The sequence below is a fragment of the Falco biarmicus genome, chromosome 9 (assembly GCF_023638135.1).
Source record: "Falco biarmicus isolate bFalBia1 chromosome 9, bFalBia1.pri, whole genome shotgun sequence".
Lineage (NCBI taxonomy): Eukaryota > Metazoa > Chordata > Aves > Falconiformes > Falconidae > Falco > Falco biarmicus.
In genome coordinates, this window is record NC_079296.1 from 51,934,666 (window position 1) to 52,193,645 (window position 258,980).

General features: G+C 48.0%; 7 protein-coding genes across 16 annotated transcripts; 3 read left to right on the forward strand and 4 right to left on the reverse strand.

The window, feature by feature from the left end:
• Nucleotides 1-11,426: 11,426 nt before the first annotated feature.
• Nucleotides 11,427-26,450, reverse strand: OAT (ornithine aminotransferase). Of its 3 annotated transcripts, none has more exons than XM_056351338.1 (11): nucleotides 26,319-26,450; nucleotides 24,370-24,429; nucleotides 22,950-23,176; nucleotides 21,780-22,004; nucleotides 21,557-21,652; nucleotides 18,747-18,874; nucleotides 17,025-17,147; nucleotides 15,347-15,475; nucleotides 14,244-14,357; nucleotides 13,300-13,444; nucleotides 11,427-12,336 (listed from the first exon to the last, which is right to left on the reverse strand). In XM_056351338.1, the coding sequence occupies exons 3-11, from the start codon at nucleotides 23,146-23,148 to the stop codon at nucleotides 12,176-12,178; spliced, it is 1,320 nt and encodes a 439-aa protein (XP_056207313.1). In that variant the 5' UTR covers nucleotides 23,149-23,176; nucleotides 24,370-24,429; nucleotides 26,319-26,450; the 3' UTR covers nucleotides 11,427-12,175. The 3 variants fall into 3 exon arrangements, with proteins under 3 accessions (XP_056207313.1, XP_056207312.1, XP_056207314.1); XM_056351337.1 differs by having other exon boundaries at nucleotides 24,370-24,426; nucleotides 26,319-26,428; XM_056351339.1 differs by lacking the exon at nucleotides 24,370-24,429 and having other exon boundaries at nucleotides 26,319-26,425.
• LOC130155129 (skin secretory protein xP2-like) lies at nucleotides 25,897-26,880 on the forward strand. The gene has a single exon (XM_056352093.1). The coding sequence runs from the start codon at nucleotides 25,897-25,899 to the stop codon at nucleotides 26,878-26,880; it is 984 nt and encodes a 327-aa protein (XP_056208068.1).
• Nucleotides 26,881-39,289: 12,409 nt separating this feature from the next.
• NKX1-2 (NK1 homeobox 2) lies at nucleotides 39,290-42,261 on the reverse strand. The gene is made up of 2 exons (XM_056352094.1): nucleotides 42,030-42,261; nucleotides 39,290-41,077 (listed from the first exon to the last, which is right to left on the reverse strand). Exons 1-2 carry the CDS (start codon nucleotides 42,259-42,261, stop codon nucleotides 40,494-40,496), a joined length of 816 nt encoding a protein of 271 aa, XP_056208069.1. The 3' UTR covers nucleotides 39,290-40,493.
• A 6,652-nt stretch (nucleotides 42,262-48,913) lies between these two features.
• LHPP (phospholysine phosphohistidine inorganic pyrophosphate phosphatase) lies at nucleotides 48,914-139,658 on the forward strand. 7 transcript variants are annotated; one of them, XR_008823899.1, is made up of 8 exons: nucleotides 48,915-49,072; nucleotides 62,841-63,028; nucleotides 63,796-63,949; nucleotides 67,589-67,652; nucleotides 68,834-68,926; nucleotides 77,990-78,081; nucleotides 112,033-112,169; nucleotides 137,104-138,113. XR_008823899.1 is itself a non-coding variant. In XM_056351876.1 (7 exons), the coding sequence occupies exons 1-7, from the start codon at nucleotides 48,954-48,956 to the stop codon at nucleotides 139,622-139,624; spliced, it is 921 nt and encodes a 306-aa protein (XP_056207851.1). In that variant the 5' UTR covers nucleotides 48,914-48,953; the 3' UTR covers nucleotides 139,625-139,658. The 7 variants fall into 7 exon arrangements, 6 of the variants coding, with proteins under 6 accessions (XP_056207851.1, XP_056207853.1, XP_056207852.1 ...); XM_056351876.1 differs by lacking the exons at nucleotides 112,033-112,169; nucleotides 137,104-138,113 and adding an exon at nucleotides 139,414-139,658 and having other exon boundaries at nucleotides 48,914-49,072; XM_056351877.1 differs by lacking the exon at nucleotides 112,033-112,169.
• Nucleotides 139,659-140,795: 1,137 nt separating this feature from the next.
• FAM53B (family with sequence similarity 53 member B) lies at nucleotides 140,796-194,964 on the reverse strand. 2 transcript variants are annotated; one of them, XM_056352856.1, is made up of 5 exons: nucleotides 194,570-194,964; nucleotides 175,783-176,024; nucleotides 172,735-172,786; nucleotides 163,786-164,510; nucleotides 140,796-144,358 (listed from the first exon to the last, which is right to left on the reverse strand). In XM_056352856.1, exons 2-5 carry the CDS (start codon nucleotides 175,849-175,851, stop codon nucleotides 144,029-144,031), a joined length of 1,176 nt encoding a protein of 391 aa, XP_056208831.1. In that variant the 5' UTR covers nucleotides 175,852-176,024; nucleotides 194,570-194,964; the 3' UTR covers nucleotides 140,796-144,028. The 2 variants fall into 2 exon arrangements, with proteins under 2 accessions (XP_056208831.1, XP_056208832.1); XM_056352857.1 differs by lacking the exon at nucleotides 194,570-194,964 and adding an exon at nucleotides 178,680-178,882.
• An 8,131-nt stretch (nucleotides 194,965-203,095) lies between these two features.
• On the reverse strand, nucleotides 203,096-212,121 carry EEF1AKMT2 (EEF1A lysine methyltransferase 2). Its single transcript, XM_056352858.1, has 6 exons — nucleotides 211,970-212,121; nucleotides 211,522-211,587; nucleotides 210,873-210,987; nucleotides 206,836-206,943; nucleotides 205,731-205,947; nucleotides 203,096-204,993 (listed from the first exon to the last, which is right to left on the reverse strand). Exons 1-6 carry the CDS (start codon nucleotides 212,065-212,067, stop codon nucleotides 204,866-204,868), a joined length of 732 nt encoding a protein of 243 aa, XP_056208833.1. The 5' UTR covers nucleotides 212,068-212,121; the 3' UTR covers nucleotides 203,096-204,865.
• A 1,002-nt stretch (nucleotides 212,122-213,123) lies between these two features.
• Nucleotides 213,124-231,840, forward strand: ABRAXAS2 (abraxas 2, BRISC complex subunit). The gene is made up of 9 exons (XM_056352855.1): nucleotides 213,124-213,273; nucleotides 214,430-214,520; nucleotides 217,523-217,559; nucleotides 220,092-220,158; nucleotides 222,742-222,932; nucleotides 223,501-223,620; nucleotides 224,276-224,360; nucleotides 226,416-226,530; nucleotides 231,365-231,840. Exons 1-9 carry the CDS (start codon nucleotides 213,202-213,204, stop codon nucleotides 231,829-231,831), a joined length of 1,245 nt encoding a protein of 414 aa, XP_056208830.1. The 5' UTR covers nucleotides 213,124-213,201; the 3' UTR covers nucleotides 231,832-231,840.
• The last annotated feature ends 27,140 nt before the right edge of the window (nucleotides 231,841-258,980 follow it).

Below are 258,980 nucleotides of genomic sequence, written 5' to 3' on the forward strand. Positions count from 1 at the left end.
AGGGGCCAAGTGGCAGCAGCACATGTTGATTAAAGTAGCAGCTAATGAGAAAACTTTCGTTCTGCTGGGGGTGGTGGTGGAGACCTCTTGGCTCGGGGCTTGCAGCAGCTGGAACACGCTGCGTTCAGGGGCTGGAGTTGACCTTAAACTATTCAGGACAACACTGATTTCATGCATTAGGCATCTTTCTAACAACACATCCAAAAAAGCCTTGAGTGATGTCTGTCTAGAGGAGGCTTTGGGAGGCTGGAGCAGTCACACAGGCAGCAACAGCTTTCCAGGAACAGGGCTACAAACCCCAACCAGGGATTAAACGCTTGTAGTGTGAGCAGAGACAAAGCGGCTGATCCTAACGTATCTCTCTGCTAAGGAGGTGTGAAGTGGGGAGAGGTGGCCGGGCAGGGAAGCACTGCAAACAGCAGCTATAGTCAGCTGCTGAGTATGATCCACCAACGTCACCAGCATTTGGGATGGGGGCCACTAGATCTCTGGTGTGTGAGGACAAGAGACTCATTCAGTGAGCTAGGATGGCCAACAGAGGGTTAATTACCATACAAAAAAACTAAGACATCATGTACGCAGCTTCAACAAACGTGTAAGAAATTGTCTTCTATGCAAATCTAGCCTAGGCTACATTTTCTGTTGCTTTTGAGTATTGTATTCTCTTTTGAGCCTTTATCCGAAGCCTTGATAAACGCGCCTTTACTATGTCACCCCAGGAGCACTGGGTGGCCCATGGGCAGAGTGCTGCTCCCCGTTCCCCGCTCACCCTCTGCCAGGGGATGCAAAGAGGAATGGAGGGGGAACAGGGTATCGTGCAGGATGACAGCAGGTGCGTGCACCGGGAGGAACAAGGCGGTGCAGTGTGCGATGCAGCATGGAAATCAGGTTTGGGAATGGTCAGCTAACTGAGCAAATGCTTTTGTTGTAGAAAACTGTGAGCAGCAGGTCCCTTTCAATCGGCTTTGACTCAGTCTTGTGCCGCTTTCAACTTTTATCAAAGAGCAGGAAGAAAGTGGAAAGCTTGTCCCTAATCAAGCTTGCTGACAACACAGAGATCTGGGACCTGAGGAGGAGGAGGAGGTGCTGCAGAAGCAGTGGGAAGCTCAGCCAGAAAAAAACAACCCATATCTTAATGCAACCTGTGCAGGCTAAAGAGCCCCAGCAGCTGCAGGGATCTAGCAGGGATCTAGCAGCCCCATCCACCTGCAAACCCTCTGCTGCTGCTGCTGCTGCTTAATAGTAAAACATGCTTTAATTTTCTGGGACACACCTTCGCCACCAGCTGTTTCAATTACTGTCTCGCAGGAATAACTGTAAGATGGAGACTGGGTCACGCAAGCCCAAGGGCCAGTGGTTCCCCACCACCACCCCATTGGTGTGGGTGTTCTTAATGTTCGTCGTCTGCTTGAAGCTTGGTGATGAGCAGGGATCACATTCTATTCATAGATTTCATTCTTTCTCAGTGACTGGTCTCCCACTTGAATTTCAAAGCTTCCTATCCACAAGATGGACTGAACTTAATTGTCCAGTTTCTGGCTGCTTTGCTATTATTTTAATATTGCCTATTCGAATCCACCGCGACATCTCACCCCTCAGCCCTGCACGGGATACTCCGAAAACACTCACCCACTCACACGAGTGATTAGCAGGCATGATGGATGCATCAGGAAAGCATCATGCAAAACCACTTTGGTCCTTTCCCCAGCAGACTGGCCGCACTGGTGAACGAGGGAAAAGCAGCAGTCATCGTGTTTCCTCGCATTGGGAAAGCTCTCGCTGCTGCTCTCAAAACTAAGCTCCGAAAATGTGGGCTGCACGAACCTGCGGTAGAGTCAGGTGCAAATAAATCTGTTGGCAGCTCCCAGCGGCTCCCTGGCGAAATGGCATCGGCATGGAGCGAGGGTCTGCCCTGGCCCTGGTGTGGGGCGGTGCTCTCCTGCCCCCCCAGAACAGGCTAAGCTTGGCACAGCCAGGACAGGCAGCAGGTAGAAGACTGTCAGGGATAAAATTCAGCAAGATTTGACAAACTGGAGAAAGGCCTGATGGCAGGGGCGAGTGACAAGTGTGACACTTGGGCAGGAATAATCGATTGCATTGACAAAAGATAACCAGCCACGGGTGGTTATCGTAGGTTACCAGCAAGGTGCGAGTCATGCTGTTGTAAAAGAATGTTAGAAAAAAGAAAGAAAATATCCAGCTCAGACGTCTAAATAATGAGAATAGCATTCTTGAAGGTGTGCTGCTGCTCTGTGTAAGCCCTGGAAAATCTTCATTTGAAGGCTGCAGCCAGTTTTGGGAGCACAGCAAGGGGAGAGAGCACCACAGAGAGCACCGCAGAGAGGAGCACAGAAGCGCTGAGCGGACTGGAAGACACAACACAGGCAGAAACAGTTCAACATGTGGATCATTTAGCCTTGAGAAGAGTGAGGGGGCATGTGCTAAATCTTTAAGAGGAGAATAAATTGTACTCCAAGGCCTGGGTGATAAGACCAAGGAATGGAGGCATGAAAGGCATGAAGTGGGAGACGATGGCCCAGACTCCCTTGGGCAGAGGAGGAGCATTTTTTGAGGCTTCCCAGATTTGGGGAGAGCACTAGCCTGGAAAACACGGCTGAAAGGAGCTCTGTGACCTGCTGCCACTGCCAGCACTTTGTTTCTGTTCTTGCAAAGCTTCTTCATCACTCTTGTGCAACCTCTGCTAGCTGCGCTTCCTCCCACCCAGCTATTTCACATTTTCAAATCCTCATTACTTTTTTGTTCTTTAGATATTGATCACGTTCCAAGCTTCCCTTAAATGCAAATGCACGTTCTCCAAAGATCCAAAATTTTAGCTCTGCCAAGGGAGACCGTCAGAATTCTCTCACAAGGCAAGGCAGGCACCAGTACTTCTCTGAAAGTGCTGGTTTTCACCCCAGACCTTACCCCCGCTCTGCTCAGCAATCTTACGTTCATTTCTGGATTGAGATCTCAGTTGCTCTAGCCACAAAGAAACGTCAGCACGATTGCAAGGGCACAGCTGGCCCAGCCATAATGAGACAAGGGATGTTGTGCCACACGGGGAAGCAGGACCCAGGCACCACCATGGTTGTCAGCCCTTCTTTTTTGGTTTTAATTTACTTGTTATTGGTTTAGCATGTGACCACCCACTAGCCTGCAGAAGAATAGCATGGGCAGAGAACTAGATTAAACCAAAATGTTCCCGCTCAAACTGCTACAACTGTTGACTTTCAGCTTGGAGAAAGCCGTGGCCACCCACCTCTGCACACCCTGCGCTCCCCAGCCCCCCACCACAGTGCTTCCCCCTCGCCGTGAGGGCTCCAGGCTGCAGTGAGCATCCCTTTCAAGTAGCATCAGGAACACCTCGAGACTCTCCTGGAAACATCTGATGACTGGAATCCTAGCCCACAAAATAAAAACACCCACAAAGCTGAAAGCACCCACGGGTGCACGAGGGGCCCTCCCTCCCAGGGATGAAATTCATCCAGGTTGCCTCATGACAAGCCGTGCATCCCTGTGGCTCACACCTCTGGACGTAAGTAGCGGTATTGGAGCTGCAAAAGCCCCATTACAGGATCCCAGTTCATCTTCACACTGCCACAAAGAGCGGGGCCTTTGAAAATCATGTCTTTCATTAGCTCCTTCGCTAGCAAGAAGCAGCTCCGCTTGGAAAGGCCACTCTGCACCCACCTAATGTCTTTAATGATGCAGGTATCGTCGGCTACAAATGCAGTGGCTGCACAGGAACGCCTGCCCGATTTGGCTTTAATCTTGTTTTCATTTTCGTGCTCTTGAAGGTTAACTTCAGAGCTGGGAGCTCAAACCCGAGCTCTTTTGCTCACAGCCCGTACTGCATGCAAATACCAGTCCCTTGCTCACACTGCCTTTAACCTTGATGTGAAGGAATTATTCCTGCAGATGAGAGAGGGAGAGATCAAGGAATGTATCAGCAAGGCCACGGCTCTGTGTTTGTGCTCCAACTGCCTGACATTTATTGCAGTCTAGACAACACAGAATGTCCTGATGACGTGGCTCCGGTCCATGCACACACACAGCCTCCCCCAGGGACAGCCAGCCTGGTGCAGGGACACAGAGCAGTGCAATGCTTCTCATACAACAGCATCGTTTTCCCTGTCCTTTTTTTTCTTTTCTCTTTTATGATATTCTGCCTTGTACAATGCGAGTTTGCGATGTTGCACGTGCATCGGCATCATTTACATTGGGACTACTCAAATGATGGTGTTGCTTAGATGCCAGGGGAGAAATCACGGTCCTGTCATGCCAGGCATAGGGCGCCTTCAGAGTAGCAGTCACTCGCTGATGTCTCAAGAGCTTGTGGTCAGTCAAATGTAGTAGCAGAAAGGAAGCACGTACATTGGAGAGAGGCCAGAGACCACAGAGGTGGTCAGGGGGCTGGAGCCCCTCTGCCATGGAGCCGGGCTGGGAGAGCTGGGGCTGCTCAGCCTGGGGAGGAGAAGGCTCCGGGGAGACCTTAGAGCAGCTCCCAGCACCTACAGGGGCCGGCAAGAAGCTGGAGAGGGGCTTTGTACGTGGGCACGTGGTGACAGGCCAAGGGGGAATGGCCTTAAGCTGGGAGAGGGGAGATGCAGATGAGCTGTGAGGCAGAAATTGTTCCCCGTGAGGGCGGCGAGGCGCTGGCCCAGGCTGCCCAGAGCAGCTGTGGGTGCCCCATCCCTGGCAGTGCTCAAGGCCAGGCTGGATGGGGCTGGGAGCAGCCTGGGCTGGGGGGAGGGGGCCCTGCCAGGGCACGGGGTGGGACTGGGTGGGCTTTGAGGTCCCCTCCAACCCAAACCGTTCTCTGATTCTATCATTATCCTTGTCCCATAGAAGAAGGTGCTGTGCTCAGCAGCAGGGCTGTGGGACCTATCCTGCACAGAGCTGGGTGACTGCCCACAGGTCACCATGGCTCCTCAGGCACCAGCTCCCCCGCAGTGAGCTGGGATGATCCACCACCCCCTTCCTCACCAGAGTAGCTAATGAAGCATTAACAGCTACGGACTCCCCAAGAGGAACTGACCACAGAATGGTTAACACCGTCCCGCTCCTTCGGCCAGAGCAACCAGCCAAAGTTCAGAGTCTTTGGAAGTTTTTCTGAAGAGAAAAAGGGAACAGAGCTGGGTACTCCTGCCGTGGCCTCCCGCCCCCGTGAACAACGTGACTTCCAATAAAGGGGGCTTCACCCACCCACACGCGGTTATGCATCCGTGATGCGATACAGCTAATAATTTTCTGCTAGATGTTTAGTCCCAGCCGAGGCTGGTGTGTTAAACTACTGCAATACAGTACGTAAAAGCGGGGGTTTCTTCCTGCATCAGTACAGCTGCTCCTGCTCCCACCTGCTATGACAGAGCAGGCGGGTGCCTGCGGGACTCGTCCTACCCTTGTTATTCAAAAAGATGAGCATTTATCATCAGAGAAGGTAGGAGCTGCCATGTAGCTGGTGGCAGAAGGTGTGGTTTGCTGCAGCGCAGGATAGTAGCCAAAGCCTTCACACGTTTTATTTCCTCATCCATCCTGCCTCCGTCAGGGTGGAAATGAATGAAGGTCCTTTTTGGAGAAGCTGTGTTACTCACATGTTGTTCAAAAACGCTTCCACCATACCAAGTAATTCATATTTAATGATGTGTGGTTGTTCTTAAGGGTAAAAGATGAAAAACTGTTACAGAGGAATACTGGAAATCAGACGCTCTTGTCACAACACACGGACCTATAGGTGCAGTCGGTAGCAGTGGTAAGGGGAGCGTCCCTGTGCATCTTCTCACCCAACAATCTCAAGACAATTCCTGAATTTTGAGGAAACTCCCACAGCATCCTTGTGAGGCCTGAACCATTTTGGCCAGGCGTCGGCTGTATTGCCAGCAAACGAGGAGAGCCAGAGAGAACGACACGCCACTGCCAGTCGGTCTGAACCACGGTTTTATTTCTTGCATAAAACTAGCCTCTGGCACAACTCATCTACCGCAGGGCAGCCTGTGTCTGCTGGAAATAACTGTGGCAGAGGGGGAACTGAGCGTTTAGAAGGTAAGTTACCCCCTCTTACGTACGGTTATTTCTGTTATTTCAAGCTGAGGGGTATAATTGGGCCAGCTTTTCCCCTTTCTCATTTCACAGCTATTCCAAATGACTGTATTAGCCTGAGGATTAGGTCTCCCATGTGTCGGACTCCAAGGAAGGGCCGGGAGTTCATCCAAGGTCCAGGCCTTTGTTTGGTTTACAAGTCATGCAAAGGGTCAATACTCTTGAGGGGCTTTCTACGCAGCCTAAATCATAGCAGATTAATAGGATTTTATACAGGAATGAGTACGAGTTGCTTTCTTCCCTTATTTATTTAGACTAGTGCCGATAACAGCCTGGGGATTTTCCGGACAGCTCCGTCTCTGCTCAGATTTCTCCAAACAAGCCTGAGCAGAGGGACAAAGAGCACCAAGGGAAACAACAACCAAAGACCCTTGTTTATGGTCACGCCTTATCTGTATCACCTTAGCGTTCAGCACACTGGGCTGCAGGGTGAAAAGGCACTGCCTCAGGGACAAAAATAAAAGCACAGTAACTTGCATTGGAAAGAAAAAAAAACCAACAAAGGAGCATTTTAACCCATGGCCCAAGGCAGCAGCTCCTCCTTGACTGCCAGAGCAACCTGACCGCGTGGGGCTCAGATAACTCCCTCCAGCTCCCCCAGATTGCACAGATGAAGCAATGCACAAGGTTAACATTCTCAAGCATTTGCTGCAGATGCCAAGACCCCTTCCAAAAGACAATCAGCACAGTAATTTTGTGAGCTTTCTGCTAGGGGGTTTTAATTGCCTAATAGTGCCAGTACCATTTTTTTCTTGTCTGCTTTGCCTGCTGAGGGCTGAATGAACGTTCGGCAAAACACCTCTTTTTACTGCACAAATACAGCAACTCCAACTGGTTAAGCTTCTCATCTGGATTGAAGCACCACAGGGAGGCCCAGGGAAAACAGTTCCCAGGTTTAAAGAAATGTTTAAAATTTTGGCTCAGACCTCCACCTTCTGATTTGCTCTACTTCAGTGCTGTGAGTAGGAAAGCCTCTTATTTTTTCCTTCTCAGCTGCCCCCACATCCCCATCACTCAGATGCTGACAGTTATGAATTACTGGGTATTGGCCATGTTAGAGATACAGGAATTCTTTCTACCACCCCCTTCACACAAGACTAGCCATAAGAGCACACAGCCCAAGTTACGCATTGAGATAGCGCCCAGAGAGAAGACTGAAGTTTGTGTCACTGAAGTTTTGGTATTAGTAAAGACCAAAAGCAAGCCCCCAGGAGTCAAACTCCAAAAACTCTGAGCTCAGAGCTTACTGCTGGGTGTAAAGCTGAGCTTCTGGCTCCATCTGCTGCCAGAAAGGTGGAAAAGATGAGAACGGAACAAGAAGCCGCTACAGCCGGAAAAAAAAAAAAAAAAAAAAAAAGACAACTAAGGCCTGCTTTTCTACTTGGGTGCACTAACATTGCTGTTAAAAGACAAACCAAACAGAGATGGGTTCATCATGGAAACTTCCAACAGGTTCAAGATGTGCAGCTCTTTGCCAGATCACAACTGATAGGCATTTGGGTCCTATTAAGTAATCTATTTTGGTAATTTTTAACTTTAGAAAAGTTTAATACTGTCTGATGACATAAATTCATGGGTTTGTAGCTGAAAAGAAGCCCGGATAAAGGACAGTGGAATAAGTGTGGTTCCCGAGATTGCCAGCAGGAAAGGGAAAAGAAAAATAAAAGGGGGTGGGGGGAGGAAAACCCTCATTGTATGTTTTCCTATCTCCCCACTGTTCATTGTGTTGCTCTTGCCTCCCAGTGTTTCACATGGTGCCTTTAAACCCTGGTTTACATTTATCTGTAAATAGTGTAGTTTTATATATATATTTTTTATGCCAGTATATATATTTCATGATTTCATGCCAAAAAACACGCACACTTCCCTTGCCAAACAGCACAATTGGGCATTATTCCTGCAAACAAAGCTTCCAGTGAAGCCAAGGGCTGCCCCGGGTGCCTAGGAAATGCTGGTTTGGCTCTTGGGCGCTTAGATTACCTCCTTGTGCTTACACAGCACTGAACACAGCGTCACTATTCATTTAGGAAAGCGTTTCATATACCTGATGCAAAGAAACACCAGAAGCTACTTCACAAAAATACGTGCAGGTGATATGATGGAGACAGATGAAGCCTTTACAGCCAAATGCTTAAAGCAACATTTTGTAGATCCATACATATACCTGTAGAAAATTTTATTGCTGTATAGCTCTTGCTAAAGAAATGTAAACCCTATGGATAGGCAATACAGATCTCTTTCAAGTACCATTTTTAAAAATAAATTTCAATTACAACAGCAAGAAGCATCACCAAAGAAGTACCGTTTCCACTCTCTCATCTCTAACACAAAGTAAGAAAAGTATTTGAAAAATACAGCAAAGGTACAGAAAGGGCATTCTCTGAGCTTGCTTCTTACTTCTTCACCTCCTCTAAAGTTACGATTCAAAAAATAAACTCAAAGTATTTTATGAAATATCTTACATATTTTCTTCGTACATTTCAGTATATATATTACCTTGATTTGTAAATTATTTTCATTTTGGCCTCCTTCAAATTATACTTTACTCAGGACCAGCATTTGGCTGAGTTATATGCACTTGAGCAATAAGCGGAACAAGTACAAACCCGAAAGCACTGAATTTCTGGCACCAAGCGGGTAAGGGCACTTTAGTTGTCTACATTTTTTTGGTAATAAAAGCCCTGAAGAAAATTTCTAAGGCTAACTAAGATCCCAGACAGCAAAACCAGGGACTGATTTACAAGCACATTAGTTATACAAGCAACTATCTTTGCGTTTGAGAGGTTTAAGCGGTGTCACTGACAACTGGCCAAATCCCTATTTATGCTTGCTGGAAGAGAGACAAAACCCACTCTCCATGATAAAGCAAACCCTTCTTTTGCTGCTTCTTTCTCAAAACAAACCCCACATATCCAAGGCAGATGATCTTTCTAATAGCCTACAATCTTGTCACTTTGCACACTAGAAGAGGAGGAGCTTTGACATCTCCTTTGGCCATTCCAGCTCCTCCTGCTATCTCACAGACAACTGCCAAGATGTATTTCACTGTTGTTGAAGTATAGGTTAACTGGTGACAGGCTCAACGGCTGGGAAGAGAAGCCATGTGTTCCTGTCTTTACTACTGAAATGATACATGTAATTCTGTGCTTGTTCTGGCACTGAACCATAATTAAACCAAACTATCAAAAAATCCTTTGTCTGCTTTAGCTCCTAGGCTGCAGACATACACCCTTGTCCTTGCTCTGCTTCCTGCCCCATTAGTTTTTCACTGGTTTGCACACAGCAGCGTTGTTTCACAAGTACGAGCAGAATTTGTCCCACCCTCAGAACGACAGGCAGTGACAAAGACACTCGTGCAGCCACAGGACTCACTCACTCAGAGCCACCTCCCAGAAGCACATCCTAGCCACCACCACGTCAATGCAAAAAGCGAGAACCAGCTGCCACTGTACCTTGCAAGGGCCCTGGACAGCCAAAACATGTATTTAGCTCCAAGGATTTTGTCATCCTCAATCCTGTTCCTGAATTTCTGAGCTGCTTGGGCAGGTACTACACACCTGCCTTCCTCACACAGGTAGTTGTGGCTATGGGAACAATGCAGGGTTGAAAGCAAGCCTCAACCTCAAAGAGAGCTTTCAGGTTAAAACAGAAAACTCCTCAATTAGTTCATCATTAAAGAAGAGCAATTTAAGATGACAGTTTTTGACTTGTCTTCAGAAAGGCTATACATACCTTGATCTTCATAAGCTTGCAAAGACATTGGATTCAGGAAGCAATCATAAGATGACTAAAGAGCCCAAAGATCAGGCAGCAACGGTCTGCTGTAGAAAGAAAAATTTCTCAAGTTCTGAGCAAACTTGACCTAGTGAATCCACAACCAGAAAGTGGGTTGGACAAGAGTAGAGCTCAAACTGATCACCAGAAGCCAGAGAAGTTATTGTCGGTAATAGAGGATGAAAGTTAGTAGACCAGACCACAGAATTTTACACGCATGTAATTCTTGCTTATGACACAAATAAAAAAAAAGGGGGGGGGGGGCAGGGTGAAACAACTTCAAAGCTGTTCTTCAAAACAGTTTGCACAGAAGGGAGTCTCGGAGCACAGGCTGAGATAAAAATATGCTACTGCAGGAAAACCCAAACCACAATGCTGGGGCATAAACCACAGTGCAGCACACAAGCCACGTGAACTAGTGTAGCTCTACCCAGCACTAGTGAAAGCAGGGCTGGAGCAGTGAATCGCAGGAGGAAAACAGTGGGGCCTGTTCTGGAAAACGTTACCTCTCAGGAGAGAATTGGAATTGTAACTAAGGAAGAAGCAGTGGCTGAAACAGGAACAGTAACAAACTGCAGGTATGTAGAAGGCTGTTACATAGAAGGAAGATAGCCTGTTCCCTGTGGCCTGCCAGACACTATAGATGGGCAACAAGAGAGACTGAGAATATGGTGGGAGACTTGGTAGCAGTAAGGACAGGGAAGCAAGAAAACAAAAGCCTGGAGTCTCCTGCCCCACAGCCCTATTGAGCACAACCAACAACATAACTGTAACTGGGGCAGGGGAACGGACCTGACCGCGTCCTTCGTCCTTGCCACCCCTACTACTCTACAAAAGTAAGCTTTTTGGCTGCTAAGGACTTTTGGGGGTTTAACTTTTTGGTTTATGAAAGGACTCCAGCAAATGCTGTTTATATTATGGTTTCTTTCAGTTACTTCACTCCCTTCCAATCAAACTACATAAGCATAGCTCTCAGAAATGCCAGACTCCCTAGGCAACACCTTTCTGCATTTATTTTCTTATTCCTAACAGTCAGTGACACATTACACCTTGCAACAATGAGGCCTTTCCAAACTGAAGTCAGCTGTACTTCATCCACAGCAGACGACTACTCATTTTGTCTCACCCAAAACAAGGCAGGATAAATGGTTCTGTGACCCTAACCAGCAGACTGGTTCATTTCCATAAACTAAGTTGTCTTTAAAATACCAAGGGATTATTTACCACTTCCAATTACAAACATGTGACTGCATTTAACCTCTATGCTTGGCAAAGGGAACATTTCACAGTCACAGTGATTAATCAGGGTTTAGTCTCAGCTAAAACCAGCTAAGAAATATGAAAAAACAACTTAGTACGAGAATAGTGGCCAACTCTGCAACTTCATACAGAATACTAGACTAGCAGCGTCCAAAAGCATGAAAGTACAGAAGCACTCATCCTGTAAAAAAGCAAGTAGAAGCTTTGATATAGATTGACAGAAAGACTACAGAGGCTGCACAGAGACAACTGCAAGTTTCTGCAGTGCATGCTCTTTTTGAATACACCATGTATTTTAGTTGGACATTAACTTTTCTTTAATGCAAGGCATGGTTTAGTATAAACATCCTGATTATAGAAAGTTTTATAACAGTAAAAACAGATCTATATGCTCAGATCTATTTTAAAAGATTGCAAAGCCAAACATTGAGACCAGGCTTGAAAACAGCACCTCTTGTCATACAATCAAAATATTGTACATAGAGAACACAGCTCGATGCTTCAAGTTCACCAGCATAACACCCAGTTTGTCAAACATTCAGCATTAGAATTTTTTTTCTAGCTACAAATGAGAAACAGAAATTCATCCATAATGACAAGTGCTTCCATCCTACAGACATCTCACCAAGGGGCAAAAATGCCAAATGTGATGTTTTGGAGAGTGATATGAGAGTGCAAGACCACTCTTCGTAAAATATACATGAATTATACTTTAAACTTTGGCCAAGACTTTCAACAATTATAAGGATTTCTACAGATACCTCCCTTCAAATGTTCTGACTTCACTGTTCAGTAGGTGAACAACTAGATGAACAGAACCTCACCACTTTATTTCCAAGTATTCCAAGACTGGAAACTCCTGAAAATCATTCTGTATTTTCTTCAGAGCCATTATAATTTAAAGACATAGCTACGTTTTAAGAGTCAAGTCCTCTTAGATAAAATGAACGAGAGATGCTTGCTTCAAGAGCAGGCTGTCATCACACATATTTCAACACACAACCTTGGGTCAGCCAGCAGATATATTTTAAAAGCCATGTGTTCAGAAAGACAGAATGGTCTTATGAATTATTTCAATGCACTCTCTGATTTCATCCTCTTTAATCACAAGCGGTGGTGCCAGCCGAATGATATCACCATGCGTAGGTTTGGCAAGAAGTCCATTATCACGAAGCCGCAAACACACCTTCCAGGCGTCATAGTCTACAATTAAAGGAAAAGTAAAAGACGACACTTACACTACAGCAGAAAAAGTGGCACAATTGCAGCACGCAGTCTGTGGGGCCAGCCTGTCAACCGTCTGCCATCTGGCAGTGAAAAGCAAAGTGTGTTCAGAAATGAAGTGGTCACTTCCTGAGCATCTCCTCAGAATCTGCAGCAAACGTGCAAGACTGATACAAAACTGCAATTTTTCTGAAGGGACCTACAAGTTTGCCTCCATTACACCGAGTTTTGCTCCTTCACGGCTGAGTGCTTGTCTAGATACAGCAATAAATTTAAAACAGGGAACCATGCAAAGGGGAGGTAAGAACATCTGGATAGGGCTTCAGACAAGGTTAGGTTTATGCCTGGATTTCAGTGCATCACGTGCATGTCTTCGGAAATTACACCTCCCTGCAGCACTTTGTCACTCAGCATATTCATGACAAAAGTAATTGTCTGCTCTGGCTTCTAAGCAGTTTTCTAATATAATTCAAGGTGTTAATCCCTAGAAACATGTTCTCAGTCATTAGCTTTTTCCCTTCCTTTTACCCTCCTGTATTCATTGTTCTCTTCTAACTGTCCTGAAAACAACCAGCTTCAGCCAATCCTTCCATAACCTGACAGAAACTGGTGTTCCAAATGTGGCCAGTTTTCTTCCAATGAGGAGACAAAAGGATATTTGTTGGGAGTTAGGTTTATCATCAGGTTTGAACATTATCAAATCATAAAAAAATTAATAATAATCAAGTAATTAAAAAAAATTGCTCAAACTCGCATAGTAAAAAACCCCTTATTTTTAATAGCACCAGTCACCTGAATAAATTTTCAGTAGGTACTACTACACTACAGCTGAGATCTGAACCCAAACATTATGCCTATAAGCCATCTCCCTACTCCATTAAGAACTTAAAGTTGAAAATACTTTTTCATGCGGTAATTGTGCAGTTGATTGTATTTCCTTACCTTTGGTTTCCCGAATTACAATTGCATTTAATAGTCCTTTTCCTCTTACAGAAGTTACTATATCAGACGGTGTCTTCATGAGCTCATTTCTTAGTATGTTACCCATTATTTCTGCATTTTTAGCCAAGTCTTCCTCTTCAATTACCTAAAGGGAAGTCAGATCTACAGTCAACTGAAAGGCACTGCATTTGTTTTATGGACGACGCTGGAATGGATGACTAATGACATTACAATTGCTGAGATACAAAAGCTGTTGCATCCAAAGTGTCACTGCAAAGGCTGCATATCCAAGCAGATTAGTATTAAGCTTTTACTCATTCATGTTTCCAAGAAACAATAACCTCTTTGAATTTTATTCTGAATTAACTGCTTTTCATTTGCCGTTACATACAGGTAAACACTAAACCTCTGAAGCCTCTTAATCTGCCCAGGTCCACGTATGGCTAACGAGGCTTTCTGAGTAACTTGCAATACACATAGTCAATTATAAAGTCACAGAATAATTAAAGTATGGGCTCTGGACAAGACATTTTACCAACTTCCGTTTGAGCACCAATAGCATATATGTGTTATCACGCTCACAGAGCAGCAGCCTCTGCAATGTGGTATAGTAAAATGAGCCAATTTAAAAATGTCTTTGTGAAAGTAGTGAAACTATTTTACCAAATTTACTAAGTACCTTGAAACTTGCCCCAGATAAATTTTGCCATTTAAGACATTAAAAGACCATAAGAACACAGAAATTAGGACACTTTTCCAGCAAAGACTTTAGAATTTGCTTTGTGATCTATGCAGACAGTTAACCACTACCAGTTTTCCATTCTTACTTAAAGCTGTATTTCTACTTGTAGCATAACAAATAATACCATTTATTTAAGCAAAGATCATGTCAGTGCGACACCCTTTTTTCTTTGGAATGCAAATCTCTATCACAACATACAAACCTCCAGTGCTGCCATGGCAACACGGCAAGCTAATGGATTTCCTCCATAGGTAGATCCATGTTCACCTGGCTTAATGGTCAGCATAACTTCATCATCGCATAGCACTGCTGAGACCTAAAATGGGAAGGTCAGTCAATTCATTTACATATATATTTAGAATAGTAATCTTAAGTATCTCTGAAGCAAACTTTTCCTCAGGGCTCAGGAAAGGGTATTTTTCAGCCTGTGGTGGTAAATCACATTTACATTCCCAGCTTTGTATAGAGGAGAGCGTATCTGACAATCACGTAACAGGTTAATCCCTTAAATACACTTAGCTACAGTGTAACATGTAACATCTAACCACAGTTGAGGGGCATTTCTACAAACTTAGTATTATTTCTAGAGTTTAAACTTCAATACTCTGTTTAACAACTCAGAAATATCTTCAATCAGCTGAAATAGTTCGAGGCATGTTGTAATTTCCAGCCTAATCAGCTGGAATTTAAGTCACTTCAAGAGGATAAAATCAGTCATGCGGGCATGCCAAACAAGTGAAATAATTCCAGTTGTTCAGAAATAGCTTTATAATATGTTTTTTAAACACATATTAGTTGGGGTTTTTTTCCTTCACAGAATTAATCTAGAAATTAATCACAGCAAGACTGTGACAAACTACTCTCCAGAGAGAGTACAAAGGACTAACCAGTCATTCCAGAATGAAAAGCTGACCACCAGACACTTGTTTTCCTAACAGGGTAATATCAAACTGAAGAAAACAGAGATATACCAAATTTATTCAATTAATTGACAAGGGTCAAAATACCCCAAAATCACCAGCCTAAGAAGGTGGCATCTAATAACTTGTCACTCTAACAAGTCAAGTATCAATCTAGAAGGATCAGGACACTATACAGCCATTTCAGCTACAAAGGTATTATTATGTATTCCATTATTTTCTTACGTATCTCTCACAGGTTGGACTACCTGGGTCATAGATCATAGTTAACCTTGTAAACACCAATTTACAAGCACAAAAAACATCAGATCTATTGTTCTAACTAGCAGATTTTCAGTGTTGTACTTAAGAAACATTATTCCACAAACAGGTATTTGTTACTCACAGGATACAAGCCACCAGAAAGGGCCTTTCCAAGAAGAATTATATCAGGTCTCACATTTTCATGGTCAACAGCTAGCATTTTCCCTGTTCTGGCTAAACCAGTCTGTATTTCATCAGCAATAAATAGAACCTTTACAGAGACAAAAAGGAGAGAAACCCACACTTAAGAGAATGACTTTCACTCACATTCCTAATTCAATGCAAACAACACAGCATAATTGCACATAGTAAGAGAAAGACCTTCCAGCTGCATTACACTAATTACATGAAGGTACTTCCTTTACCTCCTCTAAACCTCCCAGAGACTTACACATTCCACAAAATGTGAAACCTCTAACAAATGAACAAGCTGTCCTCTCTCTCCGACATCTTTAGCATATTCTTTTCAATGTAAGGCATAGTCCACATAGGGCTGGGCACTGTCCAACCAAGATCTATTTGCAGTGTAACAATGAGTGGGATTACCAATAAGTTAGGATTTCTTTACTCCCAATGCATCGTTCATATATTGACCTTTGGAAGCTTCTGAAAAACGCCATGTTAGACATCAGACAAGAAGACTTGCAGAGTTGCTAAGTATCTAAATAACCGAGAACCTAAATCCAAGTTTTGGATCTTGTTTTCCTAAGCTGCACTACTGTCACACACTACTATTTGTAAAGTAGCTCTTATTTTTTCTGAGCCAAGTATCACAGCAATAACAAAGACAACTTTATTAATAATATGTCGATACCTTCCTCAGAAGGTATAGAAGGAAGTAGGGGTAGCACTTGCAAATGAAGAATCAGAGTTCTGTTGGAAGAGATACCGCTGATTTTTAAATCAGACTGGCAACACCAAGGGAAGAAAGAGATGTAAATCAACAGATCTCTTTCGTTTTCCTTACACTTACAAAGGATATGGCCTAGGCCTGTGGGAGAGGGCAGCTTGCGTGTGAGAAGTAGTAGTACCCGAAGACAACTGACAGACATGGAAATATATACAAACACATCTTCCCACCCTTCCAGAGACACTGGAATGCAAGTCTAATCCAGTGTGTCTTCACCAGCAGAAAACAGAGATTATGGATCTAGCACTATTTTCAAAACTAAACGTTTCTTAGTAGAATTCACACAGGATATAATACTCAGGAGTCAGGAAGATGGTATGGAAGAGAATCTGAGAAAATGCTGAACAAAGGAACAAAATTATAAGACCTCTGCTCTTCAGAGGTCTTAAAAGAACATCCATAAACATACGATCATTTTCTTCGGTGTTTCGTTGTGACCCATTACTGTTACTAACTCTTGGTAGCGCTTACGCACCCCAGCAAGAGGCCCCTTGATGGCCATAGTAGAGCCACTGCAGTAATTGGCTTCTGGTCCAAAAAACTTACAATGTGAAAAAAGAAATTAAAAGTTAAATTTACTTAAAATAAATCCATTTTCAAGACCATTCAGCAGAAAATTAAATCAGTGACAGGAATATGAAACAGTGAAAAGTGCACACTAAGAAATACTTCCTGGTAAGATATTGCCAGGAAATACAAAAAGTATCCCTACCCTACTCCACTGAAAGAAAAGGAAATTATTAAAGAGTATATGAAGTCCTGTACCTTGCATACAAGAATGACCTTACAAGATACATCAGTAAACACAGTGTGTAATGTTTAAGCCACCTTGTTACAGCAAATTCCTTACATTGTGTTTTGTGCAGAGGTCCCGCACTCCTGTGAGATAACCTTTGTCAGGAACAACCACGCCTGCTTCACCTTGAATTGGTTCAACCATGAAAGCTGCTACATTGGGATCTTGAAGGGCCCGCTGCAAAAATGGACATACGGATAGGAAAGACAAAAAGAAAAACCTTTTCCTCAGGTCAAATTCAGAAAATACGGCAATGAATACATATAGCAGAACCCAGCTCTGACCCTGGTAAATGATGATAATAGTATTCATGTCAGGCAGTTATCCCCGTGTGCCACTTCAGTTCCAACACAGAAGCCTGTGTCGCCATTTGCCTCAAAATATCAGCTGGTGTGCTCGCTTAGGAAGTTGCAAACCTTAAAAATTGCAAACCCAGACAAATAGATTATCGGATCAGTTCATAAGTTATCTCAGAAATACACTCAGTTTTGCATTACCCCATACCAGACAAACAATTGCTCAACGCTCCCCTCAAACAAAAAAGAATGGAGCCTCTCCAGAACAATTTTGTCATCTTAAAGCAAAGTCCATATTCTTGCACCATCAAGTTCTAAAAGGTTTAGAAGTCCACGAGACTCGAGATATAATGATTCCCAGCACAAATTTATTACAGCTTTTCTCGGTATTGCCCCGTAAACACAACAAATTCAGTTATCACTCTGATGGACGTGGAGCTAAGTTTCGGGTCTCCTGAGCACATTCAAAGCCTCAATAAAAGTTGGCGGAAAGCCACCAAATACTTAAGAGGGCTTTCACAACAGGCAGCCTTACGTAGGTTCAAATCCGAGTAAGCTTTTCCACACTGCAACTATAATACACTGTAAGACCTTTGTTTCCCTTAACCAAACTCCGAGGAGGCAAGCATCTCCATCCTATAAACCCTCCAGTCTCCACAGCTGACTCACTTGTACTAAGCAGACCCAACAGGCACAGAGGACTAACCAACTTGTCACTCATGGAGATGACATACCCAGATGACGGAAATGTGGCAGTGCCAATGTCCCTAGTGCTGCAGGACCACCTGTGTTTGGCAGAATCCTCTTGCCTCCCGAGTCCCAAGCCCAGCATCCTATGGCTGCCATCAGGCACCGCTGACCCTTTAATAACTAAGCCCACATTATGAGGGTGGGAAATTTTAGACTAAGCAAGGTCAACCCTCCCCAACAGTTTGACAGGATGCATCTCAGAAAACCCAGGGAAATGCAGAATCATTAGCGTTTCAACGGTGTAAGTGAAAGGCCAGCCTAGCATGGTTTTAAGGATGCTGTGAAACTGGAAAGACTTGTTTGCAGCTACAGCAAATTCTAGTCATCTGGTCATTGAAGAATGCACAACATTTCTAAGAAAATTAGGTAAAGATATTAGTTTCAGAATCCAAGTCCTGACTTTGGAATGTATGCTACTGATCCAAATTCCCTTGCAGTTTACCTGCTGTTCTTCATTTGTACCTTGGACATCTTATGATGTGGGAAATTAAACAGACCACGTGGGTTTCCTTTTACACCCTAAAGCAAAACTAAAAATCAAAACCAAAGCAGAATTTACACACATTTCCTATATGTAATTATAATATATATATTTCTTACGTATGTCTAGATACATATATCTTAATGTCAAAGCACACGTTTCAAAGGATAAAGTTCTGATTTTCCTGCCTTGCTACTTACCACACACTGTAGGATGCTTTCGTACAAGAGAACAAAAATTGCCAAGTACCTCAAGAGCTGGTAGGTCATTGTATGGGATCACTTCGAAACCTGGCATAAAGGGCCCAAATCCATCGTAGCTGGATGGATCCGTAGAACTAGAGATAGCAGACATTGTTCTGCCCCAGAAGTTGCCAGCTAAAAATAAAAACAATAACAAAAAAAAGATTGTTACAAAACTCACTAAAATCCAGAACAGTTTATACTTTCCATTTGGTAGTGCATTTTAGGCATTGTCTAACATTAGCCTATTAGCATTCTTCTGCTAATTGTTAGCATTTTACCTTGATGCTATAAATACACCGTGTTGCTATATCAAAAACAAAAGAAAATTATGGTATTAGACCTGACAAGTATACAAAATAATTTCCATGAGCTTTATTAGTAATCTGAAAAAACTGAAAATTACTCAGTAATATAACATCTGTTTAAGGAAGATATACAGCTTTTAAGTAAATATTACTCATTAAATTCAGAAAAAAAAAAGTTAGCATCACACAGAATTTAGATCCTGAACATAAAGTGGCCATTAAGCCTAAATCAAAAAATATATTTCTGTGCATTTCAAAGTTCCAGAAGGATCCATTTAAATTTGTAAAAATATTGTGACATCGCACTATTTCATATAGAAACACCGGTTAAAATGCCTAAGAACCAATTATCACCAAGACTATGATATATTCATTTTAATATTTCAGTTAAATCAACATACTCTCAGCTAATCAATAAGGTGCTTAATAAGACTAAGGAAGATTAAGGGTTCAACTCCTTCCCAACATTACAAGCCTCTTCTTCCCCCCCTACCCAAATTTCTTTGGGTAAGTGTGATCCTAGGGGCAGAGGGTGTTCTCAATCTGCAGGAAATCCTGAAGTCAATTATGACCGACACAGCCAGCTCCAGGCATCCCTTCTTCCTGGTCACCAAATGCAAACAGCACGACACTGTACACCACAGCAATGTCTCCCAGCAGGATAATCCCTGGCCATGCTTTGCTGAGTCACCTGCTTGACACCTCAAGGTTACGCTCATGCAACCCTCTGTATGCTGGAACAAAGCCCTGCAGACTGAATGACAAGAAGCAGGCTGTCTCCACCGCACCGCTCCGATCTGTACTGGCTCACTATCAAGCACAGAATCTACATCACGTTCTCCAGTGATGATATTTAAAGCCATCTTTTGTTCTGATGCTAGCTACCCAAGAGAGCTTTTTTACCTGCCAGAATGCTGGTTTCTGACAAGAGAAGGATTACTATGTTTTCCAACTACTTGGCACATAATTATAAACTGTGGTTAAGGGGATGGGAGCATATCCAGTTTATCAAGTTGAGAAAGCACTTGCTGAAAGTTAATTGTCTGAAGAGCAAAATAAAATATATACGGAAAAGGAGGGAGAAATATTTGTTCAAAGAATTCCCAGAAGAAATAAAAAAATATAAAAATCTAATTTATGTGATCCCAGAAGCCATAATGCAATATTCAACTATGAACTGCAATTTTTAAATGCTGCCTAATGACAATTTACAGTTCAGCTACTATGGGTACCAAAAGTCAAAAACATTATTTAAAGCTGTGGCAATTACAAAAAAAATAGAGCAGTCAATATTTAAATGGTAAGCTTTATTCTGGAAGGTTTTATATTTATTTTTATAAGCCAAGTACAATAGTCTCTTCAGAGGCAGGTAACCTCTCCGTGTTACAGAGCCAATCAGAGCAGGCAGATAAAGGGAGGAAGTATATCACATATATAATCAGGACTTTCCAGGGCCCCACATTTACTTCAGCAGTATTGCTTTTACTTTCATTATATGGTCAAGACTACAGTATGGCTTTTCTGGGCTACCTATAACTGGTAGGGAAAGCTTAAGAGGGAAGTTGGCTTAACCCAATTGATGAATATATGACACAGGCGGCAGCAATCTGAGGAATGAAATCACGACAAAGGTATATAAAAATCAACTAATTAGAAATCAAAGATATTACACTTTAATGCCATGAAGCAGTTAAAAGAGGATGGAAGACTGAACGCACTTCCCATGTGACTTCAGGCAGCCACTCATCAATTTTTCACAACCAAAAAAGTTTAGTACAAATAAGGTCCACTTCATATATTCAACCACTGTTTATAAAGCTTGATAATACACCTCATTAACTATATTTTCCTTCCCAAATTTAAGTTCATCATTGCATTTCCCTTACAAACCCAGACATTACCAGCAGCTGCTGACAAAGCACAACTACCCTCATTGCCTCATATCCTCATATGCCAAAAACAGATGCATACATCTCCACATGCGAGAGGATCTGAAACTGATTTGTCATAGGAATTATATTCTTATCTCTTTAACAGATGTGACTGTAAAAGCAAATCACAGACGTCTTTTAAGGGACATTTATATATCATTTTTATATTATGTTGTTTATAATTAATTGTAACTATTTAAGGTTAAAATCAAATACCCAGAAGCATACACAGAGTATTTTGTCAACAGAATATATTTAAGACTGAAGTTCACAATTTAGAAGGAGGCACTTAGAGAACCTTAAGGTCCTGCAAAGCCTGTTGTAGCCACAACAGCAGTTGTTTCACCAGAATCACCAACTGCAGATACACGAGTACAAAATAACCCATTAACAGGTTGAGATCTTAGCTTACATTATTAAAATGTCAAATGGACATATTTCAACTTGTTTCAGTGAAAAAAAGAAACATTAAGAGTACTGCAAAGTAATCACTAGAGCTACGACAGAAAAGAGTGCTACATCCAACATCTAGAGCTTTCTTCTTCAATACCTCAACTCATAACATGCACTTTACATACCTGCAAAAAGGATTTTTGCTTTGTATTTTGGAATTCCTTTCACAGTGTATGCCCACTTCCGAGCCAATTTACAGGCAGTTTCTCCAGCTTCCACCCCTAAAACATACAGCAGTACTGTTATCACACTTGTACATGACACAGGACATTGATGCAGTACTAAATGTTACAGAATCATTCAATCTCACAGATAAGACATAAAATGGAAATACCATTATTTTTTTACCTGTGTTCATTGGAAGGACTTTGTTATAATTGAACATTTTGGTGACAAGCTCCTCATATTCACCAAGTACATCATTGTAGAATGCTCTGGATGTAAGTGTCAGTTTTTCAGACTGAGCTTTCAGAGCATTCACAATCTTTGGGTGACAGTGGCCTTGATTAACAGCGCTGTAAGCACTCAGGAAGTCAAAATACTTCCTACCTTCAACATCCCACACGTAAACGCCTAGGAGAAGAGAGGTATGATCAATACACAAAATAAAAGACAATATTAAATGGTATAAGCTAAGAGCTACAGCACAATCTCGTCAAATACATTATCTTTGTTCTTCCTTAGCGCATATCTGAAAGGCCCTCTAACTAGAAAATAATCAGTTGACAAGGAGAGCGTGAGCAACAACCTAGTACAGTACAAATAAATGTCCAATGAGGAATCAAGAAAAGAAGCACTCCCCATACAAAGCTTCCATTCCACTAAGGTAATAAGTAATATCAGAATATTACTTCCCTTCCAAGAGCTTGTTTTGGGTCCTAAGAAGCAGAGAGAGAAGAGTACTTTTGTAAGAGAATTAATAAGAATTGGAGGTCTAAGAAGAACAAAACCAACAGAACCTAAATAAGTCTCAAAACTCTTTTAAAAGAGCGACAGCTCTGAGCTGTCAAAATGTGTACCAATAAAGAAAAACTACTGGATCACTATGCTGATAGCATTTCAACATAAGCTCATAGAATTTAACTTGCAGAGCACAAAAGCCTCTTAAACGTAACTAAAGTTAAATTAAGCAATAATACAGGAACAGTACACAAGGACTTGAACAGGGTTACAATGTACCTCATCATGTTCACATTGACATTAAATCTCTCCACACAAGGTAAAAGAAGAAACAAAGTTGCTTGAAACTTTCTTGCTGAGTTACTCTGAATTACAAAAACTATTAGAACTTAAACCTCTACTTAGGTAAGTCATTTCAAAGAGACTAAAATTTTATCAGGCAGCCTTATGCATGATGATCAAATTCTCTAATCAGCAATTATCTGTCTGTATTTCATCAATTATCTCAATCTCACCCCACTCGGCAAAAAAGCCCCAAAGGTTCAGAAACTAATTAGATCCAAACTATGCCATGATCCCATCTCATCTACACCACCCAGGGAAGCCTAAATAAAATACCTTTTCCTTTTTCCAAAGCAACAGGTAGTGGGTGGTAATTGTGGGCACCATACTTAGCCTCACGTTCATATATGAGATCAGAGGAGGGAGGTCCTTGAATGGTTTTTTTAGTAGCAACAGAGGTGGCAGAACTCAGCGAAGCATGAACACCTCGACAGAGAACAGCAATGCTCTGAGAGCGAGTGAGCTTGGAGAACATTATTGACTTCAGGTATGCCGTTACAGACCTGGGAGGGGAAAAAAAAAAGTTAATAATTAACACTAAGGATACTTCAGAAAAGTACGATGCCATTGAAGCGTTTTTACTGCACGGATGGCAGGTTTCTCAACTCTTTTGCAATTCAATCAAGAAAGCTTATATGAAATATACAAATGAATGCAGTACTAACTTCAAGTAAGTATTTTTTTCCTGTTTTAACATACACTCAGAGTAACAGAAAGAAAACTAAAATACATGACTCACCAAATCTATGAACAGGTCACATAATCTTTCCTATAACTGCTCCTTTCTTACTGTGCCTTAAATTGTGACTAGAATTATTAATATAAACTACAATAAGAAAGTTTATAAAACTTCTTGTGCTACTGAAATGCCTTTTGCCTCAAAAAATTTTCCATAAAACAAACCTTGTTGAGAAATCAAAAAGTAAATAATATAGTACTGGAAACATGTACCTGACCCAGAGAGTGGTTAGCTGATAATATTTCTCAGATTTGATAAAGGACTGATTAGTTTTAACTGAGGTCTGCTTTAAGAAGCAAAATCTGTGACTTTTTATATAAATTGCATTCTTGATTTTAAAATGTTGCCACCTACACATAAAGCACTCACTGTTAGTAGCATTTGAAGACTATCAAATAAGGTCTAAAATAGATGGGAAATAAAAGTATGTCAGACATTAACAATCATTATAACACCCTGTATTTTCTTAGTAAAACTCAGCGATTTCCCCTGAATGCATAACCTTTTACTGTTAACATTCAAAGATAATCTGAGGGTACAACTTCACAAGACAAATGCACTCGCATTTCCTCCATGTGCCTTCACCTCAGCCAACATGAAGGTACATCCCAGTGAAGGGAAACCGAGCTGGCATTTTAAAAGCTGTGCGAGCAAGCCCTCCCCACAGCACCACATAGTGGGAACAGCTGAGAGCCCCCAAGAAAACAACGATCACTTTAGCAAGGCCGATAGTTCTCAAAGCTCAGCTTCCAGTCTTGCTGAACATCACACTGATAAACTGGAAAAAGGTATTGGCCCAAGAGGAAGATTGCAGATTACAGTGACAAGTGCTCCAGTTATCAAACACAAACACTTTGTAACATGCTCCATAATAAACTGAAGAGCTAAGTAGCCCTGACACTGCTGCACTACCTAGCAACAAAAGTACAGTGTAAAACTTAACCAAAATATACTTACTAAGTATGAACAGGAGAATGCAGGGATCGTTTACAACAAGGGCGTTGGTATATCAGGCTGCTTGAACAGAGACAGAAATATTAAGTCACAGATTTATTCTGAATTTATTTTGGAAAAGGTCAGCACACTGGATGTGCCACCTTAGAGAGGCATTTCTTTCAGCAGACTCCTAAGATATTACATTGCTGCTCCTCACTTCTAAGCAAAGCCAGAAGACTATTTTCTACATCTACCAAAATCCAAGTCTTTCGGAAGAGTCAATAGTCTCCATTCCGCCAAGAGATAAACAGGAGCTTCACAGCTCTGGGCATTTTACCAGTTACCATCAACGTCATTAAATATTAGCCAGTGTGTTAATACTTTTCAAGACAGTTATTCAAAGATTTTGCAGATAAGAAAACCAAATACTTCTCTGTGGAAAAAAAAAAGGTTTTGGCAGAAACTCAGCTCAGCTCTGCCACTCAAAATTACAGCTTGCTTAACTTCTAAAATTTAATTGGTCTGTGACATCCTGGCCCCTGGCACACCTTCATGGCAGAGCAGCTAATTCCATCATAAGCATCAACATTTTGGAGATTTTCCAGATATTCCTGAAGTGAAAGCTGTATCGAAATGAAACTTTCGTCTGCTCCGTATCAGAGAGCTACCTTTCTGTATGAAGAATTGATGACCACCACTTTGAGGCTCTTTTACTTCTTTCAGGTTGGAAAACATTAATTAGAAATATTTAAAAGGGCTTTCCCCTCCACGAGGAGAAATGCCCTGCAAACTATGCTAGTGAGGCCACATCATTTTAGCCAAGGTGTGGGAGATTACATGGTGTAGGGCTGAGTGAAGCTGAAAATTATGGATGCATCTCGAGTTAAGAGGAGAAAAATTTGGTTTTGATGGATCAGCAAGACAAGATGAAACTTCAAGAAAGAGGAGAAGCAAAATAAGGGGGGAGGGGGGGGACGACAACGATGACAGACGGGCCGGGATGACGGGGACCCAACAAACCCAAACTCCCAAACTTATTATCAACTGTGAAGACATGAGAAATATGATCATGCCCTGTAGCACGCAGCACTGAAATCAGGAGCCAGGCATTTCACCAAGTGGAAAAGGTCTTGCATCAGAACAGAAGAGTTACTCAAAGCACAACTGTAAAACATACTTGGACAACTCTGCTCAGCTGTTGAGCAAGAATATCCAGACAAGAGCACTGCACCTGCAGGCCTCCCGAGTAAACTGAACGGTTCTGTGTACCCAATCCATGACATACACGGAAACACCCCCCAAGGTAAACGGCCTATTTTATAAAATACACAAAAAATACTCATGCTGATACAGCACAGAAGAATCGATGCCACCTGCGGCCTTTACCAACTGAATCCAAAGGGGGTGAACGTTCAAGGGGACAAGCTGTAGCAGGAGGGGTATCAGCCTGGCCACCCAAACTACCTTTGCAGAGCAGCGCCACATCAGACCCAGCTCAGGACCCAGGCCGGCAGACATGGAAGAGCGAGAAACCCTGCGGTTCCCGGGATGAAACACCCCGGTGAAACACCGGGAGCCTCTGGCCAGGCCCCGGCCAAGGCCCCTGCGAAGGCGAAGGTGGCATCATGGCCGGCAGCGGGGCTGCCAGCGGCGCGGGGCGCACGGGGACCCTGCGGCGGCGCAGCCCGAGCCCGGGGCCAGGCTGGCACCCCCGCTCCCCCCGCAGAGGGCGCCCAGAGCGGCCCGGCCCCGGATCCCGGGGCTCCGGCCGCTCAGCGGCCCGGCGCTGCCGCGCCCCTGGAGGCAGCCGCCACTGGGCAGCTCGGCCCCTCCCGTTGTCCTGGCGACGGGGCCTGCCGCGGCCTCGCCCCGCACAGCCCCTACCCGCCGCGGGCCGGCACCCGGAGCAAGGCGACCCCGCGGGAGGCAGGAACGGGCCCCGCGGGCCGGGCCCCCCCGCCGCGCTGTACCTGCCGGCCGCCGCCGCTGCTGCTGCTGCTTCTCAGCCCGGAGCCCGCGGCGAAGAGGCGGAGGCGGCCCGCGGCGACTGTCACCGCTCCTCGCTCCGCGGCACGCCCCGCCCCTGCCGCTGACGTCCCGCCGCCGCCGATTGGCTACCGCCGCCAATTGGCCGCCTCCACCCCCGCGCTCTCACTCAGGCCCTCCCGCCCACGGCCGCCTCCCATTGGTCGAGCTCCGCGCGTACACCCCGCGCTCAGCCAATCAGCATGGGACGGCGGCACGCCCGCGCGCCGAGGTCCCGCCCAGGCGGTCGGTGGCTCTCCTTCCCTCAGGGTGGCCGGTCCGCTCCCGCACGCCGGCCGGCCCCTGCCCTGGGCCCGTGGGGGCGCTGGCCGCTGCCGGGCTCCGCTGGCCACTGCCGGGCTCCGCTGGCCTCTGCCGGGCCGGGCTCTGGGGGCAGGTTTTGCAGCCATAGAAATCTCCCCGCTCGGCGGGCTGAAGCCTCCGGCTCTGCGGACCGAGCCGAGCGCCCTCCCGCCGGGTGTCAGCACCCAGCCGGCTCCTCCGTAGTGCCACGGACCCTTGGCCGCGCTTGCCCCCCATCTGGGAAGTTGCTCTAGAAAAAAAAATTAATAATAATAGAGAGGGACTGGGAAGACATTCCTGGAAATGGGCAGTGTGGGGGATGATTGTGGTAACGCTCTCAACTGGCCTGTGGCCTCCCTGCGTGGGCAGTGGTGTCTGCAGGTCATGGCTTCCCGAAGCGCCACTGTGAGGATGATAGTTGAAGCCAGTCCTGTCCTTCCTTTCTCTTCACAAAAGCTGTGCGTGAGCTTTTCCCTGATCTTTTTACGCTTTATATGTGGCTCACAAAAAGTAATTTAAAACAATAGCCAGAGATTCACTAAGTTTGCTAACAAATTCCTCACAGAGCTCCTGCACCCAGTTTTCTGCCTACGCGTCAAACGCACCAGCTCTCCCCAAGCCCGCCATGGTTCCTCCGGCGCTGGCCGTTGCCGGGAATGGATGCTCCGCCAGTGGCGTGGCGTTGATGGAGCCCCAGTCTTCGCTCCCTGCTGCCTTGGGAAGGAGGGAGGCATGTGGGGAGCGGGGTCCGCTGCGGGAGGGCCTGGCAAGCTCTTCCAGGGAGCTTGCAGCAGGTGAGCAGGGGCAGGCTGTAACTAGCCAGCAGAACCCTGACCTTTCCCCAGGCTGAATTGCACTCGGAGAGTGTTTTGTAACCAGAAAATCTGGACATTTGCACGGAACCACGAGCTGTGTTTGATAAATATGTGCTGGTTTTAATCCGAAAGAAAAACACTGAGAATATTTCACTTTTTATCCTACTCACCTCACTGAGGAGTAGAGAAAACAAAAAAAACCTCGGTCTTAGTAGTGCCTCAGTCTTCTGAGTGCCTCTTGCTTTTGGTTCATAACTTGTCCTGACAAGTCTATCAGTGCTGGAAAACAGTTGTTTTTTCCACAAAGAAAACATGGTATCCTAGGTTGACATACAGATAATTTGCATATCTTCCCCACACAAAAGCAACCCCGCATTTGAAAATATTCCTGAATCTTGTCATATCTTCTAACCGAATTGCTCAGACCTTGGATGTCAGGGAGCAGCATTGCTTATGTGTTTGGAGAACGCCCTCAGGGAAAATTTTCCCAGTGTGCTGTCAGCTTGATGCAGTGAGGGTTGGGAGTAGAACAGACAACACTGTGCTCTTTATAAATACACATACAGTTAGGCTCAATTTGCTAATGTATTTGTGTCTCTTACTAGCCTAATTCTGCCAACACACAGTGCCCTACATCTGCTGCCAAAGTTGAATGCGTAAAGCACCAAAAGGTTGTGCCTTAGGTGCTAAATTGCAAAACACATTTCACAGTCATGTCTGTTGAGCGAATACATGGTTGTACTGTGCCAAGTTTCTTAAGTCCATAAGCAGTTATTGTGTAGGAGATATTGAAACCCCTTGTATTCTAGTTAAAGCTATGTTGTTTTGTGAAACACCTAAAAATTTAAGGCTGAAAATAAGCAATGACCCACCTGTTTTCAGTATTATACTTGGTTCCAGCTCATCTCTGGTGTAAGAAAAAAATGCATTATTTTGTTTGTCATATACTCACTTTTCTTAAATAGTCTGATTGGACATAGGCCAGAATTTGCCATCTGAGGGATCAATGTGATTTTTCTGGGTAAGAAATGCTGTTTCAAGTCACCTGGTTTTTTTAACTTTGGTATTTCATTAACATGGTAGATAGCTTATCAGTTTGCTGAACTCATGCTAATGATGCATTCTACCTATTTAGCCACAAAAAAAAAAAAAAGATACTGGGAGCTACTTTCTTTTCATCTTTCATAGACTCAACTCAAGAACAGCCTTTACCTACCTGTAAATTCTGTTTTTCTCAAGGACACTTCCAATTGTTTTAGATTCATCCAGCCACGCCTTTTTCAGAGGAAGCAGAAAAATGTAGAAAGGACAGACCTTGTCCAAAGGATTATACAGCACATATCATGTAAGGAAAATACACATCTGAAAAATTAAAGAATGCAAACTAAAGGCAACCAAGATCAATTGCTGAAGTGCTGAATCTTGGGTTCAGGCTCTCCCACATGGAGCTAAAGGCATACTGCCCTGGGAGATGATTTCAGAAGCCAGACATCCAGCCTTACTCCCAGGAAAACAGCAGTTGTGTACCCAAGTAAATGCTGCAGATTCGTGTTTGAAATGCAGAGTTTCAAGCACTAACAAACAAACAACTAACCCTCAAGCAAGAAAAGGCTTGCTTTCTTTTGGAATCTGCAGGGCTTGAAAGAAGGAAAAATATTTATATGCTCAAATAAAGAAATCATATGGAATGTATAGACACTACATGTAAATGCATTTTCAAAAGTTTGTATGGACTGTTTATGAGATTTAAAAATTAGAAGTATGAAATAACAAGGCCAAGTGCAAGGTCCCGCATGTGGGTCAGGACAATCCCAAGCACAAACACGGGCTGGACAGAGAATGGATTGAGAGCAGCCCCGAGGAGAAGGACTTAGAGCTGCTGGTGGACAAGAAGCCCAACACGACCCGGCAATGTGTGCTCGCAGCCCAGAGAGCCCCCGTGCCCTGGGCTGCATCCCCAGCAGCATGGCCAGCAGGGCGGGGGAGGGGATTCTGCCCCTCTGCTCCGCTCCCGTGAGACCCCCCTGCAGCGCTGCGACCAGCTCTGGGGCCCCCAGCATGAGAAGGACACGGACCTGTTGGAGCGAGCCCAGAGGAGGCCACGGAGGTGGTCAGGGGGCTGGAGCCCCTCTGCCATGGAGCCGGGCTGGGAGAGCTGGGGCTGCTCAGCCTGGGGAGGAGAAGGCTCCGGGGAGACCTTAGAGCAGCTCCCAGCACCTACAGGGGCCGGCAAGAAGCTGGAGAGGGGCTTTGTACGTGGGCACGTGGTGACAGGCCAAGGGGGAATGGCCTTAAGCTGGGAGAGGGGAGATGCAGATGAGCTGTGAGGCAGAAATTGTTCCCCGTGAGGGCGGCGAGGCGCTGGCCCAGGCTGCCCAGAGCAGCTGTGGGTGCCCCATCCCTGGCAGTGCTCAAGGCCAGGCTGGATGGGGCTGGGAGCAGCCTGGGCTGGGGGGAGGGGGCCCTGCCAGGGCACGGGGTGGGACTGGGTGGGCTTTGAGGTCCCTTCCAACCCAAACTACTCTGTGATTCTATGATTCTAACTCCCAGCTGGTGTCTAGTAATTCAACACTCGACAGAGTGACTTCAAAACACTACTTAACGTAAACTTGATCAGTTTTATATAGGATCATTGTAGTCCTGTTGTGACCCACTTTCTTTCCTCCTTTGTTTTTGGCATTTATAATCAAGACATAGAAAATATCCATTTTTCTTCTTCATATGCTACAAGTTGGAATTTTAAGTTGTTCACATTGTGCACAGTATCACCTATTACCATAGATCTTGAGGCAGATGCTCTCAACTATAGTATTTCCTGTGATTTAAAAAAGGACAGCAGACGCTTAATGTGTACTATTTAGTTACCTGTAGATACCCAAAAGGCTCCACATGACAGCAACCAAAATACAAAAAACAGAAAATATGAAATGTTCACATTTTACAGTAATTTGCCTGCAGAAAAGAAGAAAATCTTGACCTACTTGAGGAAAGAGGGTTATTATATTCATTCTGCTTATCCATAAAATACAATCTGACATGTGAGTAAACCAGAAAGTTATAAGAAGAACAAGTTAAGTCATGCCTGTTGTTAGGAGTAATTCTGCAGCTCTGTCTCTGGCAGAAATGCTCATTGAAGTCGTTGGGAATTAGGCATGTGAAGAGACGGAGGAACTGCATCCCAGTTATTGTGGTTATTTAGAGGTAGGGCCAATACAAGGGAATTATTACAGCCTTGGCCTCCTAAGTCAGTTTGGCTGCACAAGCTCAGTGTGCACCAGGGATTAACATGCTGCTCGTGGGAGCTGCTGCAGGCACGAGTGCAGTGGCAAGGTTGCAGGGCCCTTTCTTGAGTTTAACACTGTCTTAGGTCTGCTGCAGTATGTCCCCAAAGTGCCTCAATAGCTGATGTTTAGGTACACGCACCAGTGTTCAGTTCTTTAATGGCATGGTAGTTTCTTACTCAGCTCAGAGGAAGAGTTCCTCACTTCGGAGTGAGACTCAGACCGGTCAGCAGGTTGGATATGAAGTTTATCCAAGTCATGAGGCTCAAGGTGCAAGTTCAGAGTTAGCTAAAACCAATACAAGTCTACAGTGCTGGCAGAAAGACAGTCCCACCCCTCTTCCCATCTCTAGGGAAGCCACAAGGGTAGTCTTCACCATTTCTCTTTTTTGTTGAAACTGCCACTCAGCAGAAAAGTTATGCTTCTCTGAGCCAAAGGCAGCTTTTAAGGCAAACCTCGTGGTCAGCATATTGCCCTGGAGAACTCAACCTACAGCTGCAGCCTGACAGCTGCCCAGGTACCTCATACTGAACAGCTTTCTGCAGAGTGTGATGCTGTCACGTACTCTGCAGGCCAGCCCTGCAGATGTTTGTGTCATCTGAACAAGGACTGCCAAGGTAACAGTATGCAGTGATGGGACTCTTGTAACACGTGTACGTGTGGAACGCGCAGACACAGGCCATGTATCATTTCTTGGTTTGCCCACTATCAGAAAGCGTCTGGTGTAATATCAAACCTACACAGGGGTAAGACTTTTCTGTGGCAGATGTCTCCTACTTGAACACATATATCTGGGAAAGAGCCAAGAAGAAGATGATTATAAGATACCAAGGGATAGATGGGTGATTTCAAGAATTTTCTACTTGTGCACTTCCATCTTTCATTTTCGTCAATGAGAGTTGAAGGTCATGCACATTTTTGATAGTGTCTTATATAGAACAATGGCTTTCCATGGCCTATGTTTGTGTTATTCTGGTTATTTACGGACAGCAGAATTCTACATTAAGACATTCCTTGCAGGACAAGAAACTTTAGTTTTTCCTGCAGCACAGCCAGAATATTTTACAGTGCAGTCAGAGCACACGAGCAACAAATTGTAATACATGCAAAGCATATCTGCCTCTCAAATTCTGTTAGAGATTTCTTTTTTAGCTCATATTTTTCAAGATAGTTTGGCAAAGCATAGGACGACCCCCTCAAAATAGTGCTGTTTTATTGGATGGATGTTAGTTAACCCAGCTGAAAGCACCACAAACAACCCTTAGAGCTGATATTCTTATTGCGCTATAAACCTTGAGCTATAGTTAATACTTATCCTCCCTAATTTGTATTTTGGCTTATTTTACACAGATTTCAATGACATTCTGCTTGTTAGATGACAGTGTGGATAACTGGATTATAGAATCAAAATAGTTTAAGTTACTGTCTTCTGTTAGGCATTGTTTCCAATGTTTGAACTTACATTCAGCTATTTCCCTTTGCAGCTTATCAATGCCTACACCCAGACCCTTCCACAAATGAGATGAGACATATTATTTGTATGCTAAATTTAAAGGTAAAGTATAAGCTTTTGTATTTCTTGAAGTTAATTAAATGAAAGAGGCTTTCTACATATAATGTCTGGTGAGCATCATATTCCCTGGGCATCACACTATCAGGAAGACACAAATTGGACAGAGTTTGGGAAAACCAACTTTCAGATGTACCAAGACAGATTAAGAGCTGTGTATCTTCAGCTCACTAGTGACTAGTTTTAGATTTTTCTCTAGTTCTGACATGCAACTCTGACAGTAGTGTACCTCAATTCCAACAGCAACACAATCCGAGTGTGAGATCCATGAGAGCAGAAGGTGGGCAGGAGTCCAAGAATTTACAGAAACCAAATGAATAGCATTTTCTAGCATAAAAATCAGAAATGTTAAAATAAAATTCAAAGAAAATTGGAGTGAGACTATGTCAGTTTGAATTTCAGGCTTTCAGGTGCCTCATACATGAGCTTGCTTCTTCCTTGTACAAATGAATTTTGATCTGGATCCTGCAGACCTTTTGCTTCCTAACTTCCATTCTTCATTCTTGGATTTTCTCAGGACAGTGATTTCTGGAAAAGACAATTACTTTACCTGCTCTCCAGACTTTCAAAATGTGACCCAGATGGCAGCTATAACTGTCATGAGAGCACACAGAAAATGAACATAAATTCATCTAACTGTGTAATAAGTATCTTGTCAATTTGCTTAATCTCAGGATTGAGCACTGAACATCTGGATACACTTTATCTCAGGAGCTGGGAAACTCTTCTCAAAATTCTTCCACAGCATGTCCCTGCCAGCCCTGCTGTTCCAGTGTTTGACATTGCTGCAACAACAATTGCTAGTCTTGCTAAATGGTAAGCACTCACCTGCTCAGGGCTACTGTAGTCTCTAAGATGAAGAATTTACATAGCTCCTCGACCAAGTCAGACTTTAATTTGGTGTCATTCCAGTAAAAGATTAGCGAGGCAACCTACTGCATTATCTGCCACCTGTCATTACCGTAGGATGACATGCAGTCAGTTCCTGAACTTCTGCAGTAAGGACTTTAAACTAGCCTTACATTTTCTAGAATACTAGATAATTCTGAAAATTACAGACTTTCTTGATACATGTTAGGACAAAAGACTTTGCCTTGAAGTACATAGTTTTAAAACAATTTCTTTCATAATAATTGTTTTCAAAAATCACACAACTTGAGGGGTCAGAAATACAGAGAGCATATTGCCAAAAGAAAGTAAGATCTTCAGAAAGCAGCAGGATCTTGACAGACATTACTTACTTATCCTTGTAAGGGACAAATAAATTAGTAAAGTATTTAATCCATTCTTTGCTCCCTGCAGCTTGTTTATCATTTATTCAAACTAATGCTCTTCTGTAGCACTTTCAGTGAAATGCAGCATTTCTTGAATTCACTGATACTTGTGACGTTCAGTGTAATTCAGTGGAAGGGACTGGATGATAAGAAAGTCTAACGGCTACCCACGAACACGAAAGAGGAGTCAGCACAGGTATTGGATGTTGGGACATCATCACAGAACTGACCTAACCTGAGAGGGCAAGGTTTCAACTCAGCTGGCTCTCAATTTGTGAAGTCAGGTTCTCAGAGATCCACAGACAGAAAACCTGACATCTTCTACAGTTCTCATTTGGCAAAGTATGTATCTCTGTATATTCTGTCTTTTTAAAAAATATACAAATGTTTAAAGAAATAGCAGTGAAATAATTTCCATGATCAAAGGTACTATAACAAATCAGCATGTGTCAAAAGGAGTAAAATCTTTTATTTGTATTGATCTTGTGCATAAATCTTGTATCTTTTACAGTATTTTCAGCATGTCAGAGGCTGCTCAATGGAAAAGCATGGATCTTAAATACTACTGAAATCTCTCTGCAGTGTTACAACGTGCCTAAGCCCCATGGAATGCCACATCTTTAATTACATTTTTCATGTGGCTTTCAACAGAACACAGAAAATGAGATGATCAACTTGAGAAAGAAGCTAGCTTGGGAACTCTTTGGTGTTTAAAGGGGAAAATCTAAGATAAATTGAGTTTAATATTTGTGCTACAGTAGTAAGCAAAGGTGGTGTTGCTACAGGCTACATGAATCACAGCAACCACAAAACACCTCCTGTGAATAAAATAGCAAAGATGCCAAGTAAGAGGCTAAAGCAAACCTGTAACATGCCTCTTGTAAATTAGTTGCACTCATCAGTATCTTCCCAGAAACTTTTACTGAGTACCCTACCAGAAACGGGGCCCGGAATATGAGTTTTCTGTGTCAAGAAAGCGCTGTAAAGATCTGTTCAAGGTGACCTCAGCTGATACAGGGTCACACTGGAAAAGAAAAAACGCGTTCAGGTCTAGTGATGCAAGAACCCTATTATCAATTTTTCTTCAGGAGGATCTCACACACCAAATATTTTGCTAGACGTCTAGTCTGCCTGTGAGCTGTAAAGCTGCTGAAAATCAGACTTTGATCTAATTCGTAACCAGTTATGGGACGAAAGCAACGCTTCTCAATCACTCCTGAGTCACCTGACCACTTAGTGAGCTGATGAGGCATTTAATAGATCAGCTGTTATATTTTGTGAGCCCTTTGATAAACACATGAGTACCTTGACTTTCATTGCTTTTCTGAACATGGTATAGGCCTGGCAGGTTGCCAAAGGTAGTATCTATGATGTTTTATGAAATAAGGTAAACAAGAAAAAGGGTCTAGCTGTCAGACTGAGTATACCAAGACTAGGTTTGCACATACCTGTTGTTCTAATATGTGTCATAGAAAATAATGTAGAATTAGATACCCACGTCTTTAAAAGGGACCCAGTCTGCTTCTTACATATCGTACAGAAAAACTGCTGGCTGGAACCCAGCGCACAGTAACCAATTTTGAAATGTTTGGTACGTTTCCTGCTCCAGGTCTTCCTAGCTGACACCTTCAGGAGTAAGAGCAAGGTGTTACAGTCCAGCAATAGCTATCTGGAGCCCACCAGGGAGCTGATAAAGGGAATAGCCAGAGCAAACATGGTGTGGCCAGCAGGGCCAGGGCAGCGCCCGTCCCCCTGCGCTGGGCACTGGCCAGGCCGCCCCTCGAAGCCGGGCTCAGCTCTGGGCCCCTCACTCCCAGACAGACCCTGGGGGGCCGCAGCGTGTCCAGAGCCGGGCAGGGGGCTGGGCAGGGGGCTGGGGCACAGGGCTGGTGGGCAGCGGCTGGGGGAGCTGGGGGGGCTCAGCCTGCAGAAAAGGGGGCTCGGGGGGCCCTGATGGCTCTCAGCTCCCTGGCAGGGGCTGTGGGCAGGGGGGGTCGGTCTCTGCTCCCAGGGAACCAGCCACAGGACAAGAGGGAACGGCCTCGAGTTGCGCCAGGGGAGGGTTAGGTTGGGTGGCAGGGAAAGTTCTTCTTCACCAAAAGGGTGGGCAAGCCCTGGCACAGGCTGCCCAGGGAGCTGGTGGGGTCACCAGCCCTGGAGGTGCCTAAAAGGGGTGTAGGTGTGGCAGTTAGGGACACGGGTTAGCGGTGGGCTGGGCAGTGCTGGGTTAACGGTTGTACTTGGTGATCCCAGGGGTCTTTTCCAACCCAAATGATTCCACGGTTCTATGTTTGCGTCTCCTGTGCATTGGCCATTTCACACAACACAGGTGTATCTGAGTGTGGATGGCCAAGAGCACATCTGCCAAAAGACATTTGCTATGTACACCTTAACATAAATAAAACCTGTGCTGCCATCAGGAGGTAGGACTTACATGTTCCACAGTGACAAAAAAATATCAGTGGTCATGTTTCTTCTGAAGGAACTGTTCTGCCAGAAGCAGGGAACAGCAAGGTCACTGAGCTCAGTCTCTGCCTGCTCCTTGTCTTGGGTCATCCCTGACTCTCTCTACACGGCCCTACTTTGAATCATTTAGGTTGGAAAAGTCTGCCACAAAACCATTTCTCTAAGCACTACCTCTACGAATTTTTTAAACACCTCCAGGGCTGGTGACCCCACCAGCTCCCTGGGCAGCCTGTGCCAGGGCTTGCCCACCCTTTTGGTGAAGAAGAACTTTCCCTGCCACCCAACCTAACCCTCCCCTGGCGCAACTCGAGGCCGTTCCCTCTTGTCCTGTGGCTGGTTCCCTGGGAGCAGAGACCGACCCCCCCTGCCCACAGCCCCTGCCAGGGAGCTGAGAGCCATCAGGGCCCCCCGAGCCCCCTTTTCTGCAGGCTGAGCCCCCCCAGCTCCCCCAGCCGCTGCCCACCAGCCCTGTGCCCCAGCCCCCTGCCCAGCCCCCTGCCCGGCTCTGGACACGCTGCGGCCCCCCAGGGTCTGTCTGGGAGTGAGGGGCCCAGAGCTGAGCCCGGCTTCGAGGGGCGGCCTGGCCAGTGCCCAGCGCAGGGGGACGGGCGCTGCAAAGTAAAATCCACAGGTGGAAACCAGGGGATCCTATCCCCAGCTCAGTAAGCTGTGTGTCGGTGGGACGCAGCTTATTACAGACGTTCTGGCAAATTATGAGAAAGGAAGAGATCACCAGGAAGGAAATAGAATTCAGTTTAATTTTCCAGTCCTCTATTACACAACAAACCATATCGGTTTTCTTCATGAAAAACGCTTGCTCACTGACATTTCAATAAATATATTTATATTTTGTTTCTCAATGCATTTAATTGTCCAGTGTATTCTTCAGACTTTGCAAACCCAACGGTATGAGTTGTTTCATTTTTTTCTTAAGTACAGATCTGAAAGTCCAGTTAAACTGACATTTCTAACTTTTCCCAAACTGTGATGTCACGGTGTTCCCCCATGTACTTCTTTCGTTATTAGCTTAAATGAAGTTGATTTCCAAAGTGCTTTTGTGGTTCTTGGACCATTAATATTGCCTGTGCAGAGAGAAGGTATGAAACAAGAGTGAAATTTTTGTCTAGTGATGAACACTGTATGAGCCAAAAGCTTTCCCTTTCTACAGCTGAAGCACAGCATATGCTCTCTTGCTGTCCAATGAAGCACCAAGTAGATGCCATTGCTGGAGGTGAGATTTCAAGCCTAGTACCCTCGCTGCCGTGTTATGTTCTGGAATAAAACCAAAAAGAGTATAAGCAAAGCTCTATCCAGGCTTGCGTGACCTAGAAGTTGCCAGTAGTTTGGGCAGTCTGAAGCACAGCTGATGATGCCTGCTCACCACAGACGCTGCTACTACAGATGGTATGGTAGGAATGAGGGAGGCTACTAACTTTCCTGTACTCTGTGGAGCATTTGAATTCAAAACTTTTAATTTAATAGAAATGCATATTTTGCCTTTTACACATGGGACTTACGTGTGATCCCCTTTAACATCTATACTCAGCTGTGAGTAAAGTCAATTTTTGTCTATGCCTGAAAATACTGCACAAATCGGTATTCAGAATTGTTAGAGATAATGGATACTCAGTGGGGCATTTCCAAAAGTGTTACCAGCGCAAATAGCATAATCTGGACAACGCAGTGTTTGATGGCAATTGCTGTTTCCGGGACTGCTTTTAATTACAGCTGTAATAAGTGGCCAGTCACCACATCCCTAACTAGAAGCCAAAGAGATCACCCACCCAAGCAGCTGCCCCCTCAGCAAAGCAGGAGGGGAAGGGTCTATCTGAAGGGCTTGGAAGCGTTTAGCCAGAAACGCTTTGGTGGCCTGGGATCAGTGCCAGAAAATCTGCAGTCCCATTGCTATGCATCGCCTTTCCAATGCTGTGCAGAGGTGCAAGTCACGCAAAGTGGGAACCATGACCAGTATCTTCTCTGGAATTAACTGTAAAACATTTTTGTGAATCTGGGCTATAGAAGTTGACTAAAAGCGGTGGAAAAAAGGGCTGCCATTTCTTGCACAGGAATGAAGTATTCAGATTTCCTATAAAGCTAACATCGTTTTGCCAAAGGCAAAATTGCTGGCAAACCGCAGAGCCTAGAAAACATTTATGAACAGCAAAACCACATCTCAAAGGAGGAGACAATTTATAGTATTTGTGTTATTTTGATTCGTAACGTTCCCTGGTTTTTGCTACGATTTACACTTCTTAAGGAATAGAACTAATCACAGGACAAATGACAGCACACAAGTCTTTTTTTTCCACCAGAAGTTTCAGTACAGTGCAGGTGACCAACCATTTCGTGCTCTGGGAACGTCTTAAAAGTGACAGCCAAATGAAATTAAGAACCGTTTTTTCATGCACAGCGATGCCAATCACATGTAGGAGACCACAAATAGTCAAGAGGATTTAGGTCTGGTTAGTCCTAACTTGTGGCAGGGAAAATGGACTAGACAAGCCTGGTAGAACATCTTTCTCTCTCTGTGGGGCTTGGCTACAGGCAGCCAGAAATGGACAGCTGGTTTGCTAGCAGTGTTGCATCCCGATGGCTCAGACACCTGGGGCTGCTGATTCAATGCCCAGAAAACACAGCAGCTCAGGATGTATGCTGTGTGGTTGTAACAACCCTGTCTTTTCCAACTCTAACTTAAGTCAAATCAGAGTTTAAAAGTTACTTTAATTAACCTGCAAGTAAATAAATTGATACAGTACTTATGAATTCCAAAACCATGACCCTAGGCGAACCTGATGCTTTGTTCATAGCTACACAAGTAATCGAGGCGACACCGAACACCTCCTCTTCAAGTGCGGAAGACAACGGCAGGCAATTTCAGTTAGCCTGCCTGCCAGAAGCTGTTCTCTAAGCCTGGCCTTGAGCGTTGCACACCTCGCTCCCTGCAAAGCTGGAAGTCAGGAAGCCAATTTCTGCAAGAAAGGGGTGTCCGCGAAGCCCCTCCTCGCAGCCCACCTGGAGGAGGTGGGGTACCACCAGCAGTCAATGCATGCGGCCCCAGGGCACTGTCTCCATACACACCCAGTGGGGAACTGGTCCACAAAGCAAACGCTGCTTTGTCCAAGTACAATTAAAAACAATTAAACATGGTATAATTTAAAAAAAACGTTTTATTTAGACAAACACAAGAAGAGCTAGATAGGATTTATGACTTAAACTTTTTGGTTGGAGAGCCAATGTATACTTTAAAACATCATAAGAGACTGAGAGGACAACAGTCTTGAACAGTGTGTTGTAATAATTTGTAAAACTGCATGAGACAGATTTTTTTTAAACCAATTACTTCCCATCCGTTCAGGGACAGATAAGCCCCCAGCTAAAACTCCGTTTCATTCCGGTGCTTGTAACGATGAAGATGAAATGTGATTTTCCTTTCTAACAAATGCTCCAAAAAGCAAAAAAGAAAAAGCATGTGTTTCTCTGTTATGGAAAATAGGTCTCGGCATGCTGGAAATTCTGCATTTTACTTATTTTCTACCACAAGTGCCCCATTTTTAAAGAAATGAATAATGTAATCATTTTCTCTGATTTATGTTTTCTTTTCTGCCTCATTTGGCACTAATGCTGTATTATCACAAGAACAACTGTTCTCTGCAAAAAGAATGATCTTTAGACATCTCATCCAAAACCTCTGAAGTCACTGGGAATGAACTGAAAAGAAAGGCAGTGTACATTAGCAGCAACTGAACACTTTCCCACTGACTGGACAGATTTTCTACTTGTCGCCTGATGACACGGAGCTGCCGTTTCCTACACCTTCTCAGACAAAAAAGAGAAACTCTCTTCCAGGTGGGGTACCAAGTCCACGGCTTGCAGTTTTCAGGCCCAAAGTCAGAAACGATAACACAACATAAATCAAACAGGGCACAACCGAGTCCATGAGTGAATTCAGAGGATGTCTTCACCTGCGAGGATCCCTCGGATGTGACACGGCCACATGCACCAGCAGCAGCACTGACGGCAGTAACGAGCTCTCCGCATCTGGGACATGTGCTGGCAAGCCAAATGGCAGCGAGGAGTGTTTTACAAACAGACTTGGAGAAGAATTTGCAAGGAATTAGTGTCAGGCATGTGTAAAGAGGGTTACTTTTCCCATCTCCAACAGCTGTAATTACATCTCAAACGTGCTAATAAAATCCAGTGGTTACAGTGGCTTGGGGTTTGGGGTTTTTTTCCCCTCTGTGTCCAAGTATGGTACCTTACACATTCTGCTGTGACGCCTAGAAAAAAAATCAATTTCTTACACTTCACATGGCCATGCAACCAGCAGCAGTGAGGCCGCCGCGCCCCGCCTGGCTCCCGGGCGGCCCCGCCGGCTCGGCCCCGCCGCCCGGCGCCCGGCTCCCGGCCCGGCTCAGAGGTGCGGGGCGTAGAAGGGGCCGAGGTACGCGGGGCCGAGGAAGGGCGCGAAGGGGCCGCCGCCCAGCGCGAAGGGGGCGGCCGGCGGGCCGAGGGCGTTGGCGGCGGCGTACGCAGGGAAAGTCTGGAAGGGCAGAGCGCCGGGGCCCGGCGGGCTGGGGCTGCCGCCGCCCGCTGCCGCCGCGGGGGATGCGGCGGGGGCCGCCCCATCGGCGCCCGGGTGCTGCTTCTTCCACTTGGTGCGGCGGTTCTGGAACCAGATCTTCACCTGCGTCTCGGTGAGGCTGAGGGAGAGCGCCAGGCTGAGGCGCTCGCAGACCGACAGGTACCGCGTGGCCCGGAACTTGTTCTCCAGGGCCACCAGCTGCTCGTAGGTGAAGGCCGTCCGCGCCCGCCGCGGCTTGCCGCACCCCGCCTCGGCCCGCCGCCGCCGGGCGCCCCGCGGCGAGCCCGCCTCCTCGGGAGCGGCCGGGCGGGCCCCGGCCCCGGCCCCGGGCGGGCCCTCCTCGTCGCGCTCCTGCCCCGCTGCCTCCGCGCCGCTCTCCGCCGGGGAGTGCGCATCTAGGCGAGATGGCGGCGCTCGTCAGGGCGCCTCGGGGGGCGGCCGCGCACCCTCCTCCCGCCCCCCACCCCGCGCCCAGCCGCCTCTCCCGCGGCACCCCCCACCCGCCAGCGCGATAAAACAAGGGCAATCGTTAAAATAACATAACGAGGAGGAAAAAAAACCACCCTAAACAACCGCCCGCCCGCCGTGCGGGAGCCCCTCCGCGCTCCCCGCTGTGCCATCGCGTCTGCGGCGGGGAGGGGGGAGGCGTCGGTATGGATTTCTTACCAATTAAAAAAGAAGTTATTAAAGTCCCCTTCTGAAGCGAAATAAATCCCCTCCCCCCTCCCCATCCCCGCGCTAATGGAGTTTCAGATTTGCGAGGGCCAGATCGATAGATGTCATCTATTAAAGGTAAGTTTTAATCGAACAGTATCAGGATCAGCCCGGGGGAAGGAGGTTTGAAGTGGGCACCTGCAAGCTGCGGGCAGGAGATAGGCGGGAGTCGGTAATAGGATATCGATCAGCGGGAGCTAAGGCATCCTCCGGTGGGGACGGGCTGAGCAATTACCCAGCCGCCCGTCCCGCTGCCGGTCAGGGCCGGCCGGGGCAGCCCTGACCCCCACCCCGCCCCGGGGAAGGGCCGCCGTGCCGCGGGGAGAGCAGCCGCAGCCGGGGCCGGGATGCGGCGGCGGGATGCCCCGTCCTCCTCGGGCGGCGGCGGCTGGCCCCGCACGCCGGGAACCGGCGCGGGGGGGCGGGTAACGACACACCGAGAACTTTTCCCTTCGCATCATCGAGACTTAAAATCCAGCCCCAGCCCCCCCTCCCTCCCTCCCCCCCCCCGCGCTGCCCGCTGCACCTTCCTGCGAGAGCCCCGCACGGGGAGCGCAGCCCGGGCTCGGGGGGCCGGGGGCCCCCGTCCGCCGGCGCCTCCACCTGCTCGCCCCGCCAGCGCCGGCCGGAGAAACTCGAGCGCGTTCCTACCATGTGCCTCTAGTTTATTCCTCCCGCTGCCGGGAGCAGCAGCGTCCTTTCCTACTTCAACTCTTCCCAAACTTTTCTCCCGCTCGCCCGAGCGGGGGCCGCTGCCCCAGCTCCCCGCGGCCGGTTCGCGTCTCCTGCTGAATTTCTGGGGATCCAGGATGTCTAAGATGGAGAAGGAGATTTTATGATGGATGGGGGCCGCCTTGGCCCCGCGGTCCGGGCATTCCGGCATCCCCCCCACCCTCCGCGCTTCCCGGAGACCTGCTGGCTCCCAGCGCGGAGCCGGCGGAGGGCTGCGCCGGGCGCGGAGCCGGCCGCCTCCCGACCCGCACGCCTGGGCGCTGGCGGCGCGGAGTGAGCGCCGGGGAGGAGGGTCGGCGGGGAGGGCGGAGGGGCCGGCGGCGGGGTGGGGGCAGAGGAGGGGGCAGAGCAGCCATTGGCACGCCGCCCCCGCGCCCCCTCCCCGCGGCTCCGCGGGGCGCAGCGGGCGCCTCCCTCCCACCCTCCGTCCCAGCCTCCCGGCGACCGGGCTTTCCCGCTACCTGCCCCGGACTGGGGGGGGGGGGACGGACGACGACGCACGACACGAGACGGACACACGGAGGGCACGGAGGGCGACACATCGCAGCGAGGTGGGCCGGGGGCGGCCAGGAGCCCCGGCACCAGAGCCGGGTCCGCCGCCGGTGCAAGGATGCGGCGGCACGTGGCAGCCCGCCGGCAGCTGCTGCCCCCCGGGGTCCGGAGAGCCCCTGGTGCCGCTGTGCCCCCGCTGGGCCACCTGCAGCCCCCTGGGCGGGCGGGGGTCCGGCGGGGGGAGCCGCCTGTCTCGGCGGGACGGCTCCCGCACCCCCCTGCGCTGCGCCCCGCGGGTCCTGGCTCGAAGCGCTCCCGCTGCCAGCGGCCGTTTCAGATGTGAAACTACGGCGGGGTCCGCGGGGGGAACGAGCAGCTTCTCATGCTGGGTCAGCCCGGGGCCAGTCTGGTTCAGACTCTGGGCCATGGGCTGCCCCCAGCTCCTGCAACTCACCCGTGGCATTCATGCCATTCCCAGTTAATAGGCAGGGAAACTGAGGCACGCCTGCTGTGGAGCAGTACCTGCCCCACCGAGCACCCTGATGAACCCTCCTTGCCTTGAGTGGTAACACTTTGTTGTCTGTTCGCACCTGGAACTGGGATAGAGTAGGCAACAGCGGGCCAAGCCTCTCCACCCTGTGCCAGTCCCATGACCGTGACCACTTCTCGCCAGCAGCGCTTACAAGAAACCTGGTATCTCTACATCTGGTTCTGCTCAGGAGGATGCTTTTCCCTCTCGGCATTCCGGTGTTTGCTGGTGCCATGAATCAGGCTGAGGTGTAGATGCAGTATTTTCCGTCATAGGTTTGCCAAGCTGGAGAAGAAGGCTTTACAGTAGCATTGCCAGGAAAGGGGAACCTCAGTCCATCCCACTCCTACCAGTTTGATGCCAGTGCCAGCAAGAGATGCCCAGAGCCTGGAGAGGGATCACAGGGCAGCAGGAGAGCACCTGAAGAGCAGCACAAAGGAATTCCAGCCACCCCAGCCAGTAAGTCAGCTTCAGGGGGACCCCACACAAATGCAAAGGCACATGGCGTGGGGAATAAACACGAGGAGCTAGAGACATGTGTGCGCCTGCAGGGCTACAGTCTGACTGGCATCACGGAGAGGTGGTGGGATGGCTCCTTTGACTGGAGTGTTGGGATGGAAGGATACAGGCTCTTCAGGAAGGACAGTCAGGGCAGAGGAGGAGGGGGTGTCACCCTCTATGTCAACGACCAGCTGGAGTGCATGGAGCTCCACCTGGGGATGGGTGAGAGCCCACCAAGAGCTTATGGGTCAGGATTAAAGGGAGAGCAGGGGCAAGTGACATTATAGTGGGGGTCTGCTACGGGCTGTTTGACCAGGAGGACCAGGTGGATCAGGTCCTTTATAGACAGATAGGAGCAGCCTCACATTCACAAGCCCTAGTCCTCATGGGGGACTTCAACCACCCCGATATCTGTTGGGGGGGTAACACAGCAGGGTGTAAGCCATCCAGGAGGTTCCTGGAATGCATTGTTGATAACTTCCTTCTCCAAGGGATAGAGGAGCCAATGAGGAGAGGTACTATGCTCGACCTTATTCTCACCAAGGAGCAGGTAGTGGGGAATGTGAAGCTCAAGAGGAGCCTTAGCTGCAGTGGCCATGAAATGGTGGAGTTCAAGGTCCTTAGGGCTGCAAGGAGGGCACACAGCGAGCTTGTTACCACAGAATTGGGGAGAGCAGACCTTGGCCTCTTCAGGGGTCTGCTTAGTATAGTACCATGAGATAAAGCCCTGCAGGGAAGAGAGGCCCAAGAAATCTGGTTCATATTCAAGGGTCACCTCCTCCAAGCTCAGGAGCGATGCATTCCTACAAAGAGAAAGTCCGGCAAAAAACACCAGGAGGCTTTCATGGATGAACAAGGAGCTCCTGGAAAAACTCAAACACAGAAAGGAAGTCTACAGAGGGTGGAAGCAAGGACAGGTACCCTGGGAGGAATGCAGAGAAATTGTCCAAGCAGCCAGCGATCAGGTTAGGAAAGCTAAAGTCCTGATAGAATTAAATCTGGCCAGAGACGTCAAGGGCAACAGCTAAAGCTTCTATAGGTACATCGGTGATAAAAGAAGGCTAGGGAAAATGTGGGCCCTCTCCAGAAGAAAACAGGAGACCTAGTTACCCAGGATATGGCAAAGCCTGAGGTACTCAATGACTTTTTTGCCTCAGTCTTCACTGACAAGTGCTCCAGCCGCACCGCCCGGGCTGCAGAAGGCAAAGGCAGGGACTGGGAGAATGAGGAACCACCCACCATAGGAGAAGATCAGGTTCAAGACCATCTAAGGAACCTGAAGGTGCACAACTCCATGGGACCTGATGAGATGCATCTGCGGGTCCTGAGGGAACTGGCGGATGTGGCTAAGCCACTATCCATCGTATTTCAGAAGTCATGGCAATCCAGTCAAGTTCCCATGGACTGGAAAAGGGGAAACATAACCCCCATTTTTTAAAAAGCAAAATAAGGAAGACCTAGGGAACTACAGGCCAGTCAGTCTCACCTCTGTGCCTGGGAAGATCATGGAGTAGATCCTCCTGGAATCTGTGCTAAGGCACATGGAAAATAAGGTGACTGGTGACAGCCAACATGGCTTCACTAGGGGGAAATCATGCCTGACAAATCTGGTGGCCTTGTACAACAGGGTTACAGTGTTGGTGGATAAGGGAAGAGCGACTGGTGTCATCTACCTGGACTTGTGCAAAGCATGTGACACTGTCCCACATGACAGCTTCGTCTCTAAGCTGGAGAGATATGGATTTGACAGGTGGACCATTGAGTGGATAAGGAATTGGCTGGATAGTCACACTCAGAGAGTTGCAATCAATGGCTTAATGTCAAAGTGGAGACCGGTGACAAGTGGTGTTGCTTAGGGGTCTGTATTGGGACCAGTGCTGCTTAACATTTTTGTCAGCAATGTGGACAGTGGGATTGAGTGTACCCTCAGCAAGTTCACCCATAACACCAAGCTGTGTGGTGCGGGCGACACGCGGGAGGGAAGGGATGCCATCCAGGGGACCTGGACAGGCTTGAGAGGCCGGCCTCTGTGAACCTCATGAAGCGCAACAAGGCCAACTGCAAGGTCCTGCACGTGGGTCGGGGCAATCCCAAGCACAAATAACAGGCTGGGCAGAGAATGGATTGAGAGCAGCCCCGAGGAGAAGAACTTGGGGGTGTTGGTGGATGAGAAGCTCCATGTGACCGAGCAATGTGCGCTCGCAGCCCAGAGAGCCCCCGTGCCCTGGGCTGCATCCCCAGCAGCGTGGCCAGCAGGGTGGGGGAGGGGATTCTGCCCCTCTGCTCCACTCCCGTGAGACCCCCCTGCAGCGCTGCGACCAGCTCTGGGGCCCCCAGCATGAGAAGGACACGGACCTGTTGGAGCGAGCCCAGAGGAGGCCACGGAGGTGGTCAGGGGGCTGGAGCCCCTCTGCCATGGAGCCGGGCTGGGAGAGCTGGGGCTGCTCAGCCTGGGGAGGAGAAGGCTCCGGGGAGACCTTAGAGCAGCTCCCAGCACCTACAGGGGCCGGCGAGAAGCTGGAGAGGGGCTTTGTACGTGGGCACGTGGTGACAGGCCAAGGGGGAATGGCCTTAAGCTGGGAGAGGGGAGATGCAGATGAGCTGTGAGGCAGAAATTGTTCCCCGTGAGGGCGGCGAGGCGCTGGCCCAGGCTGCCCAGAGCAGCTGTGGGTGCCCCATCCCTGGCAGTGCTCAAGGCCAGGCTGGATGGGGCTGGGAGCAGCCTGGGCTGGGGGGAGGGGGCCCTGCCCGGGGCACGGGGTGGGACTGGGTGGGCTTTGAGGTCCCTTCCAACCCAACCCGTTCTCTGATTCTATGATTCATTCTGTGAAGGAAGGGGCACCCTTCAGCCAGAGGAGGCCAGGGAAGGCAGCCCTTGGTAGGAACCTGTTATTCCAACCTGCTTTTATTCCCAGGAAGAGGTGCAGACCACAGCCCTCTTCCTCTTGACTGGCATCTCAGCCTCAGCAGAATTGGGCTTTCTATTTGCAATTGCAAAGGCATAGGCCTTAAGATAATAGGAGAGCAAGAGATGAGATGAAGATGTGCAGGGTAATGTGGTTACAAGTAATTGTTACTGTTAATTATGTGGTGGCAGCATCCAAGAACCTGATTGGACTGGCCTCTGCTATGGGCTACCCCACACCAGCAGAAGAGAAAGGAGCTCAGTCCTGAGGAGTTCACACACTAAAGCTGCAGAAGGATAAATCTTAGTTTTAGGGATGTACCCTAAAAGTGGTAAAAAGTGCATAAAAGTGAAGGTGGTGGTGAACTGGAAAACAGTGGTGCGTGGTAGTTGATTATTGCTAATGTATTTCAGGTTCCTTGAGGTGCAGAAGAAGGAGAAGAAAAAGGGGAGGAGCAGCTGCAGCCACTGAACAGCTTGGTACAAAAGCGAGATCAAATAAAGAAAATGGGTATGAAGTCTTAGGGCAGATCCTGTTAATGTTTTTGAAACAAGATTCTTTTTGTGGCATAACATTACTTTCAAACTATGTGGACAAACCGTAAGTATTGTTGTATGGTAAATAAGTGTATGGCTCAGTATTTTAAGAATGCTCAAAAGCCTTGGCAGTGCTAGGTATTTTTTTTGTGTTTGAAGGAAAAAAAATCTGATCTATGTGAAACTACGAATACTTCTGATTGAGTTGTGTCTGCGGGAGCTGAGGAGGTAAATTGCAGCATTGAGATTAATTTGTGAGCTAGCAGACATCTTCAAGTATCATCCATGCATGCACACTGACCTACAGACATACATGCATGTGAAAAGGCACACACGAAAAAGCATAGGTTTGTGGATTAGTTTTAGCAGAGCGTTTGAAGTTGGTCCGTTTCCTAGCTCAAGCATTAAAATTCAGCCCGAGTTCTGTCTTTAAATTGCTTTGATGCTAGGTGGGTTTCAACCCTGACCTGTCCTGACGGCAAGTGATGGCTGTAACAAGCTGTGGATCAATATTCATAGCGGGTGTCCTGGACTGATAACATTATCCAAGACAATGTTCACTATCGGTGGAGACAGCCGAGATACTGCGCCATTAGTAATGTTGTTTTAAATAACCTGATCCATTTCTGGATCTATTTAATGAATTTCACAGTTTAGATATTATCTTTAAGGAGAAGCCAGAGGCTATGGCAGAAGCGGTGATGCAAATCAATGCTGCCAAGGCTCCTCTGCTTTTCTTAAAACAAAGTGAACTATAATTCCACGACAACTCCTTAAATATTCTGGGAGTCGTGGCATGCTATTGATGGAATTAGAATAAGAAAGCATTGGGGCTTTATCAAGGGAGAAAACAATGTTATCTGTAAAGCTAGAACACAGCTGATAAAGTCTTATCCGTGATTGTAAAATGGAGGGGATCGGTTCAATTCTTTATATGATGAGCCAGGGTTTTTTTCTCCGTGGTCTGTATGAAGTGCTGGGCATGTAGAAGATACCGAGGCAGGGCATGGCCCCATCAGTGTTTCAGCTGAGCTGACATGGGTCCCGCCAGCCTTGTGCCGCTGCGTGGCTCAGTGCCACGGTCCCCAAGGGCCAAACCCTGTCCTGCCTCAGTTTCCTCAGACCCGCAGAGGCGGTGCGGGCTGCCTGCGGGGTGTGTGGTGAACCCTGGCTCTGCGGTGGCTGCGGGAGCGGTGTGGGGATCTGCCCTGGCACCACTGTCCGTCCAGCCACGCTCCCGCGCCACGGGGAAGCGGCGGGATGGGTGGGAAGATGGATGCCAAGTGTCTCGTGCTTTGGGAAAGCCTGGCCCAAATCAAGGCTCCGGGTGCTGACACGAAGGTATCGCTGAGGGTCTGGAGCCCTTCCAGAAATGACACAAGTAGTATAAATCCTGAAGAGAACACGGATGTTGCCTACGCTCTTGACAGCTTCTGGCTCAGGTGCCATGTGGGTTTCAGAGGATGGAAGTTTTTTTCCCCGGGGATGCCATGCCTGAGGGGGCTTATGGCGACACGGGGAGCAAGCCCCGGCCCTCGCTGACCCGCCGGGCGCTTGTCCCCGGCCGGGCCCCTCGGCCGGCTGCTGGCGGCGGGCAGCCCGGCTCGCCCCGCCTGAGGAGAGGAGCCGCGCTTCTGGGGCTGCCTGCAGCCGCCGGGCACTGCCGCGCTGCTGCTGCCGTCTCCTGGAAAAGCCAAACCTGGCCCGTGCGGCCTCAGGTGCCTTCTTAAAAAACCCCAAAATAAATTAATAAGTGCATGGAGAGGCGGCGCGGCGGCGGCGGCGGCGGCGGAGCGAATCGCGCCGGGCGTGAGGCGCGGTCCCGCCCGCCCGCCTCAGACTCCATTTCCCGGCAGCCCCCGCGGCGCGGCGGGGGGAGATGGCGGCCTGGGCGCGGGCGGTGCGGGGGCTGCTGCTGGATGTCAGCGGCGTCCTCTACGACAGCGGCGGCGAGGGCGGCGGGGTGCCCATCGCCGGCTCGGTGGAGGCGGTGCGCAGGTGGGTGCCGGCGGCTCGGCTTGGCTCGGCTCGGCGCGGCCCGGCCTGGGCCCCCCGCCGGGGGAGGAGGAGGCGGCCGGCGGCGTGAGGGGCCGCCCGGGGTGCGGGGGGGGCACCCCCGAGCATGGCGGTGCGGGCCGGGCGCCCCGAAACGCGCAGTGCGGGCCTGGCCTGGGCTTTGCAGCTGCACCCGAGGCCGCGCGGGGGTCGGGGTTTGCGACAGCCCCGGCTGTGGAGCCCCTCGGCTTGCTGTGTGAAGCTGAGCGGGACAGGGCAGCAAACGTGAACATTTTGGATCACCTTGGTGGTTTTTAGGCTTTTTTAAGCTGTGAGTGTGTCCACTGAGCTTGTGGCTCCGCTGTCCCTGGGCTGATGGGGACAGGGGACAGGGGCCCGGAGCAGTGCGCGCAGGTGACATCCCGCTTGATTTTTGTACTTGCTGTCGTCACCGCACGTGCGGCGGGAGCGGGCAATGGGTGGGAGATCTGGCACGTTCCCCCTGTAATAATTTAAAAAATATGGCCCACGCTGGCACGGTGCAGCTGTACATTGGTTAGCTTTGCTGTCAGGTTAGCTGGGGCTTCTTGCACAGAACTTGCAATGCAGCAGAAATGGAGAATTTCAGGGGTGCAGTTAATGATTGCCCAGCTTGTAAGCGACTCAAAAGCAAAATACTGTTATGGCGAGTTACTTTCCAGCGCCCACAAGTAGTGAACTGCTTCCCTTTTAGCTGAGTAATGCAATCCAGTTAACACAAGCTGAGTGACCGCTGCTAAACAGACAGTGAGTTCATTAATTTAACTTAACTCACTTCGGTGAACTAGGTTGACTTGCCAGCGTGTTTGTATTGGCCCTGCTTGAGCAGAGGAGGATGGGACCAGGGAGAGCAATGTCTGCAAGGCCATTTTTATTTAAAGATAGGTACTAGTTTGTGCGTTTGCCCTGCTGGAGGAGGTCATGGGTTTCTTGAAGAGCCTTTTGGCTCTGCGTGATGTTTCACTAACCTGCTGCAGGATCCTTTCATGTGGCGAGTGCTGCTGTGTGTACCCCACTTGAAATGTTTTAAATATCTAAATACTGAACCTGTGTGAAACATTGACAGCCTCCTTGGCGAGCACCTCTGTGGCTTCTGTTTTCTGTGGCCACCCAACACAAACATACTTGTGGCGAGTGCTTTATCAAGCAGGGAAATAATGCAGGAAGAAATAATGAAATCACTACAGTTAATTGTATGAGGTTAGTTAAATACACGCCTAATTGTTGGTGGAACTGCCATGGAAAAGGCAAAACCAGAGAAGATCCAAATGTACTGGTGATAGAAGAAGGCTTTGCTGCTGCTTTGTTGGTTTTGTGTTTGTTTTTTAATTATATCTTTGTTCGTATTTCTTAATATACGTGTAACAGGCACATAAAGTGTCTTTGGATGAATTTTCTGTTTTTGTCTACAGGACGACTTTCCAGTGCTGTCAGAAAGCAGTGTTTGAAGCAAATTGAAAGCTTATTGAGGCTCTTGGCCCATTTGTGGTGCTCAGCTGGCCCCAGCCAGCCGGAGGGAGCCATGGGGGCTGAGAATGCTGACAGAAGAGCAGCGCGCCAAGGGAATTCAGTGAAACTAGGCAGAGAGAAAAGTTGCTTTTATAAAGACATTGTACTGAAATCCTGTGGCACGTGGGTTTTCCAAGGGATTGTGTTCCCATTCCTTCATGTCCCTTTTACACAATATTTCACAGAGGTTTCTGTTCTCGTGCCTTTCTGTACCTGTGCTACAGACTCAGGACTCAAGAGGAACCCTAAGAGAAAAGGCTTGTAGCAAAATGAAGGCGTTTGTTTTTCTCTGTAAAGCAGCCTGTTTGCTGACTGCGAAGGGTCAGGCACTGCTGGGGTGGGCTCTGCCTGGATTACAGCTCCCTGGCTTTCCTTCTTGCCTTGCTCAAATCCTGCTAATACTGCTTCCTGCTGAGGCTGATGCCCATGCCGGTCTGTTGGTGAAGGACAGTCTTCTCCTGCTCTCCATCTTCCAGGAGAACCTTACTACCCTCCTCTCATTTCTTGCCAATTGGTGCTTTCTGTGGGGACCATCACGTATGCCAGGTTTGTGCAGTGCGTAGCATGGGACAGCCTGGATCATAGCTGAGGCCTCCAGACATGGACAAAGTGAACATAAATAACAACTATGTAATTACTGCTGGAGATCAGATTGTTTATTTAAAAACCAGGACATATTCAATAAGGTCTGCATCACAGTTTACCAGATCCTTTTGGCATACTGTTTTTTTCTTGTAGGTTTTTAAACTTTCTTTTTTGTTGGGTTGCAGGCTGTTATTTATTAACTTTTGTCACTGCATCTGCTGAAACCTCCTTTATGGAGGCAATGTAAACTGCAATTTAACTGGTAGCAATATCAGAAATATGCCAGTGAAGCAAACTCTGGCCTTGGGCTAAATGTAAGATATTACAGACTTCCTCTTGAAACATTGGAAATGTCTAAGCCCTTGTTTCTCCTCAGAGGTTTCTGCAACTCTGTAGCTAATCCAGCCTGTCTGACCCGGTGGGGGCTGCCGGGGTCTTTGAGGACAGTTTGGAGAGGTGATCTAGCAACGGGCTTCTGAGAACTGTGCTGGGCAAGTCGATCTGTTTTGGTCAGGATCTGGTGAGCATTGCTGGTGCCTGCTGTGCTGCCGGAGGGGTGACAATGCCGCACTGCTTCGTGGGCTGCTGGGCTTCTCCTCAGCTCTGTGCATGAGGCTTGTTTCAGAGGGAGCATGCTGGGAATTGGTGGTTGGTTTTGGCATACGTGGGCTCCGAGGAGTTTCATATCAATGATCAATGGAGAAGAGGTGGTGGTAGCTGTTGAAACTGGGAATGGCAGAAGTCAGTATGGAGAAGTGCCAGGAAGGGGAAAAAAACAACCCCAAACGCTTTGTTTGGATCGTTCAGTGTAATGGTTAAGAATAATCGTTTTCCCTGAGTAAAGTGGAGTAGCCTTATTTATCTGCCTATTAGGTTAGTAATTGTGCTAGCTCACACCATTTAAAATTGTTGTTGACTCATTATCCTATTGCCAGTTGGTCATTAATATTTGTCTGCGTCATAGTACAGCTCGGTGGTTTCAAGCAGGTGGATTAAAGCTAAAAGCAGCTCTTCTTAAAATGAATTCATTTTTGTATCAATTAACAAATAATTGCAGATAGATAGGAACTTTATAACTAATTCAAATTGAGATCTTTTGCTAAAAGACATGTCAAAAATCTTTTAGTGCATATATATGTTCAATAGGAGTCTTAAATACCATTTTGATAATTTATACTACAGATGGGGACTCTCATAATATGACAGCTGACCTGTTCTCTTCAGATTGCCTTGCTACATCATCTCCCACACCATTACAGTAATTAACTTTGCATAACAACATATAGTACACACCAATAAAAATCATAAGTAAATATTTTCATTTGTCATCGGTTGCACGTGACTGAAGGCATTTCAGCTCCTTAAAACTATATTTGCTGCATGATTCTTCTTGATTTCAGCCAAATTCTGCTCTGCAGTTATTTGAGTTAGTATTTGAGAGAATAGCAATGTAATTTCTGCCAGTGGAATTTGGCCCGTTTTGTATTTATGATGGCTACAGGGGTGTGGTTCTCTCATCTGTTTGTTTTTAGCTAGCAGTAGAGTCAGATGGAGTGGAAAAAAATGACCGAAGAAGCTGACGGACACTGAAACATCCCAACCAAGATGACATTCAGTAACGCACTTCCCAGTGCTGTGGAGACCCTCCTGAGGAAAGCATCAGTAGTCACTATCTGAGTCGGTATAACTTGTGTGAGGAACACTAAGTGTTACGACTGGGAATGCTTTATTTATTGCTAATGTACCTGCATCTCTGATAAAGTTTACCTGTGAAATATCTTAGGTTTCGGTATGTACTGAAAGGATAAGCCATGGAAGTATTTGTTGTACAGAGCAGACCTCCTTACGCACTTGCATAATGATAAGGCGAATCTGGATCCTTCTTGTTATTCAGCTGGGCTATGGCAGACAGGCATCTGTGTGCCTAAAGGCATGGGCAGCCCTGGTTTAACCCAGAAGCTAGAGTGCCAGGAATGTTATTAAATCCACCGGGGGGCTGCTATTGCTAACTTTAGGTGGGGACAGTGGAGTGGTGGATGACTAGAAAATCGAAAAGCAGCTTGATAAGATAATTTGGCCCTTTAAAACTTCTAACCTGTAACGTTTCTTGGTTTAATTTACTGTGGCATAACAGAGTTAAATAAAACACATCTCTTCCGAGTGTATGCAGTTAACTGGCAGATGCTGTGGAGCAGATCAGAAAGCCCCATCGGTGACTTAAAGGCTTCTTCTGGAGCCAGCCGTAACAGTCTCTCTGTGCTGTGCTGTTATTGTCTTAATTGATTTACACAGCATTGACACGAGGTGAGCTATTCGCTTTTTATCTTACAAATAGCAGGGAGCTGGTCTCTTACAAGACAGAAGGTGGTTAAACGTCCATAAAAGATGCTCAGCCTGTGCTCTGTTATTTGCATTTACAGCTGTGTGCTGATAGTGTTCCCATTAGCATATCCATATGAAAAGCACACAGTAGTTGGACATTTACAACATCCTGTTGTTTGGCCCGTATAGTGCATCTGTTAGCAAAACTTTCTAGAGAGTCCTTTAAAAGAGCAACGGAAATCTGGGGAGCAGGGAGGCTGTGGAGCAGCTGGACAGTCGTGTTAAAATAAAATACGTGGAGAGTCTTAACAAGGCGAAGATTGTGAGAAGAACAAGCGGAACGGGAGCTGTAAAGCAATTCCGTGTGCGGGGGTTCAGGTGGGACAGTTGTGACTTTACAAAGAGCCATCTGAAAGAGTGTGTGCGACAAGGAGTAGGAAATCTTTGTTGTCGCAGAAGAAAACTGAAGCATGGCTTAGCACAGGCTCCGCAGATGTTCAGAGTTTCAAGGCTGGCTGTGCCTTCAGGACATGCGCTAGCAAAGTTGTTGTTTCTCCTAGAAAGAGACTTGCAGATAAACTTCACATACTGTTGTGCAAATTATCTGTTCATTTGTCTTTGCCCGTAACTCTACACCTTCTGTCTGTGGATCCCAAAGAGGGGTTGGTGTCACCTGCCCTTCCTGAAGTAGCAGAGACACAACAAGATGAAGCGATTCTGTATTGTCATGTAGCTGTTCACTGACAGAGCCAGAAGGAGGTCCAGGAGCTGATCCTCAGGGGCTGCAGAGTTGTCAAAAACTCCACTCTAGTCTCTAGCATTAGCTATGGCCTCAGTTTTCTGAGAGCAGTGGACCTTCCTAATACATACTTGCTTTCCTAATCAGCAGTGTTCGTGATTTTTTTAAAAAGACCTGTGTCCCTGAAGTTGTGGCTGCTCCGAGTGCTGTCTACACAAATTGCATGAGTAAGTGCTTATGCTTGTGGCATTTAAACATCATTAACCTTTAGGGTCTTGAGCTACTTACCTGTCCATCAGCATGATTATGTGCTGTGCAAATATTTGCCAATAAAGAATAATAGAAGATACTATAGTGATACCTACTACCTAACGTACTTGTTTGTCCACTACCTTGTATAAATACTGATTAATCCCTGAAGTAGATGAGCAGCACTGCCTCATTCTGTGCTTTAGAACTTGAAAATTGTCTCAGCTTACCACTGTGGTAGTAACTTCTTTTCCCCACCTTTCATGTTTGGTGAACTCAGTCTGGAATCTTAGAATTGAGCCTGATTCTTTGCATATCCTCAGCAGTATTGCCGTTCAGATTTCATGCTGTCTTGGCAAGTGATATGCTGGAATTAGTTGCTGATTGCTTCCAGATTAAAATCACAGTAAGTTTGCTGGAATGCAGCTTGGTCTTTGAGCTAATGTAGTGAAATGGTATGGTACCTTCTAAAGTAGGTAAGCAGAGCACGTGCAAGTGAATTATTTCTCTACAAAACAGGCTAAATAAAACCCTTTGGCAATTTACTTTCTTTTTCTGAGAAATAGAATTCATTAGTTACAAACAGGTGCTGTTTGTATACAAAGTAAGAATTTGACCGTGACAAAGATAACTTGGTTTTGGCTGAAATTTTAATAGAATAATGAGTAGCTTCAGAGGCAAAACAATGCAACTGCTTTTAGCAGAGAATGAAAGCTGTTGGAGTATGAGTCATTATATTGTCCATAAAAGTGTTTTGCTTAATGCAAATTAATATATTTCAGACCTGTTCATGCTGACTGAATCCGCAAAACTCAGATTAATTTTTTTTTCTCCAAAGTGCAGAATTACCAGTAAACTGGAGTTTGCGTTTGTTGCAAAATTCACCCATATATTTGAACTATACTCGGTATTAAGTTGCTGCAACAAAACAATGGGCCAGCCACTACAAGACAAAGTGAGAAGCCCTCATTCAGTTCCTGCAGTGCGGTTAAAGTCTGGGACTGCTAGGTGTAGTACTTTAAGCTAATTTGGTAATCTGCAGCAATTAAATGCATTTTATTACTGAACGTAATGAACCAGAAAGATTTTTTTTTTTTATGTTCTGCTTTGTACTTCCTTTCTGCAGATTCACTTCAAAAGCATGGTTTTTTGGTGGTTTTTTTTTTTTTTATTAAATACTTAATTCTGGATTTCACTGTTGTGACATATTGTTGTTTGTCTACAAATCTGTAGACAAATCTGTTGTCTACCCTTCTGTTCAGGCAGGTGGAATATGATTTACGGTATCAGGTAATTCAGTAATTCTGGTATCGAGCTGTATTCAGTGGTCAGAGAGAGGCAGGCTTTGTAGAGAATTCAGGATGAGATGGACTTTGTGTTTGTTTTGATGTACAACTTCCAGTATTTATTTCTACCTGTGAAAAATTCCAAATGGGTGAAATTACTTCAATAAAGATATTGGTAGTTTTTTAAAGTTTACTTTGAACTACAATTCCATGATTTTTCAGTTTTTGCTGTCAAATAGTGTCTCAAAGCAAGGGGGAGTGGGGCCAAAAAGCACTGCGTGTACGGATTTGTCAGGCCAGCCTTGCTATATGGAGCAGAAAGCTGCACCACTGGAGAACAGGAGTTTTAATGAGCTCAGTTACGCTTGGGAGCGATGACAGGACATCAGAGAATGGCAACACCAGGAGATCATGGCACAAAAGTATCATCTGAGATGTGACAGCAAGATTTAAGCAGTTTGAACATACTGTGAGGATGACAGAAATCAGAGGAATGGAAGGAAAGGTTCAGACACTGGGATAGGGAAGGAACAAGCAGAAGGCAAGCCAAGGTTGCTGTGTCACAGGAGCATGCGTGGGGTTTCATCCACAGTCCTCTGATCTCATCTCAAGGGCTGTGAAGATGGTCAGAGGAGCTGGAGCCCCTCTGCCATGGAGCCGGGCTGGGAGAGCTGGGGCTGCTCAGCCTGGGGAGGAGAAGGCTCCGGGGAGACCTTGGAGCAGCTCCCAGCACCTACAGGGGCCGGCAAGAAGCTGGAGAGGGGCTTTGTACGTGGGCACGTGGTGACAGGCCAAGGGGGAATGGCCTTAAGCTGAGAGAGGGGAGATGCAGATGAGCTGTGAGGCAGAAATTGTTCCCCGTGAGGGCGGCGAGGCGCTGGCCCAGGCTGCCCAGAGCAGCTGTGGGTGCCCCATCCCTGGCAGTGCTCAAGGCCAGGCTGGATGGGGCTGGGAGCAGCCTGGGCTGGGGGGAGGGGGCCCTGCCCGGGGCACGGGGTGGGACTGGGTGGGCTTTGAGGTCCCTTCCAACCCAATCCGTCTTATGGTTTTATGATTCTATGATTCATTGCACCCACCAAGCAAAACACAGGGAAGTTCAGTGTTTCTGTGGAATTGGGAGAGGCTTGGGCTATAAAAACTGGCCAGATGACTTTAAGGATGGATGAAGAATTTTATGGCTGGTCTCCTTCAGACTTCTGAAATAATGATTTTTCTCGGTGTTATTTCAGAAGCTGAAATTAAAGATGAAAAATGCTAGCCACTGAAATAGTATGAATGAAGATTTGTGAAGGAAGTATGAGACATTATTGCCACAAATACACTTTTTAAGCAGAGGGCACGTAAAACAGAGCGAATGTCCTCCCCACACACAGGCATTTCCACAGCTGGACCCCAGAAGGGGTTATCACTTTCAGCCAGCACTGAGGTTCCCCTCTGGCAGTGGGAGGTTCTCCTATGAAAAGCCTGCAAGATCAGGCCCAGGATTTACATTAATTCATAAACGTGATATAATCTGAGACTCTGAGATGTAACCTGTCTTCACAGGGGCTAGAAGAGGGTCTTTGCCTTCTCTGGAGAGCAGTGTGTAACTTGCTAGGTGAATTACTTCCCAGCTGGGGCAGGGCCAGCCAGGGCTTTCATGGGCAATGGAAAAACATCCTGTTGCCTGCTAGTCACTAGTGTCTGAAGGCACAGCAGCTTTTCATACCTCCCTTTGTCCTGTTCACTCACCATTTTGTGGTCTGGATGAGATTTTTCCCACTGTTACGCAAGCTTTTGAGGACTAGGACTGATCTCTTGTTGCAAAACCCATTGCAATTTGTCATTTTGAGTGTTTTTTAGATGCTGGCTAAAACACATCACGTGCTGTGGTTCTCCATCAGCCAGGCAGGCTAAAGAATTGGTATAAATCTCTGCTCTGTTCAAACTCTTTCATCTGTGTTGCCCTTGAAACTAGGGAAGTCATTTCTACTTTTGAGCATTATGCTCAGTTTCTTCTCTGCTTGATTTCTTCTCTTGACAGGAGATGCTTTACCTGTAGCACCAGCACCCTGCAGAGGGCAATAAGCAAATGTTAATGCTGCCCAGGTAGGAGAATGGCGTTGCTGCACAAGTCCTGGTTTTATTGTTTGGTTGCAGGTAGATAACTCTCTGGTACTGTTATTTTATTTCCCTGTGTTTCAGAGGTGATCCTGGAGTGCTGACAAGTTTACAGTGAAGCACGCTGGTATTTGTCTGCTGATGCAAAAGAGTCAAATAGCATAAGTGCTTAGCACGCTTTCTTTTCTTCTAAATTAAAAAAAAAACCCACAAACAAAACCACAACACTGTGCAAAAAGAAAAGCAGAATAAAAAGCCAGTTCTGGAAATCTCATAACCAGTGCTCTTCCAGACCCCTTTGAAGTTGGCGTTGGACAGTTGCCAAGCTCAGGTTTGTTGCCTCTTCCAGGGTTTTGCTTTCTGCCGCCCTGCCCATCTGCACAGTACCGGCTGGCTGTGGGCAGGATTCTCCCTCTGCTCCTGTGGTAGGAAAAACCTTCGCTGCAAAAGACAGTGACCAAAGATGGGAAGCCTGAAGTGTAGGTTTATGCCATGTTCTTAGTTGCATCTGCCATGTGCAGAACAATGTGAATTTAAGGAGTGATGGCTTCCAGCCTAGATTCCAGGGCCATTTCTTTTCCTACTGGTGTCGCAACCTTTACATCATCTGAAGGAACAGGTTTTGTGTTTTATGTGCCCAAAGGCTGCCCGTAAAGGTTGGCAAGGGCAGTTGGTTAAGTCTGCACAAGGTCAGTCAGGATGTCTAATAATTGTCCTAACACTTTACCTGTTATGGAGCAATAATGAGAGTTTTTTCATTATTTTCGGGTGAGTGAACCTGGCAGATGCTGACAGCCAGCAGATGTGTAAAGTTCGAGGTGATTTGTAAGGGACCGGCTCATCTGACGCATGGTAATTGCATTGTGGGACATTGTCACTCAGCGTCGTGTCCTGCTCCAGCAGAACGAGGTAAAGGTCAGTTCAAAGAGCTGGTGTAGCGTGAGGGGCAGCTCGGGGCTGAAATTAAAAACCTCATTTCCATCTTTCCCCTATGCGTGTGCTCACGGCATGCCTGGAGCCAGGTGGGTGCCCCAGTTCTAGATTTAGGGATTGCTGGGTGACCAAGCGGTTGTTTTGGCTTGGAGGGGGCTTCAATCCCTCTTCTGGTGAGGCTTAGAAAAGGTCTCCTTCCCCACCTGTTGGTGTGTTGGTTCAGTGCTCATCTCTCCGCTTATCGTTTCGGGCTTGAAAGTGACTTGTCCTTTGCTTCAGCGCCTGTGTGCCACGGCAGCTCCCTGGGCTGCCAGCGCCTGCTCTGCCAGCGCTGCAGCGGAGCCTGTGCAGCTCGCAGCTGGGGGGGTGCAGCTGGACCCCTCGTCTACTCCCGGCTGCCCTGTGTGCTCTCCTGTCCCCACCAAGAGGGGCTCCGACAAGTGTCTTTTGCTTCAGAGATGCTTTTAGCCCAATTTGCCATTTGTGACACCAAAAGGTCAGAAGCTGCTCTCCCTTCACACCTAGCTCCCTGCATGCAGGTGAAGTTCAAGTTCCCCCATTCCTGCTCGTAGGCATTAGGAGTGCTCTGAGCAGTCCTGTTGGAAACGGAGTGGATTTGTCTGACGGTGAGCCTGTGGATGGCCCCAAATGGGGAGCGAGAGGTGGCCTCGGGATGTCCGTGGCTACCGGGACCATGCAGAGTCCCTGCAGCATGGAGCACAGTGCTGCCTGTCGGTGTGCTCGGCTTGCACTCTAATCAGGATCGATTTCTAGTGCTTCTGGAGTTTAAGTGGGATCTTTATCGCAGCCACGATGTATAGAAGTCAGCTGAAGCCCTGATTGACTGGGTTTCCTGGGTGTGCCTGCACTTCTGTAATATAGGTGCTGATAAATCTGTAATACACTGGAGATCTTGATAAAATGTGTGTTGTGTATTTCATTTGCTGTTGCCTCATTCTTCTCTACTTGCAGGTATCTAATCCCTTGCTCTTTATCTCACAAGGCATCACATTACAAATTTTGTTCTTTATTCTTCTCCTGACATCTCCACACTTGCCAGCACTAGAAATGGCAGTAACATGCTCTGCATGTGCTTCTTGAAGTGCAAGCGCTGGGTCAGCTTGGTAGCTTGAGGTTTCCCGCCAAACTGGCCAGATTAGCAGCAGTGCCCTCCATGCATTGCAGACTTGCAGCCTCCGTCAGAGCCCTTCAAGTTGTCTCTTTTAGCTTCTGCTGGTGCAAAGCCCGACCGTGAAAACTGAAGGAGAGTTTTGCTGTAAACATGAGCAGAGTCAGGATTTCCCCCGTGTAGAGGTGTTGTTAAAAGCTCTCCCTAATTATTTAAGCTCAGTTGTTTGCTGACATGTGCAGGCCTGCAGGTTCCACTCATGGTCCTCATGCTGAGCATCAAGGGATGGATTTGTCCCGCTGGGTGTACGATCATGCATGTACCGGTGAGTGTGACTGCTGTATGAGGATTTGGCAGAGAGCTAGCCAAGGGTCTTTTTAGAGATGCTAATTTGAAGGAGAAGGTGGCTTTTCGTTGAAAAGATAATTTTGTAGAAATAAGTTTTTTCTGGAGTTCTTGATATTTTTCTTTTGTTTAGTGTTCCAGGATATTTTTTGGAGTCCTTTTTATGTTTCACCAGAGGACTCCCATTTTCTGACCTGCCTGACCTAACTCTTTGTAGACCTCACCTGATCCTGAGCATTTACTGAGCTCGTTTGTCGAGTGGTGATTGCTGGTGGCCACAAAGGCGTGAAGCAGTCCAGGATGTGTCCAGACTGCTTCTGCTTTGGTCAAGCCTTTCAGAAGTGTAGCTCTTGTTTTTCATCCAAAATTCTTAGAAGGAAGTTTTATTTGTAGTATAGGAAAACTGAGTCTTTGCTTTGACCGAGCTGACCCGTGAGGGTGCTTGTTTGTCTGTGCAAGTCAGCGCTTAGTGTTGTTCCTGGTCATTTCATTGACCTTTAGGAAGAGAAAGAGTAAATTCTTAATTCAACAAATATCTGCTTCCAGGCAGTCATGAATCATGGGATTTTTTTTCCTAAGAGTGTGCAGATAGGTTCTGCGTTTAGAATAAGATTTTTTTTAACCATGGCACACTCCATTAAAGTTTGTTATGTATCCAAATTACACTGCTTTGCTTTTTAACTACAGCTGAAGCCGTGTTTCGAATAACAGATGTGGAATACTGTCATCCCACTGTCACACCAATTGTTCATTGTTCTGAGAAGGTCACATCATAATTCATTAACAATAATTATTCCCCGGGTACACCCTGCACTTCTTCACTCAATTGCTTCATTAACTTGTAAGTGAATCTCACATTCACTGCTCCAATCAATGAAGATATATTTATAATGTACAAGTGGATGCTATTAGTTACAATATATTAACTGCCTAATTTAAAATAGAAAAGCTATCTTTATGAAGGGCAATTAACCACTAAGTGTAATTGATAATTCACATACCTATGATTAGGAAAGACAAATAATAAGAAAGAAATGAATCACCAGCATTATTGAAGAAGACACTGGCATGCATTTTTAATGAGCAGAAGGAGTTCTCTGGGTCAGGACCAGATTTCCAAGAATTCTTTGATGGGAAGTTCATCATCAGATGTGTTGCCTCGAGGCGGTTTTAGTGTTTGCACCAACCACTTGGGATCATCTTCCCTAGAAAAGGAACCCAGCATGTTTTATTGTCTTGAGAATCAATGCAGGGGCTTTCCTAATAGGAAAGTCCTTTTTCATCCTAACACAAAGAAAAGTAATAATACTTTAGCAAGAATTAATAAGCCTAGACCCAAACTTACCAAGGTATCTGAACCTGTGTGAGCTCAGGTTCTCAAAGATAGTTAAAGAATCGCAGAACGCTTTGGGTTGGAAGGGACTTTAAAATGTAGTTTCAACCCTCTGCCATAGTCAGGGGCATTATGTACAAATTCACACTAAACCTGAAAAAAATTAGGCATTTTAATATATTTGAGGAGCTGAGTCACAGTCCCTTTGGCAAATATTTCTAAAAAAAATTGTGATACTTTTTCAGCACTTCTGATTTCTCATGGCCACTTTGAAATGCATTAGTTCTCCAAATAGCTGGGAACTCATCCTTGGAGAAGAGGGCTTGTCGTGACATCCCCAGTAGGTCACCGCAGCTTGGGGCAGGAAACAAAGCTGCGCAGAGGCAGAGGGCTTGCACAAGATTGCAGAGTACCGATCCACAGGAACCATGTCCTTGGCTCTGGGTGCTTGGGGCCGTGTTTTCTTCCCTTGAGAAGCCATTTACCTGTAAACATTAATGACTGAGTCAGTTGAAGTACCGTATTTTTCTTGATTACCCGCAAAGTAACAGCACAGGTGTTTTATGAGAGATTAAATAATAAATGTAACCGAATAATAACTGTAACTTATATCAACCCCATTGCTGATATAAGTGTTACTGCAATTAGCTGGCGGCTTACCTGGGGTTTGTAGAGGTGCGAAGCCTTGCTGTTACCTCCAGCTGATCACTGCAGCAGGTGATGAATAAGTGGAAAGGTAAAAATCCAAGTTAAAATGCTAACAGCCAGGGGTATTGCATCAGCTACCATCCTCAGGGCAGTGCAGTGTCTTCAGGTCATGTGTGTCTACATCCATAGACCAGTTTAAAGAATAGGAACTGGTTTGGGTTTTTTTTATGTGTTGAGAGCGTGTGTGCCTGACAGACTGTTGTATCCTGGGGATGGTGGGCATTGCCTAAGCTGCTGTGTTCCGCTTAGCTCTCGGCTCCAGAAGGGCAGCTACATGCTATGGCAGGGACTCTGCACGTGAAAACTGCAGCTGTAGTGCCCCAAATCAACGTTTTAGATGTGTCTTGGTCACAGTAAGGGATCCCGTTGCTTTTCTGGAATATCATCTTTGCATTTTTATTGTAATTATCCAAGTTGGGTGTGGGACAGCAAAACTGACACTCTTCACTCATTTTCTATGTCTAGTTAACCCCTCTGCTGCTTTTACTCAACAGGATCAAAGCGGCTGGTCTGAAGCTGCAGTTCTGCACTAACGAAACCCAAGCGACCCGCGAGAAGTTTGTGAAGAAGCTCCAGGGCATGGGCTTTGACATCTCCATGGCCGAAGTCACTGCCCCAGCCCCAGCAGCATGCCGCATTTTGAAGGAGCGCAGCCTGAGGCCACACTTGCTGGTGCACAATGGTGGGATGATGCTTGCAGCAGATGTTGGGACACACAGGGGACAGCCCAGAGGGATGTGGGCGTTTTTGGTAGAGCAGTGAATTCCCATAGCTTGTGTGGGGAATAGCTCCCGGCTGTTGTTTTCCTACAGGGAAAAACTTCTTCCTTAGTTGTGAGGCTGTGGAATAAACCTTAGTGGTCTGGTCTGAGTGAGATCCCCATTGTGGTGGTGGTACGATGAAGGCACAGAGTTGTGCTGGCGGTCAGCAAGAGCATGGAGGAGTCTGCTGCTTAGCCACAAAGACCAGGAGATATGTGAGGTCTTGTGCAGGACATTATGTTGTCTTTGTTATCATGACAGAGGTTTTAAGTTTAAAGTGTTTTCTTCTGTAGAACGTGGGTATGGAGAAAGAAGATGGACCCTGGCCTTTCTGTTAGATGCTTTCATCCAACTACCCAGGAGTTTGCCTTGGATCTAGGTGCTTGGGTGTAATAAGCCAAGATGCTTATTAGATGATGTGGGTGGCAGGAGCTAAGGCATGGGTAGGAAATGGGTTATTTTGCTCTTTGTTGTAGGACAGATAAATAGCAGGATCCAGTCAGGAATAGAAGGGTCTGAAGAACACTTGATTCAGACTTGGATTTTATTTAATTATTATTTTTTTTTTAAATGTGTTGTGTCATGAATGAAGGGAAACACAAATCTGGGGAAAAACCCATCAGTTCTAATGCGATCTGAAATGGTAAGGGATTTGTGGGTTTATTAATTTTTTTTCTTCCTTTTGTAGATCTTGTCCCTGAATTTGCCGAGATTGATAAAACAAACCCAAACTGCGTGGTTATCGGAGATGCAGCAGAAAACTTCACCTATGCAAACCTTAATGAAGCTTTCCGAGTTCTGATTGGGATGGAGAAGCCTGTTTTGATCTCTCTTGGAAGAGGGTGAGTTAAGCACTGTCTCTTCCTCAAGTTTACAATTTTAATTTCCCCCAGCATCTTTGTATGTAATGGAGGCCAGATATCAGTGTGGACATTCAGAGTACCAATTTTTAAGCAGTTAATCTATGTGTCTGGACTGAGAGGCTGATCTGCTGAGGTATCTGTCAACCAAGAGTCCTCAGTGGGTAGTTCAGTCGCCTGACTTGGCCTCCTGCCCTGAGTCACTTGTAGTCTTCCCAGGGGTGTAAGGGAAAACTGAGGTGATTACACTGAAATAGATCTCTAAAAGAAGGTTGTATGGATGCTCCCAGTGAGCCACAGTGCACTCCTGTGCTGATGCAGGATTGCAAAGAGCAGTGGCAGTCACTGAACTTGCTGTGCTGAATCCTCCAGTAGGCTTAGAAAATACTCATCAGTAGGGTCTCTGTGCTGCTACAGCACTGGGTGAGGCATCTCTTGAACTTCAGCTGTCAGTGGTCTTTTTTTCTGTAGATGGTGCAGAGTGAGCAGTTGTGTGAACGTGTTTTGTCGGCTGCTGCAGGGTGAGAGATGTAGCTGCTCTTCTGAGGAGGAATGGTTGCAGCTTTTAGAGAACCTAGAGATGCTCTGGTGTATAACTGCAGCAAATGCCTTCAAAGTCAGCATTCGAGTGAACTAGACCTTGATGAAACAATCAACAATATTTGCAGGTGGCAGTGGGCGGGTTAAATAGCTGTAGTTTTGTAAACCACTAGGAAAAGGACTTTTGTTGCTTTAAGGGCAAGTCTGAGAGCCTCTTAAAAAACCCACAGAAATCATGGAGAGTTTGGTTTTTGCTGGGTGCAACCCCTAAGTGAATGAGTGTTGCCGGAGGGCAGTAGGATTATAGACACTGCTTGTCTTTTTGTCCTTGCCTCTGCAAGATCTCAGAGGTGAGAACTGTTGATTTAACTGCTGCCTGTAGCCATGTGTTCCTGTCTGAACTGAAAATAAATGATTTTAGTAGTGAAAGAAACCAAAAACAAACAACAAAAATCCAACAGGCTGTGCTTGGATAAAGGGCTTTTAGTGTAGATTTGTGATGCAGTTTGATCTTGCAGCATTCTGAAATTACTAATGGTAAGGAGGATCAGGTGGTCCAAAAACTCTCTTTCAGGCAACAGTCAGCCAGGTTTCTTCTTCCAGGTTCAAATTCTACCCACCTTTGTAGTGGCTGAGATGTGATACTGGATGTGGCTCATGGCCTGTGTAACGTAAATGACTCCTTGCTGTTTGAGTGGTACTTCAAGATGTAGTCTCTGAAAGCTGGTGTTAGCGTTCTGCAGGTTGATTCATATGCATGAAAACATCATATGTAAGGGTGCACTTTCATGCTGGTGGCTTGAGAATTGCTATACGTGAGGAATAAGAAGCCAGGAGATTTTTTTTATTTGGTAATAGAGAAGCCCTACCAATTTGTGGAAGTAGCTGCGATGCACAGACTCCACCTGAACGGTGTTGGAGACTGGGGTAGAGGTTCCTCTGGCTGTGAGTGAAGTGTGGTGGCTGAGAAGACCTAAGGGGAGAGCCCAAGGATATACTGAGAAATGCTGTGCTGGTGTGTGTGGCGAAGACCTGCAAATACAGCTGTGCTTTTGAAATGACACATCAATTGTTGTTGTAGTTTGAATATCAAAAGACATTTTAAATTATCCTCTGAACATTAAAGGTAAATTTTGACCTCCTGCTTTCACATACAGGAAAAATCCAGTCTTTGGATGTTTTTTCCTAAGAACAATTCAGTTAGAGGTATTCCAAGATTTTAAACAGGAGTTTATTAATGCCAGCACTGACTAATGACAGATCCCAATGACCTTGAAGGAGGTACCTGTTGTGCAGTGTATGCGCTTAAAAAAGGCTATGCATGTTTTGCTTGAGGAAGCAGTAGTGACAACTTTTTCCTGTGGTTCAATAGACTGTAATGGGCATGAAAACCCTTCTTAGGTTGTGGGTTATTGATCCAGCTGGGTAGAACTTACCAGCGGGAAGGAGCAGTTAAATCCATTGTGTTGCTTTACCTGACACTCATGCTCTGATCTTACAACACAGGCGAAAAATCCTTACTGTTTCTTAGATGGATAAGGAGAAAATGTTGAGCCAACAGCAGAATAGCTAATGTACGTAAAACAACCGTTTTATGGTATCTAATACCGTCTTTCAAAATGAAATATAGAATCAACCTTTGTTTAAGACTTGCAACGCGATCAATGCAAAAATGCCTTTGAACCCTGTGCATATAAAAGTATTTATGTGGTTATTCATTGACGTAGACAGCTCTGAAACAGACCCACTGTTACTTTTTTGAATTGTTATTTTCCATTGAAAAATAATGATTTTTGGATATTCTGAGCTCACTTTTCACCATGAGCATATTTTTTTTTAATGATTGATCATTTAGGTAATGTGAACTTTAGTTCTGATTCAGTCACCCAGGTAGGTAAGTTCTCTGACTTGAAGAAGAGAGATTGTGAATTGGATGAATTGTTCACCTGACTAGAGAAGCCTTGTTGATGCAAAGAGTCATATACAAAACCCAGCCACAAGCCAGCTTCATTTTTAACATGCAGGATCAGTGTAACTGGGTGGACCTTAACAAGGTGCCTACCTTGGGCAAGTAGGTTGATTTTGGTTGAAGTTTTAGTTCATTCCGTAGAAAAGGAAAGTGTCAGAGTCACTGAAGCAGAATGCCCGCCTCCTGGAAATGGAGTGATTTACATTTAGCATCTGTTTTGGGCTGAGAGTGGGAATTGGCTTTGTAATTTCTTCTGTCATGCCACTGTCAGAAAATTAAGCTGTTTACGCTAGACTATAGAAGGTTAATGGCTCTTCTAGCAAAGGTCAAGTGGTCATTTTAAAGGGAGGCTGTGCTGAATAATCGAAAATGGCAGAAGGATAAGGCATAAAATCTTAACTGACTGCTCATCCTACCTTTTTTTCCTGTCGTACAGAAACCTGTCTTTGCTGTGGTCAGGAGAGCTTGGAAGACCTGCATTAATATGATTTCGTATTCCAGGAAAACACCATAAAGATACTAACTAGTTTTATGAGCTTCATGGCAATAGGAACATTTTTAGAAGGAGCAAAATTTGGCTTGGATGGCTTCCTTAGTCCCAGTAAACAGTGTTCTGGCTTTTCTCATGTGAGAGTCTGCTGGCAAGCAATGATGCTCAACTCTTTGGGGTTGCCTTCCAGATACACCGAAGAAGGTGTTACAGCTGCTGGTTGGTGCCAGCACTCATCTTGCTGTCTGCCGAGGGCTCTTCATCACTGATTGAAGGAAGAGCAGTGTAACCGCTGTCCTTTGTGAGCAGCTAGTACTTTGTGCAATAAAATTCAGCCAAGTTCATCCCTGATGTAAGCTAGCCGAAATCCCTTTGAACCAGTGGAGTTGCGTCCCAGATGCCAGACAGCCATCCGATCTGAGATCTTTGCATTGCACAGGACTGAGCCTGTCCTTTACTTAATTTCTGGTGTTAAATTAAGGCTCCAGAGTTTCTGATGACTTGACTTTTTGTTGCAGCCATATGGACATCTGTATAGGCACAGAAATAATAAAATGTGGTTTCTTTGTATTTAACTGCCAACATTTTCATTTCATTGGAACTTTATCACTTTCATTTCCAGACGCTACTATAAAGAAACTGATGGCCTGAAACTTGATGTTGGAGCGTATATGAAGGCATTAGAGGTATTTTATAGCTTGCATTATGCTTACTCGCTCTGTGCACCTTGTTAAAAGAGTAACTGGTATAAATACGGGTCATCTTCTGTAATTACTCACCTTGGTGGAGGAAGTTTCCACAGATTGAAATTCATTTACTGCATTCTAAAGACGGATGGATTCATTTGTTTTCTGGCTTCATTCATTTTTTAAGTTTTACTTAAAATGTGAACTTTAACCGTTGTGGTACCTTTATTGGAAGTGAGGCCCTTGAAAGAAGGAGTCAGAAGAGCAAAGATATGGAATATTGTCTGCAACATACTCAGGAAAAACTGAAGGTCCGTTTTATGTTTGGTGTAGCATTGTTAACACAGCCCTTGCCCTTAATAGTTTACAGCAAAAGGCCCTTATCCAGCAAGATACTTAAGTGTATTCCTGTTTTTAAGCCTGATAAAGTCTGTGCAGAACTGGAACCTGATAGATAAGTCAGCCTAGGGGTGAGGGAAGGAGAGAATCTTTATTCTCCCTTTTATAGGCTTGCAGAGAGTTAAAAAGACCAAACCATCGTGAATGCAGAAAATAAAGCAAAGTAGAGTGGTATACAAGCACAAAAGTTAGTGGATATAATGTATGCTTGCAGCACATTCTTTTGTACCTATGTGAGTTTTGGGGAGTTTTTCCCTCTCAGATATGTTCAGGCTTCCAGTTGTCTAGGAATAAGCTAGAAACATACCGTGCTTTTTCAGCATAGTGCTGATATTTAGTTGCAGGAAAATAAAACTTTTCAAGTCTGGCTGGTCACTTGAATCATTGCAAATATGCCAGGTGACTGAAGAAACCCTCTGTATCTTTTAAGGCCCTCCAGTACTTTTGATCATTTCATATGAAGGGTATTTGTAGTTTCTTTAAGAGTGATGGTCTTACAAAAATGAGCGGTCCTGGAACAAGTGTGAAGACTACTCTCATGACAGGGAATGTAAAAAGCTTGTAACATGAAGTGTTTCAGGAGGACTTTCCTGCCAGAGAATATTAAACACTTCTGTTATCCAAATTCTCAGATATTCGCCTTCACCTGTTAATTCATTATGTTACTTAAGGGCAAAAATCAATAATCCCATCATTTTTGTACAATTGACTGGAGTTTTGGAGTTGAACAAATCCTTTTCTGATCAGCATTTTATATGTGTCTCTCTCTCCTTTTTCCCCAGTATGCTTGTGATGTTGAAGCTGAAGTAGTGGGAAAACCAGCAAAAATGTTTTTTGAGTCAGCCTTAGCAGAAATGGGAGTTCCACCACAGCAGGTAAGGTTTCTGATGCTGTGACCGCTGGCTGTGCCATATAGTTATGCCCACTGATGCATGTTTTTTTTGGTTTGCTGTCTTTCATGGAAAGTTATCAAAGAGGTTGAAGGGAATGTGGCCAGGAGGATGTGGTAAACTTTGGGTGGATATACAAATGTGTTTTTCCAAACGCAGTGTGTTATAGGTGGTGCAGAGAAATATTTATATTCAGGATCTTCCAAATAATTACTCAGGAAAAAAGAAGAAGAAAAAGGAAAAGAAAAATTGTTGAAAAAAATGCTTCAGAGGGACACGCCCCCCATGTTTGCCCATTCTATCAAATAATGTGAAGTGTACAGAAGAGAACTGACAGCCAAGAGAGTCAATGCTAGCAGGTGGGGACCTGCTGAATTTCTTCTGCCCTGTTCGTATGTCCTGCCCTCCTGAAAGGCATGACATTATTTTCTCTGCTTTTTTGAGAGTTCTTTTTGACTGCCTGCTATTTCCCTTTTCATTCCCTGCATCTCTTTCTCTCTCTTTGCTCTGAGTTGAGACCTCATACCTCTTCCCAATTTAGAATCTTCCATCCCTCCATTCTCTACTGTGGTTTCTCCTCCTATTTGTACTCTTGTGTTGTGCTTTCTTATTCACTTTCTTCCCAAGCCACGTAGTTCAAAAGAACATGCATTTCTGCCATGGTATTCCTTTATTTGGAGGCCGAAGAAAACAAGAAGAGAGAAGTTAGGTTTCCCAAGGAATTATGGAAGACGTTACGCCTCACAAGATGATAGGTGCCCCAGTGGCTGGCAGTCTGCTTGGTGACTGGAGGCTGCAGCAGGATGGTATTGCAGCCAAAATGTTATTTATTTCCTTTGATGTCACACTGACTACTTTTTTTAGTAAAAGGGAAAGGCAGAAGTAAAATATTTTCTAGTTTAGGTGAATGGGAAGCACTGGCTGACCCCAAAACTCTTCCCGTGTTATTGGGTTCATAACGCTTTCCAAAAACATGCTGAATGTGTGATGCTCCCTGCTTACTTAGTACAGCCCATTTTTTCCCCTGTCTGTAGTTGTGCCCGTGTCATCTTTATTGATTTATTATGTCACTCAGGACATAAGGATGAGTATGAGATGACTCATGGACAGCGGTGAATTACAATGTAATAACTCCATCAGGGTTTTTTTGGTGACATAAACAACAGGAATGAAGTTTGGGTGGCTTGAGGGTTCCTAGAGCCTGGAGATGAAATTATGGCCCTGTAATTCAGTATGTGCTTCGTCTTACTTTATTACAGAGTGGGGAGATGGAAAAGACCTAGTAGGCTACCTAATCCATCTCCTTCCATGCGCAGGAGTGTTCCCTGCCCCACGTTTGTTAATGTTTTGTCCAGAGTGGTTTTCAGTAAGCCAAACAACTGGGCTTCTGTAAGTACCCTAGGGACAGTGTTCACAGTCAAGGAGGTCTTGTGAGCAGGCAGCTTTTTCTGAGATTCATCAGAATATTCTCTGAAAGCACATCTCTTTATTTGTAGTCTTACTCCAGGTAACAACCAAAATGCTTGCCTTCCTGGGTATTTTTTTTCCTCAATTATCTCTAGACTTATTATCATTACAGTAGTTCTCTCTAAAACTGTGTGTTTAGCTCTCAGCAGCTTCCCTCGTGATTTGGTCCCTCTGCACCCTAACCTGCTGCGCCGTTCTTTTCTGTACGCCCTTCAGTTTGTCGATATCTTCCCAGTAACAAGATAGCTCAGCCTGAACATAATATCCCAGGTACAGCCACGGCAATTATTCAATCCATTCATCCAACCAGCAAACCAAGAAATCCATTTCAGACACACAGTGGCATTTGAAGAAAAAGTAGCTGGAAAAAAGAACAAGGGGTGGGGGGGAAAGCCTACAGAGCTCAGCCCTTGGATGCTGTTTGTGTGGATCAGATGCATGTAGGTTTGTGTTTCATTTCTGCTTAGATCAGAAATGATTGGTGTGCAGGAGTAGAAGGGAAGGTGTAATTTTTGAGTTTTCTATCCTTGGACCCTGTGTAGTGGCTTTGCTTGCCCTTTTCCATAGGCAGGATGCTGTGGTTGTCCTCAGAGGCTGTTTTGCCCAGCTTGCAGCACGTCGGGACTGCATCAGCATGTGGCACCGAGGGAATTGTTACAGGGATGCAACAGGGCACCAGAGCTCCAGTCTCAAAAACTTTGCCCCTGGAAACAAATTTGATACAAAGCATCAAACAGGTGATGAGCCTTAGTGAGTGGATCCTATCAACTGCAGGAGGATTTGTTTTGGGTACCAAAAAACAGTAATAGTCCCCAGCAGAGTTTATTTATTCATTCTCTGCTGTTTGCCATAGTTCTGCTAGTGACTAACTTTATATTTTGATAGAGATATTTTTTCCCCATCTAATTTCTAGTGTTAAATGCCATCAGTTTGATGTAGTAATATGTCTAGTCTGTAGGTGTAATGTTTTGTATTCGGAGAGATGCAGGGAGTATGTGCCTATCCAAGGAGGGCACAGCAGACACCACTGTGTAATGGCACTGGTCACTCTGTGCTTTAGACTATGGAAAAAATAGTCCATGCTCCTGGAGTTAAAACCTGGATCATTGTGCACATGCGTAGGAGGAACAAATTACAGCAGAGCAGGCTACCTTAATTCTAACATCTTTTCCTAACTTTTGAGTGCTTGACCTTGCAACTTTAGTGTTCTTTTGAGACAGATTTGCAGGCTGTTTTAGTTCGTCATATGTAATAATAAAAACAGGGTATATTCAGTTTAATAAGTTCCTTAGTAATGCACTGTATTGCATTTTAACTGTCTCCTGAATGAGCTATACTTCTCTGCATTTGTAATGGCATGACAAGGAATGGTTTTACTTGCCTTTGCTTTTATAAAATGTTTGCCAATAATTTATTCCACCTGTGGAATGCATTTAATCCATACCATCATTAAACCATTTTAGATGAGCTGTGCTTTTGAAAACATATTACGATTTTCTTTCACCTGACTTTTAATGAAAAATATCTTTTTAATAAAGCTGTCTCACCACAGTAATTCTAGACAGTGGCAAATCTTAAATTTCTCAAGCTGTTTTAATCAATAAAGTTATCACCAGTTGTTTCCCTTGATAACTGCTTCTCACCTAGCCCCTGACTTTTCCTTCTGCTGCTGAGATGTTTTCAACTTGCACTTAGAATAGGAGGAACTCCCTAAAGTCCAATTTTCATTTTAACCTTTCCTCAATGGCCTAGAAATAACAGATTGCTGGTATTACTTTAATAGATTGGAAATTTAAACCTTTTAGAGGTAACCAGACCTATCTTACGATTCAGTAATATGACAAAGAATAACACATCTTAAAGGTTACTGAAATGCCTAATTCATATGTTTTAAGGCAGCTGTAACAGTGGATGATTTTTACAGCTTTACAATAAAACCTAAATAACGTTAAGGTTCCAGTAGTTTTATATAATCATAAAAAGTTCTCTCTGTAGCAAATTGTCCTGTTTTAATGGGAGTTATGGCAGGTCATGCTGGAGTGCATAAACTACTTGTAGTTAACCAATTCCCATTTCTGCCACCTGCAAGTCTCTGGTGGGAGTTAGTGGCGCGTGAGAGCAGAGGGAGGTCACCCCGAGAGTGGCACAGAGGACCTGCCACTGTGCCGGCATCCCCTGCTTGCTCACTGGCCGCGCCAGGGCATTTTTCCATCTCCGAAAGAGGAGTGAAGTGGCCGAGTGAAGTTTCAGGCTTTGAGTCCTGCTGAAAGCTTATTGAAGCCTGGCTGGCCCTGCAGCCTTTGGAAATCTGCCCTGGGGGTTTGATGTATTTCTTTGTTTCACCTGCATCGTTGTATGCTTTCTCCCAGATCAGAGGCCGCGTGTGATGCCCTTTGTGTGTTTGATGTTTGCACAGCTAGTAGTTCCAAGATAGAAATATAATTAACAGTAGCCTGGGATCCTGAAGCCTAGGAGATCACTGGTTGGGCCAAGGAAAATAGGGAGAAAATAAATGCATTATATTATTTGTGTAAAGAGGTATAACACATTGATTGAGATTTGTGTATAAGCTTTATTTCCTTATGTCCCTGGCACATTTAGCATGATTAAAGTTATTAAGCCCATAGCAAAAATCTGTTTAGGCAGAATATGTGTGACTCTAGAAGCATTCACTGTGTTAAGTTATAGAACCAGAGAACGGCCCCCTCCCCCCAGCCCAGGCTGCTCCCAGCCCCATCCAGCCTGGCCTTGAGCACTGCCAGGGATGGGGCACCCACAGCTGCTCTGGGCAGCCTGGGCCAGCGCCTCGCCGCCCTCACGGGGAACAATTTCTGCCTCACAGCTCATCTGCATCTCCCCTCTCCCAGCTTAAGGCCATTCCCCCTTGGCCTGTCACCACGTGCCCACGTACAAAGCCCCTCTCCAGCTTCTTGCCGGCCCCTGTAGGTGCTGGGAGCTGCTCTAAGGTCTCCCCGGAGCCTTCTCCTCCCCAGGCTGAGCAGCCCCAGCTCTCCCAGCCCGGCTCCATGGCAGAGGGGCTCCAGCCCCCTGACCACCTCCGTGGCCTCCTCTGGGCTCGCTCCAACAGGTCCGTGTCCTTCTCATGCTGGGGGCCCCAGAGCTGGTCGCAGCGCTGCAGGGGGGTCTCACGGGAGCGGAGCAGAGGGGCAGAATCCCCTCCCCCGCCCTGCTGGCCATGCTGCTGGGGATGCAGCCCAGGGCACGGGGGCTCTCTGGGCTGCGAGCACACATTGCCGGGTCGTGTTGGGCTTCTCGCTGACCAACATCCCCCAGTCCTCCTCAGGGCTTCAGTATTTGGTTGGCGTTAGAACACTTCCTTCTGCGTGTCTCTCCATTTGCATCCTCCGTAGACTTCAGCCTCCAAAGTACCGTCCCTGAGCTTGTCCTAGTAAGCACTGCCTTGCAACCCGAGCATCGCTGGGTGGTACGGGGTGTTTGTATCTTTCTGCCTCATTGATTTTCTTACTCAGTCATTCCTTTTCTGATGAGACATTTTTCTGTCATTTTAGTTAATATTAGAACTTTTGTTTGCAGACAAAAAATACCTAAGGTTCCCATTTACCACCCTGGCAGCCCCTCTGAAGGCTTATTAGTGTTGGCTACTCCTGTGGGTAAGAGGAGGCAATCCTCACACACATTCAGCTCTGGGTCTGTGGCTCAGACACCACCAGTAGGATTGCTGACCATGATGGTGATCTCTCCGACACAGATGTTTGTCCAGTGAGGATTGTATTGTGCCTTCCCACCCCAAAATCCTTGGAGGTCATGTTCATCTCCCCCGTTATCGCTGCAGATCTGGGTTGAGTTTGATGGGGACTCTTTAAGAGCCGTGGCTTCACTCGGCTTAAGCAGACGTGTGCTTTATTTATTACGTGTGTACAACCACACACACCATCTCTCACCAGCTGTATGGTTTAGGAAAATACAATTTAGGCCCATCTTAATTCTTTGATGACTTGTCTTAAAACCAGAGAGACTGTCTCACTGCATTTTTGCCTTCTTTTTAGTAAATTTTTCACTGATCTAAAAAAGGTAACTTCCGCAGAATAATTGGACAGATTAATGGTGTGATCCCTGTGTAAAATGTGAACATGAACGGGGATCTTTTAATTCTTGCTTTCAGTGGGTATGTGACCTTTCAGTTTTATATCTTTCTCTCTCTTCTTACCATATTGCAGTCAGAGAGGAAGTTAGACCCAGGTTTGACAGGTAGGGTTTTTTTATTTCCCTTGACAGTGCACCTTTTGACCTCTATCTTCTTGCCAATGATTTTTTAAATCCTAAATGATTTGGGAATAATTGCTCCTCCTTTAGTGATTATTGCCCTTCACCGATAGTAAATCTGTGAAATCCCTAGGGGCTGGAGTACATTTTTGTATGCGTATGCCACAAGCTGGCCTGGACAGGCATCGCTGCTCATCTGCAGCCGCGCTCGCAGGGATGCCAGGCATCTTGCAGGAAAACTTGCCTGGATGGGGTAAAAATACAGCCTCAGCCAGCAAGCGAGTGCTTGGTGGGCTGCCCCGCCCTGCCCTTTCCTGTTTGCAGAGGAAATTCCTTTTTAGCGTTTGGAGAACCTGGGAATAAAATTGTCTTTACTTCCAAAATCTCATCCTGAATGTCTCGGCTCAGGCTGAGCACAGGCGTGCAGGTGACGGAGGGCAGCTTTGCTCTGGAGGTCCCCCCCACAGCTGAGCTCTGTCCCCCTCGGGGAGGTGTTGGAAGGAATTTTATAAGAAGAGGGGATTATAAACCATTAAAAGCCAGTGGTTGAGAATGATTAAATATCTCAGAGGAGCTTGGGGGGAAATCGGTGATGGTGGTGGGCTGGGAGCGGTGCTGCCAGGTTGTTTGCAGCTCTGCATGTAATTGCGGGATTATTTTGTTTTCCCCGTCTGCGTATACATGCTTTATTTACTAATTACTTAAAATTAACCCATCCTTTTCTCCCTATTTCATGCTGGATTGCTTGTTTGGAGAAGCGGTAAGGAAAGGTGAACCATCTAGAGGGGAAGGCATCTTATGGGGAACACACAGGTTTCCATGAGCACAGTGGGTAAGGAAAATGGTCCAATAATGAAAGGCTGGAAAAGACCGAGCCCTCCATCGTCTGGTGGCTGTAAAGTGGCTTGTGAGCAGAGAGCTGGAAAGGCAGAGCTGCCTGTCCCAAAGCCTGCTGCTGCTTCTTCCCTGTGGGAAAACATGCCCACAGGTCCTGATGTCTCTGTGCTCCTTACAGGAGCTCTCAAAGCCTAGCCACAGCCGTGGCTCTTCTGGGCCAAAGGAAGCAAGGGTGGGCACGTAGGAACTGTTTCAAAATAAACTGCTTCAACATGGTACCAGGCAAATGAGCCTTGGCTTGAGAGGGCATCCTGTTACATCCCATCACCTGAGGGTTGATCGGCATCCCTCTCATAGACAGTATTAAAAGCCAACGTGGAAGATAGATTAGGCTGGTAACTACAATATATAATCTTGCACGCCGCACCTGATGCGTTAGGCAAAAGAAGATTTGGTGTTTATAGGCTGAAGTTGTTCTGGATGCATGTGTTCATCGCTCAGTTTGGCTTATGAACACTCGGAAAATCTTCTGTTCAGCTGTGGCTTTAGGTATACCCTGAGATTTCCTTTACATGCTCTGTAATGAGTGAGAGAAGATTGTGTTGTCATTAGATGATTAATACCCCTGGAGCTTTAGCATTCTTAAACTTCTTAAATAAGTACGATTTAGTCCTGCCCAGCAGACTGCTTACAGAACGGGAATTGAGGTGTGGGTGACGCAGAAGATAAAATGGTTCTTGTATGGTTGCAGGCTACGTAAAAAAGAGGTGCTTCCATGTGAAGGCAAAGGAGCGAGGGGGGTTTATATTCAGCAGAACCGGTAGCCGGAGTGGTGCCTGCAACGCAGACTTTCTGTATGTTTTTGACCTTAAAGCTGCAGCCAGCTGTATGGAAAGACTCAGCATTCCCACAGATTGCTGCTTCTGGAGAAGTCCATGCCTGCTTCTGCCGTGTGCGCCTGGTTCCCATGACCTCTCTGGCAAGGGCCTATTTATCAGTCCTTCACAGATGGAAAAATGCTGGGTTGGCTTTGTGTGCGTGTCCAGCGCAGTCCCTGTTGGTGCTGCTCCCAGTAACCGCTCCTGGTCCCTTTGCAAACGGGTCCTTTAACCTCCCAAGCCCCGCACGTGGGGCAAGGACCCACCATGGCAGACTCTGGAAAAAGGTCAGACCACACAGAGCAATTTCTTTAGTAAAAAAAGAAACACTTTGCATAGTGACTTCATGTATCTGATGTGCAGGTAGGAAAATAATCAAAAGTGTATGGAAGGAATGGAAATTCAGGCAGGAATTTCTAGGGTTGCAGGGTGCTGTTGTGAAAGCCCGGCAGTTACGTTTCTGAAGCAGGAGGCTTATTCAACAAGGTAAAGATCAAATGGTCAAAGATGCAACTAATGAATGTATTTTAGATAAAATTCAACCTTGGTGCAAAAGGTGCAAAAGAACACTTTAAGATTGGATAGATAAACTAGACTACGTATTTTCAAAGCTGGTGTGCTTCCTCACTTTTTGGTGCTGCCTCTGTTCTGAGTAATCCAGAACGCCTTTGGAGGCTTGAAAGCTGATTTTTTGTTTGTTAATTGAAGATTACTTTTTTATGTGTATGCTGGTTTTTTGTTGAAACTATAAAATGACACCTCCCCAACCATTTTTAAGTTTGAAGAATAAAATAAACGTAATCATTTTTAATGCAGGATGATAATAAGCACTTGAAATTTTGTAGACATGGTTGTCAATGAAAAAGACACCTTGGTTGATACACTTGAATTTAACAAAGTTCTTTAACAACGACAGGAAGGTAGCGTGCATGCTGCGTGTTTTCATCAGACACTCAGATAAATAGCACAAGCAGAAGATCTTTTCTCAGTTACATTTTTTGGGGTAATCTACTCAATTGAGCTTATTAGTATTTGCATAGACTTAAGCTGACTAACGCAAACCGTGCTAGCCCTCTACATACTGTGTCACATTGTGCAAAAATGAATAAATTAGATTTTAAAGTGATTTCCTGAAATTTCTGTGTCAACTTGAGAACGGGTTGGGATCAGGCTCTGTGAAGTTATACATCTCAGTGATCACAAGCTTAAGCTTTTGTCTTGCTTTCAGAATACCAGTTTTAAGGAGATGTTTAAAAAGTTAAGCTTAATTTAAACTGCTTGGAGCATAAAGTAAATGGATCGTTAGGAACAGAATAGGCCTAACTTCATAAAATCCAACATTTTCTTTGAACTGTGTGCCAATTCACTTTGATTTTTGTGATTGATTACAAATTGTATGGATGTATAGTGCACTAGTACATTGCTCGAGGAGCTATGGCACAAATTACATTCAAGGTAGGATGACTTTTAATCAATACGATGACAATATTATCTTGTTTAATTTGTCTGATGGCAGTATTAAACATCAAATCAAGCTGTTTGTTATGTCAAAGGAGCGTGACGTATGGCAGAAATAAAATTCACTTGATGCCAGATTTCCTGTATTTCATTGCTTTGACAGGCCATCATGATTGGAGATGATATTGTGAGTGATGTAGGAGGTGCCCAGCGGTGCGGTATGAGAGCTCTGCAAGTGCGGACGGGGAAGTACAGGTCAGTGCACACCCTACACCCCGCACCCCGTGGGGGCAGTTGTGGAAAGAGGGGAAATAATTGTAGGTAATGATTTTTCTATTTAGTTTTCTGCTAAACAACGCTGCGCTCAGATTTCCGTGCAACACATTAATTTCTGGGAGAAAAGGAGTTGTGGTTTGGAACCTGGTATGCATTCAGAGCACAAGACTGCATTTTTCCCTGCCTTTTCCAGGTCTTTTCCCATTGGTGGCACAGATTTGCTGTCAATGTACACTTGCATTTGTTGTCTGAACAAACACCTCCTTGTGCAGCAGTTAGGCTTGGGTGGATGATGACATTTTCATTTGCAAAATGCAGTTTGGGTAAACACTGTGTATGGAAGTGGCAGGAAGGGCAAGACATGTTGTCTTTGATCTTTCAAAGAAATATTTTCTGTTAAATTCTTGCTATAATTTTTTCATCACAGTGCATAGAACTGGTGTGTTTCTTGGGCTTCACTTATTTTATTATTTTTTTGCTGCTGCGTGAAAGTGTTGTACACTTGATATAAGACGTGTCTGAAACTTCTAGCAGGGTTAAGATTATAAAATTAGACTGTCGACTCGGTGATCTCTGTAGGTCATATCTCACAGCTTTATGAAGGACTCCATATGTCTGCTATTTCCTCCAGACGTGTATTCAGCACTGACATGTCTGAAATGCGGGAGCTGTTTCTCCACTTCTCATCCTACCAGAGTGCAGGCTTCTGCAGGCTCGCTCATCTCTTTCAAATAACCCTTCTCTGTGCAGGTGTCTCCATGATCTTGTGCTTTCTTTGACTCAAGAGCTACCTTCCTGCAGCTGCTGATAGGAGACCCCAGTGCAGTAATAAGCAGGGGATGGTCCAGGCTTGACTGGTGGAAAATGAAGCCATCGTACGATACTCAGGCCAGGGCAGGTTTGAGGTTGGCTCAAGGTGGCTCTCCAAATGCAGTGCAGACATCAGTCCGTACACTTAACATTTGGATTCCGTAACATGCAAAATCTCCTCTTAACCGTCTTCTTTTAACCATAACCATGCCTCTTTGTAGTAAACGTGGTTCAGCAACACCATCTGTCATTTGACATAATTTATATTTTTACAGTTTTTCTTGATTTTTCAAATACTGAGACTGTAGATGAGGAATACCATTTTTGGGGCAGGATGCAGCACGTGAGAATGGTGCTTGCCATAGGCTATCTGAAAGTTACTTTGCTAGTTTTAAAGTCAATCTGCTTCTCAATTTTCCTTTTAGTATGTGTAAGGTGATAAAATGCTATCCAGTGCCTTATTTCTAATGGACCAGTAAGTGATGGTTTCTGAGAAGAAAAGAGACAGATACAACTGTAATTGTATTTTGTCTCTTTTTACATCTTTAGGATAGTACAATTCAAAATCAGTTACCGGTCTGAATCAAGCTCAGAAAATCCCAAAGATTAATGAAGGAAGTATATAATGTGTGCTGTTCAGATTATTTGTCTGTAATCTGTGTAATCCCATTACTTTTCTAAAGGAGAAAATAAGGATTCAACTTTGAATTCAAGGTCGATTTTCCTCTGGTATTAATGGGATCACTTCCTGAATCCACATCTTAATGTCACACAGATACGGGTGTCAGTGAAGGAGGTATCTCTGCACGCAGAGGTAAGTTAGACCTTTGCTACTAACAAATAACTCCTGTGACGTACTTTGCCCATCAAAATATGCCCCAGGTGATGCTCCATCCAAACTGTTCAGGCAACTGACATAAACTGTATATACACACACATAAATATGTATAATCATATGCTGGGAAAACATTTTCTTGTGTCAAGTTTGAGTCATGATTTCACAGCTGAAAGGGAGTCATCAGCTGTTCTAGGTGGGGGAAAAAAGATTGCTTTCCACTGTTACAGTTCCTGTTTCAGTGTGTGGTTGCTGTGATGAGAAATCGTGTACTGTTGTATGGCACTGAAATACAGTCGAACGTCTCTAAATTGAGCATGTGGTGCCAGTCCTGTTGGTAGCAATTGTGAGTGAAATGAAATAGCTCTTGTTTGCCAAGAGAGGTCAGAGATGTACGTAATTTTAAGAATGACTGATTTAGTATATATGGAAAATCAAAACACACAGTGAGTATTGAGAGAGATGGGGGGGAAAAAAGAGTGAATGAAAGTTGATGGGCAAGATAAATTAAAAATAACAGGAAATGTGATTATTTTATGGAGGTTTTAGTTTGAAGTCTGATCTATGAGATTGTGCGTACGTCCCCTTTTTCTCATCTGTGGTAGTCCTTGCTGACACAGAGCTGTGTGCTACACCCGCGTACCTCTGGATGGCACCGTTAGTACATGCTCTTCAGCATTAGCCACAGCTTCGGGACCTGCCCGGGATCTAAGGCTGTCTTTGCCAAAGTGTAGTGCACAAAGGCATCCGGGTTTTGCTGTAGCTTCTGAGCGTTGGTGTGGTGGGGTTTCCACAGATTTCAGTAACGAGAGTCTTGCAGCTCAGGACGTGGGTGATCACCCCAATTGAGTTGCCTCTGTGTTTCTACAGCTGTGAGTAGTTTTTTCCATTTCCACCCTAACAATGGTGCCTTGCTTCAGCGAAACAGATGCAGAGCTGCTTCAAAAATTAAATAAAAAATAACAGAGAAGCTGTCCCGAAGAATTGTTGCAGGTGCATTTCACTGCATACTGCTGGATACATGGAAATGACATTATTTGCACAAGTTATCCCAGTGAAGGCATTTTGCGTCTTGTTCTGTAGCTCCAAGGGAACCTGTTGTGCCCCTCCATCCTCACCTAAATGCTGTCCCCAGCTGGCAGATGCTGTCACCTCCTGTGCAGCGGTGTGCATCAGGGCAGCTCTCCTTATTTCAGGGGTCGATGCAGTTTACATGAACATTTTTGAGGTCTGCTGCCCACCACGTGCCACCAAGGATTATGCATGTAGCACAGAAGATGACACATGAGCCAAGGTTTATTGTACTGTTTATTGTATTTCAGAGGGACTTCAGCGATCGCACGGAGATTGCAGGCTGCAAAGCAAGGTGGTCCATCTTACTTGCTTTAGCAAGCCAGAAGAAAAAGTCCTCTTTGGCCCTGAAAGCCTTTTGTGGAAAGAACTGATTAAGCTGCTGCTGCAGAGGTTTCAGCAGTAGGTAGGGGCGGACAGGTCGTGCGCAGGGCAGGCATCCTCCCGCTGGGCACAAGAAGCTGACAGCCTGCAGTGCTGCAGGAGCCTTTTTCTCGGCGGTGTGGGTGCCGCCTTGCTCGGTGCCAGCGGTGGTGGGTGCCAGCTGCCCACTGACTGCGTTTGTGAAGGCAGAGTGAGGGTGGTTGGCTTGGCAGGCGAGTCAGGGTGCAGAGGAGGCGTGGAAGGGGCGTGCACGGAGAGCCGGTGTAGCCCCAGGGCTGCCTCCCTCCCTGGGCTCTCTCCCTCCTGGGCTCTGCAAGGCCTTCTGCAGTGTTGGCCTCCCCCACGGTGAGATTCAAAGCGCGGGTTAAGCTACTGCAAAACCATTCAGTTTTACACCACCTTGCGTGGAGGTCCTGAAAGTTAGCTCCTTTGTCTTGCTTCTTTTGGATCTTTAATAAAATTTGTGCAGCTGGTTTCCTTTAGTATGACAGATTTTGCACGTTCCTCACTCCTGCATCTGTACTTATCTTCTCCTCTAAAGCATTTTATTCTCCAGCAGGATTCGTTCTCAAGTGTTGAGCTCTTTCTCAGTAGCCAAACCAGGCATAGCATAGATTAGTCCACGAAATGCAATAAATCCTAGCTGCAACATGGAATAAAATTTCAGTTGGCACAAATCAGGGCAACGGTGGCAAGGCGGAGGGATAAGATGATATTTTGAGTCCATCTCAGCCAGCATGGTTCTCTGACACGGGGTGAGTAGCTGGGTTGGCCAAGCATAGCCTCTCTTAGGTGTAAAATCCAAATGCAAAGGGTCAGTCTGCTCTGCAGGTTTGCCCACTCTGTTTGTCCCATATACAGGACAGATCAGGTCGTTGCTGCAGACTCTTGTGTGCCAAGAGAAGAAGCTGGTGTTAGGTTTTGCAGGATTGGGAAACCTGATGCTAATTACGAAGTTTCTGTGCACACCTGTGGGGAGGCCCTTGGTAGCCAGCATCTTTCCCATCTAGGGAAGAACATGTACATGTCTTCCCTCACAAGGGTATGTGCTAATTCCACTTGCAGCTAATTGGCCTTGACATCAAACCAATAATTTCCACAATAACTATTGATTCTGCAACGCTGTGTAATATCCTCATTCCTTTGTAGCATGCAAGTTAGAGCAGAGAAAAATTGCTTTGAGGCTTTTCCAGCTGTCTCCTTGTAACATCGGAATCAGCTTTCAGGTGCGTCAGTGTGTCAAATTGCAGGTGTTTTTTGGCAGGGTGGAAGAATTACTTACCCCTTTCTCCATGTTGTTATTTGCAGGTCTTGATTTGTAAGTAAAGAACCTCCCGTCGCTGGTGTGTGGCGGTAGCCAGTAGTATTGATGGCAGTAGTACCCAGTGCCCATGTGGGGTTTTCTTTGTTTGATTAGGGATTTATCTGATGGCCGTGGCTGATACTGCAACATCCCTAAGCTGCCTCTTTACGGACATAAAGGATACTCCAGGGATGGAGGATAAAAGGATGGAGGCCTGGGAGAGCTGTCATCTCTCTCCAGCTCTGCCTCTGTTCTCTGGGAGAACTGGGTCAAGTTACTTCATGTTGCTGTTCTTCAGTTTCCCCACTTTATAATTATCCTCTGAGAATAATTATCCTGACTTTCTTAATAAAGTGGCATGTGATCTGTGCCTCTTATCTGATTAAAAAAACATACAGAATTTGTACAGATTTATATGAAATTGGCTTGCCAGAATAAAAATCCATATGCAATCAAGACAAAAGTTGTGACAGAGGAGAAGTCTCTTAGGCTGCCACTGTCAAATGATTAACGGTTGAGAAAACGAGGTTAGGTTATTATAATAACCTCCTAAATGAAGTTATAAAATCATTCTTAAAAAATAAAATTCCCACCCATAGATGAATTCACAGCTGTCACTGTAAATGAAAGCTCATGACACCTTTTGTAAAGAAATAGTCACATCTTACTGCTCTGCAGAGAAGCAGCATCCTTCCACCCTCGCGTTCTTGCTCACTGCATTGCTAACCACAGCCGAGATGAACAATTTTATTAGTTTGTTCACATCTCCTGGGTCTTGATGGAGCATACCAGAAGTGCGTAATGAGAAAGAACAGGCGGAGGCACTCCCTTTGTGCTGAAGCTGAACAAGAGGCGTTTTGATGGCCTCACAGTCCTGGTAATTAAGCCTCTTTCAAGTATTAAATGGAAAGACTTCCAACCCATATTTACACTGTAAAAAGCTGTACTGTAATTCACGTTAGTTGACGTCTTAGGCAATGTTTATTAAAACCTGGTGTCAGTAAGTCAGTTTTCATTTTAGCATGATAGCTGATTGCAGTCAATCCTAAGGCATAGTCTTGTTCACCATTTATTGCACAGTCAAATCACAGTTTGCTCTGTCCATGTGAGGATCTTCACGTGTGTTTATCAATTTATCAACCGTGATTTGGTTACCGTAATCTTTGAATCAGCTTTGGAGGGGAAGTTCAGAGTAAATATTGCAGTAGCTTAGCATATGCATACTCATCTGATGACAGCCTTAAATTTTCCTAGTACATTCAAGTGTCCAGACACAGAAATTACAGTTTTAGTACCTGGTGCTTTAGGTATGGTGGACTATGAAAAGGTTTAAGTTCTCGCTGCTGTAGGACAGTGCTACAATCCAACCATCCACTTTGCAGCGTAGGGTGTAGCCAATCGCAATGCAAAATAACAAATTACATTGGAAATATGTTCCTGTTAAACTACAAGTGGTGAACTTGGGAAGCGGAAGATTTTACCTTCTGACCCTAAAGAATCATCTTTTGTGTGTCTTGGGTATTTCTGTTTCCTTAACTGAACATAGCCAAGTGTTTACTTTCCAGTAAAGTATTTGATATTAGAAATACCAGTTGGACTGAATGATCATTGTAGGTCCCTTTCAACTGGACTGTTCTGTTCTGTTGTGTTTTATTCTGTTGTAAATGCAGATCATACCTGGGCTAAAACAGACCTGAAAGGAGCAAGGGGGAATAAGGGGTTCTGCTACATCGTAGCTAACGTGTAAATTTAATTATCTTCAGTCTAAAAGAGAAATGGGAGTTCTGGGGCTTGTTTATGAGCAGGTTAATTTATTCGTTGGTACCATAATAAACCTTGAGGAAGCAGTGTGGGCTCAGGATGTAGCCAGGCTAGGTGTGCTGTATGTATGCTCATGTGCTGTTCTGAAAAAATTGGCCTGAATATCAGAAAAGAGATCAGTCTGTGATGAGAGCAGGAGCAAGGACAAATAAGGGAGGAAGGTATCAGGCCAGTGAGGAAGAGTAGTATCACTCCGCAACCTGGACAGTTCTGCTCTCTACCTGTCTAAGCACTGACTTTTCCTTAGCAGTGCTGCCCTGATCAGCTGTCACATCTCAAACACCTAGGAAAGGAAGCGATTTGCATTTTGCAAATCAAGATGGTAGTGACCGAATCAGCCTGTGCTGCAGTTTTGCTTCCCCTTTTGCTTGACATCCACACAACACATGCACTGGCAGAGACAGCTGTCTGAAAGGTTTCCATTTCTCTTCTAAAGCTGATAAATAAAGGGCTGAAAGAGGAGGGGGTGGTACCAGTATCTGCTACTAGAAGCAAGAGGCAGTGGGACCTGAGAGGGCACGTGGGTCAGGTGGGCTTGATGTATGGCACTAAACTGCTTCCAGACCCTCTCTGAAAAGCATCCAAAGCTAATGACCATTTTGCTTTCATTCTCTTGCTCTGGTGCTGTGATGTTTGGGTAGTACATGGTCTTTCAGCCTGGGCTGGCAGCCGTCCTCCACCTGACATGGTCGTGCGCCTGCGTGAGCGACACCAGAGCCCTTGGCAGCTGCGTATCCAACACCTTTGCCTTTCTGTCCTCTCTGCAGATAGATAATTCATGAGCTGAGGTGGTGGTGCCAGAACTGCCTGAAAGGAGGCAGCTCAGGGGCTTTCCAGGGTTTCCACAGAGTGTGTTCATCTCTCTCATCAGCATCATCTCTCCCGTCAGCACCCGCTGTCACTGCAGACACCCGTGGCCGCAGCCGAGCTGTCGTTCTGAGGGGACCCGCAGGCTCTGGGTGGGACAGGCCCAGCTCTACCTCCTGCTGGACCCCTGGCCTCCCTCCCTGGTACAAGGCCGAGCACTGCAGGCTGTGAGACGGGACAGGGAGCAGGTCCTTGCTTATTTCTATCTTCAGGGCCCTTTTCTTAGCACCAGCATAAGGCTGCAGTGGAGAAATTCCACAGCGAAGCAGTCCTGGGAGCTGGCTGAGCGCCGCAGTGTTTCTCAACACTTGTCACTTGCAGAATGCTGAGCTGTATTAGCTTGTTCAGCATTTGACAGCGTTGATGAATACCATACCAATCACTAACTACTTTATTTCCGTAAAAATCCTAATGAGCGTGTTGAAATGTGCTGCAGAAATGGCACAGCTGGGACAGCTACACAATTGTGGTTTCACTAGAGATTTCCTTTTTTAAAAACACAGGTTCCTCTCCTCTGCATATTTTTTTTTTCCTGTAGTTAAATGTCATCCTGGCTAGCTTGGTGCACGGAGTCCTCTCAGCAGCACGGGGAGTGCGGTGGAAGGGGAGAGCGCTCTGATCGATAAGACCAAAGCAAAGCGTCATTTTCAAAGGGAGAGAGAAGCCAAGGAGAGGCACAGGCCAACCCAGCTGCTGATGTAACGCCCTCGGAGCAAATGGTTCGGTATCTGAAATTTAATCTTCTGGCTTGGGCTCTCGCTCGCAGTGTCAACACGCTCAGCAGCCGCAGTGCAGGGGCAGTACCTTGTGCTGGCACCCTGCATGCACAAAACAACCGGGCATTTGTGCTTTAACGCTGCACTTTGTGGCCCGTGGATGCAGGCATATCTAGTGACATTTGTTTTTTCCTCGAAGAGTGAGTTTAACCAACAAGCCAGGGTGGCTGCCTAGTCCCTGGTGTGTTTTCTGCTCTTGAGATCCCAAGCAGGGCCCTGTTTGTTTTGCCGTCTGCTGGGGCACACGGCCGCGCAGTCACAGGGGAGTGGGGTGCTCAGAGGACCACCAGCCATCGCGGCTGGTTCCAGAGCCCTGCTGGGGACCCTGCTGCAGGCATGCAGAGGTGACGGAGGGAGGTGTCCTCTGAGGTGCGTGGGAATGGAGCCGCCAGCCTGCTGAGGCCGAGGGAGCAGCTGCAAGGCATGGGCGCTGCTGCCCCCCCAGCTGCTCCTGCTGGGCTTGGGCCAGCGGCTGGTTTTCATCCCCCTTGAGAGGCACGAGGTGGCTTGCCCAGAGTTTGAAAGAAAGCAGCCGGCAGTGCCAGCTTTAGGTCTTCTGCACGCGCTGGGAAACTCCAGTGGCTCCATCGGTGAGTGCTGTGGCAGGAGTAAGTGTGATGTGAGAAAAGGGGTTTGGGTGAAGAGCAGCGCTCCCGGTGCTGCCAGCGCTGGGCAGTGCCTTTCGCTGGGGGTGAGGACAGCTTGCAGCTGGTGCTGGGATGTGACTCATGTTCACACTTTGCCCTGAAATGATGACGATTCGTCCTTGCCTGTGGTTTTCATTGTCAGCAGTGCGTATGGTTACACCTCAGCCCTGCATGCTCACAGGTTGCCGAACACAAGCTCTTTCAGCCTGTAGGGCTGGGGCTGTTGTATGGGGTCTGCATCCTGTGTTGATTCTTTAAACTTGAGCCATAGGCTTATCTAAAACCAGGGATGGGTCTCAGTGCCGTGGGGAGCAGGGCTGGGGAACTGGCCACTGGCTGCAGCTGCTGCACACCCTGTCGCCCTTTGTAGGCACCCACAGCTCCTCTCAAAAGCTTTCTCCTTTTCTTCTTAACTCCACTCTGACCAAGTCTAAAATGGCCCCACATCAGCAGCTGGTCTAATACTCTGCTAAGTGCCGCTCCTGATCTGTAGACCCCTTCCTGTGTAAATATAATTTCTCTGGCGCTTTCAGGGACTCGCTCGTCATTTTAGAGGGTGCTCTTGGCCACGTCTCTTGCATGTTCCCTGTGCCAGTGTATGCTTTTATTTCACAGCTCCGCTTGCTTTTCCATTCCCAGTTGCACTTTGAGTGCCCCCTGAGGTGTACTGGGAGGAGGGAGTGTCAGGTTTGCCCTGCCAGCTTCCACTCACTCCCAGCCCGTTGTGGCCGCTGTCAGCGCACACAGCAGACACAGTGCGCAGAGCTGTGCAGCCTGTCCCTCGGAGGGCAGCCTGGCTGTGCAGTGCATGTGGCTGTGCTGCTGCGTTCCTGCAGGGAGAAGGGCTGCGAGTCAGCCTGCCCCGTTTCCAACAGCAGCCGAGCAAACAAACACCCGAGCTGGTCCCTGGGTTGCCTCCGCAGCGGGAGCTGGGCACCTGTAGCTGTAAGTCCTGTCATCCTAAAGCACACCGGGCAGATCTTGGTGGGGACCAGCCCTACCTGCAGCAGCGCATCACTTGCTTAAATGGCCAAAGCACAACACAGGCATTGGCTGATCCATGTGCTGCAAGTAGGGAAATTCACGGGAAGAGTTATTTTAGCACTAACGAGAATTTGGGGAGAGCTGAGCGGGTGTATGTGAGCTCGCAGGCTGTGGGCTGCACAATACCCTGCACGCTGCAGCCACAAGGCCCTTCTCCCCCATCCCCCTCCCCACCCCTTGGGACGCTGCCAGTTCCCAGTTTGTACTGGAGGGGATGTGTTTCTCGCTGTGCGAATTTCCAGAGGGCTACGTGGGGCAGGGTGCAGCTAGCAGTGCTCCGCGGTGCCAGATCAAATTCAGACCCTGGTTTTGGGTTTACAGTTGCAGTTTGTGGAGGGTGGGAGCTTGACGTGGTTTTCATCTTGGCATGAACTGCCGGAGCACCGTGCCGAGCGAAACAGCTGCCGCCTGCCTTTAAAAGGGGCTCCTGTGCTGCAGAGCCCCTTCACCTGCCACAAAGCCGAGCTTTGTTCCAGCTCCGGCAGGCGTTTGCCATTGAATAACGTGAACTGTTCAGCTCGGCTGTTGGCTGCGTGACACTGAAATCAAGCCTAAAAATAGGAGGGTGTCTGACCCTGAAGTGAGGGATTTCCACTGGTAACCCAGGCTGGCACCCTCCCAGGGTGACATCATCCAGAGGGGAAGCTGGAAAAGCTTCCAGATTCGTTCCTTTCCCCGCAGGAGTGCTAAACGCATGTGTCAATGGAGAATCAGGCGGCACGTTCCCTGTGGCTGTGAATCAGGGGAACGAGGGAATGGGGAAGAAAAGATGGAGGAGAAGGATCGGAGCCACATGTCAGAGAAGGGTTTTGGGAGCATTGTCAGTGTGTAACTCGAGGGGAGATGATAGGAGCAAAAAAGGTCCCATCCAGGCAGAGCTTGCCCCATAAATGCAACAGTTTTGTTTCCTTTTAGATGTGCTAAAAGGTGTTGAGCTGCAGTCAAAGGTCTGACCATCAGCCTACCCAGTGATAGCTGGTGATACTAGTCATGGTTGTGGGTTGAGTCTGCATGATTTAGACTTGCAAGTGCGTGGCTACTGCTCATGGTGGCCATGGAAGCACCCAAGATGGCCAGGTACTGAATGACCTCCCTTGGTTTCAGGTCTCTGACATTTGGAAGCAGCTTTGCCCAGGCTGACCTTCAGGGATTTGATCCAACTCTGTACTCAAGTAGCATGGATGGCCTTGCTGTTGTTGTTGTAAATCCAAATCACTTGAACCCAGTTCTTCGTGCTTCTGTGCTAAGGGTGTTTGTCTCCTTTCAAATTGATAGTGTGCAAAAAATGCAGCAGGCAATTTTCCTCTGAAACTTAATGTCTTTTTTCCTCTGGATGCTGCCAGGTGACTCCTGTGCTCTTCTAATGAGGACACCTTTACCTCGGTGTTGATGAGTGCATGCTGGAATTTGTAGCTCTTTCCAGACGGTGAGAGCTAAGTGTGATGTTTAGACGGGGCGTCTCCATTATCTGTTTTCCTTCTGCTTTTTAAATTCTCATTATGTATTTATAATGCTGTTATAGCAAAGATGCCTAAAGCACAACCGTGGGCAATGTTTGGTCTCTGAGTCCCAAATGAAGCTGAAAAAACGTGTAAACACTATGTCAAGGGCTGATTTCATGCGTACTGCTGGGCATTTTGGACCAACAATGATAATGAAAAGAGAGGAGGAGTTTTGCCATATCGGTGTCTAATCTGATATGAAACAGATTGGTTTGGTTAGAGACTTTGGAAAGTGTTCAGGTGTGCCAGCCCTTCTTGGGGTTTCCGTGCTTTTAGGGCATCACAGCAGTGAAACTTTTCCTGCTGACAAGCCAGTTTATAGACACCTGCCGCAGCATCAGGCGCAGATGAGCTGCTTTTCACTTCATCAGCCTTTGCGTAGGATTTGTCTGACTAAGCATGAGGATATTCCTGGTTGTCTGCTGGGAAATGGCCAGGCTGAGGTTGCAAAGGTGTTTCATTGGCATCGACCGAGCCCCTGGAAGGCAGATGGCAGCTCAGGCCGGGTCAGGAATGGGGTTCCCTTCCCACGCTAGGGTTGAATATATGGACCGGAGAGGGGCTTGGACAGTCGTTCTGTGTTTTAGCCATTTTTTACATGAGAGCTTGAAGCCTCTCTGAAAGACAAATCTCTGCTTGCAGCTAGGCCGTGAAACTTCTTAGCTTTTGATCCCTGATGCTTTTTGTTAAGTACAGCCTAACTGGAGTAACCGTGTGAAAGGCAGGGACCTAAACCTGAACAGCTGGAATAAATCCTGTGTATGCCAGCGGTGAATGCCAGTCCCACTGCAGGTCAGCTGCTCCACTACAGACCCATCATTTCACAGGGCATTAATGGAGCTGACATAAATGAAAGCAAGGTACACACTGGAAGAACTGGCTTTTATTTTTGCAGATGAAGCTGTTTATTTTTCCTTGCTGGTTGAGATGTTCTAGCAAACACTCGCCTTCCTTGTCATCTTTAAACTATGTAGAGAGGTGGGGAGTTGGCTTCTACCAAAGCAAATGGGCTTTTGCTTTGAAAAGTCCCTTCCTGCAGTTTTTGGCATGACTGATCACCCTGCTCTCCACAGCCCCTGAGCTTCATGATACAGTAGTTTTGTACAAAACTGTATTTTTATGCATATATGCTTTTAAAGCTGCATCTCTTTGAAAACACGTCCCTAGATAGCCACCCTGTAGTTTGACGTGCAGAATTGGAGGTGGGTGCAGAGGACTTTCAGGACAAGAAGAAATGGCCTCAAGTTGCACCAGGGGAGGTTTAGTTTGGATATTAGGAAAAATATCTTCACCAAAAGGGTGGTCAAGCCCTGGCACAGGCTGCCCAGGGGGGTGGTGGGGTCAGCAGCCCTGGAGGTGTTTAAAAGATGCACAGAGGCGGTGCTTACAGAAATGGTTCAGCGGCAGACTTGGCAGTGCTGGGTTAACGGTTACACCTGATGATCTTAAAAGGTCTTTTCCAACTAAGTGATTCCATGATTCTGTGACTTACTTGGGAAGAGGGAGTGGGTTTGAGGGCTGTGAGATGGCGGCTAGAGGCACTGGTGGACACACAGCGATGACCAGTGCTGCTGCATGTAGCACAAGTTACCAAATAATATTCAGATAACCATCTTTTAAAATGCAGGATCTTTACGGCATGAATTCGACCATATCGTGCGTTCGCTCTGAGCAGCAGTCCTTAATGAAATGCTCACATCCCCTTCCCCACACCAAATCCTCATCTCTCCATTGCACAGAGCAGACATGGCCTCATATGTAGGGCAGCTTACAGAGCAACTTTTCCCCCTTGACAATCGTTGGTTTCCATGTGGGTTTTTCTACTCTTGTCTTCCTGGCAGCTAAATACAAACATTAACGCATTTATTTCTGGAGCAGAGCTTTTGAGATCCTGCCTTAACTGTGGGCAGATGGACAAGAGGCACAGAGGTTAAAACTAACGCTGGCCACAGGGTCAGTCACTCACAATGCTTCGCTTGAAAGTTCTGGAGCATTACGTGTAAACATATGTTGGAAACACCGCCCGCGGCTGCGGCGGGGGCATCTGTGTGGGCTCAGCCCTGCTGCAGATGGGCTCCCAGCTGGCCCCGGGCAGCACTCGGGAAATCACAGTGCCCTGCGAACAGCCTGGCACCACGGGGGAATGGCATGGCTGGGCAGAGGGAGAATCCGTTCCTCCGCAGGGCGGCGTTGACCTTTTTCATCTCAAAAGCGTCTCTGTCTCCCTTCGTCAGGCGTCGGAGGTGCCGGTCTCCCTTGGGCTGGCTCACACAGGCTCTGCTGAGGTTGCTCTTCCCTCTGTCCTGGCTCTCATTAGTGGAGCGAAAGGACAGGTTTTGGCTGAGGACTCGGAGGCCAACTCCTGTTTCTACAAAGCGGGTACAAAGACCTCAGTTGAAAGGGGAAAAAAAACCTGTCTGCATTTAAATCAGCCTAATTAAGGTGGCTTTTTCCAGGAGCTGACAGGCACGCTGCATTGCCTGCCCAAAGTGATTTGTGCAATTACCGTCTTTTGTGTTTGTCTGGTGGGGTTTTTTTGTACCGCGCTCATTTACGGGACATTGCTCAGGGAAGACCACTTATGTGCAATACGTTATTTTAAGTTTAGAAATAGAGGGCTGGATTCTCACCCGCTATAAGGAGTGGAGTAAATCGGCAGAGCTCTGCTGATTTACACCTGCTGATGCTCTGGCCCACTGGATGCCTGGAAATAACTTAGCAAGTGTAAGAGAAAAAAAATGATTTCTCCATCCATCTGGAACACATTGCATACATCAGGGGAAGGAGAGGCATTTGTGAGAGCGTATGCTTCATTTATCAGTGTACGAGCTATTGAAAAGACTGGCTGTAGCTGGGATAATTATAACCCAGATTAGTCTTCTTGGAATGGAAAAGTAATGACAATCCTAATTTTACCAAATCCACTGAAATTTACTGTCTATTTATTTAACACCCCGAACCCTTTCCTGCGGCAGAGGATCGACTGGATTTATGCGGTTTAGTAATCTAAATACTTGGGAGTTCATCCGCGCAGCCCCTGGGCTGCTCTGGCTATTTTCACTGTCACTGCTCAGAGGCCGTGGGAACTGGGAATGCAGATGGGAGCGCAGGGAGGCACAGGCCGAAAATCAGCCAGAATCCGTCAAAACGCTATTCTTCCACTTGCTTTGCAGGCAAGAAGTACCTGACCTTCGTAGGCAGCTTTAGCTGTCGGTGCCGTGGGGAAGGGGACAAAGCTCGTTCTGTGCCCTCTTCAGGAGCCGCCTATTTTTTCTCTTTCCAGCATATCTGCAGGTTTTTTTCCTGCGTGTAAGGAGAGGCGTTATGTATTTAGAAATTCCCCGTGCAGGGAAGGTCATAGCAGCAAGCGCATGTGTGAACAGGAGAGCCGACGGCTGTTTCCCTCTGACAAGCCACGGATAGCACCTGTCCATCCTAGCACCTTATAGAAATTGAAAACCTCTGTTAGAAGCAGGGATAGCAGCACAGCAAGGACAATCCCTTTGGGACAATACAGGCTTTGCTGAAAAAGAGAGGTTGTGCAGAATCTGTGAAAATGAAGGCAGGCGAAGGAGCAGAGCTATGGGCCTGGAAGCCCTTTTGTTACCATCATTTAATATTAGAGGAAAACGCCTGGACTGGAGTTTAATAATTGTTGCTGGTCTTTTTTGTAGCAAGTTCATAATCGCTAGGCCTGTCTGCAGTTGTGGGTTTGTGAGCTGTGCTGCATTTTGGCTGAATATTTATTCTTTTCTTACCATGAAAGAAAGCACCTTGTCCAGGCCAGCGTGCCTCGCAGGAGTTGAAACGCATAGCCTTGATTTCCCGTTCAACTCTAAAGCGCCGTGGGATTTTAGGGTTGTTGTAAGCACACACAAAACCCCAAACAACAAATCCTGAAAGATTAAAATAATGGTCCAAAGAAGACAGAAGGAAAATTTGCTTTGACTCCTTCTGAGGCAGGGTTTCAGTCCAAGGGGCTCGGTAGCACTGTAAACCTTTGTTTCAAGACACAAGCCAAATTCTTGCTAATAAAATTCAAAAGGCAATTTTCCTTCAGGGCACAAATTCTAATATAAAATCTCCTACATTTTCCTAAACCGCTGTCAGAAACTGGCCACTGTTGAAAGTGGAATACACAATTAGATCGGGCTGCCTGTCTGAACTGGCGTGGCAGCTCGGTACTACGCCTTCTTATACGAACGGGCAGGAGGCTGCATTGTCACTGTCCTGCTGCACTGTCACCGGGAAGGGCCCAGGCTCTAGACGGGTCACGTAATTGGGGAGGGAGGGGGATGAGGGGTTTGAACGTGTGTTTGGGGGTGTATCAGGCAGCCTCAGTGCCCTGGCTGTCAAAGCAGTATCTTTACAGTCCCGTGCTCCCAGTTCCCATGCTGCCATCCCTGCCTGCCCCTCACCTTGGTGGCCGAGTCACATTTTTGTATGCATCCAAGTCCCGAAGCGTTCGGGTAAGCTATCGAATGGTGTGGGATTGGTGCTTGGTGAGGGAACATCAGTGCTTTTTAGCCTGGGAGCTGTGAAGCGGTTGGCCTGAGCAAAACAAAGGAAGACGTCTTTGCATGTGCTTGGGAAAACAGTGGGACAGCAGCACAAAATGTACCCCCCCACACCTGCCCAGGGCAGAGCCAGTACCCTTAGTGCCAGCTCTGCTCCACATTCAACCCTTCTGTAGGCAGGTCATTGAACGTGAGAGCCGACAGCCACTCGTGAGTGTTAGGAAGTCAGAGCAGCTTCCTGAGGTCTTTGTATCTCACCGGTTTCCTGCTGAAGCCTCAGCAAAAATTATACACGTTGGGTGTCTGGCAGCAGGAGGCAGGTTTAGGAGTGCACTGCAGCTGGCTCGTGCTGCCCGCTGTGCAGCAGCTCCGGCGCGGCTGTGGATGAGGGGAGGGAGCATGCCGTTTGTACGTGGCAGGCTCGTCAGGCTGGAGAGCCATGTGCAGGTCTGGTTCCTCTCCGGCTGAAGCCGTCACTTTCCCATCACTCCTGAAGAGCTGCAAAAGGTCTTGCAGCTCCCACATGTATTGCTTTCTTCCTGGTTTTTTTATTGCTTTTAAAACATTGCACACCCCAGTCACAAGGGGCAGAGGCATTCTTGAGATCCTGACCTGGGATCCCTTTCAGCTACAAAAAACGCTGTGGCAATATTCGTGCTGTGTCTCAGGAGAGTGTTTTCATGTCGCGTAAACACAAAGTTTCTCAGAATTTGCTCGAAGAGGCTCTTGGAAAGGTTTGGGAAGTGTGTTACAGGAGATGGTAAATAGGATAGTTGCAGAGCGGGGGATGAAGTAACCTCCTTGCCTTCCGTCAGTGCCTTGGACCCTCCGTTCCAGCTGCAGCATACATTATTTAGCTCAAAATTGCTTCTTCTGGCACCCTTATCCCACACACTTGTGTACTAGTATGGCCATTCTCAAGGGCTTTGTCCCTGCCAAAGCACAGCCTGTTACCAAAAGAACAAGACAATTAAAAGGAAGCGGTGGAGTTTGCCATGTAAACGCTTCAAACTTACCCACGCTGAATAATAATGCAGAGCATCGTTTCATCCAGACAGATGCTTCCTGGATCGAAAGGAGCGACTGGATCTGATGGGAATGGATAAACAGCTTTGCAGCTCCCAGTTCCTGCAGCTCAGGTCCCCGCTGTCATCCCAGCGACTGTCCCTGCCTGGCCGCGGGCCACTGCACTGTCGTGCAGGGTGACTGCGTTGGGAGGCTCGAGGAGCAGGGTTTGTCAGCAGCCCAGATCCTGGTTGTTGAGGGGTCTGGATGGAGACCTCTGTCCCGGCCCCAGCCTGGTTGCTGCTCCTGCCAGGTTCGGTAGGTGCACACGAGCACATTGCCTCCTGACGCCGGCGTGCTGCTGGCTCTTAGGCAGTGCCCACCATCGTACGCCCTTGTCCTGGGGGCAGAAATCATCTCTGGGTGGCTCTGGGCAAACCAGGGCAGTCACAAACTTGCCCTCAGTCCCCTCTCTCATGCTGACACCGTGCCCACGCGTGTATTTCTTCTGCCCTTTATGGATCATCTGCTGCACAGGTTGAAGTTGCTGAGTGGGACCTACTTGCTGCTGATGGCTGAGCCGTTCCCACACCGTCCCCTTTGGATGGTGTGGGGACATCCTGCAGGCATCCCTTCCCAGGAAAAGCCTGGTTCTTCTGTGCAGGATGCTGTAACCCCGAGTGCCTTGGTGACAGCCTGTGTTGGCCCTCCTGACTTTACCTGAGGAATCAAGCTGTGTTGCAAGCTTGAGGAAAAGGTGTAGGGAGAGGTTTGGGGGAAAAGCAAACCAAACCATTATGTAGGTGGAGAGGAATCTGGGGCTGGAGTGCCAGACCAGCCCAGCTTGTGCTCCAGGGCCCTGCTACATCCCAGCAAAACCCACGAACATGGCCAGGTGGGTTTTATCCAAGAGAGCAGTGCTCAAGGAAAAACGTGCAGAAAAGCTGCGGTGCTCCAGCTCACATGCACCCATGGTTTTTGCATGGAAAAGTCTGCAGTCCTATGAGAGTGGCTGGAGAGAAGCCCCATCTCATAGCCCTCTGCAAGGGCACGGCAAACAGCGGAGAGGTGAAACGACTTAAACACGAGGGTAATTGGCAGCGTCCTTCTACTTCTGCCTGACCTTTTCAGTGCTGACTTGATTACCAGCCGTTCCTCTCCTCCAAGGCAGCCTGGCAGGCGGCGTTGATGGACCAGCCGCTCAACTGGCAGGAGGCGGCAGGGAACGAAAAGCAACCGAGAGCGTTTCTGCCTTGTCTGAGTATTTCTGCATTGGGTGTTGGGGCTGCGGTGTGGTGTTCGGCTGGGGCTGGCTGAGCGCAGACTGCGGCAGTATTCAGCGCTGTCTTGACCGGTTAGCAAACCGACTTGATCCCAGGTGGCCATCATCTGGAAAGTGGCTGGTTGCCAGGTAAATCCAGGAGCTCCTATCTTTATAGGAAACTCCTAGAAGATTGACCAGGCAGTAAAACACCAGTTTTCTATAGCAATTACTCTGTGGGGAATTTGGCCGGATCTCTGTGTTGCAAATGTATAGGACATATGCCTATAGAAATCCTTGAGAGTGTGATAGAATTTAATCAATCCCACTTGTTTGTATGGAGAGTCAGCCCAGATCTCTGTGGCAGATGCCCAGGGAATGCTGGAGGCAGCAAAACCTGTTAAACAAAGATATGTGTTGCCCCATGAGCAGAATACACTGAATTTGCCTTTTTTTTTCGAACTCAGTCACCTCCTCCCCTTACTCCATCTCAGGTCATGGAGTCTTTGCTCATCTTTTCATTTTCCTCATTTTTTTTTTTTCCCTTCTCTGTCTCTTCACCCCAGATTCCTGTCTGTTTTTCTTTCTTTCTTTATCTGTGTGTCTGCCTTGCTTTCTTCTTGTGCTTCGTTATGTGCTGGGAGCAAGAAGAGGCAGTTGCATGCGATGAGGCTGTTCTTCAGCCCTGCTCACTGCGGGTCCCTGCTGAAGCCTGGGACTGGGCAGGAGCGTGGACATGCTGGGGGTCCTGGTGGGCTCCTGCAGCTGCCCCGGGGACTCTGCCCTGTGATGTCCCTTCAGGAGCACGGGGCAGAGAGCTGCTCTCCAGCCTGCAGAGCAACACCCCCCCCAGCAATGGGTTGTCCTTCGTGGAGGTGGGTCCTGGCTTTGGAGTTACTCCGGTCACACAAATCCCAAAGGGGTTCCTAAGGGTCTGTGTTGTTTCAAAGCGTTTTATTTCCAAATAAGTGAGTTTCTCAGGCGTGTTTGTTACTCCCTGTGAAAACTCTTGGTTCTGCTGTATGTCCAAGCTGTGCACAAGCAACAAATAGTGATAACGAACAACCTATTGGCACGGTAATGCGCGGGCCAGCTGCTTGGACTGTGTATTTATTGGACTGGAGATGAAGTCGACATGGAAATATGAAGACCCGCTGTTAGCTTAGGCTTCTCCTCTGCCTTGTTCAGCCTGCCGTCCTTACAAGTAACAGGGAAGTTTTGAGTAATGACAGGAGATTCGAGAAAAGTTTATTTATTCGGTTTATCTGTTCTGAGTTTGCAGTTTGCATACCAACCGCGTGTTGTTTGCCATCACTTTTACTGCTTCCCCTGGGTAGATAGTTCTTTTCCTCTCCTTATTTTATGGATCTTTTGTACAGCAAGAGGAAAGAGGATGTTTCCAAAGGCACAGCACTATGTGACTATAAAACCACAGGAAGACTCGGGGCAGGATATAATACTCCCTAGAGTGGCCAGACTCTTGCAGAGAAGACAGGCCACTGTCTCCAGAAAGCTGCGTGGCTGTCACTGTATTGTCCAGCTCATTTCAGAAGACAGTGTGGGAGAAGTGTCCTTTATACTGAGACTGCTGTGCCTGCTTTCCAAGTCAGTGCTGGCTCCACATCCAGAGCCAGCACATGCCCTGTAGTTGGGGCACTTGGCAGGGATTTCCTATCTGCAAATCATAATTGCTAGGAGAGGAAAAAAAAAAAAAATAGCCCTGGGCCAATCTTGGTCTCATCTGCTGGGATTCCTAAAGGAAATGTACAACCTCCCCCTGAATAACCCCTTCAGGAGATTAAATATGGTGTTTAACACCTTCCTGAAATAGCCAGGACTCAAAAAAGCGTGGCAGTGTTGTTTCTCTGTCTTGCAGTGTTTTCATCCAGCATCCTCCAGTAATGTGGGTACTGCAGACAGTGCCAGGGCTGTTGCAGCGTGGCATCTGACCAGCATGTTGGGGGGAAATGGCGTCAGCATCGGAAACGTTGTAATGTGAAATAAGCAGGTGAATGAGCCTTCTTTTCCTGTAACCAGCCCGTCTGCTGCACTGAAAGGCAGCCGGGTGGGGAGGGAAACTTGGTGCTGTGGAGGGACTTGAAGGTTGGTCCATCCTCTGGGACTCCAGACATACCATCCAAATCTTGTTTCTGTGGTCATTTACAGGCAACAGCCCAACATTGTCTGATTTCGGAGACTAGTGCCTGCGCTGGCTGTTGTGGCTGGGGGCGGAGGAACCCTTCCCGCCCCAAATGGCTGCTCGGTCCCTCCTCTCCCCTCCTAGGAGGGCCATAACCTCCCGTAGGTCAAACCTTACAGCCTCTTCCTTGCCCTCCTTTCCCACGGCAGTGCTCATTCCCTGGGCTCTGCCTTCCTGCTGGTTTTCTGGACATCGGCAGGCTTGCAGGACCAGTACAGCATGTTTCTACAAACCTGGGCTGTGCTGGTGCAAGTCCCGCTGCATCTGTGGATCCCAAAGAGCATCACTTCGGCTGGGCAGCCTTTTCGAGCCTGCATCCCGCTTGCAGCATCCAACTCCCCGTCGGAGCAAACCGTCATGTTGTGGTCTCCAGCAGAGCAGCAGGTCCCAGGTCATGGAGGCACCTTCCCAGTAGATGGCATCAAAGACAGCGAGTTCCTCTGTCCCTGCCTGGGGAAGGCTGTTTCCCCACAGACCCATTCCCCATTTCCCAACATCGCTGGAGCAGACATTCCTTAAAAAAAGCAAGCTCCTTAAAGCAGCTGAGCCTTAAAGAAAGCAAGTTTCCCATTGCTTTTGTTTTGCTTCAGCGTGAAGTGACATGACTCATGTCCTATGTCATGGTGGGGCCCAGCTTTCCAGCTGGCAGTGGGGACTGGTGACGGCTGCTCCCTGCCATGCGCTGGCATCTCATGGCTGAAAAATGCATTGAAAAGGCGTGGATAAAAAATTATTACAGACCTTCAGGTGCGGTTTTTGATGTCTGAATTTAGTTTACTTTTGATACATACATATAATTTTGCTATGCAGTGCCCTGTGTAGTAGGAAGATTAAAGGCATTTAATTAAAGGCATCTCCTTTTTCTTTCTTTCTTTCTAAACCGTGAAGAGACCTGATAACTGTTGAAGGTCATTGATCTACTGGATGTGAAGAAATCCCTCTTCTCAACTCCCACCTGTAGGAATTCCTGTGATCAGCAGGTTTAGCACACCAGGACTCTCCACTATGCCAGAGCTGACACATCACATTTGAAAATCTGATCACCGACACATCACATTTGAAAATCTGATCACTGACTCACCATTACTTCTGTTCTCTTTGGGAGCATTTCCAAAACCGGGTTTCCTGTGTTAGCAGGCGGTCAGGAGGAGCGGGTGGGTACTCGGTGAAGTCTGGGGGGAGGGAACGTATGTGTAGTTTTTATTTTTAAACTTAGACCCCAGTGACTTTTAAATGTAATGAACGTAACGTACCCTGCCCTTGGGAAGTGTATTTAAGCTGCCCCCCAGTGCTTGCATTAGCCAATAGACTTAGCAGGATTTTATGGATCTATTTTCAATTAAAAGGAAAGTGCTGGAATTTCTTCCTGCTGAGTTCGTCTTCTGCTCTATTTGTAAGTTGAAAATAATAAAAAAAAAAATTACTTTCCCTTCTTTTCTAGCCTGTAGATAGCATATATACCTTGAGCCTGACTCTTTGGTCCTCACCTGCTCACAGTACCCTTGCCTTCAGGTGGCAGCAGACAGGATTTGGCCCGTTGTGTGACATCCGAAGGAGGCAGTCCCAGGCCGGCAGCTGGGGTCCCAGCAGCGTGGCAGGCAGTGCTGGCGTCCGTGGGCGCGCAGCTCTTGGGGTGCACCGTGGTACCCTGCAGCTGGAGCTCTCGCTGTAAAAGTCTGTGGAATTGCAGGATGCTTTTGTAACTCGAGGACTTTTATTTAAGAAGCGTTGGGCCGTTGTCCTGCAGAGCACAGAATCACTCCGTTTTTGTGTTATTTCAGTTTTTTCAGGTTATTAACCCCCCCCCCCCCCCCCGGCAGGCAGCAGTGCTGGCAGGCTGCTGCAGAGGGGAGCGCGCAGCCTCCTGCGGGACCTTGTCCAGGACCGATGGCAGAACGGTGCAGAGCTCGGTCTGCAAAGTGGTGCCAAGGATTTGGGGGTTCTGTCCTGGAACTGGAGCCAAACCTCTCGGTATTTTGACAGCTGATTTGAACCTGGATCAAGGTGAAGGCGAAGAAATGCTGTACGAGTTACTGGGTGGGGACAGCAGCTTGGCTAAAGGCAAGCATCGCCTGCAGGGAAGGGTGCAGAGCTTTGCTTGGCTCTCCCAAGACAGATGCAGGGAAAGTGAGGAGAGGTATAGTACGGGGGTTCAGCACCCAGAAAAGGCAGTTGGGCAGGGGGCTTGCCATCTCTGCCAGCACCTCCCGTGCCCCAAGCACAGCCCGTGTGCCCCTGCACCCCGAGTGGGGCTGTGCCCTTCAGCCCGGGGGGGCCAACATCGCGCTCCTGCCGTGCCGTGCTCAGGCGTTAGTGGGTGTGAAGCTGAGGATGCTGTTCCTGTTGCTGAACTCTGGCCCGTTCCTGACTGACGGGGGCATTTGCAGTGAGGGCTGAACCTGAGCTGGGAGCACAGTGGAGAAGGGACTGGGGTGAGTCCTTAGCTTGCAAGGATCCTGGAGACTTCTGCTTTGAGAAGATAGAAGAAGACTCTCAGCAGACTGTCTTCCCTTTTTATTTTGATCAGGCCATGGGTAAAGACCAGGCTTTTGCATAGCTATGAGTGCTGTTGCAGTTTCTCACCCTGGGGAGATAACAAGGGACTCCAGGACAGAAAATCACGTGGCGGTGCTACATATCCTGGAGAGGGTCTGGTGGCCGTGCAGGAGAGCAGTGCTGCACGGCAGCGGCTCGTAGTGCCTCCTGCACCATTCAGGGCTTGGAGAGCATGGTCATGCTGTTCAGGAGAAGCACAAAATGTCATTTTTTGGGTGTGTTTCCTGGGGTGAGTTGCCAAGCCTACGTGCAGGCATGCTGGAGGACAGAGGGTTTGTCTGTCCCAGGCAGTTTTTTGCCAAGATCTGTGCTCACAGCCAGGCCACTGCAAAAATCTTGTCTGACAGAGAGACTTGACACAGAGTTTTGCTGGAGCTCAGTAAAAAAAGCAAATCTGTGTAGGGATAACGCATTTGTTTAATGGATTAGATCTAAAAACAGGATTAAGCCCTCGTGAGGGCTTTGAGATGGCAAACAAAGCTCAGGCAAGCCAGTGGGTGCTGCTGTGGGGCGGTCACATTGCGCTGCTAGAAACGGTCTCGGCACTGGCCGCGTCTTTCAGTGGGTGCTGGTGCTCTGGGGGACCTTTGAGGCTGCAAGGGGCTGTCAAGCTGATGCCCACCAGGGCCAGGACCACCTAGGAGCCTCCATATGCACCCCTGGCCTCTGTCTGGGGTGGGAAGCAAACAGCATCCTCCGGGATGAGCAGCCCAGCAATGCTCCTCTTAAACACCCGTACTGCAGAGGGGTGGGGGAGGGAAGCATTACAAATTTAGCACATGACTTTTAAGGCACAGACTTAGCCCAGGATGTAGGTGGGTGCAAATCCACCAACACCAGCGGCTAAACCCCTTTCACAAGTGCAAAGCTGGACTGTGTTCTCCAAGTGAGATGGCACCGCAGTGCTGCCCAGTGTCACACATTGCTGCAGTGTCCGGGAGGAGTGTCCTTCCCAGGGAAAAATGTTGAAAGGTGCCAGTCACCTCATTACTAGCTATCCTGTTCCCAGGGAATGAGGTGAGCTGAGCTTGATGAACAGGCATGGCGGGGAGAAGGGAGAACAGAGGAATGAAGTTGAAAGAAAACCAACCTGATGCTTTCCAAGAACAGATCAGAGTGCCCGGGACCATTCAGGTGTTACCCTTGGTTACAAGAGCTGAAAAGCGGAAAAGAGTGCTTGAAGGGGGAGGTAAGAGGGACCTCCCTGGGTGTCACTTTATAAAGTGGTACATAAAGGTTTGGCAGGCACCTGAAGACCCACTATTAGTATTTTTTCTTGAGAAGGGACAGGTGGGCATGCTTTCAGAATGCTGCTGTGCAGTGATAAAGCCTCTGTCCCAAATGTATTCCTCTTTTGTAGCTTCAGGAAGATTTATTTGCACAATAAAATGACGCACTTGACAATACCTGGGGACTTCACCCCAGCGACCGGTCCGCAGCCCTTAGCTCTCGCACATAGTCCCAGGAGACAGGCAGAATTTGGCTTTGCATGTGCAGAGGAATGAATGAATAAATAAATAATCCTTCCTGGCCTATGCAATTCACCATTTATAGTCATGCAACCAAATCCTGCATTCTGGTTTCCAGAGGGCTGGGGGCAGGGAGAGGGGGATCATCTCCGTTGCTGGGGGGGAAGCCTTGTCCCGACACAGGATGAAGTCTGTCTGATGGGAAGAGCTCAAAGGAGCCCATGCTCTGCAAAACCACAGGGAAGCTGAGCAGCAGCAGCTCCGTTTTGAGTTATCCTTATCTAGTTTCCACATCATTCATGTATATATATATATATACATATGTGCAGAAAGGGCAGAAGGGCTTGGGTTTGTGCTGAGGCCACATAAGGGCAACAGGGGAGTCTGTTATTGGGCTCACAAGAGGATTTGGCTGCTGTCCCGTGGACTGACAGGGCTCACCTCTTGTCTTGCATAGACTTGACCATTCGTTTGGGGGAAAGTCTGAAAAATTCACCTGCTTGTTTCAGTGAAGGCAGCATATTACCTGGCTGGAGCTCTGAGACCCAGAGGATGCTGCTTTACAAGCTCATTCAAGCAACCTCATTTCCGTTTCAGATTTTGCAAAGATTTACACAAACCTTTCCTCTGTAGCTGTGCCAGAGGAGTGCAGCGAGGGGCGAGTGGTGGTTCAGAGCCAGGCGGTTCATGATGGAGTGTCGAGAACACAGGGATGCTGGAGGACTGAGCTGTGCTCAGAGGTTACACCTCCCTTCTGGCACGCATTATAAGATGTCAGAGGTTTGTTGTAAGGGGCTGGGGTTATCCTCCTTACTTAGCTTCAAATAAACTTTTCAAAAATAACGTTTAGTTTCATTGTTTTGGTAAAAGAAGCATCGGCTCACATTCGTGTTTCACAGATGATCATACCTGACAGTCTTGGGAAAGAGGAGCTCATTATAGCTTGTGAGATGCCTCTTGTTGCTTTTTTGGGTGTGTACGTGTGCCCAGGTGCAGTTTATCTCAGCTAAAGTGGATTTCCTTTGTTTTGTTTTTCTTGTTCTTTTTTTCAGTATCTATTTTATGGGGCTGTGAAAACAGCCATCCGTGGCTGCTGCAGGTCTGTTAAACACTTTAAGGTTTTTTCAGCTCATCTGTTTTCAGTGAAGCTCTTAAGCATTTGCTCAGCTGTAACAAAGCCTTAATGTTGTCCCTTACTGAATCTGTGGGGGGTTCGGTGTTCACTGTAACTCCCTGAAATAGCCATAATACAGAATAAATCTGTCTGCTCCTGCTTGGTTCTGCACATAATCCATTGATAGTACAAAATGCAATTAGCAAGTCACTCGAAATAATTTTGTCCTATTGTCTGCCCCAAAGCAGGAGCTGAGAAAGGTCTCGGGGAAGAGATGGAGCCTGGTAGCTGAGTTGTTGAACGCACATCCCCGCTCCCTGCTGTGCTCCCTGAGGATGCACGTTCAGAAGGCTGGTGGCTTTGGCCATGAGAGTGGTGTGTTATCGCCCTTTGAATAGTCTGCATTGCTGTTCTTGTACAAAAACCGATGGAAGGCTCTTTATCTAAAACCAGAATTGTGTGAAAATTAGCTGGGGCTGGTGAAGTAGCATCTGTGTTATCTTTCTCTTAACCCTGCTTTACCTCTCCTCATCTCAACATGTAAATCCTATCGCTAATGGGATTTATTGCGCAGAAACCTCAGGAGCAAAATCTGCGGCTTTTGGAGGAACATATAGCTTAGTTTTCTCAGTAAATCATATCACTTCTGCTCAGGTTGTTTAGCTGCAGCGTGCTCTTGCGATCGTGTGCCTGCAGACTTCCCAGTTCTTGCACGAGTTACTTGGCAGTATTTGTGTACACAGAAGTAGGGGCTCACATGCGTTTGAGGCTTCCCCTCTTACATCCCAGAAGCGAATGAGCCCGGCAAAGGGAGGAGTTGAAGGTAGCTTCGTTGTTAAGCTGAACAAGTAGAATTGCCTTTTGTGTTGCCTGCAGGAGGTTGTTTGCAGGTGCCTTGGCGAGCAGAGGGGTGATGCCGGAGTGAGGTTGCCTCGGATGGGTGCACACATGCCTGAGTACAGCCCCCCGACGCGGCCTCTGGCGCTGGGGCTGCCGTGCTGGGATTTGGACGATTTCAGTGGCAGCAGCGCTGGATGCGAAGTAGAAACTCCTTGCAGCTTTCTCTTGCTTCAGGTCTTCGGTGCATTTATTTTCTCCGTTACCAGGCAGAGCAGTGCCTGCTTTGTAGCCGCACTCCCAGCCTTCCTCCCACCCCTGCGGCGATGGTGTGCCCAGCCTGTCCCCAGATGTGCCTCCCATCGACAGCTTCCATGCTGTCTCCCTCCAGCCCTGGCCATTGCATTTCAGAGTCATAGCGCTGGCAGGGAGGGGACCTCTGCGTGGGGCATTACAGACCTGTGCCTCTCTGATGGAGCAGCTGGATTTTTTGTCTGTTCTTCCTAACAGATGCTGGGCACTTCTGCTTCTGACTGGTGCTGTCGTCAAGTCCTGTCTTCGTCCTTGAATTAGGTTGAATCATTTTCTCCTTGACTTCATCTTTATTTCACAATGGATTTGCAGGGTTTTTAGTTGTTTGGATGTGGCTTCTTCTGGCTACAGGCTCTCTCCTTTTTGGGGCTGTCAGCATGAGTGATGTTGTCTTATGCTAATGTGTTCACCTTATAGCATCTTCTGTCCCTCCAGCTCTTGGCAACCTAATAGGCACATAATTAGGTTTACTCCCTGCAGTATTCCCCCCAGTGCTATCTCCTCTCTACTCAGTTGGGTATCTCTTCACAGAGGCAATGGTTGCAATGCAGCCCTCACCCTCTGCCTCAAACCCTCTCTGCCTTGCTCGTAAACTCATACCATGGACTTGCACATCAGGCAAGGAGGATTTTTAAATCAACTTCCAAATTCTAGTGTGAAGTCTCCTCCCTCTTTTAATGCAGGGCACAGCCAGGTAAGCATGGTATCGGGGACTTGATATACTGGGTAAACACCAGTTACTAACTGTTAACATGACCAGTTAAGGCTGTCTGAAATGAAGTTACCCTGGAACTCACAGACGCCATGGCACTGCTGTGGCAGGGCTCAGCAGCGGTGCAGCGGTGGCAGGGGCTCTGCTGATCCCAGGCTCCCCGTTCAGGCAGTGACTTGGGTTGAGAGAGGTGACTTGAGCGGTCATAAAGATACCGGTAAGTTGCTGTATCAAAGTCTGGAGGAAGACATACCGGCATGATTGTGGGTGTGTGTGGGTTTTCACTGCTGTGGCACCAAGACCCCAAGAGTTTGTACTGTCAGACTTGTTACAACAAGTTGCACACCTCCGTCATGTGTTGGAGGCAGGGTGTTGCTGTGTGGCTGTGCTGAGCATGGTTTGCTTCAAGTGTGACCCAAATGAGACGTTTCGATGGCAGGAAGCCTTTAGTTCAGATTGGTCTAAGTGTCACCTCACATGCTGCTTTGTGACACCTTGACTCATAACCACAAGCTCTTCCTGAGCTCAGCCGTTTTCCTCCCCAGCCCTGCCTTTGAGCAGCTGCTGCTCTTACAGAGCCTCTCCACTGCTCCTCCACAGGACACCAGCACATTTCCAACTCCCCACAGCTCCGACTGTCTGTCTGGGGGAAGCCACGTTAGGGAGCACATTCCTTGCACCAGCTCCGCTCCAGCCCGGCATGCTGCCGGAGTGAGCAGCTGGGTGTCCAGCAGCGTGCCTGACATGCTGGGGGCACCTGGAGCAATGACACCAGCTGGGCTCTTCCTCAAAAAGCAAACCCTGGCACAAATTGAAATAAATGATGCACCAGCCTGTCGGTGCTTTAACAGTCTGAGTCAGCCCAGTGTTTTGGGGATCTTGTTGCCCTTTGGAGGTAAGTTTGCATTTCTCCTGTGTCCTTCCAAGCATCTGCAGGTGGTTTAGAAACAAAGCTCTCGCAGGAAGAGTTACTGAAGACAGGCAAAGGTCATGGCTGGGAGAAAAGGGATCATAGTTATTTTAAAATATTTTTTGGAAGATTGCAGAGGCCTCAGGAGCAGCGGCTTTTTGACTTTGCAGAATCTTGTAGGAGCTGGGTGGAGAAGTCACGTGGAGCAAATGGCTTTCTCCTGCCTCAGGCAGCATCCAGAAAAAAAGGAAAGGACTGTGTGTTTAGTCTTAAAGAAGTGCAGAAACAGGTGCTGCCAAAGGAGTGGAAGAAATTAAGTCCAGCACTTTCCAGGGAGAATGTCCTGTTTCCAGTCCCCTCTTCATTTGGCATCAAAATGTTGGATTAAAGTAGGTCAGTTCCTCCTGGGGCTGCAAAGGCGAGAGGCGGAGCTGTAGCACGGCGCAGGCAAGAGATGCAAGCTCTTCTTCCCTCAGCCTTGACCTCCAGCACTCCTGGCATTCAACCCTGTGGTCTCTTGAGCTCTGCTTTACTTTTCTGAGCAGAGCTTCGCTTGGCCACTAGTGGGGTATGAATGCTAAACACCTTTTCCCCGCGGCTGCTGATAGCAATGTGTGGTGTTTGTTATCCATCTGTTGCAAGATAATGACGACCTCCCTGCTCTACTCTTGGTGCGCAGCAGCAGGGTAGCAAATGGTACAGCTCTTCCTGTGGTGAGATGCAAAATGCATCTGCACCGAGTGGTTCAGCAGTATAAGCTCTCCTGACCTCTTCCCCAAGCCACTGGATCGGAGGGGCCGGAGGAAGTCAGGGTTTGTAACTAGAGGGCAGAGGAGGGCTAGCATGGAAGTAACGGGCCAGATCTATATTCTAGCTGTTTCTAAGTGCACAAGAAGATCTTACCTGGATGCATCGTTTGAAGTAACATGAATTCCACTTGGATGAAGAATCTAATTAAGTGCTGCAGGCTTTAGACAACACATTAATATTTTCAACGATTTGACCCCAAACAGCCATGAAAACCCTTTCTGATGGCTAATATATATTACACGTTTTTGTTTTAATTAGAACAAGATTGTAATCCATAATTCAGTTAAGTTCATTACACTTCTAAACGTAATACAATCAAAAGATCAATTGGTCATTAGCTAAGTAAGTCCACTGTAATTAACATTTACAGAAAACTTTTAATTGTGTGCCTGTCCTTCACAGCAGGTGATGAGGGAAGTGAGGCCTCTCTCTCTTGCGCTGCTGGTGCTTAAATCAGGTTACAGGCTCTCTGTTGTGCGTCCCTAACTCGTGACCAGCCGAACTCCATTTGTAGAGGTTGGTTAGGAAAGAGAGTAGCTGGCCCAAAGACACAAAATGCAGAGGTCTTCACGGTGTGGCCTGTCATCTCCTCAAACAGCTCGCTGAGCTGAACAGGGCTGGATGAGCATCGCCATGGGCTGGTCCAGACCATGCCAGTGTGGTCAGCTCTGGCCAGGCGTGCACGATGATTTTTTGGTGGAAAGCGGAGCTGTAGGGCCAGGTCTGCTCCCCGCTCCATCTGCGGACAGCTTGCTTTGGCCTTCTGTTATGCCTGGGCTCTTGTGGCATCTTTTGCCCTCATCATTACCCTGGGCCAGGTGGGATTTCCGTGCCCCACTTCAGTGCAGCATCCTGGCAGCGCGCAGCCAGAGCTCACAGGGACAGCCACGGCCAGGCGCTGAGCCGTGGGGAAGCCAGAGCAGCGGCCACTGTCCTCCCTGCCAATGAACACGAGTTCACAACGGCGCTGAACTCGAGTAGTGCCATCAGCCGAGCAGGATCCATTGCAGGGACGTTCACAGGGAGGGAGCTCTCCCAGCGATGCACCGCAGCTTTTCATCAGCTTGGGACTGGCTGCACGGGGAAGGGCTGAGCAGAGGGAGAGCATCACGAGTGCCGGCCGGCGCTGCCGTGTCGGGGTACGCGCGGTGGTGCCCCGGGTCGGTGGCACAGGGCTCCACGCGTGGTTGGGTGGGCAGGTGCAGGCACCCACACCGAGCGGCGTGATGGATGCTGTTGAAGCCCAGCAAGCGGCACTGGCTGTTGGCCAAGCCACAGCAGCAAGCTGTGCCTTTTTGCTCTGGCAGCCCCTAGATCTTCTCCAGAATCGCTTGTCTGCAGATAATAATGAATAGTCCCTTTATGCTTAGTAACTGAGTAGTGCTGGTTTTGCCTCCCTGAGAAAAATCAGCATCCCTCCTCAGAGGAACAGAATTACACTTCTTTTTCCATATGTAGGCTGCATAATTCACTATAATTTTATTATCTCTGTGCACTCAGAAATACACCACATGGTTCTTCTGTAAGCGGCGAAGGTAAGAGGCTACACCAGCATGAATTTTCTTTAATAAGATTACACTATGATAACAGGCTACTATAATAATTTAGCTCCTAATGATTTTGTTCTTTCTTGCTTCTACATGATCAAGGGCAATATGCATTAAAGTTGCAGAGGCTTTTTTAATTATGCAGTAGTAAGTATATATTTTATAAAACAGCTTCAATATTCAAAGGGAATTTTTTGTTTTTGTGGGAAATACTGATTTGGTGTTGCCGTTTTCAAGGCTCTGTGTGTGTAAGCACATGCAGGCGTACGGTCGAATTTCTGCAATATACCGGTGGTGTTTTTTGTGGGGAAAATCCAAGCACTGAAACATAATGCAGCCAACCAAGCTGTCTGGAAGGGGATCAACCTTGTAATACTTTAATCTGATAAAAAAAAAAAAAAAAAAAAAAGTAAAAATTGTAAATGATTTCTTCATGCGGATGAGTTGCCTAACATCAGGCATCCAAATGAGGAAACGTTGGCTTGGCTCCCTCGGGGCCTCAGTTTCCCTTTCAGTAAAGCAAATGAAAGAGTTGTTGGGATTTTTAAACCTGCCTTGGTGGGTATCCCAGCCTGTTTATATTGCACCCTGGGAGTGCCGAGAGATTGAGTTCCCTAATGTTTGTAAAACTCTCTAACATCTTGAAAGAAAGAAGGCAGAGTCTTATTTGAACGTTCCCAGCGGCAGCACTGGGTAATGGCTGTCACCTGGATTATATCCAGTTTTGGGAGAGCATAATTTTATCCACGATCCTACCTGGCACCCCAAGCTTGTAGCCCCCCACGGTGGAGTTGGCTGGGCCTTCAGTGCTATCTGAACCTGCTACATGGCAGCCTCCCTCAAATCGCTGCTCTGCTGGCCCAAATGTGGCTTCATTTGGCCCAATCTGAACAGCGGCTCTGCACTTTAATTTATATCGCCATAGTTCCTGACAGAAGTGGGGAGGGGGCAGGCCCGGTGCCACGCAGCTGTTAGTTGGAGCTGGGTGTCGCTTTGCAATTCATAGATGGTTTGTGCGGACCAGAGTGGAAGGAAACAGCCCTGCAATGAAAGGCTGCTGAGGTTTGCTCTGCAGAGACTTGTTACCGAGCGTGACACCCTTCCCCACCCTGTGGCCGTGTCTTTGTGGCTTACGGAGCGTAACCAAGAGGACAGGATTCTCACCCGTGGGCGAGACGTGGTCAAAATTTTTCCCTTCTTCAGGGACCCCTCTGGGTCCTCATGGAGAAAGGAGAGAGGGAGATGTCCATGCGTCTCACAAAGCTTTGGAGCTACCTAAAGGACGAGGGATTTGCGGGAGATGGTGTTTGCACTAGGGTCCTTTGGTCTGAGGCTGCTGACCATTGTCGCTTGGGCATGGTGGCACGCATGGTAGTTTGCACTTGGGCATGGTGGTGAGAAACTTAATCCATGTAGGACTTCAGGGTCAGATGGAGGGCACCAGGGTTTGAAACATCCCCTTGCTCTGCTGGCCAGGAGAAGGGCTGCATAACCCAGTGCTGGGAAACTCATCAGCCACCTGAGCTCTGCCTGCACTGGGTCTCTTGCTCCTTTTCCAGCAGATGGGAAACAGTTGCAGAAATTTTCCAGCTAGATGAGGTGGCGGAACTGGGGGGTCTGGGGAGTGGGAAGCGGTCAGGTGAGTTTTCCTTTGTGGTGGCAAAGGCCTTTCCCCGCTGCCATTAACCAGGGGGATTAGGAGCGAGTTCTTCAGCTGCTCCTCCGCCACTGACCCCAAGCTGAACCCTTGGGTTAGGAGCTGACTTTTCATTTGGGACCGACAGGACCTTATTCCGCAAGCTAAATCAGAGCCCAGATGGCTTAGAAAAGCCAAAAGAGCTCCAACCTGAGAGCAGCTCTTGCCACGCACGTTCCCATGCTCTTTCAACAGGCCGGGGCTGCTCTGCCAAGTGTGATTTCAGAGGAAGCTTGGAAAGAAAGTCCAGCCCCGTCTGTTGTCCTTTCTTCAGAGAACTTCTGGTGCCTTTGCGATGGGCAGAACAGCTGAGAGAAAGAGCTTTTGCAAAGCTCAGAGCCGGGCTTCTGCGTGTCCTGCTTCCCTTCTTCCTAGGACGTGTCCTCTTCCTCCATGATTCACCCCGTGGATGAGAATAAGAGACTTTTTAAGGCAAAGCAGACAAAACAACAGAAGCTGGCTCTTCAGAGCTGTTGTGCTGTGGTCATTTGTTCGTGGATCTGCAAGCATCTGTCATCTCTAGCCTGGGGAGTTCAATCCCAAAGAGCTCCGGTGCAGTCCAAACTGAATTACTTCAGTGTGTTTGTATGCGGAGCTGCACGCCGTGCCGGGTGGCTGCCTGCCACCTCTCGCCAAAGGTGGATGCGTCTCAGAAGTGAAGCCATTTGCACATATATAAATATTCAGTGCCTGTGGGTGAGCCGCAAACTGTGCCAGTCGGCATGTTAAAATACTTCCTGAAATTTGCTGGGAGGGGTGGATGCTTGAGGGCTGCAGGATTTGCCTCGTTAGCAGTAAATCAGCGTGCTTGAGGAGTCAAACCTCGCCTGCTGTGGTGACACCTCTGCATGCGGCCACAACCCTGCAGACCCGGGAGGTGTCTCTGCTCTCTGGCACTGCTCTGACATTGGCCTTGGAGCCCCCACGGGTGGGGAAAGGGTGATGGGGACCTGGTTGCTGCTCCCCACTCCTGCCTGGTGCTGTGTGGTTGCACGCCTGAAGACTTCAAAGGTGGCTTTGCAGCTGTCCATCCAGCCTTCATCTTGACACCTGGCTCCGTGTGCCGGGCAAGCTCTGAGCAAACACCCCCACCGCTGCTTCGTCCTGCTCCGCTCGCTGGAAAACTTCTAATTAAAGCCAGATTATTGGTCTTGGCCCTTCTTGTTAGCATTTTGGTTTGGAGTTTTCTTTTTCTAAGTCCCTTTAAAATGTCTGGATAGATGATACCGAGGTTAATTTGTTTGTGATAGAGGCAACGTTTTCACACGGTGGCTAAAGGTTGTTGGAAAAGAGCAAAATTAATAGCTGCTCACTTAATCCTGATTAAACTGGCAGCTGGGAGATATTGATCAGTGTGTTCACAGCAAACTACCCCTCTCTAATGTGCAGGGTAAACAAGCCTGGGACTGTGGTTACCTTAACCCTTCCCACGTCGTAGCCTCGCGCTGGGCAGGCACCTGAAGCGAAGCATCGCTTTCCCTGCTCCCCAGCAGAAGGGCTCTGCGCAAGGTTAGCTTCCTGGGCAGGGGCAGGAGCGGGATATAGCTGGGCTGGCTTTACCCCCAGATCTCCTGGGGTTGTGGAGCAGTCACCCAGGTCTGGGTGTCCCTGGGCAGGGCTCAGGGACCCCTCTCTGCTGGGGACCCTCAGTGGCCCCCACTCCCAGCCGCTGCTATAGCCATCCCATGGGATGCTTGATGTGGGTCGGCGTGTTTCATATAATACAAAAAATCTGCCCTGAGAGAGTACCCAGGGGGTTAGCAGTGACTGATTTTAGGGGTTTAAATCAAAACCAGGGCTCGGCCAGAGAGGGCACCAGCTTGGACCTGGTCCCAGCTTTGCTGGTGTTTCCGATCCCGCCGCTGAAATGTCGGTCATTTTCCACCCATCCTTTTTATTTCTGACGCGTGCTTTCTGGGGACAGATGGCCGGATAAGACCCCTGCACCTCCCAGCCTACCTGCTTGATCGTGCTCACACCCTGAAAGCCATAAACCAGAAAGCAATTCTGAGGCTGCTGAAAGAGGGAAGGAGGCTCAATGGCCCCAGCTTTCCTGCTCAGGTGCGTTACCATTCTCACCAAACACATGTTCCACATTAGAGGCCATGCATTCTTAATGCAGCCACTGCCAGGGTGTCTCCAAACAAAACAGACTGCTCTGGGTTGGGCTTGCCCTCAGTGTTCACAAGGTCACTGCATTTTTGAACCTCTGGCTGCTGTGCTCTGGTTGGATTTTTTTTCCTCCACTGCCTGTGTTAACACAGACCAGGTCTGGAAATACCCGGAACTGTCTTCAGCCTCCCAGGGAACAAGTGGGACTGCTGCAGCGGATGGGCAGTAATGCAACAAGGCAAAGGAACAGCTTTCTGGAGGGCACCCAGAAATATGCTTTCCCCGAGGGGATCGGTAGTGCAGAGGCTTAGTTTTATCCTTGGCAGAAATTTCCTTTAAAAGGGCACAACTCCTGCTGCCGGAGGTACCATAACCATAACCCAAACCAGGTCCTGCACAGAATTAATTCTTTGTGGTAGATCTTGGTACTGATCCACTATGCAGTACTTCTGGAAAAGATCGGTATTTATTTCTTGCATGTCAGATAACAAACTATTTTTCCACAGGGCAAGTGGGAGGCACGGAAGGGAAGTGACTTCCCTGATACCTCGAGCAGCATCACTGCCAGAACTGGAAGCTGCCTCTCCCCACTCCCACCCATCCTCACCCTTGCTCTGCTTCTCCATCCTGGTGCTCTGCTCACCTCACACTTGAGGAGATGAGGGTTCCTCACCCTCCCAGGTATCCAAAGAAAGCTATTTCTCCAGATGTTCCTTCTCGTGGCACGTGACAGTCTCGCAGGAACGTCCATTGTATACTGTAAAGATAGGGACTATTATAATCACTGTCCTTGGGCAAACAGGCCTGGGCTTCCTGTTTCCCTTGTTACCCTTATTCCACCAAATGTCCCCCCGTAGGTGCAGCCACACAATAGCTGATTCAGCCCCCACTTGCATCCTCTGGGCTCTGGTCCGGATGATCGATTGGTGTTGGACGGCATCTCTCCAGGACGCTGATTGTCCTTTACAGTGTGCTGTCACTGACCGCAGGGCCGGCTCGTCCTCCTTGCAGCCAGGTTTATGAGATAACAGAGCCATGGCAGATGAAACCTATCTGCCATAGGTGAGTGGATTTAAGCTATTTTACAGCTGAGGAAACAGGCATAAATCAAAATGGAAAAAGTGATGGACTTCTGGCTTTATTGCAGGGTGCTGCTGTTCTCTGTTGTGCATGGTGGAGAGCGTTGTTGTCTCTGGGCTCGTGGCGCAGCTGCACGTTCAGCCTTCGGTGCCCTCGCTGCGCGCCCTGGGGTTGCTGGCGTCACTGGGTTCTCCTTTGGGCACATGTTTAACCCCCAGAAACCACCGCGCTGGCAAAGACTCATTCTGCTGCTCCCCAGGGGACTTGAATTCTGCAAGTGATACTTTAGCATATTTGCATTTGAATTTTCTTCATTCCAGCCTGGGCATGTATGGGTTTTCTTTGCTAGCTATTCAGTCATTGAGCCCACTCATAACTGACCGCAGCATTTTTTTGCTTTGCAGAATGTTTTCGAGTCCCGAGGAGATGCCAGGGTGAATAGTGGGAGTGTTTGCAGGCATCCAGAGCACTTTCACACCTCGTAGTCATGTTTACTTCTGAGCAACGAACAAAAGTCTACATTTTTCCATAACCCCTGCCAAATCTTGGTTCTTTCTTCCGTCCTTTGTATGCTGCCTTGTTGGCCTGGACAGCATCTCTTCTTAGTCTGTCTTAAGAGAACCACCAGTTAGCAAAACATCCTCAGTTAACCTTATTGAGTTACACCTGAGAGCAAACCAGACCTACGGAGCTGCCCTACCCTTTGTGTCGGCGGCTGTTCCCGTCTGTAAGACAAGAGAGGACACAGGTGGTGGGTGGCTTCTCAGAAGTTGGGTTTTGACATGTCCATTCGTAAGTCTTGACACCAGTGCTGCTGGAGGAGGCTGAGAATCTCCCATACCCCCATCTCTTTTCTATCCTTTGATTTGCAAGAGTCTTGCAGTTACGCATTGTGTCTCCTTCTCACTCGATGAAAACCTGAACCAGGTGAAGCTGCCGGCAGAAAACACTAAGGGCAAAATTGTTTTCCTACTCGGAAGCAAGAAGCATGAAAATCTGGAGTCACTCCACAACAGCCAGTTTCCCTTGACTGGTAGGACAAGAGGCCCTTCTCTAGGGCTTACCTTGCCCCAGACAGCTTCCCTGTGGGTAACCTGGTCCTCTGCTCCATGTTCTGGGGCCGAAACAGGGATGGGAGGGAGGAAGGTTTGGCCAGGTGGACGTGACTGGGGTGTGCAGGAGCTCTGCAGAGCCCAAAGGAAAGATTACAAGTTGCCTCCATCAGAGGTCCTTTACTCTTGTTCTTCACCCACACTGAGCGGGGAGAGTGGCTTGGCCACGAAAGACAGTTTAAGCCGTGGGGCTGGAGCAGTCTCTTCCCTGTATTGCGTGCTTCTCAGAGCAGAGAGCGTGTTTACAAGTGCAAGCAAGACTTTCATCACCACGTCCTGGAGTAGCATCATAGTCATTGTCCGTGCTGTAGGCATATGGGCAATTTGGGCATCGCAGGCACTGAACTGATGCAACGTTCTCCTATATGTGATGCTCAGATCTGCTTCCCTCTAGTTGCTTGTAAATGTGTTCGGTTGCATTTGTTTTGTGTATGTGGTATGTGAATTGGGCAAATAAACGAATACATGGGTTGGTGGGCAGACAGATGATTTTTTTAACATCTGGGGCACAGAAATGCTCCCTTTTTTATTATTCCTAGCGATACGGAGCAGAAGACTCTTCATTGTTTAGTTATATATATCCATGCAACCGTGAGGATGGATCCTGATTCCATCTTATGTCTGGAAAAATCTGGTGGAGTCACAGTAAGTGAGACCTGAGACAGTGGAAGGTGGTGGGTGAATTATCCATCGAGCAGCATAGTGGTTTTGAGGGAAAACAAAGAGGCTCCTGCAATTCCTGAAGTCAGTGAGTTCTTTCTGTTTGTTTTACTCCTCTGCAGTGTAGCCGACACCACTGATCTCTCCTCTGCCTTGGGCAGCACGTGTTTCATGGCCATTAAGAGAAAACAGCTCAGTCTTTCATGTTCCGTCGCGTGCTTGCATTTCCCCCTCCTTCGTCTCGCAGCCTTGGTATCACTGATATTATGACAGAACGTGTTCAGCGCACAGAGCTATTAAAAATGTAGCTCAGATGGTGCTGATGGGAGGATGACATCTCCTGAATAATTTATTTTAACTGAAAAGATTTGTAACGCTTAAGTGTTAGCAGAACTCTTCGTTTTAACTCTTTATGAGATGGCTGCTTCTTGTGATTCAGTTGCTTGGGCAGGAGGAGGCTTGGCCTGTTCGAGTATGGGTTGAACATCTCTTCTTGGCCAAAGCCACCACCTCCCTCAGGGACTGTCGGGCTGTTGGTCGTGGTCCTTTGGAGGCTGGAGGAAGGGGATATCCTGAAGGACTCCAAAGGGAAGCTGGAGGTGTCGGAAGAAGCAGTCACTAACAGTTTGATTGCCCCTGCCTTAGGAACACCGAGCTTTTTCCAGGGTGGAGGATTGAAATTGGCTGTAATTACTGGCTGCAAAGTATTTACAGTAAGCAAGGAACGACTGGCTACCTTTAATTCCTGGCAGCGACTCAGTTCCTTGGGGGCAATGACTCTAAGTACTTGCTCTCAGGAGTAGCTGCTCCCATGCCCCTGTCCAGGGGGAACTCACCAATTTGTTGCTGGCCATGGGGTTTGCACAGGAGCAGGTGAACCAGAAGGAAGGAGAGTGGTTTGTGTGACTGTAATCCTGACACTTCAGACATCTCGAAAGCATGCTGGAGCCTCAAGAGTACGTGCAAATGATGTCTAGGTAGGAAAAGGAACTTGGAGTACGCTTAGGTGATACTCGGAGCATGCTTCCGTCAGTGCACTGCTTTTCATGCCCAGGTCTCCGGTGGTTTAAGGCAGGGTATTTTTGCTCTGCTTTATACATGTTGAAATTGCAGTATGTGGTTAGCGCAAGGTCACAAAGGTATCATTGTGTGCCAAACACAAGTCATCAGATTTTGGTTGCGGTGTCTGCCATGAGGCTGCCACGACTGCTGCAGGGGGCCGTGCCGTTAGTGCATGGGGTACGGCTTCCCTCGCCACAGACTTGGTGCGCTGGAAGGAAAGCAGGGCCCTTGCTTCCTTGTACACATTTAGTAGAAACTATGCAGGGGACGTCCTTGCACACAAGCACACAAATTTCCACATTTATGCTGGTGAAAATCCATTCACGAGGCTGAGATCAGCTGTAGGGTGTTCCATCAGTTCTGTGCTTGGCGTCAGGGTTAGAAAGGCCAAGATCACGTCGATGATGATGATGATCTGAGAGGTTTCTTCCTTCCTCTTCTGTTGATGCGCAGGACATTACACATAGAGAGACAAATCCTGCTCTCAGCTGTGTGGGACTGGTTCCCACTCAAGCCAAAGGAAGCTGCTCACGGCTGGCAGAGACCAGAGTTTGGTCCATACTTTATGGACAAATTTATCACTGAAATTGTGCGTGCGCTCTGCCTCGCGGGCGACTGCTCCTGCCTGAAAGGGCTCGGTGCTGATCCACAAACTACTTCTCCCTCCTGCTCTCCCACTCTTCTTCCTCTTATTGCTGGTCTTGTCGCCTGTAGGATTATTTCATTGCCTTTCAGTAATTCCTCCAGGTTCCTACCAGAACTGAGTTTAACGGTGTAGGTACGACACAGTCTGTGCCTGCAGAACACGATATCTGTGCCGAGGAGAGGGAATGGAAAGACAGAAATCCCGCTATTTCTGGTTTATAGATGAGGCGCTGTGACGTGGAAGGTGAAGCTCTGATGTTCTTGAGGTTGATGCCAAAACCCGTTCACAACTCCCAGCTGGCCAGGGCCTTGTCCCAAACAGTTTGTGACCGACCCATCCTCCGGCCCCTGCTTTAGGGCTTGGCCACAGATTCATCCATCGCGCTGAATCTTATCCGCGCTTAATCTTGAAGGGACTGGAAACACCTCACTCTTCTGTGCCTGACTTTTCCATAATGAACTATCAAAGTGCTCGCAGAAGTTGCTCGGTGTTGTTAGCCTCATGCTTCAGCTGGGGAGTCCAACACAGGGAAAGGCGAAGTGACGTACGTGAGGTCGCGCACCAGCTGATGTCAGAGGCACGAGTGGGTTTCCGTGTCCTCCGTTCCTTCCCAGCCTCTCTCATAAACCCTTACAGCGGCAATAGGAAACACAGGTTCATACCAGGAAAAATGAGATTTGGAGCCGGCATCAACTCAAGATCAACCGTGGAGTCACTGCAGCTCAGGGGAAACCCTGGAGTTAATGACCTCTGCAAAACTGATATATTTTTGCATAACTACATTCTAAGAAATAATTAAATCCCTCTTAATTATTGAGACAAGAACTAGTAGGAGAGAAGAGCCAAAGCCTTTAGGTCAGATCTGTCTTAATCCATCACCAGGCCTAGCAAAAATTTGTCTTACGAATAAATATACCCTATAAATTAGTCCAGTAAATTTTTCCTGTTGAAACAAGTTGCCTTCCTGCTTTATGTATCATTGGAAAGGGAGGTAATTGAATATGAATTTTCTTCCATCTACGGAGAAACAGACAGGCAAAATAAGTAACATAGATGCTAATGCAGATACGTACCTGTGTGTACCCATGTTTCGGGGTTGGTGCCGACATCTGTGCGGGGCACGTTGGGCTGAGACCGACTTCAATAGCTGTTGGAGCGGAGACCAACGCTGCTCCTCGACCTGGGGAAAATTCTCCTCAATTCCAGTTTCTTTGTGCATTAGCAATTACTTTCAAATGTTTAAAACTCAGGAGCAGTTGCCAAAAGCTGTATTGCCTGCTGAGGAAATGCTCTTAATTTCTTGGGATTTAGATTCCAAATATACGGCTGAACTAGCCTTGATGATAGCTAAGGTTTGGTTTTAGGCAGACTGGGAGTCCACACACAGAGTTGGTGCCTGGAATACGCACACAGCTGTGACCATGCTGGGGCTATGTGGAAATGTAAAAATCCTAGTCTTAAAAGAGATTAATCTTTTCCACATTTCCTGCTATGGTTGGAGGTGATTTTCACATTGTTTTGTTCTTGGCTGTTGCAGTGCTTCAAGTCCTTCTGCCTGAGAATCCCTTCTTGCAGCGATTTTACAGCCTCGTGTATTATGTGCACATGAAAAACGGTTGGTTGAGTAAGAGGTTTCTTGGTTTCAACCAGAAAAGAAATACATAATGTCACTAGAAAGTGGCTTTTATGAGGAAAGCCTCATATATACCATAAAAGTAACCAAACAGGTCTCTGAATGAGATATAAAGGGACTTGCTGTGAGCAGAAGTAAACTAAAACTGGGTCTTCCTCTTTGATTTTAAGACTTCGTGTTTTAATACCCATGAAATACAAGTGCCCGCGTGCACATCACTGCCTCTGCCTGCTTCCCACTCCCTTTTTTACAACACGGTGTGCAGTCTCAGGGTCGCATAAAGTTGTCAGATGCACGAGGATGTTTCTTGCCGCCCTGTCCCTGCAGCAGCGATGAAACATCGCTTAGGCTGGAAAGTGAGCGAAGCTATTGCATTGCTTCAAAACCGTCAGGAGAGGGTTATAAAATTATCATGCCTGTAAATTCCAGATGCGAACCATATGATTGCAAAGCCCTTCTCTCTGTCCTTGTTTAAATTGACTCTCTCCTAAGCCTCCTCAGCATCTGTCTACCCTGGAAGTGCCGTTTTCCCTGTGCTCAATCACATGCACAGCGCACTAAAAGGTCTTTTGAAAAAAAAAAACATTATGCAACTGATGAACTCTTTGCTTAGGATTAGGTGTCGTGGTTAATACAAGCATTAAAAAGTGTCTCTGGCCACTGTCCTGTGTGGCAATGGCCTCGTGTTTCTTCTGAAGATGGATGTTCGTCTGGTTTGAGTGGCTTTTGGGCAGGACAGAGAAAGGAGTACTGGGCTTTTAAAGATGGAAAGTTACGCAGCTGTGCTAAATATATCAGTATTTCTTGGACCTGAACTTAGCAGGATACGCTGTTCCAGCAGCACTTCCAGCACAAATGCAAGAGGCAAGTCGGCGTGCGAGCACTTTGGGGTTGTGCTTTGACATGGGGAGGTATATCCACGTGTACGGGCGGTGGCTCTGGGAGCGCTGGAGCGCAGGGCCGTGTCCGGGAGCCTGCTGCTCCGCCGTGGGTCGAGCCCGCGCGAGGCATTCGGCCATGTGTCCTCTTCCCAAGCACGATCAAGTTACACGCCTCGAGCTTTGCCATAGTAGCAGAGGAAGGGAGAGTACAAAGGTTATGGAAAACAAAACATTAATTTTCTTGACCAGCTGTGTTACAAGCAAAGTGCAGCTTATTTATACCCACGGCATACTGTTCATAAATCAGGCCTGCTCTCCAGCAATGCATTTAATGAGAACTATTAAATGATTTCATGATGTACTCATCATTACCATCTGATAAAAACCAGCACTCCCTCTGAGGACCAGGACTTTTCAATTGCAGCCTTTTATGCTCGGGGAAGGAGGTGCAGGGGAAACAAAGCCTTGGGCAGCGTCAGACGTGTTCTGCAAACGTCTCTGCGGGCACATTGTGTCGGGAGGATTGATCGCTCGCTCAGAGCGAGCTCCGAGTCTCGCAGCTTTTAATTAGGGAGATGGGCCGGTGACGTGAATAGCCCTTTGGTTTTATGTAGTACCTTTCATGTAGAACGTGCCCGATTCTGATCTCACCTCTGTCCGCCAGCGTAACTCACAGCCTTGCTGGCTGAGGTGGGTGTCGCTCCCCGGGGGCATGTGGGGCTGGATCCCAGCCCGCGGTGCGTAAGGAAGCCGGGGAGCTCGGAGGCATCCACCGCGGCCCCGCGCGTCTCCCCTGCTTGCGAAAACAGGGCACGTTTGCTCTTTGCGCGAGCAAGTTCACAGCAAAGGGACAGAGCCCGATGCAGCGTGGCGTTCAGGAGGGCACCCAGGAGGCTCCCCGGAGCGTTGGGGCTGCACGGGCGACCACAAGGGCTCGTTCCTATGGGAGGGCACATGTGTGGCCGGGGGGCAGCAGGGCTCTATCCGCAGCCCGCTGGACCCCTGCCAGATTGCCAAGCAGGCGAGGCTGGAGCCGCTGGCTGCGCAGAGCCCTGTGAGGGCTCCTTTGTCAAGGGCATACCCGAGCATTAAAATCACGGGGATGGCTAATTTATGTGAGAAGGTTTTCTATGAATCAATGGGGAGGACATTGCTGCCCAGAGGCTTGCCCCTCTCGAAGTGTTTAATTGCTAATCAGAGGCTGAATTGAGCTGCTCCCATTCTCTGACGCTTTCTGTCTCTGTCAGTAAAACTGGAGAGGCTCATGCTTTGAAACAAAGATGTTTATCTTGCCTGAATTTGTGGGAAGCTCTAGGAGGCTGTCCTTTCTTACTGCATAGCTTTAATGGGGTAAACAGTTGCTGTTACTTAGTTTCCAGCCAGATATTTCTGAATGGGGGCTGGGAGGAGGATGCCTTAATTAATCCGTTGGGAAAGTGGTTGGATTCTGGCTTGTTGGTCTGGGTTTGTATCTAAATAGCACCTCCCAGATTCAGAACGGTGAAACCCGGGTCCAAATGTCTCCTTGCATTTCTGCATCTCTCCGATGGGTAATTTTTCTTCCTCCTTCAAGTCACCTGCCCCATTATCCCAAGTGAAATTGTTGCTGCCAGCCTATGAAGCCTGCCTCGGCCAGTATGCCAGGGCATCAGCTGTCTACGAATATCTGTGGACCAGCTTAAATAGTGTTTTACTCCTCCTGTGAAGTAATGCATGGTGATGGCATGGTGCTGGAAAGTTAACGTAAATGTCTCAAGATTATAGCCAACTGAAAAGACAGTACAAGGTCTGTCTTGTACAAGACCTGTACAAGGTCTCTGTACATGTATTGGCTGCTGTTGGCGGGGACTAATTGAATTTAGCTTAGGAAAGTGCCAGACATTCGTTTTTCTACCTGTTTTTCATCATGCTGACAGTCTAGGGGCAGCAGCCGTGTGGAGGACAGCCTTCAGGAGGATGGGATGGTCCCTGCGTAGGACAGCCCCTGTGCGCGGGCTGTGGGTGCGGGTGGGCTGGGGGAGGCTGGTTTGGGTACCCGGGTCCTGGCAGCCCTGCGGGGGGACCCTGGCCGCGGCGCTGCTGGGGCTTGAGCTCGGGGCTGGCTCCCCGCCGCTTCCAGCTCACAGCTGCGCTTGCGTTTCACAGCCTTATCAGGGCTTATCACGTGGGTGGGTTTCCCTTGCGTTGTCCTCTGGAAGCCCACCAGGCTTGGAGAACAAGTGAGCTGGGTTGCTTTAGCTACACGGCGATGGAGGGATCACTCTGTTGATGTTTTTCCCACCCCCAAAGAAGGCAGTGCCCTTTCTTGGGGAGAAAACAGCTGTTTTTAAAATCATGTGTGTGAATGGCAGCATGGTTGAACATTGAAATAAAAGCTTGTCTTCATCAGAAATAATTTTCAGTAGGGCCGGATTTCACCATAGTATTTAAGATGAACTGCTGATAATGATCGGAGAACACCAGTTTACTCTGCATAAGTGTTAAACATTTTTCAGGCCCTTTTCCATATTATCTGGTCTCTTGGAATTTCCAGAGCTTCAGCCTTCCCTGAGTGGTATTTGCTGGGTTAGCTGCAAAAGCACAAAAAGGCTTTGTCTGAAGTCAGTATGCTGACACGTGAAAGACTGCTATAGGATACAAGCTACCACTAGCCGCAGAGGCTGGCAAGTTAAAATCAGATTACGGTGATGCAGGCAGAGTTAGCTTCAGAAACTGTGAGTGGTCACAGGCTGGATGGAAAGCTTTTCTGAAGTGCTGAGTCCTAGGCAGAAGATAAAAGTCTTTGAGCAAACATCATTTTACTTCTAGAGGCTGGACAAGTGGCTTTCAGAGTTAGGAAATACGTTGAAGTCCCTGGAGCCAGGACTCAGGCACATGCCATTCAAAGTCAGAGTTTGTCGATTTGCCTCTAGCAATTATCCGTAGTTATGTTTTGTAATTTCAATTTTGCCGAATGTCCCACGTTGTTTATAACTGTAGTTAAAACCAGACGCACAACAGAGACAGCTGCCCTCCCAAGCCACACACCTGGTTTTTCCTTTGGGTTTTTTTGCTTCCTTGTTTGTTGTGTAAGATTTTAAGGCTGCCTCGTATTAACCTGGTTGCCATCCACCCAGCTTTTTCTCCAGTAAATAACCTCTCTTCATGGGTGTTACTTCCCGTGGATCCCATCAGGTGGGAAGCAGAAGGAGCCTGCCCCGGTGTCCTTGCTCGCAGTGCCTCGGGAGCTTCTCTGGTTTTACTTAGTGAATAATCAAGTACAGGTAACTACTAACCAAATCGTATCAGGGTGTGTATCGAAAGCACGTTATCTAAAAATCCAGGGCTCTGAGTACAGGCATGTGGCAAATACACACCCATGGGGCACCCCGGCACGGCAGCCCAGTGCTGCTCGGGGGAGAAGTGTCAGGACCTCTGTGCTCAGAGCAACTTGTGGAAGCCTGAAGTCCACATCAGCCTTGAGTTTGTTTTAGCATGATAAACTGGGAAGTCTAAAAAAGGGGGTCTGGTAGCAAAAGAATGAGGGAAGATGCAGAGGACAGGAAAATATTCTTGTGCCAGAATACCCAAAGTAACCAAGAGACCTCCTAAATGTTGGAGAAAACCCAGCTTATCCTCCTGGTGACTTCAGAGGGCTATTTTAAGATGTAGATGTTTTTACTTTGTTTTTATCTCAGAGTTTTAGATCTCCGTAAGGGAAGGTTGGAAAACGACTTCTTGAAGCATAACCGAAGCGAAGGATCATGTGGGTGGCAGCTGCCAGACCTGTGGGTTTTAGGATTTGCACAGCCTGCGGGTTTTAGCCTCCTCTTTGAAAGCTGAATCAATATTTTGTTAGGTTTTGCAGCAGAGGGACGCCTAGGTAGCTTTTTTTCGGTGCTTTTTCTTCATGCTGAGATTCTTCAGCCTGAGTTGGAGTTGGCGCTCTTTCTTGGGATTTACTCGCTCTTGTGACCCGTAAGAGGATTTCACACCCGACTTTACAGAGCAGCAAAGCTGGCCGCTGGGCTTGGTTAGGAGTCAGGGCTCGAGCTTCGAGGGACTGTGGAGGAAAGCATGCTCCCACCAGTGCCTCCCCTTAGGCACCAGGCTATAGCTGTTCCGGGGGCACACGGGTATCTTCTCAGGCGCTTTTTTAAAGCGATGTTATAAAATGCGAGAGGATGTAGAAAGGAGACGCAGGTGGGGTTTGAAGGTTGGAGGAAATGCACGCCTTGCGCGTGGGATCAAAAAATTTTTGTGCGTGTATTTGGATGTGGATATTGCTCAGCTGCAAACAAGGAGGGTTTGTCCTGTCCCACTGTTGTATTAGGTCACTACAGGACATTTTAAACCTGTACTGGCTAATTATTAAATTCAGATATATGCGGTCATAAAATCTGCAGAGTCTTGTATATGTAGTGAGCTACTCAAACAGCTTATGCCAGACACATGCAATATCCTTATACGTTCGTTGCTTTCCCAAGACATGCCCGTTTGTATGGACTTTGGACAACTCCAGGCTGCCTTGCTGTTTCCATCCAGTGCAAATGTATGAAATAGGAGTAAGGTGCATAAACAGGTCTGGAGGAAGGTTTTCCATTAGCTGCAGGTAGTAATTTATGGTGGGAAAGCAACAGGCAATTAAACCCCTTACATTGCTGAGCATTAATGTATATTGCCGTAAGTTAGAACATTTCCTTCAATGTTTTACTTAATGAAGATGAAGCCTCTCTCTTTACGATCTAGTAAAGCCCTTTCCACACAAGGGCTTGAGTGGTTTGTTGCAAAAATGTCTTTATTATATTTATATACCCACACAGCGCACACACCAAGCTTGCATTTCAAGCTACTGCTTTGTTGTAGACTGGGAGCAAACAGCAGAAAGGATTGATTCACTCTTCACAGATTGCCCTGTGCTGTCTTGAATGCAATTTGAAAGGATTGGGTTTGTTGGGTTGTTTTTACCTTTGTAGACAAATATCTCCACCCTAAGATGCCTTGCAAGAATTTAGCAATCTGTGCAGAGAATACCGTCTTCTTGGCTGTTCCACCTCCAGTACAAAGTGATCCTTTGAAGGATGTTAAGCAGTAGATTTTCTCAAAGGTATCAAGCATGCTATGTAAATAAACTTCATTTCAGGCCGGGCTGGGTTACAGAAGCAGCTGGTCCACAGCTAAAACCAGTATTATGTGCCTTCCGTTCTCTGAAGGATTACTCTCCACTTGAAGCTGATGCAAAGGGAGGAAACTAGTCTCAACAGAAACGCTCAGATAAAAGCAAATATTGCAGATAGCAAGAAAGTTAAGCAGTCTCCATGCTGCTGTTCTTGTTTATTTGGGTCTTCTCCTCCTCTGTTTTAAACCTGGAAGTCTTTTTTATTGATTTAATATTTAAGAAAGGTACCCAGTTCGACCTGATCCTAAGAAACACCAAGTACCGTCCCTAAGCAGGTGGGAACTGAGCTGCTGCAATGGCCTTGCTGGTGCTTTGAGGGCATCATTAGAAATGCAGTTCTGTGCTCTCAGGACCTGCAGGCTCTTTCAGTTTTCCCTTGGGAGAGGTCAGATACCTGCAATAGAAAAATCTCGGCTGGTGCCTTGCACTGGAGGTGGAGTCATTCTCCCAGGGCTCCCCTTTCCCTTCCCAGCTCTTCTGCGCACCCTGCACAGCCTGATCGTTGGCTGCTCGGTCTTGGAGCTGGTGACAAACTGGCTCAGAAACCATCTTAGCCTTACAAGGGTGGGTGTGGCAGGGTCTGGGGACAAAGTGGTGGCAGCAGCGGTGCCTGGTGCCGTGGTTCTTGTGGTACAGATCTAGTAATGTCGGATTTGTGGTTTCAGGCCATGGTTTGCACGTGTAACGGCCCGCAGTAAACTGCCATGGGAGGTATCTAGTCAGTCCCACGCAACCTAATTTAAAGAAGCTGTGTGGAGGTGGCCATTATTTTTTTATAATTTTTTATATGTGGAGTATTTTTTAGCCATTATATTTATGAAAGTGGCGGCTGGGGATCGGTGGAGAAGGCGGCGCTGGGAGGCTGTGCAGGTCCGGCACAGTATGCAGACCCTGCCTGTGCCGAGCTTACGGGCTGCAACACCCCGAGCTGAAACCAAGCGTCCCAGATGCTTTACTGCTCAAACCCGAGTATCGATCAGTCAGTTGTTTCAAATTTGGGATTATTTATTTGACAACGTAGAGCAAAATCCCTGTTAACTTGACCTGGACTGGGCGTTCGCCAAAACTCTTGGAAGACTTTGGTGGGACCAGGGGTCCACGCTGACCCTGCCCTGGGTGGGTGCTGTAGCACAGGGCAAGTCGGACACACCAGCAGCCTCCGGCTGAGGAGCTGTAACTCAGAGCTGGAAGGAAGTGGGTATAAACCTTGGACTATTTTCCTGGTCCAGGCGGAGGGCTGAGCGCCAGCAGCACTGAGGATTTAATCCTTACACTAACAATGTTAGCTTAGCATACTTTCCGTAATCCATTCTTAAGCGCAAACATAGATGTGGTTTGACACCTTGAAAAATGTGCTAGGTAGCTTGCTCCCTCCCGTGTCCTGCCTGATGTGAGGACCAGGTGGAAGAGAACCGGGAGGAGGAGGAAGATGCTGCGGTGTCCCTGCTGCCTCCCTGCGCAGCTGCAGTCAGCGTGCTCCCAGGGCAGCGGTGCTGCACGTTTCCTGCCGTGCTTCCGAAGAGCTCGAGATACTTGGATGAAGCATGGTCCGTAAATGCAGCATGTCATCATTCTTTGAACAGCTTCCCATCTTTGTGAACATAATCAACGGAGGACATCCTGCATCTCTCTGGAGAGAGGTTGCCTAGCCTAAGATCTCCATCGCCAATGAAAAAAGGAAAAGGAATCTGTGGGCTTCCTGTTGCTGGTCCGTACAGGACTGTATTGTTTTCTGTTGGATTTAGGTGCTCGCTCCACTGCGGCCCCATACGGTAGCCCAGAGGCTGCGGGCACACGGTACAAGGATTACTTCATTACCTGCTCAGCTGCCAGGTGGGCCTGGTTTTCTCATTGCTGAAACAAAGCAAAAAGCAAAGCTGCTGATCAGCTTCAAGCAGCTGACGCAGGCTATGGAAAATAAATAGCTCTGTGGGCTGCCACCTTTGGGGAGTCGGATGCCAGAGGACCAGAAGGAGCTGCTGTCTGGGTGATGTGCACAGAGCTGTTTTCCTTGCTGACGCAATCCCAGCTTTTATAACAGCCACTGGCAGGGGCTGGGAAGGGTTCAGAATAATCCATGGAAATGTGTTACTTAAAAGAAGAAAATTATATTGTAGTAGAAGCTCAACATCACCAAGTGAAGGCTGCATTGCTGTAGGCGCCATGCAGGTAGGAAAGGATACTCCCTTGTCCAAAAGCTCATTGAATGCAAATGGTGCTGTATGGAAACGCCTATAGGTGTGCAGGTATTGGTAGAAATATTTCCTAGGCAAATTAAGTCTCATCTCCTTGGCACTGTGGTCGTGGAAGCCAAGGCAGGCAGACATCCAAGGAGAAGATTATGAAAATCTCATTTACAGAGTGGCTTAAGCAAATGAGCCATAATTTGGAATAACTGTAGCAAAGTTTCTGCCTGAGAAGGGGCAGAAGTTTCTGACGAGCATGCCTGAGTTATTTGGGTGGACTCTGCATGCTCTGAGCCCTTCCAGAAGTCCTAAGTCGTGCACTGACTCAGGCTTAGGCTGAACTCTTGCTGGTTAGTGCAAATACGTATTGCTGTTCGTTGTGTCAGTTAATAGCATGAGCGTGTTTAGAAACAGGTGGGTTCCTGACATCCTGGAGCGGAGGGAGGTTGGATGTAATACTCCTGTCTGCTCTGGGAGGAGGAGAGGTCAAACAGAGACCCTGCGGAGAGGTCCTGCTGTGCCAGGGTGGCTGTGCGACTGCGTCATTGCCTTCTCCAGGCTGAGCAACTTGGAAGCCAAAGATGTAGAGTGTGCCTTAATTTTCCAGCGTAGGTGCTTTTTTGGCTTCTCACATGAGAAAGGTTTTGGAGCAGGGAGGCACTGGTTCCCAACACGTGTGTGAGTTGGCTGTTCCTGCCCTTTGGAAGGGGAGCTGGCTGCGTGCGTGTGTCTGCTTGGGTTTCCTGGGAGTGGCACAGATATCTCATAGTTTCATTCTCATTTCAAATTAGGACCGATTCAGCGAGCACCATCTGAAGACAAACATTATGCTCCTTAGGGTAGCTCACATTCTTGTTTGGTGAGAAACAGTCTTTTCGTGCTGTATCTTTGAGGGTCTTATTTAGAGGGTTACATTATCAGTGCAAATTTGGCCTAATACTATTTAAATTAAACTTCTCCAAACAGCATTTGACATCTTGAATTAAGACTTCTTTCTTTTATAAGCTGCAAAGCTCCTTTCTTGCTAGTATCTGGATCTACCAGAGTTCTGAGACTTAAATCTCCATGCAGTGCTTTGCAAATGCAGAAGCCGGCATTGATTTTACATGTTTCATATGAATTCTGTAAGCAATGTATTAAAGGAAGGCAGTGACATGTTCTCTCAGTTAAGGTCTTTCGAAGTGCCTCACAGAGTAAGATGCCTGAGCGCCACTGAGCTTCAGATTCAGCCCTTGAAATTAATCTTTCCCATCCTTGTGTAATATTAAGTCCCATTAATAGCTAATGCATCAGTTGCATTTATGATGCACATCTGCTTGTATATATGCACAAAGAAAACAGTTATGTCCAAATTCTTTCTCAGGAGCGTTTAAGATTATTTTCTACTGAATTGAGTAAGGTCATTTGGCAAAGCCATGCAGGTCATCAATAATTAATCCAAGCAGGCAGAGCTGAGTCTCCCAGTGCTTGCAAACACCCTGTTAGACTGGATAGTTTGGCAGAGCAGGGGCAGTTCTCAGATTTTCTCAGCAAATGTGCGTTTAACTTTGGAGGGGGAGAGGGAGACTTGCTTTTATTGAAAACAGCTGTGCTGTGCTTGCATCGCAGCACTAGGTGCATCCATATGTACAGCGCAGAGCTGCTGATCCCCAGTCCAGCCCCGTCCAGCTTGGGGGCCAGTGCACTTACACAAACATGTCTGGCACATACGGTTCATTTCCACCACGCGCTCACAGACGGCAGTAAGACAAAAGGTAGGATTTATCTTGGTTAACTCTACATAAACTTCATCTAAAAGTTAGACCAGATTCTTGACACCTAACGCAGCCTGTTGGAAGAACTGGTTCTGGGGTATGAGCTTGTCATCTGTTTTAAATAGACTCACAAGAAAAAAATAATCATCTCTTCCAGAGAATATTTCCTATCCAGCCTTGTTATCTAAGAAGATGGGATGAACAGGGGATGAATTCTTTCCCCTCGGAGGGACCGGTCTGTCCTGAGGAGGCTCCTGAAGAGGTTCAGGTGCCCAGCCTGGGCACAGCGTCTGGCTTTTGGACAGGCACCGCTGGGTGAAATGGGTCTGGGCCAGTGTGACGGGGGAAACCCAGGTGACGGAGGGGTGAATGTGCACCTCTGCGGAGGCAGAAGCATTTTGGGTTCTCAAAAGTTTATCTGTTTTCTCTAGCTGTATCGGTTGGCCTAACAGAGTATGTTGCACGGATACTACCAATAATGCCCTCACTGCATGGGGTGAGTTAAAATAATTTCCATGAGGCTGAGGATGGCAGTCACAACTGCACCCTTCCACCTGAGTCTTCACTGAAGATTCTGATCAACTATCCGTCATCCCAAGCACGGAGCCACGCTGGCTTTTGAGCCCTGATGGCTTAACCTTTGGATTCAGGGTTGGATGGGACCACAGCGGGTCCCAGCTCAGAGCCCACATGATGCCTTCAGCCTGGGCAGAGAAGAAGGGACCAGAGCCCCATTTGGCAGAAGGGGCCAGTTGGGTGTCCCACTGTCCTGATGGCCACCAGATTCCAGCTTTCCCTACAATACCAGTTGTCCCCAGACCACGTGTGCAGCCATTCGGGGACAGGCAGGCTGAGAACCAGTCCAAAACCAGAAGAGTCATGTGTGCTGCTCCCTCTCCTCCACCATAACGTTGGTATGCACGCTTTTAGTGCCCGGCCCCTGCTGAACTGCTTTTGCTTTACAAGATGAGAGAGCTCTGAAGTTCTGACGAGGAAAATTGCTCTCCTGATGCCTGAACACCAGTGCTCTGCTTGTTTAAATATTTGCTCAAACCAGCTTGGCTTTGCAGTGCATTTTTGCATGCGGGATTTTGGAGGTGAGGGAAAGAAGTCAGTTCTAATAACATCTCGTGCTCTGGTGTAATCACATGAGAGCATGTAGCCAACAGTACCCTCTGTCCCGATGGCAGCGTTTCGCCTCGCGTCTCCCCATCGCCGTCCTGCCTTTCTTCATGCCCGTTGCTTACTTACGTGTGTGGATGAGTCTGTATATGTCCTACCCACAGTACGGAGACTTTCACGACTTTCAGTCTCCAAAGCTCTTAATCTGACGTGTTCACATGTGCTGTGTTTCCTGAGAGAAAATAAATAGGGATGGGCAGAGGAAGGCAGCTGCCTGCGTCACCCACATCCTCAGCGCTGCATGGTCAGTGGCAGCCTGGTGCACTGTATGCGGCAGAAATGGCAGGAATTGGGATCATTCAAGGGATCATTTACAGCCAGCGTGAGTACACGTCATGCCTGTGAAGAGAAGCATTGGAAATATTGGTGTTGACCCTCTCCCAGGCTTTACGTGTAATAGCCACAGAAGTTTGCCGCTGCCGGCCTCCGGCTTGTGATCTGTCCAGGTCACCTCTGCTCCTTTTACTTCTTTATTTTGACAATTTGCTCTCCGTTATCCACTTCCTATCTGCAGTTACGGTCAGCACTGCTGACCTCCTCCTTGCTCCCCGACGTGATGTCCTGCACCAGAGCTTGGCAAGTGCCAGTTTAAAAAGAGCTGGTGGAGCAAACTGCATCCCCTTCTCAGCAGTTATTTCTGGAATCGCATGTCTGTCTGAGCTCATTAGTTAGATCATCACCGTGCAGCCAACTGATTAGAAACAAACAAATTACCACAACGCTCCAAATTAAGTTTTCAACACGTGTACATTTGAAAAATACAAGTGTTCACCACAGGAAGTGCCTTAAAATTCAGAAAAACAAAGATCTAGGGAATGCTTGCTAGCATTTGCCAATCTTTTCTCCTTTTTTTTTTTTTTAGGTTATTTATGCAGAACAATAACTCCTTATCCCCTCAATCTTAGTATTTTCCTGTATGTTGAGGTGTATTGCCTGGAGAAGTGTTGTACCTGAGAGGGTTTATTCTGCTCAGTTACAACTGTAGCATTTTAACATAAATAGGAACGATTAAGACACAAGCCCACAGACTTCCTTCAGGTGTAAGCAAACAATTTGGCTGTTAATTTCTACTTGTTTGTGGATGCTTGAATTTAAGTGACTTGCAATTAAACACAATTAGCTGTTTGTGCGGTTCTGGGAGGCAAGAGAGGAGCAGCAGAGGATGCTGGTTTGCTCTGACACGGGTTTGCTTTCCTGGAGCTCTTGCAGGCACGCTGGCCAGGAGGAGATGGCATGGCAAGGTCACCTCTAGAGGCCACCAACTTCTACAGGAACACAGAAGCATCCTCGGCTGCATGGCTTGTGGTTAGAAGTTTCTGTTGAGCAAAAGCATCTTCCCAAAAGACAGCAGCAAAGCTAAGGAAGGTGCTAGCTGCTTCATGAGGACAAACCTTCTGCCCCGAGTCATGCATGCCATCAAAGCAGCTCTCCAAAATCTAGTGTTTTAACCACAAAAGCCATTCTTCCTATTCCAGGGAGATCTGTCTGTGACGTGAGATACGGGGTCCAGGTACAGTTCTGGGACCTGCTCCAGCACTGGGTGCATTTAGTGGCTTTGGTGCAGGTTTGTCTCTCAACATAACGTCAGGAGATGTGCTCTACAGCCGTTCATCAACTGCCCGTCAGTGCGCTGTCAGTCATTGTGATTTATCTGGGTTTTCAGTGCCCAACTGATTAAATTGCACATTTCACAAAAAAGAGAGTTTCAGTCATGGCACCAAGTAAAATTATTGCATCTGTCCAGAGAAACTAGCAAAGGTTACAGTGTCTGTTTACATTCCTTATAAAGCAAATCTTGTTAAACTCTGTCTCACATATTTTACAGCCATGGTAAGAGCCCCTGAAGAATACATACTGCTGTCAGGAGAAATGGTTTCAAGCTTTTTTTTCTAATTTTGTGCAGCAGGAGTATATGCTGTTTAGTTGGGGAGCTAGTGGGGAGTCTGTGTGGTGACACAGAGAGACCCTTGCACAAGCAGGGGTTGTGGGACGGGGGTTGCTGTCTCATGGAAGGCTGTGCTGCCGGAACAGCCAGCGATCGTGGGACACGGCGTTACAGCTCAGGTTTGCCGAAGGATTGCAGCTCTGTACCCTGGCATGTGAGATCATTTGTCTTTTTCAAACCTGGATGCCTTGCTTTGGCCCTGCGTGGTGTTTTTCCTACCCACTTCCATTTCTAAAGAACTATGTAAAAGCTATTTTTAACCTGTGATACTAATCATGTCTTGATCAATCCCCATCTGCTCCTGCTCTCTGCAGTCAAGTTTCAGCAGGTCTCTGAGCTGGATTTTGGGGATGTTTCCATCATTGTGGCCATGACTGTCCATGTCTGCTACCTCCACTTGGGCTTTTATCTCCTAAATATTTTGTCCACGCAGTAATCCAGCTGTTTCCTATTTGTTCTCCATATGTTTTGTTGGAAATGAGCGTGAGCAAGGTGCTGAGAAAATCATTCCAACTGGTACGTGGAGTTTCCTAGCACAGCATGGCGTGAGGTTTTGGTGCTCAGGCACCCCCCGCTCCTTGCTCCCGGTGGGACAGTTGGCTCCCAGCTTGGCAGGACACCTCCGGCACCCAGCCATATGCTTTGCTTTGCAGATGCTCTGCAGCTCCAGTCCCCCATGCGAGCGCCATTCGGAGCTGGCTGCCAGCAGCAGCCGGTGCCCGCCTCAGCCCACAGGCTAAACCTGGATACCAGCTGGTATGGGAGAGAAAATGGTTAACCCAAAGCCCATGGTTTTTTGGAGCGTCTTTTTACTTAGCAGTGCTCTCTTCTGCATGTGTTTGCTTCGTTTGCTTTAAAGGCCCCTGGTAGTCCCTGCGAAGGACTGTGCAGACCGGTGTAGATCTGTTCATACCTCAAATACCCAATTACATCTGGGTGAACCACTGCAGAAAATTGCGTGGTAGGTTGGGGCAATTCAAGACCATTCCTGATAGCTGAGTCTAGGTAGGGAATTCAGCTTGTCAGAACAGACCTAATCCAAGTGCAAATCTGATCCAGATGGTAAGCGAACCCTCCTGTTCTTGCAGAATCCATTTTTTCACTGCCTCTTACGATCAGGGATTTGCTTTGGTGCTTCACCAGGAGGAAGCCATCACTTTCTGCTAGTCAGCAGTCCCGTTACCATGCTGGAGCTTCCAAGTGACCGAGTGAAGAGTTAAAATTGCAGAGCCAGTTTTCTGCAGCCCCCTGCTGCTTCCTTGATGTCTCAGACTGAAGCATTGATCTGAACTAACCAGTTTTGTATGGGCGGAGGATCTGGCTCAGAGCACATGGGGCTATAGATAGCTGCTCAGCTTCTGCAGCGCTGACAGTGATAAATGGTCCCGGGGAGAAGAGGATGTTTAGTCATCTCCCGAGAACCATTTGATGGACGTAACTACCAAGCCTCAAGACCTCGTCCATGTTGCATTACGCTAAAGATACTTCATATCTTTGATGTGCTGTAATGCACCGATCGTTTTGGATGGCTTTTTCTTTTGAAGAACATAGTCTAACACAGCTCTGTGCACAGAACGGCAGGCACCGATCGTGTCCTTGCAGGGACCAAGAAGGACCACCCTGGATCTCAGAGGGTCCCTGGGCTAAGCCGCTTCTTTCCCTGACCACTTCATAGACCCACAAGGCGGCCACCAAGAGGCCACGCAGAAATGAAGCGCCGCGTTTCACAGCTGTCGTGGCCAGCTTGGGCTGGAAGATGTTCCTGGTGTACGCATCCGGGCTGCGCGGCTTCCCACTCCAAGGAGTCCTGCTTTACTGAAGAAAGTGTTTCCCAAGGCTATAGTTGATTTTTCACCAGCAAAGTTTGTGCAGTGGCCAAGATTGCTGACAGCTCAATATTCAGCTACAGAACGTAATTTTCTGTCATTTTGATTTATGTTCTTCCCCGCAACCGGAGTCCCATGTGAAAAAAAATAAAAATCGGAAGGAGTTTATCTTAAAGTTAGCTCAATGCAAGTTTATTCTTCAACTGACTTAGCAAATTGAAGACATTTTTAGGGGATTCTTTTATTTATTTCTGGAATATGAAAGAGAAAAGTACCACAAAGTGACCTCCGCTGTCAGTTTTGTGGCCTGCTGTTGTGACGCCTGCCGTCGTGCAGTGCAAAGGGGATCAGTGTCACCCAAAGAGAAGCCAAACTGGAACCGTGAGAGCAGGATCTGCCCTTGGCTGGGGTTCTCGCCTGCACACAATGGCCCTGTCCAGGGAGGCTGTGACGCACCGAAGCAATACCCAGGGCATCAGGGCTGAGGTCCAGAGCAGCACTCCACTTCAGGGTATCTTAAAACCCTCAGCAGCTGGGCTGTTCTCCAGGGGAAAAGCCTGACATCCCCCAGGGGAGAGGCTGGTGGAGAGCCACGGTCTCCGCTCCCTTCGGACGGCAGAAGAAGGGCTCATCCTCCAGCATCTTGGGTTTGCCCGGAGGTTTTATGGCACAGCTCTCTCCTCTGCCTTACTTCTGGCACCCAGGCTTGGGCTCCCGAATTGTTTCGCTACATTTGGAGCATTGCTTCTTGGCATTAGCGTTTGGGGATTATTGCTTGCAGTTTCCTTTCGACAGAAAAGGAAATTTTTATTGCTTAAAAGAGCAATACTGAGATGGGGGGGTGGGGGGTGGGCGGGGGAACCCAGTTGGAGTTTTTCCAGAAAAACCAACTTGGCTATTTGTGTGCAGTTGGGTGAGCTACAAAGCGTTCTGTAAGACAAAGCAAGAGGCCACATGAAACAGCTCTTGAGGTGGCACTGACAGGAAGAAAAAAGCTCCTAGCACAGCCCTAGGAAAAGGCAAGGAAGCAGGGAAGTGTGTTTTAGTCCAGTTCTCTGCTTTCCTACAGAGTTCAGACGATTTAATTTACTGCATTCCCCCCCCACCCCCTCTTAGCAGCGATGAGCATATAGGTAATCCAAGGCATATGACATGTCTCAAAAATATAACTGCAAACTGCCGTGGGCTGAAACGAGGTACACTTTCCAGCCCAGGCGTAGGGGTGACTGGTGTGGGGACAGTGCAGTGTCAGGGGGTCGGTCCCCACCACGGCGGGGAAGCGGGGTGCTGCCCGGAGCTGGGCAGGCAGGGGAGGCGCCTGCTGAAGCTGCCAGGCTTTGCTGCACCCCGTCTGCTTTATGGGGAGGCATCTGCTGCATAAGGGCTGTGTATCCCGCTCGTTTTCTTCCGGATAATGCTGGTAAAGTATTAGTAAAAACATTTGAAACCCTTGTGAGCAAGGCCGTCTGCAGCATGGGCGGCAGAAGAGCGTTTTAGGGTTCCCCGTGTGACCCTGTAGGGTATCAGGCTGCAAAGCAGAAGAGAAGTAATTGGCCCTGGATGAATAGTAGGGGTGCAGCAGATAAAAATGAAGCCCGTGTCCACCCCAGCAGTCCCGAGGGGCTGCTGTGCAACCTGCCAGGGTGTACCCAGGGCTCCCCGGGAGCTAAGGTGGGTTCTGACAGTGACCTCGCTGCATTGGTGGCTGCCCAGTCTGTGCATTGTGGTCGCGTGTTACTTGGGCAAAGGGGTAAAAATCCCTTTTTCCCTGGTCTGCTTTACCCCCTTCTCCTCCGCAGCACCCATTGAGTGTACACAGGGCATTTCCTTGATGACTGGCACTTCACAGCTGAGTTGTTACCGTTGGATTTCTCTGTAGTCAGCACAGATACCAATCATTAAATCCTTTTAATAGATCAAAGAGTGCTGTGTAATTGACAATTTCTTGTAGAAGCGTTTGTTTCAAGCAGTTCTTAAAATTTTCTCCTAAAGCATAAGCTAAGAAAGAAACATCTGTCAGGGTGTAAAATGGAAAGAAGTTTTGTTCATTACTTTTTTTTAGACCTCCACTCGAATTAAAAATGATTGCCAAGAAATCAGTATTTTACCCACACACCCCCCCGCACACACACACACCCCTCCCCGATATTTCTGTATTCATAAAAGCCACTTGGTTAAATCAGGGGCTGAGCAATCGTCACCACCTGAGGGATGGATACATACCAGATTTTTACTTGTTTTATATTTAAAGGTTTTTCTCCATTTTGCATTATAACTTCTTTAGTTAAGGAAAAACTAAACCCCATCATAATTACGGTTCTTACTGCACCCTAGCCCTGCAACGAGCTAGAACTTGGATAATTAAATAAAAAAACCCATGGAATAACCTTCCACCTTTTAAATAAGATGCTTTTATGACAGCCAGCAGTAGTGTAGGGCCCGTTTCATGGAGCCATCGTCTTTGGGCCAGACGTGGCTTTGCAGGTGACACAAGGAAAGCTGAACATCAGTGCCTTTTATTTTTCCTAGTTGCATACTGTAACGTTGCAGCAAGTGAAATCTCGAGCAGCGTGGACTCCCAGAAGGGGCCGTGCCTTTGCGAGGAGCTCGTGTGCTCGGACATGAAGAGCACGGCTGAAAAATGAACAGAAAGGAGAGAGCCCTGGGGAGCTTCAGTGCTGGACTGAAGAAAGGATTTGGTACTTGTACAGACAAGTGCTCACCAAATTCTGCACATCATTAATAATAATAATACTGATCTCTCTGCCTCCCATGCATCCGATGGGAAATGCATCTTCCCCACTGGGAAAGTGGCCAGTGCTAAATAAAGGTTTGCCCTTTACAGGGAGCGAGAGAGATAGGAGGTGGATCTTGGGGGTCTCATCTCTTCCCTAAAGGGAAGTCATTAAGCGTATAAAATACATATGTTTTCTCTTCAGCAGCTGTTGGGTTTCTCAGCCCAAGAGCCACAACAGGACCACAAGGTTTGGAAAAATTTTTGCCTCCCACATCTGCCCCTGTCCCCACCAGCAGCGCTGCTGAATCAGTAAAATAGGATTGTGCGTCTGCGCCTCGTTAGGCCAGTACCTCTAATTAAATCGTTGGCAAAAAAATGGCTGCAGGCCGGTCTGCTTTGGGGCAGTGACTCGGGGCGGAGGCCGAGTCTGACCCTTTTCATGGTAGTGTCTGAAACCACGGCTGCTGGATTTCAAGAAGATGGTGGTCCTGCAAAATCAGATGCTGGCTGAGCCTCCCCATTCACTGGAGCTGTGTACAGACCTTTCATGTCTCTAGGTTGGACGTGAGTTCTTCCTTGCTTTGCCTATTTCTAGAAAAAATCATGGGAGAATGATTATTTGCACTGGTTTGTAGGGTCTTGGGCTTGCAGTGAACTGTCCTCCCAGCAGTCCCTGTCTGATACTGCTGTTGCCTGAATGAAGAGGTACCACGTAAAATGCAGTGCATTAATTTGCATTAGTTAGTTAACGATGGAGATTGTCTTCCGTGCAAGCCTTCGCAAAGTTTCGCCCAGTTTAGTTGCACCCGGACATGCTGAAAAAAACCTGGCTGTGGGGGAGGTAGGGAGAGAGAAGCAAAAAGGAGAAGAAAAAAAACAGAACAGGGAGGAATGTGAAACCCAGGCTCACCCAAGGGTGCTCATCTGGGTCCACCTCGGTGCTGCCCCGGGCTCTGCGAGGACATGGGACCTCGGTGGGAGCTTGTCCTTGCTCAGCCATGCCCTTCTGTTTCCTCTGCAGGCCCTGCGATGAAAACCACCCCCACGTGAAGCCTGACGCGTACGTGAACAACCTTGCCGAAGCAGTTGACATTATCCTCCAGCAGCTGTAAAACTGAGGGCGCGGTGGGCGATGGGCAGGAGCGGGAACGAAGCCCTTCACGCAGCCCCTCCACGGGGCTCCTCGTCCTCTCCCACCTCCACCTGACGTGAACAGACCCAGCCTTGCCTGGGCTGGTGGATGCCAGCGTTCCTAAATATTTCACATTAACGGTACTAAAATGACCTGCTGACCTCCTCGGAGGGAGCACCGAACGTGCTGTCCTCCATCATGTCTTGAATGCCTTCCCCTTGGTGCCGTGCCCTGCCAAAAGTCTTTCCCAAAAGGGCCGGCCTTTTCCCCAGCCGGGGCTCAGCCTTGTCTGCCCGAGGGGAGCCCTGGGGGCGGTGGGGGGGCTCTGCCTCCTCCGGGCAATGCTGGGGGGGGCTGCACCCCTTTTGCTCACACCAGGGACCCAGCCTGGAGGTGCCTGGGTGGGAAACGGGGGACCTGGCACCCCTTCATGAAGAGGCTGTTCTGGTTAACTCGCCCACGCTGCACCTTTTGGGGTGCCTGAGATCACAGAACCACAGAATTATAGAATCATTTGGGTTGGCAGAGACCCTTAAGGTCATCAAGTCCAACTGCTGAGCCAGGACTGGCAAGCCCACCGCTAACCGGTGTCACTGAGAGATGGGAGGGGGCTGTCCCTGCGGGGTGACGGAGGCCAGCAAGCCCCCGGCACGGGTGCGCCGGCCCAGCCTGGCTCTGCGGGGTCCCGTGTGTGCCCCTCGCTGTGGGCAGCACAAACCCTGGGGAGTGGGACAGCCCCTGCTCCCCTGGGAAGCCGATAACCCTGTTCCGCCGTGGTTAACCCCTCCCTGGCCCCGGCCCGGGGTCACATTATGCGAATATTATGCGAATATCACAAACGCTGTGACACATTATGGAATAACTGCGTCGTCCTGTCAGGAATAAACCCCATCCTGCGGGTCCGGCCTGTTCGTCATTCTGTTCAGTCGCATCGGCGCTGGCAGGGATGTTTAGAGGATCTGAGATGCTTTTTCCCTACCTGGAATGAGCTGGCGAGGTCTGTGGGACGAGGGGCCTTTCCTTCCCTCTGTGGTGGGGGGGGCTGGCAGGCAGACGTGGCTGTGGGAGGGGATATGGGTTTCCTACCTTTTCCCATTAAAATCCCGGCCGTGCAGCCGTGGCTTCCCCATGCCAGGGTGCTGTTGGCATCGAGTCCCACACAGCTCCAGCTCACCCACCGGCGATGCTCCGGTGGGCCACGGCAGAGCGGGCAGCGTGGGCAACGGTGCCAGCCAGTGCTGGTGCTCCTGGCTTGAAGTTTCCAGTCCCAGCTGGGAACCAGTCTCTGTAAAAGCACCAGCTCCATCAGTCCTGCCACAACTGTAAGTTCTGCTTTATAAAGCTGAACGTCCAGCCACTTTCTTTCCTTCTCAGCAGTCATTGCTAAACTTCCCTCCAGTTCTCCTGGATACCAAATCCACACAGGCATACGCTGCTACCTGACAGCTGCAGCTACCCGAATGGGATGAACCCAGTCTGTTCTCTGAATATCCCCTGGGACCGATCCTGCGCCAGCACCGCTTGCCTGCCGAGCACCCGCCACACCAGTTTAGCCCCAGCTCAGCTCCATCCTGCTGCCAGGGAGCGCTCAGCCCATGCAGGGCTGCCAGAGATGCTCCATTGAGCAGGGGTGGGCAGGGGATACGTCTTTTTTTCTAATCAGATTAAGCATTGCTAAAATGAGCTGCGCCCTGCTGCTGGGCATTGCGGTGCTCCAGCAGATCCCCAGGGATTTTAGTTTTTCTCACCCGACAGTTTTGCAGAGCGGCTCTTTGCAGCGTGCGCGGCAACGCCTGGCCCTGCTGCACGTGGCAAGAGCGTGGCAGGAACAGGGGCTCAAAATGGGTAGAAGAATTAAAGCCGATGGGTTGCTCCATTGTGTCCCCTGCCCCAGGGGAAGCAGGGGCTGCCCACCTTCCCCGACGCTTGCCAGCGTTCGCAGGGTCACCCTTTTGTAGGCAAAAGTCTCCTTTTAACCAGCATGTCAGAACTCTGCACCCCCTTGGGTTTTGGGCAAGACTTTGTGCTTCAGACTGCAGTGGAACAGGACTGACCGGGCTTCAACCTGCTCCAGACCTCCCACAGGACCATGGAAAGGTTTGTAATTATGTGCATGTTATAGGTATTCATGTATACATACGCTCAGGCAGCGCGCTCTGGCCACTGTCTGCGTTCAGCTACTGCTTTCTGCATTTGCAGGCAGGAGGTAAACGGTTCCAGTTCCAGTTCCAGTTCCAGCAGTCCCAACAGCAGAAGACAACCCCGGACACTGAAGGACACCGAAGTGATGCTCCGTGGTTCTGGAGCAGCCTGCGAGCGCTGGAAACACTTGTTTTTCAGAGCTATCAGCTGGCTGCTGAGCTGCACGGCACCCCTTGGGGACAACAGGCTAAAGCAGGCTAGGAATTAAATTATAATAAAATAAACCACATCTGGGAAAGTGACCTTAGTGCATTTTTTTGGTCTGTTTTTGTATCTTTTGTCCTCCGGGTAGTGGTTCAGCCAAAGTGTATGGTACCATCTGCATCTGCGCACACACAGAGGATGCCGTAAACCCTGGTTGAACATTAGGGCTGTGACGGATCACTGAGAATTTCTTTTTTATCCTATAATTCTTCATTTTTGTTCTATTATACTAAGCCTATCTCTTCAATCTGATTAAGTTTAGGCAGATAAACATCCTGCCATCTGTCATGAAACTTTTTAAACTGTTTGCTTGCTCGAGGAAACACAGCCGTTTTCCTTTCTGGTTTACAAAGGCTGTAGGGAGATAATCGCTTTGTTTCCCCAAGAATTAATTTAACACCCCCGCGTGCCCTTGCCCTGTTGTGGGCTCTTTGCCTTTCTTGAGTTTAGATTATTTTTTTTTAAGAGGTGGGACATTAGCTCCATCCTTGAACACAAAGCATAAGGTGCTACTTAGCACTTCAATGTTGATTTGCATTTTGCTGTTATCTCTTCGGCTGCATTACAGATGACAGCCAGCCTCAGGCTCGGGGGGCTGTGGGAGACATCCCCCCCCCGCCCCGGTGCATCACATCTGCCTGCAGGAGAACGTCACCAAAAATGCCCATTTTTCTGGTGCAACCCATGGCTGGGACACCATTCCTATTTCTGACACCCCAACAGAGGGTTCCAGCCGAGGACTTTCCCCATTCACCCCCCATTTTTGTGACACCCTCCACTCCCCCCAGCTCTGCCCCATCAAACTCCAGCCGGTGCCACCACCCGGCTGATGGGTCCCCAAGGGGCAGTGGTGTCCCCAGCGCCCTGACCCCGCAGCAGCGCCCGGCCACCGGGACGGCACAGAGAGGCGAGACGCCGGCCGGGGTTATTGAACCAGGAAGCTTTATTTACACAGTAAAAGTAACAAGCAATTTCCTGAGATTGAGCTGCTCTAGTGCAATCAAGTCATGGAGGGGGTACGGGTGGGCAGCCTCCTCGCCCGCCCGGGGAGGGGGCAGCCTGCACCGGTGGGGGCACCTCGGGCAGCCCCTTCCCGGGGACACGCACATCCCGCTGCACTTGTGCAATTGCCAGCGAGACTTGCCTACTACAGGTCATAGCTTCAGAAGGCTTTCTTTTCTTTTCTTTTTTTTTTTTTTTTTTTTTTTTTTTTGGCCATCTTCTTCTTTTTGATTTCTTGAACATCAAACCCATAAACGCTGTAAAGCACTGCTACAATCCTATAACATCCTACGTAAGTCTGTTAGCCTGTTCAGCCAGGAGCTTTTAAACAATGCACTTGAAACACAACTTTATTGGCCAAAGAGGCTATGCTATAACGTGGAAAAATTACAATCTATTTTACAAATATTTCTTTTCGTGGTTTCTTTAATGTAATCTTTCATAGAACAGGCTCAAAGAGCTGCATCTGCAAACACACAGCAAACTCCCTGCGCGCGTGCTAGGACTTTTCCTAGTAAAATCCTTTTTTTCAGGATGCTGAACTCTTACTGCTGCTGACACAGCACGCTGTCATCCTGCCACGGCTGCTGGCCAGGCTGGGTCACGCCTTGGACGAGCACCGAGTCCCTTCTGTTTTAGCTACCTAGCAAGGAGTAACATCCCTTGTCTGCATATTACTTTAATATCACATTCTGGCAGCCGGCAGGAATTTGCCGGGGTGGGGAGGGGGGCATTACCAAAGCATCTGTGTAATAGGTGACGTCCTTTACAAACCAAGAGCGGGACCCCTGGGGGGATGCCCTGCTCTCCCGCTGCAGTGGCTGCGGGCGTAGGGTCCGCATCTCCTGATGCCGGGGAGCAACGCCACTTCGGACTTTACAATCAACAGGATGTCCCCTGAATCTGAGGCACATACTATATTATATTTAATATTTTTAATTACTTTATTTATATATATATTTATATATATATAAATCCACAAATGTTTTACCTCTACAGAGAGAGAGAGAGAGAGAGAGAAAAAAATTTTTAAAAGTAAGGCTTTCTTAAACTGAGAATAAGTACATGAAATCATACAAACCCAACAACGAAATACCCAACAGAACACCACCGTGGCCTCAAAACCGTCGCTAACTGTAGTCTTTGCCTACGCTAACGTGCCCAGTATAAGGCCATTACTCATTGGAGAAGCGTCTTTAGTAAGGCAAACGGGTTGTGCTGTATGTAAACTGAATGCTACGGCTACGTCGAGTACAGCTGGGTAGTGGTCCATTGGTCACCTTCCTACCATGGGGGGTTAGCATGGCACCGGTAGCAGCCCTTGGAAAGAAAACAGAAGCCCTTAGGAATCACTGCCCCGGGGAAGCACATGCGAGAGCCCACCCGGAGCTCTGCGGCAGCAGCCGGACATGGATTTGGGTGAATTTGCCCTTTTTCGGTCACTCGGGAGCTGGCAGCTGCGGAGGTGCCCGTGGCCGGCGGGAGCTGTGCGCCCCAGGAGGGGGGACATGTTGGTGAGGGGGATATCGAGCATCAGGAAGACTCAAAAGCTGAGAACTGTGCTGTGGCCGTGCCGCTGCAGGGGCACGTGCCGGAGGGGTGGCAGCAGCCTGGGGACACGCTGGCGTGGCTGGACCCCCCCAGAATGTGTCAGCCAGGCAGCGCCTTCCACTACAGGAGGGCTAAAAATTAAGCCAGGATGTATTTTCTTTTAAATAATGCATCAAGCGACAACTTAAAAGAGCTGGAGGGTTCCCCAAAATGAAAAAGACATCCCTGTCATCCTTTCCACAAACATTTGGGGCTGGCCCAGCTCGCCAGCACCCAGCGGGGGCATGGACGTGGCCACCGCCACGCTCTGCGGTGCCGGGACAGGGCTGATGGGTTCCACTGTGATGGGAGACGCCACGCACATCCCAAACCACCACAGAAAAAGTGCACTAACAGAACCAGAAATGATGAATAAAACCTGTACCGGTGGCTCTCAGCCCTTTCTGAGTTACAGACTCATCAAGTGTTGCCCATGGGGGTGCTGAACCCTGTTACAAATGTCATGTCTTCAATTGCTGCTGGTATCGATGACTTTTTTTTCCCTTTCTCACTTTTGCAGAGCTCGGGAAGTAAACCCTGAGCTTGAGGGCACCTGCAGAAGATGCTGCAAGCCACTTGTACAGCTTTCCTAGAGCTTTAAACAAACAAAAAACAAACAAAAAAAAAAAAAAAGAGGGAGGAAAAAAAAAATACGCGTCCTTCTAAACCTGTTAGCAAGTGGACAGCTTCTTTTTACCAAAGAGAATTAATATCATACAAATATATTGGTCACCATTTTATCTGTGCTAAAAAGGCACAGGAAGAGGAAAAGCTTTCAGTGCTGCTACCTGGATTTTCAGCTTTTTGCCAGCTGACACTGTCAAGTAACCCCGCAGCGTGCCTCGGGCGCAGCCCCTTCACAGTACGGCCAAGCCAAAACAGGAGGGGGGCAGCCGTGCCCCAGGTAGCAAAGAGGGCACAGCCGCTGGTAAATGGGTAAACAGCCCAGCCCTGCTAAAAACTGGGTGCTGAGAACACAAGCGAGGGTGGCACCGAGCCTGATCGGGGCTTTTTCCCGATGGGTTTGAGAGAAGGGACTGGGAATCCAAAAAATAAAATAGGGAAGGCAGGCATCTGAGCATCCCCGGGCAGCACCTGCCAAGCGCTGCTGTGGATGCCACCCCACAGGGAAGCTGGGCGGGCCAGGGGTCCCTTTAATTCCTCATCAGGAAAAGGAATTTTTTTTTTTTTTTAAAAGAAGTAAAAATCCAGCTCTTACCATTATTAAATTTAAGCAAAAAACTTCACTTGTGATTTCCTTCTCACGGCACTCCCAGGGACGTGGGGAGCAAGGGTGGTGCCGGGGCCGTGTGGGATGTGGCAGAAGAACCGCAGCCGCCCCCGCAGCCCCAGACAGCGCTCGCTGGCGAATCCGACATTCTGGTTCCCCCCCACTTCTTCCAGCCCCATGGGTGGTGGTTTCTCCTTGTGCATCCCTTTCCGCACACGCACAGGTGGGACCCGGGGGAGTGTGGCCAGCCCCACCAGCTCCAACCTGGGGTTGGCAAAAGCCATTTACTCGCTAAATGCGAGTTTTTGGCCATCCCTGTGCCTGGTTTCCCCAGTCGGACAGGCAGTTTCCTCCGGCTAGCTGATCTCTGGCTACAGTAGTTACAAAGAATTTCAAGATTTACACACGCATGCACACAAATTGCTCTAAATACCTGATGAAATTTTGGCAAAGCTGCTTCATCCCCTCCGGCTGGCAGGAGGAGAGCGGTGGCAGGACCCCGTGCACCCAGCGCCGGCAGCGGGGAGCCCTCCACGGCTCCGCCGGCAGCCCCCCGACAGCGGGGCAAGGGGACCCACTCCCTCCTCAGTTGTTTTCTATCTGCTCGATATCTATCTCGCCATCCAGCTGGAAGAGGCTCTCGGCGCCCGGCCCACCGCTCCGCCACGCCGCCCCGTCCTCCTCCTTCCCGCCGCCCTCCTCCTCCTCCTCGCAGGAGAGGTCATCCCTGCTGGCCCGGCGCTCCTCGGCCCGCGGGAGCGGCGGCTCCGGCACCGGGGTGCAGGCGGGGGTCCTGCCCGGCATCACCTCCGGGGAGCAGGGGGCTGCGGTCCATGGCTGGGGGCCGGGGAGCCGCTGGGATCCGTCCTCGGCCGCGGAGCTAAGGCAGGTAAGGCTGTTGAAAGTCTGGCGGTTCTGCAAAGGCAAGGGGAAAGAGGCAGCTGAGACAGGCGCGGGGACAGGGACCGGAGGGAATCCTGAAGCTGGGCTGGGCTGGAAGTTACACCAGGTGAGCCAAGTGCCCCCCATCCCAGCAGGAACACTCGGCTCGCAGCCGCTGGTCCCTGGAGCTGGGCAGCCACCGCAAACAGCCACCCCCCACCCGTGGCAGGTCCCGCGCCCCTCCTGCCCCTGCGACGGCATCAGCAACACCCCCACCCCAGCGCGGCTCAGTCCCACCACCATCTCCACCCCACGCATCTCCCAGTCCCACCTGTAAGGCAGGACAGAGCCATCTGCCAAAAATAAATGCCTGTTTCCGACAACTCCATTTATTAAACACGGCAAGAGAAACTTCAGCCCCTTCTTGAAGCAGCTGGAGCTGGTGTGCTGCCAAACCCTCCGCTGTGATGGCTCACGGCTGTCCTCCCTTATTAAAGACCACACGAGGTCAGTTCTCTGTCCCCGTCTCTCTAACGAAGAGGCTCCACGGCTGGTTGCCTTGGCCAGGACCTGGATTTACTCTACGTACGGTCACGTCTTCAACAGTTTCAAACTCCACCAACAAGAAGCTCGCGGGCATTCAACCTCCCCCGCAGCAGAACGCACACAACCCCTCGGAGATGCTGGCTGCCCACCAGCACCCTTACCTGGCAGGGCATGCCTTTTGCCCAGGTTGGTTTTTAAAAGAGCAAACTAAATCTTAATTATTGAACGCCAACGGGAGTACCATGGCCACCCCACTGGCTACAGGGCAGGGCGGGTGCTCTGAGCCGGAGAAGATCGCGGAGCATCCTGTGCGAGCCTCTGGCAAGAGGCAGCGTGTGACGGTGCGATGGCTTCACGGCCACCCAGCGCGGCCACCTGCCCCGTGCCAGGCCTGAGCGGGAGCCCAGCAGGCACCTGGGGGGTGGCAGCCCCCTCGCTGGCTGAAGATGCTCACCTGATCTACCGTCCGTCTATCGGCCGCGGGAGGTGGGCACACAAAGAAAAGCTGAAGGAGAAAAAACACACTCCATGCAAAGTCATGGATAGCTCGTGGCCTGTGGAGATACGGATCAGGTGGGATGTCCCAGAGGCTTCACCGGTGCCTGGCATCAGTCAGTATTCTCTTGAATAAGCTGGTGGGGTTAAATCTGCAAAGACTGACACCGGCAGCTCGCTGGGAGTCCGGAGCAGCAAGAAGTTGGTAAGTCCAGATGAGGAGACCTCTGAGGAACAGCTGAGGAAAAATCTGGGTTTAGGCTGGAGACAGCCAGCGGAGGCGTGTAGGACTCCGTACTGCGTTTCCAACAATACAGATCCTGGAGCGCTGCTAAAGATTTCAGAGAGCTGTAAAACCTCATCACCAGAACTCGTTACCACAGGTTAAACAAATATGGTTAAACTACCACGGATGTTGGGTTGCCTGGGGTAGCAGAGCTCTCTGGGCCTCTTACGCTCGTTTATCTGGGGGAAGGCAAACCCTGGTGCTGTTTCCATCACACTCTCTCCAAGAGCCTGGGCCAGACTGAAGCTGGAGTAACCAGGAGAGACTGGTACCCAACCGAGCATCGGTCACACGGAGCGACAGGGCTGCTGCCTGCCTCCGCTCCAGCATGATTCAGGACCAAACATGCAGCCTGGAGACACAGTCTTGCTCCAAACATCCCCACTGATGTTCCTGGGGAATTTATGCATACTTGCTCGAGGTTTCCTTTCTTCCAAATCCAGGTAAGATGGGAGTAACTGTTAAAATAGCTTACCCCGGGCTGTAAATGAAAAATCACCCCTTTCCTTCCCCCCTGAGGGATGCAGGCCAAACCCCCACCTACTTGACACTCCAATAATTTCCTACAAAATCAAAGGTACTTGTGCTGAACTTGCACCCACCGACAACACGATGCTGAGAGGCTTTGGGTGCTGTGCTAAATGACGCACTACGGTAAAATGAGTCATTGCAGGAGACGACACAGAGGCTGCAGTAGCTGAAAGGAGAAGTTCCTGCTGCCCAAGGAGGGGCTGGCCACTGCCCAAGCCGAGGAGGGGGGAGCCACATTTCACACAGCCTTCGGTCTCTGAAACCTTCCAAAACCCCACAAGCCCCGAGCCCATGTGAAAAAACACAGGCATTTGTCCTTTAAAACTGCAACTGCACCCAGTCCTCACGTCATGCTGCTCGTGTTTTTGAAATCCAAGCCGTGCCTCTCCATGCGGTCTGTCTTCTAGGTGCTGGAAGCATAACAGCTTCAAGCAGAGATCTGCACATTATGGTTAATGGACAACTTGTAATTACCGCTGCACTTGGAGAAGGCCTGAGGACATAGGAGAAATATTTTCTAAGTACCTAAAAAAATCTGTGAGTGTGATTTAGGTACTTGAAAGCCTAAGCCTTCTGAAAGTCAACAGCCCTCCCAGAAGTGCAAATCCGTTCTATAAACAAAACTCTGGCGCTTCTGAGAACATTAATTTTTCTCCTGCTAATCAAGCTCATCTCCTGGCTCTGGCGCTTCCCTGGGCTCAGTACCCAGGCGCAGGCATGCCGGGCTGCTGCGGGTGGGCTACAGCATCCTGCAAAGGTGGGCGATGCTCTACAGCGCTTCGGAGAAGATGGTGATGCCTGTGATGATGAATGAAGGAGGATGCAACCTGGAGAGCAACTGAACAGGTCCACAGCACACTCTTCCCATTCAAAGGAATGTGTTTCGATGCTTGGAGGCATCTCAGAGAACAGCCGTGAAGGCACTGGACTTCCAGGGAACTCTTCATTGGACTTTGGCAAGATAAGTGAGCAAAGAGCCGTGTTTTCCCTGCTCAAACCCACACATGCTGCAACCCAGCATTTTCCATGTACAGCCTTGAGTCATTCCAGGTCATATCTTACCTTCCCTGCAAGAGGACGGAAAAACCCTTCCGCTGGTCCCGCTGCTTCCAGCGCTGCAGCAGCTGCTTGCGGGGAAAGGCCACATGCGGGCGGTGGGCAGAGGCACTCCCTCTGACGCAGCTTTGCCGAGCAAGTTTTCACAGGCACCGTCTGCCACGAAATCCCACGCCTCGCCTTCCCGGCCGGAGGGATGGCTGCAGCACAGCTGGGGTTGACATTGCAAAGGTGAGGGGATGGGCATTTTGGGGAAGGGTCCCCCAGGCTGGTGGTAACCGAGCCAGCATTGCCTGCGCTGGCTGCGGAGCAGCGGTGGATCAGCCACCGCCATCAATGCATCGTCTGTTCTCAAGCCATCGGGAGTTTTTTACTCATTTTTTATTTATTGGGTGAATTTAGCATGTGCTGAAGTGCTGAGCTAGGCAAAACCGGGCAGTCAAGTCCTCTATTGATATCGGCCAAAGAGCAGTTTTGGTGGCACAATGCAGCACTTGTTCCCCATGGCCAGGCAGCCCTGGGCCCCTCTGCAGCCCTGTCCTTCACGCCAGACCAAGAGGGGTAGCAGGCATCCCAAACGCTGTTGGTCTCAAGCAAACTGTGGGAATTCAGACACCCTCTTGGATCTGACACAGGTGGCTTTTGGGAGATCCTTCTGGCCACCCCAACTACACCCAGCGAGCATCCGTAATGTACCTTCCATCCAAACCCCCTTCACTCACAGCCATCATCACCCGTTTCTGACCATTTGAGGTGCTGGGGTTTCTTCCCCTGACTCTCCCCGAAGCTGCAGCAATCCAGCAGGCTGGGAAAACCCCTCAGGGAGAGGAAGAAAATGAGAGGTTGCCCAAGCAAGCACCTGAAAAATCATCTAAAAATGTGAGGAAGAAACCCTTGGCCACTGGGAACAAGCTGCAGGGCTGCCAGCCGACCTCCAGAGCAAAACCTCTCTTGTGTGCTGGTGACCAAGCTCAGGCTACGCCTCCTTCCCGCAGGGCTCTTGTGATGCTCCACACTGTGCAGGGCTAAAAGCCAGGAAGGCTGCAGGAGCTGATTCACCCCCCCACATCCATCCTTCTCCACAGGTTTTTCCTCCCTTTGAGCATGTGAGCCCGTGGGGGCTGGGGGCTGGAAGCCCCGACAGCAAGCAGGATGGAGAAATCCCTCGGCAGCACTTCTTCATATAACTCTGCCCCTCATAAAATACCTGGCTGTGAGCTTTCCCCTCAAACACATCCCTGCAAACACGGTGGATCTGCTAGAATAAATATTAGCCAGACCCTGATCCCCACGGCGATCCCGGCTTTTGCGCAAACACTTTTTTTTCCCCCACCCGGCCAGGTGATTGCCGCAATATTCCTGGGAAAGGTGTAACCCTACAAGCTGTCAGCACCACCGGCCCTACCTACCGAGCTGTCATCACCTCCTGTTAGCACACTGGGCTACAGTTGCTTCATAAAGCTGAAAATAACCTGGTGCCAGAAGGAAAGGGGGAAGCGGGCAGCGAGCAGGGCTGCTCCGCGCGGGGACGATGCACCTCTGCCAGCTCCCCCCAACCAGCAAAGTCATGAGCAAAGTCAACCTGGGGGCTTCTCTGCCCGGCTCCGGTTTAACCCACTCTCTGAGGCAAACAGGCTCCTGTAAAACACCTTCAGCCTGGGTTGTTCTCTGTTGCTTTGGTCGTTTGCAGCACAGCGGAGTCCTGCCTGGCAGCTGTGTCATGCCAAGCGCTCGTCTGTGCTGCCAAGGAGGATGGCGAGGTGCTTGAGACTGGAAAATGGGATTTCTTTGGGTTTAAAGTCCTGCAGAACTTCATCATAGCAGCTGCTCTTATTTGGCCCAGGCACATACCCGCCACTCGGGTTCAATACTCTCCCCTGCTTTTAAGGCACCCAAAATCTGGTGTCCCCGAGGCTGCTTTCCTGGTAAGTGGGAAGGGGAATATGGGAGACGGGGAGGGAGTTCCACCAGGCACTGCTCCGTCCTGACACTAGAATAATCAACCTCTCCTCTTTACAACCAGAAGGAGCATCTCAGGAGCTTTGCCAATGGGCCCAGGCTGCAGCACAGGTGCCGGCGCCATGTGCTGGCCACGCACATCACCAGCGCGGTGGATACCCCAGACTGGTCCCGCCAGCACCCCACCCACTGCTCTTTGGGCCCCCCAAAAAGCAGGAGGTGCAGTCGTCTTGCCCTGAGCCATGCTGGTGACCACTGCCCGCCGTGGCTCAGCAGCACCGGCTTCCAAGATCAACACTGCCATGGGTGGGAGGTCGCGGGTCTCCCACCGACCCTGTCCTCCCGCAGAAAAAACCTCTGAGCTATGGATGAAGTGTTGGGAAAGAAATGACCGAAATCCCTGAGGAACAAAACCACAGGAGGCTGTTATGGGGTATATGAAATGCAAATAGAGGTCGTGTGCCTGGTGCAGCGCCGGAGCTGGGTTATACGCGGTGTTGCCATGTCAGAGAGCTCAAACTCATCCGCTGCTTCGTGTTTTTGAAATTTTATCTGTGGAGGCGCTAAATAATTCGCAGGCACTCCTGCACCCTTCGTCAGGCTGATGTGCTGCATAGCCTGCCTGCAGCAGCATCCCCAGTACAGAGGGGTGGCTCCCTGCGCTGCGCCCAGCGGGTACCACGATGCTGCCCTTGTTATCAGGGTCTGCCTTCCTGGCTCTTCCCTTCTCATCTGCTAATGAAGAACATTTACCTAGCCCCAATCCTAATTTTGCAATAACAGGCACCAGTGCTTAGATGGTGCACTGAAAGCTTTAGCAGATAATTCTGCTTTTATTTTGTTTGGTGTGAAAAACAGCTTTCACAACCAGACTCGGAAATATCTATTATCCTACCAAGTTGCTTCACATTGCAGTCTTAAACAAACAAACCAAAAAAAAACCAAGAAGGAGGCTTTAAGTCATTAGTATTAATGCTGCCTTTGGAGCCCGCAGGGTTAATTGGGTTTTACTTGCAGTTTTGCTCTTGTCTTTGGAGTTCTCTTGCTGCCCCAATGGCAGTGATGATGTTTAGTGAGTTTCCATAAACACAGAAGAAAAAGCTGTTATATGACCCACCAACGGGAATCCCTCCAGTGCTACAGAGCCCCAGGGAGATGCTGGAGAGACAAATCCCAGAAATCATGGAGAAATACAGCAGGCACAGCTGTGCATGGAATCAGAGACCAGTGATGCTCTCTGGGGCTTGACCGTCCCACTCATGTGCAGCATCCCACAGCATCCCACACGTGGGGATGGCCCATTCCCATTCACAACGATAACCGGAGGAAATAATTAAGAAAGAACAATTATTTTCCCTAACAGACACTGAACCCTTCACTACGAGCTGGAGAAATCCATTTGCTCAGACAGGTCATTACACAACTTCATGAGCAACTACTGTGTATTTATTTATTTCCAGGTTGCCCATTCCTGCTGTGCCCAGCCTTTCACAGCCTCCCCGCCCTCTCCTCTTCATCCCCAGAGGCTGCGGCAGAGCATCCCTGGAGCCCCGCAGGGCACTCACACCGACATGCTCAGCACTGCTGCGAGCCCCACGGAGACAGCGGCACCGGGGCAGGGCTGCTCTCCTGATGATGCCATTGCAACGCCACAGATTTAAGCGGAGTGGTTCTGGCATAAGCAACAGTGAGCCTGCACCCGTCTCATCCCCAGAGCGGGCAAAACTCCAGGGTTTGGAGTGGTTCGTCTCTGGGGAAATTTGGAGATGCTGGTATTTCGACTTGCCCCAGGTTAGGATGAAACATCACTAATACGGATATTTATTTATTTTTTTAAACCACATTTTTTGAGAATATTGGCCCTACTCCATTTTCATACTATTTGCATCATGTTCAGCATAGAAGTAATATCTTTATTACACTATTGTGGTCTCACTTCACGTCGTAAATTATAAGGCAAGACCTTAATGAAATTAAAACCAAACTTTAAAAAAAAATTCTCACTCAATACTTTTAATAAAATGTTTTCTGTGAAACTCATCTCCCTGAATCAGCCCGTGTCGGTGGAAACCCACTCCAGATGAACACTCCCACCCGACCCCGCCGGGTACCATTCCCGTAGCAGCACCAGCGGATGGCTGGCAATACATCCCACACCAATCCTGTCACCAGCACAGGGACACTGTCACCTCCCTGGCAGTGACACGAAGCCCTTCTTTGCACCAGCACTTTGATTAAAATCAAAAAGAAGTTTGAAAGTGCTTGAGACAAACAGGCGATGCCCCTCTCTTGGTGTAACACTGCGTCCCCCCCGCCGGGGAGGTGCCGAGCGGGATGGACCGCAGTGATGCAGAACTGGGATGGCTGCAGGCATGGAGCATCTCATCTTTTCAGCAGTGCCATTAAAGAGACTATCAGCAAGTAAAGGCATAAAATCCTATCGTGGATGACCATAAATCCAGAATTTATAAAAAGGTGGTGCTGTGGTGTGTACACCAAACATGAGGCAGGAGGTGCGAGGGTGCACCTAATCCCGAATAGCTCCCTGTGCCAGCATCTTGCCTCCCACAACAGACACCGAGCAGGCTTAGCACACAGTGACTAATTTAAGGTGATAGTAGTAGTCTGCTTTTCCCCAGGCATCAAACCATTGTTGGGTTGGATTAAAAATGCAAGGGGAGCAAGTAATCTGGAGTCATCTACCTGTAACTGCTCCTGGGGTACCTGCACCCACTGTCGCACCCAGCATCGTGGCCTCTTGCACATTAAATGTGGACTTGAAATACGCACCACTTTTCCCACAGTCTCCATTTCGAGCTAAGCCTGAACATCTTTCTCTTGAAAAGAAAGGTGACCTGCCCTCCTGGTTTATTTAGCATCACTTCCTGAAATGCTTTGGGAGTTTTGCAAGGCAAGAGATTCCCAAGGAACTGTTCTGATCATCACTACTAAAATTTTGCATGGACAAAATATTTTCTACAAAAGCACCAGCTGCCCAGGAGGCCACGGCCACATTTCCCTATGCCTAAAGGAGCCATTCCCACCGCGGTGCTGGGTGTAGCCACCGAGCCAAAATCTGCACCCTGCTCCATCTTTCAAATGCTTCTGAAATCCTCTGGCAGAAGATGCCAACAACGAAGCACCTTGGAGGGGAGAAAAACCTGACCATCGTCTGCAAATCCTGCCATCACTGCATCCACCTGAACCGTGGGAGGGGGCAGCAAGCCTGGAAATCTCCTGGAGTGCTGGGGTTTGGGTGGTTTTTTTAAAAACAGTATGAACAACAGCTCTTGGCCGCCACTTTTGAGCCACTTTTCAAATCATTCATGGATAAACCTCTGCTTCGTAAGTGCTGTCCTTTGGGTCCACGTAGCGTACGAGCCCAGGGATCAGAGGGTTAAACAGCACGTGGTGAATCAGATGCGCATCTTTGGGATACAATTGGATTTTGTCCATGTTTGGGACAGACACTACTGAGCTTTGTTTGTGTTTCCAGCCCTGTCCTCCCATGTGAGTGTGAACAAGGGTGGAACACCCCCAACCCTGCATCCCCGGACTCCATGGTGGGATGGAGGCGGGAGCAGGGGATGGAGCTGGGAGCAGGGGATGGAAGGCCACAGTCCCTGGGTACCACGGGGCCTTTCGGCACTTGGACCCCCCTTGCACAGGCAAAGGATGCTGCCGGAGGAGCCCACCCACCTGCACAAGTCCCAGCCCATGCTGGAAAAGTGACTTCGTGGCAGGATCGCTCACATCCCTGGATGCGGCCCGTTTCTGCTTTCACGGCTGAATTTATTTTCAGCCCATTGTGTTTGGCGAGTCAGAAATTTGTAACTGGGGCAGATGGGACCGTTTTGACTGTAAAATCGAAACAATGGATGTCATTGCGTTACACGTTACTGCTATTAAAAGCTCTGTCAGGTAACTAAAACAGAGCCTGCTGCAATCAATCACCTCCTACGGGCATCCTCTGACTATGCCAAGGTACCTTGCATGAAACGGTCACTCCAGAGCTGCACTAACAGATCAATCAGCCCTGTATAGGGAGACGGATCTTTTCTGCACGCTACTCCTGGCAGCGATGTGACCCAGGACCTAAGAGCAGGGGTTTATTGCTGTGGCAGCACCCAAATCACATCCCACCCAAGCAGGCACGGCCTCAGGAACCTATGGACAGGGGTAGGTGAAAACATGCATTGCCTTCATTTTTCCATTTGGGAACTGAGGTGGGGAAACCTGCCTGAAGGACATTTGCAGAGGAGGCAGGAATGGAGCTGACACATACGAGGCCTAATCCAGTGCCATAACTTCAAAAGTATCCATTCCTCTTAACACGGTGCCCTCTATACAGTAAAACGTATATGCACATGGGCCTGATAAAGCTTTCAGACCGAGCCAGTCTATGATCCCCAACAAAAGCTTTTCCTTTTAGTGCAGCATAGGGAGAAAGTAATGCCAAACATCTCCGAAAGGAAGGGAAATATTTCAGGGGTGAAGTTCCTCACAGCGTGCCAGCATCACCCTGGGCGCCACAAGCAGGAGGGTGTCAGCAGCATGAGCTCCTGCCAGTGGGACACCTCTTGGTCTCCTCAGTGGACACCAGCGAGACGAGGTTTGCTACACTTCGATGAATACGGAGAACGGTTTGTCAAAGGAGCAGGGAGGGGACAAACCCCCTTAATGCTTCATGCCGGGAGTAAACATCATTGTGAACCTAATTTCCCATACTGACCCGAATGTTTTTCAATCACTTGTGGTTTTAAATAAAAAAATACCAGTGCAATGAATAACGATGGTGGCATGTGTAATAGCCTGACCAAAGTTAACACCAGCTGGCCTCCGAGGTCCTCCGTGCCCCCCGAACCAAGGCATTTGCTTTTGATCCTGAACCGAAGGCTTTTTCCCACCGAGCCACAAACTGACCTTTGCAGGCTCTCATTCATGTTTATTTAAAAAACACTGGGGTTTGGAAGCTGGAATCTGTCTCAGAAGTTACATCAATAGCAAACTATTTCCCGGGATACGTCTGGAATTTAAACCCTCCAGTTTTTTTGCCTGTCTCTACCTTTTGGCAATATTTGCCACCAGCTCGAGTGGGTGCTGACGCCGACTGAGATCACTGCCACCCCTCCTGCCCTGGCCAGCAAGCCTGAAAGCTGCCAAAACTTAAACAGAAAAATCTTCCTCCATGAAAACGTAGAGAATTTTACCCTTCAAGGAAAGAGCTGGCTGGCTGGAGAGGAGAGGTCACTTCTCCCATCCTGCAGTTTGAAACTTCTCCCCACTTCAGCATCAAGACCAGCCTGAACCATTGCCAAGCTGGTGGGCTGCTCACTTCAGCTCTGGGAGCGTGCGAGCTCCTTTGTGCATGGATCCTCAAGGAAACTGCCATTATTCCTTAGTTTGGAAGGGAAAACAAGGCAGGGGACAGCACAGCTCCCAGCCACCCAGAGCATTAACACCCGCTGCTCCTTTGGATCTCGCAGCCCAGGGTGAAGCTGATCTTAATCCTGAGGAACGCAAGAACCACACACATCCCCACTTCAGGAGGATGCTCTTGTGATTCCTGGTGCGCAGATGACTCCATCCTGCGAAGGCACGTGCTCCTCAGGGGACGGTGAAGTCACCCCATGAATGGTGCTGTCTGACCACGGCAGCCAGCGAGCAACGTGAATGGTCCCCTTGTACCCGGCACCAGCATCTCAGCACCCTTCCCGTAACAGGCGTCTCTCAGGCACAAAGTCTTCTCTATACTGCTCCTTACCAAGCACACCCAGCGCTTCATCCCCACCACCTCCCCACCAGGCTGGTGGCCACTGCTGCCAGTACCCTCTCGTCCATCCTTCACAGCCCACCCGCAGGGCAGATAGCTATTTAGGGTGAATTCTTAGCCACAGGAACCTGTGGTGAACTCTTATATATTATATTTTATATATATATACTTATATATTATTTATTAATATATCTCCATGATTTCTAGGATTTGTCTCTCCAGCATCTTCCTGGGGCTCTGCAGCACCGGAGGGATTCCCGTTGGTGGGTCATAATAACAGCTTTTTCTTCTGCATTTATGGAAACTCACTAAACATCACCACTGCCGTTGCGGCAGCTACAGAACTCCAAAGACAAGAGCAAAACTGCGAGTAAAACCCAATTATATTTTTATATATATATATATATATATATGGTGAATTCTTAACCCCTCCATAACACCAGGGAGACGCAAGGGCATATTGTATTTTAATTGTCTTATTTGTTCTATAGCAACTACTCTCTGTCCCATATAGCATCTGCCATACTACATAATAAGTTGCTTCACGGAGAAGCAGTTTGCCAGCTGCCTGGGACTCCTCGGTGCTCATGGTACAACTCTTGCAGGAAAGTAAATGGATGTCAGAAAAAAGTCAGGAGGGGAAGACATCAGTTTCACAGTATTTGTTAGGACAGACGTAGCTCTTTGAACTGCAGGTGCTTTGGAGGCTCACACAGAAGCTAAACCCTTGCGGAGCCATCAGAAATGGGGCTCAGGCGCCACCTCCGAGTCTTCATTTATTGCCGGTGCACGGATCCTGGCAGGGCACCAGCACCCTACAAACTAGCAGGAACCAACATCTCTCATCACGTCTGACGATCACTGCCAGCGGTGCGAGGGGTTACGTGCCACGAGGACGTTTGTGCCTGCCTTTCCACAGCAACTTGCACTTCCAAGCACAACAGGACCATCCTCCAGGGCTAACCTGGCTTGGGGTTAGAGCTGCAGGGAACACGGCTGGGGCCAAGCACACACATAGATAGATAATATTTTTTTTATATATGTATATATATATAAATGATTCATTTTTTAAAAAAACAAACAACTGTTTAAAGGAGAGCTGTGTTTGGAAATGTGTTAAGACAAACGAAAACCTCCCAATAACAACCATATCATAATTTTACGAGGCAGGAAACAGAAGGGGCAAGAGATAGCGAGGGCTCGTTTCGCCATTGCCAGGGATGACTGCAAATTCTTTCAGGGCGGCTGTCGCTGGTGTGACAGACATCTTCTGTCTCCCTCGCGGCTCCCCAGAGAGCTGTGTGAAGGAAAGCAATCTGCTCAGCCAGCACACGCACGCCAGCACCAGGGCTGGCCCATGGCTCGGCTTCCCGTAGATGACTCAGACAAGCCACCAAACCCAGCGTTCATACTGCCGCGAGGCACCTCGGCACACACCACCCCAAATCCTGCGGGAAACGCTGCCACAGAGATGCCAGAAAGCGGTGGACACAGAGGTGGGAGATGGCAAGTGCCCAGCTCAACACACAGCAAGGTGCCCTTTGGAGAAGAGTTGCACCAGACCATGGGAGAGGAAAACCAAGCAGGTGTCTTTTCAACACACAGCATCTCTGGCAGACTCTTGTTTTGTTGAGAAAATCCGTTTTTCTCACCTAATACATCCAGCCAGACTCTCCTAGTGCCTTGAAAAGGGTGAAGCCACCCATTCCTGCCGAAACCAGCCCAGCTGGGAGGACAGCTGGGGCCCAAGCCACCTCCCGTCACCCTTGCAACACGGCTCATCTCCCAGATTTTTTAGGCGCAACCACACCAGAAAAAGAAAAGCAGCTTTTTGAGAAACCTCCCAATTAATGGAAAAATCGGATCCCCACCATTTCTAATCACAACCTGCCGGTACAGGCACGGTCCCCCGAGCCGCGAGACCGAAAGCACTGCGCCGAGGAAGGAGAGCAAGGAGATTAATTAACAGGCTGTCAGAACAACTGCTGGGATGTCGGGGCTTGGATGTTGTCCTCCCTGGGCTGCTGTCTCATGTGGAAAGGGGTTACAAAAGCTGACGCTGGAAAGCACGCCCAAGCCGTGCACTGAAACAGGAGGATGGTGATGTCCTCGGCTTACAGGGCGCAAGGGTGGTCAGAGATGCCAGGCAGCTCCCCCGGTACCCAAACCCTCCTTGCTCGGGGTGAGGAATTAGAAACCGGCTGCTTTGCACCTCACCTGCCTCGGGACGCTGGGGATGATGAAATGACACATCATCGTCACCCACTCGCTTGAGTATGACCCACTGGGTTTACTGCCAGTTCAAAGGCAAAATGGCACAAAGCGGAGCGTTGGTGTGTCCTTAGGAAGAGCAGAAGGATTCTCATGGTGCCGTGGCTTTTAAAAACTGTTGCTATTTCAACAATAACTGTGTTCATGGTTTGGTTTCTGCCCAAAGCTGAAGCCTCTCTGCTTCAGTGCTGTATCAGTAAATAAGAAGGGGAGTGATACGGGCTCACCTCCCCTTTCCAAGCTATGGGAATCGCAGAGAGAAAAGACAAAACCAGGATTTTGAGGAATTAAAGGCAATGTTTTCCCAAGTATTTTCCCTCCCAGCAGAACTTTTAACATTTAGGTCTCTTTCTTAATTAGCCCAGTCATGTGGCCATGTAATTGCTTCCAGGAGTGGCTCCCTCCCCTCCTGCCTGGCCTAAATATCCCTCCTGGTATGAAGAAAACATTTCTTTCAGGTCAAATTATTTTTATTTTGATTATGGTACTGGGTTTCAGGCCTATAAACACATGTGGTTACCAGCAAAGCAAAAAAATTAACCGATCCGCTGCCGGAGTCAGATGCTGCTCAGCACCCAGCACCCCGAGCCCGGTCCCCAGCTCTGCTGTTAGCCCCCGGGGACTCACAGTGTGCTCCGTGCCTCAGTTTCCCCATCTGCAAAGTGAAGGCTCTGAGGTCTACTGGAAAGCCCAGTTTGGACACTGGGTTTCCTTTGCTTTGGATCACGAAGACCCCCGCACGCAGCCGTTCATACCCCGTGTAAAGCCAGCGCAGGGGACATGTGCAGCCACACGGACACTTTGCCATTATTTCAGCCTCCATCTGAAATCACCTGACTTTCCAGTCTCGTTCCTAGAGAGGCACTAAAAGCAGCCTGGGGGAAGACACAAACGTGCAGGGTTTTCTCAAGCACACTTATCCCCCACCTCCTAACTGCCCACCAGGAATTAGTTGGTCTCCACGGCATTCCCGTGCCGGGGAGGGCTCTGACCGTGCCCCACGCCCCGAAAGCCCGCCCCACCAAAGGCAAGAATGCTCACCAGAACTTGCCTAATCCTGCTCGTCCCTCTGTGCCAGTCCTCCCACGCGGCGAGCAGCCTGCCAGCGCTGCTTTTCATAACCGAATAGCTCAGCCAGCCCTGGCCCTTGCACGGCTCCTGGCTTCGCTTTCCTCCCCCCCTGCTCCAGCCCTGCCGCCCCAAGCCCGGCAGCGCGTCCCTGCTGTGGGACCCGGCTGGGTTTCCTCCCAGGAGACCAGGGATGCTCCACAGGACATGCCTTGGGCTGGATCCCAGTTGTGGATCCTTGGCGGCGGCGGCGGTGCTAGCAACTGCCGGGCGTTCGGCAGCGGCCTCGGCCACCCAGCCTGGACCAGTGGGCAAGCAGGGATGGGAGAGGGGGTGCCCATCACCCTGGCTGCCACCCGCGCTGGGGGAGGTGCTGCACCCAGCAATCCCTTTCCCGTCCCCGCAGTGCTTGTGCGTCACAGCACAGGGCTCTGGGACCCTTGCTGTACGGTACCAGTCCTTGCAGAGGATGAACCACCCCGACAACTATTCTCGTCTAAACCTGAGGGTAACACAGGCTGCTCAGGTGTTGCTTTCTCGCTTTGGGAGGATTTTTTGATGTGGAGGACAGCAGCCAAAGAAAACACAACTGTTCCTCAAGATGAAGGTTTTCCAGGAATACGGAAGCTGCTTACAGCCATACAAATGATTAGATTTTTGTCATCCTTGGGCCACCCGCCCATGCCAGGGCCATGGCTATCCAAATTATAAATGTGTACCTGGGCTCGGCATCCACCGGAGGGAAAGGGAAGCTCCTCTGACCCCCTGGGATCTCCTCAGCCAAGGCCTTTGTTTCCCAGCTGACAAACCCTCCCCCCGGTCTGATGTGATGGAGAAGCTGGCTTTGCCTCACAGCATCCTCGGAGAGCAAGGACGGTGGAAGCTGTGCCGGGGGTGCTGGTGCTGGTGCCAGTCTCTGGTACCCTGTGGGCAGGGCCACCAAGAACCCCCCACGGTGGAATATTTTGGTCAGCTTTGCCATCTGATACAGCTGAGTTTTGCAAAGCTTATGGGATAGGATAAACCTAACTGCTGAAGCGCTCAGTTGGGCCTGCTGGGATAACGAAATTAGTTACCTCTGCAGTTGTAAGCCAGCAATTTCAGGCACATCTACTGCAAAGGAAATGCTTATGTGTGTGTCTTGCGTCTCTGGGTGAAGGTGTCCATCCCTGTCCTCCAGGAGCCTCACTGGAGCAGCTGAAGGCGGGAGATGCTGGGAAACACTGGGCCAGCCCATCCATGAGCTCTGCTTCAAGCCTCCAGGTCCTGCTGCCTCCTCATCGCGTCCCCTGTCCCACACAGGGCAGGGATGTGAGGTGGGGAAGGACTGAGGGAGCCGAGAACTGCACTGTCTGTGGCTCCTCGCCCACCATCCTGGCTTTGTACCACCCTTCAGACCTTCTCTTCCCAAAAGGCGGAAACCAGAGCCCGGACACTCTCCTTTCCCTATCCACTGCATGAACCTTCTACACCAGCAGAGAAAGCACCTGCAGGCAGCCTTCCCGGAGCCGGTGACCTCCTGCACAGACCCCAGGCAGCACCAGGAGTGCTGTGGGGAGAGGTCCTGCACCTCTCTCCTGCCAAACAGCTCCTGCCACACAGCCCACAGCCCTTCTCCTGAAATTCGATTACCAAACACAGCTGCTCCGGGGACACGCCGCGGCTTTTAGCACCCTGGTTATTTCGTAACCGCGAGCATTTGTTCGCGCCGTCCCCGCTTCTCAGCCCGTTTCCATTTGCTGCTTCACTTCCACGTTTCCACTGGCGGCTGAAAATCATGAAGCTTATTTCAGATGAACCTGGCATGTGGGATTTAAGAAAGGCTTGCAAATGGTTAGGGATTTGCAGAAGAGGTGACACCTCGAGGCTGCTGAGGGAGGGTCTAGCCCTTGCAGGGACAGAAATCAAGAACCCATTGGGAGCACACGGTCTGTGGGAGCCAGTGACCCAGCTTACGGTGGTGCAGAGCGGTTTCCCGGCAGGATCCAAGCCTGCAGTGCTCCCTGAGGATGCTCCAGGAGGGCAATCTGCCAGGTCTCGCTGTGCCTTTATCCTCCTAAACCTGGGTCTTAGACGGGTTCGTGTCAGTCTTTCTTTACCCATGTATTAGCTCCTAATACACAAGTCCGACACACACGTCTGACAGCCAGATGCTGAGATTTGTTAAATCCTTTAGCCGCATCCTTACCCGTGCTGGGGGCACTCCTATCCTGACCAGGGTCCCCGTTGTGTGGCCATGGGATGGAGAGCCGTCCAACGCAGCAGCCGGGTAGGGACTTGGCGGTCAGGGCTGCCCTTGTCTGGACTCTGTGCTTTGCTGGGGCCAAGGCCAACCCACAGAGGTGGGCTCAGAGGTGCAGGATGCGATCCCAGCCTGCGGTTCACTTCCTCAGAGCAGGGACCAAGCCAAGCATGCAGCCACGCTGTGCCTGTGAAGCCTCGCACAGACCTTGGCAGGGACCTGGAAGGGCTTGAGATGAGCTACAGCAGGTGCTGAACTCCCAGTGGGCACCAAGGGAGCCGGGAAGGAGCACCCATGGGCTCGCAAGGCTGGAAGAACAGCTACAAAAGGAGGCTTCCCAAGCCCTGGCACAAGCCTTTTATTCCCCAAAGCCTGCAGAGTGGAGCACTGGCAGGAAAACAGCTGGACACAATGTCCCATCTGCTCAGTGCTGGGCTGGGGCTGCATCCCCGCCAGCGGGGTCCATCTGGGGGTCTGCCCTACCTGCCCCACCACCTCCGTGCCCTTCATTGGCAAAGGCTGGCAATTAAAGAGCAGAAAATCACAAGGAGCCTTTGGAAACAAAAAAAGGCAAAAAAAAAAAAAAAAAAAAAAAAAGGCCTCATTGGCATTTGCAAGGATAAACTCATTAATTCTTTTAATGAGGGATCAAAGCCTCGGAGCCTGCCATGGCTGTTCCCTCGAGGAGATCGCTCCCCGCTCCTCCATGCTCCCCCTTGGTGCCCCGGCAAGCCGGCCCAGCATGAAGTATGAGCAAAGAAGAGCAGATGACTTCTGCTCTGCCCTCCCAGAGCTTCTGAAACGCTCATCTTGCCACGGCGCGAGCACCGCTCGGAGACGGTGACCATTGCGCAGGCTCTCAGAACCGCCAGGCGAACGAAACCAGTCCCATCCCTTTGATCTCTTCCCTTTGTTCCGCAGCGAGAACTCCAGCAGATGCAGGCGGGGCACGCGTGTGTCATACCTCGCAATGCACTCCATGTTTTTGACTCATCCCAAAAGGTCTTGATAATCACTCCTGAGGTGCTGAGCAGCTTGTCCAGAGGGATACGATGGGAATGTCCAGCCTTGCAAGACCAAACCACTGGCCACAGCAGGCAGACACCCCCGTGGGCAACCAAACCAAGGTACCTGCTGGCACGGGCACAACCGGCTCCGCATGCACGGGTATCGCCTTGGGTTTTGTTAGCTGCGTGCCCACGCAACCGCGCATGCTACTGCCACGTCTCTATGCCGAATTGCCCTGATGCAACGAGACCCAGTGACACGCAGACACGGCCCTTTGCAGGGCTCCTCATCAACCTTGGCACACATGCCTGCATGCGTACGCAAACCCCCCCGAGAAGTATAAACGCAAGTCACGCTTTGCATTTCCAAATGCAGACCCCACACACGCCGTCAGAGGCAATGCGGATGAGCATTCCCCTGGCCGCTGCAGGCACGCAGAAAGAGGAGCAGCCCATTTCCCAGCCCCGGCACGTGAGCTTGGGGCCGCATCCTTCCCCCTCTTTCCCTGGCTGCTCCACACCGTGGGCTTTCAGCCTGGTCAGCCCTTTGCCCACAGCTGTGGACCTCCTCCCACACCAGTGGGTTATTAATGGAGACTCGAGAAAGCTGTGTTTGTCAGCGTGCGGTGGCAAAGGCAGTTTTAACATGCTGGTTTTGAAGCAAGGAACCACTTTGCTTTCTAGTTTTGAGGCAATCTGGGTCTTTTGCAGGCTTTGGTTTGCTGGGAAACTCCCACGTGGGCTGGCGGGACACCCTGCATCACAGGTACAGGTCAAGCAATGAGTAGGGAGAGGATCAGGAGGGGGCAACTGTGCTAATCCAACCTGTGGCCACCGAAATATAACACGCATAAGTTGGTTTTACTGCCCATCCAGCTCATTAGCTAATAAAAAAGCTTAGTGTACTAGATGCTGCTGGTGTGGTTTATCAAAAGACGAGAGCGACCCTCCAACCCTCGTATTTTTCCCCTGCTATCACCCAAATATGTGATTTCCTCATCCTTTTTACCCTCCAAGCTCCTCTGGAGAAGGAAAAGCTAAACTCTTCCTCCAACTCCACCACACGCCTTCAAACACCCCCTGTGCTGCCAAGCATGAAACGCCATAAAATATCATGTTCTTGTAAGTGGGGAAAACACATGTACAGTGTCGGATGCCACCCCAAGGGGAGAACCCCCACGGCTGTTTCTCCACCCCGCTGATGAATAGCTGCCAGCAGTTTCCCTGTGAGCAAGGGGCTGCCTTGCACCGGGCGGACTCGCTGGCCGCAGCTGTACAAGGAAAATCAGGACAGATGCTCCCGACACGGGATGAAGCGCCGCAGCACCGCACACCAGCCGACGGCATCAAACTGAAACCACAGGGGAAGATCTCTGGCCAGCAGAAGGTGACAGCCCACCCCAGGAGGTGCCCAGGGCAAACCCCCCCCGCTCCCACAGCGGGAGCCTTCAGGTACCCCGTTATCTCCATCCCACACAGAGCTGGTGGTGTCATTGACTTGACGGCTATACATTATCGATGTGGGAAATGCTGACTCATGAAACTGCAGAAAAAGAAATGTTAGGAGTGAGAAACGGGAACGCTGCTCACGCAGCCTCTCGCTTTGGCTCTCATTAACGCCCAGTCACCCGGTCCTGCCGCGAGAGGACTTGGGAGCAAAATCCTCCCCGATCTACATCCCAAATCTGTTACCTGGCTTCGTGTGGCAGGCTGAAGAGGGAGGTTGTGCTCTGTGTTTGCAACTGAAAATGAAACACGGTAACGTCTCCAGAGTGGAAAATCACAGATGCTAAGAGCAAGTAAAGCCCATGGTGGTACGAATTCAACCCCTGACGAAGCCAGGGCTAGGTGCCTCGGGGTGCTGACTTCAGCAGGGCAGGGGCTCCTCGCCTGAGCTCAGAAATGAGCTCAAAAAAACCCCCGCAAAACGTATTTCTGCTGGAAAAGCGTGCCAGGAGGAACCGATGACATGGTGGAACTTGGCGCGCAAAAATCACCGCAGAACAGAAACGTGGGAATTTAGTAAAGAAATCCATTTGGAGGGGAATGGGCATTCTGCTCACGCAGAAGGATGCACCTCCCCGTAACAGCCGTGTCACTCTGCGTGCCGCAGACCCGCCTCGGGAGGATGCCGAAGGGTTTTTAGCGAAGCACAGAGAACACCACCACCTCACTGCCGAGCCGCGCCTGCAGGGCCCTCGCGGGGCTGGCCCCGCCGCAACTTACCTGGGTCATCTTGGCGAGATCCAGCGAGGGCCGCTGCTCCTGAACCTCCTCCGGCCTCCGCCGCTTCACCCCGACCTTTTTGTCGTTCAGGACGCAGGGCTGCGAGCGGCTTCGGGAGAGCCCGCCGGCCCGTCGCCCCAGCTCCGGCGTGGAGGCGGGGGTGCTGCTTGCCGAGGGCGGGCAGTACTCCGAGGAGGAGAAGCGGTCGTGCGAGCAGGAGAGGGACCTCTGCATGTCCACCCGCTCTCCTCCGCGCCCGCCGGTGGCCGGTTTCCTCGGCTGGCACCCCAGCCGGTTGCTGAGGGCGGGATGCTCGCAGGAGAGGGGGTTGGACCGTGATGGCAGGCTGAAGCTCGAACTCCTCTGCATGGTGGCAAAGCCGTTGGAATAGCGTTGCACGCTCCCCCCACTATAACACCGCCGTTTCTCCACCGGGGTCCAAACCTTCGAGCCTAAGGGTCTCCACGAGGTCCCGCAGCTGGACATTTCATCGGAAAACGAGAGCGAGCGGCACTGGCGCTTGCTGGGGGGGGCTGAGGGGTTGCTGTGGGGGTCGCTGAGGCTGAGGTCTTTGATCAGGTTGGTGACAGAGCAGGTGCTAGCCGTCTCCCTCGGCCAGCGCGAGCCCTCCTCGCCCTTGTCCGACAAGCAGTCCCAGATGCTGGCGCCCGGCTGCTCGAGCTGGAGTGGACATTTCCTGCTGAGATCTCTCCATCTGTCATTTTCTGGTTCAGAAAGAAGAAAAAAAAACACCCAAAAAACAACACACATGCACAGGCATTAGCATTAATTAATTCTGCGATTCGCTTTCTATGTCCATAAACAAAAAGAGTAGCATATGGGATGTATTCCAGTACAAATTAATTAACTCTTGGAATATAGCTTTCCGAACCGCCAACAGAGCGGCTGCTGCGGTGTACACGGAGAGAGAGACAAAATTACAATTGCAGCAGGAACAGAACTGCTAGAAGAAGGCAAAAACATGCCTTTGCATATCCGGATCGCACTGGCTAAGTGAGATTCAGCAGCATAAAATGGTGCGGCCATTGCCTCATCTCTGTGCTAAGTCATGTCTCAGATCCATGCGGCTGGTCCTGGGCTCCACAATCAGTAATTGCCTAAGAGATGCACAAAAACTGGAAGTGAAGAGCACAAAGGTGTAGCAGCACTGGGGTGAGATAGACCTTAGGAGACAAAACCCCAGACAGGAGATGAGAGAGCAGTTGGGATGGTCCTAACAGAAAGGGGAGTGCTCCCTGGGCACCCAGCTGCCTGTGGTAGCACAGAAATCCCAACAATTTCCCCAAAAAAGTCATCAAAGCCTACGGGAAACCAAAAGCCATCCTGATACCCGTTGGGCTGTCCCACTCTCAGCCGCTGCTAAAGTGTTGCTCCAATGAAACCCACTTATCCCCACCGAGGCTCTGAGCACCCCTCCCACACCAACCCAAAGATAACAAAAGCGGGGGCACATAATTAGCTGTGAGATGGCTGATGCTGTCACAAATGCACAATAAACCTCCAGCAGTTCTTTGCAAGACGCTGTTCGTAGGCTCCTGTTGTGAGGCTCATCAGCCAGCTCCCCTCCAGCTCCCCAAGCTGGGCACCCGGGTGCTCTGGCCCAGGGGCCCCCTGCCCGGTTACCCACACGGAGCAGGAAGGTGCTGCAGAAACCTGGGCAACCCGGGCTTAGCGTCTCCTCGGGGCTGCCATGAAAATCCCAGGAGTACCCAGCACAGCCAGCTGTCCGCATTTCTATAACAAACCTAATGCTGAAGCATTTATTTAAAGGGACAAATCACTTCACAGGTTCACTTTTGTAAAAAAAACAAACAACAAACAAACAAAAAAAACCCACACACTTTTTTTAACATTTTCTCCCTGTTTCGCTCAGCTTGTTTACACCAGAGTTTGTTCCTCCTGCAAATTTGGCTTGCATTGACAGTCTTCCAGCGCAGCACAGCAAAAGGTGGTGGAGACCTGCTGCAGGGTTTTGGGGCCAGCATAAAGACACTATTTATCAGACGGGTTTTGCAGTGACTGGGTAAAGCTCTGAGAAACTTGCACCTCCAGAAGCCACGTGGCTACGGGCAGCTCCGCATAGGAAGCCTGCAAACCCGGCTACAGCTGGGTTCAGAAATCCCACTGATGACCGTGTCAAAAGAGGATTAAGGGCGATGATCTCATTCCCACACATGGTCTTGCTGACCAGAACAGAAAAAAAGCAAAGCATCATCAAGGTCTGGCTCCCTGGTGCAGGCGAGCGGGGCTCTCTGCAGACACGCCGCTGACGCTCAACAGGAAAACCATGGTAGGACAACCCCATCGGCTGCTGCAATGGAAAAAAGTAATCACCCAACAGACTTTCTCCGGTGACTGTTTTTGTCGTCGGCTGCTGCTGCAAACAAAGGCAAACCGTGCTAGCTAACCGTCGCTGCGAAGTTTCGTATGATCGTATCTAAATCTTGCGATATTTCGGAGGGGGTTTGGGGTTTTTCCACTCTGGCAACTGAAGGATGAATCGAAAGCGGTACCCAGCCCACAAGCTGTAGGTACCAACCTGAGAGGGAAGATGCAACGGTGCAGAACGCTTCCGAACAAGGCTCGGTTTCAAGTCAGGAGGTCAGATTTGGGGCCCCTTACACCACTCTTGGCCAGTTTTCCCATTTCTCCCTGCCACCGTAACAGCTCCAGCCACAAACAGCCTGGCTCTGCCCTCAATAACCGCACGGCATTTTAACTGTTGCTGCCCTCATTTTAATAAACACAATGAAAAGGGAGAAATCTGTGCTAAACAACTACATCTATGTTTAGATCTTTATTATTTTCCCTCTGTATTCTCCTGCCAGCAGAGAGATTTCTTGGGTCAGGTCAGCAGACAAAAGAAACAGAAATAGAAGCCGATTTTTCATGGCAAGCTGCCACGATCCTCTGGCCGGAGACGTCACGCTGTACAAAAGGCCTTGGTGAGGAGGATACGGGACACCTTCCTCTTTCACCCCTGCTTTGGCACAAACAGCTATAAATCTTCCAAACCTTGCAAAGCAAACGGTAATTACGCCGCTATCCCCAGCGCTAGCTTGGGGTTATTTGCTTCTCCCCTGGCCCCGCGGGAGCTGATTTGCTGGCAGGGCAGGGAGGGGACCCTGGCACAGCTTGTCCCCCCCGCTCCCCGAGCACCACTGATGGGTCCCAAAACACCGGGTGACCCAGAAAATGTTTTTTTCAGCCCAAACAGAAAACTGTTCGCCCCTAAACAACCTGGAAACGGGGTAGACTAAGGGCTGAGGGTGGAAGTAAAGAACTCAGGAAAGCCTTATTGAGGAAAAGCGGCTGGTTTTCTGTTCAGTTTTTTAGGGCTAAGATTCACATCCTGAGCGTGCTGATAATGATAATTGCAGTGGAGCCATTAATACTGCTGCACTTAAGCATGTATTAATTCTCTTAAATTATAAACCTCAGCCTGGTTTACCCTGAGGCATCAATTTGTTCCAGGATAAAACCCACCATGAGAAACCCTCAGCTTGCAAGTGAGCTGCTTTGCTGGAGAACTCTCCTTTGCCTATTGGAAAAAACCCAGAACATTTCCAACCAGAGCACGATGTAAGTGTGGCACGAGGGGCTCTTCTCCTGGTTAAACGGGCCTTTCTTGGCTGTTAGCATTCTAGGATGAAATAGCACCTTTTTTTTTCGATTTTAACTTAAAACTGCAAATACAAACACTTCAGAGTCACTTGATGAGCACGTCCAGCAAATTTCTCTTGAGATGTTTCAATCTGCAAATCTGTATTTCCAGGGTGAGCCAACACAAAGTGAATTTTCTGGCATCTCTTTGGTTGTGAAATAGCTTTCCAGCTCCCAAGACACAGGGGGTTGTTATCAGCAGCCTGGGGAGGACTGAATTTCTCGTCCTGCCCTCTCTGGCCATGGCAGCAGGAGCCTGAACCCTCTTGCAAACCACGCACAAAGCAGTAAGAAATTCAGACAGGCAGAAAGCAACATTAAATTCAAGTTACAGCTGCGGGCTCCCAAGCTACCCAGCCTCAGGGGACCCAAACCCAAACTATTTCTGCTTTCCAAAGCAAGGCTGCGATAGTTAGCTCCGATTTCAGCCCTGGAAAGGTCAGTCTGAGCCCCAGCTCCCACATCACCGCTCCAGCCTGCACGCCATCCCACCACCCTGGCTCTGGGACAGTTCGGTGGCAGAGCCTTGTCCCTGGGATGACAGGATGCAGCCCCGCCAGGGGTGCTCCAGGGGGGAGATGTTGGGTGTCAAACAGCCGGAGCACTGGGGGTGTGGGAAGAGCAGCCGTCACTGCAAGCCACAGCATCTGCTCTCCGTGCAAGGCTAATGCCACACCAGCATGCACCGGCAGGACTCGCTGGGCTGGGCAAGCAGCAACACGCCCCAGCAAGCCCCAGCGTGTCCTGGCCCCTGGCTGCCAGGCCATCCTCACCTGGTTTATTTCCCCCCTCTCTCCAATTTTCAGAGACAAGCCAGAGGCCACCTGCATGTGAGCACAGCCCAACCCACCCTGGGATCGTCGGCAGCATGCTCAAACACGGTTGGCACCACTGGCTGTTCCTAAATTTCCTTTCGGGCAAAACCAAGACACTGACTTTGAAGAGTGAACGTGACCCCTTAACAGCATCCATCTGTTCTCCTGTGCAACCTCCACAGCACCAAAGAAGCCCAGTGATCCAGGGCACGAGGCACTCGCGGGCTGAAGTCACATCCCAAAATCAAGGAGCTGGGCGTCATCCTCCAAGCATCCCCGAGAGCTTTGCACAGCCCCGTGGAGAACAGGGACCATCCTCGGAGCATCTCAGCCAGGCTTCCAAATGCTGAGCTCCAGGTGTTGCAGGAGCAGCGCACGGCCATGCCAGGAACCTTGCAGCTTCGGGGTGGCCATGGGCTTTTTAAACGACTGCTGTGCTCCTCTGGTGACACAGAGTAAATTTTAATGACCATGCTCATAACCACCGAGAAGGGTGTAAAATGAAAACGCTGACACAACTTTTAACTACAGCGACACAAATGTGCTGCTATAATATTTTTACAGTTCTTTTTTATACATAATGCATGATCCTTCTGCTCAAGTTTCCTCTATGTTCCTTTCCCGTGAAATAATTTACATTAATACATAATTTATTATGGCAACTTGTAAAGCAATTACGGTTTTCAATCAATTTTGCTTCTCCTTTTTGGCAGATAAATCCTGTTTGGATCCTAACCCAAACATTTCTCTTCACACAGGTGCGCATCCAATTCCCTTGTTTTACATGTTGTTCAAGTCAAATTTCAGTCTCCTGGTCCCCGTGCACAGGGGGAAGGCAGCCTGCATTTTCCACTGCCCCCTGTTTATGTTCGAGAGATGATTTCTAAATGTGGAACAAATTTAATGGTTGTAATTAGCTGACGGCAGCACCACGGAGCCTTCTCATTGGAGAAGTAAGATTAAAATCCGATGCGCGGAGCTGTGCTTCAATGGGAAACGAAAACAACAGCCCCCAAACCTACCGCTGGAGAATAAACACACCAGCGAGCTGCGGGCTCCTCGTGCCAACCATCCGCATGGGGGAGGGAAATTCCCCCTCTCGACGGCAAAGCGTGCCCTGCTCCTCAAGGCGATCCTCTGCCGAGGCGTCCCCGCGCCAGCTATGCCTTGCTGGCTTTCCCCGCACGGCTTTTCTCTTCGCGGGCTGACTGTGCTCGAACGCCCAACCAAGACGCTGCTCTACACTGGTGGCCTTTCCAAAGAAAAACCCGAAATCCCCGGAAATCCCAGTTCAGAAACAAGAGGCGCGTGAGCCCTGTGGGTGCTTTCAGGACGCGATCGAGGGGCATCACCCACCGTGGGCTGGTCTTTCTTCTGGCCCCTTTGCTTTCCTCTGCCACCCACACAGGGTGAAAAGCATCTTCCAGGTAAGAGGTGTGCAATGATGAGACCCAAGGCTGCAGCCCCCCCGGCACGCTCACCTCTTGGACCGGTGGCCTTGCCAAACCGCGCTGGTGGAGGAGCGTGCTGAAGGACAGACAAGCTGACCTCTGCCGCAGCGCTCTCCAAGGCCAACTTCTGGGGGTGCTTTCCACGGGAAAAAGCAAACGACTGTTAATTTGAAAAGAGCACTTCACAGAGGATGTATGCAGGATCCATCCCCATGGGCTCAAACCCGTCCTCCTTCCTTTCACAGGCAGGGCTGTGCACGCAACGCCCAGCACTCCGGGACTCTGATCCTGCAGCCAAGGCGACTGCACTCCCCAGCACCATGTCACAGCCTCAATAAAACCCTGCCTGCAGCTTGCCTCAGAGGTAATTTCTTGCTTACACAGAAATCAGGAGGCCACAGTTGCTGGCACGCACCCACTGAGGTTTTCATACAACACTGAACTAGTGCAGCCTCACGCTACCGACTTAGATGCTGAGTACTTCTTATATACCTGCTAGGGAAAGGCGAGGTGATGCCACCAATGCCTTGTTAAAATACTGTGAATTTTCATCTGCCATCCACCCAAAGACAGGAAAATTTCAACAGAGGAACTCAAAAGTAATGCCCCAACTTTCTACTACGCCACCTTATCTCTCTATCACAGTCACTGATATTTTCACTGGGGACATGTGATGGAGACTGCAGGAGAAGGAAAAGGAAAAAAGGAAGGACCCCCCCCACACACACACACATCTAACAACAGCAAAATTCTTAAAACTCCCAGGTGTTTCAAGGATCCACCAAGGAGAAGGGAAAAAAGAAAGTGTTATATTTATAATTTCAGGCACTTTTAGGCACCTTTAATCTTCCTCCCAGCAAAGGGCTATATAAAGATAAAACCCAATCCTTTTAGTAATATTCTCATCACACTGACAGAGGTATTTCTTACAAATCTAAAAATCAAAAGATTATTTTGGTTGCTTTGAGAAGTGGATCTAACATTGCATCATTTGACTTATCAAGTGTTTACATTGAGTTATATTCCAATCTACAACTGATTTTCAGGTTCGTGCAGTGTACACGGTATCCACATCCCGAAGGCATGCGCTCCAGTTTACTCTTTTTCCCCACGTCATGCCACAGGTGAGCAGGACCCCAGCCTTGCCACCTTGGGCCAGCTGGGTTTCTTGGTCATGCTGCGTTACGCACCCCTTGGAGCTTTGACTCAACTTCTTCCTTCTCCTTCCTGGAGATAAACGCTCCTGAGCCGACGCTTGTGGGAAGCTCCAGGGTTTGGATGATGCTTTCCCTGGCATCCTGGCCAAGGCTGGGCTTCCCTCTACCCCACTGTCCCATGGCCGCTGGGACCAGCCATGAGCTATCTTCCTGCCCAAAGCTGCCCTCGCCCCCAAAGCCAACCGGGAAGACCCTGTGCGAAGACCCTCAGCCTCTTCTGGCTAAAATCCCATAAAATTCAGCCAACTTCCCTCCACGCCCCCAACATCGTACATGGAACTACGAGCCTTTGCCTCTCACTGGCTGTGCTGCCAGTTCAAACGTCACTGTGCTTATTTAGCTCAGTGCTTTCCACCGACGGGGACCTGGCCCTTTGACCTGAAATATTCCCCCAGTTTTGCATTCGGTGCCACCATAACCATGGGACTTATTTAAAAAGTCAAGTAAGTTTTGACACCGGATTAGTCTGTGATTGTGGCCCACATGTGGAGGCACCAAGAAGAACGCTTGGGAAAGATGCCTAAAATTAAACCCAAGCCATCCGATGCCCTTGCATGCTGGAGAGATTGGCTCCTCTTGACTGGGCATGACGAAGACCATTGCATGGTAAGCTGTGGTCAAGGAGGTGACATTCAGTCCCCTCGGAAAGAGGGCAACTTGGCAGCCGAGGAAGACCAGCCCAGTGCTACAAAACTGCAGAAGGCTTTGTAAAAGCTCTTGAAGACAAGCTGCTTTTCAATTAGGTGTGGACTCTTCCTATCTGTTGAAGAGCCTGCCAGCGCCACAGTGCAAGACAAGACCATCCGACTGGGTTTCTTTGTTCCTCACTCACGTCTGACAGGCAGCAGAAAGGGAATGGGCTGCCTCTACCCCTTCTTGACTTTGAAGCTTGCAACTTTCATCTGAAAAAATCCAAATGCTTTCCATCTTCCCCCACCCACCCAATGACTGGAGTTATCAGAGAGCTTGGGAAATATCTCCTGTCAATGCATTTGCTTGGCTCCCATTAACGCTAATGAGTTGTGTCCATGAAGAAAAGGGGCAGCCTCTTTGTCTGCAAAGTATTGGCTTTCATAGCAAGTAGCTTGGCTCGAGTTTGACCTACGATTTTAATTGGGTTTTGAGACTTCGCCTGGTGACTGGCTCCCCCCTACAAAACCCAAAGAGCACAATATAACAGCACATCCTCCAGCACGATCGGGTTTTGCTTGCAAGCTCTGAGATAAAAGGGATTAAACATCCTATACCATGGCTATTGTCAAAGGTAAAAATAAGACATTCTCCTTATTTTTTGAGTTTTCCTTTGAGCTTTGAGTCCAAACACTTTGTTGCCAAGTGGCAGAACGTTTTAGTGATAATACTGATATTCCTTACTGGCATCGTGCAAACAGTCGAGAGCCGCAGTCACACGCTGGATACTCAAACACAGCCTCAGACCCAGAACGCTCATAATCTCAACTATAGGAGTTACTCTAAAAATAAGCAGATATCTCAAAGGGGAGGGGAAAGGAGAGAAGCAATTCACTCAGCAACAGCAACAGGGCAGCACAACCCCCTCCGTGAAGGAGAGCGGCACGGGCATGATGGCCACCACTAGCGGGTGGTGGGCTGGGTGCCCCTCCGTCCCCGCTGTGTGGGGCAGCTGGGTGGCTGCCCACCCCACGGTCTGCAGCAGAGCGTTTTTTGGAGGCATCCAGCTAGTCCGGACGTCTTCCCACCCATCACTACAACGAAGCGGGAGCAGAGGTAGAGTAAATACAGACAGAAGTTTCTGTTACTTACCCATCACGCCACAAGAGAAGAGGGTAGGTCCTTGACTCATCTTTGGAGTGTGCTGCAAACAACCAGAAAAACTATTCACTTCTCGCAGACTTGACCGGGGCACCAGAAACCACCCTGCCTCCAGCCCTGGCAAAGCCACACGGCACCCAGCGGGAAGGAGAGCCTTGGGTGCCCACCACGGCCCCACTGCGGCAGGGACCAGGGGGGCAGACCCGGTCATCTTCCCTCGATTAAATCAAATTTAATTAAACACTGCGGAGAGTTGGTGTCAAGGCCCAAGCTTGCAGATGGTGGGTCCTGCAGCTAGTCCTTTCCCATGGGAATAGCTGCAGCCAGGTGCCCAGCCCTGGGACCCAAAACACCGGAGAAACTAAACTAGGAGCTGCAAGTCAGCAGTAATCCCGCACTGGGCAAGAAAGCAGCAGCAGTGGTATCTGAACCCCATCCAAGCCCATTAAAGCCTCCCATCTAGGTACAAAGCAGCTATTTAGTTTTTCAAAAAACATATAGTGTGTTTCTAAGGCAAGGCGCCCTCACCCCAGCACTTCTCGGGAGTCCATGTTCGGATTGTGCTGAATTGCACTAAAAATAGGGGGAAATGCCACTGCATGGGCACAAAGTAATCCCAGTTGCTTTTTACAGTCTTTTTTCCCAAGAATCTTCCTCTTCGCAGCGTAAGAGGCATCATCGGACTTCTAAAAATAGGCACAGACTGTTTTAAGTACAATAAATCAATATGGCCCTGCAGCTACATCCCATTTCAGCTATGTCTGCAAAAACACTCCTTCCTGCTAATTGTTCTTTTATTACCTCCCAAAACATCCATATTCTGCTTCTGAAGTGTCTCTCCTGGCAACGCCACCCCATCTGACCGAGGCTTCACATCATTTGAGGGAAGCACCAGCATCACCCCCCTTGTTCATCTGCACTGCCACAGCTGCATTTTAACTGCTGTTAGGCCACCGCATTCGTAAATTCTCTCCCGATCCATGCTTTACACGTTGCCTGCTCACATAATGATGACGATGATAATAACAACCAAACACTGGCACCTCCCTGTACAGAGCAATCCAGTCAAAGGATCCCACTTCATATACAGAATACTGTAAATATTGAACATAGAGGGACGTGGGGGCAGAAAACAACGATGGGGTGCGGACAAGAAGAAGGTAAGTAAGAGCTGGCCACCTTCTGTGGAGCATGTGCCACTTTTCTTCTAGGTGAAGTAAGGCTAGCTCTATCTGTCAAGCCCCACCTCATGAAGCAGCAGGTAGAATTAATGAGGAGACAGCAAGCACAGGCAGCTGTCTCCAAGGAGTGGCCAAAGCCGAGCAAGGATGGAAGTGGGACAAGCCCCAGAGAAGGCAGCAGTTCTCACACACATCTGTGTGCCAGCCCCAGAGACCAGTTACTGCCTCAAACGTGGGAGGGAGGAGAACATCTTCAGGTGACATATGTCCCATGTTGAATATAATTACCACTCTGTAAGATGTTCATCTTAACACCAAATTGGGAACTGAACCAAACGAGCCCATGGGGTGCTGGTAGGCAACACTGCCCCGCTGCTCAGGCATTTATTTCCTTTACGTTTTGCTTTTTGGCCTTTCCCAGGAAGTCAAGGCAAAAACTCTTGCTTTCTTTGCTGGATCAGCCTTCTTGTATCTGCCCCAATCCAACAGCCCGGACAACCTGGCAATCCAGCTCGTGTAACCGGGACTATCGCTGCGCTATCGACCCAGCCCCAGAGCTGCAGGAGGCACTGGGCAAACACGCGAGGGCAAAGTTTCCCGGTACAGCTCTGCACCTCCGCCGCCTGCCATCGGACAGCCCGGCTGCCCATCCCTTCCCCTAGCACCAGAAGGAACCACTTCTCACCCGCCTCCCTCCAGCCGGTTCCCCCCCACCTGCCCCGCACACCTCCTGGGGCACCGCCGGCGTCGGATGCTCAGGCTCCCGCCTCGCCCCGAGCAGCAGCCACAGGAGATGCTGCCTTCCTAGCAGGAGCCAACACTGAAGCAATGATACTTTTCTAACGTATCAATAGCCTTCCTTCCCAAATTTCACCCTTTTAAGGCAGGATTTAATGCTGCCTCTGGCTTGCTCGCCTTCTCCTCCACCACGCGTTGCCAGGGCAGCCTGCCTTTCCTTTGCCCTGGCACGCTGCGCTATCTGCCCGGAAAGCCCAGCCAGATAGTTTGTCATCCTCGGCAAACTTAGGCATTTATACTTCTTTTATGCTCAAAACGCCCATTTATGGCTAATCCTGCCAGCTGCATCCTGCTGTGTTCCTGCACGCCCTTATCTGAGACGCTCAGCGCACCCCGCGAGGAATAGCCTTTCAGTCCAATTTCTTCTTGGACTATGACATCTCTCCTGGAGGACCGAGGAGTGAATGTCCACCACCAGCCTTGCTCTGGGCTTTCTCAGATGGCTCTCCATCACCCCACACCTCTTCCTCCTGCCCCTGCTCCCCTTGCTCCGACACTGCCCCAGACAAGGCATTGCCCCTCATGTGCCACTACCACAGGTATGCTCAGCCCCATGGGCTCACCTGTCCCTTGTACCATCATTCAGTCTGTTTGCTGCCCCAATTTGGTTGGTTTTCTGTTGTTGTTGTCTTCTCATTTGGTGTTGGCTGGATTTGCATCTCTCCAGGCTGCCAGTGAGACCGTTAAGTACCACAGCACTGCCCTTCGCCATTTCCCACTTAATCCTGCTCCCCACTTGCTCATCCTTCTATTAATGATGAGCATCTGTTCGTTGTTGACAAAGTAACTTCTTGCCCATGTTATTCATGACAGTGATTTTATTTTTTTTCTGCTGTTTATTCCATTGCATGCTTACTGAAATTCACATATGCAAAAGCCACAGCACCCCTATCATTTACTAATCACCTGCTCCTTGGATATTAACGCAGCGCGGTAGAAACCAGTGCTATACACCACCTAAAGATCTGACCCTGCAGCACAAAAAAAAACCCTTCTTATAAAGCTACAGCAAAGCTCTCAGCAGCAAAACAGTTTCGAATAAAGATTTCACAAAGCTTACCAGCTCAGTCCTGCATGTTACAGAGTCAGCACCTTTGTTTTCCCGAGTTTTGGTTAAGATCATCACCATGGTAATGCAGCCCTGCCTCGGAGTCCATCAGGGTCCAGGCGAGGGGCGCTGGCAGCCACGGTCTGGCGAAGCTCCTCTTTCAGTCCATGTTCCCCCGGGAAAGGCTCAGCCCCGCCGGCTCCTGGGGGGATGCGCAGGAACAGGCTCCCAGCGTGGAAATCTCCCTGCGTGCACTGAGAGAGGGGAAGGGTTTAAGGGACTTGCCCGGGGGGGGCGGCGGGATGGAGGGGGAGCGCGCTGGGCGAGGAGCAAGCACTGCCCAAAAACCATCCCGACGGTGGTTGCTCCAGGGGAGTATTTATTTTAGACTCTTAAATATTGCTGGTGTTCCCCTGCACCTCATCAGCACAGAGGTGTTTCACGGGACGGGCGCTGGCACGGGCTGTTGGAAGCACGCAAGGTACACAAGGCAAGCCAGAGGGACAGAAGTATTTCAGGCAAACAAACAAACAAATAAATAAATAAAGTTTCCTCTGAATTCTCTCTTTGAAGAAGGGAACTCATACCCCTATATCGAAGACACGAAGGCTTTGGAGAGGGGCTTGTTAAAGCCCCGAGGCTGATCTCTCAGAAGCCCTTGCCCCCAGACCAACTGGGAGCAGATGTCCGGCAGAAAAAGCCTCTCCAGCATCCTTAAGACTGTGAAATCCCCTGGATGCCCCTATCCCCCCCCAGCTACTCCCTGTTTCCCAACCCATGAGGAGCCCTTTGGGGAAAAAAAACAAGGCAAAGAGTTGCCTGCAAGGAAGGAGAGAGCTCCCTGCCCTGAAATCCCCAGGGCCACACCATGCCTCTTGACCCTTACCTATTTCTCTGGAAGTTTCAGGCAGGAGAAGCCAAAGGCTGCACAATGAGGAGTGCATATTGAAGAACAAACTGCGAGCCAGGCTCATACAGCACCGCACAGACCTGACCCTGAGCCCTGCCTCACCTCCCGGCATCCTCTCCAATAAACTTATTCCCATAAAAAAGCAGATAGATTGCAATTCAAATCTGATTATAGAAATCAGCGTTTTCCCCAAATCACTCCTCTAACCTTCTTTCGCTACCAAACCCACCGTTTGGGTGATTCAAAGAGCATAAAACACTGATCTTGTAAGTGCAGTCAAAACCCAACTGCAATATTTAAGGACAGTATTTGAGAACGTGCCGCTAAGTACTAAACCTCATTACAAACTGCTGTGGCTTCTTGTCCCAGCTCGTCAATCACCTTTTCTTTGTTTACTTGGATTAGAGCTCACCACGGTGTTAAGGGTGGCTCATTTGAAGGCCAGCTGGCTGGTAAAGAAAAATCACCTTCTATTATTTTGTGAGGACAAAGTTCATCCAGAGTGCAAAGCCCGGATTGGGAATCAATAAATTTTCCAAAGATTTACTGTTCCCAAGAGCAGCTGGTACAGTCTCCAGCTTCTTACAGGACATCAGTGGGCTTATAACATGCGATTTACCAGTAGCTTCATTATAAACCTCTGGGCAACCTAATGACCAAATGCAAACCGTCAACTAGAAAAGTAAAGCATTTCTGACCATCAAAACAACACATAATTTGCAAGCCCAGAGCACATATTTATCAACAGAATCATAGAATCATTTGGGTTGGAGAAGACCTTTGAGATCATCAAGTCCAACCGTTAACCCAGGACTGCCAAGTCCACCACTAGCCCGTGTCCCCCAGCACCACACCTGTGCAATTTTTCATGCAAGGAAAGCATGACCTGAGGGAGGACGGGGTGGCTGGAGGACCAGCTGACTAACACAGCAATGTGTGCCCGTCTCCACAGGACTAAACCCCCCCGGGTGATCCTGCAGGCAGCTCAGACAGCTCTGCTACAGCACACAGAGCCCTGAGGTTATGCTGAGGAGCCTCCCCCAGCTCCGTGCTGGGGCCAGCTCGGGGACACCACACTGTTTTCCAGGAGCAAGCAGAAAGAGTTGCTGTGCAGTCATTAGTAAGGTCCATGGGAATATTACATTCTGTATTTTGATGGTCCTTGCATCAGATACATGGGTATGCAGCAAAACCTAGAGGTGCTGTTCAGGAGGCATGGCTGCTGACACCAGGCTCTGAACAAACACGAGGCGAGGGGATGCTCCCGCAAAAGCTCCCTGCACATAACAGGGAACAGATGGGGACAAATGAAAGATGCATGGAAGTGAGGAACAAGTGACACATAAACAGCAATGCAGGGGAAAATAAGCAGTGCTTGGTGGCATGCCCACTGCTGAAGCCTCCCGCGTTTTACAGTAAGATCCCCAGCACCGGTACAGGGCCCCAGCAGCACCAATGCAGCACTGCCAGCACCTGCGCAGCGCTCCATCCTCACCAGCTCGTCTCCTTTTCTTTCTCACGAGCACTCTCCCTGAAGTTTGAGCTCCACCAGGCACCGTGGCTGAGCCACAGACTGAGCCCAGGGAGCAGAGCAGCATCTGCCCATGCTGATGTCTGAGCCGGCTGCCAGCACACAGCTCCCATTCCCTAAGGAAAAATCCCCTCTGGACAAACTTGCAGGGCCAGCAGCCTCCAGCAGAGGAGAGGTGCTGAGACCCCAGTGCATGCCTCCAAGCCGTGGGAGCTGAGCCAGATTTAACCCCCCCACCAAGGATGAGGAGCAGGGGGCTTTTTGGGAGGCTCCAGCCTTCCCTCAGCACTGGGGAAAGCCCCGGCGCAGAGCTGGCAGTGCCCTCCTGCTCCCCTGCGCCACACCGTAGATGGCTAAAGCACGGGACGGGGCCAAGAAACACAAGAGTTTAGGTTTTTATCCGCCAAAACCTTGGTTGTCCCTGCTCCCGACACAGCGAAGGGATGCTCGCCGCAGGGCTGGACTCACTGCGCTGGGGAGGACGCCGGAGCCATCGCCGGCACGGCGGCAGCACGGGGAGCGAAGATCAAAGCAGCATTCGGAGCAGCATGAAAGCAGTTAAGCACGGCTCCTCGTTAACGGGGTATGATTTCTTCACGAATAATTATCTTTCCCTAAGGTAATGGTTAATGTTGCTGCAGCAGACTCCTCTACACACCCAGGCGCAGCAGCCAGCAGGCAGGAACCGCGGCAAGTACAGGCAGCATTTCCCTGCCCGGGCCGGACGGGCTGCAGCGCACACCTCACACCTCCCCTCGCCCACCTCGCACCTCCCCTCGCTCTGCTCCGCTGCATCTCCTGCAATCAATTAACACAACCCTAACGATAACGCAGCCATCCGCTGGCGAGCTGGCAGTTCGCACCACCCAGCGTCTGGTCCCAGGCGCACTTTTAGCTCTGGGCTTTTTTGTTTTAACTACCACCTGGGTTGGGTTTTGAAATCCTCCCCGCTGAAAAACTGCAATGAAAAGGCAAACTTTCCAGTGAATTGTGATCTTTGGCTCTGCATCCTGCTTCACCGGGCTCCTGACGCACGGCGTGACCCAGCGCGGTCCTGCCCCGTCACGTCCTCTCCATGCAAACAAGTGCTGCGGGACAGAAACGCTTCTGCAGACCCAGGACGGGCTCCCTATTGACTGAGGAGGAAACTACTGTGTATTTGTAGACTGGAGGCTTTCACACATACAAATGCTAATAAAAAGATACCCTTCAGGGACCATCCTTTATTTTAAGAAATGCATTTCCTCTTTTACAATCAGAAAAAGGAACTATCTTCATCGCACCATCAAGGTTAAGTTCAGACCTGGGCCACGGTCACTGCAATTGACACAATCTCCTGAGCTGGATGGAGCACCCACCAGCAGCGCTAGTACGTGGAAGCCCCCAAATTTTAGCAAACCGTGCTTTTTCCATGGGTATTGCTTCAAAATACAGACCGGGCAGAAGCCCAGGTGATCTTTGCAGTTGCAGAGGTAGAGAGAGTTTTCTCTCTGGGCTGCCTTCTGGACAGTACTGCAGCAACTGGGAGCTGGGTTTGGAAAAAAACCTGCACTGCAAAAAGAGTAAGTCAGACGATCCAACTTTCATCCATAGGCACGAAAGGTAATGCTTGTGAACAAAGATGCTCCTTACAAGGTACCAGCAAGGAGGGCAGCCCTAGAGCTGCTCACCGTGGGCAAACAGCCCTTTCCTGCAGGGCGGTCCCACTCCCCGCACCACGACTGGTGCCACCGCAGCAGACTCCAAGCACCACGCAGCTGCCGAGCCACCACCAGACCCTGTTCACCTGCTACACTGAAATGTCAGGAAAAGGCCTTCGGATTTAGCAAACTGTCTGTCGGATGCTCTGCCATGGCTGGAGGGAGCCTGAGCAGTAACCACCACCATGCACCCATACACCTGACCCTCAAGCAGGACTCTTCGTGAGGACAACTGAGGATCAGCATCACACAGGTCTCCACTTGCTTTCCACCACCCCCTGCACAGAAAACATTCAACCCCCATCCGGCTCAAATAATCCATCTCCAGACACACACGCTGACACAAAACCTATTTACAGGCAGAAAGGGCACACGGGAACGAGGAGCCGGAGCCGTATTTTGCATACTGATACACCTTGCAAGCAGCACAGTGGGACTGCTCTCAGAATATAAATCACCCGCCCCTGCTGAATCTTTAACGCTGCTCAAAGCCTTCAGTGAAAACGCCACGACCCACGCAGGACCCCGCTTCTTATACCATGCCCCAGCACGGCTCCCTGGGCTGTGCCTGGAGAAATACTCACGCACACCCTTTTGCCTGCACAGCAAGTTTTCTTAAACCCCTGCAAGAAGAAAAAGGGAAGCATTCCTGACCTTTACTTTCTGAATGAAAACAAGAGCTGCCCGTCCCTCTCCGGGCGGAGGATTTCCAGCCACTTCCAAATCCCTCCCAGGCTGTGAAAGAGGAGGAAGGACAAACACCCAAGCCCAGCCTTCATCCTCGGCACAGCTGCGGGCTTGGCTCCATCACCACCAGCAGGGTCATTCCAAAACACTACGGTGCAACCCAGAGCACGCTTTGGCTCAGCAAAAACCATTCCCATTCCCACACCATGAACGTGGGCTGTACAGGTCCGGAGAGCCAGCGCTGACGCTGTACCAAGGCACAAAGTGCTGCGGGGGGCAAGGCTGGAGCCAGCCGAGTCTCCCGGCTCAGCGCATCTTCTGGCAGCCGCTGCCCCAAGGGTTCACTAACGCCAGTTCAGAAGTTGCAAATGTCACCAAAGGAGCAACGAAGATGACCGAGGACAGGAGGAGCAGTTTTGATATAAACACCTCTCCAAGGGGAAAAGCAGCAAATGCAGCTCAGCAGTGGAAAACGCCAACCTGGCCCCTCCAAGCAGAGAACGATGGGCTGAGCGAAGAGCCGCTGCGCTTGCAGAGTTTAACGCAGTTTATACCCACAGGTCTGAAGAACCAAACCTAATCCCTCCAGGCCAAACCTGTTTCTAAGGCTTAGCTGCCCTCCCTCTCTCACCAATTCCGTGGAAATTCCCCTCCCGCTAGGCAGAGCTCCATTGCTCCGTGCGGACACACGGCTGCAGAGCCCAGGCACACCGCAGCCGGCCAGCCCTGCTCCAAACACTGCAGGTGACTTCCAAGGAATTTGGGGAAATAGCCAAAACTAGTTACTGCAATTGAAAACTGCGGGGTTTAAGGCTTTCTACAGAGCATCATGTTGCAATTCTATCCAAACTAAAAGCCATGCCCCTCTGCCCATCCTTCTGCTTCTTAGGAGGGATCTGGGGCTACACTGAATCTCCTCACTGCACAGCCTGGCTCACCACCAGCGCTTTGGACAATGCCAAGAGGTACCTCTTCAACTTGTTGGTTTATTGCATCATGAATTTGGGCAAGTCCTTGAACCCTATTATTTTCATGTAGCTAGGTGTGGGCTCATTTCCTCACTCCAGCAATAATTTGCCTTCTGCAGCAGGGCTGAGAGGTGGTCCGCTCTGGACAGCTTGCTCCCCTTGCTTGTGCATTCTTCCACATCATCAGCAAGTATTGATTCTATTCACAGGGTAAAAACCTCCTATGAACGCAAAAGATGCCATTCAGGGCCCAAGAGGAAGTCTTTACACTCTGAAAATGCCCCATGGACTAGTCCTGAGTAAACAGGATCATGAGTCAGCGCACGTGACTTCAAAAGATGAAATTTCCACGGATGCAGCCGTGCCAGGATCGTCCCCTTGGGAGCCTGTCAAGAGGAAAGCGCTGCCCCAGGCTGCCCAGCCTTCGGAGCAGAAAGGCTGCAGCACTGCCCCGTCTCGCCCCCAGCCTGCAGCCACCGCCTCCTGCTCCACAGGGTCTTCCCCAGCTCCTGTACGGGCAAACATGGTCCGGCCGAGAGGTGGGAGAAGGGCTCCGGTGCCGGAGACCACGCATCCCACATGGCACTCCCCTCCTGCCCGGCAAGGGCTTGAGCTCACCACATGCTCCAGGTACCTGGAAATCACCAGCCAAAGAGAAGGAGTAAAGAAATGTCTTCCTCTGCCTCCTGCTCGCAGCTAGACTAGACTTTTCCGGGGCTAACGAGATAAAGACACACTTTCAGCATTAACTAATAAGTAAAAGACATGCCTACACTTCACACTTTTAATGGCCACCATAGGAAAGGGGAAAGCAGTAATGGGCTGTGTTTAAGGGGAGCATCGCTCCGTAGGTCTGCGTGGCTTTGAGTACCGCATCACCTCGCTGCTTACAACCAACAGCTCCACGCAGGAATGGAGGTTCTCACTAACACGGCGTGTTGCTCCCAGCAAAGCTTTGCTCTGTCCCACTAGAGGACAGCCCAGATGGAGCCGACCTCTACAGCCACCACTAATAAAATCCAGAAGCAGAAGGAGCCCGAGGTTCACTGCACCAGCGCCCACCTCGAGGGGCCACGTTAGGAACAGCCAATACCACGTGCAGCCACCACGGATGGCCACATGCAACCTGGCTCATGAGAACCGAGATTAACCCTCGCTACCAGGAACAACAGATGTACCGGGCTCCTGCCCACCACCATAAATTAATTACTAAGCAAATAAAAATCTATTCTTTCAATCCGATCCCTTGCTCCAAGTGCCTGGGTACCGCCTCAACCCGACAACAGTCATGCAAGGCAGCGGGTCGCCAGCACCCTGAGCCCCAGACCACGCGTCCAAACAGCCCCAGCCCCCCGCGGAGAGCCTGAAATCCAAGCTCACACCCAGACCTACATATTCGGGTTGGACCTCGTCTGCGGGCAAGCTCTCACCAAAAAGAAAAGAGCAATTAAGGAAAATTCCACACCATCTAGTTGAGTAAAACACATCAGGTTTATTGCCCCCGTGCTCTTAGGGAAAACAGGAGTGGCAGGGGAAGGACTCCCTTACACACCAGCAGCGACAGGGACTGAAAGGACAGGGTAAGGGCAGAGGCGCTTTGTCTCAACATCTTAGCTTGAAGAAAATGGTGCTGGCAGTGACTTTGCCTTTTCCTCCCTGGCAACTGAAAAGGAAAAGAAGAGAGCAAAATTAGTCATTGCAAAACAGCAACCGGCAAGCGAGAGGTGTGAGTCTGGAGACGACTGGTCTCCAGCGGAGAGGTGCCAATGAGACGTGCAAAGCGACTGCGCAGGACCCAGCTCCCTGCACAAAACCACATGCCTGGTAGCCAAAGCGAAGGGCGTGCACACTTGGAGCACTAACGTGGGGTCTCCAGCATCTCTTGGCTGCACATCCAGCCTGCACCGAATTTTCGCGGAGGACCAGCCCCAAACCTCCAAAGGGATGGCTCCCCAGCTGGCCGCGCGCACAGGCTGACCAGCTGCTCCAGCTTCAGGGTGCACCCCCAGCACATCGCTCCACCACCCAGCGACGCCAGGGCCGGCTTCGCCCACAGCCGCTGCGGTGCCAGGAGCGGCACACAGCGCAGCTCAGCCCCACGAGCCCAGCACCTTCCCCCAGCAGGACTGGTCCCCGGGGAGCCCCATGGGAACGCAGCCCTCCCAGCAGCCACGCTGGCTTGGGGACAGACACTGCTGATATTGCTGCATGGCACCACGCGGGCCATACAGACACATCCTACAGGATGCTCTTAGTCCCAGCGACCGTAGAAATGGCACGTTCTCTTTCAGCAAACCAGTAATCGCTGCCTAATCCGCTCATTAGGGGACTGCTTCTAATTTTGAATAGTATTTCCAAGCAATATTGCTAATAATGGACCAAGGGCTGTCTCTGGAGAAGAGCAGCTGAAGCAGCAGCAGCATTCCAGCCTGCTGGTCCAACCAGCCATCTCACCTTTCTGCCTTTTTTTTTTTTTTTTCCTCTTCCCCCAATTGTGAGATTTATTACAAGAATTTGCAATGGTCTGTGAGACACTGTGAGTGTTGGCCACGCTCCCAAAAGCTGAGGAATTGCTGAATTGAGAATTGCTTTGGCTGCTTAATCTCAACAACGAGGGATGCTGAACAAGCCAGCAGAGCCCAGGTTTACTTTTAATTACCACTCAGAGCGTGCTGCTCTAGTAAACAGACACAAAAAATAACTCTTGTTTCTTCCTTATATTCTTTTCCCATACACAACCTGAAGTGTCTGAGACAGAGACAGTAAAACGCAGCCGCACCGTGCCATTTTTACAGACTCACTTCTCAAGCATGAACAATTCCAAACAGCACATAAACCCATCGTAATACCTACCTCTATAAGACGACGTCCACCTACTTATAGCCAGATAATAATGCTCTGAGGGCTAGAGGGGCTTCTTGGCCAGCTTGGGCTTCCTTGCTTGCTCCAGAGCTCTTGGGGTCTCTGTGAGAAGCACGCCTCGGAGCCACAAAGCGAGCTCAGCAGGGCAACGCGGACTGTAACAACCACCCACCCACCCCACGGACCAAGCACGAGCAAGATCTAGGACATCTCGCAGGGTAAGTGAGGAAAGCTTGCCAAGCGCCAGAACACCGTCGTCGCTCTCAGAACAGATTTGGATACCGTTGGCAAGTCCGATTTCTCCCTGTTTCAAGGCTGAGCTGGAGAATCAGTAGAGGCTGACGGCCCCTAAAGAAACGCCAGAATTTAAAGCAGGGAAATACTGGAGGCACGCATCGATTGCCGGACTTCCCACCATCTCCTTCCACTTCCCCTTTAAGGAGAAACACCCAAAGACTGCAGAAACCTCACGTAAAGCCCAGCAAAATGAGCACTTAGACCTTCCCCAAAAACTGACAGTATCCACCTGCACAAGGCAGGCAACATTTTAAGAGTCTCAGATGCTTTCAGCAGACCCACACAGGGCACCACACGTGCCTGCCGTCGCCTGCAAACCCTACAAGACCACTGTTTGCATTAGGCCAAAGCACTCCAGCTCTTGGGCAATCTCTGGGGTTTCATTCCTCAGCTGACTAACAGCTTTCAAAGAGCTCCTTGGCTCCTGAAAGACAAACCTAGAGCCTTTATTAATCCTCCTAGCGACCGAAAGGCACATTTCCCTGCTGTTTGTCCATTCGTTGCCATCAACACTGGCAAGGGGGAGGTACGGCAGCGGTGCGGCTGCGGAGGGAGGGAAGGAGCCCTCCGGGGCTGGGAAACTTTTGCCCACGCTGCCACCTCCGTCTCTCTGGGAGTAAACTTCCAAGCCCTGCATCTTACATAAATCTCTTCAACGAACGAGGAGCCAAACATCTGTGAGTTGTCTGAATTAGCGTGAATTTGGCAGACTGAACAGCAAACTTGTATCGCCCCGCAGCCTTCAAATTTCTTGTTTTCCTCGGGTTCATTAAATACATAACAATCTGTTACCAGAAGATGGTTCCTACGTGCATGGGCTGCCAAGGAGCCGGTTTTGATAGCTGTGGTGGGGACGGGGGAACGTGTGAGGAGGGGAAGGAGGGTCTCCCTAATGCCGCAGGGCAAGGAAAGGATGGGCTGCACCCATCCTGCCTCCTCCAGCACTCACCCACCGTGTGGCGAAGGCTGTCTCTGACATGTAAGCCCAGGGCAGCCAAAGCTGGAGGCGATCCCGGGAAACTTCAAGGGGAGCTTAAGAGTGTGGGACAAGCAAGAGGAGATGCCTTCAAAAGCCAAGGATGTCCCACAGCATCATCTCCAACTGGGATGACCACACTGCATCCAGATGGAGAACCCAGGCTCCGTGAGGGTTATTCGTACCTGTGAGCGCAGCCCTGGGCACGAGGCAACCCCGATAACCTGGGGAAACGGGAAGCCCGGCAGCACGGAGCCCGGGCATGCAGCGAAGGCATTGCTAGCACCAAGCCGTGGGCAGAAGGGTCTAATGCTGCCATGGGGAACAGTACTGGAGGCTTCACCCTCCTTCAAAGGAAGTCTTTTGCTATGAGGAAAGTCAAAGCAAACACCCACTCACCGTGTTTACCCGTTTAAATCAAAGCCCAAGCAGTGCCGAAACGCGCCCGACAGCATTTCCACAGAGTCATTCATCGAGAGTTTGGCCTTAGGTTCCAGCTGATGTTTTTAATATCGCAGGGAGACGCTTGCGAGGCTGGAATAATACAGAATCTGTTGCTGTAACACACTTGCAGCTCCTGCGAGGTGTCAGCAGCACGTAGAGCCCGAACCTCCTGCAGGTTTGGCTCCGGCAGGGGCTCCCTGAGGGTGGGCAGCCTCCCCCCGCGCCGCGGCGAGCCCACCACGCCATCGCCCAGCAGGAGCAGTAGTGCCTGCAGGACAGATCTCCTAGTGTCAGGATGCTTCGAAGCCTGTAGATGCCCAATTCCCACACAGCTGGAGCCGGGCAGGATGAGCCCCACTATAGCTTGGCACCCATAAAAGCCCAGATTTTGCAGCCTGTCTCGGAGATGAGGAAAAAAAATAAATAAATAAAGTAAGTGGAAACGAAAACAGTCCCTGCTTTTATTTGGGCTGGCAGGAACACCATCCTGTCCAGCCTTCCTCGAGCTCATTTATGACAGTGTGAGCATGCAGTAAAAGGAGAAAAATAAATAAAAAAATATCTGCATTTTCCACCCCAAGACTCTCCATCTCTGGATAGTCTCCAAACATCCCTCTTCCTCCCACCCCACAGGTGAAAATCTGGAGGAGAAGCAGATTAATTCCTCCGAGCCATGGAAATGGGAAGCCCAAACGACAGCGGGGTTGGACACCGCACCAGCACGGTGTGAACCACGAAGCCCCCTCCTGAAACAGCATCCCGAGGAGAACTGAGCTAAATGCTGCATCCCATCCCGGCTCCAGAGCTGCCAGCAGGCTGTCGGGAAGCGAATCGCGCAGGCATTTTGTCAGTGCACAAACATGAACAATTGCCCACTACAAACAATGGCAAAAACGTCCACCTTCCTCACAGGGAAAAGTGCCGATCAACTCGCCACACCAGTGAGGGAAGGAATTAAGGAATCCTGGAATTTGTAAATCAAGTCTCTAAAATGATGACAGCACCTTAAAACGTGTAAGACTGCAAGTTAAACATCAGGCTGTTAGAAAACAAGGTAAAGATTTTTTTACAAACAAGGACACCAAGAAGTCCCACTGACAACATCGCTCCACAGCCAGGAAGGACAGCAGGAACACCAGCCACAATGCAGAAAAGGGAGAAACGGTCAATATATACTTTAAGGAGAAAGTAAAATGATACAGTCACGTTTGTCCAGAGTAACCTGGGATGATATTAAGCAGCAGGCACTAAATACATGTCTTTCTTAAACAACAGCTCCAAGTAATTTACACCTTCAACTTTTCTAAAATTGTGCCAAAAACATCTTTGGAGCCATCAGCGCCGATGCTCCCAAAGGAGAGGCACGCGCCAGCGTGGCACGCGATGGCCCGGGAACAGGAGCCCTGCAAGGCTCAGGGTCCAGGCCAAGCACGGAGAGTCAGGAACACAATGACCACCACCGAGAACAGAGCTCTCGCCTCGCTCCGTGTCTGTGTGCCGGGAAAAGGCAGCGCTGGTAAAACAAGACTTGGCCAAAGCACGCAAAAGTGGGTGATGGCTACTGATGACTCTTATAAGTGATACATCTCAAACAGACCTGCAAATAAACTGTCAATACTGGCTTCAACAGAATCTAGACTCTCACTTTTTGCCATATAATACTTGTGGCAGTAATTGGGAAGGAAACAGGAAAATCAGTGCTGTGTGAGTGACCCGAGGCTGGCAGAGCACGAAATACAGAGAAGAACAGCTCGACAACACAGAACGGAGGGAAGCCACCCAGCACAGTTTTTAACCAAGATGTTAAGATACGTCTTAAAAAAATAAATTGCTTAAAAGACACTCACCTCAAAGGCAGGGGGCACGTCCCCAAGCTCCTGCGCTGCGCGGGGGGTTACCAAGGCACACGGAGGCACGGCTGTAGGCTGGATAAATTGGGATATCCAGGAGGAGAAGAGGTGGCATTGCCTCTGTGCGCTGCACGAACCACCACGGGCATCCAGAGCCTTCTGCCGTGTGTGACTGAGGTCTGGGGAGACCCCAGCAGTAACCGAGGGACTCGAAGACACGGGTACAGCACAGGACTTGGGGGCATGTGGAGCGGTGACTGCTCAGGAATGACCTGGCCACTGTCAGGGGGGGAAGGGGGGGCCGAGCAGGTCCCTGGGAGGGAGCAGGCGGGCAGCGCACCACCACCCAGCGCCGCAGGTTCAGCGTAAGGGCGAAGCGCAATGTTTTCCTGAACAGCACAGACAATAATCATTGCAAGAAGTTACCGGCACCATAAACGACTGCGGTGGGTTTTCAATCAGCGCTACATTTTTCTCTCTGCCCTGGATGGCTTTTCTAAAAGACATGCTCCAGCAAGAACTAATTGGGAAAATTACCAAAACCGGTGATCGACAGAGCAGCCTGCCGGAGCGCGGCTCTCCTGGCTCACTGCCCTGTGCCCCCAGTTTGCTGCCGCACCCCCGCATCCCGCAGCCCCCACCTCCCAGCGTGGTCCCCAGGGTGGCATGTGCCGGGACCCGGAGTGAGGGCGGGCAGCGCAGCCCCGCCGCTGCCTGCCGGGCTCTTCTTGCTGCTCTAACACGGCTCCTTTCTAACCTGCCACCTTCACGGTGTATCGCGGGGGTACGCCAGAGACCGGCACAGCGAGGGCACCAGCAGTGCAATCCATCACACTAGAGAGATGCCTGCTTTTTTTTTTTTTTTTAATTAAGTTTAAAATACTTAACAATCCACCCGAAACCTCCACGGGAAACATAATCTTCTATCAACACCATAAACCACACGCAACCAAAAAAGTGGGTGACAGTTTCTAAACGAAGCTATCGGTAACTGTAAATCTTCATTAACCATGACGCTTTCACTTTGAGAAGTACCATCCATTGCGCTGCATTTCAATTATAGCACAGCTGATAGTCCAACAAAGAGATAATCTTCTTCTGAATTAACAGAGAGGCTACAAACCCAAACGTGGATATTTTTAATGCTTTCTCTGTCTTTATAATTTTAATGGAGCCTCAGCTTTGGCACACAATTGTAGCTTTTGGCATCTATTTAATAGTATTAAGAAGTGTCCTTTCAAAAATATTATACAATATTAATTTGTAACAGCTGGGACAGGAAAAAAGCATGCAATAATGGAGTTAATAATATATATACTTGAAGTAATTTTATAGCACCGACAACTATTACCCAGCACACCAGGGGGCTATTTGCACTAACATTAAGGTAAGCACACAAATACAAAACTCACAGTTATTGTGACTTTCCCACATCACTTGAAACAAGGAATTGCTACCGCCACCCGGCCCATCTGCTCAGCTAGGCTGCCCTACCCAGAGACAAGACTAGTTGCCTTCATTAAGGCCATTTTCCTTCCCTAACATACCCCAGCAGCACTGAGCAGCGATGACAGTGGTTGTACAACTGGGGCAACTGAGGCAGAGGAGCACGAAGGCCTGTCTCGGGTCACCGCAAGAGATGTCAGGGGAGAAAGGACAAAAAAGAAATTTCTTAAATGCAATTAAGCGCGTGATGTGCTTTAAGTCATCCATGGGATGCTGGGTTTGGCAGCAGGACGAGGGGTGCATCTCTCGACACCCTCAGTCCAGACCGGCTGCCAGGACCAAAGCAAGGTGCTGATGCACCCTGACAGCAGCACCATTCTGCACCACCCCCACCCCCAGCCCCACTTCTCCTCTACCACCGAAAAGATTTTTGGTCCTTCCTTTCAAGGGCTAGTTTGGAGCAGAGAGGAGGACACAGGTTTTCCAGCTGGATCAAAGTTTGCCAGATTTTTTTATTTTTTTAACAAACCCTAGGAGACATAAACGATATATAAGCACGAAACAGCCACAAAGTAAAACTCTTCTTTCACTAAGTCCCATACCTACCGCACAGCGCAAGCTGAACTTCGGCTGCTGAAAGCAAAAGCTATGGCCAGGATCCACAAATATAGGGAATGATACAGCCCGAGGGATGCTTCAAATGGACTACAGAGGAGTGACACCAATGCTGCTGCTATATTTAATCCTCTAAAAGCAAAAAGCATGACCAGGTCTCCCTTGGGCATGTTTTGTTGGTTTGTTTGGGGTTTTTTTGTTTGGTTTTTTTTTGGGGGGGGGGAGGTGGCATAGAAAGTCAATGCACCAGAACAGATTTTTTGCACTCACTCAACCAGTTCTTAAAATATTACTTAAATACGGCAATTACAGAGCGAAACTCGCCCGGGTACCCCTCACCCTCTGTGCAGGCACCCGCAGCCTGCAGTGCCAGGAGCAGCTGTGCTTCGTGCAGGCTTCGGTGCTCCTCCTGTTCAGTCCAACAGAGTTTCCTCCTTCCGTGCATTTCAACAGAAACTTCTAACATATCAAATCTTACTTATCTTACAGAGCATATGTTAGAGGCATAAGATGCAGTATCTTGCATATCTAACATATCAAACGTCACAGGCTTCAAAACTCACGGGTCAACCAGATGAAGCCAGGAGAAATGCTGGCTGTAAATAAATTGCATGACAGGACTTCTTAATTTTCAATACCCACTTCACCTGTTGATGACTAAAGGCTCACGCATCCACAGCCTGCGCTATCAGAGCTCGCATCAGCTTGGTGAGGCTTCGGAAAAAAAAGCTTCTGCTTGGGAATTTTTGTCTCTCTAAAGGCAGCCAACTTGTAAAAGCTTGGAAAAACAACACAGCCCAAGGATCTGCTCTCCGCTTCACTGTACCAGAGCCACGTTCTGCATTGCTGCTCTACACAAATAGCTGGGTCGTGGGCAGCTGGGCTGCGACTGCGGACACGGAGAGTGACCTTGGCTAGGTCCTCTTTCATAATTATAACATGGCCACTGCCCATAGGGACACTTGAGTGCAGAACCAGAGCTCCGGGGTTCAGGTCTGCCGCTGCCCCAACCGCTTTCGAGGAATTTATGGAAGGTCTCATCTCGAAAGACAGCGGTGGCACTCACGCCGTGCCATGCCGGGGTCCAGGCTGGGGCAGGGAGGGCTCCCCAGGGGGGAGCAGCCCCATCACGTTTAATGACCCGGCAGGCTCGGAGGCACAGATGAGTAGCATGGTGGAAAATTCCCTTCTCTTTGCCCAATTAGTTTATATTTAGCTCTCCAGGGAGCAGACGCACTGGAGGAGCTGTTGTTTTGGTGATATTTTTGCACGTCCCTGCGGGGACCCCTGCAACGCAAACCACGGCATGCCGGGGGAGGCTGCCAGCAAACAGCCATCACCGCCTCGCTCCACCACCGCATCAGACCAGGCACGCGAGACGGCGATAGACACAGCCCTCTGCTGCGTGGTGGACTCCTCGTTTTTTTATTATTTTGTTGTTGTTGTTGTTGTTGTTGTTCTGTTTCCCTGAGTCAGCAGGCTTGCTTCCTCTTCCTCCTCCTCCCCGTTTTGGGAGAGAAAGGAGCAAAATAAAACAGTCAGCCAAGAAGACAGCTTGGAGCTAACAGAGAAGCAACCTCCCCGGCTCCTCTGCTGGCCTGATCCCCCGTGGGCAAGGGAATAAAATGTGGGCTTGTCTTTCTGGCAGTATTTTCACTCCAGGAGGGAGTTTTGGTGAGTACGGACCTGATACAAAGGCTCTGCTTCCCCTCTCCCTCCCCTTGGACGTGGGAAGGAGAACCGACTCCTCTAGGCTAAGCTCTCCAAAGAGCTGTGAGCATCTCTGGCACCTCGCCCTGCCCCAGCCCGTCGGTCCAAAGTCTGCTCTGCCACAGATTAATGTTCATTAAAACTATTTCCCAGCAAAATCATTCTACAAACCATGTGATACAGGAGGGGGAAGGGAGCAAGGCCCACATCAGCCCTTTCAACCTGGGGCGTCCTCTTTTCTACCTGATGTTTTATAAGGAAAGTACAAACTACCTCCAGCCCGAGGAAGATCAAGAAAAGAAAGTCTACACAACATTACAAGAAAGGAAGAAAGAAGAACAGCTGCCAACCACGCAGCTGCCATTTGAGAAACCAGAAGTCAACCAGCAATAATCAAACGGACAAATTGGATAAACCTCACCCCCCTGCACTCTCCTTCAGGACACAGTCCATCCCGCCTGTTCTGCACAGAACTACAGGTGTTTCGGCAAAAAGTTGTACATCTCATTCTAACTATGCCTTTGCTGAAAGCAAAGCAAGCCTTTGATACTAAAAATCAATTACATATAATTAACCAAAGTGGATTTGGAGATTTCTATTGGTATGCGCTTACCTATTTGCATGTGTGCATATTTATGCACATGTATTCACTTATGTAGGTATCCATACCTGAAAATTAGCATAACATCGGTGCCTGGCTCTGTCCCACAGTCTGCTGGATCTCCATATATAAAAATCTGGATCTCACTCACACAAATCTACTGATTCGATCTGCCCTGATTTTCCATGCAAAGTTCTGCATTCAACAGCCCAATCTTCCTCCCCAAAGCCATCTGCTTTCTATAACTGACGCGGTTCCTGGACACCTCGGCCCTGTGCAGGGCTGGAAGTCGCAAAAGTTTCCCTCCCTCCTCTAGGTTTAGCCTGGAAGCAAGAAAGCCAGGATCCAGGGATTCCGCTGCAAAACTGCCCGCACGCGTGGCCGTGCTCCACGTGGCCGTGCTCAGCGGGGTGTCCTTCTCTCCTTTGAAGTGGAAAGAAGGAAACAACTCCACGGCAGGTTACTTTGCTTAGGTTTTGCTCCCCCGGACTTTTGAAAGCAAGGAGGCTGTGTCCTCCCAGTGAAGTGCCTCCAGCATGGCCCCATGGGCCCTAACCCCGCACCCCCGAGCCCAGCCGTGCCAGCGCGGGGGCTAACACACCCACCACCACGAGCATCCCCAGGCTCCAGAGGACTGCTGAAAACAAAGAAATAGCTCAGAAGCCCTCTTCAAACCTAGTGAGCCACGACAGGTAAGGACAGAGCAAACCGCTCTGAAATTCAGGTTTTTTTACTATCACCCTAATTAATCTGTTTTGTGACCCACCCCAAATATTTTCTCGAGAAACATTATCTACGTCGGCTTGGGGTTTCTTTATTTCTTTTTCCAGCCCTCAGCCAAGCCCTGGTAAATACTTGAACGCGGCGGCAGGCTCCTGCGCTCGGAGACACCGATACTGGGGAGAGGTGGGCAGTGCTGCCCACCGCCTGTCGCGCTCTCGCTGCGTTATCGCAAGACGCTGCCACCTCTGCAATTAGCAAGTAGTTTTTAACCTGTCAAAATATACTTTTATTATTGTTTGAGGACTCGCAAGGAAAATACGCACATCTGGTTTCAATCACAAACCGAAGTTTCATCTATCAGCCTCTTTCATAACAAATTACGCTCACTTTTTACTCCAGAGGATTTCCTAAGGAGGGGATGCGCTGCCAAGGTACGCCAGCGCCTGCCGAGACCGCACGGCACAGAAAGACAGCGGCACTACCCAGCGCCGGGCACCACGCCGCCGCCAACTTGCTTGCTCTGCCAAGCACAGGAAATCTTAACATCATCGAGGAGAAATCCAGGAGATCTTCGCGTACCGCCGTGCGTGACACCTTCACGTACCATGTAATTCGAACAACCTGACGTCGCTGAACGGAGAAGCAAGACTTTCTAGGACAAGCCGCTGCCAGGGGCTTTTGCCAGCAGGAGCTGCCGTGTCTGGGTGCGGTGGCGTTGGGGACCCCCGCGGGGGGCACAGCCCGCACCCCCCCCACGCCACATGCCGTGTGTCAGGTGTGAAGACCGCGGTGGCGGCGCGGCTGGGCCGCCCAGCATCCCTGCAGCGATGCCCCACCGTGCCCACCGCTCTGCGGGGTGCAGCCCCCCCATCGCACCCCCCAGGCCGGGGGTTACACCCTGCCCGCCGACATCCGAGTCTCAGCCCCGTTAAACGCCGCGGTCGGCCCGGGGAAAGGCAAGCACGTGTTGGTCCCTGTGGAGGCAGAAATCCCGCAGGCAGGGGCGGAGGAGCCCGGGGGGGGGAAGGCTCGCTCCCCACACGCCAAACTTCGCGGGGCCGCTCGGCCCCGGCTCCCACCGGGGACCCCAGCCCGCCTCGGCCCCAGCGGCCCCCCCCGGCGGCTCCCGCCCGTCCCGCGCTCCCCCCGCGGCACCCGCGCGGCCCCGGGGCGGGGGGGGCAGCGCGAAGCGGCGGCACAAAGGCGCGGGGAAGCCCCCAGCCCACGCTCCGCCCGGCCGCAGCGCTGAGCCCCGCCGCTCCCGCGGGGCCGAGGGTGCGCGGCGGCCGGCGGGGCTGCCACCCACCCCGGGGCCGCCGCTGCCCTCCTGCCGCCCCGTACCCCGGGCACGGCTCGGCGCACCGCCGCCCTTTGTCCGCCGCGCCCCCCTCCCTGCCCTCCCCGGGGCGGCGCGGCGGGACCCCCGCGCAGGGACCCGCCGCGAGTGACAGCGCGGCGCGGCCCCGCCCGGGCGCTTACCGTGGTGGCGGCGGCGCGGCCCGGCCGGGCCGGCTGTGGGCGCCGCTCCGAGCAGCGCTCCTCTGCCGCCGCCGCCGCCGTGCTGCGGGCGGGGCGGGCGGGCGGGGAGGGAGGAGGAAATGCGCTTGTCACTTCCTGAGCGGGGCCGGCGCAGGCAGGGCCCGGCCCGCACCTGCGGACCCCCGGCCCCCGCCCCGGGCGCAGGCGGCGGCGCCCCGCGGGGGTCGGTGCGAGGTGAGGCGGGGAGGGACCCCGGCCGCCGTCCAGAGTGGGCGTCCCCAGGGATGAACACCGGGGCGGGGAGGGGGGAAAAAAGCACCGAAATCATAAAAAATGTAAGAACGGCGAGGCCGGGCAGCGCTGAGGGGGGCAGGGGCGGAGGGCACCGCCAGCGCCTCGCCGCCGCCCGCAGCCCGGCCTGGCCGGCCCTGCCCCCGCGGGGACTGCGCGCCCGGCGGCCGAGAGTGACTCCTGGTGGCGCGGCACGGGCGGCTCCGGCGGGGCTCCCGTAGGGCTCCCGTAGAGCTCCCGTAGGGCTCTCGGTGGGGCTCCCATAGGGCTCCCGTAGGGCTCCCATAGAGCTCCCGTAGGGCTCTCGGTGGGGCTGCCATAGGGCTCCCGTAGGGCTCCCATAGGGCTCCAGCGGGGCTCCCATAGGGCTTCCAGCACAGCTCCAGCGGGGCTCCCAGCAAGGCTCCCATAGGGCTCCCAGTGGGCTCCCAGTGGGGCTCCCCGCAGGGCTCCAGCAGAGCTCCCAGTGCAGCTCCCAGCAGGGCTCCAGTGGAGCTCCCAGCACGGCTCCTGCAGCCACACGTAGAAGAGCCCCCCAACATGAAGTAGCCCTTAAGTTTTAGTACGCCACAGATGTGCACCATCGGTACCCAACTGGTGGGATTCGGCAAAAAATCACACTCCTTAATTTTCCACTGTTTTTCCACTGTTGCTATTGGGAAGAAGCATTCGATGGAACACAAGCTGAGCAAAACCCTGCCAGACCAAAGGTGGCCATGGGTCCTCTGCAGTGGCCTCGCTTGGGAGATGGCCTTTAGAAACAATCTGTCCTAACAATAACATTTTCCATCCATCCAGGCTGCCCTGCGCACAGCACGTAGGCTTCTTCCGAGAGTGACCGTAATTAGTTGAACAAGGAAACTACATGACAGCTAAAAGGAAGATTTAGAACTCATTACAAATCAGAGCCTAAACATTAATCTTGAACATATGCAAGCAGACAACACAGATGTCATCAGGAATGAATCCAGGGCTAAACTTCATCTACCGGGCACGCTGCTGGAGGTGGCACGCAGGAACGCATGAGGGCATCCGTGCACGGAACGGCTGGGGAGGCTTTAGCTGTGTCACTCTGCAGCGCTTCCGATGTCCTGCCCTGCTGATGCATGGCCCAAGACACCAAATAAATGTCGAGGAAGACTATCAGTATCTAACATAATAAAGCAGAAAGGAGGTAAGTAAGCAGCAGTAGCCAGAGAAAATTTATCGGTGGAGCAGCTCCCGCCAGCGTTGCAAGGACTGATCTTGACAAAAGTGGCTTCGTACTCGGTGTGTATAACATTGGGCAGAAGTGACTGGTATGAGTGGGTTACGAATGGGAAGAAGGGCTTGATGATGCAAAGGGGCTTTTACATCAAGCTCCTCTCCGTCCCACTCAGTATTTGCTTTTCTTATCACATACCGAGGCTACTAGCCATAAAACGCTTGCAAACTCCTTTTACAGAACTTTGGGAATCAAGTTTGAAAATGTTTGCTTATGGTTTCCCAGCTGAATATTTCTGTAATAAAGCTTGCAGTGTAATTGAATCCATTCCCATGGCAGCCTCGCGCAGTGCAGGCTTGGGCTCCGAGAACCAAGCAGAAAGTTGATTTCTGCTTCTGCAGCATGGCCTGAACCCAGCCTTTCCTACCTCTCACCCTCCGTGCTTCCCGACAGATAAGCTGGCTGCGGAGCGTCGCCAGCACGCCTGAAAGCCTGCTGCCCAAGCATAAACCTGTTTTCCACAGATTGTTATTTTCAGTAACGTAGTTTAAATGTAAAGGCTGCCCATAGGTCCCTGCTTTGGTGTCAGCGCAGAAGATCTTTGTCAGAGGGGAAAAGATGGAAACCATTTTCAAGCTTTAAAGAACTGGGCATGAGAGTTTAGTCATCGTGAACTGAAAATTCATTCAGTTAAATTCTGAGCTGATTTAATTTGTCTTTTTGTCTCGGATGTCAGCGCCTTTGCTACCCACTGACTAGGATCCTTCCTTACGGAGACGAAACTCTGTGGGTAGGAAAAAAGCAAAGGATCCCCATCGTCTTTCTGAAATTATACTGGGGTCCAAGTCATTAAAATATTTAGATGTGACAGTGCTAAGCCCTCTGGATAGACACAATTCCCTTCGCTTCCAGTGCACAGGATTTGGCTGCAGTTGCAGCCTGCTTTCTGTGTAGCCTTGCAAACACTTCACTGTCCATTCCAGTTTGTTGTTATCCAAGTCATGTGCACCACAGTTGCTAATAATTTCAGCAGTGTCCTTTTCATGATGACCTACAACTCTGCACTGTTCTTCTGAGCACCTGAGTAATCCCAGTTATTTATAGTTTTATCCTTCTGCTTCTCCTGCCCGTCAAGGAACACAGGTAAGGGACTCGCCCAAGGCCAAGCAGGGAGTCAAGAGTGTCCCAGTCGTACCGTGTGCTCAAGGACATCTTGGCTCCACTGAAGGTCTCCAACAGCACAAAACAGAGACCACTTTCAGAAGCGACACTCCAGTTTCAGGGGAAATTCTGAAATTCACAGAATCTAAGTAACAGCAAGAAGTATTTTTAACAAGTATTTCATACCCAGGGAACAAGCACATCTCTGTAATACGATCAATGTGTTCCAAGTCAGAGAGTATCTGAATCAAGGACACCCAATGCCCTAAACAAGCGAAGCATTGCTGTGCAGAGAGGGTTGTAGTGAGGAGTGTAGTTCTTACTACATCTGGCATACAAGGGGATTTGCACCAAATCTAAAAATCCTTCTTTCATTTCACACTTTTTTTATTTCACACAAATTCACAAAAATCCTTCTTTTATTTCACACTTCTGTTATTTCACACAAATTTATTAGCTTGCACATAACAGCTTTGCGTTTCGGCTCCCCGCTTCGCTTGCTGCCTCCCTCCCTGCCTGCCTTGGCAGAGGGCATGACGGCTAAGCTACGGGCTGCCCCAGCCTAGGTGCAATGGAAACAGCTGACGGATAAAATAAATAGCCCTTCAAATACATATGCGAGCCCTCTTCTCACCTGAATGCGCTAATCACTTTGTCAGGTATGTTTGCTTCTAAATCGGCTTAATATAAGCCAAGGGTTAGTTGTCCATCATTCACAAAAACCGAGGCAGCTGTGGACATGCCCCAGAGCAGCACGTTATGCTGGATAAGCAGAAATGCAGTACCCATGGCGTTCAGGTGCCCTAGGGTAGGGCAGCAGCCAGTGAGGCTAATTGCTACTGCAAATTGGGGTGAAAGAGCCTAGATCCTTCTGTGTGAAACACCAACTCATTCATTTTTTAGGGGAAGCATAAGGGAAAATCTAACTGACGAACCTTCAGCCCGCCTTTTCTTGGTCGGTTTCAGGCTGGATGCAGGCTTATCACACCATGCGTGCATGTCTTTGTGCTGCTAGTGAGAGGTCTCCGTTCACAACCCTATCAACATTTCAAATTACTCAATAAATGCACATTCTTCCCACCTCTGCTTGACATGTGACACTGTCCATGAATACTTGGCTGCTGGAGTGACTGTGCTGAAGTTCGTTTCTGTTCCCTTGCCAGTGTTTATTAGCCCTGACTCTCTGGCACAGACTTAGGCACTTGCGATTATCCAGAATTTATATGCTACCTTGCAGCTACATCATTTGTTTGCCTGACAGCACTCACTTTAATTTCCTAGTAACCTAAAAATGGGCTTATTTCAAGCTATTCTGTTACCTAACAAACGGAAATCAAGCCACAGGTTGGGTTTTTCCTTATTTGTGTCAAATAAAACATGCCAGCGTTCCTTTTCCTCCTTTATCTTGAGGCTATAACACCTCATCCCATTTCACTGAAAGCCCTAGGTATCCATTAATTGTTCCTTAATTTAGCTGCTACCCACAAGGATTAGGTCATACTCAACGCAACTCCAGCCAAGGCACATGACAGAGCTGTCCCCTCCGCAGGTGCCCGTACCGCCCATTCAGCCCAAGGGCAGGTAACGCTGTGCAGCACAGCCTTCCTCTCTTCTTACCCCAGCAAAGGCAGCGAGCAACGGGGATGCAAAGCCCTGGCCCGTTTATTTTCTATGTGCTCTCCACATATTTTACGGGAGACAATTTGATACGTTAAAGTGCTTAGAGGGCCTATAAAATACAGCAGTTATTGTTGTAGCAAGCCGTGTTCTTTACCTTCCTGCATGCCAAGATTAGGAAAGCAATGTGAGTGCCAAAACCCTGAAAATTTTGCTGTATGTTGCTAAATACCATACTTAAAGATTTTGACCGGTATGGAATAGCAGTCTTTTACCAGGTACCCTGGAACACAGTAGAATGGATATAGCAGGGTATATATACACATGGATTTTCCTTACAATGGCTACAGTGCTGTCAGTGCATTCCTGGAATATGGAAATGCATGGAAGCTAGCGTCAAGGATGAAGCAAAGCATGCTGTGCCTAATGTGCCAGAAAAACTATCCAAGAACTCCTCCTTACGTAAAAATAACTCCAAAGAAGCTGTGTCAGCTCAGCTTCGTGGCTTCACAGGTATCCGTCTACCTTGTACAAGTGGTTTCACCCTTTACAAAGCCCAGTTGTTCGAAGCAAGTGGTTTCAATTCATCCCCTCATTTGCCCTTTCAGGCCTTTGACTCTTCAGGCCCACAGATGTCACACCAGAAACCTGTGCAGAACTGGAACAATCTGGATGCAAATGATATGAGAGAACATCTCCATTTCTAGTCTATATGGACATGTTCCCTTAGAAGAGAATGTTTTTTATTGCTTAAAGAGAAGGATAACACTGTGAAGGCATCAGCTGAGCCTCGGAGGTTGCCCTGGTTCTGTACAGCAGATCCTGTACCACAGCCACAGCTCCCACATTGGTATCCTGCGGTCACTCTTTGAAACACCTTATTACTGCACTGAAGTTGCGGGGCAGTCTGCGCACTGCCCTGTTTATTGCACACCCTAGTTGCTCTCTGGAGACTCACACCTGAGACCTGTGTGGTGGGACACACATTTCTTTTGCTCAGGTAGAACCAGTTGTCCTGTAAACAGCAATGGCAGGATTAAACCCCTAAACACCTGAATGCTCTGTTTTAAAATTTTGCGAAAAAAGTAAAAAACACCGAGAGTCTCCTTTCGCTTAGGTGTCAAATACCCCAAACCCTATGATACAATCAAGGTAGCTGGCCATTCCTGGTTTTCAGAAACGGTACTGCTACACTGGGTTTGAAATTGGGAGGGTGAGCCCATAAATCAAACAGTTATTTCAGCCTGATGCTCTCAATAATGATTTGAAGAAATAGTCTCCTGATGGGACAGAAAGCCTGAATTACATGCTTCATCATTGCCAGCCCTGTCTGGAAGAGCAACTGCCATAATTCTCTTGTGTTTCTGATGTAACCCAACAGCTCCTCAAAAAAAAATTGTAGCTCCCAGAAATTCTTCATTTCACACCACAGAATTATACAGAGTTCAAGAAGGAAATATTAATTCCGCATCTTCTAAACCTTCCAAAACAATTAACATTTGAAAAACAGCCTACAGGCAGCACTACAGTTGACTATTCCTCCTCCTTAAGGACCGTTAAATGAACATACTTATAAATAACAAGTTGGTCACCAGAAAGGAAGTCAAGGAGTAAGGGAACATTATCCTTCCCTCTGAATATTCTCTGTTCATTCAGTTGTGTCTGAATTTCATGTCTGGTATTTCTCACTTTTTAATTTATACAAACATGATTATGGAAGGATTTACTTCAAGGAAGTACCGTGTTGCTGAAATGGCAAAGGCTTTTTGTCTTGAGAACCTATTTACCCTACACTCTTAGCAGAGTCCCGTGTGTAGAAATTCCCCTAGATCTGACATCTCAAATCAATACTTATTTCATTAATTTCTCTCAGTCTCCTCTTTCAGATATTTCATCCTGACAGTTCACTTCCCTGATACACCCCATAAAAATCCGGGGTAAAATGCTCCACGCTTTTCCAACAGGACAACAAATACAATGGCCTCTCCCAGTAAATGCCTCAGAAGAGACTCCCTAAATGCAATTTTCTTGACAATAGCATATATCAGGAGTCAGGAATAGGATGTCTGAGCTCCACCAAACACAGATGTTGGTGGAGGTGCTGCTTGTTAGGGCTTATGCACTAAAAGCCATCGCCCATCTTCCTGGAGGAAAAGGTCGGTACAGAGAGAGGCTGCCACGCTCCACACAACCCAGCTCACAACTACCAGTTTCAAAGTAGTTCATGTTATCACTGGAGCTGCACACACTACCACTGGGAACACCTGACTGAGAACATGAGATCTAGCTTGCAGCCAGTCTTGAGGTTTAATCGCTTAGGGAGAAAGGGAGAGACTTCCACTCAAGGCTCTGGACCCCTCTGGAGGACACTGGCCAAGACCTCCCTTCCCTTTCCAGTCTTTCCAGGCATCTCATTGAGTTTGGCATCTGGCTCGTAACAGCAAATGCAAAGCCCACTGGCACTGAGTTTTATCCTTCAGTATGGTGTCGATCAACAAGGGAACATAAACCCTTTCCGTTCTGCCTATGTTTTATGCAAAACTATATCCAGCTCCAGCAAGGTATGCCAGCTCTGCAGCGGCACCCAGCCTAAACGCAGCACTGCAGGAAGAGCCTGTGGGCTCAACCACTGTAAAGATCCATGAAAGATGTTAGTTTCATTACCCTCAAACCTCGTATTTGACAGTGAAATCACATATACAGTCTTCAGATAACAAAACAATGGAGCAAAATGTTATTTCAAATGCTGCATTTACTCTCCTCTAGTCTGGTGCTGCAGCTGAAACCGAGTCACACCGCTGTGTAGTCACGAAGATACCAGCCTTCGCGGACGCGTGAAGCACTCCCCCAACTACAAAGGCTCACTTCTCCTAACCCACTGATAATTTCTCTTTTTTTTCTTTTAAGAGGTTTTCCACTGAAAAGCATTAACATTTAGAGATCGTACCCTCATGAAGAACCATCTAGCAAGATGAACTGCCCCACACCAAGGACATTCTTTGACATGACATTTCCAAATCCTGCTAGTTAGAAAAAAGCTGGTGCTTAAGTCAGTATTAGAGCTGCGACCTAGACTCCGTTATTCATAAAATGCCAGGTTTCCAACAGAGCAGATTTTACATAGTAAGGCTTTGGTTATTATTGCCTTAAAATAAATCTCCTAAAACATGTTTTACAAGCATTTGCCTACTCTCCTGTGATACTTGAAAGTGCTTGGGCCTGTGAAATTCATATTCAAGACCAGATGGAGAAATCTTTACTTTCAAGGAATAGCTTGTGTACTCATTTGAGACTAAAGGGGGGCCATGACAAATTTAGGAATCAAAACCTTTCCACACATGAGGGCCACTCCATTCTTCCACTCCCTACCCATCCTCCCTGCACAGGTACCTATCTGCAGGCTTGCTCTTCTCAGCTTTATTGAGCATGTTAATAGAAAACTTTTATATGGACTCGAGAAGCAGACAGGCACGTGAATTCTGGCCCAAACCACCACAGAGATGTGAAGACAACTGCCTATGGACAAAGCCCAGACCCTTGTCCATGGGAAAAACACACTTCTGTCCCAAACTCCTCTTGACAACCAGAATTTAAGGCTCCTAACGGGTTTGTGGCACCTTTGGGCAGCAGGATGACATTTTAGTTGTGACATTAGCGTGTGTATCTCCATCTCATGACTGGACCTTGCAATGCCAAAAGTAAAGCATAGGCTTGCTGCCTATGGGGCTATGTATAGCCCAGAAGTGGCAGGGAAATGCTTGAAGTGGAAGCCCTCAATAATCCATGACTTGGGCAAATAATGAAGTAGGCTGGAAGAGGAGGTTGGTTCTCAGCCCTTCCCCACCACTAAGAAGCCTCCCTGATAGAAAATCCATTCACGTAGGAGGAAATAATAACAAAAAGAAATACAATAGCTGTCCAGAACATTTGAAAAACAGCAATATGAAGTAGCAAGAGAAAATAGTGAATTACTGTCGTTGCTTCCAAACGCCTTGCTAAAAATACTAATTGAAACTGGTTGATCATGCACCTTACATGACACGCTTACATGATCTCTGATAACAAAATTTCTGCATAACCATTTTAGGAAGCTTATTTTTAGCTTCATAAATGATATAAACATATTAAGTAGAGAACAAAATCTAATAATAATCAATCCTATGAAAAGGAGAAAACAATACTTGCCCTGAACATTACGTATCTTATGGAGTGTGAATCTATTGTTAAATTCCTCCTAACTGATTAAAAGAAAATCCATGACAGCCATGACTTTATTTCCATTCCATGATTAAACACATATCATGCCTTCATTAGCAAAAATTACAGATGGGAATAAAACACATACCCTAAACACATCCTGCCAGAGTTACTTGCCAATTAAAATCTGCTGGTATTAACTCTATCTGATGCCAAATTGTCTGCAAAAATGCCATGGTCTTTTTACCGAGGTTGTGATCAGTAGAGTACTTTGAATCCTTTGTACTACTCCATCAAAAAAATCCTCTGTCTGAATTACCACTTAAATTTCATAGCAGTCCTGTGGGCTGCTGCAAGCCTGCTGGGCAGGCGCAATACATCGTATTGCAAGTTACCCAGACGATAACAAAACTTGGTTTTGGTAAAGTTAGGAACCCAAACCTCACCAACTATGCAGAGAGCTATTCACTGGGACTAAACTTTCTCACCACTGCCAACAGACCACTTTTCCAATGGAACCAGTACATCCGATTTTGCAAAAACATGCAGAATTTAGGATTCCTACCCTGATGACATCACCAGATGGATCACAGAGCGAGTACTCACCACTTGCAAATAATGCCTTATTTCCTATCCTGGGAAGGGACTAGAAGTATTTCTTGACCCTTAAAGATCTCCTGAACCCTGGGAACTAGGAGAAGTCTGCAAACTAGGAGAAGCAATTATCTGATAAGCAAACATGACCTCGCCTGTGAAACAAAACTCGATTGTCTAATAGGGCCCCTTTGATGCTTGAAAGAACAAGTCTATTGTCACCTGCAAACGTGTTTGTCAAGGCATAAAGAAATCTCATTTTCCTACCTTTCGAGCAAAAGTAGTATTCTGAAAATACAAAATAATAGGAGAAATAAAGGTAAAGAAATTAAGTAAAAAGATCACACACAGAAGTTTAAAAAAACCACAATACTTTAAAAAAGGAAAAAGGAATGGAGAGTTATGCTTTGAACTCTTTTGGATTTATGCAGCTAAAAGCTGCCCTGAGAAATTCACTGGAAAACATACTGTCATTGTTGGCTCTGAAGACATTACTATATAGCAAATTAATAATGAAGGAGGCACACGTCACATGCTAGTAAGACTGCAACATCACACCTTTACTTATTTATTTATGAGATCAGTGAAAATAACTGATGAAGTATGCACACATTGAGGCAAGTGAGATTTTTAAAAACACTCCCTCTGTGGGAAAAGGGTTGAGCTATTTCAGAGGAGACCGAACTATGCAGAGTCTGAGAACCTCTGAAAATCTGAATTTTAAGCATTAACTGGCCCTTTTTGGTGAGTGTATGGCTTTTATATTATTTTTCCTCTTTAACAGCTACATTCATGTTCACCTGAGGAAAAAAATAAAAGATCCAGCGCTTACATTGCAAAAGCTTGTTCCCTATTACACCACACAACAGAGAAATGAGATTTTTGCTTTGTACAATACTTTTACCTCTGTTGGTCACTGATTACCAACACAGAAATTAAATACCAGGTAACCTTTATGTTCCAAACACAAATACAATTCAGTTCTATTAGTCTCCATGTTTAGAATGCCTTATTTCTCTCTCACTTATGAACTTGCAGCTTCCCTAAAACAAGTGAGGTTGTAGCAAGGACAAAATTTACGGGCAAGTTATGCAAAGCTGAAATGTTTCTAGGGCAATGTTTTACAGTGCCTTAGAGTTCCATACATAGTATTTTACTGTATACTCAAAGAGCATTTATTTACACACGTGTCTGAGCTTTTCTGTCCGGTTTAAAGTTCAGACTTTTCTCAACTAATCTAATTTCTCCAAGATGGATGGCCTCACTTTTTTCCTTTGGAAAACCAATGCTGTTACACTGTTTCCAACTCTTCCTCCAAAGCAGAACTTGGGTGTTGGCAGCTCCTCCAGCATTTCAAATCCTGCCAGACAGAAATTAAAATACTCTTATTAGAAGGAAGTAATTTTATTCGCCTCTTGGATAACCCTTTGCAAACCGTTCTTTATTTGTCTGGAAAACTTACTCTGTAAGTTTATAGGACTGTATTGTTACACTGCACCACTGCTTTATACAGCTGAAACCCTTCCATGGATAATAAAAATCTTAGCCAGCTGACTCACACAAATTAATGGCACAAAAGATGATAACTTGCCAGTAAGTTTAGTTCCCCAGAAGGGATGGTTGTTTTAGATCCACACCGAGTTTCAAGCCTCAAGGCATGAGATTCAGGAGCTAACTGGCATGTAAAAAAACCCCTTCTGGGTGGATCACAAAGGTGGTTGACGAGGTGAGGTAAAAGGTATGGTCACCGACTTGCCAGTTCCCCTATACATGGGTAACAATGTTACCCCAATTTCAAAGCAATTGGATGGGTGAACTGGATCTGGTAATAAAGAACCAAAAGAAAAAAAGTATCACCCGGATATACGCTTTCCCAGTGTAACCAGACCAAAATCCTCATCTCCCTTGGTACTGGCAAATGCAGAAGCTGTAATTCCAGAGGAAAACGGAGGAGAGATAGGCTGAAGCATTTACTAGTCACTTTACCAGGTCTAATCCTGATGTGAGAAAGTCAATATGCTAACACAGATATTAAAATTTACCCACCACATCCTTGAACAACCATAAATTAGCAGATGGTTCTGTTCGACTACTTACCTTCTCTGAACTCGTTCAATAGCTCCTCCTTGGTCCAGTTGCAAGACGTTATGAGAAAAAAGCCTTCTGGTTTCAATACGCTGCAGAGAGAACTCAGGTACTGCTTCCTCTTTCCCACCGCGTTATCAGGATTAAGGCTTATGGCATCAAAAGTCCCCTTGTCAATACAAATCTCAAATCCTGACAGCTCAGCTGATGGAGCCAGGAAGTCTTCCACCTAAACCAGAAGTCTACAACTGTGAAAACAATCTTTTACTCAGGAGCTCCTGAATCTTTAATGCAACCCAATACTTCAAAAGAAAAAGCCTCAAACCTGACAATAGGTGTACTAAGGAAAGGGTAACTCACATGCTTTTCACACTTACAATGCCATGTCAGATTCTTCTCTACGTATTATGTGATGATCTGTTTGCTTTAAAGCCCATGTGTATACCCATCATCCAAAGCTCAAACTATCATACTTGAATTTCATTCTTTAGAACATTTTTTATACTTTGATCCCTGGTTTCCTAGGTGCTGTGTGCTAGGCACTGTACAAATACAGAAGAACAGACAGTGCCTGCCACAAAGAGATTACAACTGACATACAAGAACAGAGACATCATACAGGTACAGAGCTGGAGGATAAAACAGCATAGCAGAGAGCTCAGGATGAAAAGCAGCCACAGAATCACAGAATGGCTGAGGGTGGGAGGGACGTCTGAAGGTCATCTGGTCCTACCCCCTGCTCCAGCAGGGCCTCTCAAACTTCCTACTGCACAGCTACAGGTAGGGATTGTATCACTTAAAGATTTCATCCTCTATCCCAAATCTGAAACTCAGAATGTAGCAGCTAAAATACAGAACTCGCCAAATAGCAAACTGCCATTCTGCTCCCTGTTAGAAGCAGGGGAATCTTGTTACTAATGACTATTACAAACAACAACAACAACAAAAAGACCAAAAATCTTGTAAATAGATTTATTTGGTTAGAGTTTTCTCACAAATGCATGTCAGAATACGTAATAAATATAGTATGCTCAGTACATTTGAATATCAATTAGGCCATTTAATCTTGGGTTCAATTGCTTCCTATTTCCTCAATAAGCTTTCTCTCAAAACTTACCTTTAATTTAATGTTAGACATCCCTTCTTTCTCTCTTACTTTTTCTGAAAGTTGTATTGCAGAAGGAGAGTAATCAATCCCAGTGAGATTCATGTAGCCAGATTTTGCCTAGACAGAAGCAGAGAGTCTTAATCAGTGTGCTAGCAATTTTTTTTTATCCAACAAGTGTATTCCCTTGGATCTATAACCTATCTCATCTCTCCTCCTCTTAATGACAGGAAAAAAAACCCCCCTCATTTTTATTCCTGTTATCATTTATACCTGTTACCATTGCAAGAGCCAAACAGCTGGGGGAATGAGCTGAAATAAGTCCATTCTGCCTAATACCTCATCAAAAGAACTACTGACTGAAAGCTGGTTTATGTCAACAAGTGGAAAATTGAGCAGAACTGTGAAAAGTAACACCCTTGGAGGAAAACAGGCTCCCTTATCTGCACCAAAAGTAACCTAGAAACCAGGAATTTTCAGTGATGAGAACATGTGCCAATGCCAGATGCTTCAAAAGAAGAAGAAAACCTCTCTGACACTTACATAACATTTGAGATTGAGCAATTATTTAGTTTATAACCCCAAGTGGAAGAGCCAAAATACGTAATACATTTTACTAGTACAGAAATCCACTTCAAAACATTAATTTTTTCTAATTATTCATGCTAACGTCTATTTGAATGCAGTTATTTGCATGCTGCAAGGTCTTTGCATCAGCAGCTTTCAGGCAGGTTATGCACCACGTAAAACAGCACACACAGACTTTCTGTTCATCCAACTTTGCAGTAGACAACAATAACCCAGTTCAGTGAACTCAGGCAGTGAGATCCTAGCGATCCTTTCGCAAAGCAGGTGGGCGGGCACCTTGCATCAGCTGGAGTTGGGCATGTGGGAGGGGGGCACTGACACATTTTCACTCTGAGGTAGAAGCTGAAGTGACCAGATCTGGGTCTCACGTGTGTCAGTTGGTCTGGCTAGATCCAAACCTAACAGGAAGAGCAATTATCTTATGGCCAGCTGCAGGCAGTAACAGCAGAGGGAGGGAGGAGGCTCGGGTTAGTTTTAGTGTTGAACAACACATGGACTTTAACTAGCATTAAGCAGTCAGCTGCGTATCCACTTGTTCCAAAGGCCAATACCTCAACAGTGAGGAAAACTATGAGAATTTTTTAAAACAGTCCTTCCTCCTTCCAGCAACCCTTCAGCCCATGTGAGCTCAGTGCTAGCCAGCTGTTCTTAATTGAGGACTAATTTCAGCTAAACACAAAGACCATGTTGTTTGCACTTGATGAAGAACAGCATCTTGCTCAGGCTTCTGCCCACGTTCCTCCCCAGAGCAAATCAAGCTTCCTGAGATGCCTGTGCTGAAGACTTGGGGGTGGAAGAGTTGTTCCCACAACAGCTCCTCTGTTTGGAAAGGAAGAGCTTGAGTCACTTCAGGGAGTTCCCATTCCCTCCTATGGTCTCTGGGGTGGAGAAGGAAAGTTTAAGGATAAACAACATTAAATGCTGCTAGACCTGTACGGCCTGACTACGTACGGACTGGAAGGGATCATTCAGTCAAGCGCCAAACATGACTGCGCTGCATTCTGCAACTGGACTCCTGTCCTGAAGGTGGTATTTATAAAGCACTCTTCTACTAATTCTTGAAAGAGCAGATTAAATAGCAGAAGGTAGTTTTGCAATGTTATCAGCACTGCCTCATGTTTGGCTCTTTGGTGCAGTCAGGTGGACGCTCTCACTTGGGTGGTGAATACCTTGTGCTTCAGAGTTTTTCGATACCGTTGGCTCCCACAATACTCAGAAAAAAAGGAGAAGGTCAGAGCTTTATGTGGCAGCAACATTTCCTTAGAAGAGCTGGAACTTTTGGAAGGCAAAATTAGGTCATTGATGCAGCCTACCAGATTCCTGAAGTTAACAGGGGTAGGACCATGGTCTACCGCACATACAAAACCAGCATGGGGTCCCACTTATGTATCCAAGATCCTTAAAACAAGCAGAAAGAAGAGAGGAAGCCTCCAGCAGCATTTCTCTTGGAGCTTACAGATGGGCAGATCCCTGCAGTATGCACATAGAAGACGTTTAGCAGCGTGCTAGATGCTTTGCCTTCTAGTTGGGTAGCAGGGCCAGTTTACACAGGATCCAGCATTTTCTTGTTTTCATTTTATTTATTACCTGCTTTTTGGATGGTTATTCTGCCTCTTTTTAATGCAGTACTCCCTGCTGGAACTGACAATATCTCACCTAGACCTAGCTGCATTTAAAAGTAGTTTTCTTGCTATACCTCCATTTACTATTCTTTATTGTTAACAGCATGCCAGGGCCCAGTATTCCCCAACAAACCATACTCTACAGCACCTTTTCCTGGTCTGATGTTGGTCCAATACATACTCTCAAGTAGCCACCTTTTAGAGGGGTGCTACTGACGTCCTGTATGACTCAAGCCTGGCTGCCTTTTTCAGTATTGCCATTTCTATCACATTATGGAGTCCAACTCCAACAGCAGAAGTGTTCTACAGAAGCTAATGTGCTTGCCAAAAGAATCCTAACTTCAAAGCCTAGCAGCTATCACTAAAAAAAAATTGCTTTTACGTCAGCTAAGCAAGTCAGATCCTGAATTATTGAGCAACAATAAACAATGTAATTTTTGAAGTCACTTTTCAAATGGGAACTAGACTGAAAATTTCCTATTAAAGCAACTACAGTACTTTGAGGTGCTTAATGTAAGAGGAGAGGGTGCTCTTATGGCAGTTTAATAGTTTTAAAAGCTAAGAGGCTGTCATTTTCCCATTACAGAATGAAAATCAATTTCAGATTTGTAAGTGGGGCCAGGATAAAATCAAAATCTTATAAATTAAGATTTTTCTGTTGGATGTTTCAACACTGATAGAGCTAGCCAGCATTGCATTTAACAGTCATTATTATTAGGCTGATTCCTCTTAATAAGATGAGCAATTTCTGCTTTTGATGATGCAACTTCTCCTGTGCTGCAGTGTAGCAGCCAGTCCCCATAAAGGCTTCAAACTCTTCCAAAATCAAAGTCCATGTTAAAAAAATTCCATTATAAACCTGACTTTGACTTACAGCCCTTTCAATTTCTACAGCAACTAATGGAGCCAATGGAGAAACTGCGGTAATATGACGGCTCCTTTCTTTACACCTCTCCTGTAGTATTATACTGAAGTATTCAATCAAGAACAGGAAAAAATACTGGAACTCCTAAACATCTTGTACCACTGTGTAACAACAACATCGTAACACTTCAGAACATAACTAGTAAGGGGTTTCAACCCTGACAGAAACAGACACTTCTTGAAAAGAAGTGTTAACAGCTTTTAAAATCACTTACATAAAAACCTTGGGTGTAACCACTTTTCACATTGATAATGAATGTTATTACCAGAACTGAGTGTGGAGAAAGGGTCTGGTTTTGCACGAGTACTTCGTGTATTAGTAAATTTCCTTATCTGGGGGTGTTTTACACAATGGAAAGAAATGCATTTTTAAACGTAGGAAAACAGAAAGGTGAAGTTAAAATATGGGATACTCAGGCTGACTGATTTAAAGAAATACTGTGTATTTTGAAATCTGACACTCTGGGCAGCACCAAGAAACAGGAAGTTTGAGCATGTCTAGCAAAAAAAGTAGGTATTTCCATTCAGTAGAACAACATAGATGTTCTGTTCCTAGGTCTGCACCCCATAATGGCACTGCTGGTTCAAGGAGTTACACACCTCGGTCCCACAGCCACCTGCAGCTATGCCTCGTCTTTGTAACAGGATGTTCTTTAGAGCATATCAACCACACAAAGTGAATTCCACTAATACTCTTAAGCCAAATGAAAATATAAAATCTGATGCTCAGTAACCAGTGTTCTTTTGATGGGGAAAACCCTACAATATAAGTTTTAATTTAGGTTGTCTGTTTTTTGTCTTTCACGTAAGTTACAGCTTGCCATAATTACTATTGTCACTTGTGAACTGTATTTAAACTACTCTGTTTGGAGCACAGATACTGTATCAAAAGCACAATCTTTGCAATATACCAACCAATTCCACGAGTAAAACACCATTTCCAGTTCCAATGTCAAGCACAGAGCTGTCAAGGGGGATCATTTGTTTTTCCAGCCATCTGATTATGCGAACCATGCTTTCTTCTCCAAACCTATGAGAAACAAGGCCTCAGGTAATTAAGACAGCAAAAATATACAAAAGACACAGCAAGTTTAGCTCATTGCTCCCTCTCTCCAGCTTTTGCAAAGCACCTCTTACAGAACCACTTGGGTAACAACTGCCATAGCTCATATTCCATGTTTTTGTTTAAATTAAAATTAATCACATAGTCTTAAAATTCACTGAAACACCAACTCTGGGAGGTGAAGCCTTCCATATACTAAAAAACACTGGCAATTTGCATAGTTAAACCTGAGCTTGGGGATAAAAAGCACATTTGTTACTAACACACACCACAACTACCAGCTCTCTTTCTATGTAATGACAGTTGTGCTAGTGCAGCCTAAAAATCTGCACTGCAAAAGTGGGCAAGAAGAGCACTGGAGGCTTCAAGATTAAAATGCCCCATCATTCTGCCAACATCCAGAACTATTCAGTAAACCACTAAATTGCTGGCTCATGTTTTTATATTGTCTATTTTTATAAAGAAATAATAGAAATACTTTGGTGGAGTTTTTTTATTTACCAAATTTCCCCAGCATCTCCAATGTCTTGAAAAGTCTGCAGTTCTCTTTCATATGCAGCATCCCAGCTAGAATCCGGGGGTGGGGGGTAGGAGTGGAGAAAGGACAGGATACTGCATTAATACATGTACACAAGATGTACAGAGTGAGGAGATGAAAAGGCGAAAAGACAGTATCTGTGTAGCAGTGCCACTTCACGTCCACGGTATCATCTAGATAGTAAATTCCTCTGGAGCACATTGTCTGCCAGGCACCGGGTAGAAGATGCCCAGAGAAGGAAGCCTGGGGCTACCAGACGAGAGTTATCTGGGGCACAGCACGGGCCTGCTGCTCGCGGGGCAGCACCAGGGGACCTGCCGGGAGGAACCCGGCCGGACCGCCGCCTCCCCGGGCACGCCACGCCGCGGCCCATCGCCCCCGCCCGCCCGCGGCAGCTGTGCCGCCACTCACTGCTCTCTGGTGCCCAGCACTGAGGGGCTGAAGGGCTCCTGCCCATGCCCCGTGCCCGGCCCCGCGGCTCCCCCGGGCCGCTCCCCCGCCACCGCCATGCCCGGCCCGGAAGCACCTCGGCACCATCGAGCGCAGCTGCGAGAGGGCCCGCGGCCGCCGCTCTGGCGCTCGGAGGACTCTTGCTCACTGCCCCACGGGGGCCGGGACGTCGAGCCCCTAAAAAAAAAAATTAAAAAATTCTAAATTTTCTATATTTTTTTGTTTCTAAGAAACGGTAACGCTCCAAGTGACCAGATTTCCATCACTACAATCCATACGGATCACCAAACATCAGTGGAATCTTTTAAAATAGGATTGACGTTCTTCCTTATTTATGAATTTCAAATTTCACGAAAGTTTTTGCTTCCATAAGGCTTTTTGCAAGATAAATGACAGCAGGTAGTAATAACGTATTTCCAAACCAGTAATAATTCTGGCATTAGAAGGAGGCGACGGGGGTGCACACTCGCCACTGGGCCACTGGACGATCCGTGGGGGGATGCCGGGGCTGGAGCAGCCAGCAGGGGCCTGCGGGCTCCCTGCAGCACAGGCTGTCGTCAATAGGGCGCTGCCTGCAAAATCAGGGCTGAAAGTTTCCTCCTTGGCGAAGCAAAAGGCCTGAAAAATTCTGGGGACTTAGTACGCATAAAACATCCCTTCATAAAGTGGCCAAACCGAGAAATCCAACAAAGAGATAAACGGCATTGCTGCTCTCAGCTCCTGCACTGCTTCTCGTGCCTGTAACACACAGCACCATTTCTCACCTTCAAAACCTACTCGGAACACCCAACTATCTCATTTTAATACGTTCTGCCAAGGACTCGTCACTCGGGGATGCTCACTCCTCTCAGGGCATCCGCCGGTAGCGCTCACAGGCCTGCCGGCACCGGGCCGCACATCCCACCACCAGCCCAGGAGCACGGCAGGCCCTAGGCTCGGGTGAAGGGTACCCAGCTTACCCACCCACCGCCTGCAGCCTAGCAGCCAAGAGGCCGCAGTGCCCGTTCGCTGCACGGAGCCGGGCCGCGGCGTCCCCCAGCCGCCCACCCGCAACAACCGGCCGCGGCCCTGCCCTGCCCTGCCCTGCCCCAGACTGCGCTTCCCAGCAGCCCCCGCGCCGCCGCCGGAAGTGGGCGCGCCGCGAGCGCGCGCGGGGGCTTGTGGGCGCGGCGGCGGTGGCGGTGGTCTTCATCATGGCGGCTTCCATCTCGGGCTACACGTTCAGTTCCGTCTGCTACTACAGCGCCAACAGCAGTGCCGACCATGTAGGTGCCTGGGGCTGCCGCCTCCCGGCGTGGCGAGGCGGGGTGTCTCTGGGCCCCTGGGGCTCGCCTCCCTCCCTGAGCAGCCACCGGGCCGGGCCACCGCCGGTTGGGCCCCGGCAGGGGGTAACGGCCGGCGGCAGCGGCCCGGCTCGGCTCCTGCCGGCGACGTGGAAGTGCCTCTCGCCGTCAGAGGTGGCAGCGGGGTGTCGCCCGGTCCCGGCCGGGAGGGGTTGGGGGGGTGACTTGCAGTACAGCGGGGTCTCGCTGCTGGGGGGGCCGCCGGCCGCCCCGCGAGTGTGGGCTATGGCTGGGCTCTGCGGGGGGCGCCGGGGGCTGGGAGCAGGGCCCTCGCCTCGTCCGCAGGGAAGGGGCTGCGGGCAGAAAACGCGTGTGTAAAAACTGCGTGGATGTGCGCGCACGTTGCGGTAGTGCTGGCTTTCCAGCGCCGGTAGCCAGCCCCGGCTGCAGTGCAGAACTGGGGTGTTCCGAAGCCCCTCGGGTTTGTTGACAGCCATCTAGTCTGAGCTTGCTCCCTTATCGGTGTACCGCCTTTACGGTGCTTATGCCAAAAGCACCCCATTCCAGCTTATTCTCTTGCTTTGTTTTGGGCAGGGATGGGGAATAAAAGATTATAAGTTACCTTCTGATCAGAAGATGTTCCCTGGTATTGTTCAAGTTCCCGCCCAACCTCCATATGTAAACTTGAGTAAGCCTCTTCAGATGGAAGCTGCACTTCCCGTTGGCTTTGAAGGAACAGAGCAGCAGCTGTGCTGTGCACTGTGCTGAGACCGCCTCGTGCACCGTTCTCAGGCCTCCTCCTCACCTACCCTGTGCCTGTGTAGCTGGGACTGGAGGCAGAGCGCTCCTTTACGTAACCCGAGTTTGCCAAGTATAAGCTGCGTGTTACCTACAGAAGCTTTCGATAGACTTTTTGGACAGCCTGTCCCTATAGCGTTGTGAAAGGATGTTGGTAAACCAGAAAATCAGTCTTGGTAAACTGAAGGACAGGTTATATCTACTGCATCTCAGATACATGTTTCAAACTAAATCTATGTTTTAATTCTTCTGTTTAGTGTGGAGAAAGTTACAGGAAATGACTGTATATAGTGGGTTTTTTCTATTTTTAGTATTTTTTTTTTCCCCTTTAAAATTGTAGGAAGGATTTCTGCTAGGAGAGGTGAGGCAAGAAGAGACCTTCAGCATTAGTGATTCACAGATCAGCAACACTGAATTTCTACAAGTGATTGGTAAGTAATAGAACTTTGACAAATTGTGAAAGAAGCACTGTTCAGTATTTCAACTTTCAGTACAGCAATTCAGTAAGAATTATTTCACTTGTGAGATGAGCATAAGATGTTCCAGTCTTGAAGAATTGGATTTGCTACATTATTTATGTGTTTGTGATTGAGATATGAGGAAAGGCAACAGTCCTTTCCTAGATACAAGGGTTTTATGGAGCTCCTTTTGTGGAGAAAAGATAATTCATTGAAGGCATTTATTGGCATTTCATGTTGGAGAAATTATTTATTTGGCTTTTGGTCCTGCAGGGAGTTTCCTGATTGATATGGTTGCCTAAATACAGATGTGCTCAAAAGAAAATTAATGCATCACATGATTTGTTACTACTGAAAGGGATCAAATTTCCAGTAGAGAGTTTGGATGGATGGATGGTAGTTGATAATATCATAAATTGTCACAGCAAGATTTGCCAAGGAATGTTTTTCAAACCATTTCCTTTATTGATAAACACAAGGAACTGTACAGCTGATTTTTTGTTGTTGTGAAAAGTGAAAGATCTAAGATCTTGCTGTTAAGTGTTGTTGGTTGAAGTAGGTATTTTTATACATGAGGTAGCAACTGTTGCATATTTTTAGCTCTGGTTTATAGAAAATAAGAAACCCCTGGAAGAAAAAGCCTTTTTTATTTACGCATATATAACCTGATGTTAAAATACATCTAAACCTTCCTGAAAACCCCAAATGTATACATATCTGGCCTTGCGGATCTGATTCCAGATAATATAGCAGGGTCTGTGTAAAGCTTAGCTAATGCACCAACATTTTGTGATTGACTCTCAAATGTTATTCTGATACAAAACTAATGATCTCTGAAAGTGTGTAGTATATTATATCAGATCTCAAGATACTTGCCACATTAAAGTAGTGATGGTTGCATATACAAGAATCCAGAAGGTTAAGTAACTTCCTGTTCTGGTTATTTCTAAGGAAACTGCGTGAATTACAGTTAGCTAGTTAAGCTTAATTACAAAAAAATAAAGGCACAGGATTTTGTATGTGTGTATATAATCACTATCAAAGTATTGTGTAAAGGAAGGGCAGCTGACAGCTATGTCTGTTCAGACAAAACTAGACATTCCTATTCAGTGGTAACTGATCTTAGTTATTGTTGACAGTGTAATACAGTAATGTCACCAATTGCGGCCTCAGCGTGGTTTCATAAACCAAGTGTTGGTGGTGTTAAAAATTATTCCCTTTTTAGATAACCCTGTGTCACTTTCTTGGTTACAGTTATTTTCTGAAAAGGGAAATTACCTGCCCTTGGAGATCTTCTAGATATTTTATTTGTTTATCAAATGTTTACTTCAATGTTTATTCATTGGCATTAACTCTTGAACTCCCATTTCAACTCATGAACTGAGACTGACAGTTTTGTGGCAATGTTGTCACAGATGCATTTTAACATTCTGGCGTGTCTGCTGTCTCAAAGCTTATGGTGGTGTTTGAGTGTATATGTGTGTATATATAGTATATGTACTATATAGATATAAAATAGGTCAATGTGTAAAATTTAAATTTGAAATGATGGCTGTTTCGTATGTTCTGAGCCATAGGCTTGTTGCATCCTGTTTTTCAAAAGGCAAGGTTAGTGCACCGACATAATAATAACCCAAGAATCAAGTATGCATTCTCAGTCATTGTAGCCAGTGTATTTGCTGGAAGGAGGTGGTCTAAGATGGAATAATTCCACTTGCTGTCTTTGTTTAGCAGATCATTTCCGCAGATTCCTGTATGCCAGTGTGAAAATATGAGACGTTTTTAAATAAAGTCAGCAAGTCTAACAGCAGCATTGTGAGGTGTTCTTGCCAGTGAAAATGTACGGTTTTTCAGGCAGTACGCCTGCCACGGATGTTCAGGGCCTTGTTTTGATAGTGGCTAAATATGCTGAGATACTAATGCGTGTAGTCTGTTGTTCTTGGGGATTGTGATCGGATTCTCACTCTGCTGAGATTGCAATCATGAGCAGTCTATGACTTCCAGAACAGCAGGTGGTGAGTCACTCTCCAGGAAGGAAGAGTCTAAACAAGGTTGTTGCTAAACTCTCTAGCGTGGTTCTAATCCAGGAGCTTGAAATATTACTGCTACGTAAGTGCTATTCAGTCTGAGCAGGTATGGTTTCAGACAAAAGTTATGTGATGAAGGTATAATAATATGAATAAATGATAAGCTGTATTTGGTAGAAAGTCAGAGTAGAGGAGAACTTCAAAGAAGTATTAAACACCACAAAAATGTCATGCTTGGTGTTAGAGAGAGAATGTGGATTGGATTTTTGTGTTTTTCCTCGCTCTTTGAGATTACGGACATGTTATAACCTTTGCTACTTAAATAAGCATTTTAGCATTTATTTCAACCTCTTCAATGAAAAAAAATACTGTTGTGATTTTTTAATACTTCATATAACAGAATTATAAATTGCAGCTGTTTTGGAGTGGTGTTTAACCCCTTTTCTCGTCAAAGATTCTATTTGCCTTGCTGCTTTAAATACTTCAATGTGTAAGATTTCAGGGATTCCCTTCCCCATCCCATTTTTTATTCATTGTTGCTGTAATAAACAGTGTATATGAATGCAAGTAAATTGTTGCGGAAAGGTGTACCAACAAGGGAAAAATAAATCATAAGTGCCTTTGTGAGGAGGCTGCAACTATAAAATAGTATAAAAAAATGTGTATTTGAGGCTCAGATATCTGTGTGTATCTGAGCAAGTGTATGTCTTGCTTATTGTTAAATATTTTCCTCTGTAAAATGACAGATTAGAAAGAGAAGCTAGCTTTCCGGGTATGGTGCTGTGTCATCAAGTGTTGTTGAGACAGTAAGGGCAGTGTGCGGTCTGACACAAATGTTTATTTGCTCAGTAGCTGTGATGTGGAAAGTTCATGCAAGATATGCCACTGTAATTTCTCTTTACCTTGAGCAGTTGCACATATGTATCTTTCTTTTGTTTGTTGTTGCAGAAATCCATAACCATGAGCCTTGTTCAAAACTCTTTAGGTAAGCATTTTCTGTTATCTTCCTGTGTTGGCTGCAGAATATAAAAATAGGTAGCTCACTGAAATATGTTAGCATTTCAAATGTACCCACCATTGTTTGCATTTTTTTGCTCATTTGATATTATTACAGAAATACATGTAAATAGCACCAACCATGACAATGGAAGTATGAGTTTACAGTTTTAGTGGCACTGAACTTCTTAGGTTAGAAAGGGTGCCGAGGTAGCTAGTATAGGCTTATTTCTCTATTTTTTTGAATTTCTACTTCATGTAGTCAGGGCAGGTAGGATAGCAGTCAGATCAAATCATATCACTCTGATAATTAGGGTGAATGTCAAAACGAATTTGAAGTTGCAGTCTTAGGTTAGCTCTGCTGGGCCTGGTGGGTCACTGAACACCTTGTGTACCCTAACCTTAGTAACTTGCTGGGTTAACAAGCTGTTCTGTAGTTAGTTGTACTGACTTGCACAAACTAATTATTCTGAAACTGTCAGCTTACTAGTTATTTTTACCTTCTGATCTCCTCCAGAATTTAAATTAAATATAGGTCTAATATATTCTGTTTAGCAGCTTCCATCTATTTAGAGGTAGCTTTTCTCAGTGGTCTCTACTTGTTATAGTGATAGCTTCTAAATTGCTGTCTAGAAATTCTTTTTAGAAGAAATTCTCAATTAATCTCCTCTTGTCTTTATTTAGAGATTTCCAGCCAATTAAGATGACATGGTACCTTAGATACTATGATTGACATTGGTTACATTAGAGAGAAAAGCTGCAGTCTATCATTTGCTACCTGATAATTACAGAGAGGGTACTCTTAACCCAGTGATTTAAATGCTAGAGACTACACATCAAGATAATATCCCAGTGTCTAGTAGACTCTTTTGGTTCCTAGTGCTGCTTTGTGCAGCGCATATCAAAACTGATCACGTTTACTGCTTCTCTCCAGTCAAGAAGTTGGTTGTTAGTAACTGAGCTGACGGAGGAAGGGGAAGAAGCCTGTATTTCACTAATGCTTTCTGCACAAGAAAACTGATGATTTATTTCAGAGCACAAGGGAAACTCACAGCTCACGTAGCTTTTATCAGTGCAGAGTGTGGTCTTGGTTTCTCTGTTCTGTTGGTTGTCGCAGATGCTGATTTTGAGGCATTCTGCCTTATCTTTTTGACTTGAGTGGAGCCGGTCTGAGGAGGCCTATCACTCATCCACTTGTGTATTGTAAGCTGGCACTCCTGATGTTGAGTGGAACAGGCTTGGTTCTAGGGCTTTTACCAACTGAAGTGGGAACTGAATAAGAAGCTAGGATTTTAAAAGGACTGATTTCTCTGTGCAGTTTTCAAATGAAGGTGTTTCATTACATACTTGTTGCTCATCCCATAAGAAAGTTATTCTTACAAAGCATAGGAAGAGAAAGAATTGTGTATCTGCTGCTTACAAGAAGGTATAAATACTGTGAACGTTAATGGAAAAATTATGTCAATACTATGTAGTAGCTCAAATTAATAATTAGTTGTTCAATTACTTGCACCTTGAAACAAATTTTGTATCTACCCTTATTTACCAGCCAAGTACTGAGCTCAGGATTTTCTCGGTTTTTACCCCTACACACAAGAGTTGAGATCATAAACCTCTAAAACCAGTGTTTTCCTGCACTGCTTTAGGTGTTAGTGGTATCAGCTCTTGAAAGAGACTTAAGTAAGGACTTGGTAGGTAAGTTAAGGAGGAATCTATTTTCAAATGTTTTTCCTTTTATCATGAAGTGTGTTCTACTTGAATTTATAAACCTGTCTCTGTAGATAGATTTATAAATTCTTAAATCCGTCATGCCCTCAGAATAACAACATGTCAGGGTTTGGGCCTCAGTTCTGTTTGCAGAGCCGTATGGAAAGATGGGGATACTTTGGATTCTTGCTGACCTCAGTGTAACTGTTCTGGCTTCAGGGGTCCAATCATGTGAGTCTAATTGCAGGACTGGAGCTCAAGAAATTGATTTGTAGTTGCATGTAAAATGGCCTTGCTTTCCTTTCTTTGGCAGGTAGTCCTGTTATTATCAAAGCAGGGTTTTGCAGAATCCTGGTCCAAATAAAATTATGTACAGTGCCTTGTTGTAGGGGCTACCAGGGAAATGCTAGGTGTCAAACTAATGTGCACAATGAAAGCATTTTAAAGCTAATAATCACAGGCATCTTGTATTTCATTACTAGTGGTTTAAAGTAGTTAGTTTTCACACCAGCTAGTTTTATGCATCTAATTTAAATGCTCTGTACCTTTCTCTGTAAGTAACTGCCTCTGTCTAGGTCTGATTGCACAGCTAATAGACTTCTAACTGTGCCCTATATGCCACCCAAATTGGATATTATAAGTAGGTGATGTGAATACTGACCTATGTTGATAAAGGTAAAACAATAGAAGTGGCTTTGTAATGTATGGAGTGCCATCTATTTGAAGAACACTCAAAGTATAAATTATTTGCTTTATGTATAATGTGTGTGTGTAAACTGTGTACCTACCTTTCTCTCTTCCTTTTTGGTTCAAGCTTTTATGACTATGCAGGCAAGGTTAATGAGGAGAGTTTGGACAGGATTCTTAAAGACCGAAGAAAAGTAAGTTTTCCATCTTTTCCTCCCGTTCTGGTCATTAGAGCCTATAATTAGAAAGAGAAGTTTTAGAAAACAAACAAACAAAAGAAGCTAAACTAGAAAAAATATTTTTGTTCACAAATCTGATGGTTTGGTTTGACCCATGGCTTATTCTGTACAGAAGTTGGTGGTTTTGTGGTACTTAAGTTAAACTGGGGACAATGTCTAAATTCCCTAAGAACTGCAAAGGATTTAATTCTCCAAGAGGGAAGGGCTGGTGTTAACCCTCTCAGATTTCTGAGCTAAACGTGTAGTGTAATGATTGTGTACTCTGCTGCTGAAACCAGTAACAGTGTAGCTGATGTGAAAATCTGTTCTAAAGAGTTCATTTAAGAGTTGTAATGATACAGCCTTGTAATTGCTATTTTTGCAATGTTACTTTTAAACTGGAAAACTGTTCTATTAGTTACGTCAGATGTTGTCATAGTTTTATGTCATGCATATGTTTCTAGTAGCACAACTAGTATTAAGAAGATTCAGTTTTACTAGTTGCTTGGAGAAGAGTCAAATCTTTTTTCAGTGTTTCACCTTATTCCATTCTTGTGCAAATATGGAATAATTATTGAATAAATAATAATTATCAAATAATTGATTCAGAAGTTCTCATGAACTGGTACATCAGAGAGCAGAACTGAAGGTGTGGTTCTTGATGTAATGAAGTGAAGCCACCAGTCAGCTTGCTCTGGCAAAAAGAGAGATGACTGACTTGTATGGTTCAATTTCTGGCAGCTGTGGACCTTGTTGGACCGAGCAGGAAAGCATCACTAGTACAGGAATTTTGCTCACACGATCTGGTTAGTGTCAGAGCTAGTACAAGGTAGGGGTGGTTAAAAGAAGATCTGGTTTGTTGTTTATCATACTTTTACAAAGCAACAGCAGACCAATGTTGTTCCAGCCTGCTGGTTGCATTTCACTAGTAGCAGAGCCAACTGTCAAGGCATGGCCGTTGGGCTTTTGGGATTTCTGTCCTCTACTGGTGACTCAAGTGTAACTTTCACTACTCTGAGTAAAAATGCCTACTGTGTGAATTGATCATCGTTACGCAAAGTGCGTGATGACAGTTGTTCAGTTGCTAATTGCATTTGCAGTCTTTGCTTTCTGTTCACCTTGCCCACCTGAACTGTGGACTTGTGCTTATAGACAAGGCTTACGCTGAGGAGGGATCTTTAGGGAAGAAAGTTCTAAATCTGTGCAACTTCTGCAACACTGATGATTGTAATGCTTTTTTCTTGTCTGTTTCTTGCAGCAAGTGCTCTCAGAATAAACTCCTCTGTGTATACTGATGTATTTATGCTGAGTACATAGGTGCTTTGTGTGTGTATTTATACATACAGACGTGTACATCTTTATGCTGATGGTGGAGTGAGTTTCCAGTCTCAGATCCTGAATTCTGTAACCCCGTAATTCTACTCTAGAATACTACAGAGCACGTTAAGTTCCCCTTCAGGAGACAAGGCACAAAACTTATTTTAAAAATGTTTGTGTCTCAGTAGTTTTCAGTTGAATTTTATTTCGTTAGGACCTACCTTGCAAAGAGACTCAGGCAAGATGTGTTATCTGTGGTGAGAAAGTAGGCAAAAATGGAGAAATTGGAACTTGTGTCATGTGACTAAGGCACCACAGGTTTAATGACATTAATTGTCATAATGTCAAAAAAGAAATACTGCTGTGTGGGAACCAAGACGGTCTTGTATTTAGTTAGAAAACTAAGTATGTTTTATTACATTCAGACTAAGTAATTGTACAGATTTGCTATAAAAAGTTAAAAAGAATGCCTCCAAATTTTTTTTTGACACGGGAGTCATATTGTTTAATATATAGAATCTGCTCTTTTCCACTGAGTATACGTGCAGTCTTAAGGCATCACTGCATGGATAGTGCCTGTTCCTGAGACTCTTTCTAAACAGAATTGTTCGTGGTATGTCCTTTTCCATTAATCTCTTAAATGTTTACATGAAGTAAAGGAGTTTAATGCCTGTTGTGTTAAAATGTATCTAATTGCATTAGAATAGGTCTTATCTGATGTGCATATGAATCTTTCACAATTCAATACACAATGAGATAATTTTATTGTTGTACACAGCATATTAGTCCCATATGTCTCATGAACAGACATGAATTTGCAAATATGTTTGTGAAGCACTGGAAGTGTCTTAGAAACCAATACAAGTGAATAGCCAGTTGAAATATTTAGGCTAAAGAAAACAGACATCTGCTGTATTTGGAAACAGCTCAAGTCTAATAATTTGAACATGCCCTGAGGTTTGTTGCTAAAGTTGAACAATTGAAGTATATTGGAAGTGGGATTTAAATGCCACTCAGGACACACAGGTGTTTGTTGCACAATAAGGTCAAGCAATTGATAATCATGTTGTAACAGGATTTGGGGTTGTTTAATAGGTGCAAGCCTCTAGTAATTCAGTCCGATTTTGTTGTAGTAAAGCTATTGGCTAATTCACGCGATATACGGGTTTAGGAACTTTATTATCAGAAGGTAAATCTGTATCTCTGTTAACACTTCGGGTTTTTTCTGATGTACTTTTACAGAACGTTATTGGATGGTACAGATTTAGGAGAAACACTCAGCAGCAAATGTCATATAGAGAGCACATCATTCATAAACAGCTGACACACATTCTTGGAGTGCCTGATCTTGTCTTCCTACTCTTCAGCTTCATTTCCACTGCAAATAACTCAACACATGCTTTAGAATATGTGCTTTTTAGACCAAACCGAAGGTAAGCAATCTCTGTGTATGAACCAATCCTCATTTTTTTTTGTTCTGCTTCTTATTGCTATGCCTTATACTTTAAACTAATTTGAAGCTTGTACAATTACACATAAAGGAGGCTTTGTGTTTGTCAAGTGATGTGTCTGTGTACGACTTAGTGATGGCAGGTTTTTTTTTTTCCTGTGCAAGTAATTTATAAATGAAAGTTTTGGGGTGAGCAGAAGTTTTTTTCAGTTCTTAGCTCTTCAGACAAAAGATATTTTAAGAGAAATCAGGTGTTAGTACCATGTTTCTTATGAGATCTGAATGTAGTAGCTTCATCCCTCTTGTATCTGTGGTAGTTTGTATGCACAGTTAAAATTGTTAGAGGTACAGAGGTAGGTCCATCTCAAGGGAGTTTTTGATCATTTATTTTGAACACAACTTCTAATATTTAGCAGCTTTTGTAATAAACCTAGTGCAGAAGCTATAAAACTAGATGAGTTGTGATCATCAGAGAGCTGGGCTAATATCAGGACTATTGAAAATAACCTTTTGAGTATGGATTAAGAAGTCTTTCTAAATTTTCTCTACAGGTATAATCAAAGGGTGTCACTTACTATTCCTAATCTAGGCAACACTAGTCAACAGGAATACAAAGTTTCTTCAGTGCCAAATACTTCTCAGAATTATGCCAAAGTTATTAAGGAACACGGGTAAGGATTTTTGCTTTGTAAATTAAGTACTGTCATTAAGCTCTCCATTCTGTACCTTCCAAGGAGTACTGCAAATGTGCATTTCAAGCAGGAAAAAAACTAGTTCCTACTGTGCTTCTTTTCCTGCTTAAATTGAATCTTTTAGATTCAAGAACAAAGGGGACTTGGTGCACTACTCAGAAAAGCAGGCTCAGGGTGGCCAGGCAGTGCTGCAGGCCTTCTGGCTGGAAGTTTCTTACTTGATTGCCACTTACCCTCCCAATTACAAGGAATTCTGAGTGCAGGCTTGATTTAAAACTTGAACTCTGACTTGGAAGTGTTGAACTGTTGTTGTTTATCTTAAGTATTTTAATTACATATTGTAAATGCAGAGTAGCTCTTCTGACTGTTAACGATGAAGGTATACAAGCTTAAAGATTTCTGCATATCTTTAATTTCATTCAAATGGGACTTTATTGTTGCAGAAGGAATTTTACTATTGAATATGCTGCTGTCCAAGCTTTGGTTCTTAAGAGTACGGTACATTTTTAACAATATAAAATACATTTTAGAAACATTGTGATAGACTGCTTAGCAGCAATTCAAAGATAACATGAGCTAGAAACTTGTGTTGTCTTTTCTAACTAATGATTTCTGCGTTTTTGTTTTTTTTTAGTACTGATTTTTTTGACAAAGATGGAGTGATGAAGGACATCAGGGCTATATATCAGGTTTATAATGCACTTCAGGAAAAAGTACAGGTAACTTCCTTTACTTAATATTGATCGGTATGTATGTGGCATCTTCCCTTTGTCCTTTGGTTAAACCAGCATTGGAGGAGATGGAGACTATTAGAGCTCATAAACAATTTAATGTGAACTGTAGGAAAATAAGTCTGACATTAATAAAGAAATGTGTCAGTTTCTATTTAATGTGTGCATTTGCAGTGATTGCTGTGAAAGTGGTTGATACGGATATCGTCTATTCTTTTTTGCAAATAAGAATGACTTAATGTTCAGTGATTTCTGGGAGTCGTTAGCTATTTTTAAGAGTATGTGTTCAAGAAAAGCCTTGCTGAAGGCTGTAGGGATTTGCACAGGTTGAAAGCCTTGCCTGTGAGTTTAAAAATGTCTCCTGGCTCTTGGTATGTAGCATGCAGCAAAGAGCTCCATCTGTTAGCTAAAACTTGTGAATGTTTTGTGTAGAGCATGAGTGAATCCTGCTCCAAATGTGGCAAAGCATCTGAAAGTGCCTTGAGTGTCAAATCTAGTAAATTTAAGCTTGTCAATTCACAGCTTGTCCTATGTGAAGAGCAGCATAGCTGTGCTGCCTCAGGAGCACACACATGTGTTAATTGTGCTGTAGTCACAGCTTATTTCCAGGCTTTCCCCTTATATCTGCCCTGGAGGGATTTGTATGTCTGCCCCAGCTTAGCTTTGCTGGTTGGCACGTATAGCAGAGCACAAGGCAGTAATCACTCCAGCCATCCCCTGACCTCCTTGCACAGAAGAACTACTATTTCTCGGTGGAAGTTTTGACTTTCTAACCTGCCTTGTAAGGTAGGTGACTTGCAAGGAGAAGGAAGACAGCCTTCATGCTGCTTCAGGAGACAGGAAAATGATTTCCAGAGGTCTAGCCCATTAGCTAATGGTATTATTCTGTAATGCTGTTTTTGCCAAGAATGCATCTGTCCTTTTGTGCTCTTGCTGCTGTTTGAATTACTGTCTGGAAAAATGGAAAATGTAACATCACCAGGGAGTTGTCTTCCTACCTGTTATAACTATGACTTAGTTGTATTTCACTGTGTAAATCATGCTGCTGTGCAATGTTTTCAGAGCTCAAAAGTAACGTAGGTGTTAGCTGACTTAAGAAACTTACCTTTAAAGTGACTGTTTCACAGAGACTGTTACAGGATTGGAAATAAGTTTTCTGGTAAAGCAGCTGAGACACATGTATTTGCATTATTCACTAATTAGTTGGGAAAGAAGGGTTTCAGCTTTATGAACTTCTAAAAATTAGGCATAGAACTGAAAGCATAGCTAATATTTTTCAGCTCTGTAGGTAAGATGACTGATAGTAACCTTTTGGAGAAGAAACAATAAATGGCTAGTGACTTACTGTTCAAGATTCATCAGTGCTTTTAGAATTGTGTACTCTGCAAAACTGATCATGTTTAATGATAATGACAAATACTTAGATTTCTGAAGAAGTAAACAGTATCCATTATAACATGTTTAGATTAAAAAAGAAATTAATATTATCTAGAACTGGTGTTAAACTTTGATCCTCTCTCACATTAATTTCCTAACCAGTATAAGGAAATCTTGTTGAAAAATCAGTGGGTCTTGTTTATTTAATAGATGTATCAGTTAGATCAGCTTGGGACAGTTGTCTCAAGTCAACTGTTTCATACCCCAGTTCAGATTTGGTCTAGTACAAAAAGCGTGCACCTTTATGCTACGCTTTAAGATCATGCTACTATATAGTACCATTATTGTGCTAATGGTGAATTTTTTTTTAAAAAAAGGCAAGCCTTTTCCACCAAGTAGGAAGAACTAACTTTGGATGCTATTACAAATCTTCCTTTAACAATTAATTATTTGGTAATGCTTTTCCTATCATGTATCTGTTGGGAATTGGCAACAGCCAGTAAAGAAAATGATCTTCAGGTTGAATATTATGCTCTGATATCGTTAATTCCTCTTAATGTTTTGCTTTTAATGGCTTCTTGTGTGGTAGTGACTTTATTAATGTTGCCATGAGAGTCTTTCATGTATTTTTGCAAAATATTAGCATATCTTATGTTTTTCTTCTAGGCAGTATGTATAGATGTAGAAAAAAGTGAACGTGTTGTTGAATGTTTTCAAGCTGATGTAAACAAGTTAAAAAGGCAAATCGCACAAAAGAAAAATGAGAAAGAACAAGAAATAAGTAAGTTGCCTTATTTTTTTTGTTTCAGAAGCAGATGCTGTAAGGACAAAATGTTTTGTGGAGTTATTTTGAGTTGTATTCCTGATAGCTCAGCAAAACAAACAAAAAAAAAATCACATTGGGAAGGGTGTATGATGGATTTACATTGAACAATACCCAAACTGTGAAAGTATGTGTACTGCAGGTATTTCTGTAGGCGTCATCCTGTGTTAGCAAACTTAAAACATAGGAGAGAGACAAAGCTGTAGAAAAAGAAGAAAGTAAATTCTGGAAACAACACGGGAAAAGATAGGTTGTAGGAAAGGAAAAGTGGAGCAAAGCCAAGAATGGAAAAAGCAAAAGGAATCTCTCCAGCATTTAGATTTGAAGTGTTACATAGAAACAGAGTACTGTGTTACAGGCCAGTAGCTGTCCGTGTTTTTTTGAAATCTTTATTCCCTTTCCCACTCTCCAACCCTATCCTCAAATACAAGCCCAGCACTAGTTCAGTTAGTTCAGTTTATATTACGGGACACCAGACAAACTGAGTGAAGGAAAATGAGTGCTTAAGTGATGAACATTGATGTAGGTCTGAAGTGCTGTCTAGATTGTTTTTGACCTTGTAACTTTTAGTTACAAGGATGTATCGGGGGGGGGGGGGGGGGGGGTGTGTTACTGATTTAGAAGAGACTATCTAGGTTTTTATCCTCCTCTCCCACTTCATACTTACTGAATCCTAATTAAATCAGCATTTGTTGGTGTTACTTTCTGACTTAGTGATGAATGTGATTAATGTTGAAAAGTGGAAGTAAGTCTTCTCCAAAGTCCATTTTGAAGTCATTCTTCTCTTCAGGAATACTTGCTAGGAAATGGAAGAAGCTATTTAAATGCAGAATATTATTGGAATTTGACTACCTATTTCAAGTTCCATGTCATCACCGATATGAATTTTAGTCTGTGTTAGTTTTAATTCCATGAAGTGACTGAAATATTGTTCTTCTTGCAGTGGCGGGGGCGGGATTCATTTTGAGGGAAGATAGATCAGGGAATTCTTTGCTTTATTCATGGCAATACAAGCATGACTGTCGTCTTTCTAGTGAAGTTCTGAATGCTATGTTTTGAAGACCTATATTAGTATTGAGCTGACTGGGTTTAAGTTTTCATGGTGCAAATAAGTCCCATTAAATGCCCATGGTTTTATTAGGGTCGGTTCTGCATTCTGTATTAACAGTACAAGTTTTCATAGTATATATTTAGGCCTGGTAAGGAAAGTCAGAAGTAGGTGTATGTTCATCTTTATTTTGCTGCTCTTAATTTTCTGAATTAGTGAGAGCTATTGTGTGAGCATACTCGGCTGGTTGCCACACTGTCCTTCTTTCCTAAAAATTGAATGTGGCATCAGGAGTCTTTTGCTTAGCAGTAGATAGGTATCCTGAATAGCCTGGACCTTTCCAAGAAGCCATTGCTGACCTAATTTAATTTGTGAGTGTAAGGGAAGACTGAAGGTAAAGAGTAGGAACAAAGAGTAGGCAAATGGGAAGTAATATTTTTTTTAAAAAGTAATTAATAAGTAGATAATGTATTTCAGCAAACAATTCCTCTCTTTCCAATGTGTTGAAATGATAAGTAAACAACCAAATTTTGTCATTTTAGCTACAGAGTGTTTTTTATTACTTCTGTGTCTTATCTAAAGCTGTGTCTGAGACTAAAAGATGGCTTAGATGGGTTAACAACCTAAACTGCAACAGGACCCTGTGCTGCTATGACTGGGTATTTTGATTTTCTCCAGGCAGCAAGGTGCTGTTATCACATGAGCATTTTAGAGCAAAGTTTGATTTGTCAGCCTGAGTTTTTCTTTCTCTGAACCTCAAAGATAAGGTAAAGAGCCAGCATCAGCCACAGACCATTTGAAAGATGGAAGTGGCATGACTCACTGCTGTTTCCTGCTTGGCTGTAGATGAAACAGGGAACTGCTACTATGTGAGCTAGCAAGAAGTGGAGATGGGTTTTAGTGTGACTGGAGCTGATCCCAGCCCATATGGCAAAAGATGGGGGAGGAGGAGGAAGAGCAGTCGGTGCTAGCCTCTAGGTACTACCAGTGAGATGCAAATGCTGAACTGAAAATTTATGCCAGAGCAGATAATCATGTGAGAGAGCTGAAACAGGAAAACATGCAGCTTGTATCTCTGCAATATTTTTAGATGTGAGTAGCTAAATACCAAAGCTGGCCTTCTGTTCTCTCACTTTCTTAATATCAGGATAATTTCTTTGGTTTTAGCGAGCTAAATGTTCCAATTAATCATTCTCTAAGCTGGAGGAAAAAGGAGCAGTTGATTCAAATTCCTGCGGTAGTGTTGTGTGAAAGCTTGTTATTCTGACAAATTTTTGGTTGACAGGTTATGACTTTACCACTCTAGCATAAACGTCAATTGAGACTTTACTGGCCAGATCACTGAAATCATTTTGTGTATGTAGCAGCATGTTCTAGGGCACAGTGAGGGCTGCGCACTTCCCAGATGCCAGGAAATCTCCCACTGCAGTTCCCGTATTGTGGACCAAAACCGGAATGCCATTACATAGCCACTTGAGGGAATAAGCTGGTTTTATTACTGAAGAGATATCTCATTGACTTGATTAAAGGAACTCTTCCATCTTGATTTTTGCTTTTTCCAGAAGTGTGGTGTTACAGTAAGTAGAGCCGATACCATTTTGTCTTATCACCTAGCTGCAAGGCAGTTTTACGTATACCGGTGGCAGTTTTGACAGATATTTGGAGGTTAATAACCAGTTAGAAACTAGTCAAAAATGTAAGTCTCTCCCAGTGCTTAACAGACCTTCCTGCAAGGTAATTTTTCCTCACGTGTAATGTATGCTGCTCTAATTGAAGCTGCCTTCTGCTTACCTTGCCGCAGCAGCCTGTTATACACATTTGAAGACTGAAACCGTTTCCTCAGTCTTCTCTAATTATCCCAGCTATTGCAGTATTTCCTCTTAGGTCATGATATCTAGACCTCTAATGAGTCCTTTGCTTTTTTAGAGTTTCTCCAGTTTTTCCCTATTTCTTAAACTGTGGTGTTCAAAAGTGGATCCAGTATTTCAGTTGTTGTGTAAACCATTACAGTACATACTGAAATAATACCTACCTGTTTCTCAGCAGCCGGGTACACTTAATGCATGTTGGTATTTCATAGTTTACACAGGTTTTCTGTTGACTTATATTGCCTTTCTGCAGTAAGATGGAACTGTTCCTCGTTTTTGTAGTTGGTGCGGTTCATTATTCCTGTGTATGTCTGTCTTATTTTCCAAATGATCTCATTTAAGATCACTTTCAAATTCCGGTTCTGATACTCTGTCATACTTGCAGCTATTACTAGCATAGTGCCATCTGTAATTTTAATAAGCATGTGCTGATTAAATTCCGTCATTTAGGTTGTTAATGTGAGCATAGTTCTGGTGCAAAGCTGTGGGAGCTTCATCTTGATCTGTCTTTCCAATGTGGCTGTGTAACCATTGTAATTGTTCTTTAACCAGTTCTTAAGCAACTTTTTTTTTTTTTTTTTTATCCTCATAATGTTTATGTTACTGCCTGTTCATTATGAGACACGGAGATGCTGCGAACTCCTTAAAGGCGAGAGATGTGTGGCTTTTGGTCTTGCTTTGGTTGTTAAAACCACATGGATTGGAGGGAGACCCTGTCCTTAGTAGACAAATTTATTTATGGCAACTGTCTAACTGTACAATTACTTAAATAAAAGTCAAAACATGGAAGTGCTGGGGTTTACCCATTGTGTATGACTTTTCATAGGGAACAGTTTTCAGTGATTGTTCTGACTTTTCCAGTTACAGTGACCAACATACCAGTGTTACAGTAGTGCCAGAGCCCTGACCGTGGATCGCTGTGCTAGGGTTACAGAAACACAGGTTCAAAACAGGATTCTTGCTCAGCTAGCTAGTTAGCAATGTAATTACGAGATACCATGTGAGTACAGCTATTTCGGCACGCAGAAGGTAAGCATGCTAGGCGGTGGTCTCGGCAGCCTGCTCGCCTGATCACAGATATTGGGGAGGGAAAAGTATTTGAAGGAAGAATACAAGCAGGTATTTACTCCTTTACTGGTGTTCTGAGGTTGTCCCCTAGCACAAGAAACATCAAGAGGAAGTACAGAAGTGTGGTTTTAAGATGTCATGTCAACAGTAGAAGCTCATTACGGTCTGTTCAAAAGTGAGTCAAGCTTTCAGTACTGAGTAAGACATTAAGTGGAGAAGAGCAAGCATGATGAGCTCTAACATGGCTACTTTTTGATGTGAGAAGAAACAGAAATACAGAGAGAAGATGAGATGGAAAGAACAACAGGTTCTGTTATAAAGAACAGGTTATGGAAACTTCCCATAGCTGTGTTTTTTGGGGATTTAAACTGGAGAAAAACTTAACTGTGGGGGATGACTGTGCAAGTGTGCTGCATTTTTATTTGCTTTCTGACACGTTTTGGTTTTGAAATGGGATCACTAGGGTACAAGTTGTGCTAATGCTGCTGAGTTTTGTGGATGCCACGCTAAATTTAGGGAAGATATTCTTTGTCAAGCTCAAGGAGTAGGATGTAGTAATAGGCGCAAGATTTGACATGATGGTTAGGGATAGGGTCTTACATCGTCATCATACAAAAATCAGAATTGTGGAAGAGGAGTAGTGGAGACTAAGAGGGACAGATTCAGTGCCAGGGACGAACATGTAATAACAACCAGAAAGAAAGAGAGAACAGCTAAGGGCGGGGCGGGTGTGGTATGTTACAGCTAGGTTATATAAAGTGTACTGCAAAGTAAGCATGAAGTACATCAATGTTCTTTGCTTTTGCAGGAATGCAGCAAGCAATTTTAAGCAGGCAAATGCCAACAGATAACCTGGAACCTATGTTTGTTCCACGAATGTCCTACACTGGATTTGCTGTGGAAGGCTGCACGCTTGAAGATTCAGATGTGTCTGATCCTCCTCCTCCGTATTCCGATTTCAATGCAACCAATCAAGAAAGTACTGTTGGTCATGGTCTCCTAGAAAGCAATGTTTTTATGCCTCGACCTCAAGCAGTAGGTTCTTCTAGTTATGTTTCCACAAATGCAGGATTGAAATATTCTGGTAATGGAGCATCCATGCCATCCTCCCAAAGAGCGGTTGGTGACAATGTTGATGAATCAGAAGACAGTGATTATGAAAATTTGCTTGAACCTACAGAGTCGTCTGACAGTGAATACTCACAGACAAGAGATTCACGACCTTCAGCACATCCTGATGGTGATTCCAGGAACACTCAAACTTCTCAGATTTGATGGGGGGGGGGGGAAAAATCCACATGACACTGTTTTTTCGTAATTGTTACAGAGAGATTTTGGGGATTTAACCCGGAGGAAATGAACTACACAGGATTACTGTGCACACAAAACGTAGAAGACTTGCACTAGATGGTTTATTCACCTTGTGATACATTTTGCAAGTTTTATAATGGAATCATTAGGATAATCAAGTTGTACTAATACCGATGAGGTTCATGGATGTACTGGTAAATTTAGGCAAAATGAAATTTATAGAGATCTTGTAGCTTTTGTTGCCGTATTTTCTTTAAGACAATAAATTGGGATGTAGTAACTAAGCACAGTTAGTCTACAAAGGATGTTCTCAAATCAAAACTTACCTCTTGCACTATCATGCCTTGAATTTTAATTTTTGAAAGGGAATAAATATATCAGCCGCCTTCAGAATAGCTTTCTATGGTAAGCCAAATTGGCCTTTGCAAGCGAAGAAATTTTGATAATTCTGGGAAGCCTGATTGGAACAGATGTAGTCTACCTTCTTCTATCGGCATGCTCTTTTAACAGAGAAGGGGTTTGTTTCGACTTTTTTTACTAGCAGAATGTGTGTATCACTTAAAATGATGGTTGCCTTTTTTTCTGTAAAGGGTGTGGGGGGTGGGTGGGATGACTGGTAAATCATCCAAATGAATGTCATAAATATAATTATTCTGGTTTTGCTGGGTTTACAATGACTTTATGCCACACTAGCCTCATTTATTGTCTCATTTGTTATTTTAGCATAAATAGGAAGTGCACATACAGGAGTAAATGACTGACAGAAGTAGTAAATTCCATCATGATTGGACTTTGGAGTCTGCAAATTACAAACATCAGAGACTGCTTCTTGCATTTTATTTGCATCTGAATATTGGATTTACGCTTCTAGATGAGTTGTTTTATGTAATAAATAGGGGATAGGGTAGGAGAAGATTGTTTGGAGAGTCCCCTGGGTTTATTACCTCTTTTCCTCTGGGTGAAATATGTAAATGATTATTTTAATTTGAATTACAGCTCTTGTCAGAAAATTGCCGTTTGGGATAAATGAAGTGTGGTATATTTAGAGAATTTCATGTTTGGATGCACTTATTTTTATTTAAATACTGCTTGTATGCTAATGTTGCCCAAAATATGTGAAATTGTGCCACTAAGAAGTTTGTTATTGGACGTTTTCCCTGATCTGTAAATGAGAGAATACACGTTTTAAGATTAGGTTATCCTAAGCATTTATCGCTTCGAGGTGTGAATAACCACTTCTTTGGTTTACACCCAGAAGAACAAAGCAGTCGCTTAAAAGTTTAACTATATTGGATTCACAAGAGACTAAAATTTCAGTATGTATTGTACATGTAGGCAAAAGTCTGTTTGTTAGCCTCTCCTTACCTGTACTAAATTAAGCAAAATAACTGGAAAAAATGAGATGTTAAAATTGCCACTCTTTTGTTGAGTCTGTCCACCTTTAAACATCTAGTGGTCTGTTTTAACTGTTTTACATTATTCTCATTAGCCTTAATTTGATGCATTTTGTCTTTGAGTGTTGCAATCCACTTAACAGGGAACTTGCTCCGGTGTTAGTGCTGGCTGGCTGCGAGCACCCGTGGGTCAGGTGGGATAGACGTGTGTACGTTGAAATTGGAATTGACAAGATGGCAACGACCGTTTTTATTTCTATTCCGCACAGAAACCTGCAAAATGTACATCTCTGACAAAGCAGTTAAATGTGACAATAAAATCTTATTTAATCCTGTAACTTACATTTTAATATTTGTCAGGTTCCATGTCAGTAACTCGCTAGAATACTTCCAGCAGCTCAGAATTGCTGATGTGTTAATGCTAGCCTGTTTGTAGGACTAAGAGGGGGATTTGACAGAAGGGTGAGAGGGTAGCGGTATACCACCCGTACTGCATGCCTGCCACACGTAAAGATGTTGATACAGAGATCCCTTGAGTTCTGGAGTCCTTTAAGAACAAAAAATGTCGCAAGTTCTACTTGGTTTTACATATGACGTGGGTGGTTGGAGGTGGAACGAGAATGTACTCGTGCCCTCTAGCCAGTGCCTATCTGCAGGTACTTTAATTTACTGTAACCGCTTATGAGAACGAAGGGTATGTTTTTATTTATTTTTTAATTCAGATAATATTCTGGTTAAAATATCTGTGAATGGACATTACGTTTTTCATTACAGTCCTGTTAAAAATAATGGTGTTGGGCTATGATCCATCTGAAAGGAATTAGGGAATAGCTTTAATCATAAAGAAACCAGAGCTTCATACCCATGAAGTACCAGGTTTCGGCGTCTGACTCGTGGAGAGTTTCGGTGATTCTCAGAAGCACGACACCCGGCAGCAAGACCTGTAGCAATGTCCACCCACAAACAGGTAGGCAGCATTGAAGAAAAGCTACTAAAAACTGGTGTTTACCTCTTAGTTCAAAATCCTGTAGTTCCTCTGATACAATGAAATATTTTTCTGGTTTATTGTTGTAAGAAACCTAGAATTGCTGTTTCCTTTATTTTCAATTTTACTTTGCTCTCCCCCGGCCCCTGTTATTTATAGCTGTAAGAACAGGAATAGCATATGGAAAGTCTCGGTGAGTTTGAACTGTCACATATGCTTACAAAAGAAAGCATCACCAAATACTTCTGAAATTAGCTAGGACTGACACTGCGGGAGTCTCCAAGTCCTCTATTCGCTTACGGACGGAATGGTGCATGTTGGTAGAAAGAAGCGTGAGCATCTTTAATTTTGGCACATTCATGACTATGCAGGTTTTGTGTTCTTGTCTAGCATCTCCTAACTACTTGGGGACATTTCACTGGCTCTGACTTGTCCGGAGTTTAAATTTAAAGGGAAGCCATTACTGTTTTGTGTAGCAGCAAGATACAATAAGCAAGTGAAGAATGATTAAATTTCCTGTTAAGTGGAAAGATGCTTCAGACCATACTTCAGGTAACTAGCATCGGATCAGTGGACGTCATATTTTGTTGTTTAGCGCCTTTTATTTAGATATAATGCCTTTGATTATAGCAGTAGACAGCATTTAAGAAAATTGATACTACTTGAGATCAAAGTGACAGCAGCATCCTCTGTCATATCCACCGTCCCCTGCTTACAATTGCTGTGGGAGTGAAACGCTGGAGGTGTTGAGGGTGCACGGTCGTGGAATTCTTGTTTGCAGGTGAACCTCTGTGAGCAAATGTCTGCTGGGCCAGCAGGTGCTTTCCTTACTGTTCTGTGAGTCCTCTTATGTGAAAGGTACGCCTCTGTGCTTGGTCAGTGCTCGTCTGTCTCGTTGGTTTGTCACCCTAACTTTGCTTTTCTCAGCGCTGCGGACACCTGCAAGGTTTATTTTAAGCCTTTGGATGATAGACTTGCTTTGCTTGGTTCTTCCATGGCTGCCTGTGGGCAGCTCAAAAGGTGTTCATCTCTGGCTGTTTGAGGAGAGTCTTCCCTGGCTTTCTCTCGGTGTGTAAAATTACAGTGACTTCATGTACACATTTCTCTATCGTACGTGCTTACACTTGTGTGTGTGTGTATTTGCATGTGCACACACCTTTACACTGCTCACTTCCATAGCTGACAGGTTTAGGAAGAAAAAAGGAAGCTTAATTAGTTTCATTAGTAAATTGCTAAATACTAGGGCACCTGTCCTAGCCTGTGGTCAGAACAGTGACCCTAATGCCGCATTGCTCAAATTTGCATTTGTTGCTTTTGAAGGACTCCTGCAAATCTCTCACCTGCTTCATGTTTCACACCTCATCTCACGAAGTGCAAGAACGTTTCTTCAAATCCTTGACTCCTGCGTCTTCTCACCCTGCGCTCCTGCGTCCCTGTAAATAACCTATTGCACAGCAGCATCTCAGCTGAAGTTGCTATAGGAGGAAAAAGGAGAGATTCCCTGGCTGTGGACAGAAATACCTGCAGATTCCTCACTGGGGGTGGCTTGTGTCATTCCCGCTGGTGGAAGCAGAGAGGTCTGTCTCTTGTACTTGCCAGCTTCAAGCAAAACTGGGGGGAAGCTGATCACTGTTCACGAGGGACAGGGGCTGGAACAGGTGGGAAATCCCAGTGTTTTTAGGAAACGGGGCTGTGACGCTCAGGCTTCACTGAATCAATGGCAGCCGAGAGTCTGGAGGGACTGATGGCTCTGGCCTGGAGGTGCGGCAGCTCCTGCTTCAGAGCCACGGTCATTCCGCTCCCTTTCCTGTGATCCACCAGTGCCTGGTGCCGCGTCCTGCCCAGCCCAGCAGCCTGCCCTGGCGTGCCACGCGTGCCGAAGGGCTGCCTGGTTCAGCGCACTGCTTTAGGATACTGCTGCTTTCTCACAGATCCTGGACAAAGACACTTGTTTCCTACCTAGACTGAGAGCAACCCGAGGATGGTCCTTGCACCTTCTCACTGGGAGCAGTGAGGTCTTTCAGGGGTATCGGGGCATGGGGGGGGGGGGGTGTTTATAGTTGCCTTGCTAACGTTGCGAGCTTTTTCATTCTTGTGCTTTGGTTTCAGATGAAATAACTTTTTGGGTTTTTCTTGAAAGCTAAGCTTTTACACTTTCCCATACATCTGATGGTAATCTTCCCTTAATTATATCCAAAGCCTCTTAAGTCCTTCTGAACACAGATTGCCGTTCTGGGATGGCCAGGAGCACTTCCCAGTCGCCTTGGAGAGCGAAGGACCCCGGGGTAGATGACGTGCTGGCGCAGTGGCTGTAGGTAGACCTGCTGCTCCCTTACGCTGCCAAAGGGAGCAAATCCTGCGCTGGGCAGGGAGCAGAGAGGTGCAGGAGAGCTCCCTTTCCAAGAGCTCCGGCTGCTTCAGCCGCGGTGAAGTGTGCATTAGGAGCTCAGCCTTCTCCTTATCTTGGGAGAATTTCGGGTTCAGCTTCCCAGGGCAAGTCCCGCAAGCGGAGATGGATGTTAAAGCAGGCCAGCTGAATCCAGTAAGAGTTACCTTTGTGGAAGAAGAGGCCTGTCACCGTCACATCAGCATCTCTTGGCCAGGGTGTGTCGGGATGAAATCCAGCCCTGAGCTGTGTGCCGGTGGAAGTCTCTAGGAAGGTAGGTTTTTCCTCTTTCTGACCATTAAACAAGATGTTAACTTGCAGCTCCTCGTCTTTTTCCCGAAGCGTTGTCCAGCAAAAAGAAAACACCTTGTTGCTTTTTCTGGGCTTATTAGGGACAGGGATGCCCACCAAGCTCTGCAGAAGGAGTTGAAGGCGCGAGGCCAGGAAAGCTGCTGCTTCTGCGGCAGGTCCCTGCGGGGTTTTGCATTAATTCTCTCCAGCTCTGCCACGGGGCACTGGGCGAGCTGGGTGGCTCTGTGGCACAGGGGCTCTCGGCATTCACCTCTCGCCAAAGAGAACAGTTGGTCATTTTCCTCGTGTGGGTTTGCGTGCCATATATTTATTTCCTCTGGCTTTATTGGAGAAAGCGTTAGAAAAAATCTGAAGATCCTCCAGAGACAAGTCAGTAATAAACATACAGGTGGTTTGAAATTCTTCCATTACGAGCAGTATTATTCTTTTCTTAAAAAAAACAAAACAACTTTTAGCAAAGTTATTTTCCTGCTCAGCATTTTTCTTTTGTTGTTGGTTTTGTAGTTTAGTTTTTTTTTCCAAAGGAGGAAAATAAGTGCTGCTAAGGGTTTTCCCTCCAGAAGCCCTATTTCCACCACAAGGATTGTTCCAACAAATTTTTCGTGCCAGTTTGTCATTTCTAACACATTTTCAAGAGCAAGAGGCTGCTGTAGCTGCCATCTCAAAGCTGTGAGCGGAGATCATTGGTGGTCTGTAGTACTAACAAGGAATAGCTAATTTTAGCCATAAATGGAGCCTTCTTAAATAAAATGTTCTTATTCAGGGCTCAGGGGACAAGTTCCTTAAACGCAGTTATATCGCTCAGATGCTGCGGATGTAACTTTCTAGTCTGAGCCGTGAGAGTTCCTGGTTGAAAGGCAGCACCAAAGGCACTGCTTGCTGTTCAGCTAGCTTTTGTCTTACTAAGCCTGTAGAGAGGTTGGAATTTACTCCTCCAACACGTGGCACGTCCCCGTGAGGTTGCCTGGGCACCTCATACTCAGTGGGTGAAGCACAAACACTTGCCTAGAGAAAATGTACACTTACCTCCTAAGCAATCGCTTCATAAATCTGTCGGATCTGAGAATAACACGTTTGGTGTTACCTAGAGCTGGGTTTGGGTTTTTCAGGATTTTTATTTTGTTAAAATCCATATAAATGGCTGGTGACAGCATTAGGTCTGGTGATGTTGGTGTTGACTTGCCCTGCGCAGCTGTGGTATTTCTCCTGGTGCTGGGCAAACTGACGCCAGGGTGACTCTTCTCAGACTCGTGTCTACTACCAGGGAAAGGCAAAACCAGTGTCCCCCACCTGTGACACCTCGAGGTATGAAGACAGGTAACTCCCCAGGCACAATTTTGACTCGCCGCTGGCCATGAATTAGGAAACAAGTATCTGCTGTGTATTTGTCTTCTCTGAGCATCGTTTTCTCGGTTACCAGGGTATTTTGGCAGGTCTGTTGCTACTGGCATCTGTATCCTGACCCTTGGATGCTATATAGCCTCTCAACCAAAAGGTGAGACTCCTGCACAGAGTATAAAGTTACTCAATTTTGATGATGGAATTGACTGTCTTCGGACAGAAAGCTTCCAGCTCAGCTGTATTTCCCTAAGCATGCCATGGACTAAGCAAGCAATGAGTAATTTTGAGATCTTTCCTCAGCTGCCAGGGAGATCTGTCTAAAGTAGGCTAGAAGAGTAGATTAGGAAATGATTTCCCCTCCCCTCCTACTATCAATTTGAAGAGTCTGCCAAAGCACGAAGGTGGGACTGTGCAGGTGTGGAGGAGCAGAAGCGTTTCTGGTTGCTTAGAGCACCAGTTAAACCCAAAAAGTTCCCAGGACTTGCTGAAGGTAGGGGATAAATCCTGTGCACAGACTGACTATACACTGTTAAGGTTTTTGCTGTGATCCTTGTTCTGAAATGTAGCAGGAGGGTAAGAAGTCAACTAGGAACCGTTTGGGAGACGAGCAGTTCAGGGAGAAGGCAGCCCAGTCTTGGGGAGACCTCAGGTGAGTGGGAAAGTAAGATGGGAACCCAAACCCAACATCCAGAAAGAGGAGTGTGAGCAAGACCATGACCCCCAGCTTCAACCAGCAAACTGACATGTTAACCTTTTATTTTGGATCAGATTCCAGCTGGGAATCAAATCCCTCACCCCTTCGTTTCTCTGAGCCCTTGCAGGTCTGGACCATTCATCTGCTGGCTGTCACATCAGCGAAATAATGTACGGCTTTGGTGTGCAGAAAGATTGATGCTTTGCTGACTTAGAGTATATTAAAGTAGCTGTCACTGGCTAATAATAACTCTTAACATAGTGATATTAAATTTAATACAGCCTGAACGCTTGAAAGAACGGAAGGCTGAACTTTTGATGAGTACCGTGGTGCATCAGCCGTGAAACTGAAGGTGGGAGTCTTGATTCCCGAGCCGCTAATTGAACACCGGGTGAGTCCTCCCACGGTCTCTCCTTGCAGTCTGTCTCTTGCATCGCACTTCCGAACACGTTGGAGACATCATTTCCAATATCGCCCTTCCACCTAAAGGTCTCAGACAGTCACAGAAAGTTCTGATGCCCGCCCGCGGCCGAGAAGCTGGTTGTCTGGGGGTTGTCTCCCGCTGACCCGCACGCAGCAGGATGGTGATGAACCTGCCCACGCCTCCCAGCGAAACCACCTGTACCTCTCACTTGGCTAAGAACTATAATCGCTGCCTGAATTTAAGACATTTTCCCTGCCTGTCTTTGTAACGCGGGACTCGGGCTTTTGTTTCAGTAAGCGCGGCTGTGCAGGTCACTGGTTTTCCTCTATTGGAAATGCTCGGTTGCATGTTGCATCTGCGATGGACCCTGTACGCTCTCAGAAAGCATGAGCAACGCAATCTCCCTGCTGCCAGGGATGGCTGGGTGATGAAAGGAGCCCAGGGAAGCCACGGGGAGTTACTTTAGCAAAGAACACAATATAGACGACAGTTGCACCGATACAGCATGGCAGCTGCAAAATGGGAACTGTCTCCTCTGTGCAAACAGGATTATCAGGATTTAGAGAGAGGATGGAGAATACTCATCCAGCTCGCTTCAGCAAGGAAGACCTCTGGCTCTTAATCCTAGATCCTGCCTCAAATTTCAGAGTGCCATGCAATAAATCTCTGAATAGAAAATGAGGAGGCAGTCAGAGCAGAGGGACCGGAGAACCCAGCTCCCGCGGGGTGCCCACCTCCTGGACCTGCACAGCCCTTGCACTCACTTGTCCTTATTCATAAGTCATTTATCATTATAAATGCCTAACCGAGATGCTTCAGTGGGATTAAGGCTGTTATTTTAGCAGCAGGTCTGTCACCGACTCCTACTCCTGATCAGTCCCGTGGCTGCAGAGGGGGTGGCTCTCGCTCTGCCATTTATACGTGGTTACTAATTGTCTAAATCCAGATGAGTTGTTGGCTTTGGTACATTTAAGGGATCTTAACCCAGCGAGACCAGCCACAGTGCCTTTCCCTGGGAAACAAAAATGGGCACGTTATGATGGATGCGTGAAGCCTAGCACTTACGACCACACTCTTGCAGGTTGTTGGCAGGGAAATGTTTGCTTGCATCCTTCCAAGCTTATGATTTTTGGACTAAAATCCTTAAATCAAGATTTTATACCCAAATTCAAACTCTGCCTGTTGAGCCAGTCTCCAAAAACATACCCATGTTTTGCTGCTGGAAGAGCTGGTAAGTCTACAAGAAGAAAGCAGCGGGTTCTCCTGCGCTGTGGTGCAGGCAAAGGCAGAGAGGCTTTAGCGGTGATCCAGTGAGCATCGCTGTGAAAAATCACTCTGTAATTTTGGTGGTTCGTCCTGAGCTACTTACCCATGCAGCGGAGGAGCCAGGGAACTTCTCAGTTCATTTATCAAAGCGCTTGCAATTCAAAGCAGGTGAAGCACTAAAAAAATATCAAGCAGTCAGAGATCGTTTTTCCAGTGTGTGCAGATGCTCGGTGTACAGTCAGTGCGGTCAGGGGATGGGGCTTACCTCGGTCGTTACTTCGGCGCTGATGTTCCGGAGAAAGGCAATTGGTTTGGTAAGGTTTAAGAAAACGGCCTTGGCCTTCAGCATTGTGAGAAGGGTTGTTTGAAAAACACCTGGTGTTTAATTAACCCCCCCGGCTTTTGACAGGTTTGCCCCTTTTGAATCCGTGATTTCCAGACACCAGGAGCTCCCTGTGCCAGACCCAATCGTGCAGTAAGTCCCTTTGTAAGGCCGGAGCAACCACAGCGGAGGAGGCAGAGCAGGGGGATTGCTTTGATCTTCAGCTTAAGCTGATACAGGTTATAGCCTGTATCAGCAGAAATCCACATTTGTAATACCCAGCATTGCACGGAAAGCCAAGTGATTCCCTTTAGTTGTCCTGGAAACTCCACCATAGCTTGTTTCATCCTTTGCTCCTGGGAATCACATCTAAGAAGTCCCAGCAAGAGAAATGGGTCAGTATATCGTGCCCCTTGTAACCATGATTTCACAGCACACGGCTTTGCTACTTGGCTTGGATGTTCTTTTCTCTGTTTTATTGTTGATGTCTTTGTCATTAAATACAACTGGTTTGATTTTATTTTTCCATTTCGCGGTTGGGTTTGTTTGGAGGGCAGTACGAAGTTAGAGGGGTGGGATGCAGAATGCACCTGCAGGACAAGCGCTCTTCCCCCTTCCACCCCTGCCCTGCTCCTTGTGTGAGACTTTCCCTGCTGTCCCTTTATCCCCATTTCGTTTGACTGGCCCCTGCTTTGAAGAGCTTAAAACCTGCCTGTCTTTGTAAGACCTTGAACTGGGCAGGCCCCTACTCCCTGTTGTAATGCACGGAATAAATGTTAGGCTTTCATTTTCAACGTTAATGCAAATTGGAATGGGATTGCAGCAGTAAGAACGAGGCTTCCCTTGGCCGTGGGAGCAGGGAAGGTTTTATCCCCGGTAGAACAGAGTGGCTGTGAAGAGCAGAGCAGCAGTGCTCTGAGGCTGTTTTAATTAAGTAAATGCAAACAAAGCCGGAATGATCGCACTCGTGCAATGACGGAGCCCAGCTTCCTTCGAGATGCAGAATTACTTCTGGGTTCAGGTTGGTGTGTGTTCATCACAGTTACTCGCGAGCCGAGGCACACCGGCACAGAGCTCCATCCACCCTGGACAAGGTGCCCCTCCCCCCAGCAGCTCTACAGTCCCTCTTTGCCGGCTGCTTTTCCTGAGCCACCGGACCGGCCTGTAGATGCTGCAGGGAGATCTGTTACCAGCTCTCCCGTGTCTGAAGGAAAACCCAAACAAGCTGCTGAATAAAGCTAAATGTGTTTTTTCAGGCTTAACCTAATCCTTTCTAAAGCTTTATTAATGCAGAGTTAAATTCAAGCCTATCTGTTTATTTTTATTTCCTCTTGGGCTTTATTCCTTATTTGTTTGAGAGAGCAAGCGAGTCTTTCAGGACTCATTGATTCCTTAGTTCCCTTTTGGAAAGGAGCAAATCTCAGAGTTTTCCCATCTAATTTTTTGAATCACCTGCAAAACTGTCAGTTTCCATTCCATTTTCATTTAAAACACTTTCACGACTGAATTTTAAATTGTGGGTAATAAACCCCAGTACCCTTACCAGCTGGAAAGAAGTATGCTGTGTGTCTTTCAGAGAGGGATCCCCGCTTGCAAAGGGATGGGTTTGCTGCTGTCAGGTGCACCTCTACCAGACAGCTTTAAGACCATGCTTTATATATAGATAGATCTATATAAAGACCTATATACACTCTTACAAAGCAGCTGTTGGAGAGGCAGAGGAGCCTCCAGGAGTATGAAGATGTGGCTTTATCCACTGCTGAGGTGGAGCAGGCAGGCGGGAGCTCAGGAGGATGCTGGTGCCAAAGCACCTCGCTCATGCATTGAAACGCCTGGCACCTGACAGCAACAGCCCTGCTTTTAGTGGCAAAGAGAAGGGCTTTCCTTTTGGCTTTCTTCTGAAAATTGCCACTCATGCAAGCTTGTCTAGCCTCGCATAGTTTGACTTGTGTCTGCTCTAAAGCTTTATTTTAATTTTTTAATTTTTTGTTATGCTTGCAGAGAATGGGAGGGTGCCTGCTACTTTTGCAGGAGACAGATGCTGCTCTGTGAGTAACGAGGTCCCCCAGATCTCCCCCAGAGCCACCTTCGCTTCTCAGCCCTGCTGCTCCTCAAGGACCAGCCGCCTGGCTGCCGGTGCCGGGGTGTACGCGTGGATTCTCTCCTGCTTTCGGCACAGGTGGTGATGGAGGGGAGCTGCTGGCCAAGAGCCTCACGGTGCCAACGTCCACCCAGCACGTGGGAGCTGGAAGGACGGAGGTCTCCCTTTAACCTGAGAGCCCTGCTCCCATGCCCTGAGCCAGGCAAGCTCTGCAAATCCAGCGTCCTTCTGTGCGGGGTGTCTCTAACTTCAGTTGTAGCTAATTGCTTCCTAATCCTGGGAGGTGCCCAAGGGGATGCGGTGGGATGCCTTCCTGGTGACTGAGGCTTTTGGAGCCTGGTCCCACTGTGGGGCTGGCTAAGGCTGTTCCCGAGTGAGTTTTTTGCATAAAAGACGACCCCCCAGCAACAATCTTGCTGGTCCCACGTGATGAGGGAAAGAGGGAGCACTGGTGGGCTTGCATCAGACTGCTTGTTTGTGAGCACTTAACCTGAGTGCGTGTTCGGTGTCTCGTGTGTGATATTTAGCTTGAGAGGCTCAAAGGCAAAGCGTCCCCTTTTTCCAGAGCTCAGCATGGAGCAATTTAGCCTTCCACCTCCATCCCTGTAGCGGCTTGAGAGGGGTCATGCCAGGGCCGAGGACTTGTCCATTGATCCTGTCTGTGACCTTGCTGCTACTGCTGGGCAGGAGCAGTGCCCCAGCTGTGCTGCAAGGCTTATTGCCATGGGATTAGCATCTCCTGTGCACGCTGGCCTGCTAATCGCATCTCACCTCCTGCTCCCAAGCACGGTCATCCCACCTGGGTCTCTCCTGGCTGCACGCAGCCTCGCCATGATCTTATGTTCCTGCCACAGCGGCAACGGGCAGGTTTGGGGAGCGAGGCCACAAGTCGGTGATTCCCCACAGTGGCAGGAGTGATGCCGAGCACCGAGGGAGCATCCTGCTGTTGTTACCATGACACTGTTGGCATCCCATGCCCTTACTTTTGTCTGCCCGTCCCTGGGTGCTTGAACGCTGTCCTACACAGGTGGGCAGCAGTGCAAGCGCTCTGCTTTTGGTTTAAAAGATGCCTTGCTCTCTTCTGTGTGAAGGCTGTGTATTACGAGGCATATTTGTCCTTGCAGGACAGCCCAGTGTGTGTTTTCCAAAGGAGATAAATCGTGAAGGCGACCAAAGTCAGGCTCCATTCCAACGTGCACTCTGCTGCTTTTTCTGCAAGCACAGAAAGGACAGCCAGCACTTTGCATTTCAAGCTCACCTCCAGCAGTCTGAGGGCATGGCTGGATCTTGGTTTAGTTCTGTACACCTGCTTACCAGGGATGCTGTGAGGGTCCTGAGTGGAGTCAGTCTGGGGTATTTTTTGTTTGATTTTTTGTGGTGGTTTTTTTGTTGTTTTTTTTTTTTTCCTCTACAATGCTTTAATGCATTGCAAATATTGGTATCTTCCTTTTACTGAAGCAGGAGACTTAAGCTAGGATTGTTGAAATACCTTGGGGGGGGATGGATGTTCCTGATGGCATGCACACATAGTCAGCCTAAAATACCAGAAGTCAGTCATTTAAAAGAAAAAAAGATCCTTTTCTTTCAAATTGCTCCTGCAGTATTGGTAGAGAGCAGCTGTGTGGAAGCGGAGCAGCCCCTGTTTGACCAAGAAGCCTGTTCTCTGAATGGCCAGCTCCTGCTGATGGGTAATTGGTGCATTTGCCAGAACAGGATTTTTAAAAATCCTTTTTGAGTGCACACAGCAGTGCTCATCTCCATTAAAAAGAGGGAAGGGTAAAAAAAAAAAAAAAAAGTGCTCACAATTATTGGGCCCCTGAAAGAGCTTCCTGAGGGCATTCAGAGGCCCCCAGACACTGCTGCTTGGTTTTCCAGGGCCATCCTGGCAGTGATGCAGCTGTATCCCGGGGGAGATGCCCTGTGGCAGGGTGCTTGCCCCCAGACAAGGGGAAATGGTAGCTGCGGTATAAAGTAAGTGATGTCTCTCTGGCCATGCCTGTCTGGCAAACCAGTGTTCCCAGTGAGGCAGGGGTCAGGGCTGCCACTGTGACGGAGCCTGGCTCTCCCACCCCAGTCTCTCTGCCAGGGTGCCATTTGTGTAAAATGCTCCAAAAATAAGGAATCTCTCCAATTCTGAGTCCAAGAGGTGGCCTCAGGCCATCTGTGCAGCATATTTTTACTGGTGGGGCTGTTTTTAGGTTTGCCCTCCCAGCATCAGCTGTGTCATCCCAGTTGCTCCTCAGGCTGCTGTGCACATCCGAAGTAGCAATGGCAGATCGAGCGGTGCAGGCGTCTGGGATGGGAGGAAACCGGTCCTGCTAGCAAACGTGACCTTCCCTCCCAGGGAACGGCAGCCAGCAGAGCTTTACCCTCCCACTGAGGCTGCCGGAGCCAGGGATGCTTGCAAAAATCCTGGCTCAGCTCCATCCCCCTTCTGCGCAATTATTTCCCTTCTGGGTTTTCCCTGGCTGACAGCAGAGTGGCAGCATCTGCGGGCTGCACCGTACCCCGCCACGGGACAGCCTGTGTGCTTGGGGAGGGGGGGGGGGGGCAGATGCCGGAGTGTCTTGCTGCATCAGGGCCGATATTTGGAGATCAACAGCAGGAGGCTGCAAATAGCTCGTGCGCTTTGAACGTGGGCTCGGGATAAGGCGCTGCTGGCCCTGGGTGACCCCCACGCTGATCTGTCTCGCTGCTGGTGGATGTTCCAGGAAGAGCTCGCTTCCCAGAACAAATCCTGTGCCAGCCTCCACCATGACGGCAGACCAGCGCGCTCGTGGAGCAGGGAGAAATCTTGCAGTGCAGTGAATACTTGTTCCCAGCACGTTTTTGAGAGAAAGCGAGTGCCTTCATAAGAGCAGCCCACCCTGGTCATGCCTTTTAACTCCAGTTGGGTTTGGTACACAACATCGTCCAGTGAACCAAGGCAGTCAAGACCTGGATTTTCTCCAAAAGCACGGGACCTCGCTTTCCCCCACCCCCAGCATCCTGCTGAAAGCAGCACCACGAATTTTCTTTCTGAATCAGAATAGTTTGGGGAATTTTCATGTATTTCTATTTTCGATCGCTACAACGGTATCGACAGGGCTCCTGGGTTAAGGGGTTGTGGTAGCAAATAAGCTTCAAAGCCAGGGCTCGCTGCAGCTCTCAGGCTGCTTCTGGGTGAAATTTTACATCCAACCAGTTAGATGACACTCGTGAATGTGAGATTAAGTTGCACTGTTCTAACTTTGGAGAGTTTTTTGACTAATTGGGTGATCTGTCAGAGCTGCTGAACTGCATTCAAGCTAGTGTCTAGCAAGGAGGTGGAATTTTGCATGTTACCAGCTGATGATGCAATGTGTTTATAGGACTTTGGGTCCATGTAATTACTTTGATGGATACATTTTGTAGATGGAACTGATGTCTGGGAACAGCATTTAGGTTTTTATCTATCTCCAGAATGGGTTACAGCATACATTATGGCTGCAGGCTCTTGCAAATTTAATATGATGCGAGTGAAAGGCTCAAGTGTTAAAATTATCTGCTCGGGTCCAAAGTGCCAGCTTAGCTCTAGCTCAGAACAGGGGCACTGAAAAATTTATTTTCTTTATGAATACTGTTTTGAAGTTGCATTTACTAGCTGCAAATTAAGAGATGAGAGGTTTGGTCTGGTGTTTGATAACTTGCCCAAAGTTTCTGGCAGGTTTCAGAATTATCGATGGTGGACTGGTAGCGTTCAGGAGAAACTCATCTATGTTTTTGGAGGCAACGCAAGAGGCTGCGTTGGGGATGACTTCACTGGACCCATGGGGTACCGAGGGTGTTCAGTGAAGCTGTGTGGGGCAGCAAAGCTACTTCAGAGAGACCGCACCCACCTGTTAAAGAACTTCTCCCCCCAAGGGTCTGTACTTATCCTCTTTGTCTTGATTTAGTAAAAAGCCTGAAACGGCTAATTTGGTTGTTGTTGGGTTTGGGGGTTTGTTTGGGTTTGTTTGTTTGGTTTTCTTTGGTTTCTGGGTTTTGGTTGGTTTGTTTGTTTTTTAACCTATGTGCTCAGGTTTTTTTCTTTTCCAATGCCTGGATCACAGCTTGAGCCTGCACTGGCTGGAAGACTCATGAGAGAGCTGGGGAGCAGCTCAGACAGCTTCACTCGGGGGCCCTGAAGCCTGTCCCGTGGGTAAAGGAAGATAAACTTTCCAGGCTTTCAGAGGAGCACAGACCATGCAGCCTCAGATCGCAGGTTTAGGCTGTCGTGCGGGAAGCAGAGATGCGGCAGCATCCTTGGGAGCCTGCCGGGAAGCCCTGGGGCGGAGGTGAGGTCTGGATGTGGGAAGCCCACCTGCCGCTCCGAGCGCGGCTGGGCAAAATGAAGTTATCCACGGCTTGTGAGCCAGCAGAGAGCAGGATGCAGCTGGCGCTTTTCCAGTTTTCTCTACGGAGTGATGATTCCATCCCAGTGCAGGGAAGCAGGCAAAACCGGGCTCTGCGAACTGAGCCGGTGCCCTGGTCCAGCTGGGCTGGGCTTTGCTCACCAGGACACAGGGCAAACCTCGTGCAACTCGCTCCACGCACACTGGTCCTCTGGAGTGCTCCCAGACTGGAAGAGCACCTGGGGAAGGTTTGAAGACATCCAGGCATTGCTGAAAGGGTTTGCAGGAATCTTCTTCAGGCAGCGGGTAGGGAGGGCGAAGCAGCCCCGCTGAGGGGGAGGCACACAGAGCTACCACGCTGGGCATGGCAAGTCACAGGGTTCACGTGGCTCTTCGTGGGATGCCCTTCCCCATGGACCTCGGTCACGCTCGCAGCAGTGTTGGAAACAGACTCCACTCGTTCTGGAGCAAGCATCCAAAGCCTGGCTTTGTGGCGGTGCTGGAATCGGGGAAAGGTGGTCCTGCGAGCTGCCCAGAGCAGCTGCTCTCAGAGTCCCATTCATTAGCACAGACTGTCTCGGGAGGGACGGACCGAGCAGGTCTTTGAGGTTATCCTCTGCACATCCAACCCCGTTTTTTATTCCACTGGCTTCAGGTCATAATTGTGCCTTTTTCTTTTTCCTTTAAAATAGGAAATTTCTTTTTTAAAAGGCGTCCTATACAAAGGGTTGGATTTGATGATCATTGTCGGTCCCTTCCAGCTGAAAATATTTTATTCTAAAGAAAAGGGGGAGCTTCTCTGTGACACACTGGCCAGCAGCAGAGGACTGCATTTTGGCAGAGTATTGCCAAGTGAAAAAGGGGATTTAGTCTCTGAAAGATGAACCCAAAGGCAGAGAACCCTTGCATGTCATCTGGAAAAAAGCATATAGACGCTTTAAAGTGAATGCTCAACAGTTGCAAACTCCAGCCACATTCATGGGTTTGTTAGGTGTAGCATTTCATTAATACAGCCTCAGTATCTCATGGAGGTGGAAAACTGGTGGTTCAGGACCTGAGCTGACAGAATGTGCTGGTTGCCTTGCACTTTTTTTTTCTTTCTTTTTTTTTTTTTCTTTTTTCAGTGATCATTTTTAATACCATTGAATAATTCATAGCTGTAACTGCACAGTCATTGTGGGGGGGAATTATAATCAAAACGTTTCTGATTCGAACGCTCTGTGCTTTCCCTTTTTGAGCAATACTTTCAGAGACTGACACCTGCTATTGTGCTGATGCTCTTTTTACGCCGTCAAACTTCTCTGCAGATATTTAATCTACCTTTTTTTTTTTTTTTTAGTTAGTTACAAAAGGCACTGACTCAAGTCTTTCAGAATTGTCATTTCAAAAATGGCTTCAGTATAAGAAAAAAAAAAAATAATGTTTTTTTCAGGGGGAGGTGAGAGAACCCAAAAAGTACTAAATAGAATAAAGTTGAGCACAACTTCTTAGCAGATGCTGGAAGAGCAGATCAGCATGTTTATCATCCCTTTGGCCTCCGTCTTTCAGGATGTTCGATGCATGGATAAGCCCTTGTGGAAAACCAAGCAGCGCTGATGAAGAGCTGGTGCCGACAGCCTGTGCTGCGGTGCAGCTGGTCGGTCACAGAGCTGGGCTGTGCGGGGGGGTCCCCGAGGAGGAGCAGGCTGGGTCCTCGCTGGGTGCTGACTCGGGGGTGCGTGGCTGCGGCGTGACGTGGCAGCCTGCCCACCGCGGCCGGCCCGCCGGCAGCATCTGCCAGCTTATCTCCCGGTGAAATGCGATGTGCTGCTTGCCGTCTGCACGGCATTCCATGACCTAGCCCGTGTTTAACTCAGGGACTGGCTTGACAACTGCTGTCTGCAGCGAGGCTTTGGCTGCCTTCCCTTGGGGGGAGGCTGGGGGAGTGTGATGTGTATTCGTGGAGAAGATCGACTGGTAAAAAAGATGAGGCTTTTTTTAAAATAGAACGGCTTAATGTTTGAAAAGTGTTTTAAACTATTAACATCATTTATTCACTTAACATCCCAGCTGCGGTCTTCATTTTATTTTCTGCATTTTAATAAAATTTTCAGAAAACATTTCACTTGGTGAAACCAGCTGGGGTGAGTAGATGGTGCTGCGACCAGCAGGGAACAGGATCCGTTTGAGGACATGGAGACTGAAGGTCGGCTGCTGACCACAGCTGGGAGAAGGTGAGGTCCCGGTGTCACTTGGCTTTGGTCTGACAAAGGATACATGCACGTTTATTTTCAGAATGTGACCTGGCAGTTTCTGAATTCATAACCAGAAGGATGGCTGAGTTACTAAATCCTTGAGCAGCTTTGCTCGGTCTCTTCTTGGAGCTCCTCATTTTTAACGGGCTGACCCATGCCACCCCATCGCAGCTGGACTAGGTGATCGCTGCAGGTCCTTTCCAACCGGTCTGTTCTATTCTGACATCAGGGACTCGCCTTTACTGGGATGCCAAATGAGCACAGCATGAAATGCAGCGGCTGGGTGTCTTGTAAAGGTCTGTACCAGCCCCTGTGGGCTCCAGCGAGCTCCAGTCACTTGCCTGGTGGAAAAGAAAGGACAGACCGCGAAGCACAGAGCCTTTGGGGATGCGCCACGTGCAGCGGGATCAGGGCCCAGGAAGCAGCTAAAGCAAGGGAGAGAGAGACCTTCAAACAGGTGAAATGCTCATCGTTGCTACTGGCAACATCTCTTGATCGCACAGTGTTTGATAAGATGTGGGAAGTTAGGGAGGAGGTTGCTTCATCCAGCTAATGCAGCCGTAGGATGTGAACATGTCTACCACCCCTTTTCAGTGGAGCTCATTATAGAATCTAAACTGGCTATTGATTATAAGTTTTCTATTTAAACTGTTTCAAGAGAAAAGCCTCTTCAGGCCAAAGTGAACCTTTCCTACCATGTTTTCAGGTTAATCAATAATTCTCACCCTTCACGAAAAATAATCATAAAGTGTATGTTTCTTCTTTTAACGCACTTCTCACTTGGAAACCTTCCCCATCCCTCCTCTTTTTCAAAGCAAAATAATTAAAATCAGAGGTTGATTTGCATCCCAACGTAGCTATTTTTTAATGTTAACTGAAAAAACGGCACAGATAATTTTACCATAAGAATATTGTAAAGCACAGGTTTTGGTTTGGTTTTGTTGTCCCCTTGCCCCCCAGACAGGATAGATGTTACAGCAAAAGCCTTTCTGTCTTGCAAAGGGTTTGGTGAGCTTCCCATGTGCTGGGGTGGTGCCACCCTCCTGGATTTGCCCAGCAGCCCAACGCCGAGCCTGCTTCTGCCCAGGACATCGTTGCCCTTGTCCTGCTTTCTCTACTCCGCACACAGAGCTAGCGCTCCGTCTGAGGTGAGGGGGGTTCTTTAAAACACTGCTGTAAGTGCATCCCCCCGCTGCTCGCTGCAGCTCCAGCAGCTCAGCCCATCTCCCTACCATGCCTTCCCCAGCCCCAGAAAAGGGGATAATAATTCTGTGCCATCCATAAGGATTAATATTTTAAAGCGGGTTGAGGTTAAAAGGTGGTGTGTGGATTTGATCTGTGCTATTGAAGGTCAGCGGAAGCTTTAGGATGAGAATGGAGTAATAGTACTTTAAAATAATTATGGTTTATTCTTTTCAAATCCAATTATTTTCTGGAAGAACAGCAAGTAGTTTTAGCGTAATGGCCATGGAAGTCGATCACAAGATGTGCAAACCCTGCGAGACTCACGCTTGCATTAGCCCTAATGCTTTCTCTCTTCAGTATTTAAATTTCTGCTTGCAAAATAGTTTATAGTAAACTCCGCAATGCATAAATATTAAAGCACGCACTCAGATGATTCCCTGTGTGTTCCTTTTTCCTTTCATCCATGCCACGGATTTTTACTCACAGCAGCGGCACAGCATGCCATGCAGGCCGTGGAGCCCTGGGCTGTTTCTCCCATGTAACCCATTCAATGTGCTTCTGTGGCTTGGGCATCACCTCCTGCGTGGGTGCCCCATCTGCCAGCTTGTTATCTTTTTCAGATAAATTCCCAGGCACGGACCCACCAACACAGCTGCCTCTGTTGGCCCTTAAGCCACGCAGAAGGGTTGCCTGGTTGATTGCTTTGTGCCTCTACGATTGAGCTATAAGGTTGGGTGGAAGTAATTTAGTGCGCTTTGCTTCTTGCTGTATTGCAGGTATTTGCACGTGTGCTGGCTTTGGCCGGGCTGGAGCTGGTTGCCTTCACAGCCGCCGGTGCGGGCCACGATTTGGGTCTGTGCTGGAAGCCGTGCTGATGACACAGGGATGTTTCCGTGACCGCTGAGCGGTGCCTACACGGAGCCGAGGCCGTTCCTGCTCCTCCCCCACCCCACAGCGAGCGGGCTGGGGGGCACGGGGAGCTGGGGGGGCACAGCCGGGGGAGCTGACCCCGACCGACCCCAGGGATACCCCGTGCCATGCGCCGTCACGCTCGGCATATGGAGCTGGGGACGAAGGGGGACGGGGGGGACGCTGGGAGCGATGGCGTTGGCCTTCCCCAGTCCCCGCTGGGCGTGCTGGAGCCCTGCTCCCCTGGGATGGCCGAGCACCTGCCTGCCACGGGCAGCGGGGAACCAGTGCCGGGCTTTGCTTTGCTCCTGTGCGCGGTGTTGCCTGGCCGGGTACGCTGTCTCCGTCTCAGCCCACCGCTTTCCTCACTTTTACCCTTCCAGTGCTCTCTCTTGTCCCAGTGTGGGGGGAGTGGGCAAGTGGCTGTGGGGGGCTCAGTTGCTGGCCGGGGTTAAACCACGACAGCGTGATTGCCTTTGTGGGGTTCAGCACCCAGGTCCAGCCCCGCTGTTGCACATGGGCACTAGGTGCCTGCCTGGCTAAAGGTGCCAGGTGCTGCCCACGTGCACCCCAGCACACCCGGGTGTGCAAATCCAACTCGTGTCAAATGGATCCATCTCTGCTTTTATCCTCTGAATGAACAGTCCTGGGACCACAAGTGCTGCTGGTATTCGATATCGGTTTGTTGGAACGTATTGCCCAGCTTCCTATTGAATGCACTGCATTATTCATCAGAGAGATTAAAAAATGGAGTAGCTATTGTTGGTCCCATTTAAACTCTCTGTTCCTGCAGCATTGAAAGAAGCGGTCATTACCTGTCTCCTCTTTCAGGGTAGATCCAATTTGCTAGGATGCATATTTCCTGGGAAGCTCCATAGGGCTCCTTAGGGCCAGGATGATTTATTTATAGGAATGACCTTACCGCCACTTTGAAGATTTTCTGCTGACATTTGTGCACAGCAGAGTATTTGTGGCAGGAGATTTTCTGTATTTCTAATTCCCCTTTCAATTTGCAAAAAGTTTTTCCAATCTGTTTCATGATTTGTTAAACTCCAGAGTAAACACTTGGCCAGAGTTACAGCTTGGACGCTTCCGTGGCTCACTCGGATGGCTTGCTTGTTTTCCATGCCTGTGTTTCCATCTTCCCTCTGTGGCTATGAAGCCCGGCGCTGCTGATCTACTGCACCAAGTGGCATTGCTGCATTGTCCTGCAGGCTGCACCCCTGCAGCAGCACCACGGCATCCTGCAAACCCCAGAAAGATGCAGAGCTCCTCTTCGCTTGCGCTGCTGCCTGGGTGTCTTTGAAGAATTATTTTCATCAATTAAGCTGCAAATGTCTCCAGGGACACCAAGCATTACCCAAACCTGTGATGCCTGTTCTGGCTATGCCCTAGGCAGGTTAATGCAGTGCAGTTGCATGACTGATGGGCTTGGCCACGCAAACCTCCGGGGTTGTTCTTGACGAGCAGGAGTCTCTGTGCTTATCTGGGCAATGTGACTGTCCCTTTTTGTGTCCTGTTTATAAACAGCCAGGCTGGGCTGACCCAGAAGGGTTTTGTTTGTACCCGTGGTGCGCCAGTCTGTGAAGGGCTTTAAATAGCTACTGACAATTATTTTGGGATTTCGAACAGGGAAAGAGCTAGTAAATGTCTTTGGAAAAGGTCTGATTAACGCAGCAGGAGAGAGGGGGGAGCCAGCTGAGGGAGGTGTGGATGCAGCGGGATGCACGACTCCCCGTGTCTGACAGGACATGCAGTTAAATGACGTTTCTGACCATTGCTGTGTGTTTGGTAGAGACAAACTTAGTGCTGATTCTTCTGCCGAAGCTATTAAACTTCTCCAGTTTGGGATCTGTTAGTAAGCTATATATCACCTTTGTGTGGGTAACAGCAGAGAGAAATACCCTAAAACTCACCGCTGAGTCACTCCAGGGCAGGGATTACAATTTGTCAGCCGATGCTGAGATCCCCAAGAAGGGGGTGGGCAGTGTTAGATGTCCCCAGGCATCTGACAGACATGACACAGTGTCTCTCTGAGACCCTGCACCAGTCTGCTCTGTCTGGGCTGAGTCTCCTAAATGCCACGGGCAGCCACCTGGACAGTCCTTCCACCCTGCCTGCCCTTCACTGGGCTGATCAGAAATCCAGCTCACCTGCTGCTTCAGCAGAGAAATGTAGAAGAAAATATTAAAATCTCTCACAGAAGGAGGGGAGAGTCAAGTAGAAGCAATGTTTCACAGTGCCTCTTGGGGCAGCTGCAGCAAAACACCAAGCATGAGGCAGGCGATGGTGGATCCCATCGGTTCTGCGTGGAAATAAATACACTCCTGCATGGCATAGCCAACCTCTTAAAACACGGCTGGCTTCATGCGAGGGAAAAGTTGATCTCTGCAAAGCAAAAGCCTTAAAAATGTTCCGGGAAGTAACTGTGGTGTATTCACCGGGGCAGAAAGCTGTGCAGCTAAGAGAGAGCCAAGCAGAAGGATGCCGGGGCGGCAGGAGGGCTTTGGCGATGTCTGGCAGGCGGCGCAGGTACCACAGGGAGCAGCGGGCAGCAGCAGGCAGGGCTGGGCTCCGACCTGCAGCCGTGTGGCCTTTGATGCTGGCAGTGATTCAGGCTGCCGGCGTGGCAATGTGGAGCTACAGCCTTCGTGTGTTTGCAGCGTGTTTATTTGCAGCCCTTGCGTGAGCCAGGTTATTTTCTAGCCTGATTTCCCAAGGATATCCCACTGCCTGCTGGTCCCTGGGCTCACTGCTCCCCTCGGGTGGCTTTTGGACATGTTGCCCACTTCTGTTGGTTGATAGAGAGGGAGATGCTCAAACCACGTGCCGTTTCTAGTGGTTTTATGAAAATCGGTGATAGGTGAAGGCAAACAGCCCTACCACTGCCTGGGAAGAAAGTGGACAGGCACTGCCTGCCCAGGGATGGATCGAGCCTGAGCAGCAGGCTCTCCCAGCACCAGACCAGAGCATGCAGAAGCGCAAGCAAGAGCGTTTGTGCAACCACCACTAGTGCTACCTGTAAGGCAAAACACGGGCTGTTGCCCATTTAAACGTGCATCACCCATCACTCTTGTGCAGAAACCCCCCAAAACTGAGGCACATGCAGGCACCCGTCACTGCGGACATCTGGCTAGGGTTTGGCAGGCCTGCGTCGTGCTTGCTTGGGAAACTGGCTGGTGTCTGAGGGACAAAATATCTTCTAGCCAGGCCCAAATTTTGTGAAGGGATGGGGGCTTGTCCAGGTATTGTCCCCCATCCTCCCCACTCTGTTGCTGTAGGACCGTGTTGGTAGCCTGAGCCATTTAATGCTGGCATAATTTGCTTTAAATTTACCAGCCCTCCTTGCTGCCCCAGGCTCACTGTGCGTATGGGACCTGGTGAATGCTTCCTCCCACCCACAGGTTTCCCAATGAAATAAAGGGTCTGTCTCAGAAAGATTCCCTTGAATTGTTTTCAGTTACTATGTATCTTGCAGCAGAAGTTGAGATGGTCCATGATCAATACCCTCTAAGACATCTGAGTAAGCAATGACAGTAATGTTCAGTTCAGATAAGGCAGATATTGGCAGTTGGGCTGGAAACTTTCTGAAAATGAGGTGACCTAAACAGCTAATGACTTATAAAGTGTCACAATGATGAAAGGATTATTAAACCCTGAAGAGGTGGGACCAGGTCTTGACCCTTCTTTAGGATTAATTATCTTCTGTGGAGCCAGTACAGGACCTAGTGCTTTTCACAGGGTTATTCAAACGGTTTCTACTAGAGCAAAGGGAGAAAAACTACAGAGCTGCAGTTTGGACCAGAGGTGGGAGTTATCTGACAAGCTATAATCTGAAATCTCTGAAGTCTAGGCGAGAGCAGTCCTTTTAAAGTATCAAGCTGATGGCAGTTCCAAGCTGGGACATCATGTGCCATTAGGGAATGGAAATTCAGTCATGCAAAACGGCTAAACTTAACAACTGCTAAAAGAGAGGCTGGTTTGTGGAAGGAAATAGGGAGGCTGTCCCTGGATGGTTGTTCTCTGCAGGTTCTGCATGAGGTTTTGGGAAACGCCTGTTTACGCCGAGCAAAGGTTAACCCCTGGCCGGAGGAATCCCCAAACCCCCGCTTTGCTCCAGCTCTCCCCAGTGCCTCTGTACGGGTGAGGGCTAAACCCTGAAACCCATCTCTTCAGTTGTCTCAACCGCCTTTAAAATCAGGTAAATTGGATGTGGGAACCTGCTTTTAAGCTCTTCATCAAAGGACAGCTTCCAGCCTATTTCTGAAAACTGCTAAAGTGTGTGACTTGGGAGAATTTTTATTACTGAAAATCTGAAAGCAAATCTTTTCCCCAGTTCGATTTACCGAAAACATCAAAGTATTAATTGTGGCCTTGACCATGCACGACACTGATGGGAAGATTATCTCACATCTGACTTGCCAGGGGTTGTGGTGACCTACCGTAAGGTTTGTTTCAGCATTTTGCTTTTCCCAAGTCTTATTTCCGGGCCTTTCCTTGCGAAGCTGTATCTGCACTTAAGCAAACAGGAGCACGGAGGCACCGATCCACACATGTAAGTGCACCACCGAAAGCCCCTCCGCAAGTCGCGGTTCCCAGCTTCACACAGAGCTGGCATCTTTATAAACGTGCTCGTTAATAGTCCTAGGCAGGGTTTCCATAGGGTTTATGGGAGTTTTCTTCCTAGTAACAAATATTCATTATTTTTGCTTCTGAACACCACAAACATTCATCCAATATTTTATAATGAATGTTGACTTTTCTGTGCTAGGCCTCCATGATTCTTCCCCTTGCACTGACTTTCGACGTCTACATATGATTCATTTGATCTTTCCCAAAAGAGTCTAGGGAATTAGATTAACGAGGCCAATTAATAAACTATTGTAGCCATGAGACCTCATACACTTCACTTACCAAGTACAGCACATCATCCTTAACTCAGAGGCCCAGAAAAAACTGCTAATGAGCAAATTTTGCTGCCATCAGTGCTCTGTGGCTACTGCCAGGCAGGATGCTACCTGCCGGAGCAGGGACTGCAAAGTGCCACAGGGATTTGGTGGCCGTGCCCTGGCTGGCTGCGGGGTGCTCTGCTGTGGCCCAGGCATCGAGGTGCATCTGCTGCTCTGAGCCCCGGCCAGGGGGAAGCACTGTATAGCTGGAGATTTTATCACAGACCGTTGTAACTCAACAGCAATTAAGCAATGAGGAGTTTGGGCCTGAGCCTATGGCACTGGGAAGGGTGACGGACCTTCAGCTTTATGGGGACTGATCACAAGGTTTGGTTCCTCGGTTGCAGCTTTATCCATCAGTTTCAAAATGACTTTTTTGTTATATAAATGCATCCTCCTGTGAGTTTGAGGCCTTTTCTATCATCAGGCCAAGTTGTGCAGACGGAGGTCAGAGGGTCACCCTGCTGACGGTTTTGTACTTCAGCATAAAGCACACCTGTGTTTTCAGAGGGTCTGTTTAAGAGCTGCCAGCTATCTGCAGCCTCTCGACACCTCCAGTCCTTTGGCCGGGGTAAGGCATGGATGCAGGACATCAAGCTCTGCCTTCAGCAGATGCCTCCACGCGTCGGAGTCTGTGCCTTGGCGCAGCCGTGATGGGATGCTGCGTGCCCTGGACAAGCTTATGCTCCAAGACAAGGATGGAGATTATGTATCTGATATTGACCTCTGTTTAATACATCAGGCAACTTAAACAGCAAGCCCCTGGCAGCACTCTTCGCCTGGCAGCCCACACTCTTGGGAGCATCATTCACCTTTGCTGTCTTCTGCTGTGCCCAGCCCCTGCCTGCCCTCCGCCAGCAGCTCCGGGGAGCAGGACACAAAGCCAAGCAGGACTGCAAGGGCAGGCAGGCAGCAGGGACCCTCCTGCTGAGTCCACCCCCAGGCTGGTTTTCTCTGAGCAGGTGGGGGCTGAAAGATCCCTATTTTTTTTTTTAGTAATACTGCCTTTTTTTGGTGAGCCTTTTCCTGCAGGGTGACCCTGGGACGGGGCGCAGAGGGGACGCCAGGGAAGGCTGTACTCTGGCAGGCAGCTGCTTTTGCTGTCCAAGGCGAGGAACACTGAGAGATAAGGGAGCGCACAAATCCAGATGAGATTTGGCTTTTACTGGTGGCTTTCTTACAAAGCGCGCCTGTGCACATCTGGAATAGTTCTAAAGAGACACAGTTCCCTGAGGGCAGGGAGGCGAGACAGAGCGTGGGGCTCCTGTCTGCCCCGTTCAGGAGGGTCTCAGCAAACGCGAAGGCTCCTGACCGTGGTGGCAGTGATGCCATCCTCCCCGTTCCCCCAGTCCTCTGGCAGCACAGGATGCGGAGGGAGGTTCCTCAGAAACCTGGAGATGGCAATGTGGCGATTGCCGTTAACTCCTGGTCTCAGTGCGGGTGGTGGAGGTGCCTGCCCTTCACCGAGGGACACAGACGACCTGCTGGGATGTGGTGGCCCTGGCTGCAGTTTAGTCAGACCATAAAGCATTACCCATCCCGGCTGGAGACAGAATCATTCGTGTCACCAGGGAGAATCATTTCTGAGCATCCTCTAATCTGGGAACCCCAACTTCGTTAGGGAGAGGCCTAATGGATCCAAGCACCTACGAGCATCCGGGAAAGGGAGCAGGCTGGATTGCTGCCTGGGGCGCTGGCAGGTTCGGGATGGAAAGCCTTCCCACATTCCTTTATGAGCATATTTTTCTACTTGTTTATGTCAATTTTGCCATGTGTAATCTGTTTGGCCTGCCTGGAGGAGCAGCAGGGCACTAATTAATTAATGATCACAGGAATGACTCACTTTCCTTGTGCCCTCCTGTGGCACCTTCTTTGTCACAGCGGGAAGCAGGAGCACAGATCCTGTTCCAGGCTGCTCTGGCCCAGCTCCTGGGCAAGGAGGCCAGCAAAATATGAATTTACAGTGGCTGTGCCACTTGCCCGGTGTTGCCACAGAAGAGGAGCGTGGGTGTGAGCTTGCTCCCACAGAAAGCCATCCTTCACTTAGCGTTCCTGAGGAAAGCTGGAAACGTTGAGGTTTCAGCAGCATCGGGATTAATGCTGCCTGCTAAAACGAAGAGATGACGGCTCTGTAATTACTGTGACTTCCTAAACAAAAATGGGGAAGCTGCTTGCCCTGCTGTTGGGGGAAGGAGCTCAGCCTGGTCCTAGGGCAGCTGGGCAGTAGGGCTCGCTCATCACCACCGCTCCCCCACCCTG

Excerpts from the sequence above, each read along its gene's own strand:
- OAT (XM_056351338.1), bottom strand. The coding sequence starts at position 23,148 with ATGTTCTCCAAGCTCACTCGCTCTCAGAGCATTGCTGTTCTCTGTCGA. Across the intron at positions 22,005-22,949 it reads TGCTTTGGAAAAAGGAAAAG|GCGTTTACGTGTGGGATGTT; the intron begins GTATTTTATTTA and ends CTCTTCTCCTAG. Across the intron at positions 18,875-21,556 it reads AGCAAAAATCCTTTTTGCAG|CTGGCAACTTCTGGGGCAGA; the intron begins GTATGTAAAGTG and ends TTTTATTTTTAG.
- LOC130155129 (XM_056352093.1), top strand. The coding sequence starts at position 25,897 with ATGAAACACCCCGGTGAAACACCGGGAGCCTCTGGCCAGGCCCCGGCC.
- NKX1-2 (XM_056352094.1), bottom strand. The coding sequence starts at position 42,261 with ATGCCGGAATGCCCGGACCGCGGGGCCAAGGCGGCCCCCATCCATCAT. Across the intron at positions 41,078-42,029 it reads GAATAAACTAGAGGCACATG|CGCCGCCATCTCGCCTAGAT; the intron begins GTAGGAACGCGC and ends CGCCCTGACGAG.
- LHPP (XM_056351876.1), top strand. The coding sequence starts at position 48,954 with ATGGCGGCCTGGGCGCGGGCGGTGCGGGGGCTGCTGCTGGATGTCAGC. Across the intron at positions 49,073-62,840 it reads TCGGTGGAGGCGGTGCGCAG|GATCAAAGCGGCTGGTCTGA; the intron begins GTGGGTGCCGGC and ends TTTACTCAACAG. Across the intron at positions 78,082-139,413 it reads GTGCGGACGGGGAAGTACAG|GCAGGAGGTAAACGGTTCCA; the intron begins GTCAGTGCACAC and ends CTGCATTTGCAG.
- FAM53B (XM_056352856.1), bottom strand. The coding sequence starts at position 175,851 with ATGGTGATGATCTTAACCAAAACTCGGGAAAACAAAGGTGCTGACTCT. Across the intron at positions 172,787-175,782 it reads TAACATGCAGGACTGAGCTG|CACACTCCAAAGATGAGTCA; the intron begins GTAAGCTTTGTG and ends GGTTGTTTGCAG. Across the intron at positions 164,511-172,734 it reads CTTCTCTTGTGGCGTGATGG|AAAATGACAGATGGAGAGAT; the intron begins GTAAGTAACAGA and ends TTTCTGAACCAG.
- EEF1AKMT2 (XM_056352858.1), bottom strand. The coding sequence starts at position 212,067 with ATGGCGGTGGCGGGGGAGCGGCCCGGGGGAGCCGCGGGGCCGGGCACG. Across the intron at positions 206,944-210,872 it reads GTGTTTTACTCGTGGAATTG|GCAAAATCTGGCTACATGAA; the intron begins GTTGGTATATTG and ends GCTTCTGTCTAG. Across the intron at positions 204,994-205,730 it reads ATTGAACGAGTTCAGAGAAG|GATTTGAAATGCTGGAGGAG; the intron begins GTAAGTAGTCGA and ends TCTGTCTGGCAG.
- ABRAXAS2 (XM_056352855.1), top strand. The coding sequence starts at position 213,202 with ATGGCGGCTTCCATCTCGGGCTACACGTTCAGTTCCGTCTGCTACTAC. Across the intron at positions 213,274-214,429 it reads CCAACAGCAGTGCCGACCAT|GAAGGATTTCTGCTAGGAGA; the intron begins GTAGGTGCCTGG and ends TTAAAATTGTAG. Across the intron at positions 223,621-224,275 it reads AAAGTTATTAAGGAACACGG|TACTGATTTTTTTGACAAAG; the intron begins GTAAGGATTTTT and ends GTTTTTTTTTAG.